The 274,469-nt window shown below is 47.7% G+C and overlaps 20 protein-coding genes, 1 long non-coding RNA gene and 1 other non-coding gene across 45 annotated transcripts in view; 12 read left to right on the forward strand and 10 right to left on the reverse strand.

Moving 5' to 3' along the window:
- The first annotated feature begins 13,395 nt into the window (after positions 1–13,395).
- Positions 13,396–13,639, forward strand: SMIM40 (small integral membrane protein 40). Its single transcript, XM_053221929.1, has one exon. It carries the CDS (start codon positions 13,396–13,398, stop codon positions 13,636–13,638), a length of 243 nt encoding a protein of 80 aa, XP_053077904.1. The 3' UTR covers position 13,639.
- Positions 13,640–19,983: 6,344 nt separating this feature from the next.
- On the forward strand, positions 19,984–24,515 carry DAXX (death domain associated protein). 3 transcript variants are annotated; one of them, XM_027058006.2, is made up of 8 exons: positions 19,984–20,142; positions 21,064–21,319; positions 21,473–22,304; positions 22,430–22,644; positions 22,801–23,035; positions 23,191–23,668; positions 23,827–24,049; positions 24,255–24,515. In XM_027058006.2, the coding sequence occupies exons 2-8, from the start codon at positions 21,113–21,115 to the stop codon at positions 24,312–24,314; spliced, it is 2,250 nt and encodes a 749-aa protein (XP_026913807.1). In that variant the 5' UTR covers positions 19,984–20,142; positions 21,064–21,112; the 3' UTR covers positions 24,315–24,515. The 3 variants fall into 3 exon arrangements, with proteins under 3 accessions (XP_026913807.1, XP_026913806.1, XP_053078927.1); XM_027058005.2 differs by having other exon boundaries at positions 19,991–20,142; positions 21,061–21,319; XM_053222952.1 differs by lacking the exon at positions 19,984–20,142 and adding an exon at positions 20,224–20,240 and having other exon boundaries at positions 21,061–21,319.
- A 353-nt stretch (positions 24,516–24,868) lies between these two features.
- ZBTB22 (zinc finger and BTB domain containing 22) lies at positions 24,869–28,552 on the forward strand. 2 transcript variants are annotated; one of them, XM_053222954.1, is made up of 2 exons: positions 24,869–25,063; positions 25,990–28,552. In XM_053222954.1, the coding sequence occupies exon 2, from the start codon at positions 26,059–26,061 to the stop codon at positions 27,967–27,969; it is 1,911 nt and encodes a 636-aa protein (XP_053078929.1). In that variant the 5' UTR covers positions 24,869–25,063; positions 25,990–26,058; the 3' UTR covers positions 27,970–28,552. The 2 variants fall into 2 exon arrangements, with proteins under 2 accessions (XP_053078929.1, XP_026913809.1); XM_027058008.2 differs by lacking the exon at positions 24,869–25,063 and adding an exon at positions 25,134–25,287.
- A 187-nt stretch (positions 28,553–28,739) lies between these two features.
- TAPBP (TAP binding protein) lies at positions 28,740–40,700 on the forward strand. 2 transcript variants are annotated; one of them, XM_027058010.2, is made up of 8 exons: positions 28,741–28,965; positions 29,105–29,275; positions 29,503–29,763; positions 37,055–37,453; positions 37,848–38,189; positions 38,317–38,406; positions 38,557–38,594; positions 39,591–40,700. In XM_027058010.2, the coding sequence occupies exons 1-8, from the start codon at positions 28,929–28,931 to the stop codon at positions 39,600–39,602; spliced, it is 1,350 nt and encodes a 449-aa protein (XP_026913811.2). In that variant the 5' UTR covers positions 28,741–28,928; the 3' UTR covers positions 39,603–40,700. The 2 variants fall into 2 exon arrangements, with proteins under 2 accessions (XP_026913810.2, XP_026913811.2); XM_027058009.2 differs by lacking the exon at positions 38,557–38,594 and having other exon boundaries at positions 28,740–28,965.
- Positions 40,701–40,840: 140 nt separating this feature from the next.
- Positions 40,841–48,947, forward strand: RGL2 (ral guanine nucleotide dissociation stimulator like 2). The gene is made up of 18 exons (XM_027058007.2): positions 40,841–41,552; positions 41,765–41,964; positions 43,255–43,338; positions 43,597–43,775; positions 43,894–43,944; positions 44,033–44,330; positions 44,603–44,854; positions 44,940–45,043; positions 45,141–45,225; positions 45,327–45,395; positions 45,591–45,665; positions 46,254–46,286; positions 46,409–46,530; positions 46,628–46,723; positions 46,822–46,933; positions 47,048–47,338; positions 48,018–48,132; positions 48,262–48,947. The coding sequence occupies exons 2-18, from the start codon at positions 41,806–41,808 to the stop codon at positions 48,471–48,473; spliced, it is 2,337 nt and encodes a 778-aa protein (XP_026913808.2). The 5' UTR covers positions 40,841–41,552; positions 41,765–41,805; the 3' UTR covers positions 48,474–48,947.
- Positions 48,948–49,602: 655 nt separating this feature from the next.
- PFDN6 (prefoldin subunit 6) lies at positions 49,603–51,415 on the reverse strand. Of its 2 annotated transcripts, none has more exons than XM_015073514.3 (5): positions 51,293–51,415; positions 50,773–50,921; positions 50,457–50,527; positions 50,236–50,360; positions 49,603–50,000 (listed from the first exon to the last, which is right to left on the reverse strand). In XM_015073514.3, exons 2-5 carry the CDS (start codon positions 50,834–50,836, stop codon positions 49,871–49,873), a joined length of 390 nt encoding a protein of 129 aa, XP_014929000.2. In that variant the 5' UTR covers positions 50,837–50,921; positions 51,293–51,415; the 3' UTR covers positions 49,603–49,870. The 2 variants fall into 2 exon arrangements, with proteins under 2 accessions (XP_014929000.2, XP_014928999.2); XM_015073513.3 differs by lacking the exon at positions 51,293–51,415 and adding an exon at positions 51,071–51,210.
- On the forward strand, positions 51,166–59,609 carry WDR46 (WD repeat domain 46). Of its 3 annotated transcripts, XM_015073511.3 has the most exons (16): positions 51,166–51,265; positions 51,448–51,628; positions 51,734–51,946; positions 52,056–52,136; positions 52,277–52,389; positions 52,509–52,596; positions 52,769–52,830; positions 53,087–53,191; positions 53,280–53,430; positions 53,553–53,688; positions 53,882–53,981; positions 57,922–58,235; positions 58,621–58,715; positions 58,890–58,985; positions 59,135–59,248; positions 59,343–59,609. In XM_015073511.3, the coding sequence occupies exons 2-16, from the start codon at positions 51,560–51,562 to the stop codon at positions 59,442–59,444; spliced, it is 1,839 nt and encodes a 612-aa protein (XP_014928997.2). In that variant the 5' UTR covers positions 51,166–51,265; positions 51,448–51,559; the 3' UTR covers positions 59,445–59,609. The 3 variants fall into 3 exon arrangements, 2 of the variants coding, with proteins under 2 accessions (XP_014928997.2, XP_053078930.1); XM_053222955.1 differs by lacking the exons at positions 51,166–51,265; positions 57,922–58,235 and having other exon boundaries at positions 51,421–51,628; positions 53,882–53,977; XR_001430428.3 differs by lacking the exons at positions 51,166–51,265; positions 58,890–58,985; positions 59,135–59,248; positions 59,343–59,609 and having other exon boundaries at positions 51,421–51,628; positions 57,922–58,365; positions 58,603–58,715.
- A 272-nt stretch (positions 59,610–59,881) lies between these two features.
- B3GALT4 (beta-1,3-galactosyltransferase 4) lies at positions 59,882–62,136 on the reverse strand. The gene is made up of 2 exons (XM_027058012.2): positions 61,698–62,136; positions 59,882–61,331 (listed from the first exon to the last, which is right to left on the reverse strand). The coding sequence occupies exon 2, from the start codon at positions 61,306–61,308 to the stop codon at positions 60,157–60,159; it is 1,152 nt and encodes a 383-aa protein (XP_026913813.1). The 5' UTR covers positions 61,309–61,331; positions 61,698–62,136; the 3' UTR covers positions 59,882–60,156.
- A 132-nt stretch (positions 62,137–62,268) lies between these two features.
- RPS18 (ribosomal protein S18) lies at positions 62,269–67,373 on the reverse strand. The gene is made up of 6 exons (XM_015073515.3): positions 67,315–67,373; positions 66,750–66,848; positions 62,885–62,971; positions 62,699–62,800; positions 62,509–62,600; positions 62,269–62,386 (listed from the first exon to the last, which is right to left on the reverse strand). Exons 1-6 carry the CDS (start codon positions 67,315–67,317, stop codon positions 62,311–62,313), a joined length of 459 nt encoding a protein of 152 aa, XP_014929001.1. The 5' UTR covers positions 67,318–67,373; the 3' UTR covers positions 62,269–62,310.
- Positions 67,374–67,458: 85 nt separating this feature from the next.
- Positions 67,459–83,103, forward strand: VPS52 (VPS52 subunit of GARP complex). 2 transcript variants are annotated; one of them, XM_015073516.3, is made up of 20 exons: positions 67,459–67,844; positions 68,713–68,797; positions 68,944–68,996; positions 69,182–69,257; positions 69,456–69,523; positions 69,824–69,999; positions 70,386–70,536; positions 70,825–70,925; positions 71,037–71,169; positions 71,308–71,365; positions 71,724–71,857; positions 72,333–72,488; positions 72,961–73,079; positions 73,480–73,603; positions 73,878–73,973; positions 74,090–74,197; positions 74,422–74,487; positions 81,589–81,700; positions 81,905–82,023; positions 82,226–83,103. In XM_015073516.3, exons 1-20 carry the CDS (start codon positions 67,755–67,757, stop codon positions 82,370–82,372), a joined length of 2,172 nt encoding a protein of 723 aa, XP_014929002.2. In that variant the 5' UTR covers positions 67,459–67,754; the 3' UTR covers positions 82,373–83,103. The 2 variants fall into 2 exon arrangements, with proteins under 2 accessions (XP_014929002.2, XP_053078928.1); XM_053222953.1 differs by lacking the exons at positions 67,459–67,844; positions 68,713–68,797; positions 68,944–68,996 and having other exon boundaries at positions 69,218–69,257; positions 69,451–69,523.
- Positions 83,104–108,866: 25,763 nt separating this feature from the next.
- Positions 108,867–112,842, reverse strand: RING1 (ring finger protein 1). The gene is made up of 7 exons (XM_027058021.2): positions 112,675–112,842; positions 112,427–112,562; positions 111,472–111,632; positions 111,149–111,364; positions 110,045–110,434; positions 109,586–109,859; positions 108,867–109,282 (listed from the first exon to the last, which is right to left on the reverse strand). Exons 2-7 carry the CDS (start codon positions 112,502–112,504, stop codon positions 109,181–109,183), a joined length of 1,221 nt encoding a protein of 406 aa, XP_026913822.1. The 5' UTR covers positions 112,505–112,562; positions 112,675–112,842; the 3' UTR covers positions 108,867–109,180.
- A 1,680-nt stretch (positions 112,843–114,522) lies between these two features.
- HSD17B8 (hydroxysteroid 17-beta dehydrogenase 8) lies at positions 114,523–116,842 on the reverse strand. The gene is made up of 9 exons (XM_015073520.3): positions 116,671–116,842; positions 116,261–116,478; positions 116,042–116,158; positions 115,839–115,931; positions 115,651–115,736; positions 115,448–115,532; positions 115,195–115,237; positions 114,909–114,983; positions 114,523–114,716 (listed from the first exon to the last, which is right to left on the reverse strand). The coding sequence occupies exons 1-9, from the start codon at positions 116,714–116,716 to the stop codon at positions 114,700–114,702; spliced, it is 780 nt and encodes a 259-aa protein (XP_014929006.2). The 5' UTR covers positions 116,717–116,842; the 3' UTR covers positions 114,523–114,699.
- Positions 116,843–116,937: 95 nt separating this feature from the next.
- On the reverse strand, positions 116,938–120,978 carry SLC39A7 (solute carrier family 39 member 7). 2 transcript variants are annotated; one of them, XM_015073517.3, is made up of 9 exons: positions 120,926–120,978; positions 120,473–120,573; positions 119,748–120,162; positions 119,489–119,657; positions 119,274–119,327; positions 118,977–119,141; positions 118,691–118,831; positions 118,289–118,485; positions 116,938–117,832 (listed from the first exon to the last, which is right to left on the reverse strand). In XM_015073517.3, the coding sequence occupies exons 3-9, from the start codon at positions 120,156–120,158 to the stop codon at positions 117,560–117,562; spliced, it is 1,410 nt and encodes a 469-aa protein (XP_014929003.1). In that variant the 5' UTR covers positions 120,159–120,162; positions 120,473–120,573; positions 120,926–120,978; the 3' UTR covers positions 116,938–117,559. The 2 variants fall into 2 exon arrangements, with proteins under 2 accessions (XP_014929003.1, XP_014929004.1); XM_015073518.3 differs by lacking the exons at positions 120,473–120,573; positions 120,926–120,978 and having other exon boundaries at positions 119,489–119,641; positions 120,016–120,067.
- On the forward strand, positions 120,935–127,419 carry RXRB (retinoid X receptor beta). Of its 4 annotated transcripts, none has more exons than XM_027058016.2 (10): positions 120,935–121,166; positions 121,838–122,244; positions 122,597–122,753; positions 123,109–123,288; positions 124,428–124,600; positions 125,000–125,129; positions 125,324–125,456; positions 125,560–125,663; positions 125,949–126,054; positions 126,152–127,419. In XM_027058016.2, exons 1-10 carry the CDS (start codon positions 120,935–120,937, stop codon positions 126,297–126,299), a joined length of 1,770 nt encoding a protein of 589 aa, XP_026913817.1. In that variant the 3' UTR covers positions 126,300–127,419. The 4 variants fall into 4 exon arrangements, with proteins under 4 accessions (XP_026913817.1, XP_026913819.1, XP_026913820.1 ...); XM_027058018.2 differs by having other exon boundaries at positions 121,838–122,085; XM_027058019.2 differs by having other exon boundaries at positions 121,838–122,085; positions 125,572–125,663.
- A 219-nt stretch (positions 127,420–127,638) lies between these two features.
- COL11A2 (collagen type XI alpha 2 chain) lies at positions 127,639–157,887 on the forward strand. 10 transcript variants are annotated; one of them, XM_053222957.1, is made up of 67 exons: positions 127,639–128,486; positions 128,751–128,899; positions 131,487–131,636; positions 131,773–131,983; positions 132,442–132,604; positions 134,042–134,233; positions 135,127–135,204; positions 135,862–135,924; positions 136,599–136,778; positions 138,908–138,967; positions 139,070–139,111; positions 139,338–139,400; positions 139,773–139,847; positions 140,321–140,407; positions 140,639–140,695; positions 140,859–140,912; positions 141,001–141,054; positions 141,152–141,205; positions 141,374–141,427; positions 141,633–141,686; positions 141,769–141,813; positions 141,936–141,989; positions 142,422–142,466; positions 142,642–142,695; positions 142,871–142,915; positions 143,052–143,105; positions 143,352–143,396; positions 143,633–143,686; positions 143,812–143,856; positions 144,086–144,139; positions 144,456–144,563; positions 145,642–145,695; positions 145,991–146,044; positions 146,142–146,186; positions 146,272–146,325; positions 146,452–146,496; positions 146,628–146,681; positions 146,777–146,830; positions 147,051–147,104; positions 147,520–147,627; positions 147,777–147,866; positions 148,070–148,123; positions 148,359–148,466; positions 148,605–148,712; positions 148,855–148,908; positions 149,014–149,067; positions 149,252–149,359; positions 149,550–149,603; positions 149,820–149,873; positions 150,098–150,151; positions 150,311–150,364; positions 150,709–150,816; positions 151,222–151,275; positions 151,463–151,516; positions 151,653–151,706; positions 152,277–152,330; positions 152,593–152,700; positions 152,811–152,864; positions 153,022–153,075; positions 153,342–153,449; positions 153,586–153,639; positions 153,950–153,985; positions 154,171–154,224; positions 154,340–154,607; positions 155,326–155,438; positions 155,809–156,015; positions 156,726–157,887. In XM_053222957.1, the coding sequence occupies exons 2-67, from the start codon at positions 128,818–128,820 to the stop codon at positions 156,864–156,866; spliced, it is 5,211 nt and encodes a 1,736-aa protein (XP_053078932.1). In that variant the 5' UTR covers positions 127,639–128,486; positions 128,751–128,817; the 3' UTR covers positions 156,867–157,887. The 10 variants fall into 10 exon arrangements, with proteins under 10 accessions (XP_053078932.1, XP_053078936.1, XP_026913834.1 ...); XM_027058028.2 differs by lacking the exon at positions 127,639–128,486 and having other exon boundaries at positions 128,562–128,899; XM_027058029.2 differs by lacking the exons at positions 127,639–128,486; positions 136,599–136,778 and having other exon boundaries at positions 128,562–128,899.
- A 10,065-nt stretch (positions 157,888–167,952) lies between these two features.
- Positions 167,953–194,315, forward strand: LOC106976069 (HLA class II histocompatibility antigen, DP alpha 1 chain). The gene is made up of 6 exons (XM_053222962.1): positions 167,953–168,425; positions 188,963–189,086; positions 192,135–192,380; positions 192,759–193,040; positions 193,262–193,408; positions 193,672–194,315. Coding segments are annotated over exons 2-6 (777 nt in total). The 5' UTR covers positions 167,953–168,425; positions 188,963–188,986; the 3' UTR covers positions 193,674–194,315.
- On the reverse strand, positions 174,355–186,856 carry LOC106976089 (HLA class II histocompatibility antigen, DP beta 1 chain). The gene is made up of 5 exons (XM_027058034.2): positions 186,681–186,856; positions 177,400–177,669; positions 176,445–176,726; positions 175,813–175,923; positions 174,355–174,814 (listed from the first exon to the last, which is right to left on the reverse strand). Exons 1-4 carry the CDS (start codon positions 186,778–186,780, stop codon positions 175,814–175,816), a joined length of 762 nt encoding a protein of 253 aa, XP_026913835.1. The 5' UTR covers positions 186,781–186,856; the 3' UTR covers positions 174,355–174,814; position 175,813.
- LOC128315660 (uncharacterized) lies at positions 191,002–203,143 on the reverse strand. Its single transcript, XR_008298658.1, has 2 exons — positions 199,195–203,143; positions 191,002–197,465 (listed from the first exon to the last, which is right to left on the reverse strand). It is a non-coding gene; the product is annotated as an uncharacterized LOC128315660 (long non-coding RNA).
- Positions 203,144–207,923: 4,780 nt separating this feature from the next.
- LOC113598999 (small Cajal body-specific RNA 20) lies at positions 207,924–208,054 on the reverse strand. Its single transcript, XR_003419753.1, has one exon. It is a non-coding gene; the product is annotated as a small Cajal body-specific RNA 20 (non-coding RNA).
- A 13,675-nt stretch (positions 208,055–221,729) lies between these two features.
- LOC106976119 (HLA class II histocompatibility antigen, DO alpha chain) lies at positions 221,730–226,622 on the forward strand. The gene is made up of 5 exons (XM_015073522.3): positions 221,730–221,882; positions 223,037–223,285; positions 223,698–223,979; positions 224,080–224,215; positions 224,454–226,622. Exons 1-5 carry the CDS (start codon positions 221,801–221,803, stop codon positions 224,455–224,457), a joined length of 753 nt encoding a protein of 250 aa, XP_014929008.1. The 5' UTR covers positions 221,730–221,800; the 3' UTR covers positions 224,458–226,622.
- A 19,615-nt stretch (positions 226,623–246,237) lies between these two features.
- BRD2 (bromodomain containing 2) lies at positions 246,238–254,135 on the reverse strand. Of its 3 annotated transcripts, none has more exons than XM_015073524.3 (12): positions 253,996–254,135; positions 252,034–252,337; positions 251,286–251,423; positions 250,630–250,768; positions 250,317–250,531; positions 249,839–250,213; positions 249,199–249,327; positions 248,645–248,896; positions 248,252–248,517; positions 247,434–247,738; positions 247,088–247,210; positions 246,238–246,983 (listed from the first exon to the last, which is right to left on the reverse strand). In XM_015073524.3, exons 1-12 carry the CDS (start codon positions 254,022–254,024, stop codon positions 246,844–246,846), a joined length of 2,415 nt encoding a protein of 804 aa, XP_014929010.1. In that variant the 5' UTR covers positions 254,025–254,135; the 3' UTR covers positions 246,238–246,843. The 3 variants fall into 3 exon arrangements, with proteins under 3 accessions (XP_014929010.1, XP_014929011.1, XP_014929012.1); XM_015073525.3 differs by lacking the exon at positions 253,996–254,135 and adding an exon at positions 253,716–253,859; XM_015073526.3 differs by lacking the exon at positions 253,996–254,135 and adding an exon at positions 251,681–251,772 and having other exon boundaries at positions 252,034–252,174.
- A 17,179-nt stretch (positions 254,136–271,314) lies between these two features.
- Positions 271,315–274,469, forward strand: part of LOC106976121 (HLA class II histocompatibility antigen, DM alpha chain) — a 3,828-nt gene continuing 673 nt past the window's right edge. Inside the window, exons 1-4 of the mRNA XM_015073527.3 lie at positions 271,315–271,483; positions 273,008–273,292; positions 273,899–274,177; positions 274,410–274,469. The exon at positions 274,410–274,469 is cut by the window's right edge and continues 69 nt beyond it. Coding sequence (XP_014929013.3) covers positions 271,396–271,483; positions 273,008–273,292; positions 273,899–274,177; positions 274,410–274,469 — 712 coding nt within the window. The 5' untranslated portion in view covers positions 271,315–271,395. The remainder of the gene's footprint in view (positions 271,484–273,007; positions 273,293–273,898; positions 274,178–274,409) is intronic.

A 274,469-nucleotide genomic window follows, 5' to 3' on the forward strand; every position in this document is an offset into this window, starting at 1 on the left:
ATTGCTATAATAAAAAGATTTCCATTCCCTTTTACTTATTTATGTAAATAAGAACTCTCAGCCCTTACTCTAATAACAAAAGAAAAAAATAGAAAAAGAATTGATAATTAGTGCTGCCTCATTCCAGCAATGTGATTCAGTGATACATGAACTCGTTGAAAACTCATTAATAGATGCATTTTGGATAACATTTTAGATTAATATTTAATAATTATCAAGTTTTATAATATACTTATGTGATTTTCATCAGTTTGTGCTACTGCTAATAGTTCAATCCAGAAGAAAAATTGAAACATTTACAGTATTATGGTTAAAAGAAATTAAAAGGAACTAATCTTAAAAAACAATTTTTTGTTGCAGAGAAATATAGAGGGACTCTCAGATATAAAATCCATTAAATTAAGATAAAATTCTGTGGTGAAAGTGAATGAAATATGAATTCAAGGAGAAAAAATTATGTAAAATATCCAACTGTGGAAAGAGAGTTTATTCCTTTCATTTTTAAAAACATTTTTTAAAAAGTAGGCTCTGGGGCTCTCGGGTGGCTCAGTCGGTTAAGTGTCTGACTCTTGATTTCGACTCAAGTCATGATCTCACGGTTCGTGAGTTCAAGCCCTGTGTTGGGCTCATCAATGGCAGTGTGGGACCTGCTTGGGATTCTCTCTCTATCCCTCTCTCTCTCTGCCCCTCCCCTGCTCATGCTCTCACGTGCTCTCTCTCAAAATAAATAAATAAACTTAAAAAAAATTTTTTAATAAAAAATAAAAATAGGTTCCATACCCAACATGGGGCTTGCACTCATGACCCCAAGATCAAGAGCCGCATCTCTACCTGCTAAGCCAGCCAGGTGTTCCATTCATATCTTTTTCAATTTAATTTAATTTTAATTTTTTTGAAATGGGGGGAGGGTTAAGGAGGGAGACAGAAAAAGAGAGAGAAAGAGAGAGAATCCCAAGTAGGCTCCACACCCAGCAGGGAGCCTGACATGGGGCTCCATCTCACATTAGTGAGATCATGACCTGAGCTGAGATCATGGCCCAAATCAAGAGTGGGATGCTTAATGGGGTACCTGGGTGGCTCAGTCAGTTAAGCATCCGACTTTGGCTCAGGTCATGACCTCACAGTCCCTGAGTTCAACTGCTGCGTTGGGCTCTGTGCTGACAGCTCAGAGCCTGGAATCTGCTTCAGGTTCTGTGTCTCCCTTTCTCTCTGCCCTTTCCCTGCTTGTGCTCTGTCTGTCTCTCCCTCTCAGGAATGAATAAACATCAAAAAAAAAAAAAAAAAAAGAGTGTGACCCTTAACCGCCTGAGCCAACCAGGTGCCCCCCTATTTGTACTTTTTCTAAAAGGCTGACGTTGAATATCAAATAATGATGGCATTTAAATTCTATTATACATTTAAAAGAGTAATATAAACAGCTTTGTTTTACAATGTCAACATTTATAAGACATCAGAATTTTTATACTTTTTGTAGTTATTTAAATTCACAGGGAAGGGCGCTTGGGTGGCTCATTCAATTAAGCATTCAACTTTGGCTCAGGTCATGATCTCACGGCTTGTGAGTTCAAGCCCTGCATCGGGCTCTGTGCTGACAGCTCAGAGCCTGGAGCCTGCTTCAGATTCTGTGTCTCCTTCTGTCTCTGCCCTTTCCTGCTCGTGCTCTGTCTTTCTCTCTCAAATATAAATAAACATTAAAAAAAATTTTAATAAATTCACAGGGAAAACAATTAGATATAAGGTAAAAATTATGGAAGAGGTTACATAGTTTTCCAAAATGTTTTTAGGAAACAGGCAAGCAAAAAAATTTGAAGACTGATAGACTAATCCTACTACTGTTTTTTACCCATGCAAGAAGGGACTCTGGCTTGAGATCCACATTCAAGAGGGCCCCACGGGTCATAACACAAAAGGAGTAAGTTTGGAAAAAATATATGGGTTTCTTTGTTATTAAGGATCTGACACTTAGTTCTGGCACAGCATATTAGTTATCTATTACTGTATGAGAAATTACCCCAGGACACCTGGGTGGCTCAGTCGGTTAAGCACAAGACTCTTGATATCGGCTCAAGTCATGATCTCACTGTTGCAGGATCGAGCCCTGCATCAGGCTCTACACCGACAGTGCCGAGCCTACTTGGGATTCTCTCTCTCTCTCTGTCTCTCTACCCCCTACCCTGCTCTTTCTCTCTCAAAATAAACTTAGAAAAGAAATTACCCCAAAACCTAGTGACCCAAAACAGCACACATATTTACTCATGGCTTCTGGGGGTCAGAAATCTGGGGGAAGCTTAGCTTCAGCTCTGTTTCAGGGTCTCTCACAAAGCTGCAATCAAGGTGTTGCCAATGATCTCGTCTAAAGGTTCATCTAGGGAAGGATCTCTTTCTAAGCTCACCCCGACAGTTGTTGGCAGGATTTAGTTCCTTAAAGGTTATTGGACTTGAGATATCAGTTTCTTGTTGGCTGTTGCCCAGGGGAGGGCAGTTTCTTGCCATGTGAGCCCCCCCAACATGGCAGCTTGCTTCATCAAAGCCAGCAACAGGGAGAGTGTCAGCAAGATGAAAGTCATGGTTTTTTTTAATAAATTAATCTTAGAAGTGACACCTCAGGCCCAGCCCCAGGCTGCTTCAGCCAGCCTCCTTTAAGGCCTGCGGCCTGGATGTCCTTCCCCACGTGTGCCCCTTATGGGATCTACTCCCAGCGAGGCTCCTGTCTGGCCACTGGGCAGCGGACTGCTCTGCCCTTCATGCCCGCATTGAACCCCTCCCTGGGGCTCTGGGGCACCTATCTGCTGTTGTCTGGGCCTCCTTCCCTGCCTCAGGAGGCTCCACGGCTCAGACCACATCCTTGTTGGTGGCAGTCAGTGTGAAACCTGAGGGTCCCAGCGCGCAGATGGCACTGATGGTGATGTCAGGCTGAGCTAAACCCCCCTTTGGACAAGAATGATATAAAGAAAGTCTTATACAAGTTTTACAAGAGGGAGGAAATTCAGAAACTGGGTGCTGATTATGGACTTGATGCTCATCTCTTCCACCAAGCTTTCCTAAGTTTTAGAAATTATAAACCATGGCAAACCATGAGACACTCTTAAGTACAGAGAGCAAACTGAAGGTTGCTGGAGGGGTGTTGGGTGGGAAGATGGGCTAAATGGGTGATGGGCATTAAGGAAGACACTTGTTGGGATGAGCACTGGGTGTTATATACAGGGGACAAATCACTGGGTTCTACTCCTGAAACCAATACTATACTGTGTGTTAACTAATTTGAATTAAAATAAATAAATAAATTTAAAATAAAAAAAAATAAATTTGATCATGCAGTCTCATTCCCTGGATGTGGCCATTCGGATTATGTTGAAAGATATTTGCTTCAGTGCAGCTCATGTGGATGATTTATTTCCATTTTTCTTGAGATGTGAGAAGCAGATATTTCCTGTGTTGGATCCTGGGGTGATCTAGGTAAGATCGGTGACTTCAGAATCCACATGATCCTAAGAAGCCAGAGCCATACGGTGGAAGATAATATTCCATTCAGGCCCCACAAATGGTGGAAAGGCTTATCATGCAATCCAGAATTACTTGTCAACAAAATCTGGAGTATATTGTGGCCCTTTGAAACTATTGGCACATGATCTCTTCGAAAAGAGAAATACTGCTGCTGTCGGTACACTACTGAATATTTGCTCTTTTTCTTGTTAATTTGGGAGGGTTGGGCAGGGTGAAGGTGGGAAGTGGGAAAGGGCATATGTAGTAATTTACCATTAATAAAAGTGGCCATAGTTAGTTCATTGTAAAAAGAAGAAGAAGAAGAAAAAGAAGAAGAAGAAGAAAAGGAAGTAACATCCCATCACTTTTGCCATATTCAATCCCTTACAAGCAAGTCATTAGATGTAGTCCACACTCAAGGGGAGGAGATTGCACAAAGGCATGAATATCAGGAGGTGGAGATCACCTGGAGCCATTGTAGAAGGCTGCCTACTATACACAGCGTGACCAGAAGTCTAAACATCTTCCTTTAAAATTTACACTATTCAGGTCCTGGCACTTCAGGTCAGAGCCACTTGGATGGCTCAGTCGGTTGAGCAGTCCTGGCTCTTGATTTCAGCTCACATCTTTAAGAAAATTTTTTCAATGTTTTTTTTTTTAATTTTTGAGAGAGTGAGAGAGAGACAGACAGCGAGCTGCGGAGGGGCAGAGAGGGAGACACAGAATCCAGAGCAGGCTCCAGGTTCCGAGCTGTCAGCACTGAGCCTGACGCGGGGCTCGAACTCACAAACCGTGAGATCATGACCTGAGCTGAAGTCTAATGCTTAACTGACTGAGTCACCCAGGTGCTCCTCAGCTCAGGTCTTGATTCCAGGGTCATGGGATTGAGCTGTATGTGGGGCTTTGTGCAGAGTGTGGAGCCTGGTTGAGATTCTCTCTCTCTCTCTGTCTCTCTCTCTCTCTCTCTCTCTCTCCCTCTGCCCCTCTACCCTGCTCGTGCTCTCTCTCTCTCCAAAAAAAACAAAACCAAAACCAAACACTAATCAGGTCCCAAGGAAATGTGTTTCCATACCTCTTATCTTCTATCATTGAAACAAAAGGTGATGGTAACCAAATGCTGTGAAGATTTATGGGCTGTGCCGTTGCCGATTCTAGAGATGGACCCTTGTTTAGAATGCAGGGACAATTTAGCAGTGATAGTGATTAGGTAATAGAAAAGACAAATTAATCAATTTGTCAAATATTCTCTCCCAGTCAGTTATGAAAGCAATGCTTTCTTACATAATGATGTCTCATTTCCCGGTAGGTAGGGCCACAGTTGTACCATGGTGGCTGAGGAACATTTTCCTGTCCTAAACAATTTATATTACTCTTAGATTTGTGAATATATTTATGTATAACAAGCATGACATATGAAGTTATACTGGCAACTAAATCAATAGCTAACACCTGAATTACATATAGCTTTATTTTTATAAAAATATTTAAGAAAGTTTAACTATAATCTCAAAAAGGTAAAATTTAAAATACCATCTTTCTGGGGTGCCTGGTTGGCTCAGTTGGCTGAGCATCCGACCCTTGATTTCAGCTCAGGCCATGATGCCAGGCTTGTGGGATCCAGCCCTGCATTGGGTTCTGTGCTGAGTGTGGAGCCTGCTTAACATTCTCTCTCTCTCTCTCTCTCTCTCTCTCTCTCTCTCTCTCTCTCCCTCTGCCCCTCTCCCCAGCTTGTGCACTCTCTCTCTCTCTCTCTCTCTCTCTCTCTCTCTCTCAAATAAATAAATAAATAAATAAAGCACCACCTTTTAATAATAATTTAAAATATTTATTTAGGGGGTGTCTGGGTGGCTCAGTTGGTTAAGCATCTGACTTTGGCTCAGGTCATGATCTCGAGGTTGGTGGGTTGGAGCACCACGTTGGGCTCTATGCTGACAGCTCAGAGCCTGGAGCCTGCTTTGGATTCTGTGTCTCCCTCTCTCTTTCTGCCCCTCCCCTGCTCATGCTCAGTCTCTCTCTCTCTCAAAAATAAACATTAAAAAAATAATAAAACAAAATATTTAGTATAACTTGCATTTTAAACTTTAGTTTTAATAGATGATTTAAACTTAGACAAATAATATTTGAAAGCATGAGTATAATTTTAATTTTAGGTTAACTTCATTTTACATCTGTATGCAAATACTGTATACAAATATATTCAAATTATGTGAAGTTTGAATACAGTTGCATTTGACTTTTTTTTTAAGTTTATTTGTGTATTTTTGAGGGGGAGAGAGAGAGAGAGAGAAAACAAGTTGGGTAGGGGAAATGAGAGAGAGAGAGAGAGAGAGAGAGAGAGAGAATCCCAAGCAGCTTCTGCACTGTCAGCGCAGAGCCTGATGCAGGGCTCAAACCCACGAACTGTGAGATCATGACCTAAGCCGAAGTTAGACGCTTAACCAACTGAGCCACCCAGGTGCCCTGAGTTGCATTGACTTTTAAATTCTTTAGCCCATTACCATCAATAGAACACAGATTATTTGAAAATCTTTATTATAACAACATAGCGACTTTGCTAAAATAAAGAAATAAAATTCATTTATAAAATTAATATTTTATTAATTTTTAAATAATGCATATCTTTATTACTCACCCAACCATATCTTATCCACCAATAGAATACTTAGATACATGTGATAATGATTAAATGATTAAATATAGTCATTTTGATGTTCTTCCAGTTGTGTTGCTTTGCACATATTTTTTTATTTTGTTATGAAGGTAGATTTCTCAAGGTATGAATAAAGAACATACTTAACAGTTCATTAGCTTGGTTAGTGACTTCAAAAAAATTAGACCTATGATATGTAAGCATCCATTTTTACTCTTGCACTGGGATCCTGCAAATGTCTACACCTTTCCTCAAATTAACCTCCTGGTGCCCTTCTGATTGTGTTACTTCCTAGTTCACTGAAAGGTGGAGAACTTTCTCCACCTCCCATTACACCTCCCCACCTATCTACACTTTTGCCCTTAGACTTTGTCTTCCCTCCAGACACCATAAATGTAATAGTCTATCTAAGGCCACTTTACTTGTGGCCATTGAATCCCAGACCCACTCACTCAAGGATACCATTCCTACAGTTGCCATTTTACTCCCTAGTCTCCTCTCTCCCTACTTAGTCATTCCTATAAGCATATCAAAATATCAGAATATACTATTAAAAATATTCTTCCTCTTAGGGTGCCAGGCTGGCTAAGTCAACTCTTGATCTTGGGGTCATGAGTTTGAGCTTGTTGGGTGTAGAGTTTACTTAAAAAATAAAATCTTTTAAAAAAATCCTTCCTTTTGATCCCATGTTTCCTTCTACATTATGCTGCATCTTTCTCTTTCCTCTCAGGGCAACGTTCTTGGAAAGGGCTGGCTGTGTTCTTGCTCTCCTCTTATTCACCTACCACACTCTCTTGAATTCTCTCCATTTCTTCCATCAAGAGGTGGATTTATGAGGTCCATATCTCTTCCTTATAAATCTGAACAGGCTTGTGACTCTCTTGCAGCCAATAAAAAGCAATGAAGTCGTGCTGCATGATTTCTGAGGTTAGATCTGAAAGGTGATGTACCTTCTGCCCTTTTCACTGCAACATTCGCCTTTGAGCCATGAACACCACGTAAGAATTTTAACTACCCAGAGGTTACCATGCTGTGAAGCAGTCCATGCTACATGGAGAGGACATGTGTAGGTGCTCTGGCCACCGGCTCCAGAGATCTAGCTGACAGCCAACATCAACTGCCAGAAGATGCCTCCAGATGATTCCACCTTAGCAGTTAAGTCATCTCCAGCCTTCAAATCTTCCCAACTGAGGATCCAGACATTGTTGAGCAAAGACAAGCTGTCTTTACTGTGTCCTTCCTGAATTATTGACATCATTCCATAAGCATAATAAAATGGTTGTTTTACACCACTAAGTTTTAGTTATGTTAGGCAGCAACAGTAACTGGAACAGTGTGTGTGTGTGTGTGTGTGTGTGTGTGTGTGTGTACATATATATATGTTCATATATTTCCTAGCTTGGTTTGCTGTCAGGGGCTAGAAACAATGGCATCCCTGTAGTAATGAGTATATCTAGTACCCAGATCTTGGTTTCCAAATACCATCCTGTTAGAAGAAGCCAGAAGAAACAGTTGATTCCTGGGTGGAGGCAGGAAAAGTACAAATTCAGCCTGGATCACCTCTTGTACCAGAAAGTAAGGAAGTGCTCAGGGTGCCTGGGTGTCTCAGTTGGTTAAGTGTCGGACTTGGGCTCAGGTCATGATCTCATGGTTTGTGGGTTTGAGCCCCACATTAGGATTTGTGCTGAGAGCTTGGAGCCTGGAACCTGCTTCAGATTCTCCCTCTCTCTCTCCCTCTCTCTCTGATCCTCCCCCACTCACGCTCTGTCTCTCTCTCTCTCAAAAATAAATAAACATTAAAAAATTGTTTAAAAAGCAAAAAAAGAAAGGAAGGAAGTGCTCAAATAATGTTGAGAACATCTCAAAAGGACACAGGATCCAGCTTGAAAGGATATTTCATTTACCAAATTTGGGATCCTTTGTGCATCAAAATAATAATTATAGTAACTGATTATAATTCATTAAGTAAAATAGAAACCCACAAGTCCAGACAATAAATATGATAGTAATGCGTTACAGTTCATTGAGTAAAAGAAATCCATGAGTCCATATGATATAAATAAATGAATAAATGAGGGAGAAGGTAATGCTCTCTCTTATAGTAGATTGTTGACTAAAAGCTGAAGAAGGAATGGTGGAATTAAAAATCAATATTTAATAAACATTATCATGGTGGTTATTCCAAGGGAGGTTATCAATCGATGCTAAGGCAAATGGAGATTTGATGACGTAGCAGAGACTTAAGAATTACAAAGGGACAAGTGCTGACTTTATGGAGGAGAAACCTGCCGAACTGTATATGGGTTCACCTCCTGCACTTCCTAATGTCATGCACTTGAAAGGACACAACATCATTTTCCTTTTGCCTTTACGTGCACTTAGGTTGAAGGACATCTTGCAGAAAGTAAAAAGCTTGTGCTCTTTAAAACTGATTCCTGAAAGCCAAGGCAAGACAAAGGAACTACCCAGATTAAAGGAGACTGTAGATATGTGACAACCAAATGCAATATGTAATCCTGGATCAAAAAGGGCAGATATATTATTGGTGAAATTGGAAAGGTATCTGTGATTTGAAAAGTGGTGTCGATTTGCTGTTTAGAATAGTGTATTAGTTTGCTAGGACTGTTGTAACAGACTGGGTGGCTTAAACAATAGAAATTTATTGTCTCACAGTTCTGAAGGCAGAAGTCCAAAGTCATAGTGTTGGCAGGCTTGGTTCTTTCTGAATGATGATATGAGAGAAAAGTCTATTCCATGCCTCTCCCCTAGATTCTGGTGGTTTGCTGGCAATCTTTGGCATTCCTTGGCTTCTAGACACATCAACCGTATCTCTGCCTCCATGTACACATGGTATTCTCATTGTACGCAGATCTGGGTCCAAATTTCCCCTTTTTGTAATGACATTAGTCATATTGGATTAGGAGTACACTTTACTGCAATATGACCTCATCTTAATTAATCCAATTACATCTGCAATGACCTCATTGCCAAATAAGGTCACATTCTTTTTTTTTTAATTAAAATTTTTAAATTTACATGCAAGCTAGTTAGCATCTAGTGCAACAATGATTTCAGGAGTAGATTCCTTAATGTCCCTTACCCATTTAGCCCCTCCCCCCTCCCACAACCCCTCCAGTAAACCTCTGTTTGTTCTCCATATTTAAGAGTCTCTTATGTTTTATCCCCCTCCCTGTTCTTATATTATTTTTGCTTCCCTTCCCTTGTGTTCATCTGTTCTGTGTCTTAAAGTCCTCATATGAGTGAAGTCATATGATTTTTGTATTTCTCTGACTGACTGATTTCACTTAGCATAATACCCTCCAGTTCCATCCACATAGTTGCAAATGGCAAGATTTCATTCTTTTTGATTGCCGAGTAATATTCCATTGTATATATACACCACATCTTCTTTATCCATTCATCCATGGATGGACATTTGGGCTCTTTCCATACTTTGGCTATTGTTGACAGTGCTGCTATAAACATTGGGGTGCATATGCCCCTTTGAAACAGCATATCTGTATCCCTTGGATAAATGCCTAGTAGTGCAATTGCTGGGTTGTAGGGTAGTTCTATTTTTAATTTTTTGAGGAACCTCTGTACTGTTTTCCAGAGTGGCTGCACCAGCTTGCATTCCCACCAACAATGCAAAAGAGATCCTCTCTTTCCACATCCTCGCCAACAGCTGTTGTTGCCCGAGTTGTTAATGTTTGCCATTCTGACAGGTGTGAGGTGGTATCTCATTGTGGTTTTGATTTGTATTTCCCTGACGATGAGTGTTGTTGAGCATTTTTTCATGTGTCAGCTGGCCATCTGGATGTCTTCTAGTCACGTCTTTTGCCCAATAAGGTCACATTCTTAAGACACTGAGGATTAGGACTTCAATATATGAATTTTATGTGTCAAAATGTAACCCCTAACAGATAGTTATATTGGGGTTGAGAGAAATGAGCACATATATCCACATGTAGAATGGGGGAATTAGGGTGAAAAAGATACCAGAGTTTTTGATACCATTCTTTTTTTTTTTAAGTAGGCTTCATGCCCAGCACAGAGCCCAAAGTGGGGCTAGAACTCATAATCTGAGATTAAGACCTGAGCTGAGATTAAGAGTCAGATGTTTAACCAACTGAGCCACCCAGGTGCCCCTTCTTGATACCATTCTTAAATGTTTTCTGTAAATTTGAAATTATTTCAAAATTAAAAAAAATCTATTGAGGTGCTGGGTTTATATATTACACAAGACCTTGGTGCTAAACCTATCATGTAGAAGGAAAGATAAAGGTGTTTGTATAGCCTCATCATCAGGGAAATACAAATCAAAACCATGGTGAGATACCACCTCACACCCATCACGATGGCTAAAATTAACAACACAGGAAACAACAGATGTTGGTGCAGATGTGGAGAAAGGGGAACCCTCTTACACTGTTGGTGGGAATGCAAACTGGTGCAACCACTCCAGAAAACAGTATGGAGGTTCTTTCCTCAAAATGTTAAAAATAGAACTACCCTATGATACAAAAATACAAATTTGAAGCAGTACATGTACCCTGATGTTTATAGCACCATTATCAACAATAGCAAAACTGTGTACAATGTTTTTTTTTTTAATGTTTCTTTCTTCTTTATTTTGAGAGAGTGAGAGAGAGAGAGCATGAGCATGAGGGGTAGGGACAGAGAGAGAGAGGGAGAAAGAGAATCCCAAGCAGGCTCTGAGCTGTTAACACAGAGCCCAACTCCAGGTCGATCTCATGAATGTGAGATCATGACCTGAGTTGAAATCAAGACGCTTAACTGACTGAATCACCCAGGCCCCCCAACAATAGACAAACTATGGAAACAGCCCAAATGTCCATCAACTGATGAATGGATAAAGAAGATGTGGTATATATATGATGGAATATTACTCAGTCATCAAAAAGAATGAACTCTTGCCATTTGCAATGACATGCATGGAGCTAGAGTGTGTTATGCTAAGCAAAATAAGTCAGAGAAGGACAAATACCATATGATTCCACTCATATGTGGAATTTAAGAAACAAAACAGATGAACATAGGGAACGGGGAAAAAGAGAGAGGAAGCAAACCATAAGAGATTGCTTTTTTTTGTTGTTGTTTTTTTTTTTTTTTTTTTTTTTTTTTAGTGTGAGACAGAGAGGCTGTGAGTGAGGGAGAGGGGCAGAGGGATAGAGAGAATATTTGTTTTAATTTTTTATTTTAGAGAGAGAGTGGGGGAGAGGGGCAGAGGGGAGAGAGAGAGAGAGAGAGAGAGAGAGGGAGAGAGAGAATTCCAAATAGGCTCCACAGGTGTGGAGCCTGATGTGGAGCTGGATCCCACGACTCTGGGATCATGACCTGAGCCAAAAGCAAGGGTTAGATGCTCAAACAATTGAGCCACCCATGTGCCCAAAGCGACTCTTAACAATAGAGAACAAACTGAGGGTTGATGGAGGGAGGTTGATGGGCTAAATGGGTGATGGGTATTAAGGAGGGCACTTGTTATGATGAGCACTGGGTGTTGCATGTAAGTGATGAATTACTGAATTCTACTTCTGAGTCCAATATTGTGCTATAATATTAACTAACTAGAATTTAAATTAAAATTTGAAAAAGAAAAGGTGTTTGTGTAGCCTTATTGTAAACTTGTCTGAGACATAAGTGAGGGTATCAGAAATTAATGTTATATTAATATAGCACTTCACAATTTACAAACAAAAACAAAACAAACCCCTTATTTTATTTGTCCCTTATAACAATTTTGTGAAGCAAGAGATTTCTCAGTTTTATAAAAAAAGTTCAGTGACTTCCTCAAGATGACACTCACAAACAGGTAATAGATAAACTGAGGCATATTAAAAATTCAAAGCGTTTGAGTAAAAATAGATTTGAGGGGAGCCTGGGTGGCTCAGTCAGTTGAGCCACCGACTTCAGTTCAGGTCATGATCTCATGGTTTGTGAGTTCAAGTCTCGAATCAGCTCTCTGCTGTTAGCACAGAGCCTGCTTCAGATCCTCTGTTTCCTTCTCTCTGCCCCTCCCCAACTTGTATGCACACTCTCTCTCTCTCTCCTTCTCTCTGAATGAATGAATGAATGAATGAATGAATGAATGGATTTGAATGGGGTAGCACCAAACCAAAAGCGCTTAGGCACATTCTGCAGACAGGAGCCAGGGGAAAGACTTATACAGATAAAGTCCAGAAGCAAAGAAAAGCAATTATTTGTCTGGCTATAGCTTAAAGCCTCGTTGACTGTGATTGTCTTCAGCATTTTGATTTCCAAACCTTGGGGAATTTACAGGCTTAGATTTGGGTTTGCTAATGCAGTCTAATGGCCGCCTTGTTTAATTAACACAAGTCCTAAGTGATTAGTTTGACTCCATCTAGGTTTTTTGACTCTTAGAGCAACCCTCTTGTGGCGACAGCAAACAATAACAGAAGTTGGCTCTAAACAAAATCGTGGCATCGTTTGTACCTTTTTGCGGGTGAGCAAGGTCTTCCCATTAGGTCAAAATGAAGTTTAGGTAAGAGATCCTAAAGGTTCCATGCATGAGGTCCACAACCATACATTGCTCCCTCCACTGGCTACCCTACCCCCGTACTGCCCCACTTATCCCAGGGGGTCCTCAGGTCTCCACATGGGCCTTGGGGCCAGTGCCTAGGGAACAGGGCCAAGAAGAGGCCTTCAACCCTTGCCCCAACGACAGCCTCCTGGAGGACACTCCCAACCAACAACTCTTTAATCACCACCCCTCTCCCATATTATCGCGCCAACACTTAAGTCCCAACTACACACTCTGGCTCCGCTGACCAATCACGATCTTTCTTTTTCTATAAACCCCGAGAGCCCTTCCCCCAGGCCTCCTCCCACCACCCAAGGTAAAGCTGGAATGGGCTGACAGCGGCTCACCGTGGCACATCAGCTACAATTGCTCAGCCTCTGTCTGTAGGGGCGAAAGACGTGGGGCCTTGAACCTGGAGACCCAGAATGACTCCAGCAGTAGTTCCAGCTCGCCTGGCTCCGTGTTGCGAAGACACAGTTGCAGTAAAGGCGGACAGACTTTAGGAATCACTTAGTCCAGACCATTCACATTGCACGGGATGATTATACGATTGCCTCCTTTCTGTCTTTGATGGGGGAATTAGGGTCAACCCAAGCAGGTTCAGGGCTTGCTGCTGCCATACCCCTTAATCCCGGCGTTGCTGAGCAAGGGCTCCCATCCCAGCCCCGCTGATCCAGTCAGCTGTCAGCTGTGAGTTAGTATGGCGGAGGAGGAAGGCGATGTGGCTGAGGAGGATGTGTTCCTGGCGTTTGCCAGGCGTCCTTGTCCTCCCAGAGGTCCCCTGCGTCGGGCCTTGGACAAGGCCTTCTTTATCTTCCTGGTCCTCTTCCTGATGCTACTGACACTGGAGGCTGTTTATAAGCTGCTGTGGCTGCTACCGTGGGCAAAGTTTGGGGACTGGCTCCTGAGAACACCTCAGAAGGAGGAGGAGCTGGAATTGTGACCACCTTTCCTATAAACATTGTCTTCCCCTGCGACAGAGGTGAGAGGTGGGGACAAGAGGGAAATAGAATGTAGGGGGCTGTGGAGGGGACACTTGCACAGCTGTCTTAAAATTTTTGCATCTATACTCTGGGAAAATTTTTTGAAAAGGTTTGTACTTCTCACATATGCTTAAGTAATCATCTACAGTTTTTCATCATAAATGAAAATTGTTTCAAGGATGGAATTTCTGGCCGATTGCAGATATTCACATCTTGGGGAACCTGGGTGACTCAGCCGGTGAAGCGCCCGACTTCAGCTCCGGTGGTGATCTCCGGTTCTTGGGTTTGAGCCCCAAGGCAGGCTCTGCTGTCAGCGTGGATCCTCTGTCCTCTTCTCTCTCTGCCCCTCTCCCATTCATGCATGTGCTCTCTTTCAAAATAAACATTTTTTTTTAAAAAAAAAAAGGAAAATAGGGGCGTCTGGGTGGCTCAGTTGTCACACTTTGGCTCAGGTCATGATCTCATGGTTGGTGCGTTTGAGGCCCATGTCGGTCTCTGTGCTGACAGAGATTCTGTGTCTCCCTCTTTCCCTGCCCCTTACGGGCTCATGCTCTGTGTCTCTCCCCTTCAAACATAAATACACATTTTTTAAAAACTTTAAAAAAAGAAAAAAGAAAAAAGGAAAACATTCACATTTTAAAATAAATAAACTCATAACTACAGGATTATTCTCTTCCTTCTTTCGCGACTCTTTTTTCCCCCTTGAACAGCTATTACCAGTCCACTTCTCCAGACAATTTTATACTTTTATACTTGAAAGTCTTTTACTGACCGATCAATCATATTTTCTTGCATATACATATTAATTGAGATGAAAAATGTTTTTCTTTGTTGTGACCATAGACAGCAAAGTTTTTAAAAATTTTTCTTCTCGGGGCGCCTGGGTGGCTCAGTCGGTTAAGCGGCCGACTTCGGCTCAGGTCATGATTTCACGGTCCGTGAGTTTGAGCCCCGCATCGTCGGGCTCTGTGCTAACCGCTCAGAGCCTGGAGCCTGTTTCAGATTCTGTGTCTCCCTCTCTCTCTGACCCTCCCCCGTTCATGCTCTGTCTCTCTCTGTCTCAAAAATAAATAAACGTTAAAAAAAATTAAAAAAAATTTTTTTCTTCTCTGTTATCATTACAATTATTATGAGAACAGAACTGATTTAAATAGCATCAAGATTGCACACAGTTTTTAAATGATTAAAAATTGAAAGTACATGTTTAATGAGACAGGAGAGGTGATGTTATGGTACCTTGTTGAAAGAAATAGGCTACATGTCCCTTTACTTAAGACAAGATTAGCCCCAGATTTCATGATTGACAACCACAGGCATATCTTGGAGATAATGCAGGTTCTGTTCCAGATGACCACAATAAAGCGAATATCGCAATAAAGAAAGTCAAAGGAGCTTTTTTGCTTTTCCAGTGCATATAAAGGTTATGTTTACGTGATACTGTAGTCCATTAAGTGCACGATAGCATTATGTCTTTAAAAAAAACCCAACGTACATACCTTAATTTAAAAATACTTTATTGCTGGGGTGCCTGGGTGGCTCAGTCAGTTGAGAACCTGACTTCAGCTCAGTGTGGTTTATGGGTTTGGAGCCCCCCTGGGGTTCTCTCTCTCCCTCTCTCTGCCCTTCTCCAACTTGCATGCACATGCTCGCTCTCTCAACATAACTAAATAAACTTAATACTGCTAAAAATGCTAAACATCATCTGAGCTTTCAGGGAGTTTTAATCTTTTCGCTGGGGAAGGGTCTGCCCTAGATGCTGGTGGCTGCTGACTGATCAGGGTGGTGGTTGCTGAAGTTGGGATGGCTGTGCCAATTTCTTAAAATAAGACAACAATGAGGTTTGCTGCATCAATCGACTCTTCTTTTCACAAACAATTTCTCTGTAGCATGCAATGCTGTTTGATAGCATTTTACCCACAGCAGAACTTTCAAAATTGAAGTCAGTCCTCTCAAACCCTGCTGCTGCCTTATCAACTAAGTTTTATGTAATACCCTAAATCCTTTGTTGTCATTTCAATGATCTTAATAGCATCTTCACCAGGAATAGATTTCATTTCAAGAAACCACTTTCTGTGCTCATCCATAAGAAGCAACTCCTCATCTTTTGAAGTTTTATCTTGAGATTGCAGCCAATTCAGTCACATCTCCAGGCTCTACTTCTAATTCTGGTTCTCTTGCCAATTCTGCCACATCTGAAGTCACTTCCTCCACTGAAGTCTTGAACCTCTCAAAGTCACCCATGAGAGTTAGAGTCAACTTCTTTCAAACTCTTATTAATATTAATATTTTGTCCTCTTCCCATGAACCACAAATGTTCCTAATACATCTACATTGGTGGATCCTTTCGAGAAAGTTTTCAATTTACTTCACCTAAATCCATTAGAGGAATCACTGTGTATACCAACGACAGCTTTATGAAATGTATTTCTTAAATAATAAGACCTGAAAGCCGAAATTACTCCTTGATCCATGGTCTTCAGAATGGATGCTGTGTTGGCAGGCATGAAAACAACATTCATCTCATTGTATATCTTTATCAGAGCTCTTGGATGACCAGGTGCATTGTCAATGAGCAGTAAAAGAAAGGAATTTTTTTTTAAGTTTATTTATTTGGGGGGAGGTGCAGAGAGTGAGAGGGAGAGAATCCCAAGCAGGCTCTGCACTGTCAGCACAGAACCCGACGTGGCGCTTGAGTTCGCAAACAGTGAGATCACAACCTGAGCCCAGATCAAGAGCCGGACACCCAACCGACTGAGCCACCCAGGTGCCCCCAGAAAGGAATCTTTCTTTCTGAGCAGTAGGTCTCAAAGTAGGGCTTAGCAGTAACTATGTTGTCAACAGATGTGTTGTCATCCAGGCTTTGTTGTTCCATTTATAGATCACGGGCAGAGTAAATTTAGCATAATTCTTAAGGGCCCTAGGATTTTTGGAATGGCAAATGAGCATTGGCTTCAACTTAATGTCACCAGTTGCTTTAGCCCTTAGCAAGAGAGTAAGCCTGTCATTTGAAGCTTTGAAGCCAGGCACTGACTTCTCCTCTCTAGTTATGAAAGCCCCAGATAGTATCTTCTTTCAGGAGAAGACTGTTTCATCTACACTGAATATCTGTTGTTTGGTGTAGACACTTTCATTAATTATCTTAGCTAGGTCTGCCAGATAACTTGCTGCAGCTTCTACGTCAGCACCTGCTGCTTCACCTTGCTTTTTTATGTTTGGAAGATGGCTTCTTTCTTTATACCTCATGAACCAACCACTGCAAGCTTCCAAGTTTTCTTCTGCAGCCTCTCAGCCTTCACGTAATTGAAGAGAGTTAAGGTCTTTGAGAGAATGTTGTGGCTGGTTTGATCTTCTATCTAGACCACCCAAGCATCGTCCATATCATCAGTAAGTCCGTGCTGCTTTCTTATCATTCATGTGTTCACTGGAGTAGCACTTTTTTTTTAATTTTTTTTTTTACATTTATTTTTGAGAAACAGAGTGAGACAAAGCGTGAACGGGGGAGGGGCAGAGAGAGTAGGAGACACAGAATCTGAAGCAGTCTCCAGGCTCTGAGCAAGCGGTCAGCACAGAGCCTGATGCGGGGCTCGAACCCACGAACTGTGAGATCATGACCTGAGCCGAAGTCGGACGCTCAACCGACTGAGCCACCCAGGCGCCCCTGGAGTAGCACTTTTAATTTCCTTCAAGACCATTTCCTTTGCAGTCACAGCCTGACTGTCTGGCACAAGAGGCCTAGCTTTTGGCTTGTCTCAGCTTTCAACATGCCTTCCTTCCTAAGCTTAATCATTTCTAGCTTTTGACGGATTGATCTTTTTTAATGTTTATTTCTGAGAGAGAGAGAGAGAGAGAGCAGGGGAGGGGCAGAGAGAGAGAGGGAGACACAGAATCAGAAGCAGGCTCCAGGCTCTAACCTGTCGGCATAGAGTCGGATGCAGGGCTCAAACCCACAAACCTCAAGATCATGACCTGAGCCGAAATTGTACACTTAACCCACTGAGCCACCCCGGCACCCCTAGCTTTTGATTTAAAGTGAGAGACATGTGACTCTTTCTTTCACTTAAACACTTAGAGGCCATTGCAGGGTTATTAATTTCAATATCCTGTGTCTCAGAGAATAAGGAAGGCTGAGGAGAGGGAGAGAGATGGGGAACAGCTGGTCAGTGGAACAGTCAGCACACACACATGGTATTTATTAAGTTCACCGTCTTTATATGGGTGTCATTTGTGTTACCCCCAAACAGTTATAATAGTAACTGATCACAGATTACCATGACAAAAGTAAAAATAACAAAAAAGTTTGAAATATTGCAGTACTTACCAAAATATGGTACTGAACCACAAAATGAACAAATGCTGTTAGAAAAAGGGTGTCAGCAGGAGCACCTGGCTGGCTCAGTCAGTACAGCATGTGACTCTTGATCCTGGGGTTTTGGGTTCAAGCCCCACGTTGGGTGTAGAGATTCCTTAAAAATAAAATCTTTAGGGGAGCCTGGGTGGCTAAGTTGGTTGAGCGTCCAACTTCAGCTCAGGTCATGATCTCGTGGTTCGTGAGTTCGAGCCCCGCGTCAGGCTCTGTGCTGACAGCTCAGAGCCTGGAGCCTGCCTTGGATTCTGTCTCCCTCTCTCTCTGCCCCTCCCCTGCTCATGCTCTGTCTCTCTCTGTCTCAAAAATAAATAAATATTAAAAATAAAATAAAATCTTTAAAAAAAGGAAAAAAAAACCGTGCTGATAGACTTGGTCAACCCAAGACTGCCACAAACCTTCAATTGGTAAAAAAAAACAAAAACAAAAAACAAAACTACAATATCTGTGAGGCACAATAAAATGAGGTATGCCCGCATACCTTTTTGGGTTTTGTTTGTTTGTTTGTTTGTTTGTTTGTTTAAGAGACGAGGAAGTCGATTATAAAAGGGACCGGGAAGAAGGAGAACCTCAACTGCAAGCATTTACTCAGTAAGAACAATCTTGCGAAAGTTGAGGATCTAGAAATTAAATCCTTATCGTCTCCTAAGGCTGAGTACCCTTTGAGGGAATTTTCATGTTCCCTAATTTGAAGACTATAGGCTTAGATGGTGTGGGATTCTTTAATGGAAGGGCAGGTTTGAGGCTCTGGTACAGTGAGGGCTTAAGGATCTAAGAACCTCCGCGTTCTAATAGTGGCAAGATAGTCACTTGTAGAAAGCCAAAGGATGCAGGGGATGGGAATCTCCGTGTTAACTGTTCTGGCTTCCCCATAAGTTCACATCTGGACCCACCCTGGCCTCCACGAGTCCTTCCAGCCTCCCTAAAGTTGAGTGAGGTAGGGGGTGCGGGCGAGGCGGGCGTCGAAGTCAGTTTCTTCTCTCTTCCTTCTTTCCTCAGTTTCCCCAGAGGAAGAGAAAGGGACGAGTCGAGACCCAAGGTATTTTACGAGTCTCACTTCGTCTGCCAGCCCTCACAGCGGCAATCTGCACAGATTCTTCTCACGGCCCCCCACCCCTACCCCCGTACCGCCGTCCTAAGGCCCTGGAGCTCCTGGACAAAGCTCGGCCTCCAGGTCATCACCGCCTGCACTTTGGGGGACCCTCTCCAGAAAAGAACGGAGAACCACCTAGCTCCCACCTACTTGGTTGGTCATTAGTTCCATGGAGGCGCTTAAAGAGGAATCAATAATAGCGATAATAGTAAGAACATATTTGTATAGCTCATTGTGCTCATCTGTATGCATTTGTTATGATTTCACGGTTGGGAGATATAGACACCTGGAAGTATTAGTAGCTGCTGGACAGCGGCAAGGGAGCGGGCCGCCAGCAAAAGGGAAGGGGCAGGCGCAGTCGATTAAACCGTGGAAAGGGTACCGGGCAGGTAGGAAAGCAGCGCCGGAAGGCTGGTCAACGGCCCAGCGGAAGGAAAAGGGCTTTTTTCTCTCTTAAGAGACGCTCGTTCTTTCCTGCACCCTTGCGTGGTCTTGGAGGGCCCAATCCCTTGGCTCTCCTGTTCCGTTCCCCCTTCCCCACTTGGAAAGGTGGCTCAGTCCTTCCCGCACGCGACCCGCCGGCGGTTGGGCCGGATGCAGGAAGTTTCTAATTGGCTGAGTCGCAGAAGCACCGGGTGAAAAGAGCTCTGCCGGCGGCGCGCCCTAGTCCGGGCGTAGCCAACACCGTACGGCAAAATGGCGGCCCCCAGGTAGTTTGGGACGCCCTGAGGAGGCAAAAGCGCCCCCTACTGGTCACAGGAAAGGGAGCCGCAGACTGTGTGGGCGTCACTGGAGATGGGGGCGGGTCTACCACCACTTCCTGCCGCAGGGTGAGGCGTGGTCCGGGCGCCGTACGACAATATGGCCGCGCCTATGTGGCTGTAGGCGGAAACTCGGCGGCTTCCGGTCCAGAGAAGGGCCTGCGGTGGGAGGGGGAAGGAAGGCGGAGGGAACCATGCGAGGTTCTGAGATCAGCAGCGAGGGTCGCCTCGAGAGACCGTTTCTGAGGTGGGGGCCGGACGGTGTGGGGAGCGAAGGCGGGGGCGGGAATGTCGAGGGAGAGGTATTGGGGAGTCCCGGGCGCTGAGTCTGAGGGACAAGCTATGGTACCTTCCTTCCTATCCCTGAAGGGGAGTGGGGTGGCCGGGGGCCGAACTGGGGGAGGGGGACTTGGCGGGAAGCTCATCTAGAGGAAGGGGTCAGACGCCAGGTTGGGATTTGAGAGGAATCGGGACAGCTCACTGCTGGGCTCACAATCGGTTACAGGTCACAGAGAGAGAATGGGGGAAATTCGGGTGGGGTAAGAGGGAGGGGATTGAGGTGAGATCTCTCCAACCTGACGCCCCGGTTTGAGGAGCCCCGTCGGAGGGCGGAGTATGAAGATAATTCACGGAGGAGAAAGGGGAATGGATTATTGGGAGGGAACCTCCTTCACCTCAGAGAGTCTAGGAGTTGGGGGTGATCCTTCAGGATGGGATGAGGTTGTGGATTTGACGTGTTTGAGAGCGAAACGGGGAAGGCTCAGGAGGTGGTGCTGCCGGGGGTGTGGTATCTGCGAGGGAACGTCGAGGGAATCTGGAGTGCAATGTGGGAGGCGGTCCAGGGGTTGGAAGAATCAACTTGGCAAGTATGAGAATTGGGGAAATGAATGTCTGAGAAGTGGGGCAATGAAACAGAAAGAAAGCTTGGATATCGACAAGAGGGGTGGAGCTGGGGGTGGGGACTTAGGGGTTTCAGGTGGTTTGGGGCTTCCTTATGTAAAGGGCCAGAAAAGCATATGGTACTAACAGTTGCTGGAAGACAGGCAGTTGAGGACACTGTTGGGCAGGGCTGGGTGTTACTGAAACCCAAGAAGATTGGAAAGTGTGTGAGATGAGGGATGGGCTGTGCTGGAGGGGCTCTTTCTGAGGCCCCATCCCCTTCCAGCAGGAGTTCCGAAATCCCCAACACCTCCTCCCTCCGGGGGATTTGATCCCCCATGGCCACCGCTAACAGCATCATCGTGCTGGATGATGATGACGAAGATGAAGCAGCTGCTCAGCCAGGTCCCTCCCACCCACCCCCCAATCCGGCCTCACCCCGGCCAGAAGCCCCTGGCTCCTCTCAGCCCCATGGGGCTGGAGGAAGCAGTAGTTCTGGCGGCAAGAAATGCTACAAGTTGGAGAATGAGAAGCTGTTTGAAGAGGTGAGCTTTAGGGGAGAAGATTCTTGTACCCCAGGGAGGGGGATGGCTGACTGGCTCTCCTGTACTTTCTTCCCCACTAACCCCACCTCGCCTTCTTTCTCTCAACCCCTCCCCTTGTCTCTTTCCCCCTACCTCTTCCCCTGAATCCTCTAGTTCCTTGAGCTGTGTAAGACGCAGACAGCAGACCACCCTGAGGTGGTCCCATTCCTCTATAACCGGCAGCAGCGTGCCCACTCTCTGTTTTTGGCCTCGGCGGAGTTCTGCAACATCCTCTCTCGGGTCCTATCTCGGGCCCAGAGCCGGCCAGCTAAGCTCTATGTCTACATTAATGAGCTCTGCACTGTTCTCAAGGCCCATTCAGCCAAGAAGAAGCTGAACCTGGCCCCTGCTGCCACCACCTCTAGTGAACCCTCTGGGAATAACCCTCCCACAGACCCCTCCTCGGACCCCACAAATGCTGAGACCACTGCCTCTGAGGCCCCAAGGACCCGTGGTTCCCGGCGGCAGATCCAGCGCTTGGAGCAGCTGCTAGCGCTCTATGTGGCTGAGATCCGGCGGCTGCAGGAAAAGGAGTTGGATCTCTCAGAGTTAGATGACCCAGACTCCACATACCTGCAGGAGGCAAGGTTGAAGCGTAAGCTGATCCGCCTCTTTGGGCGGCTGTGTGAACTCAAAGACTGCTCTTCACTGACGGGCCGTGTCATAGAACAGCGCATCCCCTACCGTGGCACCCGCTACCCAGAGGTTAACAGGCGCATTGAGCGGCTCATCAACAAACCAGGGCCTGATACCTTCCCTGACTATGGAGATGTACTGCGGGCTGTGGAGAAGGCAGCTGCTAGGCACAGCCTCGGCCTCCCACGACAGCAGCTCCAGCTCATGGCTCAGGATGCCTTCCGAGATGTGGGCATCAGGTTACAGGAACGACGCCACCTTGATCTCATCTACAACTTTGGCTGTCACCTCACAGATGACTATAGGCCAGGTAGGGATTAGTGAGATGCCTGTCAACAACCCTTATATGTCAGATGTTTGGTGGAGGGGGGATCTCTCTTGTCCCTTCTTCTAGGGTTTGGGCTGAGTACTCTGACTTTATATCTTCCCACGTAGGCATTGACCCTGCACTGTCAGATCCTGCCCTAGCCCGGCGCCTGCGAGAAAACCGGAGCTTGGCTATGAGCCGGCTGGATGAGGTCATCTCCAAATATGCAATGATGCAAGACAAGAGTGAGGAGGGCGAGAGACAGAAGAGAAGGGCTCGGCTTCCCCAAGCCACCTCTTCCCACTCTGCAGACTCCCCCAAAGCCTCCTTGGATTCTGGTGAGGTATGGAAGGGATAAATCCTTCAGACAGACCTTGTCCTTCCCCTGCACTAGCTAGCAGGGAGTTTAGAGTGACTGACTGGGAAAAGTGCAGAAGGAACCCGAGAACCAGACCCTCTGGGACAAGGGATTCCTTAGAGAAATTCCTTTGTCCCCCAGGGCCCTAGTGGAATGGTGTCCCAGGAATGCCCTACCACCTCCAAGGCAGAGACAGATGATGAAGAAGATGAGGAAAGTGATGAGGAAGAGGAAGAAGAGGAAGAGGAGGAAGAAGAGGAAGAGGAAGAAGAAGAGGAGGAGGCCACAGATTCTGAAGAAGAGGAGGATCTCGAACAGATGCAGGAAGGTCAGGGGGACGATGAAGAGGAGGAGGAGGAGGAGGAGGAGGAAGCAGGTATGTCAAGGAAACAGTCCCCTCATGTGTCGGTTCCCTCTACTCTTTTGGATGTGAACCACCTGTTTGAGACCCTTCCCTCCCTCCTCTTACTCTCAGCAGTATTCTTTCCCTTAGTTCTCATGCTGCCTCTCCCCTCTTTTCTTCTTTTCCAGGTCAGGATGGAGACAAGAGCCCTATGTCCCCACTGCAGCAGATCTCCGCTGAAAAAAACCTGGAATCTAGCAGAGGGATCAGCAAGTCTGTGGGGGAGCAGCAGAACAAAGGACTCATAATGTCACCATCTTCACTGTCAGAAGACGCCTTGGCCCCCTCCAGCATAGATGCTGAAAGCAACGGAGAACACCTTGAGGAGTTACCCCTGGAGGAAGAGAGCCCCATGTCTCAGCTCTTTGAGCTCGAGATCGAAGCCTTGCCCCTGGATACCACTCCTTCCCCTGAGGAGAGGGACGTTTCTTCTTCCAGGAAGCAATCAGAGGACCCCCTCACCACTGTCTTGGAGAATGGAGCAGCCATGGTCACCTCCACTTCCTTCAATGGAGGTGTGTCTCCTCACACCTGGGGAGATTCCTGTCCCCCGTGCAAGAAATCCCGGAAGGAGAAGCAAACTGGAGCAGGGTCATTAGGAAACAGGTAACAATGACAAGGAGGAGAAGAGGGAGGCCAAGGACAGATTGCAAGGGGCTTTCTGAGAGTATTGAGGAACTGGGTCTGCTGGGAAGAGACTGGATGATTCCCCTCCGGCCTCAGGCTCTTCATACCCCTCCCTATATTTGTGTTTCTGTCCCTAGCTATGTAGAAAGGCAAAGGGCAGTGCATGAGAAGAATGGGAAGAAGGTATCTACCCTGCCCAGCCCACCTTCTCCCTTGACTTCTATGGCCCCAGTTGCTGATTCCTCGACAAGAGTGGACTCTCCTAGCCATGGCCTGGTGACCAGCTCCCTCTGTAGCCCATCTCCAGCCCAGTTGTCCCAAGCCCCCCATTCACAACCCTCCCGGCCTGGTACTTACAAGGTAAGAGGGGGAGGCAGTTGTTTCCTGACTTGTCTTTCATTGTCTGTTCAGTTTCAGGCACTCCATCTGAATTTTGCACCCACCACATCCTCTCTCGACCTTTTTTCTAACCCCAGTTTTTAATCTCTGAGAAATCCTTCCCTTTGCTTCTTTTACCCCTATATTCCAGACGTCTCTTTCTGACTCTGTCTCTCACTCCCTGCAGATGAGTGTGGCCACACAGTGCGATCCAGAGGAGATCATCGTGCTCTCAGACTCTGATTAGCTGCCTCTACCCCCCACTCCCTGCCTCCAAAATGTTTTGGAATAGTATTTGGAGGATGGTGGGAAACAGATGACTGAGGAAGGGATTGACTGGGCTAATCCCCTTTTGGTGGTGTTTCTTTAAAAACAAAAAAACAAAAAAACAAAACCTTAAGTTTTACACAGAAACATTAATAAACAATAAAGTTCTTTTCTTATTGTATCCCTGTCTTTTCCTTTTCCTTGTTCTACTCTCACAGCCGATTGGCACCGGCTGTTCTCTGGTTCAAGGTTAGCCTGGGCCTGGACTACCCCTAGAGCTGTCCTTTGTAGCCTGTCCTTAGCCTGCCTCTCTTTGAGTTCCCTCGGCTTCAGGCCTTCCGCTTGCCCTCTGCCAGGCACTAAAAAGAAAGAAGAAAGAAAGGAAAAAAAAAGAAATGTGTTCCAGCCTCCCGAATGTGCTTTACTTTCTCACTTCGAGCGGTTGGAGTAAAAAGGCCAATCAGGGGCCGACTCAAGGTTATTTGGCCAATCCAGACCCGGAGGAAGGGGGCGGGGTTTCAGGGGGACTGTCTGAAGCTGGGAGAGCAGGGCGATTAGATCCAGCAAACCTGCTAATGGCCACAGCTCAGGGGCGGAGCCTAAGCAGCGACGACCAAAACCCTTCGCCAATGGGAAGGGCAGGCTTACGGAATTAAAGGGGAATGAGCGCTTCGGCCGAACCACCAAGTCCTGCGTTTTCAGCAGCGGAAGAGACCTGGTACCTTTAAGGTGGAATGAGACGGCTGTTCTTTAAAGGAGAAGTGGTCTAGTCGGCCGAGTAGTGCCCAGAGGCACGGGCGGGGTACCCGTCTGTGCCTTTAAAGCCGGAGGGGCAGGAGGCGGAGCGGAGGCGGAGGGCGGAGGGAGTCGGCGCAAGATGGCGGCGGGAGGGGCCCAGGCTGCGGCTCTGGCCGCCGAGTGAGGGGCGGGGGGGCCCGGGGGCGCGCGGCCCGGTAAGCGGGGACGCGCGGGGTTGGGGGGCGCCTTCCGGGTGGGAGAGGAGGTCGAAGTAGCGCTTGGGGCGGAGCAGAGGGGGGCGGGGTCCTGTGTGGGCGGGGGTAGGCAAGGGGCGGGGCCGAGAGGGCCACGGGGGTGGGCCTTGAAGAGGCGGGGCCGAAAGGGCCAAGGGGCGTGCCTTGAAGGGGCGGGGCTAGAGGTAAGCTGAGGGGCAAAGGGGCCCTTGCTCCCGACAGAGCTGGGGGGGGGGGGGAGGGCATAGCCTAAAAAGACATGGAGGGAGGGATGGTTTTCGGTACAGGAACAGACTTGCCCCCCTCCTAAGAAAAGGTTGCAAAACACCAGTAAGGTAAATTTTGGAAATTCAGGCTTTCAGGCAAATGGGAAATTCCGAGGGGAGGCACCCCATTCCCCAAGAACACCTTATTTCTCTAATCTACAAGGAAAGAGCACTGGATTAGGAGTCAGGACATCTGTGTTTCCTGGCACTGCCACTTACTGGCTCTGTGACCTTGGGTAATCTCGTAATCTTTCCGAGCCTCAGTTTCCTCATCTGTCAAATGGGGTTGAGAGGAATACCTGCCTTACAGTGTTGTGGGGAATTACTCGGATAAAGGGTATGAACATGTTTTTAAACTGTAGAGGGAAGGGCTGTGTTATTATGAGATGTTATCATTCTTCTCTCTTTTTCTTCCCAGAGACCCCCCCGGCCGCCCTCCTCCTTCCCTTGTTCCTGTGGCTGGGGGGGTACCCCCTCCCTCCACGCCATGGAGCCATCTCCTCTCTCTCCCAGTGGGGCAGCACTCCCCCTGCCTCTGTCACTGGCCCCACCCCCACTGCCCCTGCCTGCAGCTGCAGTGGTCCACGTGTCCTTCCCTGAGGTGACCAGTGCCCTTCTGGAGTCCCTCAATCAGCAGCGGCTACAGGGCCAGCTCTGCGATGTGTCCATCCGAGTGCAGGGCCGGGAGTTCAGGGCTCATCGTGCTGTCCTGGCTGCCTCCTCCCCTTACTTCCACGACCAGGTTTTACTCAAGGGCATGACCTCCATCTCTCTGCCCAGCGTCATGGACCCGGGCGCCTTCGAGACTGTCTTGGCTTCCGCTTACACTGGTCGCCTCAGCATGGCTGCTGCTGACATTGTCAACTTCCTCACAGTGGGGTCGGTGCTCCAAATGTGGCACATCGTGGATAAGTGCACTGAACTCCTCCGTGAAGGCCGGGCCTCAGCCACCACCACCACCATCACCACTGCTGCTGCCACTTCTGCCACTGTCCCTGGTGCTGGGGTCCCATCGGGGAGTGGGGCCACTGTGGCCCCTGCCACCATGGGCCCTGTGCGCTCCCATGCCTCCAGCCGAGCCAGTGAGAATCAGTCCCCCAGCAGCAGCAACTACTTCAGCCCCCGAGAGTCCACTGATTTCTCATCTTCTTCCCAAGAGGCATTTGCAGCTTCTGCAGTGGGCAGTGGGGAACGTCGAGGAGGTGGCCCTGTATTCCCAGCCCCTGTGGTTGGCAGTGGCGGGGCTACCTCTGGGAAGCTGCTGCTGGAGGCAGATGAGCTCTGCGATGATGGGGATGGGAGAGGTGCTGTGGTCCCTGGGGGTGGGCTCCGGCGGCCCACCTATGCACCCCCCAGCATCATGCCACAGAAACACTGGGTATATGTGAAGCGGGGTGGAAACAGCCCAGCACCGGCACCCCTCGTTCCCCAAGACCCAGATCTGGAAGAGGATGAGGAGGAGGAAGACCTGGTGTTGACCTGTGAGGATGATGAAGATGAAGAGCTCGGGGGTGGCTCCAGGGTTCCCGAGGCTGGAGGACCAGAGGCTACCCTTAGCATAAGTGATGTCCGGACCCTGACTGAGCCTCCGGACAAGGGAGAGGAGCAGGTCAATTTCTGTGAGTCCTCCAATGACTTTGGCTCCTATGAGGGTGGGGGTCCTGGGGCGGGGCTTGATGATTCTGGGGGGCCAACCCCTTCCTCCTATGCCCCCTCCCACCCTCCGAGGCCCCTGCTTCCCTTGGACATGCAGGGCAACCAGATCCTGGTCTTCCCATCGTCTTCATCCTCCTCCTCCTCTTCCTCCTCCTCACAGGCCCCAGGCCAGCCACCAGGGAACCAAGCTGAACACGGGGCGGTGACTCTGGGGGGCACCTCAGCAGGGAGCCTGGGCATGCCTGGTGGTGCTGGGGGGACCCCTGGAGGGGCAGGCAGTGGGGATGGGAATAAGATCTTTTTGTGCCACTGTGGGAAGGCCTTCTCCCACAAGAGCATGCGAGATCGGCATGTGAACATGCACCTCAACCTGCGGCCCTTTGACTGCCCCGTGTGCAACAAAAAGTTTAAGATGAAGCACCACCTGACCGAGCACATGAAGACACACACAGGTCTCAAACCCTACGAGTGTGGCGTCTGCGCCAAGAAGTTCATGTGGCGAGACAGCTTCATGCGCCACCGGGGACACTGTGAGCGCCGGCACCGCCTGGGCGGGGGCGGACCCGGACCCGGAGGGCCCGCTGGGCCAGCCCTGCCGCCCAAGAGAGAGTCTCCTGGAGTGGGTGGGGGCAGCGGCGACGAGGCGAGTGGGGCCACGCCCCAGTCTAGCCGAAGGGTCTGGTCCCCACCCAGTGTCCACAAGGTGGAGATGGGCTTTGGTGGAGGAGGAGGAACAAACTGAAGGGGGGGCTCCTGGAGGCAGCTTTCGGGGAAGAGGAAACTGGGAGCACCAGCCAGGGGCGCTGTGGCCCTCGGGTGATCTCCCACCACGCTTACTGTCTTCCTTATCTCTACCGGACTTGTATATATTTTGGAGGGGGAACAATGTTGCACCATCGGCCACCCCATTCCATCCCTCAGCCCCTCTCCCACAAAGTATCCCTGGAACTAAGTCCTTCCTTTCCCTCAGCTCCAGACTAGGGCGCATATGGTGGTGGGGGGAGGGAAAGGGGCTATGGAGCATCCTGGAGTCACAGGGTCAAGGGTCAGGTGGTTGTAGTCTGTACCTGAAGTCTGTGTTTGTGTTGTTGTGGGGACCAGGTTTTGAGCCCCACCCTTGTCCTAGAACCTACCCCACCCCGCTAAGGACGTGCCCTTTATTTCCACCCTAATCCCTCCTATTTCTCCTTGGGGGACCTCCAACTGGATTCTCATTGAGGAGGGAGTGAAGACAAGGAGGGAATATAAGTCGTAAGAATACAAGGTTTTTATTTTAAATCTTATTTTTTTTAAAATGGTGATTAAAATATTTATTGGTCATTTCACTTGGCTTGCCAGCAGCCCCTATGTGTTTGCTGGGGATCCGAAGCAGGTTGGGGAAAAGGGAATAACGGTTCTCTAGGAAGTAGTTTCTGGAAGGAGGGCACCGAGGGGGAGCCTAGGGTTGGGGAGGGTTTCTGGAAGTGGGTGGTGCTGTGTGGTCCAAGAGGGAGGGGCGGGGCGGGGCGGGGCTGAGGTCCCCAGATCTGAACTGGAGATAGTGTTCCGGGATCTGTGCCTGGCCTGTGCGGAAAGCACCTGCCTCCCACGTGGCCTCACCCAACCAGAGGGGATTTCCGGCGACTCTCCAGCCGGCCTTTCAAGGAAAATGAAAGTGAAAGGGAGAAGTGGAGGTTTCAGAGCTGAGCGGATCGCTGCGCCATGAAGCCCCTGTCTCTGCTCCTCTCCGTGGCTTTGGGTGAGCGAACCCCGAGACTCTGCTCAAGAACAGGGAAGAGGCGGAGGGAGGTGACCCACCACGCGCCAGACGCTGGGGGTGCGGGACGAGGGTCGCCTGACCTCTGGACCGCTCCCTCACTCGCGCCCCTCTCCTCCAGGCTTGGTGACCGCCGTCTCGGCGGGACCCGCGGTGATAGAGTGCTGGATGGTGGAGGACGCGGGCGGGGGCCGCCTGACCAAGAAACCCGCCGCACTGCTGCTGCGCCAGGGCCCAGGGAGACTACCTCCCCGGCCGGACCTCGAACCCGAGCTCTACCTCAAAGTGCGCGGTGAGTCATCCCGGACTCGCCCTCAACTCCCACTTCCACCGAAACCCCCTCCTCTTTAGGTCGCACTGTGACCTCAGGCCTCAGTTTCCCCTTGTAAAATGAGCCTGGATTACCTGTAAATCTCTCACTACTGGGTAGTTTGTGCATTTGGAATTCCCTGGACGCTGCCCTCCCCGTCGCGTTCCTGGTGGTGACTACAGCAGCAATTCCCTTGTCGGCGCTCACAGACCCCGCGGGAGCCCTGCAGGCTGCCTTCAGGCGGTACCCCTCGGACGCCCCTGCGCCACACTGCGAGATGAGCCGCTACCTCCCGCTCCCTGCCTCAGCGAATTGGGCCAGTGCCTTGACCCCGGAGCAGAGCTGCCCTCGGGCCCTGGATGGGACTTGGCTCATGGTCAGCGTGTCCAGCCCGATCTTAAGTCTCTCCAGCTTCCTGAGACCAGAGTCCGAGCCTCAGCCGGAACCTAATCTCATCACCATGGTAACAGGTAGCTGGGACGGGGAAGTAGAGGTGAACGGGTAGATTCTAAGGGTCTAGATCGGCCTGTGACTCGCTCTGTGGAACTTAATTGGAACTAATTGGGGCTTAGTTTCCTTACTTGTAAAGCAAGGCGGTTCGGCTAAGATTAAACAATCTACCGCTAACAGCTTATTCTAGCTCCTGCCCAGTTGAAAACAACCACCCACAACCTGCGGTTTGGGGGTGGGGCTTCGTGGAGTTCCCAGGGGCAGAGCTTTGGGAAGAGTGGCTGACTTTCCCTACACTGGACGTTGAGTAACTTGTAAGGGAATGGGGTTTGGGAGGGGCTCAGAAGCAGGAAAATTTTTTTCTCCTCTCCTCCTGGATCTTTATCTTGCGTTTCACTCTGTTTCAAAAACCAGGGTTCAAGCCCCATCCGTGCCCACATCCGGAACTTCTGCACTTAGCAAAACAAAGGCTCTTGCGCTCTAGAGCGTTGACATTTTCTGACTGCCCCTTTCCTATAGTTCGTGAGGATGCGCTGATTCTGTGGTCACCAAATGGTGGACTTGGAGGAAGAGACAGGGCAGGAGACCTGATGGTTTCCACTGCAAAGACCCATTTCTGTGCATGGTGCAACGCGGTTTTGATGCCCAGGGGTCTGGCACTTTGCCGAGAGGAGGCATGAGAAGGAAGTGGGCAGATAAAAACAATCAACTGGGTATTTAGGAGCTCACCTTTCTCGCAGCAGAAGGTGGGTAGGATATGAGTAGTCATTGGCTTCCCTCAATCTTGTGCGACTTTTTTTAAAAGTTTAAAGTTGATTTAAATTTTATGTATGTATGTTAAGTAATCTCTACGCTCAGCCTGGGGCTCGAACTCAAGACCCTGAGATCAAAAGCCATATGCTCTTTGGACTGAGCCAGCCAGGCTTCCCTTGTGCCATTGTTTGTAAATGACACAGCCCAACCAGCAGATAAACCCCAGCTGAGGGCTGTACCCTCCCTTCCCTTCCCCAGGACCGTTTTCCTGCTACCCTCCTCCCTGAGAGTGAATCACCTACAGGACCAGGGAAAGGGACTCAGCAACTGCCTAATCACCTCTGCCTACACTTCTGTTCTTAGCTCCCAGGACTCATCCTAGGCAGGGGCAGAGGCAAACTGCTCCTTGTGGGGATAGTAGCTCTCTCCAGTGGCAAGGAGTATTTCCCAGGGCTTCTGGCTTCACTGAGGTGGGGGTGACAACATACTTTTTCTCTGAGTCTATTTTTCCAACTGTAAAATGTGGATGCTGTTTCCTATCCGCCTTTCTGTTGTGACTATCATGTGACTATCATATCACTTTGTTAATGTATTCACTGGTTCAATATTTATTAGCACCAAGGATAAATTAGGGCCCAGTGGTTCTCAGTCCAGGCTGCAAGTAAGAGTCCTGTTGGAAGTTTCTAAAATGTACTGAATATAGGGACGCCTAGGTGGCTCAGTCAGTTGTGTTAGCCTCTTGCTTTAGGCTCAGGTCATGATCTCATGGTTGGTGAGTTCCGGCCCGAGGAGGGGATTTTCTCTCTCTCTCTCTCTCTCTGCCCCTCCCTCATTCATGTACCAGAGCTCACTCACTCTCTCAAAATAAATAAATAAACTTAAAAAAATAATAAAATACACTGAATCCTACCACTCCAGGAGAATTAAGTCAGAATCTTGGGGTAGCCCTGGACATTTTTAAGAGTCAAGAACACGATCAGGGGGCACCTGGGCGGCTCACTCAGTTAAGCTGCTGACTCTTGATTTCCACTCAGGTCATGATCTCAGGGTTCCTGAGTTTGAGCCCTGGGTCAGGCTCTGCAGGGCTGTCTGTCTGTCTGTCTGTCTCCCTCTGTCTGCCCCTTCCACTTGTGTGTGCTCTCTCTCTCTCTCTCTCTCCTCTCTCTCTCTGGAAAACAAAAAAAAAAAAAGGTGATCAGATGTAGATTCTGCTCTCTAGAAGGTTCTCAGCAGGTTTGTCATGGGTAATTGTAATGTAGAGTAGAAAGCAATTTGGGCCATTAGAGTAGTACAGATAGGGAGCCATGAGAGCGCCCAGGTGGGACAATTCTCTGCTTCTCACAGACCCCTGGGGGTAAAAACTAGTTGCTGTGCTCAGTCTTCCTTTTCAAGCATTTCTGCTTGATTAGGGATTTAAGAAAATGAAAGTTGTTGTTTTAACGTAAAATTTAAAATGAATCTTTCTAGTGTCACAGATCATTGGTAATTTTGCTAATACACATTTAGACAGTATTTCTTATCAAATACTTCAAAATGTTTGTTGACAAATACACTGTCCTAACGCAGTTTGTGTGTATGGTATTTAATTCTCATTTTTTAAAAAACAATTGTGGGGCGCCTTGGGTGGCTTGGTCGGTTAAGCGTCCGACTTCAGCTCAGGTCATGATCTCACGGTCTGTGAGTTCGAGCCCCGCATCAGGCTCTGGGCTGATGGCTCAGAGCCTGGAGCCTGTTTCCGATTCTGTGTCTCCCTCTCTCTCTGCCCCTCCCCTGTTCGTGCTCTGTCTCTCTCTGTCTCAATAAAACGTTAAAAAAAATTAAAAAAAAAAAAAAACAATTGTTATGGGAAATTTCAAAGACCTATAAAAGTAGAGAGAGTGGTATAATGAACCCCCATAGGCCCATCACCCGTCTGTGTAGATATCGTTGTTCCACCAATCCTCCCCCCATCTATTTTCTTTTTTTGGTGTTTTAAAGTATATATATACCAGGCATCATATGATTTTACTCCTAGTTACTTCCGTAAGCATCTTTATCAAATAAGGACTTAAAAAAAATTTACAAGGGCACCTGAGTGGCTCAGTCGGTTGAGCATCCGACTTCAGCTCGGGTCATGATCTCACAGTTTGTGAGTTCGAGCCCCGTGTCGGGCTCTGTGCTGACAGGTCAGAGCCCGGAGCCTGCTTCAGATTCTGTGTCTCCCTCTCTCTCTGACCCTCCCCCATTCATGCTCTGTCTCTCTCTGTCTCAAAAATAAATTAACGTTAAAAAAAAAAATTCAGAAAACCATTGGGGTACCTGGGTGGCTCAGTTGGTTAAGCTTCTGACTCTTGATCTAGGCTCAGGTCATGATCTCACTGTTCGTGAGACCGAGCCCCACATAGGTCTCTGCGCCGACAGCTCAGACCCTGCTTGGGATTCTGTCTCTCCATCTCCCTCTGTTCCTCTGCTGCTCGCACTCTGTCTCTCAAAATAAATAAATAAACTTAAAAAAAGAAACATTGTCATAAACAAACCACACAATAATTCCTTAATATCAGTTAATTCCTAGCCCATATTAAAATTTTCCCAGTTGTCTCAGTGATGTTATTTTACAGCTGGTTTGCTTGAATCAGGGTCAAAAACAGTTCTATATATCATATTTGGTTGTTGCATCTACTTGGGTTGCTTTAACAAAATATCACAGAATAGATGTCTTAATATTTATTTTCCCACAGTTCTGGAGGCTAGAAGTCTGAGATCAAGTCTAAGATTAAGGTGTTTGCAGGGTTGGTGTCTAATGAGAGCTCTCTCTTTGTGGTTGCAGATGGCCACTTCTGGTTGTGTCCTCATGGAGGAGAGAAAGTGAGCTCTGGTGTTGCTTCCTTTTCTTAAAAGGACACCAGCATATCAGGTTAGGGCCCTATGTTAATGATCCCATTTAACCATTATCACCTCTTCACAGCCCCTATCTCCAAATACAGCTTACTCTGAACAACTGTGTGTATTGGGGGTGGGGGGTGGCTATAGGCGCTGACCCCGCCCCCAGCAGTCGAAAATCTCTGTGTACTTGACTTTCCCAAAACTTAACCATTCATAGCTTACTGTTGACTGAAAATCTTACTGATAATGTAAACAATGATTAACACATGTTTTGTTATATGTATTACATACTGTATGTTTACAGTAAGCTAAAGAAAAAATATTATTAAGAAAATTAATCATAGGGGCGCCTGGGTGGCTCAGTCGGTTAAGCGTCCGACTTTGACTCAGGTCATGATCTCGCGGTTTGTGGGTTCCAGCCCCACGCTGGGCTCTGTGCTGATGACTTGGGAGCCTGGAGCCTGCTTCGGATTCTGTGTCTCCCACTCTCTCTGGCCCTCCCCTGCTTGTGCTCTGTCTCTCTCTTAAAAATGAATAAACATTAGAAAAAAAAAAAAGAAAATCATAAAGAAAATACATTTATAGTATTGTACTGTAAAAAAAAAAACCCAAAACCCTGCATATAAGTGGACCCTCACAGTTCAAACTTGTGTTGTTCAAGAGTCAACAGTTTAGTCACACTGGCCAGGAAGGCTTCAACAATGAACTTGGGGGGTGGGGTGGGGCGCGTATCACAGGCATTCAGTCCACAACAGTTTTGTCTCTTGTCTCTTTTATTCTATAAGTGCTCCCCCCAGCCCCCCAAATGGTACTGGTTTGTCACTTGTTCTGTAGAATTTCCTACATTCTGTATTTGGCCAAGTATTTCTTCATCGTGTCACTTGATTAGGTTTGGATTTAAATTTTTTTCTGTAATACTTTATAATAGTTGTTACCATTCACTTTATTAACAGCAAAGCAAAAACCTATGTAATACAAGCCATAAAAACAGGTACAAATTTCCATTTGTATTTTTCAGAGTCCAGTTTGTAGGATGCAGGTCTAAAATTGCTCCATCAACCCATTTTAAAGTTTATTTATTTAGTGAGAGAGAGCGGGGGAGGGGCAGAGAGGGAGAGAAGGAATCCTCCGCAGGCTCCGCACTGCCAGCACAGAGCCCGGTGTGGGGCTTGAACCCCCAAACCGTGAGATCATGACCTGAGCCCAAACCAAGAGTCGGACACTCAACCAACTGAGCCACCCAGGTGCCCCTCCATCAACCCATATTAAAGAGCACTGTTAGCTTCAGGGTTAACCTGTAAAACCTTCAGATTTTGTTTATTAAAATCGTATGGGTTTTTGACAATTCAAGAGTCTGTTTTTGGATTTTAATAAACTAAGTGAATTACCTACTTTATTTTTAATTTATTCAACAAAAACTCCCATAACATTGAGAGAAGTTTAACCTTGTAGTGCTCAGAAACTAGGATTAAAAATTGCATAATCACAAGAGAAGAAAGAGGACTTTTATGGGAAGGACCCAAACATCCTGGGAGGAGGTAGCAGTGGACCTGACCTTGTGGGACATGAAGTATTTAGATGTTTGGGAGAAAATGGGGAAGGACATTATAAACCGAAGGAACCTATGACCATAGCAAAGAATGGCCCAATGATTAGAGTTTCTTTCTTTTAAAAAAAATTTTTTTTTAAATGTTTATTTTTGAGAGGTGGGGGAGGGACAGAGAAAGAGGGAGACACAGAATCTGAAACGGGCTCAGGCTCTGAGCTATCAGCACAGAGCCCGATGCGGGGCTTGAACTCACGAGTTGTGAGATCACGACCTGAGCCGAAGTCAGACGCTTAATCAACTGAGCCACCCAGGCGGCCTGATTAGAATTTCTACTAGTCACAATAAAGGGATTCTCTAGAGCCGGTCCTTAGGGTGCAAGAGAAGTCTGGACAGATAGGTTGGCAGGTGGATTATCAAGTACCCTGAGATCTGGGCTTTGTAAGTGATAGTGAACCATCAGAAGTGTGTGTGCCATTGTCCCAAAAGCCAGGCTTTTTTAAACTTAATTCTTACAAAAGTAGGCAAGGATCAGATCACTGGACTAATGAGAAAAATATAGATTAAATGATTTCTTCGAGATACCCAGCAAGTCTGTGGTGATGATGACGACAACAGTAATGAAAATAGTAACACCTGACATTCACTGAGCATTTTCTATGGCCAGGTCTTATTCTAAGCATTTTATAGACATGATCCCATTTTTTCCTCTCAACAGCCATAGGAACTAGGTACTGATATCATCTCCATGTCACAGATGAAGAAATCTGAGACAGAGCACTTTGGTAACTTGTCCAAGAACAGCTTGTAAGAAGCTAGGCCAGGAATGGAGCCTGGGCCATTTAGCTTCAGCCTGTGCCTTTAGTTGCTGGCTTCCTAGGCAGCTGGGTTTTTTAAACAGGCAAGTGACTGGATCAGAATTGTAGCGACACTGTGTGGCTCCAGTGTGGATGATGAATCGAAGAAGAGAGAGACCAAGGATAGGAAGGCCCGAGAGGAGGCTGTAATTGTCCAAATGTATGTTGGTGAGAACTTGAGTTGGAAACAGGTGAGGTCTATTTGGAAGACAGAATTAGGGCCTGGTTGGGATAGTACACAGTATGTTATGTTTGGCAATTTACTCATCGTCTTCCTTACTAGACTGTAAGAAATCTGAAGGCAGGGACTGCCTGTCACTGCTCAGTCCTCTGCCTTGAACATCACAGGTACTCAATAAATATTAGTTGAGTGAAAGCATTAGAGAGGATGGAGTCTTAGTGACTCCAAGCCCTTTAGCATGGGGAGTGGGGGGGGCGGGTGTGGGGCTGGTGGTGATCATTCATCAAGGCAGAGAGAATGGGCATTGGAGCAGGGGGAGGGAATGTTGATGGGGAGAGATGCTGTCGAGTTGGGGCACGTTCGGTTGGTCTGGCTGATGGTCAAGTGTAACCACAGCAAACACTTTGGTAGACTTACTGTATTCTGGGTACCGTTCTAAGTGCCTTTCATACATAGGTGCCTTTGTTATCCAGAATCAGGAAATGAATAATTCCGGGTAGCAAGAGGCATTATATGATTTAAACTTCACTACAACCCCGTAAGATAGGCACTGTGATCATCATCATTATTTCCACTTAGGAGATTCAGCTGAGCCACGGAAAAGTGAAACAACTGGTCTACAGGACCATATAAATAGCAGTCAAAAAGTACTCTGTACGGCACCATAGGATTGACATCCCTGAGTCTTCACAGTCTTCACCAGTGACAAGAGTGAGCTTTAAGGCTTTAAGGCCTCAAAAGATCTTTAAAGCCTAAAGGCTCTTGAAGGGTGGTGCATGGGGACTGGGCTGGTTCAGGCTGTGTCAGAAGTGCTCTCAGAGCCCACTGAGTGGGCTGTGTGCTCAGCCCAGCCTTTAAGGACTGTCCCCACTCCCTGCCCCTATTCATCTCTAGCTGTATCTGCTCACTCTCAGCTACTTTGGGTCCCACCCAGTCCCAGAACAAAGGGGATTTGCAGGGAGGACTAGAAGATGGAATCAGAAAAGGAGGTGTTCTCTGAGGGCTGGGTGAATTCTAGTTGTATCTTCCCTATAACTCTATTTGTCTATTTTTCCCTTTCTTTTTCTCTCCCTCATGCCCTTTCCCCTCCCTCCTCTCCCCATCTTCCCCAGCTGTGCTGACTGTCCTCACCCACACCCCCACCCCTCGGATCCGACTGGGACAAGATGCTCTGCTGGACTTGAAGTTTGCCTACATGCCCCCCACCTCTGAGGCCGCTACATCTCTGGCCCCAGGTCCCCCTCCCTTTGGGCTGGAGTGGCGACGCCAGCACCTGGGCAAAGGGCACCTACTCCTGGCTGCAACGCCTGGGCTGAGTGAGCAAATGCCACCTGCCCAAGAGGGGGCAGTGGCATTTGCTGCTTGGGATGATGATGAGCCGTGGGGTCCGTGGACTGGAAATGGGACCCTCTGGCTGCCTGCAGTGCAGCCCTTCCAGGAGGGCACCTATCTGGCCACTGTACACCTGCCATACCTGCAAGGGCAGGTCGCTCTGGAGCTTGCTGTACAGAGTGAGTTGGGGTCCAGGGGTCCCCACGGGTAAAGGATGGGCACTGGCATTATGGGGACATCATGATGGAAGAGGGATAGGGGAGAAGAGGGTGCTGGGCGAGTGATGGGAGGTAGATTGGGGTCCCTGGGCTTCAGAGGGGCAATGGTGGAAGTCCCTGGGAATCTGAGTGACTGGGATAAAGGTTCCCAAATCTGAGGAAGAGGCGTCCCTGGGATTGAGGGTTTTAGCATGGGAATCCCTCTGAAGCACCAGTGGGGAGACAGCAGGTTCCCCATCCTAGGAGAGAAAAACTCAAACCCAGTTTGGGGGAAGCCATGGGGCAAACTGAGGGTCTCCATGGGAGGACAATGTGGATTGATTCCCCCCATGCTCCTTTCATGTTTTCTCCCCAGAGCCACCCAAAGTATCCCTGACACCGGCACCTCTTGTATGGGCTACCCGGGGGGAGGCACCCCCCCAGTTGCAATGCCTCGTGTCCCACTTCTATCCCTCTGAGGGTCTGGAAGTGGAGTGGGAGCTCCGAGGTGGCCCAGAGGGCAGCTTTCAGAAGGCTGAGGGGCAGAAGTGGCTCTCTGCCCTGCTCCACCACTCAGACGGCACCGTCAGCCTCTCCGCGCACCTGCAGCCGGTCCCCATAACTGCCGAGCATCATGGGGCACGCTATGCCTGTCGTGTCCACCACCCCACCCTGCCAGCCTTGGGGCGCAGCGCAGAGGTCACCCTGGAGGTGGCAGGTAAGAGCCAGGAGGAGGATGGAGTGACCGGAGCGGGGAGGGGGGGTCAGGGAAGGGGGGGCAGGGGAGGGGGCGGGCACCCCGGGAAGATACTAAGGGGTTCACTTTTCTCCCTTCCACCTGCCAGGTCTGTCTGGGCCCACCCTGGAGGATGGTGTGGGCCTCTTCCTGTCTGCCTTTCTCCTCCTCGGGCTCATCAAAGCACTGGGCTGGGCTGGTGAGTGTGAGTCCCACCTAGACCCCACTGTGACCATGACAGTCCCTGCCTACTCCCAGAAGCCTGACACCTATCCCTCTCAATCTCATCTCCCCCATCCATCCCATCCCTCACTCCCCCATCCCATCCCTTCTCAATCTCTCTCCACAGCTGCCTACATGTGTACTTCGAAGGATTCAAAGGAGAAGGTAATAGCTCTCCTCTTCTTTTCTTTCCCTTTTCATTTGAGACCCTCCCTGCAACTCCTCCCTGGTAGAGGAAGGCTCTGGCTTCCACTGGCATGGCGGGCAGAACCTGAACTTGGAATTCACACACACCTGGGTTGACTCCTGCCACTTTGAATATTCCACTTAACCAACACCTCAGTTTCCTTGGGTGTGAGGGTAAAAAAAAAAAAAAAAAATTACTTAGGCAGCACTGTCCAACAGAAATATGATACAAGCCACATATGTACATTTAAATAATCTAGCAGCCACATCAAAAAGGTAAGAAGAGGTGCACCTGGATGGTTCGGTCAGTTAAGCGGCTGACTCTTGATCTCAGCTCAGGTCTTGATCTCAAGGTTTTGAGTTCAAGTCCTGCATTGGGCTGCACACTGGGCATGTAGCCTACTTAAAGAAAAGCAAAAAAACCCAAAAAACAAAAAAACATAAAAAAAAAACCCAGTAAAATTAATTTTTTTAAGCGATTGAGAGAGAGAGAGAGAGAGAGAGCATGTGCACACGTACAAGTTGGGGGTTGGGTAGAGAGAAGGGAGACACAGAAGCCGAAGCAGGCTCCAGGCTCTGAGCTGCCAGCACAGAGCCCAACATGGGGCTCAAACTCCCAAACCACGAGATCATGACCTGAGCCGAAGTCAGATGCTTAACTGACTGAGCCACCCAGGCGCCCCTAAAATTAATTTTAATAATACTCTTTCAGACTAGGCACATTTCAAATGTTCAAGAGACACATGTGGATGGTGGCTACTGTATAGACAGCAGAGCCTCTGAAGGCTGTTGGGAGGATTAAGCAAAAGCCCTTGGCAGTATCTGCCAGGCAGAAAACCCCCTGAAACTGTGAGCCCCATTCTTCTGCCACCCTCTGTGCCCATGATGGTGCATTTATCTCTGGACTGATCATGAGCATTTCACGTCACTTCCTAAAATCCGGCATTCCTCACCTCCTTTTTATTTCTCTTCCAGAAAGCCCAGTGAGAACACTCACCACCATCCTGGGGAAGCCGCCGTCATCTCTGGTTTGAGCTACTGTACTAGCTCCACCAAATAGTACACCATCATCTGCTCATGCTCCCTCCAACCTCTCTCTCTCCAAGGAGCGGCTGGAATGCTTTTTTTAAAGGACACAAATCTATAGCATTTCCCTTCTTAGAGCTCTAAGGCAGTGGTTCTCGATTTTTGTTGTTGTTTTTCATCTCCGGACCACTTAAAAACGGTCAGGAACTCTAAAGAACCTTTGCTTATGTGGGTTATAAACTAGATATTAATGATACTAGAACTTAAAACTGAGAAAAATTTAACACAAGAACACATAAGCACGCATTCCATTAGCTGTGAGGACGATGAGGTCAATACTCAGCTGCTGGAAAACTCCACAGTACATTGTTTTTAGAGAATGAGAATGAAAAAGGCAAGTAACATCTTAGTATTGTTATGAATAGCCTTAATTTCATAAACCCACTGAAACAGTCTCCAGGACCACTGGGACAGGCGTCACATTTGGGGAACCAGTGCTCTAGAAGCTAAATCCGTTCTTGTCCTGGCCTGTGCATCTCCCACGTTGGAGCCACTGCTTGCCTCTTCAACCCCACCTCTGCCCTCCAGCCTTCCCCTCAGTGTTCACCACACCGATGGCTATTCCTTTTCTCCAACGGCTCCCACCTTCTCTGGTCTGTTCCCTTTGTCTGTTCTGCCCTCGCCCTCTCTGGGCTCCAGGACAGCCTCGTTATTCCCTCAGACCGCTGCGTGTTCCTCCTGTGCGGTTCATCAGTTGTATTTAAGTGATTGTACGAGTCGTTGTTAAATGCCTGTCTCCCTTTCCGGACCGTCGGCTCCTCAAAGGCAAGGACGTGCCTGTCTGTCCACTGCTGTGTCCCCGCTGCGGCACAGGGCCGGGCGCCCACTGGAGGGCGCTCATCAGAAGAAATTAGTCTTTTTTACATCCTAAGTATTGAACAGCAAGTGTTGGGTCAGGTAACTACTGGACGAAGGAAGCGGTGGCTTGGCCTAGGGACGTCCGAGGGGAAGGACAGTCGGCCAGGCCGCTGGAATAAAGTTATGCTCTGGTGCTCCCAACACCGTGTCTCCTTCCACCCCACGGGTCCCCTCTGCAAGCACAGACTCTTACAGTCACTTCTGGTTCCTGCCAATCTCCCCGACCTCTCAAACGTTTTGGCGACACCCGATCCTCCGGAACAGTTCGGGGTCGGGCGCCACCCAAGGCGGGGAGGACGCCCTCTAGCAAAGTGCACTGGGGGCGGGCAGAAGGGAGCGCAGATACCAGCGCCGAGCGCCGGAAACCCGGGAGTGTCGAATCTGGAACCGGATGTGTCGACTTCCTGCTCCGCCCCCTTGCGAGAGGGCCGGAACCCAGCGCTCTTCGGAAAACGCGGAGTGGATTCCGGTCCGCTACACGCGTGGGTGTGGGTGGGGAGTGTAACCCTGCGGGGTGGAGTAACCGATCCCTCTCCACCTAAAGCGCTTCCCACGGTTGTTTTAGCCTCGGCGTTGTGTAGTGGGGAGGGGAATGTCAAATTCGGCCCCTGTCCTCCCTCGGGAGCTGGAGACCGGCATCCATCCCAATTAAGTGTGGGGCGAAGAGGGCTCCAGGATCCCCGAGTAGGGGGTCCCGAGCACAGCGGAGCTGGGGACCCGGGCTCCTGGGTTCTGGCCGCTGGGCATCCAGGGCTCCCCTAGTCCGCAACCCTGGCTCCTGTCCTCACTTCCTTCCCTTTTTGGCTCCTGCTGTCGGAGCGGGCGGACGTGGGGGGGAGCGGAAAGGGCGGGAGGGCCCGGGAGCCTGGCGGGGGGGGTAACGGGGGTGCGGAAAAGCCGAGGAGGGGACTCGGTCCAGGGACTCGTTTGGGGACTGGAGACCGACGGAAACAGCGGCCCGGGACCCGCGCTGCTCCCACCATTCCCGAGCAGGTCAGAGCCAGAACACCCTGTGACCCTGCCCGTTCCCGTACTCGTGACCCCCTCATCCCCCAAATGCACCAGGGCCCCCCATATTCCACTCCTATGTTGCCCCCCCCCAGGACCTCCATACGGTTACCTAGGCACCCACCCGCATCCCTCTCCTCCCCGATCCCCCGCGCCAACCTGACTCTCCACCTGCCCCCCCCTCCGTTTCTCCCCAGGCGCCCCCATGGCCCGACCCCGCTGATTCCTTCACTCGGCCATGCTCCCGCGGCCCCTGCGGCTGCTTTGGGACACGAGCCCCCCCGGGGGAGTCGTGCTGAGCAGCTTCCGGAGCCGAGACCCCGAAGAGGGTGGGGGCCCAAGTGGCCAGGGCGTGGGCGGGGGGCAGGAGGAAGAGGAGGAGGAGGAAGAAGACGAGGTGAGACGCGGGTGGTGGGAAGTCGGGGAGGTATAAATTTCGGAGACTCTCCACCTTTCTCTGGTGTCTGTGTGTCCCTTCATCTCTTTCCCTCAGCCTCAGTAACTTCCGCGCCTCTTGCTGGGTGGCTGCCTGTCTCCCCGCTGCGGGGAGTCCCGGAATTTCTGTGGTTCACTGTGGCAGTGTGACTCAGGACCTGCCCGCAGGAACCTTCCCTGTTACTGCCAGAGCGTCTGGCTCTCTGTCCTGCGGGTCTCACGCTCTACCTGCTTATGCCAGAGTGTGCCTGCCTCTTTGGGCATTGTGTCTTGGTCCCTGTCTCCCTCCTTGTTTTTGTTTGGCGGGGAGGGGTTTGTTTCCACAGTAACCGACTCCTCTGACTCTGGGATTGGGAGGGAACCCTTCGATTTTGTGACCCCTCCCCCTCTCCTGCTGGGCAATGAGTGGAGGCGGGAAGCCCAGGTTCTCCGACTTTGGAGGAAAGATCCCAGATTGAGTGTGGGGGGGGGGGGTAACCAGCTTTCCTCCGGGACTAATGGTGGTGGCCAGAAGCAGGATTCGGGGCCTCAGGAGGGGCCAGAAATTGGATTCGGGGCCCCAAGGCCCTGGACTCCTGGGTCCAGAGACTGGGTGAGGGCAGGGTGACTGGCAGGGCTGGTTTTTCGGGATCGGTTGGGGGAGGGGCTGGGGCCACGTGACTCTGAGTCTGCGCCCCCCCTCCCCCCCAATCATCCCAACTTCCCCTTCTCCTTCCTGTACTGGGATTTGAGCCGCCACCTCGAAGGGGTCTCCAGCATTGAGGGACCAGGGGGAAGGGGGCTAAGGGGAAGGACTATCTCTTAGGGCTCGGTCAGTTCCTGCGGGGGAGGGGGGGAGGGCGGAGCTTGCGGCTGTGCCTGTGACTGAGGTTCCAGCTTCTCTAGGTCCCTGCCTCTGGCTTTCTGCCTCTCTCGCTTCCCCTTGCACCTTGCTTCTGTGCTGTGTTGGGGTTCAGCTCTGGGGGGAAAGGGCCACAGAGGTCTCCAGGCCCAGGGTTCGTGCATCCCACCCACCTCCCCACTGCCACCCCCTCGACTCCACCGGGCCCTGAGGCGGCTTGGGGGGGGCTGTCTGGGCCCCAGTGGGAGAGACCTGGGGTCACCAGCCCCCCCCACCCCTCGCACTCGCTGGTACTGTCCCCCGCCACCACAGGTGAGGGGTACAGAGGGAGGAGTAGGGCCTGGCGGTGAGGGCTGGGGCCTGTGGGGGGTGGTGTGGGATTGTCTGACTTCCCCTTCCTTGCTCCTCCAGGCCCCTGTGTCTGTCTGGGATGAGGAGGAGGATGGTGCCATCTTTACTGTCACAAGCCGCCAGTATCGGCCTCTTGATCCCCTGGTGAGATCCTGACTTTGGCTTCTCACCTCTGACCCATCATCACCACCCAGCCCCCTTTCCTCTGGCCAACTTTTTGGCCAGAGTGCTAAGTTGGAGGTCTAGAGACCTGGACTCTGCCATGTGACTTAGATCAAGTCTTTTGCCCTCTCTGAATCTCCTATGACGAGCCTGGACCATCTCCTAGGTCTGGGATTTTCCCCAGAGATCTAGGGGCAAAGGTGAAAAAAGGGTCAGTAATTGTCCTTCTGTCTCCAACAGGCCCCAACGCCTCCCCCGCGTTCCTCTCGAAGGCTCCGAGCTGGCACTCTGGAGGCCCTGGTCAGACACTTGCTGGATGCTCGGACGTCAGGGGCTGACGTGACCTTCACATCAGCTTTCCTGGCCACCCACCGGGCCTTCACCTCCACGCCTGCCCTGCTAGGGCTTGTGACTGACAGGTCAGGGTCATAAGGGACCAAGATGGTATCTGGCTTTCTAAAGCCAGAAAATCCCACCAAAGTAGTCAAAGCCACTGGGGGTTGGGAAAAAATGGGCAGATAGAATCTCTTCTTCCAGGCTGGAAGCTCTTGAATCTCATCCTACTGATGAACTAGAGAGGACAATAGGGTGAGTGACCCCAACTGTTAACCTCACAGTTCCCTCTGGCTGAGCTGCAGCTTGATACCTGACCCCTGGCTGCTTCCCCTTCTCCCAGGGTAGCCATCTCTGTACTGTCAACCTGGCTGGCCTCTCACCCTGAGGATTTTGGCTCTGAGGTCAAGGGTCAGCTTGACCGGCTTGAGAGCTTCTTGCTTCGGACAGGGTATGCAGCAGGGGAGGGTGTTGGGGGGGGCAGCGCTGACCTCATCCGCAACCTCCGGTCCCGGGTGGACCCCCAGGCCCCAGACCTTCCTAAGTCCCTGGCCCTCCCCGGCGACCCCCCTGCTGACCCCACGGATGTCCTGGTGTTCCTCGCTGACCACTTGGCCGAACAGCTGACCCTGCTAGATGCGGTGAGACCCTGACCTCTGACCCCATCCCCCCCCCACCCCCTTACTAACCTCTCCCTCACTCCAGATCCTTTCCTTGCTTCCAACCCTTCCTGATCCAGCTCCCAGCTTCCTCTGTCCACTCAGTTTTGACCTTTCTCCCTTTCCCCTTGATTGTTACCCTTCACACCCTGTGCCCCTTTGGTTCCTTGGCCACCTGAGATCCTCACACCTTTGATATTGGAAGGCTGACCTCACTTGACTATGAACCTTAACCTCTGACCTCTGCCCTGCAGGAGCTGTTTCTCAATCTGGTCCCCTCTCAGTGCCTGGGGAGCCTGTGGGGTCATAGAGACCGGCCAGGACATTCCCACCTCTGCCCATCCGTCAGAGCTACTATCACACAGTTCAACAAGGTGGCAGGGGCTGTGGTCAGCTCTGTCCTGGGGGCTACCTCAACTGGAGAGGGGCCTGGAGAGGTGACCATTCGGCCACTCCGTCCTCCCCAGAGGGCTCGGCTCCTGGAGAAGTGGATCCGTGTGGCAGAGGTAAGAGAGAGGCTTGGCCTCGTTGGGGACCCTGGTGTTGAGAGAGAGGTCCCAAAGCTCTGGCCTGCCTCTGTGACCCCCACAGGAGTGTCGTCTGCTCCGAAACTTCTCTTCGGTTTATGCTGTTGTGTCGGCCCTGCAGTCCAGCCCCATCCACAGGCTTCGAGCAGCCTGGGGGGAAGCAGCCAGGTGGGGAGGTTGGGGCACCGGCCTGGAGCTGAGGGCTGGGAAGAGGCGTGGGGGTGAGCCTGGCCCATCCTCAAGGTTGCTGCCTTCCACTCCTCAGGGACAGCCTCAGAGTCTTCTCCAGCCTCTGCCAGATTTTCTCCGAGGAGGATAATTATTCCCAGAGCCGGGAGCTCCTCCTGCAGGTGAGGCCCTATTCCCTGGTGTTCCCAGCCATCCCTGCTCCCCATGCCGCACGTGCCACACCTATATCTCCTCGTTCTGTCCCCTCCCTCCCCCCGCCCAGGAGGCGAAGCTGCAGCCCTCTCTGGAGCCAAATTCCAAGAAGGCCCCGAGGTCTGGCTCCCGGGGTGGGGTGAGTGACCAGTTGGGGTGTGGTTGTGAAGGAGTAAGGAGTGTGTGGGGGCAGCAGACTGAGGGATGTAGAGGGGAGGCATAGCGGGGTGGGGGAATTAAATTTGTCCTTCAAGACAATGGGATAGGAAAGTGCAGAGCAATGGAGAGCTCTCAGATCAGGGGCGGGGGGTCTAATCCTGACCTCTGACCTCAGGGTGTGGTCCCATATCTTGGCACCTTCTTGAAGGACCTGGTGATGCTGGATGCAGCCTCCAAGGATGAGCTGGAGGTCGGTGGTGTGTGTGTTAATGTGTGCATTGTGATGAGGGAACAAATGGGCCTCAGGGCCAGACAGACCTTCCAGAAAGGTGCCGTGGGGTGTTAGCGCTTGAACTCCAGGGCTCGAGCCAGATTGCCAGAATTCTGGTTCTGTTACTTGGGCAAGTTGCTTGACTTCTTTGTGCCTAGTGATCTGTAAACAGGAAACCAGTGACAGTGTCTATGTCAGTCTGTTATTATGAGGATTAAGTGAATTAATGTTTGGCAAGTGCTTAGAACATGCCCTAAATGTAAGCATATGTAGCATTTGTTAAATAAACAAACATTGAGATCTTGGGCAAGTTCCTCATTCTCTCTGAGCCCTGATTTTCTCATCTATGAAATGGACACCCTTTCTACCTGTGACCATTCAATTTCAAGGGTAAAGTAGGGGGCTTAGGGCATGACGGGAGTGAGGGGGAGCCAGGGAAAGGACGGAGGAGTCAGAGGCCTAGTGAATGAAGTGTGTGTGAGTTGAATGTGGATGTGTGTGTGCTTGGAAAGGGGTAGTCTCTCTGTGGCAGGGTTGGGCTTCACCCCATCCCCATTATTTTTGCAGAATGGATACATCAATTTTGACAAGCGGAGGAAGGTGAGGGGAGTGCATGGGCCAGATGCTAGACATCTCTAGTCATGTCCCAGGAAGGGGAGGGAGATGGGGAAAGTTGGGGGTCCCTGAGTTTTGGCTTCTGCAGACTGTCGGCTCCTTCCTAGGAGTTTGCTGTCCTTTCGGAACTGCGGCGGCTCCAGAACGAATGTCGTGGCTATGACCTCCGACCTGACCCTGATATTCAGTGGTGGCTACAGGGGCTCCGGCCACTGACAGAGGCCCAGAGGTGACTGGCTGGGCAAGGTTGGGACTCCAGGGCTGGGGTTGAGTGTGGGGATCGGTGTGTCACGTCCTGACTTCTGCCCATTTCTCCCCCTTCACAGCCATCGAGTGTCCTGTGAGGTGGAGCCACCTGGTACCAGTGACCCTCCTGCCCCACGGGTGCTTCGGCCAACGCTGGTCATCTCACAGTGGACAGAGTGAGGGAGTCCGCGGGTAGGGGGGGTAGCATCTTGGGGAAGCTACTTGGGAGAAGAGCCCTTCTTCTTCTGACCCTCTCCGTCTCTTGCCACTCCAGGGTTCTGGGCTCTGTTGGAGGTCCCACCCCTCTTGTCTCCTGGGACCGGCCCAGTGTCGGGGGAGGTGACGTACCTGGAGCCCCTGCCCCTCTGCTGACGCGGCTGGCCCAGGTGAGCCCTGTTCCTGATCTCTGACCTCTGACTCAACACTGAACCTGCCCTTGTGAATGTTTCTTGCTTGACTTCTCTGCCTTCATGCCAGTCCCCCATGTTGTTTGTCCCCAGCACATGAAGTGGCCATCTGTCTCATCTCTGGACTCTGCCCTGGAAAGCACTCCATCTTTGCACAGTCCGGCTGACCCCAGCCACCTCTCTCCCCCAGCGTCCTCTCCCAGGCCTTCTCGAGGTCACCGCCGCTCCGCCTCCTGTGGCTCCCCACTCAGTGGGGGTGCAGAGGGGGCCTCCAGGGGGACTGGATGTGGGGGAGGGGGGCCTGGGCCAGGGGCCTCTGATTGCCGAATCATCCGAGTCCAGATGGAGCTGGGGGAAGATGGTAGTGTCTACAAGAGCATCTTGGTGAGGAAGCTGTGGACTGGGGGTAGGGGTGAAGGATGATGCCTTGTGGGGCTACAGGTGTTGTCTTAGGTTTGAATAGCCAAGAAGAGGATGATTCTAGTTTTAATTCTGACCTTTGGTTATGGCAGCTGTTTTCTTATTTTTTTAAGTTTATTTATTTACCTTGAGAGGGACAGAGAGAGTGTGCGCACATAAGTGGGGAAGGGACAGAGGGAGGGAGGGAGAGAGAGGGAGAGAGAGAGGGCATCCCGAGCAGGCTCCATGCTGTCAGTGCGGAGCCCAGCTCGGGGCTTGATCTCAAGAGCCGTGAGATCATGACCTGAGCTGAAACCAGGAGTCGGATGCTTAACTGACTGAGTCACCCAGGCTCCCCAAGGTTATGGCAGCTGTTTTATTTTAAAGGCTACTTTGCATTAGCTGCTGCACCTTGAATTTTGGTGGCCATATTAGATTTTCAGAACCAACAGCAGTTTTGTCATAGGGAAGCAGCCCTATTTCACTGGACACCATGGAGTATAGGCTTGTGCGGTACAGGGAACCACCGTATAGGGTTTCCCTGTTCATTCTAAAGTGTTTGACACCAGTAACCATTTTTGGTTGGGATCAGTGGTTAGAACTGAAAGGCTAGAAAGCAGAGGTGATGGCCAATTTATTGTCCTTTTGGTCTCTGTCCTACCAGGTGACAAGCCAGGACAAGGCTCCGAGTGTCATTAGTCGTGTCCTTAAAAAAAACAATCGTGATTCTGCAGTGGCTTCGGAGTATGAGCTAGTGCAGCTGCTACCGGGGGAGCGAGGTGAGAGGCCATGAAGGAAGTCAGATTTGGGCGGAGAGGGATGCCCAGCAGTGGGAAGGCGTCCACAACCAGGTGGTTGTGGGGGGAATGACCATGTTTGTTCTCGACACTCCCTCTCTGAACACACAGAGCTGACCATCCCACCCTCGGCTAACGTCTTCTACGCTATGGATGGAGCTTCGCACGATTTCCTTCTACGGCAGCGGCGAAGGCCCTCTCTTGCTACACTGGGTCTCACCAGCAGCCCCTCTGCCTCAGGAACTCCCCCAAGTGAGGGAGGAGGGGGTTCCTTTCCCAGGATCAAGGCCACAGGGAGGAAGATTGCCCGGGCACTGTTCTGAGGAGGAAGCCCTGCCGGCACAACAGAACTCATGGTGGCCATAGCAGATGTGGGTAGCCATCCTGAATGGTGGCAGTCATGTTGCACTGGGAAGAAACCCAGAAAGGTGGCCAACCACCCTGGGGCAGTGAAGTGCCACTGGTTTACCAGACGGCTGAGGGATTCAGCTTTGGGGGAACTGGTAATCTTGGTAACCAAGTTGGATACCTGTGTGTAGCTCCCTACTTTCCATGAATGCGGCACACAGCTAGTGGTAGAAAATGGAATCGGTTTCTGATTCCTGGCCACATCCTAGCATACCAAGGGCCAAGGAAAGGCCTGCAAGGAGGGAGAGAAGAAAAGCCTAGAGGCTCTGAGCCCTGGGGAGAGGGGATGGCAAGAAGTAGGTTCTAGTAGGAGTTCTTTTTCCTACTGTGGGGTTTCCTGTCACTGTGACAACACTAAGATAATAAACCAAAACACTACGTAAATTCTACTCCCTTGTCGTTGCAGTGTGTATGGTCTAGCTGCTGGGAGTGGGGGTAGAGAGTTGGCTGAAGGTAGACGCCAAGTAACAAGAAGGAGGCCAGTGTTTTCTCCCCATTTCTATCCCATTGCTGAAAGTGAGGTGTTGGTGAAAACAGTTTCCTCACAAGTTTTTGTGAGGAAATTGCTCCCCAGCAACCCCTCCACCCCAGTCCTTTTATTTGCTCTTAAGTTTTTCTCCGCAGTTGTCACAGACCCATGTCAAGTACCACCCACCCAATTAAAGCGATCCATATGAAGGACAACCCCCGGTTGAAAATTTGTAAGAAACAATTTTAGGACAAAGAAAAGGAAGAACAACTCTGTGGATACTGTCTAAACTTGGAGCATCCCATGTTGGGATTTCAAATCCGTCTAAGCTACATTCAAACACATTCCAGAAAGAGATTGACGAGAGATGCCAGGGCTATTTGGAAGATGGCAAGAAATCATAGCAAGGAGGGTCACCACATTTCACCCTGCAGTCTGTTTAGATTACTGTGAGTCCGGCAATTGAACTGACATTCCCAACAACTGTTGTGATGCAAATGCCCTTCCCGTGTTTCTTAAAGGGGTTTGCCACCCAAGATAAGGGAGAATTCAGCGTTGCACATACAGGCAAGAAGTAGGTTTGAGACATTTCAGATTTTACTCTCAAGAAAGAAGAAAGGATTACTCTGCCACAGAGAGATTCCAGTTATAAGAATTTGGGACCTGAGGGAGTAATATAGGTGGTGTATATATAAAGTGAAAGGGGCTCCGGGGACAGATGGGAGACAATTATGACAGAAGTGGCTGGTCAGAAAACAGCCAGGTGTTTTCACATTTTATTAGCTACAGTATAGACCCTAGAGCTGCCTCATTCCCTCCCCTCCCCTTCCCCCCACCACGGGGTCAGGCCTTCCCAGAAGCCCCTGCCTTGGCTGCCTGGGCCCGCTGGAACTCCTGCTGCAGCTGAGCCAGGGTCTCCCTCTGTTGCTCTGACTGCCGTTCGAGGTCGCGGAGCTGCGATTCATATCGCTTACTGAAGAGAGGCAAGAGAGACAAGCAAATAAGGAGAAATTAATGGGACTTACTAACGAAGGTGATGAAAGCAAGGAAGAGATTGATGGGGAGGAACTTTGAGATCTGGGGGAGTGTTTGGAGGAACTGGACAACTGGGGGGAGGGGGGTACTCTGGAGCTACACTATAATGGTTTTGGAACACCTCTCCCCCAGCCCTGTCGGGTGCATTGCAGGCTGGTGGAAGAAAGACTCACATTTCAGCTGTGATATAGTCCAGCCTCTTCCCCACTGTGGCGCGAGCCTCTCCCAGCTCCTGTTTGACCAGTACAGGACCCAGAAGTTTAAAGACCACGTTGGACCCATCTAGCAGGGCCAGTTCCTGGTGGAGGGATGGGACATAAATGATCAATCACTGCCAGTATAGGTCCCTCCTCGCCCCCCCACCCCCACCCCGCCCCGCAAATCCCTCTCTCACCTCCTTCACAATATTATTTTCTGTTAGTTGCGCCTCAAGCTTCTGCCGCCCTGACATGGATTTACTCAAGTCTGGGGGTTGGGGGGGAAAGGTTTGATTAGCAACATCAAATGTGCCGCCTGACCCCAATGCTGGAGAGAACAAAATGGAGCTGAGGAAGTAGGCAAGGACGAGGCGGCTGGTCAGTGGGTGGGGAAGAGCATTGAGATGGGGGAAGGAGCTGCCCGCGGGGACTCGGGCAGAAACATTATCTTGGTTTGGCTCTGGACTGTGAGTGAAGGGATGTGGCGAGGCCACACCGACCCTGCTCCCTTACCCTTCTGTAGCTGCTGATATTTCTCCACTTCTCCCTGTAGCTTCTTCTGGATTAGCTCAGCCATGGCGGGGACGAAGGCCTGCGGGGAGCGGGAGAGGGGCGCAGGGTCTCACTCTGGGAGGTACTCAAGCTCCCCTTTCTGGCCTGGCCTGCGGAAATGACAGCACTGTTGAGAGACACCCTTCCGGGGCACCGCAGCCTCTCCCCGTCCCGCAGAGCCACTCTATCCCGGTCCCAGGGGGAGGCGGCTGAGGCTAAGACCCCCCAAACCCCTCAACCGTAACCCAGCCCTACTCACGTTCTCCCTTCACTATTACTAAACCTGGAAGTAAACAAAGGATGCTGGGAAAAGAGGGTGCCGGAAGTTGTCCTCCTACGCATGTCGGGAACTGTAGTTTGGGCAGGTTTAATGAATGGTGTTCCGCCAAAAAAGACTGGACTCGGGAAGGTTTAGGCAAGATGGGGAAACGAAGCCGGAAAGAGAAACTGTATTGTTTCTTGGGCCCCAGCCTCAGACTACCTTTCATTCATTACTCGGGCATAAGCTGCTGCTCCAGATGGCGGGGCCAACGCCAGCCCCGCCCCTCAAGAGAGAGACAGAGAGAGAGAGAGAGAGCGAGAGAGAGCGCGCGCGCGCAAGAGCCCTCATTTAAGATGGCGCTTAGAAGGCTTCAGATCTGGTACGGCGCTGATTGGATGAGGGCCGGCCGACTTCCGGGAGTTTCCAAGCCGACTGTGGGACAGCTGAGAGGAGTTTTGCACGTGGATCGTCGTTCGGGTGGGCTAGATGGAGACAGTCCCCAAACCGAGCAGAGATGTCCCGCCCAAGAAGAACAGACTTCAGGCCAAGAAGAAGGTAGAGACCTCCCTGGGGTGGAAGAGAAGTTTTTAGCTGTGGGGTCGCGGGGGGCGGGACGCGGCGCGGGCTGCTGAGTGTTAAGAGCTCCTGCTCTGCCCGTAGAAACCCCGGAGGTACTGGGAGGAAGAAACCAGTCTGACCGCTGCCGGAGCTTCTCCGGGGCCCCCTGGTAACAAGAAAAGGAATCGTGAGCTCCGCCACCAGAGGCCAAAGAACACTAACATCCCAAAAAAGTCTCGGTTCTCCAGAAAGCCTCAGCTTCCGAAGAAACCCCGAGAGCTGAGGAATCCAGAGCCTCAGCGGAGTTTGTCCGGGGTGAGCCTGGGACCTGATAAGGTGGTGGGGCAAGTCGCCTTGTACTTTACGCGTGCGAGGGTTGGGGGTCAGCCGTAGCCTGTCTTCTAATTATTACCTCCTTCCCCAGGCCCAGGATCCATTTCCAGGCCCTGCCCCCATCCCTGTGGAGGTGGCTCAGAAGTTCTGTCGCATTGACAAATCCAAAAAGGTGAGGACCAGCCAGAGAGTGGGGAAGGGTTGCAGCCCGAGAGTATATGAGTGGGGATGGAGGGGGGCTGTGTGGCTCTCGCGGAATCCTACATAATGTCTAGTTCTTCTCTCAACTCTCCACCACCAACGATATTATAGCTGCCGCATTCGAAATCCAAAACCCGAAGCCAACTTGAAGTGGCTGAAGCTGAGGAACAGGAAATAAGCATTAAAGCTGCTCGCTCTGAGCTGCTTCTGGCTGAGGAACCCGGGTAAGTGGACTCTCCTGTGGGCCTCCCCAGGCCCTGCTTTATGGGGCTGTCCCTTATCATTTTCACGCTGGTACACCCACTTCATATTAGGAAGTTTTACTGCTAATACTCACTCCTAGGTTTCTGGAAGGGGAGGATGGGGAGGACACGGCAAAGATACGCCAGGTGGACATTGTGGAGGCTGTGGATATTGCAAGTGCAGCCAAGGTGAGTCTGAGATTGGAAAAGGGGCTACTGGCTACATTGGTGGTGCAGAGCAAGACGTAAGTGGGGACTACAAGAGGGAATTATTGAAAGAAGCCAATTATTTCTTGACTTTCTCTCTCTCTCTCTCTGTCTCCCCCACCCCCCCTTTTTTTAATGATATTCCCTTTCCTAGCACTTTGATTTGAACTTGCGGCAGTTTGGACCCTACAGACTGAATTACTCCCGAACTGGAAGGTAAGGCTTGATGTCAGTGACTCTTGAACTAGGATATGGTTGCATCTCCTTAAACACTTCAGCCATGTTCACCTCAGCCAGGCCAGTGTATGTTTAGGCCGATGATGGGGGGGGGGTCCTGTGATTTGCTTGCATGTGAGGTTGAGCATGTAAAAATGTCTCATTAGAGAGGAGGGGCTGGTGTGGGGCAGACCTCAGATGGTCTGAGTCACGGTGCTTCCCTGCACTGACACTGCCTGTTCCCCACCTCTAACAGACACCTGGCTTTTGGAGGGCGCCGGGGTCATGTGGCCACCCTTGACTGGGTAACAAAGAAGCTCATGTGCGAGATCAACGTCATGGAGGCAGTGCGGGACATCCGGTCAGTGGGGGGGCGAGGCATCCCATTCTCGATTGAATGACGGTCCCTTGACCCCTGTGTCACTGAACCACTCTTGCCTTCCTCCCAGGTTTCTGCATTCAGAGGCACTGTTTGCCGTCGCTCAGAATCGTTGGCTTCACATCTATGACAACCAGGGCATCGAGCTCCACTGTATCCGCCGCTGTGACCGTGTCACGCGGCTTGAGTTCCTGCCTTTTCACTTCCTTCTGGCCACGGCCGTGAGTGGCAATGGAACACGGGGACTGGGCGGCAGCCCTTGAGAAGACTGCTTTTTCTCTGGGATCCCACTAGAAGGACAGAGGGCAATTAGGACTCATTCTGATCTCTCTCTTTCTCTCAGTCAGAGACAGGGTTTCTGACCTACCTGGATGTGTCAGTGGGAAAGATCGTGGCAGCTCTGAATGCTCGGGCTGGACGGCTGGATGTCATGACTAAGAACCCTTACAATGCCGTTATCCATCTCGGACACAGCAACGGTTGGTCTCTAGCTGAGCTTTGACTCTTTGATCATCCTGACCTGCTTTGCTTCTATATGTGCACTTTGCACATCCCTTTAGATAGCCCCTGTTCCTCTCTCTTGATACCTGTTGGCCTTGAGACCCCATCTTTCCTAGGTATAATCCCCTTAGCGCCTGTTGATAACTTCAGCTCCTCTTCTCTCACATCCAGGGACTGTGTCCTTATGGAGTCCAGCCATGAAGGAGCCACTGGCAAAGATTCTCTGTCATCGTGGAGGGGTCCGGGCTGTGGCAGTAGATTCTACAGGCACGTAAGTCACTTGTTTGGTCATGAGGTGCTGGGGAGGTCGCCGCTGGGTAGAAGAGTATAGAAAGCAGTATGCCTTTAGGAGCATAGACTTGCAGTCAAGCTGCCCAGATTTAAATCCTGGTGTTAGCCACTGATGGGCCACATAAGCATGGGCACACTCCATAACCTCTGTGTGCCACACACTCTTTCATCACCCCAAGAGTGGGGATGAGTATCTAGCTCAAGCGGCAGGAAGCTTTTTCTGTAAAGAGCCAAATAGAAAGACTTTAGGTTTTGGTAGCCGAGAGGGAAATTCGAGCATGTTATGTAGGTACTTAAGAGAAAACAAAGCGTCACAAATTTTTAGGCAATAAAACTTAGAATATAATAATTGAATATAGCATTTTTGTAATACAGGTCTGATGGGAAGAACTGGATTCCTCTTTTTGAGGATAACATTTTGCTCAGTTAAGGTTAAAAGTTACAGTATTCTAAATCATCAAACTCATTTGCAAATGCTTGTTAGCATTGATCTGAGAAGAGATTTTACCTATTTGTCTTTGAAAACCTCTTTCACACAGATCGTGAGATAGGTGGCGCTTGAAATGTTGTCCAGTTATAATGGTGTCCTTGTGAGTTGTGGTGTGCCCACAGTGGTGCAGAGATGAGATGCCATATGTGGTGTTGGTGTTGACCTCTCTCCTGTGCTCTTGTGGTGCAAAAGCAGCCCCAGAAGAAGCCAATGAAAGCATGTGGTTGTGCTCCAGTAAAACTTACTTTGCAGACACTGAAATTTGAATCTCCTGTACCTGTTTCAAAAGATTTTTTTTTCCTACTACTTAAAAATGTAAAAACCATTTGGAGCTCCAGGGCTGTACAGAAGCAGGTGGTGGGCTGGATTTGTTTGGTGCATGGGCTGTAGTTTGCCAAGCCCTGGGCTTAGTTCATAGGCTGTCACAGGCGGCCCGTGTCAACACGAGTTAAAGCCTGTAGGGTTTAGCGTGGTGCCCAGGGAGTACGGAGCACTGGCTTTCACCACTGGCATCCTTGAAGATGATCGTTCTCTTGAGTTCTGGCTGGTGATGTGAGGGGTAGGAGTAGGGGGCCTGCTTCAAATTGCTGCCTCTCCTGAGAGTTTGCAGCTGCCCAGCTGTGCTGTCTGATGCATACATATGTGCGGACCTGGTGTACTGTTTTCCGCATGAGTTCCCTCTAACGGGATCAGTGGATGTTCCTCTTAATTCCTTTCATTGTCAGGCACTCACTGGGCACCTGCTGCGGACTAGGCTCTGTGCTGAGGTTCTGGGGATACAAGGGTGAATGGGCTGTTGAGCCTGTCATGGGGCAGTATTCTACTTTATGTTCAGAAACGGGACTGTGGTTGACAGAAACGATTAGCCAGGAGACACGCTTAGTTCCTACTAAGTTGTCTTCCGTTGCCCCAGATTTAATGTGTCCATCGCGGGATAGGTCACCCCACTACCCAGAGTTCCTCCAGGCTTGCTCCTTTTCTGCCACACTTTCCAGTCACCCAGAATTTGACTGGACACCTCCAGCTAGCTCCATTGCCTTGTGATCTTCAGCCATCAGTAAGGGCAGGAACCAAATTGCTGTTGACTGGGTGCTTTCTGGGTGCCCAGGCTCTACTGCCTGTTTTGGTGGCATCCTTTCGTTACTGCCCATGCTCCCCTGTGAGGTCCTGGCTGCTTTCCCCTCAAGGGCCTCTCTGAGGTCCATTTCTGTCCATTCTTGCTGCCTCCTATTGAACACATGTGATATTCACAGACACTTTCCAGCCTCTGATTGTTCCTCCTGCTGGCAAGTCCTGGGTGCTGCTGGCAGACTAATCTGCTTTCCTTCTTTTACACTGCTGCTCAGGAATCTTGTACATGAAATGTGAACTCCATCACTTTATTTTCAAATGGTTTCAAAGAAAGCCTGTAAAAAAAAAGGGGGGGGGTTGCCGCCTAGGTGGTTCAGTCACTAAGCATCTGACCCTAGCTCAGGTCATGATCTCACAATTTGCAAGTTCGAGCCCCGCATCAGGGTCTGTGCTGACAGCTCAGATCCTGGAGCCTGCTTTGGATTCTGTGTCTCTCTCTTTCTCTCTCTGCCCCTCCAGTTGCATGCTTGCATGCTCTCTCAAAAATAAATGTTAAAAAAAAAATTTTTTTTTTTAAAAGTCTGGAAAAGGAATAGCCCAGTAGTCCCCAACTTATAAAAATTTTCCAGATGCTCAGACCCCCTTGCCCTCCCGTAGTTGTACCTTAGGGGCCGAGAGATATGCTTCAACCATTTTTACTCTGTATTTGTGCTAGTTTGGCTTTAGGAGAATGCTTTCTGTGGGCCATTGAACCTATGTTGTCGTTTGCCTTCCCTAGACTGCTTTGGTCAGCTGCTGCTGTGCCCGAGGCCTAATCACGTAGTTTCCTGAGATTTGGTCAATACCTGGAGTACAGCTCTGGTCCTTGATCTTGGCCCAACCCTGCTTATCTCTGGTTCTTCTCAAGAGCACCTCAGATAAGCCACAGGGGCTCAAGATGAGGCTTACTGGCTTCCTCGAGGCATTCTGGAAACTGGCATTAGGACTGGATGGGATTCTTAGAACTAGACTGTCTTCTGCAGGGTTAGTAGCATGGTAGTGTAGCCTGGATGCCCTCTGGTCAGTGGGCTGGTATTTGTGCAGGGGATCCCAAAGGCAGGTATGTGTGGGGAGAGAAACCAGTATGTTCCCTTGAATTGTGGGTTGACTGAAGGGTGTGACCTGTGTCCCAGGAGCCCTCCGTAATTCCTGGTTTGCATTGATGGTCTTTCCATCTGATGCAGCGGGGGCCCTGATTGTCTTGTGAGGAGAAGTGTCCACCTGGGCCTCTATTCAGCCCCATCACTAGGCTAGTCCCTTTCATAGGAGTCCTTTGGTACCCTCTTCTTTGGCTCACAGCCAAGGCTAAAAAGAGAGTCTGTGGCCCCTTAGCAAACTTACATACCCTGGCCTGGCTGGTCGCCCTTTAGCCTCCCTCTCTGAGGAACATCATGAACATAGAAACTCCAACCTTGGAAAACAAACTACAGTGCACGATTCCTTGAGAGGATTGCCCTCCCTTTTTCCAGGGAAAGGGGGGGTGGGGCAGGGCCTCCTAGCTTATTACTTCATTACTTCCTAAGGTTTTCTCAGGTCCTCACAATCTTCCAGTTGTGGTCTGTCATTGCTGGAGAGCAGTGCTGGGGACTCTGTGTCCTCAGTCTGAGTTTAAAGAGCCCCTGCTGTTTGTCCCCTTGTGATCCTCCTGACATTTCCCACTGATCCCAAAAACAGACCTCTGCTTCCATTTCATCATCTCCACACTCTGATATTAATTCATTTGTACTTGCTATGTTTCTTGAGAATGACCTAGAACAGTTCCTAGAGATCCTCCCTGATCACTGCTGTTGATCCTTCTCTTTGCTGAGCCACTGTACTCCCTGTGGGTACAGTGGAACATCTCATTTAGGTATAGATGGGTGTGCGCACTGTCCCTTTGATTAAGACAGCAGACACTAATGGGGCGCTTGGGTGGCTCAGTTAAGTGTCTGACTTTAGCTCAGGTCATGATGGTCTGTGAGGTTGAGCCCCGCATTGGGCTCTGTGCTGACAGCTCAGAACTTGGAGCCTGCTTAGGATTCTGTGTCTCCCTCTCTCTGCCCCTCCCCCCTCACATTCTCTCTCTCAAAAATGAATAAACGTTAAAATATTAAAAGAAAAAAAAATGAGGGAGAAGAGACACTAAAGAGACAGGCTGGACTTGAATTCTAGCTCTACCATTCACTCTTACTTGATTATCTTCCTCTGAGCTTCAGTTTCCTCATCTGTAAAAGGGAAATAAAAATTGTTTCTCCCCACCGAGACTTTATGCTTGCACTTGGCTATAGACCTGCACAGTAAGCCCACACTGCAGATTAATTGACCTCCCCATCTCTACCAGGTACATGGCCACCTCTGGCCTGGACCACCAGCTGAAGATCTTTGATTTACGAGGGACGTTCCAGCCTCTGAGTGCTCGGACCCTGCCCCAGGGAGCAGGGCACCTGGTCTTTTCCCAGCGGGGACTGCTGGCTGCAGGCATGGGTGATGTGGTCAACATATGGGCGGGGCAGGGCAAGGCCAGCCTGCCCTCCCTGGAGCAGCCTTACCTCACCCACCGGCTCTCAGGCCACGTGCATGGCCTTCACTTCTGCCCCTTTGAAGATGTGCTGGGGGTGGGGCACACTGGGGGCATCACCAGCATGCTGGTACCTGGTGAGTGGGCCAGAGGATGGGGTCCAGTGAATGAACTCTGGATGGAAGTGTGGGTTGGCTTGTGATAGCCAGGAGCAAAAGGGCTTGGTTGGGCTGGAGCAGCTGGACGTGGTTCTGTTTATAGCTCCATGCTTCTCCCTCTTTTTTTTTTTTTTAATTTTTTTTTAATGTTTATTTATTTTTGAGACAGAGAGAGACAGCATGAATGGGGGAGGGGCAGAGAGAGAGGGAGACACAGAATCGGAAGCAGGCTCCAGGCTCTGAGCCATCAGCCCAGAGCCTGACGCGGGGCTCGAACTCATGAACCGTGAGATTGCGACCTGAGCTGAAGTCGGACACTCAACCGACTGAGCCACCCAGGCGCCCCGCTTCTCCCTCTTTCTAGGGGCTGCTGAGCCCAACTTTGACGGCCTGGAGAGTAATCCTTACAGAAGCCAAAAGCAGCGCCAGGAGTGGGAGGTGAAGGCCCTGCTGGAGAAGGTGAGCATGTACCTGCATGTGGTTTGGGCTGGGGGTAGGAAAAGCTCCCCATGGCCCCGGGAGTCTTGGGAAGAGTGGGATTCAGCAGCCCCCTGGCTTCTGTCCCTCTTTGGATCATCCTCCTGTGGCTCCTATGGTTCCTTACCCATTCCTGTCCCTCCGTGACACCTCCAGGTACCTGCAGAGCTCATTTGTCTGGACCCACGAGCCCTGGCAGAGGTTGATGTCATCTCTTTGGAGCAAGAAAAGAAGGAGCGGATAGAGAGGCTGGTATGAACCAGGCCCAAGTGCCCAGGCCCTTCCCCCCCTTCACAGCCTCCCCCGTGCCATGTCCCCAGAAGTACGGCACAGCACATGGTACTGCCACGGTTCCTGGTCTCTGAGGCTCTTATGGATTTTACCCTTGTCTCCTCTCTTAGGGCTATGACCCCGAGGCCAAGGCTCCTTTCCAGCCAAAGCCAAAGCAGAAGGGCCGCAGTTCTACAGCAAGCCTGGTGAAGAGGAAGAGGAAGGTCATGGATGAGGAGCACCGGGTAAATGATCACTGGGGGGGTGGACCAGGTGTCCCGTGGGCCTCTGCCCTTGCCAGCCTGCCACTTCTCACCTTGCCGCCCTCTCACCACCCAGGATAAAGTCCGACAGAGCCTTGAGCAGCAGCCGCAGAAGCAAGAGAAGAAGGCCAAGCCCACGAGGGCCCGACCATCTGCCCTGGACAGATTTCTGCGCTGAGCCGTGCCCAAGGTTGGCCTGAGAGCAACACTTTCCCCCACGACTGCCCGTGGGGAAATGACCCTATTCCTTAGAATAAGGAGGGGGCAGTATGCCCCTTCCCCAGCTGGGTAGGGACAGCTGGCTCCTGGGCTGGGTTGGGATTAAAGAAGAAGGTGGGGTTTTTTTGGATAATGTGTCTAGATCATTCTCAGGACCTGTTCTCCTTCCTTTGCCCAGCATGGGACTACTCTAGGATCTGAGGGGTCACGGTGTCCTGCTTCTACCCCCACCTCATATCTCGTCACTACAGCCTTAGCCTTGTTCTTTAGGGCCCTTCCTCCTCTCTTTCCCATGTCCCTGGAGAGGTCCTTCCCATCCAGCATGGTCTGGCAGTCTCCAGGCTCCCCGGGTATGTGTTCTTGGACTCCTGGTGACGACCACGCTGTACTCGAAGAGGTAGAGAGACAAGTTTATTGAGGAGCTTGTGCCCCTCTCCTATGGCTGGAGAGAACAACCCCAGCATTGTTTTGCTCTTCCTGGTGACCATCTTTGGGGCTGGCAGGCCAGGCCCCTCGATTTCTCTATCTTCAGTGATAGACTGAGCATCTGATAGCGGAAAGTGGCCATCTGTAGCCAGCTAGGGCCCCTGCCGTGGGCCTGGGCGAGAGACGGCTGTGAGGGGTGCTGGCTAGACCCTGAGCTCCTCACTCTGCTGTGGCCCCAGACACTGTCAGCTGTGAAGCCAGGCTATTACCCGACACCGCAGGATGCCCAAGGCTCCCTGGAGCCAGGAGCAGAAGGGTGCAGTCTTTTCTCCCTCAGAGCCTCCCACTAGCTTCCAGGCCTCCTGCATCTTCCAGGGGTCCAACCTGTGGGATGTCAGCAGGAATTTCCCATAGCAGCACCGGTCCAGGGGGTAGTGGGTGGCCCCAGCCAGCTTGACACAATGGGTTGGGGTGAGGCCTCCTCGTCGGGCACTTACCCCCACAAAGACATCTTCCAGTGGTAGAGGGGGTGCCCGGCTGGCCACTTTCAGGATGAGCTGCACGGCAGAAGCTGACAGCACATACCCTGTGCCAGAGGCATAGGGTGGAAAGGGGCCCCAGGTGGGAGGCCACTGCTCCTCTGATACCTGGTGTTTGCTCCCTGGTGTCCGAGAGGGGTGCACCCGCCAGTGCACACGGCCCAGGTACAAAAGAGGCATTGGCTGGCCCCTGAAGATGGACCTTTCTTCCCACTCTTCATCTTCAAACGTATTCTCTTTTGGAGGCTCCATGCTTTTCTCCCATTGTTCCCAACGGCCCCCTCGCCGAACCAGCTCCGATACCAGTTCAGGGACGTTGACAAACACGTCATCATCCGTCTTGAGGATGTAGCGGGCCATGGAGCAATGTTTGTATGCCCAACTCAGCCCGATGAGAGTCTTGAGAGTAAGGTTCCGGTAAGAGTCCCGGAAAGCCGCCTGCAAGATGTCTCCCCGAGTCGCTGCCTCTCGTGCCAGGTCGATCTCGTGGGATTCCCTGGTGGGATGCCGCAAACTTGGCTCTCCCAGCATAAAGAGTGTCTGCACCCTGAGCCCTCGGGCTTCGCGCAGCCCGCCCCACGAAGCCCGAATGGCGTCTCTTTGGTTCAGGTTCTCTGGGGCCGTGCACACCAGTATGAGCAGGAAGGGTGGGGCGCCGGGACCCCCACATGCCTCCTCATTGGGGATCAGGAGGCGGGGCAGGGCCAGGGGCGGCCCTGGGGACGCCGGCGCCGGGAGCAGGGAGGCCAGTGAGAGGCTCAGCAGCTCCTCCCCGATGCCTGAGGGCCCGAAAAGGGTCCAAATAATCACCAGCATCAAGGCAGCAAGGAGAAGGCGCCGGAAGAGGCTGAGGGGCATGGTGTGGCGTAATCAGAAGGGACCTAGAGGGAAAGATGGGGGCGGTTAGAGTGCGGAAGCCCCAGATCTCCGTGATCTGGGTCCGTAACCGGCCACGCCTGGGATGGAGCGCGCGGCCAGTACCGGCGCCGGGAGCGGGGTGGGGGCGCCTAAGCCCAGGAGGCGGCGCGGCCGCGGGGGGTGTGGGGTAGCACAGCCGGAGCTGCGGGGAGGTTACCTTGTCGTCGGGGCCCCGCCGTCCCAAAGCTCGGCTCCATGGCGGGGTTTCGCCACAGCGCCAGTCGCCCCTCCTCCACCCGCGGTGGCGGCTGGGTCCCGCCCTCCTCCCTCGGAGAGTGTAGTGGCGCGTGCACACCGCCTTCCCGGAAGCGTAGAGGCAAGCGAAATACCGGTGGCGGGGCTTCTGTGCGACCGCGAATGGGATTCGGATCAGTGTGCCTCGTACGCAGAGGCGGGCGCGGGGCAGCCTACCAGCCGCGGCCTCCCTCCCCAAGTACGCAAGCGCCCCCTCGCTCTGCTGCGGAGCCCAGCTCTTCCGGGTCAGCGATTTATAGGGTTGCCTCGGTAGGGGAAGCTCACAACTCTCCGGGTCTCCGCGGGCCACTTCTTTTTTTCCTTAAGAAACCGAGGTTTGGTCAAGACCTGTGGTACTCTCACTTGCCACACCGCCCCACGCGCTAACCCGAGAGCCTTGGTTGTCTTGAAATTGGCTTAGGCTCCCCTCCTAGGCCGAGTGTTTTCTCTACCTCACACCTTAGAGGGTGGGAACCAAAGAGGGTGCGCCACTTCTGGTAGGACGGGGAGTAGCAACGCCATTGCTTTACCCTAGACCCAGGGCACCTGGTTTGGGTAGCTGAGTGAGGCCATCAACTGAGAGGAGAAACACCCAAAGGGCCCACTGTGGTAGCTTTCCGGATCAGTGTCCCCAGAATAAAGGAGAGAACTACATACAAAGAAGACTTAGGTGTATAAACTATTTATTAACAGACAAGGCCTACAGATTTATTTCTTCTTGGACACACCCACGGTGCGGCCCCTGCGGCCTGTGGTCTTGGTGTGCTGGCCTCGGACACGAAGTCTGCAGGTGAGAAGAGAGAAAGGTCACAGGTCATACACAACATAAAAGAAACACTTGGGGGGCATGAGAAACCTCTGGGAGTCTAAGGGCAGGCAGGGAGAGGAGACTCCCACCCCACTCACCCCCAGAAGTGGCGCAGCCCTCTGTGGGCCCGAATCTTCTTCAGTCGTTCCAGGTCTTCACGGAGTTTGTTATCCAGACCATTGGCCAGGACCTGGATTTGGAAGAGCAACGTTTTACCCACTGACCTCCTAGGACTAATTCTAATGGGACACCCTGCCTTTCTCTAATCTCTCCCATTTCAATACACACCTGGCTGTATTTTCCATCCTTCACATCCTTTTGTCTGTTCAAAAACCAGTCTGGGATCTTATACTGGCGTGGATTCTGCATAATGGTGATCACACGTTCTACCTGTCAAGCAGGACAAAGGTCAGATACAGATGGCCTCCCTTCCAAGGCAGGCCCAGCCCACAGCACCCCCTTCCTTGTCCTCACCTCATCCTCAGTGAGCTCTCCTGCCCTCTTGGTGAGATCGATGTCTGCTTTCCTCAACACCACATGAGCATATCTTCGCCCTACACCCTGAGGAGAGGTTTTGTAATTTGGGGTTGAGTCTGATTTTTTTTTTTTTATTGTTTGTAAGCCCCACTATTCAGCCTGCAACCACCCACCGCACTATACTTTTTTAGATACAAAGCCTAACCATTAAACAGAAAAGGTTTTATTCAGGAGCGGGTCCAAAAGAAAGCACATCTTTTCATACTGCTCAACACATACATTCATCAAGTGATGGCTCTTAAGACACTGCAGCAGCACCCAAGAATGGTACCTTCTAGTCTCTGCGTTGTGGAGGACCAATGGCTTGGCTCTCAACGTGGATGCAGCAGCAAGAGTAAGGACTTTTGGGGTAATAGGGTTGATCAAGGGGTGGGATTGTGGTGCTCTGGGTCTCTAAGGGCCATAGTCCTTTGGGCAGGTCACCTCATCGCAATGATTAGTTTTCTAAGATCACAAACTTGATGGTCTGTGCTCAGAGATGAGCAGGCCACAGGGAGCTAACCACCCAAACCAAACTCAAGAAAACTAACACACTGGTGGCATTGTGCCGGCATCAACACGGGTACTTTGCCACCCAAACTTGCACCTGAATGGTGAAGGATGGTGTGCCAGGTTGAATAGTGCCCCTCCCCTCACTCCACTGTATGTCCACCTAGAATGTGACCTTATCTGGAAAAACGGTCATTCCAAATATACCTAGTTAAAATGAGGTTAGACCAGATTAGTGCAGGCCCTGAATCCAATGACTAGTATCCTCACAAAAAGAGAAGACGCAGAGCAAAGGCCATGTAATAAGAAGAGCGACACAGCTACAAGACAAGAAATAGCAAGGACTGTTGGCAACCACCAGAAGATGGATTCCTAGAGCCTTCTGAGGGAGCTCACACCTTGATTTTGGATGTTTGGCCTCCAGAACTATAGGAATAAGTTTTCTGTTGGTTTAAGCCAAGAAGTAGCTTGTTTCAGTAGCCCCAGGAAACGAAGACTTATTTCCTCTCTGTAAGAAATGACCTGGAATATCAAATTATCAGAAGATATTAAAGTCTAAGCCTCTCATTTACAGATAGGGGTGCCTGGGTGACTCAGTTAAGCGTCCAACTTGACTTCCGGCTCAGGTCATGATCTTATAGTCTGTGGGTTCAAGCCCCGCATAGGGTTCTGCGCTGACAGTGCAGAGCCTGTTTGGCATTCTCTCTCCCTCGAAACAGATAAATGTGAAAAAAACAAAAGATTTACAGATAAAATAGTATGTCTGAGGTTTACTTTAAAATGATAGGGAAGAGTGTAGATAAAACAAGAGTTCATATTTTTAGACGATATTCATAGGGGCTAGTAATTTTCTGCCCTCTACTTTTCAATGTTAAAATTTTTCCATAATCAAGTTAAAAAGTTGCTGTTAAGCTAAAATTTTTGAAAGCCCTGTTTGCAGACTGATACAAACTCGCCAACTTCCTAAGTTAGGACCCTAGATCCCCCTTTCTCAGCCAAGGAGACCACCTCTGTTTTCTCCATCCAGAAGAGTATACTCAGGGGACCATCACTCATTATTTGTAGCCCAATGGCCTAGACCATATAATAGAAGAGTTGGCACCAAATTAATATTACTCTCAGAAAGTATTTAATGCGGTGTTACTCATGGGACAGGACCTGAATTCTTCAAACATGGCCAGTGGGTTACTTCCCAGGTTTCCAAGTAACCCACAGATGGCAGTATCACCCTGATTTAGAGGAAAGGCAGAAAACCAGCCAACCTTAAATAGACACAGCAAAAGTCTTCAAGTGGAAACAAAACAATTAGGAAAGGATCGTTGGTATACAATAATCTGATAAGATCTGTATTATTTCTCAATATCCTCTTCTGCTTGAGTCAGTTTCCATTCTTCATCCTTCCCCATCCAATTAATCTTAACATTTTTTTTTTTTTGAGGAATCCCTCCTCATACCCAGCCTCCACTTTCTTCCAGTTTCTAATTATTACCTCCCCCCCCCCCCCATTCTGGATCCTTAGAAAAGACCCTCTCCAAGCTTTAGTTCTCTCACCAAAGAGCTAGGTGCATTTGCTGGCTCTCCACACAATTAGCAAAAACCTCTGTATCATCTATCTCTAGGAATAACCTTTCCCAGTGATAAGCAAAGTGTAATAAGAGACTTATTGCAAAACTCACAAATTACCTTTGAGTCCTTTGGTTAAATTGTTAAGTGGACTACAAACACATATTTAATGAAAGTAAATACAAAACCAGTTAATTTCAAAGAGGCAGAGAGAAAGGGATTAACACAAGCATTCCATTAGTCATCACCATCTTTTATACAGGCACATCTCATTTCATTGCACTGTGCAGGTATTGTGGTTTTTGTTCTTTTACACAATGAAGGCTTATGGCAAATTCTGTGTCAAATGAATCTATCGGTGCCATTTTCCTAAAAGCATTGTGCTGGTGTCACATTTTGGTAATTCTCACAATATTTCACTTTTTAGTTAAACATTATAGTCATTATAGTGATCTGTGATTATGACTCCTTGAAAACTCATGATTAGCATTTCTTCCAGCAATAAAGTATTTTTAAATCAAGGTACACACATTTTTTTAGACATAATCCTACACACTTAATATTGACTACAGTGTAAATATAACTTGCATATGCAACAAGAAACCAAAAGATTCATTTGACTCACTTTATTGCCTGGAACTGAGCCTGCCATATACATCTCTATGCTGTGCCTGTCTGTATTCACTATCCCATTTTAGCCTCATACCAACGCTTGAAAAAGGTACTATATTTTACACCATCTTACTAGTTTCACATAATAACCAAAGAAAGCAATCTTTTTATACACCGTTTAAGAAAAAACGAAAGCTGTGCTTCCTGCAGTATAACATGAAAAAGCAAAGGAATTTGATCTGATGAATCAAAGCTAGGATATACAATTCTAAATTAACAAGTTATTTTATATTTGTCTCCTTTAAATTTTTTGAAACCAGGCTACAGTATCCTGGATCCATTCCCTAACACTGCATAAATACACCAATTATGCACCAGAAGCAGGGGATTGTGAGCAAGACAGGGACTATACCCACCCCCATGATGTCCACAGAAGGGGAGAAAACACACTCAGCCATTCCACAATTATACGTATGGGCCAAAAAATACAATAGAATAATGTCTCCATCTGGAAGGCCAGTTCATCAGGTTGGTGAAGGGAATCATCCAAGCCTGTGCTCCCTGACCTAATTCACAGAATGAACCAAACACTTGTTCCCATCAACAGAAACAGGAAATGCGTTTCATTCACCTCCGGCATCAGAGTTAAACAACCTGCTCATGATGTAGTGACACCCTCCTACTTCCCAACTATTGGTTTCTTCATGCTGGGAATCTGTTGGCATTTCTATGTACCCCCCCCCCATGTGCAATTATACAATTTCTAGGGTGTATGTATTCCCACAGTGATGGCTGCTGTTATGATGCACTCCTGTAGGAATCAGAAACCAAATTTAGAACAAACCTCACAAGAGGATCATGGCTGATGGTCCAGTAAAATTTTAGTGAATTCTGGTAGACAAGGGAACCTACTCCCTTTCCCCTAAAAGTATCTTGGCTTCTACTCAGACTGTTCTCTGGCTTTCTTTACTTACCTTTTGGGGTAAATGTGGCGAGGGATTAGGGGAATTAATCACTCTTTTAACCATTCTTTTGTTTTTACCCAGCTAGTTGGGACGGTGTTTCTTCAACCCTGCCTCACTTACAGCTGTCTTAACCTAAGTATCATTTTCAGTCTCCATTCCTTACCCTACTTTACCTTAATTGCAGTGATGGCAAAGGCTATCTTCCGCCGCCCATCGATATTGGTGTTGAGTACTCGCAAAATGTGCTGGAACTTCTCAGGGATTACTAGAGACTGACAGATTGGGGGAGAAACCAGACATCACGAATGAACTACCATCAAACAGTAACGTTAAGCTTGTCACACAGGGAGCAACGACCCCCCCCCCCTTCAGTTTTTTCACAACAAACTCTCCTCAGTGCTGCAGACAACAGGACATGAAGTGTTCAGGTCCAGGAAAACGCAACCTTTACGAGGGGGGAGGTCTTCTGCCCGTTCCCAAAAGTACACTCTGAGTGGCAGACACTGGAGGTCCCCATTCACGCCCAACCTTTTCGCCGCTTTCGAGCGCTCTGGGAGGGACTCTTCCTTTGGCCCACTCCCCAGATGTCTTTAGTTATTCTTCCCCGGGGGGCGCCATCCAAAGACTCACACAGAAAGTTACGAACCCGGAGAATAGGCCGTTTGCGGCCTCCTAATAGCAGACTTTCTGTGTCCCAGTTCCGATGTCGCCAGATCCCGCCACTAACCCCAAGCTTACCATGGCGGCGGCCCCAGCGGCGGCGTGTAGGCCTCCTGTGGAAGAGAGAACGGAAGTGACGTTGTACCCTTATATAGCTACCAGACGGAAGAGGCGGAGCTATCTTGCAGGAGCGCTTCAGGAAATTGTGCCAGAGCCTAGTCGACTTCTGGGAGTCGCTATTGTTGGCTACAACTTCCGGTGCTGCCTCCCTTTGCAATTCGTAAAGTTCTTTGGTGTGAGAGCGGCAAACGTTCCGGGATGGGATAGTGCTTAAGACTTCCAATTCCCGTTTTCAGTTGGGTGAAGTGGTTAGGGCTGAAGAGGGAAGGTTGGAGTCAAACAACTTAATTCAAATATCTGGGAACGATTTCGCGCTCCTCAAGGCCTTCTAGAATTTGTAGTTCCACTCCAGGGACGGACTCGGCGACTGACAGCTGCCGGAAGTGAGGCTGCGCGGAATGGCCGCCGCTGCGACCATGGCGGCAGCTGCCCGAGAGCTGATGTTGCGGGCTGGGGCCTCAGATCTGGAGGAGGAGGAGGGCCCGCTGGTGAGAACGCGGGGCTCTTTCTCTTACGGAGTCTTGTCCGGTCGTCCTCGAGTCAGAAAGGCCTGGGCTGGGTTTAGGCACAAGGGTGGGAGCCCGACTGCTACCGATGATGCTACCTGTTTGGCTTTCCATACCCCCTCCTTGGGACCCGACTTGAGTCTGAGCCGGAAACAGAGTGGCCAAGAGTCAATTTCCCAGAGGCACAATTTCAATTAATTTCCAGATTTGGGGGCAGGATGGAGAAGCAGTGTAGTGTAAAGGTTAAGAACATGGCTTCTATAGTCAGATTGGGTTCCAATTCCAGTTTTGCCACTTACACGCTGTGTGTCTTGGGGCAAGTTAACCAGTCTCTCGGTCGTGCTTTATACACATATAAGGTGAACGAAATAATAAGACGTACCATATAGATTGTTGATTATTATGGTGAGATGAATGAGTATATGAAGGGTGGCACCTGGCACGCAGGTAAAAGCTATGTGTTAGCTGACGTTTCTAGAAAGGCTGGTGCTCCCCAGAGGGATTGTTGATAGAACACTTGAGATAGCAGGAGTCTGGAAGAGCCTGCATTCAACTGTAAGTTTTGCTCTGTCCTCTGCAACTCCTGATTTTTCCCATTGGGACACCTCTACTCTCCGTGGGTTGCCTGTTTCTTTGTCGTATTCCCTACCTATAAGCCCCAAGTAGTAGATTGGGTACAATGTGAAACTCTTGGAATTTTTTGACTCAGTACCTATGGCTCCCTAGTAAACTCCGGCCCGTCCTCCTCTCCCCTCTCCCACCATGCCATGAAGGTTTGCAGATTATCCCATTATATTTGTTCTCCCTATGTTCTTCCTGTGTCCTTTCCCATTAACTTGTCCCTCTCCAGGGGGGTGGTCCTGGTCTTCAGGAGCCATTGCAACTTGGAGAGTTGGACATCTCCTCTGATGAATTCATCCTGGATGAAGTGGATGGTAAGTGATAGAGGTGGATGCAGACTGCTTATGAGGATCTGAGAGGCAAGGGGGCTGGAAATAATAAGGCTGGGATTGGTGGACAGATGTTCAGTTGGGGGAGGGAGCTGTGGAGCTGGACCCTTACGATAAACTTCTATTTCCAGTTCACATTCAGGCAAATCTGGAGGATGAATTAGTAAAGGAAGCTCTTAAAACGGTAAGGCTTTCGGCTATACTGATCTGCCCCTCCACTTACCCTCCCTTCAAATAATTAAAAAAGGAAACAGTCTCTTGGACTTATAATGTTACCCTGGTGTCTTATTCTTTAGTCCTGTGTTGATTCTGTCCCAGTGTCCCTTCACTGTGACTTTCTCCTAAGCTGCCATGTTTCTGTTCTCCCAGGGCGTGGATCTCCGACACTATTCAAAGCAGGTTGAGCTGGAGCTACAGCAGATTGAGCAGAAGTCCATTCGGGATTGTATCCTCCAGTAGAGAAAATGGGTGATGTTATTAAAATAGGGATTTTGTGGAGTATGGTGCAGGCAGCCTGGGGTGGGGATGGGGGCTGACATCTTCTCTCTGAAGTTTCTGTCATCTCAGGGAGAAACTGGAGAGGTCCTGCAGGTCTGAGAATCTCCAACTTTATGGTGAGGCCCCTTGACTTTTTGTGGGTCAGATATCCAAGAGAGTGAGAACATAGCATCTCTGCACAACCAGATTACAGCCTGCGATGCTGTTCTTGAGGTTAGTGACCATGACCTGTGATCCCTAATAACCCTGAACCAGATCATGGTGTCTGGTGCCATTCTTTAGGTCATCAGCCTCAGATGGGGATAGTTAGATTCATTTTCAGGGTGACCTCAGCAGCCTTTCTTGTTGTTACTGCCATAACTAATGTTGCTTGCCAGTGACCTTTGGGGTGCTTTTTACCTCATCACCTGCTACCCTCATGGACTGATACTGAAGACTTCAATAAACTTAGGTGGCCCATTTGTCCCCTACCTACCCTGTGGTGCTCCAGCAACATCTCTGTCCTCCCCCCAGCGCATGGAGCAGATGTTGGGAGCTTTTCAGAGTGACCTCAGCTCTATCAGCTCTGAGATCCGGACACTGCAGGAACAGTCAGGAGCCATGAACATTCGGCTTCGAAACCGCCAGGCAGTTCGGGGGAAACTTGGGGAACTTGTCGATGGTCTGATAGTGCCCTCTGCTCTGATCACGTGAGTTGCCAGTTTGAAGAGTCACAATGTCTATAGCAGGTAGATGGGCTGGGGTGACCTACCTTACTTATCACGTGGGTCTCCTGGCTTCATGTCATCAGGTGTCTTCCAGAAACTGTTGGGTGGGTTGACAGCCCTTTCAATCTTGATGCATGCGTTAGGCATCCAAGATTAGGAATCATCCAGGGTGAGGCATGTAGTGAGCAGTTTCAAGGCTTATGGGCATGGGAGCAGGGGGAGAGGTTCCAGGAACTTTGTGCATGTATCCTGACTACGTGATACAGTGTGAGAAGGGAGAGGAGACGGTGGATATAAGGGATACGGCTTGGGGTCTAGGGATGTCTGGGTCTCCCTCCTAACCCCTTCCACCCATCCCTGCTACCCAGGGCAATTCTGGAGGCCCCAGTGACAGAGCCCAGGTTCCTGGAACAGCTACAGGAACTGGATGCCAAGGCAGCTGCAGTCCGAGAGCAGGAGGCTAGAGGCACAGCAGCCTGTGCAGATGTCAGAGGCATACTCGACCGGCTCCGGGTCAAGGTGAGAGATGGGGATGATAGCCCAGAGATGATAATACTCTTCCTGACACCTTCAACTTAGATTTCCCTGGCAGCGCTCATTGTAGCTTTTCCCCAAAACTTCACCCTACCTTTACCTGGCAGACCTCATCCTCACGTCTCTGGATTCCCCTGAAAATTTAAAGAAATACTGAAGAGGTATTCTCTACCCTTCATCCTCCAATATTTAACATTTGGTACTTCCCCCACCACTTCCTGAACAGTAATAAGGTTGCAGCTTCATGCCCTGTGTTTGGTCCCCCGTGTCTAGGCAGTGACGAAGATCCGAGAATTCATCCTGCAGAAGATTTATTCCTTCAGAAAACCAATGACCAACTATCAGATCCCCCAGACGGCACTGCTGAAATACAGGTCACCACCTGAAGGAAGGGCTCAGGATGGCCTCTGAAGTATTGAGCAGCCCATTGTAGTGTCTGCTTTCTTGGGGAGGCAGGGATACTGACTCATCCCTGGCCCCTCCAGGTTCTTCTATCAGTTTCTACTGGGCAATGAACGAGCAACAGCAAAGGAGATCAGGGATGAATATGTGGAAACACTGAGCAAGATCTACCTGTCTTATTATCGCTCTTACCTGGGGCGGCTCATGAAGGTGCAGGTGAGGCCAGGGAGAGAGGCATTCCTAGGAACGTGGGCTGGGAAGAGGGACCACCTCTGGGCAAGGCTGGACAGTAGACAAAAATTTTTTATCGTATAGGAAGAGATGGTTACCAGTTCTCTTTTCTCTTTTTTCTAGTACGAGGAAGTGGCTGAGAAGGATGATCTAATGGGCGTGGAAGACACAGCAAAGAAAGATATCCTAGACCTGAGGAACCCACATACTAGCCCTTGACAGGGAGGGTACTTCCAGCTCAGCCTCAAAGGCATTGCTTCTTGCCTTTTTCTTTGTAACCAAAACCTTTGTGAATGTGATGAAGGCTGTGGCCTTCCTCCCCAGAAAAAGGCACACATCATTTTGACACATGGTTTTGCATATGGTATCAGGGAGGATAGAAGCTCTCTGAAGCCCATTCACAAGTATCAGGTAGAGTGAGGTCCTGGTACTGGGAAGGAAGGACATCTAGGCTGTGTCTAGCTGCCTCCAGTCCCTGAAGGCACTGGGTCTCTGAGTCTGTCACAGTTGTGATCTTATTATTTTCCCTGACCCTTCACGATTCTTCTCGAAGCCTTCCCTCCGCAGCAGGAACACCATCTTCACCCTGGGGACTCGGGGCTCTGTCATCTCCCCCACTGAACTGGAGGCCCCCATCCTGGTGCCCCACACTGCACAGCGGGGAGAACAGAGGGTAGGAGAAGGAACAAGAGTCTGTCACGAGGGGACGCTGAGCCTTGGGTGGGGGAGGCCAGACTGGGCAAAGCCACCCATGCTGTAGGTCCCCGTATCAATTTCCTTAGAACTGGGAGTGGCCTTCTCAGGTCACCCGAGCGTTCTGTGATATGAGGAGGGTTAAGACTGTTGACTTTGGGGCATATAGAGGGAGAGACTGGCTGAGGGGCGTGACATGTCATGAGGCAGGTTGTGGAGGTGAATGCACGCATAAAAACGGCAGGTGGGGGTAGGTTCTTCTCTTGTGCCCCTTGTCCCCCCTCCTCCTTTCAGTACACATTCAGGTTGCTCTTTCTCAGTCTGCACTTGGGTCAGATGGGAAGGGCCTCCTGAGCTCTCATTACCCAGGCTCAATGGTTTTCCAGCTCTGTCTCTGGGGAGTCAGTGTTGGGATCCATCCCTTCTGTTTCTCTTCTTTACCCCTCCCATCCTAGTATCCCTTCGAGGCCCTCTTCCGCAGCCAGCACTACGCCCTCCTGGACAATTCCTGCCGTGAATATCTTTTCATCTGTGAATTCTTTGTTGTGTCTGGCTCGGCTGCTCACGAGCTCTTCAATGCTGTCATGGGCCGTACACTCAGCATGACCCTGGTGAGATCTCCAGCTCCTGTGCCCTTAGACCTCTTTGTCCTCAGTCCTCTTTAACACCTTAGTGGAGTCCTAGCTGTGGTGGTACTGAAACCAGGATTTCCTTATTCTAAAATGTCTAAACCTCGTACTTGCAGAGTATATGAAACCCTCAAAGCTTGGGGTCCTGAGGTTACCCCTACTACTGACCCACACTCAGGCAGTAACATCTGAAAACAGAGGGGCCCCCGAAATAGTGCTCAGCCCTGAATTCTGCTGTGATGGGCTTGTGATCATAGATCCTGATGGGCAAGGCAGCAGGACCATGTGAGTGGCCAGTGGACAGGGAAGGAGGGAGCATTTCCTGAGAGATCACACCTCTCCCTCCCTTCCTTCCAGTGCCACCTCCCCATAGGAGCACATGCATTTGTCCATAGCCGCTGGGAATGACACAGTAACATTCTTTTCCAATCTTCTGTTTGTCCCTGAATCATAGAAACACCTGGAGTCCTATCTCACTGACTGCTACGATGCCATTGCTGTTTTTCTCTGTATCCACATTGTTCTCCGATTCCGCAACATTGCAGCGAAGAGGGATGTTCCTGCCCTGGACAGGTCACTGAGTTCTGGTCCTTGATGCCCACTGCCCTTGAACCCATAGTCTTACATGACCCTGCCCTGACCTTTGGACTGCTACTGACCTGATACCTGATTCTTACTCCCATTAATCTGCCTGGAGATAGTACTGCTTTCTGATTCACCTTTCATACCAGTCCTGCTTCCACCAGCCATCAGCTGTTAATTGGGTTCCCCCCCACAGAAACTCTTCCCCTGCCCCCCCCCATTTCTTACTGACTTCTTAAGTTTTTATTTTAATTCCATTTAGCTAACATATAGCATTCTATTAGTGTCAGGTGCACAATATGGTCATTCAACAATTCCATACATGACCCACTGCTCCTCACGACCCCCCTGTTTCTTGCCAGCTGATCTCTGATTCTGATTAAGCCTGCAGGTACTGGGAGCAGGTGCTTGCCTTGCTCTGGCCACGGTTTGAGCTGATCCTGGAGATGAACGTCCAGAGTGTCCGAAGCACTGACCCTCAGCGCCTTGGGGGGCTGGATACTCGGCCCCACTATGTAAGACAGGACAAGGGTAACAAAGGGGTTCTGAAAGGCAGGGCTCTTAGCTTCACTGTGGAGTTGGCCAGGTGTCCAGTTGTGTTGTGGGCCTGGCTGGATATTTGGGCACACTGTGTGAGGGGGCAGTGTAGGAGTGCGCGTGAACTCAGGGTGAGCTGGGCACTGTTGGTTAGAGGGATGGGAGGTAGGAGTCATAAAGGTTAATTGGCCAGCTCCCAGGGACTCGGGCAGGGGGTTGGTGTGAATTTTCTTCCTACTCTGTCTCCCCAAGATCACACGCCGATATGCAGAATTCTCCTCTGCTCTTGTCAGCATCAATCAGACAATTCCCAACGAGCGGACGATGCAGCTGCTGGGACAGCTACAGGTGAGGGCGGGCAGGACAGCCTTCCCAGCAGCCCAGCTGCCGCAGCCACCTGAGTGTGAGGAGGGCCGTGCGCCCTTGCCTCCACTTGTGTCACCTCCTTCTTCTGACTTTTCCAGGTGGAAGTGGAGAATTTTGTCCTCCGGGTGGCAGCTGAGTTCTCCTCAAGGAAGGAGCAGCTGGTGTTCCTGATCAACAACTACGACATGATGCTGGGTGTACTGATGGTACAGACACTGCTTCTCCCTTCCTCCCCACCCGGAGAGTTTGGCTTCCCCCACTGCTCTGTTAGCTCCCTGAGGACAGACATGATGTTGGTTTTGTTCCATGTTTTGTTCTTGGCGTCTGGCACAGTGCCTGGCCAAGTACAGTAAATGCGGAAGGAAGGGGATATCCTGAAGTGAAGGGCTGCTTCTCCCCACACTTGAGATTTCCCTTTGTCGTCCCTTAGGAGCGGGCTGCAGATGACAGCAAAGAGGTTGAGAGTTTCCAGCAGCTGCTCAATGCTCGGACGCAGGTAGGGGTGTGGGGAAGAAGAAAGGATGGTCTTGTGTGCTGTTTTCAGTTCTGTGTGTGTGTGTGTGTGTGTCTGTGTGTGTAGGATGTGGCAGTTAAAGTATTTTAGGTACACAGACTTGCAACTATTGGGCAGCTTTATTTTCTTTTGTATTTTTTTTATAATATACGTGCTCCTGAAGCCACTACATGCCTTGGCAATAACCAGCATCAAACACTGAATTCTTCCTCACTCCATTTCCTCACTTCTCACAGTCTCCCCTTGACCTATATGTTGTGTTTACCATGTTCTTGCTTTTAAAAATACGTAACGGGCGCCTGGGTGGTGCAGTTGGTTAAGCGTCAGACTTCAGCCAGGTCACAATCTCGCGGTCCGTGAGTTCGAGCCCCGCGTCAGGCTCTGGGCTGATGGCTCAGAGCCTGCAGCCTGTTTCCAACTCTGTGTCTCCCTCTCTCTCTGCCCCTCCCCCATTCATGCTCTGTCTCTCTCTGTCCCAAAAATAAATAAACGTTGGAAAAAAAAAATTAAAAATACGTAACAGAAAGAAAAAAAATATATATATATATATACATACACACACACACACACACACATATATGTATGTATGTATGGTAAGGCAAAAATTATTTTGTTTTTTTAAAGTGTTTTTTTTTTTTAATTTTTTTTAACGTTTATTTATTTTTTGAGACAGAGACAGAGCATGAATGGGGGAGGGTCAGAGAGAGAGAGGGAGACACAGAATCTGAAACAGGCTCCAGGCTCTGAGCTGTCAGCACAGAGCCCGACGCGGGGCTTGAACTCACGAACCGCGAGATCATGACCTGAGCCGAAGTCGGACGCTTAACCGACTGAGCCACCCAGGCACCCCTAAAGTTTTTGGTTTTTATTTATTTTCTTTTTTGAAGTTGGCTCTACACCCAGTGTGGGGCTCAAACTCACAACCTGACACTGAGCCACCCAGGAGCCCCTGTGTATTTCTTTTCGATTTATAAAAGTTTTTTTGTATTAATTTTATTTATGAAATCAATGTTTTGATCATATAGTTTGTAGATATTTTTCGGTGTTTTATCTTTTTATTTTTTTTTATGTTGTCTTAAGATGGACATCTTAATTGTCCATCTTAATTGTCTTAATTGTCTTAAAATTAATCTTAATTTTAATATGATTGACTTTACTGATCTTTATTTTTCTGTCTTGTTAGAAATGTTGGGGCGCCTGGGTGGCTCAGTCGTTTAAGCGTCCAACTCTTGATCTCAGCTCAGGTCTTGATCTTGGGGTCATGAGTCAAGCCCCACATTGGGCTTTGTGCTGGGTGTGAAGTCTACTTAAAAAAAAAAAAAAAAGAAATCTTACATTATCCCAGGGTCAGAAAAATATTATACTACATTTTCCTGTTAATGTAGAATTTTGGTTTTTACGTTTAAGCCCTAAATTTACCTGGAATTGATTTTGTGTATGATGTGAGGTAGGAATCTAATTTAATATTTTATGTATAGAAAATGATGGAACCAGAACTATAGAAAATCCCTTTCTTTCTCCATACACAGTGTGCTTCTGTCAGATAGCAAAATGTGTCTTTGTCTCTGTTCTTTTTTTTTTTCTATGTTTTTTTTTTTTTTTATTTTGAGAGAGAGAAAGCAGAGAAGGGGCAGAGAGAGAATCCCAAGCAGGCTCTGCACTGTCAGCACAGAACCCAGCACGGGGCTTGATCTCACAAATCACGAGATCATGACCTGAGCCCAAATCAAGAGTCTGCCGCTTAACTGACTTGTGCCATACCCCTTGCCTGTCTATTCTATTCCATTGATCAATTTGTCTAACCTGCAATGCAGTTTTAATTACTGTGCTTTATAACGATGCAAACATGCTCTATGATTATATTATGCTATATTATTACGCAAATTCTACCTTTTTTAGGAGTATGTTGAGTAGTGTTGACCTCTTGATTTTTCATATAAATTTTACAGTCAGCTTGTAAATTTTGACATTTAAAAAAGTCCGTTAAGGATTTTGATTGGAATTGCACTGATCAATTTGAATCAGTTTGGCAGAATTGATAGTTATGGTATTGAAACGTCTCATCCATGAACATGGGCTCCCCATTTTTAAGGATATTCTTTAATGTCTTTTTTTTTTTTAACTTTTTGTTTTTAGTGTTTATTTATTTTGAGAGACAGAGAGAGACAGAAAGCAAGGGAGGGGCAGAGAGAAAGGAGAGAGAGAATTCCAAGCTGGCTCCAAGCTGCTAGTGCAGAGCCCATTGCAGGGCTTGATCTCACAAACTGTGAGACCATGACCTGCACCGAAATCAAGAGTTGGACGCTCAACCAACTGAGCCACCCAGGCGCCCCGTCTTTAATGTCCTTTCATAACCTTTTATAATTTTTAACACAAAGACATTGCAGATCTTTTGTCAGTTATTCCTAGGTAGGTGTTATATATAGATTTCATCCTACTAGGAGTAAATAAATCCTCTCTAATTCTCTGTGTTTAATTTCTTACATCTTTGATCTTTTACTGTTCTGGCTAGGACCTCTCTGACAATGTTGAACAGTTGAATAGTGTGCAATAGTGAGAACCCCTGTCCTGTTCCTGATTTTAAAAGGAATGCTTTCATCACTTTCCCATTAGGAATAATGCTGCTGTGTTTTTGTAAATGCCCTTTATCAGGTTAAGAAAATTCCTTTCAATCCCTAGTGTACTGGGAGTTGTTACTGTAGTTATTCCTATTAGGAATAAACCCACATTCAGGAATAATTACTAGGAGTACTAGGAATAATTGCTAACTTTTTTCCTTTCAAATTGTTCAGACTTCCTGATCTATTCTTTTAGAATTTGCCTTTTAAATAAACTTGTTACTTAAATATTATCATTTTTAAAAGAAATTTTCTTGTTGTTTGAATTGCCGTGTAGAAATGCTCTTGAGGGTGCCTGGGGGGCTCAGTTGGGTAAGTGTCACACTCTTTTTTTTAATGTTTATTTATTTTTGAGAGAGAAACAGAGCACGAGCAGGGGAGGGGCAGAGAGAGAGGGAGACACAGAATCCAAAGCAGGCTCCAGGTTTTCAGCTGTCAGCACAGAGCCCGACGCAGGGCTGGATCTCACGAACCTCCAGATCATGACTTGAGCCGAAGTCAGACGCTTAATCGACTCAGCCACCCAGGTGCCCCAAGTGTCTGACTCTTGATTTCGGCTCACGTGATCTCCTGGTTTGTGGGCTGGAGCCTCACATGGAGCTCTGTGCTGACAGTGTGGAGCCTGTTTGGGATGCTCTCTCTCACTCTGTCCCTCCCCTGCTCATGTGCGCATGCTCTCTCTCTAAATAAATAGACAAATAAATAAATAAACTTAAAAATGTATTTAAACAAAAAAGAAATGCTATTGATTTTTGTGTATCAACCATATACAAAGCCACCTCCTTAACTTTTTATTTCTAAACATTTCTGGAGGTAGTGTGTGCGTGTTTCTATGTAGATATGACAGTTTTAGTTATTCCTTTCTAATCCTTAAGTCTTTAATTTCTTATGTCTTTATTCTTCTCCTGTACTGGCTAGTACCTCCACACAAAGCTGAATAGTTGAGTAGAAGTGATGACAGTGAGAACCCTTATCTTTTCTTAGTTTTAAAAGGAATGTTTTCATCATTTCCCCGTTAAGGGTAACATTGCTGTAGGCTTTTTACAGTTACCCTTTCTCAGGTTGAGAAAATTCCTTTCAATCCCTAGCATGCCAAGAGTTATTGTCATTACTAGTTTTTCATTACCTGTCAATAATTACTTCATTTTTAAAAATTCAAGCATAATTAACATACAGTGTTATATTAGTTTCAGGTGTACAATATAATGATTCAATACATGTCTCAGTGCTCATCAAAGTGTACTTTGAACTTCCTTAATCTATTTCACCCTTCCCCCTACTCTCCATCCCTCTGGCAACCACGTTTGTTCTCTGTGTCTAAGAGTCTACTTTTTGGTTTGTCTCTTTTTTTGACTTTGTTTTGTTTCTTAAGTTCCACATATGTGTGAAATCACATATGGTATTTGCCTTTTTCTGACTGACTGATTTCAGCTAGCATTATACATTCAGGGTCCTTCCATGTTATTGCAAATGGCAGGATTTCATTCGTTTTTATGGCTGATATTCCATTGTATATTCCTTGTCCTTTCATCTGTTGATGGACACTTTGGTTATTTCCATATCTTGGCTGTTGTAAATAAGGCTGCGATAAATATAGGGGTGCATATTATCTTTTCAAATTAGTGTTTTTGTTTTCTTTGGGTAAATACCCAGTAGTGGAATTACTGGATCATATGGTAATTCTATTTTTAATTTTTTGAGGACCCTCCATACTGTTTTCCACAGTGGCTGCACCAGTTTGCATTTCTACCAACAGTGCACGAGGGTTCATTTTTCTCTACATCCTCACCAACACTTTGGTGTTTAATTTACAGTAGGCCAGAAGTTACTGTTTATTAAAAGCATGAATGGGTGTTGAATTTTTAATCAAGAACGTATGCTTTTTCTGCAGTGGTTGAGGTAATTACATGGTTTTTCTTCTTTATCAGTTTTATGGTTTATGACATTTGTAGACTTTAGAATGTTAAACCTTGCCAGAGGCTTCTGGGTGGCTTGGTTGGTTAAGTGTCCAACTTCGGCTCAGGTCATAAATCTCACAGTTCGTGAGTTCAAACCCCATGTTGGACTCTGTGCTGACAGCTCAGAACCTGGAGCCTGCCTTGGATCTGTGTCTCCCTCTCTCTCTGCCCCTCCACCACTCATGCTCGTGCTCTCTCTCTCTCTCTCTCTCTCTCAAAAATAAATAAACATTTAAAAAAACTTAAGAAAAAAAAAGAAAAGAATGTTAAGGGCACCTGAGTGGCTCAGTTGGTTAAACGTCCAGCTTCAGCTCAGGTCATGATCTCACAGTTTGTGAGTTTGAGCCCCACATCAGGCTCTGTGCTGACAGCTTGGAGCCTGGAGCCTGCTTCGGATTCTGTGTCTCCCCCCTCTCTCGCCCCTCCCCTGTTTGTGTTCTGTCTCTCAAAAATAAATAAACGTTAAAAAATTAAAAAAAAAAACAAGAATGTTAAACCATTCTGGATTTGATCTAATTCATTTAGAATTTTTGTTTCTTTGTCCATAGGTGATACTGGCCATTGATTTTCTTTCCTTGTACTGTCTTTGTATATGGTTTTGGTACCAGAGTCATACTGGATTCAGAGGAGGAGGTAGAAAGGAAATATGCCTTCTTTCTTTCTATTCTGAAAGAGTTTAAGGTTGAAATGATCTCTTCCTTGAAAGTTTCATAGAACTTGCCAACAAAAGCATTTCTGAAGATTTAAAACAATGAAATTCCCTCAAAGTACCGCTTTTATTGAATTCTGTAGGTTTAAATATGTAGCATTTTTGAAATAAGTCAGTTCTAAGAATTTTAATATTTCAATTATTTCTTCTTTAGATCCATGAGATTTTTGGAGGAGTATTTTAAAATTTCCAAAACTGGTTTTCTTATTTATCAAAGGTGTTTTTTTTTTTTTTTAATTAATGTCTAACTTAATTACATTGTGGGTAGAGAATGTGGGGTTTTTTGGTACTGAGTTTTGGAAATTTGTTTAGATTCACTTGTGGACTAGTACATGATCAACTTTTATAAATGCTCCATGCATGGTTGAGAAGGATGTGTATTCTGTAATTGCTCAGTGTGGAGATCCAAGCTTTTTAATTGTATTGTTCAAATTATCTACATCTTTAATGATTTTTTTTTTTTTTTGCGTGTACTTATCAGTAGTTGAAAGAGATGCTTTGAACTTTGTAGACTTGTCACTTTTTTACTGTAGTTCTATCAAATTTTGCTTTACATAGTTTTAGCTTATTTTATCTAAATTCTGAAAAGTTTAGAATCGGGGGGCGCCTGGGTGGCTTGGTCGGTTAAGCGTCCGACTTCAGCTCAGGTCATGATCTCACGGTCCGTGAGTTCGAGCCCCGCGTCGGGCTCTGTGCTGACAGCTCAGAGCCTGGAGCCTGCTTCGGATTCTGTGTCTTCCTCTCTCTCTGCTCCTCCCCTGTTCATGCTCTGTCTCTCTCTGTCTCAAAAAAATAAATAAACGTTAAAAAAAAAAAAAAAGTTTAGAATCGGGGGGCACCTCACCAGCCCATTCCTAATCTTGTTGAGTGGTCATCTTTGTGTCTATATTTTTAGCTTCTTTGAATGTTTCATACAGAATGCACAACCACTGTGTATCTGATAGTTCTGATGTTGGCAATCTTTGCAGGTCTAAGTCCATTGCTTACTATCTATACTGATTCTTATGGTAGTTTTTCCTTTCTTATGTGTCTGATGATCTTTGAGTTGATTGCCTGATCTTATGATCAGGGGGAGTCATATGGGCCTAAAATGGGATTGAGGATATTTTTCTTTTTTCAGTAATTTTATTTTTTAATTAATTATTTTTTTGAGATTGAGAGAGAGAGGAGAGGGAACACATGAGCTGGGGAGAGGGGCAGAGGGAGAGAGAGAGAATCTTAAGCAGGCTCCACCCTCAGCATGGAGCCTGATGCAGGGCTTGATGCCCATGCCCCTGAGATCATGACCTGAGCCGAAATAAAGAGTCGGAAGCTCAACTGACTGAGCCACCCAGGCACCCTGAGGATATTTTCTTTCAAGAGGATTTGTCTCTGCCTTTGTAATAGCTGAAAGACGCAATCCACTTGGATCTACATCAGTACCTCTTTGAGGTTCTCATGAGAGAGCCAGGCTCTGCTTCTCCACCTGAGTGTGCCATCAGACTCCCTCCGTTTCCAGATAGCAGATTTGCTATGGCCATTTGCCTTCTGGTAGCCTTGCTCTCCCAGCCGCCCACCCCTCTGGTTCCGGCCCTGACCCCAATTTATTATTACTCTGCTTCCAGCTCCAGTTTAGTTTTTTGGTTTTTGTTTTTGAAGAAGGGGATCCTTGGAGATTTCCCCTACCCCTGAGACCAGTGGTGTCTTAAAGTATATAACTTGCTCTGGGAGTGTTCTGAGGACCCGGTCAGTCATGATCCGCAAGGAAAGGTGCTGACACCAGGGCCCCTTGACCCTGTGTATATGTGTATTTCTACAGGAATTCATTGAAGAGTTGCTGTCTCCCCCTTTTGGAGGTCTGGTGGCATTTGTGAAGGAAGCGGAGGCTTTGATTGAGCGTGGACAGGCTGAGCGGCTTCGAGGGGAAGAAGGTATGAGGATGATGTGGTAGTGGTGGGTTCAGTGGTAAGGTGAGTGGAAAAGAAAAATGAGAGGGTGCAGATCCCATGAGGAGGGTAGAGTAGGAAAATGGGGTTGGATGCCGAGGAAGGCTGTGCCTGGGGGAGGACTTTGGGCCAAAGATCACCCTAGCCAAGTCCTTCTCTGACACCCTCTCTCTTTCCTCCTGCCATCAGCCCGGGTTACTCAGCTGATCCGTGGCTTTGGTAGTTCCTGGAAATCATCAGTGGAGTCTCTGAGTCAGGATGTAATGCGGAGTTTCACCAACTTCAGAAATGGGACCAGTATCATCCAGGTGACTTACAACTCCCAGCCCTCACTTTGCCCCACCCTGTCACTGGTTGTTTTCCCTCTCTATTCCCTGGGCTCACATCATCCAAGTGACCCTTGATCGTCAACTACCAACATGCCCAGAATTCTGGATGAGCCCTAGCCTGATTCCTAACATCATCTTCAGCACCACCCCACATGATCCTTCCATGACTTTCTCTGAACAGGGAGCTTTGACCCAGCTGATCCAGCTCTATCATCGGTTCCACCGTGTGCTCTCTCAGCCCCAGCTCCGAGCTCTCCCTGCCAGGGCTGAGCTCATCAACATTCATCATCTAATGGTGGAGCTCAAGAAGCACAAGCCCAACTTCTGATGTCTCGGACCCTGGGATCCACCGGCCTTCTCCATGGACTTCTGTACCCTATCCCAGACTCTTCTTCACCTGGGGTTTCCTTTCCAATTCTCCTTCTGCCTCCCAGGTCCTTGACATGCCTCACCCTGCCTTCATTCCCCGGACCCTGCCTTATCAGGATAAGCTGAATTTCCTTGTTTTCAGGTTCCCAGGACCACTTCCCCCTGGCCTTCCAAAACACCTTTATCATTTTCCCTATTTCATTCACCATCCTTCCCCCACACACATACACCTAAGTTTTCTTTCCCCAGTAAAACCTTCACTGCCTTGGTCTCTGATTTACTCAACTCTTGTCACCATGTCCTGAGTCACAAAAGCCCCAGCTCTTGGAATTGGTGGCAAGGTGAAACTGCCTCCAAGTCATTGATTCCTCTCCCCTGGCCCCACCCCCAGTGTTTTGTTTTTTGTAGCTTTTTTTTTCTTTTAATATTTATTTTTGAGAGAGTGTAAGTGTGGGAGGGGCAGAGGTGGGGGGACAGAGGATGCAAGCGGGCTGTGCACTGACAGCAGCAACCCGATGCAGGGCTTGAACTCACGAACCAAGAGAACGTGACTGAGCCACCCAGGTGCCCCTTTTCTATGGCTTTTTGACCTAAGATCTCAGCAACTTGAACACTAACCAGTCCCCTCCTGGCTTGAGAGTTACTCCAAGGTCAGTTTGCAGAAAACAATAAATATTTAATATGACGTAACACACCTTTCCCATTTCCTTCCTCTTTCCTCCTTGGGCCTTCAAGTGGCCCCATCTCTATTCCAGGGTCACCTTTCCTCTCAGGCTACCTCCTGGGCTTACCTCCCTTCTGATGGGTGTCCATAAGGAAGGGGTACTGGTAGTAAACTTTTTTTTTTTTTTAATTTTTTAACGTTTATTTACTTTTGATATGGAGACAGAGTGCAGGCGGGGAAGGGCAGAGAGAGAGAGGGAGACACAGAATCTGAAGCAGGCTCCAGGCTCCCAGCTGTCAACAGAGCCCGACGGGACTTGAACTCACCAACTGTGAGATCATGACCTGAGCCAAAGTTGGATGCCTAACCAACTAAACCACCCAGGCACCCCCCCAGATAATAAACTCTTAACTGCTTCAGGCCAAAGAAGTGGTGGCATTGGTTTTAGGCAGAAACTATTTCGTGAGTAACCAGCCTGGTGGAGGAAGGTGGCCCCTGTTTAAGATGGCCAATGCATCAGGTGCTGGGAACATGGCTGTGCAGCCTCCGGCACTGTCCTACGGCTGCCTTGGTTCCCCACTATGGTCTCTCCTTGCATCCCTGCCCTCAAACTGACCCTGGGACTGTCTCCTTTCCTTGAACATCAGCTTTTGAGCTCCTCTGGTTCTGGCTGGCACAACCCTTGATGGAGGGCTGTAGCACCTACACCACTGAGGCAGGTGTAGGACAGGTCTGCAGTGTATCTGTCTCATCCATTTCTATGACTTGGAGCCTTCCTGCTGCTTCCCACCTATACACCTCGTTTGAACTCAGACTAGGTAGGAGAGACTCAGAGGCGCCTTCAAGTCCTAAGGGGTAAGGCACAGACAGACTAGGGGTGAGAGGGATGGTAATTGAGGATGTTTCCTCCTCCCCTATAGCCTGAGGATTCCTTCCCAGGTCCCAGCGAGTGATAGAAGGAAAATGATTTCTGCTTCCCGCTTAGGCCTTCTGGATGCGGGCCCGGCCTGCCAAGGTAGGGGCGGGGTGGGGGGGTTCCTGGAAGGCGCCGCCAGAGTCTGAAGGCTGGGTCCTTAACCGCCCAGGGCGCGGGAGGTGGAGAGAGAAGTAGGCGCGCGGGTTGGCCGAGTAGGAACTGTCCCGCCTGGCAGACTCTCCGGATTGGCTGCTGCGGGGTGGGGGCGTGGCGGATGGGGTGCTTTCTCTCGCTCCCGCCTTCTTTGGGTTCCGCCCCATCTCCGAGAGCCGCACTCTGATTGGAAGCCGGACATCAAAGCTGCCTCCTCACTGCTTTGTGAGCCTGGGCGCCGGAGGCTAAAGTGCGGCAGGGACGGGGTGATTTGGGGGGACTGTCGGCGTCTCCTGATTGGCCCAGATGCTTCAGAGGCGGAACCAGGGCAGTGTCCTTAACTGACCTCACCCGGCGCCTCCGCCCCTTGCTCCCTGCTCTCGGCGTGCTTCCAGGTTTATCCTGCCTGACTCTGCCCCACACATTCCCTGAGGCCTGCCGCGTGCTAGGCGGTGGTGTTGGTGTGCTGGGCTCAGAGGGGCCCGCAAGCTCTCCCCCGGAACTCTCTGTCCCTCCGCCTTCCTTTCCCACTTCTCATTCCTCGCCCACCTATACCCTCCCCACTTTTAGCTCTCAACCTTAGCGGATCCAGATGTTCATCACATTTGATCTGGCTGCAGCCTCAGCGTGAGGGGCACAGAAGGAGGTTCACTCAGGGTCTGGGACTTGGGACAGGGGAGGCACAGGCCGCTTTGACAAAACAGCGGGTTCCCAGAGAAAGGGTCGAGGGGGACTGCCTCCAAGACAGGAGACTTCATCGAAAGTCAACTAATGTTCGGATGGGACAAGGGCTGTGCAGGCAGGCACTTTGATTTCGCGCACTACAGACCACTTCTATCCATCTCCGAACCCAAATATTCAGACGAGCGGTAAGCGCGTTATTTTGCAGGGCTCACTGAGGGGCAGTGCTGTAGTATGAGGAGACCCTTGATGAGGGAACCCGGAGGTATGCACATAGTTTTCGGGGACATGGAACTCGCCGGGAGAATCCATAAGAACGCTCATCCAACAGTCTCTCGGGACCCGGATGAGGCATAACTGCGTGAAAGGGAGCCGCGACATCCACATCGACCTCCAGGGGGCAGCATCGACCAGGAAATGGGGTCGTTCCCAGTTCACAGGCTCTGATGCCTCGTCTTGCTGAAGAAGACTACGAAGCTTTTCTCATGCTCCCTTCACACTGAAGCAACTGAGAGTTTTCCTTCAGCCTACACCCCCCCCCCCGCCCTTTTTAAAGTTGGTTTTTTTTTTTTTTTTTTTTGGCAGGGCCGGGGGCGGCGCCTAGGTGTCTCAGTCGGTTAAGCGTCTGACTTCGATTCAAGTCATGATCTGGAGGTTCGTGAGATCCAGCCCCGCGTCCGGCTCTGTGCTGACAGCTGAGAGCCTGGAGCCTGCTTCCGATTCTGTGTCTCCCTCTCTTTCTGCCCCTCCCCCGCTCATGCTCTGTCTCTTTCTCTCTCTCTGTCAAAAATAAATAAACATTAAAGTGGGTTTTTTTTGTAAGATTTATTTATTTTGAGAGAGAGCATGACCTGGAGAGGAGCAGAAAGAGGGAGAGAGAATCCCAAGCAGACTCCATGCTGCAGAGCCGGATGAGGGACTCTAGCTTACTAAACCCTGAGATCATGACCTGAGTGAACTCAGGCATCCCAAAAGGTTTTTTTTTTTTTTTTTTAAGTAATCTGTACACGCATGGTGGGCTCGAACCTACAACCCAGAGATGAAGAGTCGCATGCTCGACTGAGCCAGCCAGGCACCCAAGCCTTTTGGCTTAGATAGAACCTTGTGACCCCCAGGCTGAAACTCAACTTCTGATGAACATCACTGCCCCTTGCGTTTCTCCAACACTGCTCAGGGATCTCTGTCCTTTAAAGAAATATCATTTCCCTCTATTTCTCTACCACTGTACCCTCGGTTTGCCCTGAGTTATTTCTTAATTGGGCTCTCGGGGAAACATTTACTTAGTGTTTCACAGCTCTGTTTCTGTGCACGATGGGCATGCTCATCTCGGCATCAATTTCCGGACCAATGAATGAGGAAGGACAAAAGAAATAAAGGACATCCTTCTTTCTCCCCATCCTATTATTTTTTTCAATATATTAAATTTATTGTCAAATTGGTTTCCATACAACACCCAGTGCTCATCCCAAAAGGTGCCCTCCTCAATACCCGTCACCCACCCTCCCCTCCCTCCCACCCCCCATCAACCCTCAGTTTGTTCTCAGTTTTTAAGAGTCTCTTATGCTTTGGCTCTCTCCCACTCTAACCTCTTTTTTTTTTTCCTTCCCCTCCCCCATGAGTTTCTGTTAAGTTTCTCAGGATCCACATAAGAGTGAAACCATATGGTATCTGTCTTTCTCTGTATGGCTTATTTCACTTAGCATCACACTCTCCAGTTCCATCCACGTTGCTACAAAGGGCCATATTTCGCTCTTTCTCATTGCCATGTAGTACTCCATTGTGTATATAAACCACAATTTCTTTATCCATTCATCAGTTGATGGACATTTAGGCTCTTTCCATAATTTGGCTATTGTTGAGAGTGCTGCTATAAACATTGGGGTACAAGTGCCCCTATGCATCAGCACTCTTGTATCCCTTGGGTAAATTCCTAGCAATGCTATTGCTGGGTCATAGGGTAGGTCTATTTTTAATTTTTTGAGGAACCTCCACACTGTTTTCCAGAGTGGCTGCACCAATTTGCATTCCCACCAACAGTGCAAGAGGGTTCCCGTTTCTCCACATCCTCGCCAGCATCTATAGTCTCCTGATTTGTTCATTTTGGCCACTCTGACTTCTCCCTATCCTATTATTGACCCATCCTCCCTCCACTTAAGAAGGTGGCTTTTTTTTTTTTTTTTAATTTCAGGAAATCAGTCAGAAGGCAAATTAGCTGGATTCCAACAGAGACTTAGGGCAAAGATTCAAGGAAAGAAGGAGAAAGCAAGACCAACACAAAACTTTGAGGGGAAGAATAGGAATCTGTTCTCTTCATCCTGGGAATAATGGATACAGCAATTCATGTTACATTTTGGAGTTTCTCAAGTGTTTTCAGATTCAGATACACCCGTTAAGCCAAGGTATATTTATTGACCCCCTTCTGTGTTCTGTGATAGGCACTGATAGGATTCAACAGAGAATAAATCAAAGTCCTTGATCTCATAGGAGCAGATATTTCGTCTCACTGAAATCCACACACCTGCCCTGTGAGAGGATGCTGTTCCTGTTTCTCATGCTTGAATAAGTTGAGTCCAGCACCACCCAGCCCCTCAGTGGTTTGAACCTTCTCTGCCCACATTCACTTCTTGTTCCATGACTCCAGGCTGGGAGTCATGGGGCTGAGGAAGTAGCTATCTGTGGAGAAGCAACAAATTAAGAAGTTAGAGTAAGTTATTGGAAGGATATTTACAGAAGTGAAGGAAAAAGTGAACAGGCAGGCTTTGGAAAAGACAGAAGCCAGGAGAGTTACAGGATCTAAGTAGCAGGGACTAAGGGTCACAAGGCTCACGGGCAGAGAGCAACATGTTCTCCTGGCCCGGCTCCCTTTCCGCTGAAACATCACTGGTTCAAATGAAGGGCTCTTAACCAAGATCCTAAAGGCTCTATGAATGGAAAAATTACATTTTATTTTCTCTAACCTCAAGCTACAGCTTAACATTTCCTCCAATGATAAGTGTAGGCAACCCACCACAGCAGGATTAGCAGTACCTGTGACTGTTATCAATAGACATCACAGTCATTTTTATGTCACCTTATCACCTTCTAGTTGCAGAAATTTCAAAATGTCATGTGTGCTCATTGTTACTTCATAGTTACGACAGTGATTAGACCTACACTAAATCTTAGTATCTATCATACCTTTGATTTTTTATTTTGATGCCTGTATTTCAGTACAATTGTTTTCTTTTGTAATCCTATGTATTTTATTTTATGCAGTTTACCCTCCATTGACTTCATCATACAGCCAAAGGGGTTCAAAACAAGAAGGTTAACAACTCCTTGAGCTCTCATGAGATGGTTATAGTTTCCTGGTTTTGCATTCTTTTACAACATCAGCTAATTGGGAAGGTTTTCTTCACGTTTAAACAAAACGCCCATATCTTCTTGTCTTCATTATTACACCGTTCAATCATTCATCAACTATACAGGAAACACCTCTCTTGTACAAAGCTATGCTGCTCAAAACTCTGCCGTCGTGTGCAAAATAACCCTCACTTGCCATGGCTTCCCATAGGGCTCCCATTCTGGTGGAGGAGTGGACCGTTTACTCACATGGGTCATCCAGGCTGCAGCTTACTGACGGCAGAGCAGAGGGAGGGTTGCCCCAGGGCAGGCAGCAAGAGGGTGTGTTGTCTGTAGAACATTTTAAGACGATACTGAAACCAACTTTTTATTGTTCCCATGCCACAGCAATTCTACAACATTGTTAGTGACAAAATACTCCTCCTTGTGGTGCTGTCTCCTTGCACTTCATCCTGCTTGGTATGCAGGAGTTTAACGGTGTCCTGTTTACACACACACACACACACACACGCACGCACGCACGCATGCGCGCGCTTTTGAAAAGACTGCATTTACTTCCTCAGTCTCCCCATCCCAAATCTCATCTCACTCCACTCAGGGTGGGGTCTGCAAGCTTTTGGACCAGTCTACTCCAGGGTGAGCGTCCAAGCCATCTGTCTGTGAGCCCAGTGTCCACCCTTCTTGAGTGACAGTAATGTGACTGCCACGTATCAAATGCTTGCTCTGTATAAGGCACTGCTTTTTCCTCCTCACTTTGTTGAATTTCTTCATTGAGCATTGCTATTTCTATTTTATTCATGCCATCACTTTATTATTTCTTCTATTTGCTGTGTTTGAGCTTGATACGCTAGCCTTTTTTTTTCGTTGTTAAGATGAATTCGAATCATTGGTTGCCAGCCTTGTCTCCTTTTCTAATATATGGTCGTAATTCTATAACTTTCCCTCTAAACACTGTTTACTTGTGGCTCACAAAATCTTTTGTCTCTTTCTATTGTTATTCAGCTCCAAAGATGTTCTAATTTCTATTGTGGTATCTTCCATAACCCAAGGATTATTTAGGAGTATATGGCTTGATATCTGAGCAGTTCAGTATTTTCTTTTTTTATTCTTGATTTCTACCTTCTGGAAAACATACACTGAATGGTTTTAATCCTTTGACATTTTTTTGAAGCTTGTTCTGTGACATAGCATGGGGTAATTTTTAGTAAACAAAATTTATTTTACAAAAGAATGTGGATTCTTTTGCTGCTGGGGGAAGTGTCTTGTATTTGTCAAATAGATCAAGTTGTTGATTGTGTCCTTCAAATGTTCTATATCCTTACTGATTTTACCTTGTGTTTTCTTTTCCCCCATCAGTCATTGAGGAAGGTATGCCAGAGCCCCTCACTATGAATGTGGATTTTTCTGGGGCTTTTTTTCCATTTCATTTTGTCAAATTCTGTTTTGTATATTTTAACATGTTTTGGCTATATATTGAATTGGTTTTGGGGAAGAGAAGGAGTCATGGCTTTGTGGAAATGCAGTATCCTATTGTCTTTAAAATGGAATTAGGATCCGGGTTCAACTTTCAGTTCAGGATCTTGATCAGAGTCAGACACTGCTGCTGAGAGGTGGGGTGCGGTGAGAGAAATCAGGACACAGCTACAGAGATGTTCATGGAGTGTTCAGATCCAGGGCTCTCATCGGGTTCCTGCAGATCCTCAATATAGACCACCTATAGGAGACGGGGAGCAGCAGCTCCTTGAAGGAAACACGGATAGGTCACCCCTGGAGCTATTAGTTCAGGAGGTAGGAGATCCCCATATCTGCACATGAAGACCTGAGAAGATGTTGTCCTCCCATGTATATCCCAGAACCCTGTGGAGGGCCTCCCTCAGGGGCAGGGACAGGATCAGGACAGGACAGGGATCAGTCGTTGGCCTCATTAATAGTCCAGTATAAGTTCTACAAACTTAGCATCTGTGGTCATTGTCACCAGCTCTTCCCTGCGCCCCTGTGCTTGAGCCCCTTGGCAATTGCTTTTGCCACTGCATGATTTCTGTTCCTCATCTCCAGATGTGTCCTGTCATTCAAGAAATCTCTGGACTTTTGAAATCCTCCCTGGTTCCAAGCTCCTTTTTCCTCCTTTGCTTTCAGAACACTTCTCATCATTTTACCTGGAAGTGTCACTGTCTCCATTTTTTGTTTCTGAGTTTTCTCTCATTCTTGGATCTGTAGCCACAGGGCCTCACCCAGGACCTGCAAAGAGCAGACACCTCGTCTGAGCTGCTCTAATCGTGGTGCGTAAGGATATCTTCTTGCAGCCTCTGCACTTTTTTGAGACATCATATTCTTCCTTCAGCTTGAAACTTTGCAACCCTGACATGAACTTTGTAGTCTCTAATCTCATCTTCATTTAATGCGAGGTTTGCAGATCCCTCTCCAAGTAAGGATCTTGAAGTAACAGCAAAGCCCATCTCCTGTAAGATTTTTTTGGTTATCTTTGTAAAGCTTGACCTTGAATCCTTCTGAGGATCTCTCATAATAATGCAGGATTTGGAAAAGCTGTATAAACCCATCCACTGTAAGATAAAATACATTTGTATTCCTATCTTCCTCAACCTGAAACTATCTTGATTTTTCCTTTCTCTTAGCTCCCCCCTTTGGGGATCTGTGGGTTTGGGGTTTTTCTTTGCAGGAGTTCCTCCGCATCCTTAGCATCGATACCTTGGACACTTGCAGGAGAGCTAGATGTGTCATCATTAGAGAAGCCATAAGTGGCCTGTTGTGTAGCAATCTAACCTCCCGTGACCTTAGGGAGTGAAGACTCCTTATCCAGATCCCAGTGATAGGCGGTGTCAACTGGCTTGCAACCTGAAAGCTTCCATTTTTCCACCGGGATCTTGGCGTCTCCGTATAATTCTTGCATTCACAACTGCTCGTGAAACTCCCCCTTCCCATCCACGTGGTTGCCACTCATGTTTTCCACCTGGTGCAGGGGCAGGGTCCAAGTGAGCGAAGAGGCTGTTCTGCCAGGTCTGGGAGCCACCGCCAAGTGTATGTGGGGCAGCTACCCAGATTCTGTCCCAAACGTTTAACACACGAAGTCATTTAACGATCACGGCAGGCACTGTGAGGCAGGTACTGTTGTCACCTCCATTTTATGGAAGAGGAAATGGAGGCCCAGAGAACTTGTCCAAGGCTAATAGACAGCTGGAGCATGACAAGGCTGGGATTTGAATGCGGGCGGCTCTGCTCTAGAGGCCACATCCTTATTATTTTTTTTTAAGTCTGTTTATTTAATTTTGAGTCCCCTCTACACCCAACGTGGGGCTCGAACTCACGACCCCGAGATCAAGAGTCGCACGCTCTTCACACTAAAGCAGCCAGGCGCCCCTAGAGGCCACATCCTTAATCACTTTTTTATAGCTTCCAAGAGACTAAATGAAATCCAGCCTGCCTCCCCTCCTATCCCTGTTTTGATCCTTTGCTAGTGGAAATGTAAATGCCCTAGCCCACCGACTCTACTGCATTGTCGTCCCCAGACCCTCTGTATTCTGGTCCTTAACCGGCCCTCCACTTGCCCCCTCCCTAAGCTACCCTCATGCCCTCGAATAAACTGCAGACCTCCTCACACCCTTAACTGCTCCTTCACTTCCCGGTTTTCACTGAAATGGAACTCTCCCCTGGGGGCGCTACCTCCTCTGCAGTCCTCTGAAATGAGAGCTGTTTGTTTTCTAACAGAGGAGGGTGCTTTCCTTGCTCCAGATTGCTGCCTCCAGACTACACCTCCTCCGGTCCCCAGTATTGAGTTGTTTGGCCATTAGGCTAAATTGCCTTCTTCCTTCCTCTTTGCCACCGTCTGCCACCTGCCAGAAGTCCTTGCCTCTCTCGGAGAGGCGGACTGTGTCTTCCCTCTCGTCCACACGGAGGGCCCAGTCCCCACCTGGCCTCTCAACAATTTGGTGACTTCATCCCAGGACCTTCTGCACTAAAAGCCAGCCAGCTTGGCCACCCCCTGGACTTTGTCCTCTGAAGCCCCCCCTCTTTGAGAATCCCTCATTCAAGCAGCCTGCCTGCCTCAGCACCATCTCTGAACCTTCCACCCATCACTCTGTCGACCCCCTCACCACCCTTTTTCAGTCTCCCGGTACCTCAAGGGTGGTAATATTTCCCTTCTTCCAACCCATCAGCCCCTCCTACCCAGTGTCAGCCGCGTGGCTTGTTCATTTCAACAACTGCCTTGACAGTGTCCCAGACTTCCTTGCCTCTCCATCCTTTCACCCCATCTGGCCGAGTGCTCCCCCTAGATGAGCTCAGTGATCTGTTTCCTTCAGGATTTTACTCTGAGGGCCAAAAAGCGTTGGAGGAAGTCTCCGCTCCAGGAAATAGTTACCGCTCCTTATTCATGGCCACCAACCCTAAAAGAGGCCCCAGAATTCCTTAGTGACCCAACCACATCATGCTGGTCAGTTGTTACTTTAAGCTCCCTCATCCTGGAACCTCTGAAGCTCTTCTCTCTGTCTCACCTCACTCTCAGTTGATGGTCTCACTTATGTCACAGAGGAAACTGAAGCCTTCAGAGGTGAACTCCCTTAACCCCTGGTGACCAAATTTACACCACCTCTGTGTTCCTCTCGTTAGAGCAACGGTTCTCCAATTTTGTGTGCGCCAGGAGTTCCTGGAGCATGTGTTAAACTATGTGTTTCCAATTCATTAGTTTGGGTGGGAGGGCTAGAATTTTCATCTGTAACTAGTTCCCAGATGATGATTGTTGCTTGCTGCTGGCCTAGGGCCCTCACTTTGAGAACCACTTGAGTAGAGGGGGCTTCCTTTCTCCCATCCGAGGCCAGTCTCTCTACAGTGTTCTGCAGCCCCTTTCCCCTCCTAAATCTTCAGCCTCTCACTTTGAAGAAACCAAACCACTCCTCCACCTTCCCTCTTCCCACTGTTCCCTGCAGCTCTTTTTTTTTTTTAATTTTTAATTTTCTTAACGTTTACTTGTTATTGAGAGACGGAGTGTGAGCATGAGAGGGACAGAGAGAGGAGACCCAGAATCTGAAGCAGGCTCCAGACTCTGAGCTGTCAGCACAGAGCCCAACGCCAGGCTCGAACTTGCAAACCGCGAGATCATGACCTGAGCCAAAGTAGGACTGAGCCACCCAGGAGCCCCCCACTTGGTTTTTTAATTTTTAAATGTTTATTTATTTTTGAGAGAGAGAGAGAATGTGTGTGTGTGTGTGTGTGTGTGTGTGCGTGCGTGAGCAGGGCAGAGAGAGAGGGGGACAGAAGATCCAAAGTGGGCTAGGCGCTGACAGCAACAAGCCTGATATGGAGCTCAAACTCACGAACCATGACATCATGACCTGAGCCAAAGTCGGATGTTCAACCGACTAAGCCGCCCAGACACCCCTGTTTCCTGCACCTCTCCTTCTCTTGCCTGACTCTCACACACAGCGTTGTGTGTGCCTTGATTGCATACTGGTTTGGAAAAATACATAAACCTGGGTGAGATTTGAGTATATTTTGCATTATCAGATGGTATTAGGGACCGATGGTTATTCTCTTACTGTAACGATGGCATTGTGGTTACGTCCCCGTATGCTGAAGTATTATAGTAAAGTGTGAAACATCGTGATTTCCTGGATTTTCACCTGGTTCAAGAATATATATAAATACGTAAATATCTGTATGTACGTATAAATGGTGATTGTTAAGTCTAAGTAAAGTGGCAGATGCACAAATGATAATTGTGCTATGGTTTCAACTTTTCTGTATGTTTGCAACTTGTCATGATAAAAAGTTGGGGGAAAATCCCTTATTCCTTCACTTCCACTCACTCTTCAGCCCTTTCAGGTGGGCATCCAGCTGTCCTGTGCCACTCAACTGCTTTTGCCATTGGCTTTCTGTCATTAAATCCATTTTTTTAAGTTTTTTCCCTGCTTGAACTCCCACCGGTAGTCAACTGTGTTGACCAAGTCTTTCTTGAAACGCTTTGGCTTCCAGGACTGAGCACTCCTCTGGCCTTCTTCCTCTCCCTCTGGCTACTCCTTGCTTCTTTGTGGGCTTATCCTGTGCTGTCTGGCCGTGCTGGGGTTCGTCAAGGGCAGTGAGTCCCAAACCCTTCTTCTTCTCATGCTACACTCTCCCTCCAGGGGACCCATCACACCTGACCCATGGCTTCAGTTGCTATCAGCTGATCACTCTTAAATCTGTCTTTCCTCCGATCCCCAGACTTCTGTATCTGGCTGCGTATATGGCATCCCTACGTGGATGTCTCAAAGGTACCCCAAACTTAGCATATTTGAAACTGAACCATGGTCTCCCCCCACCAACAGTATCATCATTAAATCTGGACCACGAGGTCCTTGCCCTGGCTCACGTACTTTAGGGGGACTCACTTACCACATACAACACTTATTAAATGACACCCAGGCACTTGGGATCTGGCCTTCAGTGCTGGCCCAGCACAACCTGCAACTCTGAACGTGCGCTCTCATAATTAACACTGTCTGGGCCCCAGGGAGAGGCTTCTGCAATCTCTTGCCCTGTATCCTGGAAACAAAAGGTGACTACAACGAATTCTGTGAAAGTTTAGGCTGTGCCTCTGCCAGATTCAGAGGTGTGTCGGGAGGATTTAAGTGTTGGAAGCACTTAGACAAGAGCAAATGCAACTTAATTCGTCAAATAGTACCTCTCGGGGCACCTGGTGGCTCAGTCGGTTAAGTATCCCAGTTCGGTTCAGGTCACGATCTCATGGTTCGTGGGTTCGAGTCCCACATGGGGCTCTGCGCTGACAGCTTGGAGCCTGCTTCAGATTTTCTGTCTCCCTCTCTCTCTCTCTCTGTCTCTCTCTCTCCCCCTCCCCTGCGCGCACTCTCTGTCTCAAAAATAAATAACATTAAAAAATATTACCTCTCACGTAGCATAATAAAGTATCATTTCCCAGTAGTGTTGAATGTCCATTTTTCCTGCTTCTCTTTGTGTTCTGGAGGTATCGATGTATGATCTACGTGGTGCTGCATTCCCAATAGTTGCAAATGACAATTGAGGAACATCTTGCAATTTTAAATGATTATTATTACTGTTAAATGTGTCTGCATGTAGGTCTGGACATAACTTTTGTGAAGTATGATATTGATTTTCTATTTGGTAAGTGGATGAACATTGAATACTGGATTATGAATAGTTTGATTTCTATAAAAATATGTAATAGTCAGCAAAAAAGCTTTATTTAAATTAGTTTGATTTAGCATATTAATACTTATGAATTATAATTTTAATGTTACCCTTTTCAATACATAATTTTGAATATTTTAGAAGAAAAGAACTTTTATGACATCTACTACAATGATTTTAGGGGCCACCTGGGTAGGTCAGTTGTTAAGCGTCTGACTCTTGATTTCAGCTCTCATGATCTCACAGTTCCTGGGATCGAATCCCACGTATGGCTTGCGCTAACAGTGTGGCGCTTGCTTGGGATTGTCTCTCTCCCCCCTCTCTCTCTACCCCTCCCCTGCTTGCATTCTCTCTCTCTCAAAATAAATAAATAAATAAATAATTTTAAGGGTTTTTTTACATTTACATTTACATATTTTGGTAAAAATACATTTAATTTTTTTAAACATTGGCTATACTATACTATATAATTTTTAGTTTTTCAAATGTTGATTTATCATTTATTTTGAGAGAGAGAGATAGAGAATAAGCAGGGGAGGGGCAGAGAGAGAGGGAGACAGAATCTCAAGCAGACTCTGCCCCATCAGCATGGAGCCCAGTGCGGGGCCTGAATTCACAGATCGTGAGATCATGACCTGACCCCAAATCAAGAGTCAGATGCTTAACCGACTGAGCCACCCAGATGCCGCTATTTTATCGTCTAATTATAAATCAGTGAGAATGAGCATGCACTCAAATCATGATAGAAGTAGAAACTATGAATGTGGAACTCAAAGAAAAATGGGGGATCTTCAAGGAAGCAATCTACTGATATTTTCAAAAACTGAGAAAAGCGTACAAATGGAGGCCACATGTATCTTCATTGTTTTGACCCATAACTAAACCGATAAAGAATATGAAGTTGTGTGAATTTTATCTGTTCAAGTTGTAGATTTCATGAAGTCATTTTCTCGCTCATTTTTTATCAAATCCACAAGCTGAATGGGGAGATTAAATCCCTGCAACTTCATATTCCTCATTTGTAGTCTGTACGCAGGCCCCTCAAATGTCTGGGGTTCTCTCTCTTTCCCTCAGAAGGCTTGCTCCCCAGGAACCCAGGCATCACTGGTTGCAGGCAACAGTTTCGTCTAAGGTTGCAATCAACCACCAGTACCAGCTCCCAGACATGGAGTCACTTCTAGCACAGTCCCCAGACATTGTAGGGCAGAGACAGGTGGCCCCACCTGTGCCCTGCCCACATTCCTAACCGCAGAATCCATGGGATAAAGTATGGTTATTGCTGTTGTAAGCCACTAAGATTTGAGTACTTTGTTAAACAACATGGATAAGTCATACGACCTCCTCAATTCACTGTAGTCCCTTTCCCTCCCTCCCTCCCTCCCTCCCATTGAACCTGCTCTCACTAGGGTAACACAGTTAGGTCTTCTTTTTGCCACATCCAATGGAAATTTTTCTTTTTAAAAATTTTTTAGTGTTTATTTATTTTTGAGAGAGAGAGAGAGAGAGAGAGCGCGCACCAGGGAGGGGCAGAGAGAGGGGAGACAGAATCCCAGCTGTCAGCACAGAGCCTGATGCGGGGCTCGAACTCACAAACCTCGAGATCATGACCTGAGCCAAAGTCAGGTGCTTAACTGACTGAGCCACCCAGGTGCCCCTAATGGACATTTTTCATCTTTGCTTTGCTTTTCTTCCCAGGAGCATTTGACCTTGCTGACTGCCCTTTGAAGTTCTTTTCTCTGCTGGCTTTTGTGAAACCACTCTCTTTCTCTCTCACCCTCTTCTGGCCTCCTACCTCTCTGCCTGGTCTTTCTCAGGCTACTTTCCATGACTTGGTCCAGGCTCCCTTCTCTCCTCATCTGTACATTTATCTTAGTCACTCTCGTACCCATCGCTATGCTGGTGACTCTGCAATGTGTATTTTTAGCCCAGATTGCTCCCTTGACCTTCACTCCCCGGTATCTGTCTCATGAATCTCTCCAACTGAATGTCCCCAGTTGCTTAAAATTAATGTTTCAATTTAAACTTATTGAGCAAGCACCAAATATTCGTTAATTTGAAACTTGTCTCTTCTCCCAAACCCACTCCTTCTTCATTATCCCTGGTTTCGTAGACAGAATCACCAACCACACAGTTGCCGAAGCCAGAAACCTTGAAGGATCCCCAGATCACACTCTTTCTTGCCTTCCTCGCCCCACCTCCCATTCTAATAAGCAAGTCCTAGCAATTTTACTGTCTAGCTCATCACCATATCGTTATTTTAGCAACCCTGCTGCCACTCCCTGCCTACCTACCTCTGGCCTTTCTCCAGCTCCGGGCACCATATGTCCACCGTCTTCATGGGTGAATCACAAACGCTCCCTGGGCTTTGCAGTCTCTGCTCAGGACCTCCCCTGGTCGTTCTTGACTTACTCCCCTAATCTTGCTTCTTTCTAGCTCCTAACTCTCGGGCCTAGGGCTCCAACCTAAATCTCATCTCTGGACTTTTGGATTCCAGGGTCTGACTCAGTTTCCCCTACTGGGTTGTGACTCTAGTGCTCTATGTGCTTCAAAGACAGTCTTCATCCTAGTTCTGCCCCTGAACCCGACTCCCAATCTTAGCCACTTGGCCAGCCGCAGGTGGCCTGTGCTAGTCCCCACGAGGAGGGAAGGCAGCACTGCTCAGGGGCCCCCCTGCCCAGGCCTTTGAAGATGTCTCCTTACTGGTCCTCTGACTTCTAGTTTGCCAGTCCCTCTTTGGCCCAAGCTCCTCCCAGCCTCTGACATGAAGACCAGAACCTCTCACTCTCCTACTCAGTTCCTTAGTGGCTGCCCCTCCCCTTCAGGTAAAATACTCGACTTGTTCACTTCCCACGCAAGGCCCTTCAGGATCTGACTTCCTCTGTGAAACCGTAATGTCCTCACAATGTGGTGGAAAGAGCACAGGTTTTACAGGGTGGCTTTAAACCTCGGCTCTGCCATTTCTTGGCTCTGTGATATTTGGCAAGTTACTCTGGATTGCAACCTTCTCCTGCACAAAATGAGACAGGGATATTGTAAAGGTTCATGATTTATAGGATTTTGTGAATCATCTGTCACTGTGCCTGGCACAATAGTAAGTGCTCAATAAATGTTAAAGATTGTTGTCTCCCTTCCCTCCCATCTTTGTACTTTGTGCTTCAATCACAACACTGACTTACTAGGGATTCTTAATTATGTCCTACTTTTCATTGTCCATGCTGTGTGCATGCTTCTTCCTCTATCTGGGAAGTTTACTACATACTGTCCACTCCCCCTCCACACACACACACAAAAGCCAACACATGCCTTTTTTCAAGAATGAGCTCAACGCTCAAATACTATGAAGCCATCTTTGATTCTTCTAGGTAGAATGAGACCTCTTTTTTTTTCCTTTCCTCTTATTTTATTTATTATTTTTAAAGTTTATTTATTTATTTTTTAGAGAGAGAGTGCGGGAGGGGTAAAGAGAAAGAGGGCGAGAGAGACTCCCAAGCAGGCTCTGCCCCATCAGCACAGAGCCCGATGCACGGCTCGAACCCACGAACTGTGAGATCATGACCTGAGTTGAAACCAAGAGTCAGATGCTCAACAGACTGAGCCACCCAGGTGCCCTGAGACCTCTGTTTTCTAATGCTGCCTGTTTGGGTTATCTACTGCTGCTCAACAAGCCACCCTAATATGTAGCGTGTTGGCAGAAATGCATTGCATCTCACAATTCTGCGGGTTGACTGGGCAGTTCTGCTTCAGTTAGTGTCGGCTGGGATGGTGGGGTGGTTGGATGTTTCAAAAGAGCCTCAATCATTTGGCAAGCAGTTGACACTGGCTGCCAGCTGGGGCTCAGCCACTGCCAGCATCTGTGGACCTTGGTTCTGCTTCCTGTGGGTCTCTCAGTGGGCTGCTTGGGCTTCCTCACAGCATGGTGACTGGGGTCCAAGGAGGCATGTTCCAAGTGGCAAAAGTGGAAGCTGCAGATCTCATAAGGCCCGACCTCAGAAGTTACACATTCACTTCCGCCACATTCTGTTGGCCAGAACAGGTCACAAGGCCAAGCCAGATTCAAGGGAAGGGGAGACAGACTATACATCTTAATGGGAGGAGTCACAAAGAATCTGCTGCCATCTTCAACCCCGCCCCCCCCACTCCCATGGCACCCTGTCACTCACCTTTATTGTAGCTCTAATTACACTGTAGTTTTAAGACCCGCTCATGCATCTGTCTCTGTGCCAGCCTCCGTCTCACAGCTCAGAAACTGACAGCCCACTCAAGTATTTCATTTGGTTCACAATGTGCTTTTATTATTCTTTTGAATAAATTATAACACTTAAAAATTGAGAAATTTTACAGAAAAATTGGGATTTATAGCTTTTCATAAAAAAAAAAAAGCTTTAAATGTGGTAATGCTGGCTCCGAATTCCTTCATGGCAGCACCTGACCAGGAGCTGCTGCCTCCCCAGATAACCTTACCCTGGCACTTGGCACATTACCTGCCTGGCCTTCACAGAAATGGGAGTTTGCAGTCCTTAATTTAGGTCCTTGAAGGCAGCGTTTGGGTCATCTCAGATACTGGGCACTTTCATTGCCAAATAAGGTTCTTATGAGATTTTAAAACTTGAGATTAAAAAAGAAATTATATGCAGCTGGAGGTGATACTTAAGAACACTAACATCATTGTCGTCAACAAGAACAAACTTCTAGAGTACTTAGTCTAAGTTAGGGAATGTTCCAAGCACTTGCCAGTAACTTACTTAACATTCTCTGCAATGTCAGGAGGCAGGCACTTTTAATATGTGCATCTTATAGATGAGGAAACTGAGGCATATAGCACTGAAGCAACTTGCCTAAGACAAGCAGGTATAAACAGGAGGAGTGAGACTTCACATGGAGGAGAGAGAGAACAGGTAGGGGCAATAAATCTCTCCGAATACACAGCCATCAGCATTGGAGTCTTGCAAGGAGATGAACAACTAACCTTCGGGACGCCCGGCTGGCTCAGTCCCTTGCCTCTCTTGATCTCAGGGGCATGAGTTCAAGCCCCATGTTGGGTGTATTGATTACTTAAATAAATAAATAAACAACTAACTTTCATTTAGCCCTTTTATTAGCTCGTTTAATCATTACAACAACCCAATTCAGCAAATCTTCCCTTTGGCATCACCGCTTTGCTTCACATCTTTTCCTTAATAATAATAATAAAGAGCATTACAGTTACGGCTAAAGCCCATCCCATTCCTTCCCTTTTCTTGGTGGTGATCACCATTTTATTGGAATTATTCCCATGCACATTTTGTACTTTTTACAGATACATTTGTTTTCCTAAAGGTGTATCATTGTTTTGTGTCTTTAAAAACCTACATAGATAACATACATCACCCATTTTTGCAACTTTCTTTTGCTCATTATATTGGTGAATATAGCTATAATTCATATTTTAAGTACTGTGTAGTAGTCCATTGTAAGAATAAACTATATTTATCTATTCCCTTGCTTTAAGGACAGTTAAGTTCTTACCACTTTTTCTTGACAATTAAATCATACTGCAATGCCCATACTTACTCTTGTCTCCTTGTGCACATGTAGAAATGTTTTTCTGAAGAAAACACATCTCAAAGCAAGCTTGCTGGGTATTAGGGTATGTGTGTCTTCAGCATTAAGTATGTTGACTCTTGAACAACATGGGTTTTAACTGCGTAGGTCCACTTATGTGCAGATTTTTTTATATTACGGTACTATAAATGTATTTTCTCTTCCTTGTGATTTTCTTAATAACATTTTCTTTTCTCTGGCTTACTTTATTGTAAGAATACATATAACATACAAAACATGCGTTAACTGACTGTGTTATCGGTAAGGCTTCCAGTCAACAGTAGGCTATTATCAGTAGTAGTTTAATTTGGGGGATTCAAAAGTTATATGCAGATTTTCCACTGCACAGTGGATCAGCAACCCTAACCCCGCATTGTTCAAAGGTCAACTGTAACCTTCAAATTTGTCATAGCTGTTTACACTTTCAAGCAGGATGTGGGAGTTCCTATGGTCCCACATTTTTGTCAGTCTTTGGTGTTATCAGTGTTATTTTAATTTTGCTGAGATAGTGTGTGTAAAATAGTATCTCATGGTTTTGATTTGCATTTGTTCATTACTAACGAAGTTGAGCGTCTTTTCATCTATTTATTGGATGACTTGCCTATTCATAGCTTTTGCTCATTTTCTCCTGCCTTGTCCTTTTCTTATTGATCTGCAAGAGTTCTTTATAAATCCTGGGTACCAAACCTTCATTGATTATATAGGTTGTAAATATTCTCCAAGTCTGCAGCTTATATTTTTTATTTTTTTGTGATGTCTCTAATCTTATAGAAGTTTAAAAATGTTTTAAAGATATAGTCGTACGTGTCCACATTTCCTTTTATTGTTTGTGCTCTTTGTATCTTGTTTAAGAAATCTTTGCCTACTCTGATACCATCAATATATTACCTTACAGGTTTTTTGAACAGTTTAAAATTTTGTTTTTCACATATTTAAGCCACCTGAAATTTATTTTGGGGTATGTTGTAATGTAGGGATCTATTTTTTTCTATGTGGGTAGCCAATTACCCCGAGACAATTTAACAGACAGTCCATCCTTTTCCACCGATCGTACATCACTTTTGTCATATGCCAAGTTCACATGTCTTTAAAGGTCTAATTCCAAGAAGTTCTAGTCTGTAACAGTGGTCTAGTTATTTGCCCATGTGCCAGGACTACACTGCTTTAATCACTCTGGTTTTATAGTAAAGTTGTGATATGTGCTAAGGCTAGCACCCTGGTATTCTTCCACTTCAAACTTGTATTGGCTTTTCTTGGCCATTTACTTCTTTATAAAAATGTTAAGAACAGTTTGTCAAGTTCCATAAAATATATTGGTGGGGTTTTGATTAGAATTATACTGAAATTTGTATATTTGAGAAAAGTTGCCAACTTTATATTGAATTTGCCTCTTCTTGAGCATGGAATATCTCTCTGTCATTTTTTGTCTTCTTTTCAAAATGTTCTCCAATCAGGTTTTATCATTTTCTCCATAAAAATCATGTTGTATTTATTTGTAAGTATTCTATAGTCTCCATTGTTATTACAAATGACATTTTCTCTCTTTTAAAAAAATTGATTTATTTTGAGAGAACTTGCGAGTGCTGAGTGGGGGAGGGGCAGAGAGAGAGGGAGAGAGAGAGAGCATTCCAGGCAGACTCCCACTGCCAGAGTGGAGCCCAACACATGGCTTGAACTCACGAAATCATAACCTGAGCTGAAACCAAGAGCCAGAGGTTTAACTGGCTGAGCCAAGCAGGTGTCCCCAAATGCCAATTTTTAAAAACAAAATCTTCTATTTGTTGTTGTAATATAGGCATATTGATATTTGCATATTAATCTTGTCCCCAGAAAGGGGTGTATTAGTTCTAATTATTTGTGGGTTTTCATAAATTTTCTTTGTCACTAATCAAGTATCTATGTGTAGTGAGGGCTTTATTTCTTTGTTTTCTTATTGTGCCAGGTCAGACTCCCTAGAACAAGTTGAATACAAACAGTAAAAAGCAGTATCCTTGTCTTGACTTTGGAAGTTGTTTTCTCATCTTAGTTAACTGGATTTTTTTAAAAAAATAATGAATTAGTGTTAAACTTCATCCAGTGTGTTCTCTGAAGCTACTGGGGCAATCATTTTTTCCTATTTATTTATTTATTTATTTATTACAAAGTTTATTTATTTATTTTGGGAGAGACAGAGAGAGTATGAGCTGGGGAGGAGCAGGGCAGAGAGAGAATTGCAGGCAGGTTTCTTACTCTCAGCTCAAAGCCCACACAGGGCTCAAACTCATGAAACTGTGAGATCATGCATGACCTGAGTCAAAATCAAGAGTTGGATGCTTAACTGGCTCTTGAGCTGATTCTTTTTTTTTTTTTTAAACATTTATTTATTTTTGAGAGAGAGAGAGAGACAGAACGTGAGCAGGGGAGGAGCAGAGAGAGAGAGAGGGACACAGATCTGAAGCAGGCTCCAGACTCTGAGCTGTCAGCGCAGAGCCTGATGCGGGGCTCGAACTCACGAACTGTGAGATCATGACCTGAGCCAAAGTCGGACGCTCAACAGACTGAATCACCCAAGTGCCCCGCTTGAGCTGATTCTTAACTGACTCTTGAACCACCCAGGTGCTCCCATTTTTTTCCTTTTACTACATCCAGTTGTAAATATCTTTCTTTCTTTCTTTGTTCTTTCTTTGTTCTTTCTCTTTCTTTCTTTCTTTCTTTCTTTCTTTCTTTCATTTTTCATTAATAGATTTTTAAAGTACACCATCCCTGTGTTCCTGCAATAAACCCTTCTTGGTCTCTCTCACACACACACACACACGCACACACACTTGCACGGATTCTGCCAGATTCAGTTTGCTAATATTTTATTTAGGATTTTAATTTTTATAAGTGTGACTGTCCCTCTTTCTCCATCGTCTGGGACAGACGTATTATAAATAAACAAATGGTTTGTAAGAGTTGGCAAAATAGGGATGTCTGGGTGGCTCAGTCTGTAGAGCTTGTGATTCTTGATTTCGAGATCGTGAGTTTCACATTAGGCGTAGAGTTTACTTTAAAAAAAAAGAGTTGGCAGAATAATACATCTGTAAAATGTGTGTGTGTGTTTTAACTTCTCAATTTATTAGAATTTACAGATCTGTTCAGGTTTTCTGTTTCTTCTGAGTCAGCTTTGGCCGCTGTTCATCTAATTTCCCTACCTCTTCAGGACCAAAACCAGCTCTCCCATCCTTGGGTGGCTGGTAAAACATTTCTAAGTTAATAGAACCAATTCTCTCCCAGTCCCCTTCTAGCAACCATGGTCAGCTTATCCTCTGGCTTTCAGTTTTCTCTTCGTTTCTAGAACTTGGGATTTTATTTTTCTTTTGAAAACTCAGTCATGTTTACTTTCCCCCCATATTTTATCCAGTATTTCTAGGTGATGGTACATTTAGATTTTTAATTCTTCCATCTTGTTTGATTCTGTTCTCACTTTATAGATAACAAAGCTTGGGTTCAGAGTGGTTCAAGAGCCTGAGAAAGGCCACAACCACTAATACTTTTGAACACAGTACGGTTCTGAATCCTGGGCTGTTGCCACATTATTCCGTGCTGCCTTCTGCAGTCAATGAGGCAAGACCAGAAAAGGGGATTACAAAGTTAAAAGGAAAGGATCTCATGGGCAAATGGAGGAGGCCTGGGAAGAAGCCGGGACTGTGGGGATGAATGATGCTAGGAAGTATGGAGGAAGTGATGGTGTTAAGAAAATGGCATATGGGACTCCCGGGCTGCATTGCTGGAGGGAGAATCGTGGCCTCAAACAATCCTCTCTGAGATTCTGAAATATGTAGCCCTCTTCTCCAGATCCTGGCACGCAGGCATCCATTAAACCAATATTTCAACTCAATATTTATGGAGTGTCCAGTTCGAGGTCCCCTGCATATGACAAGAGCGAGCATCTGCAGACATGATCCCTGCCCTCAGAGCACTTACATCTTCCAGGGAGACAGACATCCATCAAATAATGAACAAACACGGAACTGCAACTATGCCAAGTGCCTCAGAGGAAAGGTACACCTTGGTGTGGGGGCTCAGAAGAGGGGGATTTGACCCAGGAAGGAAGGTCAGGGTAGTTTTCCTGAGGATTGGCAGAGGAGCTGAGATCTGAGGAATGAAGAGGAGCTAGCTGAAAGAGAAATGGGAGGAAGAGCTTTTCAGGCCTGAGGGCCTAGCCTGCACAAAGGCTGTCTGTGGGAGGAAGTGCAAAGCGGACAGGAAGTGGAGGCTTCAGACTGAGTGGAAATGTGGTGGGAGAGGAGTCCGGAAAGGCCCGCAGGATCACAGTAGGCAGGGCCTTCGAGGCCAGGTTAAGGACTTGTGTCTTTAACCTAAAATCAATGGGAAAGCACTGAATGGGTTTAAGCAGGGTGCCCGAAACAATCGGATTTGCATTTCAAAAAGGCCTAACTCAGGTATGCGGGCTTGTATTCGCGAAGGCCATTCCCAGCCTCTCCAGCTATTGCCGTGATTCAGAGGAGAGCCAGATGGTCCAGATGGTGGCTGGAACAGGGAGATGGAAGGATGGACAAGAAGGGACAGACTTGAGACATATTTTAACGGATACAACTGATCAGACTAGAGGTGGATTCAGTATTGACATGCTCGCCATGAACACCTCTACGTCAAACTTTTCAAAGGCAGGGGCTACATCATAGGATGCCTGTTTGTAAGACCCAGGTCCCAGAACAGCCCCTGACAGGTGGTGTGGACTCAGTACACACTTCCTGAAAAGGTGAAACTGACCAGCAGTCCCCCAAGTGATCCTTTTGCCTCTAAAGGTTCTTTCCTTGCTTCTTTTATGTGTCAATAATCAGCCTCTCTGACACATCATGGGGAGAAATCTGCCAAATTCTAAAGGGTATACTTAGGGGGGAGTTAACCCAAGAACTAAGGTCTACCTTTTCTTTTAACGTGAATGGTAACAATAAACTTACTGCAAGTGTTGCCCAAGGCAGCAACTCCCCCAACAGAACCTTCTAAAAGGGTGAATGGTAGGGGTGCCTGGGTGGCTCAGTCAAGTGTCCGACTTCGGCTCAGGTCACGATCGTGAGTTTGAGCCTCGAATCAATAGCTCGTGCTGATAGCTCAGAGGCTGGAGCCTGCGTCAGTTTCTGTGTCTCTCCCTCTCTGCCCCTTCCCCGCTCACACTGTTTGGCACGCTCTCTCTCATGAATGAACATAAATAAATAAAAATAAATAAATAAATAGGTGAATGACAAATAAATAATAACAGCACCCTCCTCAGTGCCAGGCTGGGGCCAGAGGCACCATGGGGAGGGGACGCTTCCCAGCGTTTCCAGCACAAGAAGCAGCTTCCCAGCACAAGAAGAGGACATGAAGAAAACAATTTCATGAAATAAGTAGAGATAACAGGACAGAAAGTGCTTGTGTTGGGGCTTGACAACACTGGGGGGGAAGGCACACACTGAAGAAGACGTCCTTGGGACACTTGTACCTGAAGGAGTTCTAAGTTTTTCTGCACTCAGACACACGTCCTGCCACGGTTTGGGGACTGAGAAGCCTGGGCGAGGAAAAAGGGGGGAGGTGGATGTGTAACAGAGAGAAAGAGAGAAATTGAGAGAGAGAGAGAGAGAGAGAGAGAGAGAGGTTTCCCCCCTCACCCCCCACCCCTTCCCCCACCCAAGACTTTCTTCTTCCCTTCTCATTGATCCTGGCTGGCCTGGTCCCACCTCCCCTGTGAGGCCCTTCCTAACCACCCTACAGGCTCCCAGTGATCCCCCTGCTCCAGAGGTACGGAGCCCCTTCTAGGGACATTTGCCGTTCACTCTATAAGGACAAAGCTAACATCTCATGGAGCACCTACAGCAGTGGTTCTTTGCCTTGGTGCACATCAGAATCACATGGAAGGTTTGTTAGAACACAATGGCCCCACCTACAGAGTTTTATGTGTTAGGACCCTCAGTTTAAGTGGCGGGGTGAAGATTTCGTTCCAGGTCTCTCCGACTCTAGTAACCTTTCTTTCTCTATCTTGCTCCTTTGCATTGTTAGTTACCCTCCTGCAGGTATGTTGTTCCTCAACAAAATAGTCCATTGCTTTTTTGTATACTTTGTATCTCTTGCTTTGCCTAATCTATATAGGCAGGCTTAATTGAGAGAGGCTGAAAGATTTGGGGAACTAACCCAGGGAAGCTAGCGGTGCAACAGAATCTGAACTAACCCCCACCCCACAACACCTCCTTCTCCCAGCACTGGGGAGGGAGAACACCTGGTCAAGTAGGGTAGTTATTCTTTCCTTCCTGCGTGGGTGAAGGAGACTTACCTAGGGCAACGGTTTGTTAGGTCTCCCATATGATGTCACCCAAATAAACAGGCACATCTCCAAAGTTCAGTCATGGAGGCAGCAGAGAGGAGACAGGGGTCGAAATGTGAGAAGTGGACAGAAGGGGAGGGTGGGGTGGTGTTGACTGGGGAGCCGGGGAGGGACAGAGGAGCCATAGGAAGGGAGATACAGGGGCCAGGGGCCGCTGGCTGTTCCAGAGTTCAGCAAGAGGGCGGGGGAACAGAGACCGAAGAGGCTGCGAGGGAATGAGCAACGTGAGGCTGCGCTGACGCTCCTGGCAGCGCCTGGAACCAGAAGAGAAGCCGGGTTCATTACATACGCATCAACTTCCACCTCGGTATCCTTCCATCCTTCCCGACTCCTCCGCATCTGTTTCTCTCTCTCTCTTCGAAACTTCAGGAGCAACGCCCACCTCTCCTCCCGCCCCACCCACCGTCCCGGGAGCTCCCCAGCCGCTGGATACCTGCGGTTGGAGAGGAGGGGAGCCAAGATCAGGCGTTCCGGGGAGCGGGCACAGAAAGAGGCTCCTACAAGGGTGAAGTGGGTGTTGTCTATTTCTGCAGGGCGAGAGGGCTCTGGGGGTGAGCTCCAGGCCACCAGGTCTGCGAGACTTGCTGGGGCTCGAGGTGCCCCTCAGTCGGTATTGAAGGTGTTAGGGACCAGGGGAAAAGAGAAATCCCAAGCGTGGGCTGGCATGCCCTCAGGGTCTGTGGATCAGATCGAGAGGCTGACTTCTTTGCCAGCGGGGCGGAGAACTGAGCGAGCCGCAGGAATTTGGGGCGGGTCGGGTGGGGGCGCGAAGGGCAACGGAAACAGGAAGTGAGGGGCAGAGAGGCTGAAGGGGGTAGAAGGAGCATCAGTTACTCCTGGGGAGGCCGGTCCTCCTCCCCGAGCCCCGCAGTGCCCGAGACCCGGCGCGCAGCCGAGCACCCCGTCCCCCGCCCAGACTTGGGGCCCGGCTCGCTCGCGGAACTCGAGGCCCGGAGCCAGCGATGGCTTCACTTGACGCCCCCACCCCTCAGCTCTGGGCCGCTGCCTGGACAGGCACAGAACTACACCTCCCGCGCGGCCCTCCCTCCACTCAGCCCGCGGCTCGGCGGGCATCGGCTCGCTCACTCCTGGGAACTGTAGTCCCCGGCCGGGTCCGCCTTCTTTGGGAGGCGGCCGAGATGTCCAGCTCGGGGGGTTCTGGCAGCGCTCCCCACTTCCCTCCCTCTTGTCTTTCCGGCTATGGAAACTAGCTTCTTGCAGTGAGGAAACATTATCCTCCTTCCAAACATTACGGTGGGTCCCGTTGGAGTCTACCAACATACCTTCCTCTCCAGCCACTTTCCTGCTTTCCCTTTGGTATTTAAATCCTGGATCTCAAGCTGGGCGATTCAGCTTTTAGGGGGCAGGGTTGAGAAGACTTCAGACAACGCTTACCTCTTCACCCTGTCCCTTTCAACTTCATAGGTTGGTCCCCGCTAGTTTCGAACATATTTGCTGATTTGGGGACTCAGAAAAATGGGATTTACATACCGTGAATAACCTTTGACATTTCCTCCCCATTTCCAAGGTTGATTCCACATGATTTCCAGCTTGTCTCCCCAATCTCCCCCCACCCCTTCTAGTACACCCGTGATAAACACACACAGAACTGCAGGTTTCAAAGAGGAAAAGAAGCAAATTTGTTGTTGGTAGGGGAGCATGAAGGGGAGGGTTCTTCACCTTCCCCAACATCTTGTAGAGATGGGAGGTTGAGGGGCAATAGAAAAGGCAGTAGATGGGGGCGCATGCCCCACTCTGTACAATATAGAAGAATCTGATATAGACACTTTGTATAAAAGCCACTTGTCCTCATTTGTGTCCTCTTGCTGACTGGCTGGGCTGGGGGGCACTGGGGAACAAAGAAGCTGGGGTGGTGGGCCAGGACACAGGGACACCCCTGGCCCCCATCCTCTGGCGTCCCCTTGTGGGGTCACTTTGGATCCTTGGTGGGGGCATAGCAAAGCTCCAGTGGCCGGGACACCTTCCAGAACTTCTCATTCACCAGTTCCAGGGTCAGCGAGCCATTCAGTGTCTACAGAGGGGGTAGAAGAGAGAGGCAGGGTAAGAAAAAGTTGGAGAAGGTGATAAAGGATATGAATGAGAGGCAGAAAGTGACCAAGGGAGGAAGAAAAGAAAAAGGAATAATAAAAAAGGTGGGGTAAAGCAGGGGCATAGGGAGTGAGTAGGAAGAAGATAAGACACAGACGTGAGATGAGAGATGCAGAGGGAGAGTGGAGGGTGGGCTAGTTAGGAGGTCAGGATCCAGGGTCTGTGTGGTCCCAGGCCATCCTCCCAGCCTCTCCCCTCTTATAGCACTGCCCTCAGAGGCTCTCACCGTGAAAGCTCCACCCCCGGGGGCGATGTAGATGGTGTACTGCTTTTCACTGACACCTTCCAGACTGGGCAAGGCAGGCTCCTCAGGGCCGTCACCTCCTCCGGTACCCCCACCCTCTCCACCACCCCCATCAGGTCCCCCGGCATCAGAGGCGCCCCCTCCAGGCCCTCCTGGCTCCCCGGCTTCTTGCTGCTGCCTCCGCTCAAGGGCAATACGCAGGGCCAAGTACTTGGAAAGATGGTCCACTGTAGCATTCCCAGTTGTCTTCACATACCTGAAGTGGGAAAGAAGGCAGGTTTAGGGGACAGGAAGCCGCAAATGGAAAAGGGAAGTAGGGGATTTTCCAAAAGGGCTTCTGGGTTAGGGTTTCTTTCTGGGTTTGGGTGAAGCCCACTTCTGATGGACATCTATATGATCTTTTTGATTTCTCAGAGGTCAGGGGAAAGACAGGGCTCTCACCTAGTCTGGCAGTATTCTCCCTTCTCCACGAGCAGGGGGTGGGGCCGGAACACGAGCTCAATTTCTCCGCCTGGCTCCGGGGGACTGGGGGCCCCAGGAGGGCTTGGGGGGCCTAGGGTTCCCCCTCCCAAAGTCCCTCCCCGGTCACCAGAGTCTTCAGAACCGGCGCCCCCACCCACCCCGCCGGTGCCACCTCCCCCTGTCCCTACACTGCTCCCCCCTGCACCCCCGCCACGGGGTCGCTTGGGAGCAGGGCCTGGGGCAGAGTCAGGGGCAGAGTCTGAGCTCACATCCTCTCCATCCCCCTCTCCCTCCCCAGGCTCTCCTTCCCCCCCACTCATCGTGGTGGTCTGATCTGACCCGGGCATCGGCCGCCTCACACGCTGGGCCCTGTAGAAGCAAGTGGTTGAGGTTAGAAAGCACCACAGATAAGGGGTTTAAACTTTAAACTTAAGAGAACAAGAGATCAGGGAAATCTTAATGATGACACCTAATATTTATTAAACACTAACTACACGCCAAACACACTGCTAAGTATTTTGCACTGATCGCCTCACATAGTACAAATCTTAGAAGCAGGTGATTATATTCTATTTATGGTTGAGAAAACTGAGGCTTAGAAATGTTAGATAACTTGTGTGCAACCACAGCCTCTTGCCTTTCCACATGGACTCCAAGAACCAGTCGCATAGGTTTGTAGAAATGCAGAATTTCAGGCCCAACTCCAGACCGACTGAATTAGAATTTGCATTTTTCACAGACCCTCTGGTAATCTGGATGCTTATTAAAGACCGAGCAATGCTGGCCTAGAAGGTCATTTAATTCCCCGCAAGGTGAATCCAGAGTTTATGCTCAAAATCACTCCACTGTTCTAACTTCTAGAAAGTTAGAGGGTGAGCTAATTTTTTCTTAAGAATAGTAGTACCAGTTGCTAACTAGGAAGCTGCAATTTACACCCCTGGCTTCCAGACCTTGACAATCAGGCTGTGGTTAGCTATTAAGATGCTAAGGTTTAGAAGCTGGCAGGCAGCAAAGATGGCACCAGGAGTCTGACCCACGGATCTGTCCCACCAGCCCTGCTATCGCCTCTCTCCCGGCCCGAACCTGTGCATGGCCTGCATGCGCAGCCCCTCTTCAATGCTGGAGCTCAGTGCCTGTTGGTTGTGCAGGCGACTGAGGCGGATGAGCACCCGGTCTTGGTGGGCCTCATATTCCTCCCGGCTGGGATAGATCTTAGAGATCAGGGCATCAAAGTTGGGATCTGGCCGCAGAGACCGCTTGGATACCAGCTTCTTGCGGCAGGTAGGGCACTCCTTGTTCCTGGGGTGGGAGAGAGGAGGCCCTCAACGAGTCAGTCTCAGTTGCTAGGACACTGAGGCCCCAACTCTGTACCCTTCACCCCTTCTCAAACACATCCCTCCCATTACCCGCTCCGCAGGGCCGTGACAATACAGTCGGAGCAGAATCGGTGGAGGCACTCCTTGGTGGTCATTGTATTCTTCAGCATGTCCAGGCAGATGGGGCACATGAGTTCTGAATGCAGTGACCGAGGGGAAACCGCAATCTCTGTGCCATCCATGATGGCTTCCTGGAGACATCAGTGAGTGGAAAGGTGATGGTGGGTTGGGGGGAAAGGGGTTTTAGAAACAGGTGGTCAATGGAATGGGAGTTTTGAGAAATACAGTGAAGTAACAGAATCTGGGTACCCCGTGTTGACCACTTGAGGAAGACGGGAATTCTGAGAAAGAGGAGCTAGTGACTTGGAGAGAATGGAGAACAGAAAGGAGCAGTGTCCATTAACTGAAAGTAGGAGCTTTGCAACAGGAGGATCTGAGGTTTGGTCAGAGGTCTGGGGCAGAGGTGGCACAGATGTGGGGTTTGGGGAAGACTTTTTCAATCTAATTTCTTAAAGTGTGGTCTGGGTGCAACCTGTATCAGAATACCCTATGGTGCTTGTTTAAAACACAGATTCTGGGGCCCCATCTCATGGTATCAGAATATTGGCAAGGCGTGGTGAGGGGGTGGGTTGCGCAGGGGAGGGCTCCCTTTCTAGTAAACTTGGAAGGAAAGTCTTATATGCATTGACCTTTGACACTGAACTGAGGAACACTGAAGGTAATGTCTATGTGTTTACTATTTTTCAGATGAAGGCAGTCATAGTCGCCCTACATCTGTGGCAATAGCTGATGTGAGAATGAAACGAGATAAATGTGAAAGTGCTTGGAAAAGATTAAGGTGATTCAAAGGTGGGGTCAAGGGAGTCTGTGACATCCGGCAGGGTCGGCAGAATAGGGCGAAAAATGGAAAAGAGGCTGTGAGATAGGGGTCTGTTTGAAGGGTTTGGGGAAAGGGAGTAAGCTGTGAAAGGAAAGTCCCTATCACCTGCGGGGTCCGGTGGAGCTCGTATAGACTCAGTTCCCACGTTTTGCTGGCATTCTGGGCATTCGCCGGCGTCGTCATGGTGACAGGGCACAGACCCCCCACCCGGGCTCGGCAGCGGTGGAGGAGGAGAGGTAGGCTGGGGAAAGGGGGAAGGGGGGGAAGGGTGTTAGGGGGGCCGCCCTCGCGCAGACCCCGCCCCTCCTGTGGCTCCCCCCACAACCTCCGCCCCGCGCCGCGCTGCCCCTCACCGGGCTCCAGCCGTCCGCGCCCCGTTGCCGCAGCGCCTCTCACTGGGCCCGGGCTCTCAGCCCCAGTTCGCTCGGTCCGCAGCCGCTGCTCAGACAGCAGCTCCCGCCGCCGCCGCCGCCATGGCCCGGGCGCTGGGGCCCTACGTCACTTCCGTTTGTCCCTCCGCTACCCCCCCCCCCGCCCCCGCCAGCGGAGACGTCACCCGCCACTCCGGGCTCGGGTGGGACGCGACGTGGGCTCCCGGGTTCCCCCGCCTTCGGGCGCGTCCGCCTCGCGTGAGGAGCCGGAGTCCCCGGAGTCCCCCGCTACGTGGGGACCGCGGTCTCAGTCCCCGGGCCGGCACCGTCGCGCTGCCAACCTTAGCTACCGTTCCCTTCCCGAGGTCCCCACCCGGGGCCTCCGCTCCGGAGGGCGGGGCCTGGGATCTCTTGGACCCCGGGAGGGTAGAGAGGGGTTGGAAAAGGGGCCACCTCCCCCACTCCGCGTCCCCTAGCGGCTCTGGGGGACAACTGCCCCCCTCCCCACAATTCCGTAACCCCAGCCCGGCATTCCGGGGAGGGGAGGGGGAAGGCTGGAAAGGATCTTCGGCCTTTTCAGTCCTCCAGTCCTGTGAACGCAACTAAATCCGGATGAGCCCGGGATTCCCCTTACCACCCTGGGGACTTGCTGCACCCTTCGCTTTGGCTCTCCCTAGACCCTCCGACCCGCTCTCCCCTCGAGGTTTGGGGACAGCGGCTCGGGACGTCCAGACTCAACTCTCGGCCGGAGCCATAGACTCGAGAATTGCGTTTGGACAATCAAGAGCCGCGGCCCGGGGCGGGGGAGGGAGGCGCACGGGAGGAACAGGGGAATGGAGACACCACGCGGAAGCAGGGACACACACACACACACACACACACACACACACACACACACACACACACGATGGGGCCCCTATAGGGGAGGGGGTGTGCGCGTGTGGGTGGGTGGGGGCACAAGGGGCAGAATGTCTGGAGTGGGAAGCGGACAGAAGCCTCCTCCAGGACTTTTCTGTAAAGGAAGGGGACAGGGAGGAAAGAGAAGAGGAAGGGGCAGAGCGATCCCCATTGAGGGCAGGGGATGAGATGGGGGGGGGGGGGGAAGACCGTAGTGGGCGTCCTGTCTCCTCCAGCCTGAGCTGGGGCTCCCGGACTTGGGCTGCAGCTGCCAGGGGGTAGCCTGTTTCTGGGACAAGGCAGCAGTGGGTCCCCTCGCCCCCTCCCCCAGTTCCCCCCTACTTCCCTGTCCTCTCCTTCAGTCCGTGGCCAGTCCTTATGTGGGCTCCAGAGTCGATTAGCGCGGACCCCCTCCCCTTCCTCCTCCTCCTCCCAGCCCCCTCCCTTCTGCTCTCCTCCAGCCCCTTTCATCGGCTGGTCCATTCCCCTAATCCTGGCCCCCTCCCCTAATCCCCCCCACCCGACCCCAGGCCGGCTGCAGCTATTGTAAGGTGGAGAGAAAGGGGGGGGGGACTCAGAAAAGGGAGGGGGTAGGGGAGGGCCACCTGTTCCAAGACCCCCTCCCAAGGCCAGACTGGACACCAGGATGGGGCCATGAACAAACCACCCTTGGGGACCATAAGGACCCAGGGAATTGGGGAGAGGGTACTGGGGCTGTAGGACCAGTGGAAGGGGGTGGGAGCAGAGACCCCCTCCCTCTATAAAGACCCAGAATGTCACGCATACACAGTGACATACACTCTCTCCTCTCACACCCGGCGGCGGGGGTTGCCCTGGGAGACCAGGCAGTGAAAGGGAACAATCCTTCGGGAAAGGGAAAGGAGGGGGAGGTGGGGAAGGGTCTGAGGGCTTAGACACAAGAAGAACCGGAGGTGGCAGGGAAGAGGATTTGGAATTTATTAGGGTCACAAGCACCCCTGCCTCCCATATTCAGCATTCCAGAGCCATACACTGCCACCCCTTTTGTAGCCTGGGAACTCAGAGTCCTCATCAGCAGGAGGCCGGGTGGAGTGGTGGGGGAGTGAGCAGAATCCAGGGTCCGTGAAGCAGTTACATGAAAAGACCTCCTGGGAGGGGCAGAAACATTTGGACAGATGCATAGGTGGAGACAAATGGGCTGGGGGGGGGTGCCCAGTTCAGTCCCTCGCCTATGGGAACTTCTGCTCTTCCCTTAGTGGCTCCAGACTCCCTTCTCTTGCTTTCTCTTATCATCTGGGTTCCACTTCTCTGCCTTCTCCCTCCCCATGATGGCCTCATACCAGTGACTTCCACTGAGGCCCCTGTGATGTATCCACTGTCTTCAGATGCCAAGAATGCGACCACATCTGCCACATCTATGGGAATGGTGGGGAAAAGGCAGAATCCTATTCACTTTCATAGATCCAAAGTCATCACCTCCCACCAGAACCCCTCCCCACCAACACACACACACACACACACACACACCAACCACCAATCCTGGTGAGATCCTTTCAGATCCCACAAAGTTTGGGATTTCTTCATTCAGGCCCCCTCCCTAACTCCTTTTCCTTATTCAGTGCTCACCCTCAGGATCCCCCAAATGCCCCATCGGGATCATTCCAGTCACCTGTAAGAAAACACTCATACATGTGTAAATGTTTCTTTTACTTTTTTTTTTTTTTTTTTGGTAGGCTGTCTGTGGCACCTTTTTCTTTTTCCATTCCTTGTACACTTATTGAATATCTACTATTTGTCAGGCCCTGTGCTCAGCATTCTCTCTGAAGCCCAGAGAGATTGGGTGTCTGAATAACTCTGCCCTCTACCCACAGCCTCCTACCTTGTCCAGCACTTTCTGTGGCACTTTCTGTGTCATAGGTGTTGTAATGAACCCTGGGAGGACAGAGTTACAGCGGATCCCATGTCTGTGGAAGGGAGAGTGGCTGCTGACTCTGGAAAGGGCTCAACACTGACACACCCCCTCCCCAGACCTCCCACATGGCTCAGCAAATCCCTCTGTACCCCCAGCTGTGTCTGACTAACCGGCCAAGTTCTCGAGCTGCAGTCTGGGTCAGCCCAATCACTCCAGCCTTGGATGCTGCGTAGTTTGTCTGTCCCATGTTCCCCACCTATAGGTGAGTCAGAGATTTGGAATGAGTCAGGAGTCCCAAGGAGGGGCTCTCCTCTCTGTGCCCAATTGGCTGGCTGACCTTCTCCTAACTCAACCTGACCTTCCCTGTGATGCTACTGATGTTGATGATGGAAGCATGACACCCACTGGACACCAGGAGTTGGGCTGCAGCTTGAGTGACTAGAAAGATGCCCTGGTGGGGAAAGAGTAACAAGGCAGAAAGGAACAGTTGGGTGACAGTCCTCCTCCAGCTCCCTCCCCCAGGCTAGAGAAACCAGAAGTCACAGGTTCAGAAGTCGCCACCTTGAGGTTGACAGCTATGACTTTGTCCCAGTCATCCTCTGACATGTGGAGCAGAAACTCATCCCTGGTGATCCCAGCACAGGACACAACGACGGACGGTGGGCGAGAAAAGCAGGCCTATGGAAGGGGGCGGTTACACACCAAAACCCAAGTAGAGCCGGGTTAGTGAAGACAATCAATGTTGGCTCTTAAAAGGGGGCGAGGTCGTCTCGCGTTCACCTGTACTTGTTCCAGCAGGCGCCTGACCGCCCCGGCCTCAGACACGTCAGCCTGGAAGGCTGCGTGGCCCCCGCAGGGCGCCACCTCCTCGCTACCCCGCCCGCCCAGCAGCCGCACCGTCTCGCTTGCTGCTGCCTCGTCCAGGTCGCAAGCGGCCACGGCGGCCCCCTCTCTGGCCAGGCGCACACTGACAGCTCGGCCGATGCCGCTACCCGCGCCTGAGGTGGGAGAGAACACACGGAGTGGGGGTAAGGGGAGAAAGGGAGGAGTAGGCAGGGTCAGGGGTCAACAGGGCGCAAAGTAGTAAAATTCGGACCAGGGGCCAGAGGTCACAGCGGCTGCAGACCCCAAGGGCGTCCCCGGACAACACTCCGGCACCCCGACCCGCCCTGGAAGAACATTCCCTCAACCTGTGACCAGGGCCAGCGCCGAGCAGAGACGGAGCTGAGACGCCATGTCCGCCGGCGGGTGGGCGGGCACTGAACCAATCCTAGCGCAGAGGAGGCGTGGCAAGAGCAAAGCCGCGCCAACCTAAGCCCGGCCAGCGTTGAGCCTTCGGAGGCCACCAGCACAGGCTGACCCTCCACCGCGGGGGCGTGGTCACGCGCCACCGCTTGGGGGCCTGGGGAATGGGAAGATGAGGGGCCCTCATTCTCTCAAAAAAGACAAAGACCGCGTTTGGGGCGGAAGATCCGAGGACTTTATTTCCGGTTACCACCCCTACCCCTCAATTCAGTGATATCAAAAGAATAGGAAAAAAAAATCAGGCCCCGAGATTGGCAAGCCCACCTCCCCCCCCCCCCAATCACTCCCAAATCAGGACACACGATTGATGTTTAATTGATGTATATCCCCCACTCTTCCTGCTACCCACTCTGTCCAGGACTCTGGTCTTCCCTGAAGCTTCCACCAACAGGTGGGAAGGGAGGGTGGACCTTGGATAAACCTGCTCTTGGTAGCTTGGTTTTCTGCAAACAGGTTCGGTAGGGGACATGGGGTAGGCTGTCATCACCTCTCTTCTCCAGCCTTCTTCATGGCCCCATTTAACCCCCTAAACCCAACAACATGGTTAGCACATGACTAACACTATGGTCCCTCTGACTTCTCATTCTCACTTCTGCAGCTCTTATAAGACTGCAAAATCTTGATGGCCCTAATGCCAACGTTACCACTTCCCTAGCTTACAACTTCCTTCAGCAGACATCCCTGGCCAGGGTCCCCAACTTCCACAGACCCCGGACCTGGAAGGCTTACACACTAGAGATTTAGGGCTGGAGTGGGGACGGTTTACCCCACCTCTCACTCGAGGTGGGCAATCAGCACCATCATGACAACTCCCCCTAGCAGCCCCAGCACCTCCAGAAGTGACTGCAATGGTGATGCCTCCCTCAACAGCTCAGGCAACACGGACACCGTTGCTACATAGATGAAGCCACCTGCAGTGAATGGCAGAACCCAGCCAGGACCTGTACCACTTGCAACTTCACTGCCCACTGCCCCTCCTTCAGTTAGGAGGGCACAGGCTGTGCCTGCCAGTGCCCCTATTGCCGTCAGTAGTTGCAGACGCATCGCCTGGTGGGCAGAAAAGACAGAAAGGCATTCAACAACATCTAAAGATGATCAGTGGTTAGGCATGTTTGGTGGGGTACAGGTATATATGGGAAGGGTGCAAGTCTTTGGGACCTGAAGAATAAGGCAAAAAGAGGAGGATCTAGAATCGACACTTTCTGAAAAACCTAAAAATATCAAAGAGGTCCTTTCCACAGAACTTCTGATTCGGAAGGTCAGGGTGGGGGGCAGTGTAAAACACCCTCATAAACCATTCAGACGGTTTGTGGACTAGAATTCAAGAAATACTGAGCCACAGGACAAAGAAACAGAAGTTCTTCTCCCTCATTTCTAGAGGCTGTATTGTTTCTAACAGTACCAACTTGTCTGAAACTAATGCGAGGCGATCTTGGGTTTTAGGTGGGTGAACAGGAGAGGTAAAGACTGAGGCAATCGTGTCTCGCGCACATCATTACCAACCTGTTTTTTGCTGCACCCAGACTGGACCAGGATGGCAAAGTCCCCAACTTCATGGGGCACTTCATGTAGCAGAACAGTCATTGTGGTCAGGATCCCTAGCCCCCGACCTCCTCTAAATGAAGCACCAATAGCCAGACCATCTGTGAAGTTGTGTGCCAGGTCAGCAGCCAGATTCAGGTACCCTGATACACGCAGATCTTGTACAAGTAAAAAGGAAGACAATGGTTAGAGTCATCTACTACCCCTTGTCCCAGCCCTTCAGCCATTATCACATCTCCCCCCAGAGACCACTTCACATCCAGCCCCTTCATGTTTCTCAGACACCTGCCATTACCCACAGTGTATATTCCATGTGATTTGTGATATCCTTTGCCCAAGTTTATCGATAACCCTGGCCCTCACCTGAACCTTTTTTTTCCTCTTCAGAATTCTGAGGTCTCACTGGCCCATCTTTGAGCCCTGTGCTCCCTCCTCTCCTCTTCCGAGACCCACCTGCTTCCTTTTCTTCTTCCTCTGAGCTCTGTTTCTCCTTTGAAGAACGCTCTGAGGGAAGAAGTTAGTAGAGTGGAGAACAGAAATCTCCAGAAATGTCCTCAAAAGGGAAGTCCCCTCCTGCTGAAGAGCCGTAAGGTAAGGGGATTCTGCAGCAGGCAAGGTGGCTTTCAAGGAAAGCTGTTCCTGTACTCACCCTGTCTTCCATGCCCATGACCTCCCTGTGTGTGACCATGAGCGTGTCCATGTCCGTGACTGTGTCCATGTCCTCCTTTCACATGTCTCACAAATTTCTCCACCACAAGAAAGGCAACAATTCCACTGAGGACCCACAGTCCCACAGACAGAATGGGTCCCTGGCCTGGGAATAGAGACATTGAGACATTAAGGGAAATATGGATTCCAGACTCCTCCTCCCCAAGTGCAGGAAGAGAACAGGGAGGGAAAGACCTCTCTCAACATCCCAATACATCTCCATCCACCCCTTCCTCACCACTGTGGGAGTGTCCATGTCCAGGCTGCTCCAGAGGGTGGTGAGAATGAGGTTCTAGAGGAAGGGGGAGAAAAAGCCAGATGAGTGAATACCCTGCCCAAGGGGCATGCATTTGGGGGAATATTGGAAGGTCAAGGATCACAAAGGATGAAGAACCCTTCTGCCCAGAGAATAAAATATGTTAAGATTTGCAGTAGTGGCCAAAAATCACTTACCCAGGGCATGAGGAATGAGGTGCAGAAAGGCATCTCCCAGGAGCCCACCGGAAGCAAAACTGAGCAAGATCTGGAGCAGAGAGCGGTGCCGGGGGGAGTTTGATTCCACAGGGATAAGGAAGAGGACAAAAAATGGAGCTGCGGAGATCAGCACTGTGGCCCCCAGTGCCTGGTGAGGGGAGAGTCAGGGGTCAAGTGGTGTGGGGTTTCCCAACAATCCAGAACCGGCCCCTCTCTCTCCCATCCCCTGGGGACTCACATAGGCCCAGAGAGTGACAGTATCCAGGTCCTGCTTGATGCCTGGAGCCCCAGACTCCCCATAGCCTCCATGGCTGTGCTCATGGTCATGTCCATGTCCTCTGTGGTAGAGGGTCTCATGGGATTGGCCATGGCTATGGCCATGGTGCAAATCCTCATGTGAATGTCCATGTTCGTGACCGTGGGTATGCCCATGCCAGATGCTCTCGTGAGTGTGGCCATGGCCATGGGCATGGCTGTGTCCATGGTGAAAATCCTCTTGTGAGCGCCTGTGGCTGTGGCCATGGAAGTCTTCGTGCAGGTCCTGGTGCAGGTCGCCATGACCCCCGTGTCCGGCCACTAGCAGCCCCAAGGCCGCCCAGGTCAGCAGTCCCATGGCCACCCAGTGGGGAGCCCCCAGGCCCCTGGCCATCACGCTGACCAGAGGGACAGAGATAGTGACTCCACTTGACCCTCAACTCTACACCTATGCAGGGTCAGTTTTACTCCGTTCGTGCCCTCCGTCCACTTTTATGGGCTGCTCCCCCATTCCGTTCTGTCCCCACCCACATTGTTCCCAAGACTCGGTCTCTTTATCTCGAACCCCCTCCCGGATGTAGGGCCCTGGGACACCGCTCTAGGCTTTGATCCTCCACTTTACGGACTCTCTGGGCCCTAGTCTCTATGATCCACTAGAAGATAGAAAAGGTCTGGAAAGGACGGTAGGGTAAAGCAGGGAATTCTCACCGGCTTCAGGATCTTCTCCTTTCCCGGTTTGCTCGGACGTGGCAGTCCCGCCTCTGGCTCCCGCGAGAACAGGAAGTTCCGCTCCACCTCCGTCCCGATACCTTTACCAAGATGGCGACACACCGGTGGCGGCGAGGCCACGCTGCTCTGGCGCGCATGCGCAGGTGTGGAGGTTATTTGAGGGGAGGCTGGGCGAGGCCGGCTAACTGGGCTGAGGAGACCGCCTCCTCCGTTTCCAACTAGACGAGGGGGCGGGAACTAGCACGGAGACTTCCCGTCTATACCAAGATGGCTGCCATATCGGCGCTGTCATTTTGGTACAGAGCAGAGCGAAGCGCTTAATTTGACCCGGTTCAGGCCAGAGTCTTGTTCTCTGGGGCTTCCTCGTGCTCAGCTAGTCCCCCGGTCAATACGTGGGAATCCCTGGTACCTCTACGGTATCCTTGCACTCACCCAAGAGTCATGTCTTGGGCTGCTCGCCCGCCCTTCCTCCCCCAGCGGCATGCCGCAGGGCAGTGTGGGCCGGTGGGGGTGCGAAAAGAAATGCATTGTGGGGTCGCCTCCCGGTGGCGGCGGCGACGGCCCTGGCTGGATCCCGCGGCGGCGGCGGCGGCGGCAGCAGCCGGAGAACAACAAACCCCGGAGCCGGAGCCAGGGGAGGCTGGACGGGACGGGATGGGCGACAGCGGGCGGGGTGAGTGTCCTAGCGGACGGACCGGCGAACCAGTCACCGCGTTATCTGCGACCCCTCCCCCCCGTCCCCTGGAGCTCTTTCCCTGGCGCTCCCGCCCCCTTGTTTGTAAACATGCGTCCCCTCCCTCCCGAGGGCCTTAGCGCCCTCCCCCACCGGGGCGGGGCGGGGGAGCTTCCGCCCTCCTAGCTTTGGCTGTTTGAGGCCCTACAATCCAGAGGTCCCGGGCATGGGATTTGAGTCCTCGAGTTTGGGAACTCTGGTCGTTTGAAGGCAGATTCTGCGTCCTAAGAAGGGTCCCTTCCACCTGTTTTCCTTGCACGCTCTGGCTGCACGCTGGGAATGGAGGGGCTGTCAGTTCCACCCCACGTGCTGCCCCACCCACATAAGACATGTCTGGCTTGGGGTGACCAAACGGATTGCTTGGAATTGTCCCTCACTTGAACTATCCTGCCTTTTGTTAACCCCCTCCCCTCACCACAATTAGGAGTTAAACCGTTGTTTGACAACAGGGTGTTTCTGGACTTGAGGATGGGTGGGGTGGGGTGGGTTGGGGTGGGGCCCGGCGGGGGATTAGAGAGAATTAAAGTCTCCAGTTGGATGATCTAAGACTCATTTTCTCTTTTTGTCTTTCTGTCTGTGTGTCTCTGTGCCTGTACGTACCCCTCCCTCAGACTCCCGAAGCCCAGACAGTTCCTCCCCGAATCCCCTTCCCCAGGGGGCCCCTCCCTCTTCTCCTCCTGGCCTACCCCTACCCCCTTCAGCAGCCCCAACCCTTGGAGGTTCCGGGGCCCCACCCCCACCCCCGATGCCACCCCCTCCACTGGGCTCCCCTTTCCCAGTCATCAGCTCTTCCATGGGGTCCCCTGGTCTGCCCCCTCCAGCTCCCCCAGGATTCTCCGGGCCTGTCAGCAGCCCCCAGGTGAGAGGTCGTGGCTCACTGACTGCCTCTCCACTTTCATTTCCTTGTTTTCCTTGTGACCCCAGATCCTTGTGTGAACTTCCCCATGGCCCACTGACCTTCCAGTCCTCTAATCCTGGCAGGCCTGTGGTCCTTGTGAGACCCCTTGCCCTTCCTGAGGTGACTGATCTTTCAGTGCATGCTTCCTTCCCAGCCCTATAAAACAACCCGATATTCTGATGTCCCTTTCATCTATCAGTTATTTTTCTGCCCTTTTTATCCCATCTGCCGTCCTGAGATATATGCCCTTCAGGGCCCCTGTGTTGCACAATTTCAAGGAGAACTGTATGTCTAATTTTTGGGGGGTTGTGCTCCAAGGGTGGCCCTTCACATAGACTGCAATGTAAATAATGTCCTCTGTGATGTGCAATGCAGGGCCCTGCCTAGGTGGTAGGGGATGATTTCCATGACCTCTGAGAGATTCTCCTTCCCAGTGAGTCTCCCTGTGACTTCCCTATTTCCCCCATCCCAGATTAACTCAACAGTGTCGCTCCCTGGGGGTGGGTCTGGCCCCCCTGAAGATGTGAAGCCACCAGTCTTAGGGGTCCGGGGCCTGCACTGTCCACCCCCTCCAGGTGGCCCTGGGGCTGGTAAACGGCTATGTGCAATCTGCGGGGACCGAAGCTCAGGTATGGGGCTCAGAGATCATCGGAAAGGAAGAAAGAGAGTATCTGACATTTACCATCACCTGTGGGATCCCAGGGGCTCATGGGGTTGCATTGGAGCAAGTGGATGGGAGGAAGCCTGGTGATGACTAAGGGACCTGAAGCTCAGATGTGGGATGGGGGATGGTCAGGGGGAAGAGGGGGCTGGTATAGGGTTTTTGAACAGTAAGGAGAGTGGGACTGGGTCATCCCTCATGTCCTGGTTCCCCATCTGTGTGGATGGATTTAAACTAAGTTTGCTGGGAGGGAAGTTGGCAAGGGACTTGATTGTGAGGGGTCTACATGCGGCCTTGCTGTTGCTGTTCCCATCTCCTTCAAGGCAAACACTACGGGGTTTACAGCTGTGAGGGCTGCAAAGGCTTCTTCAAGCGTACCATCCGTAAGGACCTGACCTACTCGTGCCGGGACAACAAGGACTGCACAGTGGACAAGCGCCAGCGAAACCGCTGTCAGTACTGCCGTTATCAGAAGTGCCTGGCCACTGGCATGAAGAGGGAGGGTAAGGGCCTGCGTCAACCGGGCTTCCTTAGCTACCCTATGGGAGAGGAGGGAGGAGGTGGAGGGAAGACTGCAGGAAACTGCAGACTGTACCTCTCAGGACTGGACTGTTCTCCCTCCTCCTCCAGAGGGCGATATTTGATTTCTCTCTTCCCTCCTCATCAGCTCTTGTCTCTCGAATTCTGCTCTGTTCTCTTGAGTTTCCTTTTTTTAATGGGGCTGCTTCTCTGTGTCCGGCACCCATGACCCCTCCCATCTGGTGCTAGGGTAGGATAACTATTCCTTACCCATGATGAGTTTCTCTGTCTCCCCTTCACTAACCTGAATAGTTCCTCCTCTTTTGACCAGTGCTTGTGTGCCTGTGATTTACGTCTCCCTCTCTCTCTGTCTCCCTGTTATCTGTGATTCCTCCTCCAAAGTCTGGGACTCTACTCTTTGAAGCTGCAGACTTTACTGAAGACCTCAGGGCTGCCTCCCCTTCTCTTTCTCTTATCTTCTTAAGTCTAATTCTGGAATTTTCAGACATTTTAAGGTATCTTGGTCCAATGCCTCATTTTAGAGAAGATGAGCCTGAGGCCTGGTTTTTCGGGGGTCATGCAACGAAAGAGGGGGCAGGGCTGCAATCAGAACCCACAAGTTTGAAGACCCGGGCCAGTGATCCTTGCACTGTGACTTTGTTGAATCGGAAGAGCACCAGATTTGCAGCCAGGCACACTTGGATTTAGATGGACGACTTGCTCTATGTTATGAGAACTTGGACAAGCTGTCTAACTTCTCCAAGCCCTAAAATTTTCGTCTTTAATAACAAAGATAAGAGATCCTGGAATTTTCATAATAATTGAGTGAATGTTAAAATGTATTTGGCCCATTTCTTAGACCCTAGGTTTAAATGTTAGTTTTCTTCCTAATTCCTTTATCCTGCCTTCCTCTTCTCCTTCTTGGCTTATTTATATGCTCTTTTATAGCCCCTGCTTCCAGACTCCCTAGGCTACCATTTCTAGTGACTTCTCTAATTTCTATAAATATCTCCTAAGGGCCTTGAGAACCCTGATAAGGCCCTAAAGACATTTCAGAACCCTTCACGGCTGACTGTTGACTTTCCACTTTTTCTTCTCCTCCCCTCCCCTCCCCCCCCCCCAGCGGTACAGGAGGAACGTCAGCGGGGGAAGGACAAGGACGGGGATGGGGAGGGGGCTGGGGGAGCCCCCGAGGAGATGCCTGTGGACAGGATCCTGGAGGCAGAGCTTGCCGTGGAGCAGAAGAGTGACCAGGGCGTTGAGGGTCCTGGGGGAACCGGGGGTAGCGGCAGCAGCGTGAGTGATGGGGTCAATCCACTCTCTCTCCTGATGGGGGATGGGGGACGGGAGTCTAGGTTGGTTCTATTTCCCTCTCCCCTCCCTTTACCCTCCATCCCCCCTAACACTGCCTGGGACTGGAAGTGCTGCCAAACAAGGTCTCTGAAACATCTGAGGTGGGTGTGATAGCTTTCTCTGTCCCCATCCCAAAACAACCCAGTGGTAGAACCATGGGCTAGTCCTAAACAAATAATTGTTTTCGCGAATGCCAGAAGAGAAGCCTGACTAATGGGGATTGGTTCAGATGGGTTTGAAGGGAGACTCTAGATAAGGAGGTGGTGTCAGAAACCTCTTACAAGGGGGGGACTTCCAGTGTACCTCCAGACCTTCCGTAACTTACCTCCCCATCCCCTGCAGCCAAATGACCCCGTGACTAACATCTGTCAGGCAGCTGACAAACAGCTATTCACGCTTGTTGAGTGGGCGAAGAGGATCCCACATTTTTCTTCCTTGCCTCTGGATGACCAGGTCATATTGCTACGGGCAGGTCAGTGACCTTGGATCCCCTTTACCTCTTGATATTTGATCCCTGTTTGACCTCTGACCTTCAGTGACCCCAGTGCATACTTACATACCAAGGGAGCCAAGTTCATTGATTTCCTCACTTCTTCTCTTCCCCTGATATGCTTTGAATCCCATGGTCTGAGCTCTGGCTCCTGACCCTTGCCGCCCCCCACGCAGGCTGGAACGAGCTCCTCATTGCTTCCTTCTCCCACCGATCCATTGATGTCCGAGATGGCATCCTCCTCGCCACAGGTCTTCATGTGCACCGCAACTCAGCCCATTCTGCAGGCGTGGGAGCCATCTTTGATCGGTCAGTGGCCTTCGGCTAGGCTGGCCTGTAGGTAGAGGGGGTGGGGCTATAGGCTGGTCCGTGTCCAAGGCTGGCTGAGCTGTGACCTTTGAGTGACCTGCAGGTCCCTCTCCAGGGTGCTGACAGAGCTAGTGTCCAAAATGCGTGACATGAGGATGGACAAGACAGAGCTTGGCTGCCTGAGGGCAATCATTCTGTTCAATCCAGGTAAGAGGAGGATTACCCCTGTTTCTCAAGACCAAGGCAACCTTGGAGCCTCCTCTTCTCCAGAGACTCCTAAGTTACCCAGCTATCCCCCTCAATCTGGAACTCTCCCAGCTGACCAAGAAAAACCCACATGCACTGATACGTTCCCCTTTGGCCCCATTCCACAACTTAGCCAGGCACCTGTTAAAGGGCCAGTAGGTGGGGCCCAAAAGGGACATCGTATGGGCCACATCTCCACATTTGTCCTGATTTGTCTTCTTCCTTCTCTCTTCCCTGCCATCCCAGATGCCAAGGGTCTCTCCAACCCCAGTGAGGTGGAGGTTCTGAGGGAGAAAGTGTATGCATCACTGGAGACCTACTGCAAACAGAAGTACCCTGAGCAGCAGGGACGGTGAGAAGGAGCTGTGGGGGTGTGGGGTTGTGGGGTGCCATGAAGTTGTGTTCAGGGCCCGTGTGGTTCCAGCTGTCTTCTTCCACCTCTGCTTCAGGTTTGCCAAGCTGCTGCTACGTCTTCCTGCCCTCAGGTCCATTGGCCTTAAGTGTCTAGAACATCTGTTTTTCTTCAAGCTCATTGGAGACACCCCCATTGACACCTTCCTCATGGAGATGCTTGAGGCTCCCCACCAGCTGGCCTGAGCCCAGACCTACACGTGGTGCTCCTCACACTTGAGGAGTACACATCTGAGAGGGACTCCAGCCTTGGGGGCACGGTGGGGAGGGGCTGTGTCCTAGAATCTTGGTGGGGTGAGGAGTACGGGGCAGAGTTGAGACCTCCAAGGGGATCCATAAACCCTCCAAGAGGTTTGCTTGATATCCCAAGTCAGAGGGGACCCCAGATCCTTGTGCGGGCTGGACCTCATCTTTCAGTGACCTTGAGTCTCTGAATTTGTCTTGGGTCTGTCATGATTTGGGGTGATTTCTTACCCCCTGCCTGGAACGATCTCTCCTTCCCCCAGCACAAAGCACTGGCCTTGCTCACAGGACCTTGCTTCCTTCTTATCTTGCCTCACTTAGCTACCCATGTGAAGAGAGAAAATGGGAACTCTCCCGGAGATGGATACTGGGGGGCAGGCCCCCCAAACTGATGGACATGGGAGTAGCACTCTGACAGGCTTTCCTCCAGGCCTTGACAGCCTTGACAGTAGCCCAGCAGGTGGGGGCTACTCTGGAAGAGGGAGGAGCCCTGTCACTGTCTCCTGTTCAGAGCCCCCCTCACATTTCACCTCCTGCTGCAGTCAGACTGAATAAAAAGGTGGTGGTGGTTAAGGGGTGGGTGAAGATGTAGGAACCGATCTGCTATTTTTAATTTCCTCTGAGGATAGAGACTTGCAGTTAGACTCAAAGAAGTACTGTACTTTCCCAGGTTGACTAAGAAATGCCAGTGGTGGAGGTGGTGTTTGGGAAAGGCAGGGCCCTGAGATGGTCTGTCCCTGGGGCCCTTCAAGCACTGGCCTTCCCTAGCCCCTCCCCCATCTCTTGTCTAACTTGGGGAAAGGGCCTGGGATGTGATGGCAGGGTGGTTTGGTGAGTAGTCCTCAGGCCCTTCCTTTCACAGCCTTCCCCCAGACCTGGGCACAGTGTAGACTGGGGACACAGGACCCTGGCCTGAGAATTGAGGGGGGGATGGTCAGCCTGCAGAGATAGGGTGCTGGGGCTGCATGATTTTTGCCTCGCAGCCCTTCTCTCTGGGTTTCCTTTCCCTTCTCTTTCACTCACACATAAAATAGCTTTCAAATTAAAATCAATGTTTTCTGGACTGAGGTGACTGTGTTGGGGGGGGGGGAGCAGCACTGCGTTGGCCGCGTGTGTGTGTGTGTGGGGGGGGCATCCGGTCGGGAGCTCCGGACGAGCTCCCTTGACGCCGCCGCCGAGGTTCCCCGGGGCCTGAGAGGCGGGCACAGGGTGGGGGACACAAGGCGCGCTTTGTCGGGGAGGGGGGAGAGGGTGTGCCAGGCTGGGGGCGGGGCCGGCCGGAGGAGGAAGAGGGGGGCAGCTGATTCTCAAAGGCGCCTTGTTCGCTTGCGCCCTCCTAGCGCCAGCGGGCGGCGGCGCCTCGGCTCGCTCCTGTCTTCTCCGGCCGCGCCACGGGCTCCGGGCAGACCCGGCGCCGTGCCCGTCCGTGGGGGCGCACTGGGCGTTGAGCGCGGCGGCCTCCTCAGGCGTTGCCCGCCCGGAGGCGGCCTCTCGTCCCTGAGTGACCCTGTTTCCCCGGACTCTTCCAACTAGCGTCGACGGCCCCCTGAGTCCCTTGCCACCTGGGCTCCCGGACTTCCTGACCTCGTCCCCCCATTTTCATCTCCTTGGACCTGATTATCCTGTGTGTGTCGGGCTGTACAGCCTCTGGCTCTCTCCGCCCCCAAACTAAGTCCCTCTGCCTCCCCTCTAACCACCTGCCCCCCCCCCACCCCCCGCAGCCGTCGGGTTGCAGGTCTCCAGTCGCTATCTATAGCCTTGTCTATAAATACCCCCACCCCAGGCCGGCTCTGTAATTACACTGGGCGGGGCGAGGGGAAGTAATTATGGAGACCTGTTGGGGGGAGGTAGAGACCCCCAGGTCCGCCTCTCTCCTCCCACAGTGCCCTAAATCCCGCCCAGGACTGCTGAAAAGGGGCTCTGGGCCCTTAACGGGGAGGGAATGGAGGTGGGGGCTTTGACTGGACGTCTGAGTCCTAGAAAAGGAAGGGGCAGAGGAAGAGATATTGGGGTTCCCGAAAAAGGAATCCGGGGTATAGGCCATTCAGCCTCTGCAAGGAGCAAGGGTCATTGAACGAGGGCTGCTGTCTCCCACCGCCCCCCCCCCCCCCAACCAGGTGGAGATCGAGGGTGGGGTTTCCCCTCGGTGGCTGTGGGCGGGCGGTTGGAGGCGGGGGCTGGGCCGGGGGCGGGGGCGGGGTGGGGGCTGTGGGCCGCCGGGGTGGCCGGGGACACACAGGAGCGGCGGCCACTGAGGAAGGAGCAGCGCCAGAGCCCCGACGGCGCCTCGTTGCATGGAGCTGGGCCGCTGAGAGCTGTTGCTACCCGACAGCCTCTGACCTCCGCAGGACCCGGGCGTCCGAGGCTCAAAGCCTGCTCGCTCTCTCTTGTCAGCCTTGGGGGCGTTCAGCGTCTCCGGCCGCCCGTAGGTCCTTGGGACCGGGCGTTCGGGTCGCCAGCCATGGAGCGGTGCAGCCGCTGTCATCGCCTCTTCCTGCTGGTACCGCTGGTGCTGGGGCTGAGCGCCGTCCCTGCCTGGGCAGGTAAGAGGAGTCCGACGCCTGGGTTCTTGGAGTCAGGCTGCAGCTCTGAGTACCCGCCTGGGTAGGAGATAGCTGATGCCCAAGGCAGAGCTTCTAAGTTCAAAAAGGGGATTTAGGGGGCTAAGGGTCCAGACTCGAGGGCAGGTCACTCGGTTCCCTTGGAACAAAGATAGGGATCTCTTTGCCTCCTTGGAGTAACTGGGAGAGGGCAGGTAAAGCTGAAAGGTGGAGGCTCACCTAAAGAGGGGACTGGATGCTGAGGTACTCAGGGAGAGCCAAAGCTGGCCAAAGCTGGTGCAGTCCAGCCAATGCTGGGGTGGCCAGGTAGATGCCAGTGTTGATGGGTGAGGACGGTGTGTATATCTTCCGGGCTTTCTATCTATATGTCTGGGGTGAGGGGTGAGCATCTGTGGGTCAGAGCAGAGCCTAGTGAGTAGAGAAAGAAGGGATGCCTGGACTGTTTGTCCCACTGGCTTCCCCGACAGTATCCCCTTCCCCCTCCCTGTGCCCTCGATGCTGCCACGCGGCTGGCTCTGGGGAGCACTGGGGCTGGCTGCCAACAGGACGGCCGCTGGACAGGCTGGGATCAGGTGTCTGAGGCGAGAGCCAACTCTTTGCATTCCTGCCCCACCCCTCCCCCTCTGGCCAGCGGGGCTCCCCTGGGACCCTGGTGTCCACAACCCCAATCTTTTCCTTCTTTTTCCCAGGATCCAGAAGTCCTGGCACCTAGGAAAGGGATTTGATGTCAGACAGGAGGGGGCTGGGAGCACCTGGGTCCTAAGCAGGCAGGAGCCAGCCTCCCACTCATAGAAACACTAGAGGATAATTTGCATGTAACTCCACCATTCATTTCTTCTCCGATGTGGAGAGAAAATGGTCAGAATAGCAGCATAAAGGATTTAGATTAGATTACAGAAGGAAAAACTTTCAAGATGTGAGGAGGATGAGGCTGAGGGACTGGAAATTGAAGTGTGTGATGTTTCTGGACTCTTGGAATCTTTCTTAAGGAGGAAAGGAACCCTCTAGCATGGAGAAGGGGATGGCTGAGATGACTGTCTCTTGTTTTGGGGCTGAGGGGCTAGAGATGGGACTCTGTAGGTAGATAGGCTAGTGTGGACTTCATTAGAGTAAAAAATGGGGCACTTGGGGGCCAAAGGTAGAATGGTGGGGGTGATGGGGCTACTAGTGGGGAGCGTGTGGGGCAGACTGAGGCTGGAGTCAGTGGGGCACGTATGTGGCCTGAGGTGGGCAGATGGGTGGGCAGACCTGTGGGTAGACCGTCTATAGGATGGAACTGTACTCCTGTGGGGTTTGGTGAAAGGCGGGGGCCTCTGAGGTCTCCTTGGCCTGGGGTCTCTGTGAGTCTCTGTCTCTCTGTCTCACTCACCCTTCCTTTCTCAAAGCGGCCCTTGTGTGTTGGTGTTTGCGGAGCTGCCACACTCAGGGGCCAGGCTAGGGTGGGGGGGGGGGGATGTTGGTGAAGGGGAGGGCACGGCCGTGGTTTCCCCGCGCCTGGACTCAAAGGGCCTTTTCTCTGCCTGTCCGCCCCACCTCACCCACCCCACCCAGCTCTCCTCTCCTGATCACTCTGGCCCCTGCCCTGCCCCATGCTTCTGTGAAAATTTTGCTGGACTTTTTTTTGGAATTTTTCCAATCTGGAGCTGATGGTGTGAGGAGTGCGAGGGAGAGGTGACCTTTGTCTTCCCGGGAGTGTGAGCCTTGGGAAGCTGAATTCAAGGTGGATAGGGCTGATGGCCTGGGTCTTGAATCTTTGGATCCAAGAGGTGGGGGTGGTGGGGCAGGGTTGAAGTTCCAGGTGTGGGGAGCTTGCCCGGGTTTTGGGCAAGGACTCTGATGGGATCCACAGATGTGTGGCTCAGGGCCCTGGACCTGCTCCGGCTCCTCGTGGCAGCTTCAGCTCCCACCCCCGCCCCCCCCAGCCCATCTCCCAGCCAGGGGTATAGACTCCTGGGGTGGCTCTTTCTGCTCTCTCCTTCCTCAGCGTGGTCCTCCTCACCTCCCCAAGCACGGAACTGAAGCAGCCTGAAGCCCCGTTCCCTTAGATCTGCCTCTCTGCTCCCTGCCTGGTGGCCCCCCTGCACCTCCTGTGCCCAGGATGATCGATTGCCCAGATGTTGTTTGTGCTGGAGATATGGGAAAGAGGCCAGAGACCCAGGGACCAAGAGATACAGAAAGGGAGTGAGAGAGGGAGAAAGACAGGGAGACACAAAGATCAACAGATGTGGAGACAGGGAGAGTAAGACGGAGAGAGAGAAGGGGAGATGGTGGAGAGTAGAGAGAGATTCATAGGCTGAAAGACAAAGATTAGAGGAGACTGAGTGAGACACACTGAGAGGGAGAGGGGCAGGGGTCACATGGAGCTAAATACAGGGCCAGTGCTGCCCTTTCCCAGGTGACTCTGATTTCCCGTCCATTTAAGGGGCATTCAGAGACAAGTACGGAAGAGGTGACCTTTCTTTTCAGGGAGTTTGAGCCCCAGGAAGCTGAGTTCTAGATCCCAAATACCCCCATATCTTGGCCGTCCTGAGGGTGTGTCCCTTCTCCTGATCCTTATGGACTTTCCCAGGTGCACCCCCTGTGGATGTGCTCCGGGCCCTGAGGTTCCCCTCCCTTCCTGATGGTGTCCGGAGGGCGAGAGGCATCTGTCCAGCTGATGTGGCCTACCGAGTGTCCCGACCTGCCCAGCTCAGTGCACCCACCCGCCAGCTCTTCCCAGGTATGGGTGACATGGTGAACTAGTGAGAGCTGGGGTAGGTCATGGGGTGGGGTCTGGAATCAGACACCAGAAGGGAAGGGTTTTCTGGCTCTTTGTGCCTCTCATTCCACCTGGTTATGTCTCTCCCGGGTACCAGGAGGTTTTCCCAAAGATTTCTCATTGCTGACTGCTGTCCGGACCCGCCCTGGCCTCCAGGCTCCCCTCCTGACTCTCTATAGTGCCCAGGGTGTCCGACAGCTGGGCCTGGAGCTTGGCCGACCCTTCCGCTTCCTGTATGAGGACCAGACTGGAAGGCCTCGACCCCCCGCTCAGCCAGTCTTCCGAGGCCTCAGCCTAGCAGATGGCAAGTAAGTCAGTTTGCTCCTCTGGTCTGCCTGGACTACACCTTCAGGAGCTCCCCTCTGGCCACTACCCCAGAACCCCTACTCCCTAAACTAGGAAACCTGCCAACGTTTTTGGCCACATGTCACCAACCTAGTGACACTTCAAGCCCAGGTTTTGGGCTTCAGCTACTTCAAGCCCAGATTTTGGGCTTTAGAGTTTAAATCCTTGCCTGTGCCTTAGGCAAGTTACTTAACTGTTTTAAGTCTCAGTTTCTATGGGCTGTAAAATAGGGATGAGAATCATGAGAATCAAATGAGAAAAGTAGTGCCTGGTGCATTGTAAACACTCAACAAATGGTAGCTGTTATGATGCTACTACGATTACTGTCATTGGCTCCAACCTTTCCATCAATTGCTCCCCAGCCCTGTTGACTCCCCGCCCCCCGTCCGTCAGTCACTTGAACCGCTCCCTCCATGACCAGGTGGCACCGTGTGGCAGTGGCTGTGAAGGGCCAGTCTGTCACCCTCATAGTTGACTGCAAGAAGCGAGTCACCCGGCCTCTCCCCCGAAGTGCTCGTCCGCTGTTGGACACCCATGGAGTGATTATCTTTGGTGCCCGTATCCTGGATGAAGAAGTGTTTGAGGTAACAAACAGAGAACAGAGAACAGAGGTATTTCTGGTCTCATATCTTGTGTCTGTTCCCCTTCTGGGACCACTACTCCATCTTCTTATGCCCTGACCCTTCATTTGACCTCTTATGAGTTTGTATTTCCATATCCTATCCTCAGGGGTGATTTTCTATGTAGGAGAAATAGGTGCCCATGCGTATGGCAGGACAGATGTCTCCATCAGTCTTCGTCAGTCCGCCTATCCATTCATCTCTTTAACTAATATCTCTATCTGCACCCACCCGTTCATTTACTCATGTAATTCCCACTCATTCATTTATGTGCTCACACACTAATCAAACATTCAGGTTTGTATCCACACGCTTGCCCATCTTCCTCTGCCCTGCCACTTTCTTCTTCACTCATCCATCAATCTATCCATCTTGAACCCATCCATTAGTTCCCTCATTCATCCACCCACCCAGCCCATCTACCCATGCACATGAGGATGCATGTATTCATTCATCCACTCATTCACCCACCTATATCCTCACCCAACCACTCTCCATCCAACCATCATTCATTCACATGTTCCCTTCCATCCACCTACCTGCCTACCATTCTGTTTCCTCTATTTCTCACCTCCATTTATCTACCCACCAATTCTTTCATTCATTCATTCGCTCACTCACCATCCACCAACCCTCCAGCCAGTGGTGCATTTGAGCCCCCATTCATCCATCCATCCATCCATCCATCCATCCATCCATCCATCCTCTCACCTAGCCAGTCAATATTCTCTGAATACCTGCTGTCCCAGTTTCAGGGGGAACACAGAAGAGTAATATAAGGTCTCTATTATTCTTAGCAGCTCCTGGCTCCTCTTTGAAGATGAGACAATAACCCCAAACTACAATATAAGGCAGCCTTGTGCTAAGTACCGTGTGTGGGCACAAGTAAATGCCATTGGAATTCAAAAATGGCTTCCCTCTCCCCCATTTCTAGAGGTTCTGAGAATTATCATCATCACTGCCATTGGCAGGTCAAAGCAACTAAGGTTGGGCCATTGTTTCCAGGGCCTTTGTGAAAAAGTTGATGCATTACCATAGGGGCAGGAGGTAGGCAAACAGTGTTGGACTTAGAGTTGGAGTGTTTGAATTCTAGTCTTGAGTCTACCATTGAAAGTGACCTTGGGGGCAGTCATTGTCCCTTTGAGCTGTTCTGAATGGAATATATCAGACAATAGGCATAAATATCCTTATCTTACTGACTTTCCTAGTTGTTGTGAAGGTCCAATGGGATTATGGATGAGAAGGTCTTCTGAAAACTGAAAAGGCTGATAACGATCTTCTCCCATTATGTTGTTTTACATAGGATTGGCTCTTACCTTGTGTCCCAAACTCTACCTTCTGTTTCTCTCTGAGGCCCTCTCTGCCTCCCTCCATTGGTGTTTCTTCCTCGTGTCTTTGCAGGGTGACATCCAGGAGCTTGTCATTGTCCCAGGGGTGCAAGCTGCCTACGAATCCTGTGAACAGAAGGAGCTGGAGTGTGAGGGAGCTTGGAGGGAGAGACCTCAAAAACAACACTCTCACAGGGCCCAGAGATCTCCAAAGCAGCAGCCACCAAGACTTCATAGGCCACAAAACCAGGAACCCCAGCGACAGGTGAGAGAACTGGGTGAACCCCAAACCACAGCATACCCCAGGGAGGGAAGAAACCCATACACCTCCCCAGGGCAATTCCCCCAATGTTCCAGAGCTCCCCATACTATTTTGGGCTCCCATCCTCCCCTCCACTAGGGCTGCTCTCTAACCATACCTCCCTATTCTCATCACTCCCTCCTCCCAGTCCTCATTCATCAACCTTTTTATTTTCAATTAAAAATAAAAAGTGTCATTATGAAGAATTCATGGCTGGGAGCTGTGTCCCCTGCTCATGTCTCCTTTCCTCTGCCAGTCTTTCTGGGACTGTGTCCTTGGGTTTCCCATCCCTTCCTTGAATTAAGAGATTGGGGGACAGTGTGTATGTGTGTGTGGGGGGGAAGATTTGGGGACAGAGGATGGCAGATGGGAGAGCATGGAAGGGGAGAGACAGAACGAGCGAGAAGGAAGCTGTTATGGTAAGACCTAGGAAGAGAAATGGGAAGGAGCAGGAGATAGAGAAAATCCCAGAGGAGGGCTGGGTCTATGGAATTCTGTGTAGGAGCCCAGTCTCTGGCCCCCTGCACATGGACATGCAGAGTAAGGGGCTGTGGGGGAGGGGAGGGAAAGGAATTCTGGATTGGGTAGGGTCCAGATGGTTAGGGGTGAGATATGATCTGGGGTCAGTGGTCTGAAGTTTAGATGGTCAATCTCTTAATCATGTCTCTGCTTCTGTCCCACATGTGGGATCCACCCCCCCTTCCCACCTCTCCCCATCTTCTCCTGACCCTCTGACCTCTCCTTTCATCCTCAACTCCTACCCTTTTTCCAAACTCCCACACTATCTCATTTCCCTCTCCTCACTCTTGCACCTCTACCTCTTCCTACTATTTCCACTGCCCCTTCCCGAACCCCAGCCCACTGAGTCTTTCTTCTATGACTACGAGACCCCCTATTACGATGAGATGACTACAGGGACGACCCCTGATTATCAGGTAAACTTGAGGGACCCCATCAGTTCTCCCCTTCCTCCTGCCACCCCTTGCAAACATCTCCTATGACACCTTCCTCCCCTCTTAACATGTGGGAAGAGACATTATATATTTAGATTATAGGAGTTTCCTCACTGCCCCCTCCCATGTCTCTCTGCTGCAGAGGCCACCGAGCCCCAACCGCAGGGTGCTCCCTTCCCCCAGGGGGCGTCGGACCCCTCCCAGAAAGCCTACCCCACCTGCCAAGAGGTCGGCAGCCCGGCAGGCGCCCCCCTCACCAGGCCGGAGGCCCTCTCGAATTGGAGGTTCTGGCCAAGCACGGGGCCAGCCTCCCCCCTTCCGACGCCCAGCTCGGCGGGCAGCTCCCCCCACTGCCCGGGCCCCCCCCAGGACCAGAGGAAGCAGTTACCGGCAGGTAGAGCTGGGGCATCCAGATCTGTGCCCCCAAACCTCTATGACCTCGGAGATTCACTCTCCCCAAACTGTCCCCCCTCTGAAGGGGCTGCAAGATCTGAGATAACCCCCACCCCCCAGCACAGACAGACATTGCCCACGGGGTGAGGGGGTGGGGGGACAAGGTGCTGCTTTGCCTCCTTTCCCACTAACCTTTCTCTTTCCTTTCCCACCCCATGCTACTCTTCCCCTTCCCCTTGGGGTTAGGATCCCACCCCAGGTGGAGAGGAAGGAACCCTGGAACCAAGCCCTTTGCCACCCCATGAGGAGGTAACTTCATCCCCAACCCTAACCCCCGCTGGGGGCAGTGGGCATCTGTGACCCACCCCCCTTGCCCCATGTCATCTTGGTGAATCAGCCATTCCTCTGGCCGGAGGGTTCTTTGTCACATCCATTTGTGGCCTTCCAGTCACTCCAGACCTATTGGTCTGCTTGTCTTTCTAAGTATAGCCATTTTTCTTCAGTGTCCATGTCTCCTTCCATTCTTTGATTCTGGAGTAACCTCTCCATGTTGATGTCAAAAAGTTTTATTTTCTGTATTGTATTTCTCTTCCCAGGAGTCACTTTCTGTCCAGTGCTGTCACATTTTCTCTTCTCTCAGTTTTTCCATCCATTTCTTTGTTCTCTGGAATCCTTTGTCTACCATTGTCTCTATGGACTGTTTACTCTGTGTCCACCCCTCCGGCCATCCTTCTTTCTTCTTGTAATTTATCATTTCTTCCCACCAGGCCCATTTTTGGGGCATCCCTCCTCATTTTGGGTCTTTGATGGCCATCCCCTTTCTATGCAACCACTTCCCTTGCTCTTCTTGGGGGAAAAACTCCAGTCCCAGTTACCCTCAGAATCCTTTAAGGCTAGAAGTTGCCACACCCTCGGGTCCAGGGAAAACCTCCTCTCAGCCCTAATGCCCCCATCTACCCCTCTCCCTCCCCATCCCCGGGAAGGAGCAGACAGATCTCCAGGTCCCCTCCACAGCCGACAGGTTCCTGACAGAGGACTATGGGGAGGGTGGCACAGACCCCCCAGCAGGGCCCTACGATTACACATATGGCTATGGGGACGATTATCGTGAGGAGACGGAGCTTGGCCCTGCCCTGTCTGCGGAGACAGCCCACTCGGGAGCCGTAAGTGAAAGGAGCTCCTCTTCTATTCTTGACCTCCAGTGGTAGCTCTAAGAATCGCTTCCTGTTGTTTTTGATTCTTGTCTGTTGGCTGCAAGCTACTTCCCATTGATGATTTGCCATTTTCTGTTCATATAAGTTGTATATGTTGCTTGAAAGGATTACTTTCTGCTTTCTCTTGCCAAATACCTTGCCTTGTGACTCCTCATGGATTCCTCTTCCCAGGGAAATTGGTATTTTCTTTCTTTTTTAATCCTATGGCCACCTCCTGTCTTTCTTGGCCACTTTCTGTCTTAATAAAGCTGTATTTCAGAAAGCTTTTGGTCACTAAGCCCCTACTTTGTGTCCGTTTTCAGTCTGTCTCCATCATTTCTTCTTGGTAAAAACAATTTCTTATCCATGTTGCTGCCAAATGATCTAACTTCCTGTGTCATATTTTCTAACCTACAGCCACTTCCTGTCTGCCCTTTCCTGTCTTCTCTGGCCATGGCATCCATCTTGGTGACTGTGAAAATTTGTACTGAAAGGGACTTATTTATATTTTCCTTCTAGTTTTTCATGCTGTCTTCATTAGCTTTCCTTTGCTAATAAGCCACTTCCTGTGTGTCTCAGGTCATCCAAATCCAAAAAGTTTCCATTGTGGGCCTAGATATTTGTCATGGCTACCTCCTGTGTGTTCTAGCCTCAATGTTTGTATTTTCTGGAAGAATCACATTTCATTGTCATAATCCCCTTTCCAGGAGTCACTTTTTATCTGTTTTGTGAACTTCTTCTTTCTCTTGGTCATGGTAGCCGTGTTGTTGTTGAAGGTCCACTTCCTGGATCCTCTTTTCTTAGCTGTTTCCTGTCTGTCCAACCACTTCCTGTTTGTTGAGTTCATTTTCTAGCCATCTTGGCCATGTTTAATTTTTCTTGGCCCTGGCATCATTCTTGTTTCCAAGGGTTTGTCCCTTTGAAATGTCTCCCTTGATTGTTTCCCAGGTCTTCGACCACTCCTTCTCAGTTGGGATATTTCCTGTCTACTCCATTCATCTTTTGCTTGCCTTGCAATTAGAGCTGCCTCCTCTACACTGCTGCCTCATCCCACACTTCCCTTCTCTAATATTGACACTCTGAACCCTCTGCTGCCTTTCCCTTTTGCTGCTTTTTGGACATTTGGGGTTGATCTGGGATTTGAGAAAGTTCAGAAGTTGGTCATTGCTGTTTGGCAGGATGGAGGTGGAGGGGTACATTCTGAAGATCTTTGCTGGGAGAGTTGGGGGTGTTGGGGAATGATTTCCATTCTTCCCATCCTTATCTTGGTTTTGGCCTTAGTGTTGGGAGTGGACATCTGAGAAGTGTAGAAAAGCAAGAACTGGTGGGCTTGGAGTATATATGAGGGCCAGAGGAAGGGTGTAGTGTCCCTGCTGGGAGAAGAACGGGGCCGGGGGAGTCTGCTCTGGGGCTTGAGCAACAGTCCAAGAGCTGTATTTTTCCAAAAAAACCAGTTATGAGGTCTGAGTTTGGCATATCAGGGGGGGCTGATCTCCAAATCTATTTAGAGTATGGATGTTTAATCTCTGGAGAGTTTTGAACTTTGTGAACCCCTTGAAATTCTAAGAAAAATTCTGTGCACAAAGGCGTACACCTTTTCTTTTCTGGAAAAGACTTCATGGATTATATCTGATTCTCATATGGATCCATGCCCTCCCTCCAAACCCCGATAAAATCAATCCACAATCTTAGAGAGATTCTTATTTGGTGGATTGGGGTAAGGGTAAGGATGTTGATGTTTTCTTAAAGTTCTAAGTATTCCTGGGGTCAGAGAGAGTTTGGGGGAGGTTGGGGAGTTTGGAATCCCAGAAAGGGTTGGGGTGAAAACCTTCCTGAAAGAGGTCCTAAGGGAGATGAGGAAGTGTATTTGCTAAGGTGGGGCTGGGAATTGGGAGGTGGAGGGCCCTGAGGTCTCCTTGGAAGGCTTGGGAGGTCTGGGAAGAGGAGTCTTAGGAGAGGGCTGGGAGATTTTGAGGGTAGGGTTAGAGAGGTGTCCAGAGGATCTGGGAATGAAAGAAAGTAGGAGTTAGGATGGGGGTAGTATTGGTGTCCTGGCTGCTCACCGGTCCCACTGGGGGTTACATGTGTGTCTTCTTCAGGCTGCCCGTGGACCCCGGGGGCTGAAGGGAGAGAAGGGGGAACCTGCGGTGCTGGAACCTGTAAGTTGGTCTGTTGATCACTGAGCTGAAGGCAGGGGGAAGAAGAAAAAGAGGTGGGTTGCTAGCCCTGTAGACTCTGACTTTCAACCTTTGGCTCTACAGGGTATGCTGGTGGAGGGGCCTCCTGGCCCAGAAGGCCCTGCGGTGAGTCTAGCTGTGACCTTTAGCCTCCATTCTTTTCTTAGAGACCCTACTTACACAATCATCTTTGCCTTCCCCACATATGATCAGGCTTCCTTCTTGGAACTCTGGAGAATCCTTCCAAAGCTTCCCAGATCCTCAAATCTCTTTTATAGAGACCACTCTTCAGCCACATACCCCTCTTCTATGTGAATGCCCACACCTGACCCACTCCTCATTTGTTCCTCAGGGGTTGATTGGTCCCCCTGGCATCCAGGGCAACCCAGGCCCAGTTGGAGACCCTGGCGAGAGGGTAAGGGAGCAGTGTGTGTGTGCATGCACACGTGTGTGTGTGTGTGTGTGTGTGTGTGTGTGTGTGTGTTATGAGGGAAGGGCTGCAGAGGAGCCTCTAGAACCCAATGGGGGCACCATGCTCAATAACTCCTCATTAGTAGATTGATTAATGAACAAAGGGCTGGTGTGCTCTCCGACACCCAGAAAGGAGGACAGGCTCTGGATGGGGAGGGGAGTAATCTGGTGTCTCACTCTCATTTTTCTCTGTGGGAGTGGGAGGGTTCAGGAAAGATCTAGAAAAGTCTACATTTATCCCCATACGGATTCACAATGATGTCAGGACCCTAACATTCCCCAACTATCACCTATCCTCATTTTCTCCCCACTCCAGGGCCCCCCTGGCCGAGCAGGGCTCCCTGGATCAGATGGGGCCCCTGGACCTCCTGGCACATCGCTCATGCTCCCAGTGAGTTGTCTTCTGGGCTTTGGAATGGGGAAGGTAGGGGAATCATGTTCTGTCACCAAGAACCAGAAGACCAGGAGAGCAAAGGAGGATTCTCTAAAGACCATCAACTCAAAGAGATTGATCTTTGAGGTGGATGGACTAGATCTCATTAGATGACCTGGAACCAAACATGGATCATCTAGAACTGGGCAGAAAATCCTATATTTCAGGAAGTCTAGAACTTCTAAAAACTCTAGGAGAATTTTCCCAGAGGAAGAAGCCAGAGAGTAGGGGAGGAAGATGCGAGTAGTTTCTGAAAATCTCTATGTGATTATCCGGAAAACTTCTGTGGGAGACAGTGGAGGAAGGCATGGGATGGGGCTGTCCCCGAACCTAGGAGATGGGGCAGAAATTCTGGATGAAGCCTCTGGTTGGGAGAGTCACATGGGTTTCCTGGAAGAGAACCTACACCTTCCTTTCTCTCTGCCCCTCAGTTCCGGTTTGGCAGTGGTGGGGGTGACAAGGGCCCTGTGGTAGCAGCCCAGGAGGCTCAGGCCCAGGCGATTCTGCAGCAAGCACGGGTAAATAAGGCTGGAGGGGCATGGAGGGCAAATGAAGACTTTAGGAGGGATTGGAAGGGTAGGTTGGAGTAACTGTGGAGAAGGGTAAGGTCTGGGTTGGTTTGAGGCTGAGAGTAAGGTTTGGGGGAATACAAGGAGTGGAAGTGCAAATTTGGAAGGTGGAAGGTGTACTGGGGTTGGGAGTTTCCAGCTACCTCTTCCTCAGCTCTGCTGTGTCCCCTGCTTCCCTAGCTGGCGCTCCGAGGACCCCCTGGCCCCATGGGATACACAGGCCGCCCTGGACCCTTGGTGAGTGAGGTATTGGGGTACGGAGTTCTTTGTGTGTATGGGGGGAGTAGGGATAGTTCTAGAAAGGGACCGTGTTGAAAGTTATTTTGCTTATTTTGGGGAAGGCTTTGAAGTCACTGTTGGGTGTATCATTTAACATAGCCACCTCTCTTCTCTGTCACAGGGACAGCCTGGGAGCCCTGGCCTGAAAGGAGAATCTGGAGACCTAGGACCTCAGGTGACAAGCCCCACCCATTTGATCCCCCATCCAGGGCCTCCCTTTCTGTCTATGCCCTTTAACCCTGCCCCTGACTCTCCCTCACCAGGGCCCCAGAGGACCTCAAGGCCTCACAGGCCCTCCTGGCAAGGCTGGGCGAAGGGTGAGTGGGGTGTGGTGGGTGTGGGTGGGAGAGAGGGCACACACAAAGTGTGAAGGAATGTGCCTCTGTTTGCTCTGACACTTCCTTTGCACCCCAGGGCCGAGCAGGTGCTGATGGAGCTCGAGGGATGCCTGGAGAACCAGGAGTGAAGGTAACAAGTATGGGTCCCTCTCTGATGTCTGTGGCTTCTAGCACTATCTAAGCTCTGGGGATTACTGAATTCCCCAGGTTTCCCCATGAAGTGACACTCAGGACAAAGTAGGGATCGATAGGGTGGGTAAAGGGCTGGGACCTCACTTGGGCTGCCCTCTTCCCCTAGGGTGACCGAGGTTTTGATGGACTCCCAGGGCTACCTGGGGAGAAGGGACATAGGGTGAGTATGTTGGGGGTAGTGCATTGTGACGAGGGGTAGACCTTCCATGGTGGGGTGGGGAGGTAGGGATCTCAAGGCAAGAGGAGGAGGCTGAGGGTCCCAGGAGGAACTCAATGGGTGAAACTGATTGGTTAATTAAAGAGGGTCAGTATCTGCCTGAATTGGGGGTTCTGAGGCCCCTCTTATCTCTTCCCCCATTTTCCAGGGTGATACTGGTGCCCAGGGCCTTCCTGGCCCCCCTGGTGAGGATGGAGAGCGGGTAAGTATTGTGGCTAGGGCAGGGGCTCAGTATGGGAGAAGTGGGGAAGGTGAGGCTGCTTCATCATGTCTTCCTCCTCCAGGGAGACGATGGGGAGATTGGGCCTCGGGGACTGCCTGGAGAATCAGTGAGTGTCTAGAGGTTTGGGTGAGGGGGGTCTCTGGGGATGTCAGGGGAGCGGCATGGGCATGAAGGAGACACATTACCTCTCGTCCACACATGCCATATCTTCCCCTCACCTGATTGCAGGGACCTCGAGGTCTCCTTGGCCCCAAAGGCCCACCTGGTATTCCTGGACCCCCGGTATGTGACTATCCCTGACTTCTGACCCTGACCTCACCCCCTGACCTTTCCAACTCTCCAACCTTTCTAGCTGCCTCTTCCTCCCACACTTCTGGTTCCCTCTCCCTTCCCCCGCAGCCCCCAGCTCTGCTCCAGCCTTTACTCCCAGGTGCTCTTACAGGGCCGTATGGTGCACTGTACTAAAGGCTCTGAGGGTAGCTTAAAAAAAATTCTGAAGAAAAACAAAACCCCACAAACCCACAGATCCATAGACCTACGCCCTGTGGATCTGGGCTGGCTATGTTTGCTTAGGTTTGGGATGAATTGGAGGTCTGACCGATGTCAGGCTGCCCCGTCCCACCCTCTGGAATGACCGGGCCTCTCAGAAACCACAGGTCCTTCCAGGGCCCTGGCCCCATCTTCCAGCCTGCTCACGCCCCTCTCATGTTTCAGGGAGTCCGAGGCATGGATGGTCCCCATGGTCCCAAAGGGAGCTTGGTGAGTAATGGGCACAGAGACACCACCTGGCCCTGAGCCAAGGTCCTGTTTCCATTTTGACTCCCTGCTTGGTTCTGGTTCTTGCCCTCTTGCTGCCCCTGCTGCGACTCAGCTCTTGGCCCTAAGTTTGTTGTCACCATCTTCTTTTGACCCTTGCCTGGTTGCTTGTTTCTAGGGACCCCAGGGAGAGCCAGGACCTCCTGGACAACAGGGCACTCCTGGAACCCAGGTGAGTTGTCCTGTCCAACCCCTCCCCATCTTTAGCAACTTCCCCTGGGCTTCCACAGTGGTTCAGACCCTGGATGGAAATTTACCACTCATGCTCTGAATGGGGATGCTGGCTATAGGAGAGAGTAGTCCACCCCTGTGGGGCTCCTGTGACTCCTCTCTCTCTCTCTGTATAGGGTCTCCCTGGGCCCCAGGGTGCCATTGGCCCTCATGGAGAGAAGGTAAGTGACTAAGTGATTTGGTGGCAGGAGATACACCTGGGGAGGTGTAGGGAGAGCCTTAAATGTGTGGCTGGGGCTTCAGCCATGGTGTGACCTGATCCCACTGGTGACCCTGAGCCTCCTTGTCTTCCTGCAGGGTCCCCGAGGGAAACCAGGGCTCCCTGGCATGCCTGGCTCAGATGGACCTCCGGTGAGTGGGTCCCTACCTCTTAATCCAAATTCCACATGACCCTCCACCCCAGTGAATGACCTCCAAGTGCCTTTGGTGACTATCTACATAGTGTGTTCCTTACACCAGGAGGTCACTGGTGGTGCCTGCCCATGGTCACTAGGCTTCATTAGGGTCACAAGGGAAAGCTGGGCTAAAGAAGTGAAGGAAGGGGTGCAGGGAAGGTAACAGTGGCCAGATGTCACATTCTCCTTCCTTTACCTGCAGGGTCACCCGGGGAAGGAAGGTCCCCCTGGAACCAAAGGAAACCAGGTGAGATGGTCCATGCCTGCTTTCATCCCTGGAGGAGTTTCTACCCAGACTCTGGGGCCTCAAAATCCTTGGAATTTCCTTGGCTTATCATTCACGTGTGGCTGAAGTATTCTTGGTCCCATGGCTTGTATCCCTATCCAGATTCCAATGTTGTCTCTTCCACTTCTTCCACCCCCAAGGCCTCCATAAGTCACACCCTGAGACCCCTTTACAGGTATCTCTCTTTCTTCTTCCAGGGTCCATCTGGACCTCAGGGTCCTCTAGGATATCCGGGACCTCGAGGTGTCAAGGTAATGGACAACCAGGCTGGGAAATAAAGCACTATGGTTGGGGGAGGCAGCTGGGATCTCAGGAGCTCAATCCTTCCCAACCTCCATCCCCGATCTCCCTGTCTCTATCTCCCTTCTAATTCTAGGGTGTGGATGGAATTCGTGGTCTGAAGGGCCATAAGGGTGAAAAGGTGAGCAGCATGCCTCCAGCTTCCCAGCACCTCCCTCCATTCTGCCCAGCACCACCCCTTTGGTCCAGCTCTTCCCCTACTTCCTGTCCTCCAGCCTGCCCTGTGCTGCTTTCCAGCTCTGAAATCCACCCTTCCACCCATATTTTCTAAAATGCTCCATTTTACCTCCTGACCCCCCCCCCCACCTTCCACATCATCGCTGATGAGCTCTCACCCCCATTTTTCTCAGGGCGAGGATGGCTTTCCCGGGTTCAAAGGGGACATGGGTGTGAAAGGTGACAGGGTGAGTAGAAGCCCACACACTGGCCCCCCAGTCCTAAGTCCTGATCCTCCTCCATTTTGGAGCCCCCAATCACTAGCCTATTTTCTGAAACCACAGAGTCCCCATCCAGTGGTCTTTTCCCCTTAAAGCCTGCCCCCCCGCAGAATGACAACCCTACAGCTGAGTCCCACCAGCCCGAAGATCACAGCACTCTCTCTTTCCCTGTCCTGCAGTAGCTCTGGGACCCTACTCAGCCTCACCGAGGCCTACCTCTCCTCTTGGAGCCCAGCCCATACCCCCAGTCCCTGACACTTGCCTCTTCAACCCTCTTACCCAGGGAGAGGTTGGAGTTCCTGGTTCCAGGGGAGAAGATGGTCCTGAGGGACCAAAGGGACGTACTGGACCCACTGGAGACCCTGGCCCCCCTGGGCTCATGGGCGAGAAGGTGACCGGGGATGAGGGAGTCTGTGCCTACATGCTCTAGGGACATGGAGGGGATGAAGGCCTGGGCACTAGGATCAGGATCGACTTTAGGGTGCCAATAGTTGGAGTCAGTTAGTCATTTGAAGACCATAAATTATTCACCTCTCTGTAGAAGGCTCCTCCTGGCCACTGACAGTTAGGGGTGGGGGTGAGGATGTATAAGAAGTCAAGGAAAAGTTCCTGTCATGAGAATTTACATGACATAGAGGTGAGGACAAGGCATGAGGCTGGCATAAGGTATATGGGTGCAAGGCAGAGTGAAAATGTGTCTGGACTCAGAGCAGGAGAAATTCCAAGAAGGGAGAGTCAAAGAGGAGGTGAGCCAGACCTGCAGAGTTAACTCCAGCAAGCCCTCACTCACCGAGTGCCAACACCCCACCTGCTTGTCCTATCAGTCCTGCAAGGCAGGCTCCACTACAGCCCTGTGTTGTGGAGAGCTTTCAATGAGGCACCAAGAGGTTAAGATGCTTGTTAGTCACACAGCCAGTGAGGGGCATAGCCTGGGTTTGAACCCAGGCAGTCAGGCTGTAGAATCCCTGCTCCCAGCCTCCGCTTCACAGTTGTCCGGGCAAGGTGGGCCCTGAAGCATCAGGAGGAAGGGGTGCATGTCAGGGGGATTAGGGGTGATGCAGAGCATGGGTGGGGGCAGAGGCGTTCCTGAGTGTGGTGTGTGCGGGCCTGCAGGAGGACTGGTCTTGATGGAGTAGAAGTGTGCACTGGGCAAAGGGAGCTGAGGTTGAAGGGTAGGCAGGGGCTAGATCACAGTCCTGAGGAACTTGATGGAACTGCAGATTTAAAGACACAGAAGGGGTGAGATCCCACCACCAGAGTTGGGGAAAATCTATTCTCAGGAAGGAGAGATTACAAAAGCCAGGCAGCCTGTGGAACAGGAGATGAGGGGTCAGGGGCTGGAGGTTTGCTGGGGAGCCTTGCCGGGTAGGGGCTGGCTCCTGTCTCTGGGGCTTGGGGTCTCTTGGGGGCAGGGATGGAGTGGTATCTGTGGCTCCTCTTGCTCCTGACTGCTCCTTATCTCTCCACAGGGCAAGCTGGGTGTTCCTGGTCTGCCTGGCTACCCTGGACGCCAGGGTCCCAAGGTGATATGATGCCCCTTTTCTGACCTTCCTCTTCCCTTCTCTGACCCCTGATTCCAGGAAGCACAGACTGACAGAGCAGTGGGGGACCCTAGAGTGAATTTAGTCCACCCCCATTCCACAGATGGGGGAACAGAGGGCCAGAGAGCAGCAGGGGTTTGCCCAAGGACACCTAGTTATTGGCAGAGCATAGTCCTCCCTTCCTGCTGCCTCTGTCACCAGTTCTGACCCCCTATTGACTCTTCTAGGTCCTCCCTTTTTATGACTTTTCAATTTTCTCCTTCTCTACCCTCACCAGGGCTCCCTGGGATTTCCTGGTTTTCCTGGCGCCAGTGGAGAGAAGGGAGCCCGGGTAAGCTGGGGGAAGGGAGAGGGTGTAGAGGGCAGAGCTGCTCTGTTGGAGAAGTCATGCCCTGGGTGATGTGGTGTCTCTGCTTCCTTCCTACCAGGGCCTGTCAGGGAAATCAGGGCCTCGGGGAGAGCGGGGCCCCACGGTGAGTGCAGGGGGGCAGACATGTGGCTCAAGATCCAAAGAGGTGCTTTGGGATTCTTCTGACAACTCCCCTTCCCTCTCTCTAGGGTCCACGGGGTCAGCGGGGACCCCGAGGTGCCACGGGGAAGTCTGGAGCTAAGGTTAGTGGTCTTGGCAGGGCTCCATCCACCATCTGGCCCTTAGCCCAGCTCCCCGTTGACTCCTCTGACTTCTAGGATAGCTAGAAAGCAGCTCCTCTTGCTCTCTGACCCTCTTTCCCCCCACAGGGAACATCAGGTGGTGATGGCCCCCATGGGCCCCCTGGAGAAAGGGTGAGTGTGGTTTGAGTCTCCTGATCCCTAATGCTCCCCAGGGAGCTTGAGTGGAGCCCATGCCCTCTCACCCCAGGGGGGAAGCTGGATCCCCTGCCCATTCTCCTGATTCAACCCAGCTCTGTCTCTAGGGTCTCCCTGGACCTCAAGGCCCCAATGGATTTCCTGGCCCCAAAGGACCTCCGGTAAGCTGACCTCTGACCTGTCTTGGTTCTGTGAACCCTTCTTCTCCATCCTCCTTTCCAGCTCAGAGTTCACCTGACATCTGAACCCCTTCCAGGGTCCCCCTGGGAAGGACGGGCTGCCAGGACACCCAGGCCAGAGAGGAGAAGTGGTAAGTGATGCCCCTGGCCCCCTGAGACCTTCAACTTCCAGAGCTGTCTGGAAGGCCCACCAGGGAGGTTCTTCTGGCAGAGTGGAGATCAACCTGGTGCTGTTCAGATCCATGGCCAAGGACCTGGTGGTGACCCTGCCGTTCCTCTGGGAACCTGGGGTCCATCCCACAGTGTCCATGCCTGATATGCTTTGACTGTTCTCTCCTCTTCCTCTCTCAGGGTTTCCAAGGGAAGACTGGCCCTCCTGGCCCTCCAGGGGTGGTGGGACCTCAGGTATGTCTGCCCTCTGAGAGAATGGACCCCAGACCCTGGAGTTAGTCTTTCTGCCCCTTTTGTCCCTTTTTCCAATCACATGCCCCAGCCCCTGCTTTGCCTGACCTGCCTCCCACCCCACCGGGGCTGGAATTTGGAGCAGGGACCCCAACTTCAGTCTGGTTCCTGGGCCGCTTCTCATCTTCTTGAGCCTCAAAGGGGCAGTTCCCCAGTGGGGACACAAGTGGTGTGGTTACTCCAAACTGGGGAGTTAACACCAGCACAGTAGCCTAGCAGAGCCCTAGGAGTCTCTCAGTAGCTTTGGGGCACAGCTAAAAGGGTTCCAGAGGGGTTATTTCAGGGTGGCCAGAGTGGCCTGTTTGGGCAGGGAGACGGGCAGAGGATCTGAGATGGAGTCTTTCTGTCTCTTTCCCAGGGAGCAGCAGGAGAAACTGGGCCCATGGGGGAGAGAGGTCACCCAGGACCCCCAGGGCCCCCTGGGGAGCAGGGACTGACTGGAACATCTGGAAAAGAAGGAACAAAGGTCAGTAAAGGGCCAGGCAGAGGGGAACTTGGGGGGCCAGGTTTGGGGTGCTGAAGGGAACAGCTAATTGGGGATTTGAGAAAGGCCAGAAATCTCTCTGTCCAATCTGGGAGCATAGCTGTGGCTCATCACTTTTTGTTTCATTTTAGGGTGACCCTGGTCCCCCAGGGGCCCCAGGGAAGGATGGACCTGCTGGTCTGAGGGGGTTCCCAGGAGAGAGAGGCCTCCCGGGCATTGCTGTGAGTGTGAACCCAATCTCCCAGCCGCATTGCCTGAGAAAAGTTACTGCTGTCCTGGCATCCCTCAGTGTCACCCCACTCCCATTTCTCTGAGCCTGCCCCCCCTCGACTTTCATCCTTCCCTGCATGTCTCTTGGACGCTCATTCTTGTTGTGTCCCACCCTCCCGTCTCACATCTGTTGCTCCAAATCTCTGGTTCATAGGGTGGACCCGGTTTGAAGGGAAACGAAGGTCCGGCTGGTCCTCCTGGCCCTGCAGTGAGTCTGGGGACCCTGGGGGACAGGAGGGAGGACCCAGGAAAGAGTGGGTGTGGAAGGATGAAGAGTGGCATCTGGATCTAGGCAAGACTGTGGGACTGGGCAGAGGGAACCTAGGGTCAGCCATAGTGCATCCAATTTTGGGCTATTCTCCTGGGAACCATGGTCAGGGGTCCTCTGGTGTGGGCGGGCTGTGGTCTCCTCCTTGGGGGTCTGACTCCATTTCCTGTCTCAGGGCTCCCCTGGGGAGCGAGGTGCAGCAGGATCAGGCGGACCCATTGGCCCCCCAGGGCGCCCTGGCCCACAGGGTCCCCCTGGAGCTGCAGGAGAGAAAGGTGTCCCGGTGAGTGTGGGGTCCCTGGGGAGACACACACTGGGGAGGGGTCTGTGAGCTGTGAGCTGCTGGGCTCTGGAGGGTTTCCTGTGAGGGTGTTTGAAGGTGATGATTCTGGGTCATGACTCCTTTCTTCATTTCCTACAGGGTGAGAAAGGCCCCATTGGTCCAACTGGCCGAGATGGGGTGCAGGGCCCTGTGGGGCTTCCTGGTCCCGCTGGACCCCCAGGCGTGGCAGGAGAGGATGGAGACAAGGTGTGGGAACCCACAGACCCTGGACCCAATCTTTCCAGATGAGATCGATGATCTGGGCATACCTCCCATCCCCTTTCCTGTCTTAACCTCCCTGCCTCATCCAGGTCCTTTCTCTAATATCTCACCTGCCTTCTCCCTGCAGGGTGAGGTGGGAGACCCTGGACAGAAGGGCACTAAAGGGAATAAGGGTGAACATGTAAGTGGCCATGACTTTTGACTTCTGACCTCTGACCTTTAGCCTCATTTCCACCTGGTCTCTCTTCCTGTCTTTGGTGTCTTTGACTCTCCTTTTCCCCTGCAGGGCCCTCCTGGACCCCCTGGGCCCATTGGTCCCGTGGGGCAACCTGGAGCAGCGGTGAGTGACTGATGCCCTGTCTGCCCCCACCAGGGGCACTGGCAGCCTCTAGTCTGCCCTCAGTTCCGCTTTGCCCTGTGGGGGCTCTGGGGCTGGTGCCCAGCTCAGTATGGAGTTTGTGAATAGAGAACACCTGACCCATGACCGTCTCTGTGTCCTTGTCCCTGCCCTCTCTCCACCTCAGGGAGCAGATGGGGAGCCCGGAGCTCGGGGGCCCCAGGGACACTTTGGAGCCAAAGGTGATGAAGGAACAAGAGGATTCAATGGGCCCCCAGGACCCATTGGCCTACAGGTTAGTTGGAAGGTAGAGGCAGGGGTTGAGAGGTGGGGTCAGGATGGGTCTGATGTCTGCCCCAGACCCCCACCATCCCCTGCTGCTGAGGACTAGGGGGCATGTGGGATTGGAAGGAAGGGCACTGTCTACCTGGAGCTGTGCTCTAGGGGGTTGGTCATCTGGGCACGTGCTGTGTACCCCCACACAGGGTTTGCCAGGCCCCTCGGGGGAGAAAGGAGAAACAGGAGATGTGGGTCCTATGGTGAGTGTGACCCCCTAGCCCCAAGCCCACCTACTAGTCACCCCCCCATCCAGCAGCCCCAACACCCCACTGCCACCGATGCCCCTGCTCCCTGGTAGGGTTGTCCCTGTCCCCTGCCACCCCCAGGATGTCTGCCTCACCCAGCCCCCTGCCATTTCTGTGTGCCTAATGCTCTTTCTCTTCCCTCCCCATCTCTGCCCTATCTGCTTTCCCCAGGGACCTCCGGGCCCCCCAGGACCTCGAGGCCCAGCTGGACCCAATGGAGCTGATGTGAGTCCTCTTAGCTTCTGTCCCTTCAGATAAACGTGGCCAGTCCTGCCTCCCTTTCCTCAGACTATAAACTCTAGTCTCATCTCAGCTGCTGAGAGAAGCCTCTGGCCTGGAAGGCCTCCCACTGTCTCACTGCTGTGACCTTGGGGCGCTCATCCAGGCTCTGTCCCTGGAATGGCACCTCCTTCCTTAAGCAGTTACCCTAACTTCTGTTCCTCTTTCAGGGTCCGCAAGGTCCCCCGGGAGGTGTTGGGAACTTGGGTCCCCCTGGAGAGAAGGTAACTGGGAAGGGGGTGAATGAATGGACTCGCCTTGGTGGGGGTATGAGGGTTGGATCGTCTGTTAGTTTTGGTTGGGGGTGGCAAAAGAAAATGAGATGGGGGGGAATAGCAGGATTTTGTGGGAGAAGGAGGTGTTTGACCCCAGTCTTCTTTCAGGGGGAGCCAGGAGAATCAGGATCTCCAGGGGTCCAGGGCGAGCCAGGTGTCAAGGTGAATGAAAGCTCTGAGGCCTTGCTCCCTAATCCCCATCACCTTCCTCAACCTCAGCGCCCCACCCCCGATGTGTGATCTGCTAGAGCTGGAGCTCTTCTACAGCCCAGGAGCCTGTGTTCCCCATACTCAGGGAGATTGGACCCCTGGGTCTGAGTGAGCCCCACACTCTTTCTTTGAAGGGAAGAGGGACCAGATGATTCCCTGTGGGCTTGACTTTCTGTGTGCATCCTGCTGTCACTGAGGGGACAGAGGGGAGGCTGAAGGTGTTTTGGAAGCAGGGGCTGCATCCTTGATCTTCAAGACCCCTTTGGGACCATCTGTACCCTCCATTCATCTTCCAGGGCCCACGTGGGGAGCGTGGGGAGAAAGGAGAATCGGGGCAGCCAGGAGAGGCCGGACCACCAGGGCCTAAAGGCCCCACCGGTGATGATGGCCCCAAAGGGAACCCTGTGAGTTTGGCGGGGGGGGGGGGGGCAGGGCTGGGAGGAGGGTCTTGGGAATGAGAGACCTGGGAATATGGGTATGTATGAGTGGGAGGGTCTTGGAGTGGGGAGAGCCCAAGGATGGGGGGAGTACTTGGGCGGAAGTCTCTGGGAATGAGATCTGGGAGGGATGTATGGGGTCTGGAATCCAGAGACAGAAAGTGAGAGATGCCTTCTAATTAATTCCCTGAAAGCATTAGAAGGCATAAAGTGCATGAGGTGAGAAAAGTGGGTGCAGGAGACCATCTTCTCAAGGGGTGCAGGCGGGCCTTGCCTATAGAGAGGGAGGGTGTCACATGTGCCCATGGGGGTCTGTGTTGGCTCTGGGTAGGCTTAGGGGGTTGTGACCTTGCCTGTTCTTTTCCGGACTAGGGTCCTGTTGGTTTTCCTGGTGATCCTGGCCCTCCTGGAGAAGGTGGCCCTCGGGTGAGTCCTCCTCAGAGAAAGAGGGGAAAGAGGGTGGGCTTCTGTATGGAGCCTCCATGTGGCTGATGCGTTTTGAGTGTGAGAAGCTGGGGGCGGGGCAGGGCAGGTGGAGGGATGGGAGGATTAGCAGTTTTGGGCTGATGCCAGCTGGGTTGGGGCAACCCTTGACCTTGGTTCATCCCTGCAGGGCCAGGATGGTGCAAAGGGTGACCGAGGAGAGGATGGCGAGCCAGGACAGCCCGTGAGTGACCAGTGACCCCTCCCTCCACCATGGAGCCCAAGCCTTCAGGCCCATTGCCCCCTTTTTATGCCCTACTCCTGAGGGGTCCACTGGTTGGAGGCTAACCACTCATTTACCCCTACTCCCCCCTCCATAGGGATCCCCTGGTCCCACTGGGGAGAATGGACCCCCCGGACCACTTGGGAAGCGGGTAAGTGAGGTGGACACCTGGGAACTTGTGGGGCGGTCCTTAGAGTGGATAGAGGATGGGACAGTAACACACGGGATGGGCAGGGAGGTGCTTGGGATCTAGGCTGTCCTTGGGTGGGGTGCACGTGTGTGTGAACATTTGTATTTTTAAGTATCTGTGTATAACTGAGTGTGTCTGTTCTTGGGTTTTGCTATATATATTCTTGCCAGGGGCGGTGGTATATACCAACTGATCAGAACAGACACTGGAGGAAGGGGCTAGCTTTCCTGGAGGGCCCCTGCTAGGCCAAAGATTAACCCTCTAGTTGCTGGGGCAGGAGGTGGGGCACTAGATGGTGTGTGGGCAAGTGGCTTTTTGCGAGATGCACAGAACTACTCGGTATTTTAACAACGGGTGCAGCTGTACCAGCTTGTCTGTGGCTCAGCTTCTGTGACCGCGTCTGTGCATGCCCAAGTGTGTGTGTGAGTGCGCGTGCATGCTCGCTGGAGCCCAGTAGGACAGGGAGGAGAAAGCGGCTGAGCCTGGCTATTCACTACCTCACCGACTTTTCCTTCCTGTATCCATCTGCAGGGTCCCGCTGGCACACCTGGTCCTGAGGGGCGGCAAGGAGAGAAGGGGGCCAAGGTAAGGGAGAGGCTGGAATATTCCCTCCATCTCCTGGCACCTCTGGTTCCTCAGACTCCTCTCTCTAGATGTCTACCCTGTGTTGACCTCCTCTATGTTGAGCCTCTTGTTCGGATGGGGGTTCCGTTCCTTATACTTACTCCTGCTCAAGGGGCTCCTGGGGTTTGACCCCTCCTCTCTGCTTCATCCGCCTTGGACCCCCTACCACCACCCACACTCCCTTCCTCTACCCTTTAAGGCTCACTCCTTGTATGTGTTTCAGGGGGATCCTGGCGCTGTAGGTGCCCCGGGGAAGACAGGCCCCGTGGGCCCTGCAGGCCCAGCAGGGAAACCTGGTCCTGATGGGTTAAGAGGTCTCCCAGGCTCAGTGGTGAGTAATGGAATGGAAAGGTTTGGCTGGGGTAGGAGGGGTGAGGGGCCTTGAGGGGTACCTGTGTGGGGACACTTTTCCTCACCTCTGTGGCCTCCTTGAATCTGCAGGGTCAGCAAGGCCGTCCTGGGGCCCCAGGCCAGGCTGGGCCTCCAGGTCCTGTGGTGAGTGACTGTGGATTAGTGGGGTGGGTCGGGGTGAGGATGCTGGTTCCCTGGGGCAGGGGGAATCCAGCTGAAGCCCTGGAGGAAGTGGGAAGTGGTGGTGGGAGGGCCTGGTCCCACCCCTCCCTGGAGAGAGTGACTTCCTGTCTCCCCACAGGGACCTCCGGGGCTTCCTGGCCTCCGGGGTGATGTCGGAGCCAAGGGAGAGAAGGTGAGTGACACAGATATGCGGCCAAGTATCTCCCCTCACCCTCACCCTTGAAGCCTAGGGGGACCCTGAGTGCCCACCACTATGCTTCAGGGCTCCAGCACCATCTCTGGGGGTCCTTACCCAGTGACGACCGTTCACAGGCCCTGTTCTGTCAGACCCTGTGCCTAAGTCTCTCTTGCCTTCTGCGCTCTCACCCCCATGGGCTCCTTCTTCTGCATCCACGTGTCTCCTCTCTGCACCCCCCTGACCACTTGTCCCTTCTCCAGGGTCACCCAGGTCTCATCGGACTGATCGGGCCCCCTGGGGAGCAGGGAGAGAAGGGTGATCGGGGACTTCCTGGCCCCCAGGGCTCCACTGGACAGAAGGGAGAGACGGTGAGGACATGGTCCTGAAAGGTCTGGGAGGATGAGTGTGGGGATTCGTGTTGGGGGTGAGGGTGGAGGTGGAGAAAGGGGTGAGGGAGGGGGTGTGGAGGAGGACCCAGTTGAACCACACCCCTCTCCTTCCTAGGGTATTCCAGGAGCGTCTGGGTCTATTGGTCCTGGAGGGCCCCCTGGCCTCCCCGTGAGTACCCCATCTGTTCCTCACAAAATCCCCTAAACCCCACTGCTCCCCCCTCCATAATCCCCCAATGGCTTCCATGGCAACCACCAGCCTAACCAGCATAGGTCCCAGGGTCCTCCATATGTCCTTACATCTGCAGCATTTCCTTCCCCATCCTTTCGGGGCCTCCCAAATGTCCCCGTGTTCCCTCACGCCTGCCCCTCCTGCGGTAAAGCCAGGGTCTGTGGACTCATGACTTTGCATCTCCATTCCTCCATATCCCAACCGTCCCCTGTGCTGACCATCTCTGTCTTGTAACCTCATTTCACAGGGACCTGCTGGCCCCAAAGGAGCCAAAGGAGCCACAGTGAGTGACCCCCAGACACCTCTGAGCTCTGCCCCCTTCCCCCAGCTGGACTTGACACTTTCTCTCCCGGGCAAATGTGCTCCCTCCAGTGGAGTTCCTCCCTGGCCTGGAGACTGACCCTTCTGTGACCCTGATCACATGCTTGACCTCTTGACCCTTCCATGACCTATCTACTCCTTTGGCAGGGCCCAGCTGGACCCAAGGGAGAGAAGGGCGTCCAGGGTCCTCCGGGACACCCGGTAAGTTACAAGCCAGGGCTTGCTTCTCTGACTGTCCCTCTCTGTCCCAGTGTTTCTCCATTTCATCCTCATATCGACCTTGCCTGTCACCCTTTCCATCTGTCTCTCCACCCAGGGTCCCCCGGGTGAGGTGATCCAGCCCCTGCCCATCCAGATGCCCAAAAAGACTCGGCGCTCGGTGGACGGAAGCCGCCTGATGCAAGAGGATGAGGCCATACCGGCTGGGGGGGCTCCGGGCAGTGCTGGGGGGCTGGAGGAGATCTTTGGCTCACTGGACTCCCTGCGGGAGGAGATTGAGCAGATGAGGCGGCCGACAGGGACCCAGGACAGCCCCGCTCGCACCTGCCAGGACCTGAAGCTCTGCCACCCGGAGCTGCCTGATGGTCAGTGCCGGCCTCAGGAAACAAAAATAACAGTGTGGGCTTGAAAAGCAGAATGGATGGAGGGGGTTCTTGGGGAAGGTGTGGGGTGGGGGTGAGCGCTGAGGGGCTTGGAAGGGCAACTCTTTGCCAACTAGGTCAGAAGTATTTCCATATTTCCCAGTTGATCTGGTCCTCCCAGTGCACGGCAGCTCATCATCAGCCTGCTGCCTTATGGGAAGCGACAAACATACACACGTGTACACATGTGCTCACATTTACACGGATGGCCATGTGTGCGAATCTACAATCACGTGTTGTATCCCCGTGAGGATGTCAGCGCTGCTGCCTCCTCCGTTGGGAGCCTGGGGGTGCTGCTGGGGGGAGGGGTGCCACAGACGGGCAGGGGTGTAAGCGATGATGGAATGTGAAGAAGGGTGGGTGGTGGTGTGGGGCTCTGGGGGAGAATGGGACGAGGAGACTGAGGGCATGGTGGGGAGGGCATGGTGGGGAGGCATGGTGGGGAGGGTATGGGGGGAAGGTCATGGGAGGGAGGTCAAGGGGGGAGGGCATGGTGGTGAGGTCATGAGGGAAGCATGTGGGGAGGAGGTCAAGGGGGGAGGACGTGGGAGGGAGTGCTGGGGTTTGGAGCAGCATCAGGGGAGAAGTGGGAAGGGAGGCAAGGAGCACCTTGGGTCCCACCTGTTGGGGCGCTGACCTTTCCTTCTCCCTCACCCAACAGGAGAGTACTGGGTCGACCCCAACCAGGGCTGTGCTCGGGATGCCTTCCGGGTTTTCTGCAACTTTACAGCAGGAGGGGAAACATGTGTGACGCCCCGGGATGATGTCACACAAGTGAGAGCTGGCGCCTGACTGCTCATCCCTGCCCCATAGCATGGCCCAGTCAGGGCCTAGTGGTTTCTAGGTTTATGTGACAGGCACCCTCACCCCTGCGGAGCCTGCTGCCGCTTCTTTCCTTGACTCTTTCCTTCTCACCGGCCCTCTGCCGCTCACTGTGTCTCCTTCCCTTGATAACCCAAGACCAAGTTTGCCTCTTGTTTACCCTCAGTCAGTCCCTGGCTCCCACTCTGGCCCCTCATTTCTCCCCCAGCCCTTTCTGCCCACCCATTCCCTGCCCCTGACCGTGGCCCAGCTACCCTGCGTCTGTAGATGCCCCGCAAGCCCGTCTCTGTCTGCCCCTGACTGTGGCCCTCTCTCCTGCCAGTTCTCTTACGTGGACTCAGAAGGCTCCCCGGTAGGTGTGGTCCAGCTCACCTTCCTGCGGCTGCTCAGCGTCTCAGCCCACCAGGATGTCTCCTACCCGTGCTCTGGGATGGCCCGAGATGGTCCCCTGAAGCTCCGGGGGGCCAACGAGGATGAGCTGAGCCTGGAGACCAGCCCCTACGTCAAGGAATTCAGAGATGGCTGTCAGGTGGGAACCGGAAGAGCTGGGTCGGGGTGGATCCCAGAGTCAGGCTGGGGGAAGACCTTTTGGGCAGAGGCACCAGGAAGAGCAGGAGGAGTCCAGCTTCTCGGTGTCAGATATGCCTGAGGGAGCTCAGACGGGGGTGATGGGGGGCGGGGTGGAAAGGATGGAAGGTGAGGTTCACCTGCACGCACACACCAGCATCACCCAGAGTGAGTCGTGCAGGCTCGTGCACTCATTTACACAGGCTGCCCAACAGAGGCACACGGGGGTGCAAATCACCCATTCCAGGAAGGCACAGGAGGACCCAGACACCCATCGTCTGTACATACATCCCCAGAATTGTCTGGACAGGGTCACACGGGGACACACAACATGTGGAATCATGTCAGATATTATCACACGATTACACCACGGACACGTGTTTACACATCGCTATGGAGTCCCACAGACTCACACAACCACCACACGTAGACAATCTCAAGGACAAACCCAAGGCTGCACAGACTCGTTCAGGAGCACAGATACGCGCACACGTTCCCAATCCTGATGCTCTGGAAGAAATTTGAAGAAGAAAATCTAGCAAGTTGGATCATGTGACAGGGACTGGGGGAATAGCAGCTAGGGGCGCTCAGGCCTGAGGCTGGGGGACCCGTGGGGCGTGTGCACGCCTCCACCATGCTCACTGCTCCCTCTGTCCCGTCTCCCCCCTCAAGACACAGCAAGGCCGCACGGTGCTGGAGGTGCGAACACCTGTGCTGGAGCAGCTACCAGTGCTGGACGCCTCCTTCTCAGACCTGGGGGCCCCCCCGAAGCGGGGAGGGGTGCTGCTGGGGCCTGTCTGCTTCATGGGCTAGGTCCTCCTCTGTCTGACCCTGTCCGTCGAACCAGGCCCACCTGGAATCCCACAGCATCAGCTCTGTGCCACCTCCCGAGAGGGCTCCTCACCATCTAGGTGGCTTCAGGCCAGGGCTCCGGGAGCCCCCAGCCAGGGGCAGACCAGGGGAGGGGTGAAGCGGGTGCCGGGATGCCCCAGGGGAGGGGTGGCATCTGGGGCTCTTGGTCCTCCCACTTGGAGCCTGTGACCCGTTGGACAGCCGAGACCCTTATTTAAAACGCACCTCCCAATCACCCCAAACAAGCAGAAGAGAAGAGAAAGGACACTGTGTATTTTGTATTTAAAAGTAATTATATTAATTATTTAAAGAGTGGAAAACAAAAGAACAAACAAGATAAAGAGAGAAATGCCAACAAAAATCAGTGGACTTTGGAGACAGGGCTCTCTAGGGGTGAGCCCCGGCACCCTCCTCCTTGCCTCAGGGCTTTCCTCAGTGACTGTGGGGGGAGGTTTTCAGGCCAAACCCCACCTCCCTCACAGCCCGCCTGTAGCACCCACTGTGAATGTTGGAATATATGGTCTCCTTTGCCTCAGGGTCTGACTCTCTCTGTCCAGTGTGGGGCTTTCTCATCTCCCCCTACCGGGTGTTTGGCTCCCTGACCCCTACACCGGCTGTCTCTCACTTGGTCTGGGGCTTGCAGGAACCGCCTGCTACTTGGGGAGCAGGCCAAGCCCCCAGAGGCGAAACAGAAGAGTGAGGGGTGAGTGCAGGGCCTGTATTCAGCGCTGTTGAAATATCGAAATGCTTCTTCCTCATCAGCTGGTAAATGGCCACGACTCAGCCCGCTGAGTGTTCCACCGCCAGCCTGGCCACCCTGGTCCCACCCCTGAGCCTCCCCCACCTCGCCTTCCCTGATCCCGCAATGGAAGGGCTAATGTGTGGCATATGGATGGAAGGGACTCCCAGGACCTTGTCTAGCCCCATGCCCAGTGTCCTTTCTGACTGATGGTTAAATAATGTGATTGTCCCCTCCTGGGCGTATGAGTGTGGTACTTGTGTTGTTATTTCAATCCCCACCCGGGCCCCCATCCAAAACCCCTCTTTGCCTGCTGAGCTGTTACCAGAAATGGAAGGCTTAATCCCTATGCCCAGAGGGCCTGTCCTTTTGCGGTGTCAGGGCCCAGAAAAGAGTTCATAAAACCTGGCTGACAAGTGCGGACCGCCAAACTGATCTCCCGGTGACATCAGGTGGGAGCCCAGGGTTCTGTCCCACACAGGTGCTGGCATGTTTCTGGGTTCCTTGTTTCCAGGTCCAGCACAACCTCCCCCGCACCCCAATTCCCCATTTTTAGGACATCAGGGCTGGAAGGGGGTGCTTAGAAGGTCTGGTCTAAACTCTTTGCAAATAAGCACCTTGGGCTCCTTCCAAGACAGCGTTTCCTGCCCTGGACCTCTGGTCACCTCGTGTCCTGCCCATACCTGTGTGCATTTCCAGCTACGTAGTGCCGGGCTTTTCTCTGTGTCAAGGTGCACAGTCCTAGTCTCATCGCATGCTGTGCTGCCCCCGCTTCCTCCTTCCCCAGGGGCCCCTCTTAGGGCTTATTCAGCAGCTCTGTGCCCTCCGGGTCAGGTGTCTGGGTAGGTCCCTTCAGTTCAGGGCAGCCGCTCAGCCAGGCATCGCTAGCTGGCCTCCCCACCTCCCGTGGGGCTGCTCATCCTCACACAGGATTTCCCGGCTCCTGCCCGTCTTGGCAGTAGAATGAAACTTATTCCAGGGCCTCATCTCAACCAGGACACCCCTTCCTCGCTCGCCGTCCGGCTGCGGGTGTCCGAGCATGTGTACGGTGTCCCGGTGGCCGCAGACCCCCTGGGGCGGGCCTGGGAGGGACCCAGGGCCCCGGTAGGCAGCGCCCCGCCTCTCCTGGCAGATCCCGGACGGCACAGCCTTGATCGTCCCCGTCCCCTGAGGACAGAACCCCGATCTTTGAAACCCTGGAGTGGTGGAGCTAGCTCATTCTGGATCCAAAGAAGCTCTCTATGCGGCCTAGAGGCCCAGCCTGGCAGAGACGGTGGGCAGGGAAACCGTTTGCAGGTGAAAAGCCCCTCCGCGCATCTCTCCGCCTCTGCTGCCCCCTGGTGCCAGCGCCAAGCCCTCGGCCAACTAAAGGGCAAGCGGAGTAAGACCTTCCTAACACGTTGTCCCTTTCTTCGTCCCCAACTGAACCCTCCTCACTCCCTCAGCCCAAAAGGCCAGTGGAAGCCCCCTGATCTTATCTTTACGGGGTCAGGCGGTGGACGGGTTTTTGAGATCACTCGCCCTCGGTCTTAATCTCCAAGTCCTGAAGGCTTCCGACAACCCCCTTCCGGAAGCTTCCTTCTGGGCCTCAGCTAAAAGGAAGATCAGACGGAAATAGATCTTGCCCGCACTCACCCCCAGCTAAGCTGGGCCAGCGCTGAGGCTTCTCCGTGCTTTCTCTGCAATTGGAGCCAAACCCAGAGTTTGCCCCCAGAACCCAAAGGGGAATGTCCCCAAAGGTCACTTTTGGTCAGATGCTCTGAGCTTAGAGGGCTTTTCTCCATGAAAACAATGCCATACATTCACTCAAATAACACTTATACACAGCAGTTGGGTCCCAGGCCAATCCGCAAAAGCCTATTTAGCTAGAATGCTAACCAACCCCGGACAACCGTTTTACCAGCGATTCTGTGCCAAGTTGCAGCCGAGGATGCCAGAACCACACAGCCGGCTCCTTCTGCCTCCTGGCTCCCCAGGGCGGGGGGAGTCAAGCCCTGGCTCTAAGGAAAGATGGGAGGAGTTGCAGGGCAGGGCTCCAGAGGCGGGAGTTTTGGGGCGGGGCTGGGTGTGGGTAGTGCAGGTCCCCTGGTGTCTAAACATGCGGGTGCTGGTAGTGGCTCCAGTGGTTTGTGGGCAGAGGAGGCTTCCAGATGGGCTGGGGAGTAGATAAAGAAGAGAGAGGCAGAGACTTTGGGGAGTTCCTTTGGACTTGATTGGGTCAGAACACGAACTCTTGCAGGAAAGGCTGGGCTCTGAAACTCTTGACTGCCCCTCCAACAAGTTTAACTTGAACCCAATAAGGAGAAGGAAGTCACTGATGATGTTGGGAAAGATAAGGGATATGACAGATTTGTGCGTTAGCAAGGCCCCACCCAGGTTGGATGAGGCTGTGAAGGGCCTGGACACAGGCACACGGCCAGCCACGGGGGTTTAGTGAGATTTAGTGGGAAGGCTGTGGGGATGGATGCTGTAGCCTGTCACAGCCTTGGAGCTACTTCTTAGCCTTGCGCTGATATTTTTGGCGTCCTACCTCATGGTCAAAAAACAGCTTGTAAAATTTGGACCACTTAGATCACTGCACCTGAGAGCACTACATATCCCAGAAGACCTCCCCCTCCTTGGCTATGTTGCGTGCTGGGATTTGTAGTTTCTACATGGATCAGGGTAGGTGGGAGTAGAGACAGATAAGGAAGGGAGTGGGTCAAAACAAGGCTGCAGTTGCCTCAGAAAGGAGTTCCAGAGTAGTAGGGGGTGGTGACCCAGTTCTGTGATTATGTAGCCCCGATTCCTGCAAGTTCGGTGTGGTCGGCAGGGAGGGTTAGGACCACATCTTACTTTTTTCCTAACCAGCTATGCAGTTCAGAGGCCAGGATCACATTTCCCAGCCCACATCTGCTCAAGTGAGCTGACATCACCCCCTGGGTGCTTGCAGTTGGCTTTCTTTTCTTATTTTCCCCCCTCACATTCCCCCCTACTGCCATCTCAGTAGGGAAGAACTGTCCACTGGTCCTTGAATGAACACCAGGGACATCTGTAGGGACACCTCCTTTAGGGCTACCCTTAAGCAGCCAAGAGTGTAGAATAAGCCTGAGAGCCAACCCACCACACCGCCTTCCCTCCACCGCCTTCCCTCAGGCGATGGGCATTTGGTCTACAAATTGTTGTGACAATCCATTTGTTTACTTCGCTCTGGCTTCTCTTCCTCTCAATAACATCTTCTGCGCGGAAGGCCTTGTGAATCCCATGAATTAGGTGTGTGGTTTTCTAAAGAGTAACAGATAGAAGCCATGTTGGATACTATGGCAGCTGGCGTAAAGGTCATGTTCCAGGTCTTGCCATTTCAGCTCTAAAGGGCTGGGATTCCACAGGGTCTGGGGCCAGAGTATGTGGGTCGTGGTGATATATTCCTGTGTTATGTTCATGGCTCCCCATGGTCTGGGCTCTGTTGGTGGGTCACGTGGTGGGTAAGTGCTCACTAACTCGGGTACACCTGTACCACAAGGGCTGGTAGAGGTTTCTTATGGCTCTGCAACTTTCCCGTCTTTTTATTAATACCTCAGTATTTCCCCTACTTTTCAGAATTGAAAATCTATAGAAACACATAAGTAAAAATTACAAATTAAGAAACAGGTTTCAGACATATTAGGGTTGGGCAGAGGGTGGGAAGTAGCACCGTACTTTTAATTGGAGCCCTGGTGACAGACAGAGGGGGTCAGACAGAAGAGTCTGCAGCGGCAAATGGTCCAGGCTGGGTAGGGTTGAGCCGACTTAGGGCTGAGGGTGGTGCTGATGATAGCCGGCAGGAGATCTCTCGGCATTCCTTTTTTTTTTTCAATTTTTGAGTGAGAGAGCGTAGGCAGGGGAGGGGCAGAGAGAGGGGGGAACAGAGAATCCGAACCAGGCTCTGTGCTGATAGCAGCAACCCCGATGCAGGGCTCGAACTCAGGAACGGTGAGATCATGACCCAAGCTGAAGTCAGATGATTAACCCACTGAGCCACCCAGATGCCCCTCTCTGCATTCCTCACGAGGGCTTCTCCTGCATCTAGCTTGCCAGTGGTGTTTTGCTTCTAACTGGGGTGCTTATTTACTATGAGCATCAGTTTTCCCATCTGTGAAGTGGGATAGCACTTGTTTTACAGGGCAGTAATCCCCCTTGCAGTGACAAGGGAGGGGAACTGGCCACACCCCCCTGGTTCAAACGCCTTGCCTTGGTTACTGGCGACACACTGGTGATTGGGGCACACTGCTCTCCTTTCAACTTCTGATTCTAGTGCTGTCAAGACCTCGTGCTTCTGAAGTTTCTTTTTGTTCCAAACATAAAATCTGATTAAAACAGCTTAAGACCCAAAGGGAATTTCTTTTTTTTTTTAAATGATTTTTTAAAAAGTTTATTTATTTTGAGAGAGAGAGAACAAGCGGGACAGGGACAGAGAGAGAGGGAGAGAGAGAATCCCAAGCAGGCTGTCAGGGCAGAGCCCGATGTGGGGCTCGAGTCCACAAACCATGAGGTCATGACCTGGGCCGAAGTTGGATGCTTAACCGACTGAACCACCCAGGCTCCCTCGAAAGGAGATTTCTTATAAAAATACCAGGGTACTCAGTATTTGAAGGAAGGGTTGACTTAGTACAGAAGAAAAATGGCAGTTTTGAGACCTCAGAGTTTCATGGACTTTGTCCCGGAGTGTGGCCACAAACACCACTTGGTCAATCTGCTTTCAACCTCTGTGTCTCTGGGCTCCGTGGTTCAGGTTCCTGGAGTCCCGTCTGGTTGGTCTAGCTTGCAGACAGGTCAGCTGTCTCCCTGAGAACCAACTTTCTATGGCTGGCGGCCCAGTATAACAACAAACAGATAATTTATATGAAGCACTAGGGTGGGTGTACGAGAGGTATTGGGGACACTCTTCCCACATAAGGTAGGATTACTGAGAAGACACCCCAAGAGGTGTTTGCTGTCTTTCCCTCTATACAGACCACTTTATTTTTTTTTTAACGTTTATTCTTTTATTTTTGAGAGAGAGAGAGAGAGAGCAAGCAGGGGAGGGGCAGAGAGACAGGAGGACAGAGGATCCAAAGAGGGCTCTGTGCTGTCAGCAGAGAGCCCAATGTGAGACTCGAACTCATGAACCATGAGATCATGACCTGAGCCGAAGTTAGATGCTTAATCAACTGAGCCACCCAGGTGCCCCTATACAGACCACTTTCTATACCTTTGACCAGCATGATCTGGCCAGCCCGTTCATGACCACACTTGCACTCCTTGACTCATCCTTGCCCCAAAGGGCCAACCCAAAGTCACACTCCGCCATTGTGGCCACAACATCATGAGCTGTCTAATCTCAGAGTCCAGCATCTCTGTTGTTTGTAGTTTGCTGACTTGCTCTTTAGCACATGACCATGATCATGATATCGAGGGCTGCCTTATGACTTCTGTGGGCTCTATGCACATTTGCCTTTCTGGACCCTTGCTTCAAAAAAAAAAAAATCAAAACTCTATTTTATGACTGTGTTCATATACAGATAAATCTATCAATATTATATATTGATATATTAAGATATTTTCTTCAACCGAAAAGTTCATTTTCTATCTTTTTTAAGTTTATTTTTTTATTTTGAGAAAGCACAAGTGGGGGAGGGGCATAGAGAGAGGGAGAGAGAGAGAATCCCAAGCAGAGAGAATCTGCACTGTCAGCACAGAGCCCGACGTGGGGCTCAAACTCACAAAACATGAGATCATGACCTGAGGTGAAGTTGGATGCTTAACTGACTGAGCCACCCAGGTGCTCCTGGGTGGCTCAGTTGGTTGAGCGGCCGACTTCGGCTCAGGTCACGATCTCGCAGTCCGTGAGTTCGAGCCCCGCGTCGGGCTCTGTGCTGACAGCTCGGAGCCTGGAGCCTGTTTCGGATTCTGTGTCTCCCTCTCTCTGACCCTCCCCTGTTCATGCTCTGTCTCTGTCTCAAAAATAAATAAACGTTAAAAAAAATTAAAAAAAAGTTTTTTTTTAAAAATATTACTTTTTTCAGTTTCCATTTTGAATACTGTAAATATATATAACATAACATATACACAAGGAAAGCCTTTTCGGGTTCTCAATAATTTTTAAGAGTATAAGAGGATCCTCAGGGGGTAAAAATGGAAAATCACTAATCTAAAAGAACTCTTATAAAGATTACTCATGCCCTGTCCCCACCCTCAGAGATGTGGATTCAATTAATCTGGCATGGGGCCCGGGCAAAGGTACTTTTGTACAAGTTCCCCAGGGGGTTCCAAAATGCAGCCTCGGTTGCAAACCTCTGCTTAGAGACATGTATGTAAGAAATAAGCAAAGGGACAGAGGGAGAAAGGCCACCAAATGCCCTAGGTCTGAAAGGGCCTCTTGGGACCTGCTGCATCCAGCAGAAATGCCTGCAAAGGCAGGCACAGAAAACCCAAATAACAGTGGCCAAAAGCACATAGAAATTAATTTTTCTCATAACACAAGAAATCTGAAGAAGACATCTGCTAGTGTTGGTTTGACCACTTGTCGGTCGATGCTATCAGACCCCAGACTGTATCTTTGTACTTCACTATCTCACAATGTTACCCTTCCTTCCATATGCTTGTCACTTCATGTCTCCAAAGTGGTTGCTGCATCTCTAGCTATCACTTCCTCCATCACCCAAGATGGAAGAAGTAAGTTATAGGGATAGCCACATCTATCGCTTTAGCAAGTTTCTGCTTTTGGGTCACACAGCCATCCCTAGTTGCAAGGAAGTCTGGGAAAGCGAACAAGGGGTCAGGGCGAGTGTGGTGTGGGGTCAGCCAAACCACAGTGTCTGCCACACATTAGTTGAATCAGTATGTGGGAAGTCAATATCCAACTTCCTTCCCCGCGCAGGACTTGCAAAGCTGAACAATGGTGTTAATTTTAGACCAGGTTAGCCATTAAGTCAGCAAAGTATGGCACCACTGGGCAAATTCTTACATATTTTCTTTGGCTAAACTATAAGCACATTTTTTTTTTTTGGGGTTATAACTGTTGTTCTGTTTTATGTCACTGTCAAACATGACACTCGTCAACTAAGAGAAGGTGTGTTAGAACTATCTGACACCATGGGAATGCAAGCTGGTGCAACCACTCTGGAAAACAGTATGGAGGTTCCTCAAAAAACTGAAAATAGAACTACCCTACGACCCAGCAATTGCACTACTAGGTATTTATCCAAAGGATACAGGTGTGCTGTTTTGAAGGGGCACGTGCACCCCCATGTTTATAGCAGCACTATCAACAATAGCCAAAGTGTGGAAAGAGCCCACATGTCCATCGATGGATGAATGGATAAAGAAGATGTGGTATATATATATATATATATATATATATATATATATACACAATGGAGTATTACTCAGCAATCAAAAAGAATGAAATCTTGCCATTTGCAACTACATGGATGGAACTGGAGGGTATGATGCTAAGTGAAATTAGAGGAAGACAAAAATCATATGACTTCATCCATATGAGGACGTTAAGAGACAAAACAGATGAACATAAGGGAAGGGAAACAAAAATAATATAAACACAGGGAGGGGGACAAAACAGAAGAGACTCATAAATATGGAGAACAAACTGAGGGTTACGGGAGGGGTGGTGGGAGGGGGGATGGGCTAAATGGGTCAGGGGCACTAAGGAATCTACTCCTGAAATCATTGTTGCACTAGATGCCAATTTGGATGTAAATAAAATAAAATAAAATAAAGCTATAAACAAATTAGGAAAAAAAAAAAAGTATCTGACACCGTTTGGCCTTAGGGACGCCCAATACCGCGTTGTTGCGTCTTTAAAGAGCAACTTCAGGGTATTGCAGGTATTTTGAAGATACTAAGTCTCATATCCAGCGCGCTAAGATGCGGCCCCGGGAAAAGTATAACTGCCACTGAAGCGTGCTATTGATTTATGACCACAAATAAATCTCCAGCGGGTCCTGAGGACTGGCCCACACTCAGCACCCGCCCACCGGCACGCTCGGCAGTGCGTGATACCCTTCCCCATCCCGTTTCTGAGGCTCGCGGAGCCTCTTCGCTCCTTACTAACAAGCACCGTGGTGGCGTGCGGCGTGGGACAAGGCACCGCGTAAGGTGTGATTACCGAGAAGATGAAGAGCTTCTGAGCAAGCTGTCAGTGAGAGGCCTGTGCCAGGACTGGAGGAAGGCACTCCGTCGTCTTCCTGTATCTGATGCTGGAGGGTGATGCACACAGTGAGAGCGCCATTTTGTATGTCTGGGCGTCTACTCTTGTTACGTTTTGGCTGTGAGCCAGACGTGAGGTGCGTACCGCTTCGGCTTGGGTTGAGCTGGGAGAAACCGAAAACCCCAGGAGCAGTAATGGCTTAATGAAGACAGACGTTTATCTCGTTCTCACGCAGAACCCCAGGGCTGGCAGGGTCTTTAACACTGTCAGGGATTCAGATTCCGTCTGTCTTGTTCGGCCGGCCTCACCATTACTCTTCCTGCTCCGGTCCGATGTGACTGCTTGAGTTCCAGCTTTCGTTGTCTGTATTCCAATCAGCAGAAAGGGGGAATGGCAAAGAAGGACCCCTTTCTCCCTTTTTATAAGGCCACTTTCCAGAAGTTGCACACAGCAGTTCCGTTTACGGTTTGCTGGACAGAATTTGTACCTAACTGGAGAGGAGGGTGGAAAACTAGTGCTTACTCTGGAAGCCCATGTGCCCTCTTAAAATGGAAAGTTCTATCAAAGAATAAGGGATTATGGATATTGGGGAACAATTAGCATTCTCTGTCTTGCCATTGTCTCTAAACAATTTCTTTTTTTTTTTTTTGAAAAGTTTTTTTTAACGTTTTATTTATTTTTGAGACAGGAAGAGACAGAGCATGAACAGGGGAGGGTCAGAGAGAGAAGGAGGCACAGAATCTGAAGCAGGCTCCAGGCTCTGAGCTGTCAGCACAGAGCCCGACGTGGGGCTCGAACTCACGGACCGCGAGATCATGACCTGAGCCGAAGTCGGCCGCTTAACCAACTGAGCCACCCAGGCACCCCTGTCTCTGAACAATTTCTTGAGTAAGGTCCAGAAACGGGGGGATTGTGCGGTGGCTTTTACCAGTATAGCAGTGTCATAATTTCCATACAAATCAATAGTTTAAAAACGTCTTTTTTGCCTTTATGTGTGTGTGGGGTGGGGAGGACATTCCAATGAAATCTACCTACCGGTTCTAGGCAAAGCATTAAGCGGGAGTTTAAAAACAAACAGGCTGTTTTGTTTTGCTGGCAAACTTCCCACTAGGGATTCCTTGAAGTCTTTGGAAGCTGGTTTGGAGGCACCTGGAGCTTGTATCTAAGACACAGTAACACACTTTCCTCCATGTTTCCGCCATGAGTTGCCTCTATTAATACGCCTGTCTTTGAGGGTCTGAGGTCATTGGCCTTACTAGAACATCAGTAGAATAGCTCCAGTGTGTATCCTTTCAAGATGATTGTAGTTTGTTAGCAATGCCAGCCAGTTGAATTCTCAGAGATATATGCCATATAGTTATGTATTCCTTGCTCAAAACTCCAGTGATCTATACACCTGTTTGGCCTCTAAGTCAGTACTAGCCAATGGAACTTTCTGTGATGTCAGAGATATTCTACATCTGTGCCATTTAATACTGTGGCCACTAACGCCATGAGGTTATCGAGCACTTGGAATGTGGTTAGTGCCCCTAAGGAACTTTATTTTTAATTTCATTTAATTTTAATTAACCTAAATAGCCAACGTAGCTAGTGACTGCTGTATTAGCACAGCTTGAAGGTATCTTGCGGTTTAAGGACTCATCTAAGTTTGGAGCCATTTTTACGAATTTGGTGAAGAGACCCAAGGTTAATATGGATGTGGGATATGCAGTTTTCAGAATTCAAACATACCAATTAATTCGTGTTCTTCTTTTTTGGGGGTAGGGAGTTTCAAGGACAAAGGGTTTTGCCTGATCTTGGGAAGAATTTTTCTTCCCAAAAGTTTACTGAAAATTTAATCATAAAATCGATAGGGGAAGACAGAGTTTTGGGGTGCAGTGCTTTTTAAAAATCAGGATTACTGAGATATAATTTATGCACAGTAAAACTTATCCTTCTTAACTGGATTGTTCTGTGAGTTTTTAAAAAATGTTTATTTGTTTATTTATTTTTTGAGAGAGCACAAGTGGGGTAGGGGCAGAGAGAGAGAGGGGGACAGAGGGGCGAGCCCAATGTGGGGCTCGAACTCACGAACCACGGGCTCATGACCTGAGCCAAAGTCAGATGTTCAACCGACTGAGCCAGCCAGGCGCCCCTGTTCTATGAGTTTTGACAAACATTCATTGTGTAATTGCCACCATAATCAAGATGAAAGATAGCTCCTCTCCCCCTCAAAAAAAGTTCCTCATGGGCACAATTGTTTTCAAGTGAACCCTGGTTAACGTGTCACTAAGTATAATGAACAACTTTAATACTTGAGGTGGATTGAGGTCATCTGTTTAAATTCTGTTTTATGGGATTATGCCTCAGGGTAGAAGAATTTACTGTGGTAATATAGCCAGCGTGGCTTGTTGGGGCAGCCAAGTGAAAGCAAACGGCTGGTGGTGAACATAATTTATTGGCATTAAAAAGAATACATCAGCCAGATGGATGCATGCATGCTGATCAGGGACTGATTTGGCAAGATGTTTTACTGAAGAAATGATATCAGGTACAGGGCTAAACACATTTTATTTATTTATTTTTACAACTAGGTGAGTTAAATGTATGGACTCAGAACAGTTCCCGGTGCTTGGTAAGTACTGCTTAAGTAAGGATTAGCTAATCTTCCTAATATTGCTATAATTCACAGTTAACCCGAGATCCACCTACCTTTTGACTGGCTAGAATAAGCTGTCAACGAGTTCTGTTGGTAGGATTGGCATCTCCAGTTTCTCCAACTATTTTATCATGATTTATATTTTACATATTCTCCTAGAGACTTGACACTTTCAGATTTACATATATATGTATTTTTTTTTAGTAGAAAGTGGGATCCCAGAGGTTCAAAGCGGAAGCTTTTCCCATTTCTAGAATTGCATTAGTAAATTCAAATAAAACACCCAGGGAAGGGTGAAGTCACCACTGAAACTTTTTTGGTTTCCTGTAATCTCCTTTAATGTTACTTCAACCCATCATCTTAGATACTTTCTCCTCCACACGTGCCCCAATATTCAAAATAGCCCCCTTACTAGGTTAGGTTTTCCTAATTGAAAGTTGCTTTTGATAGATATCCCAAGATTCCTAGAATTCTAGGATATTTTCCTTAGTTCAAAAGTGTTTTAATAGAGTCTAGGGTGTCTCCAGACAGATTTAACATTGCAACAGGTCTGGAGGGACAGACCTTGGGGCCATTTGTGCTGTCCTACGGGAGGATCTGGCTTGATCTTTAAGGCAGAGCTCTTTAAACTCACAGGGCGAATCAGCGGAGGTGTGCTAAAGTGCCCCTTTTCATGTGTACCAGGAGAAATGTGTTGGGAACGTTTATGAGTTCTTTGTCTTCGTGATTCCCTTTGGCTTGGTTCCCAGCACTTTTAAACCACGTGAGTTGAAGGTTTGCCAAGATTATTTCTATGTCCGTGGCGTCTGTATGTGGTAGAATTGGATTGTTGATACTTCCTTAACCTCTTTTGTGATTTTTTTTTAACGTTTATTTATTTATTTTTGAGAGACAGAGAGAGACAGCGTGAGCAGGGGAGGGGTAAAGAGAGAGGGAGACACAGAATCCGAAGCAGGCTCCAGGCCCCAAGCTGTCAGCACAGAGCCCGACGCGGGGCTCGAAGTCACAAACCATGAAATCATGACGTGAGTCGAAGTCAGACGCTCAACCGACTGAGCCACCCAGGCGCCCCTCTTTTGTGAGTTTTTAAACTTGCTAGTGGGTCTGGTTTTGGAATTCTGATATCCCCAAATCTAATGAGCTGTGACCTGACCAGGCATTTTATTTGCATCTTCCCTTGCTTCTCAAATCCCTTTTCATTTTTCAATTTTCTAGCAGTTTCACCTGAAGGTGGTTCTGCCTCCACTGAAAGCTACTAAGAGAGAGTCTACATATTTTTAGAGAAAGATTGTAAACCATACTCGGCGAGTCCAGAATGGTAGCTACTAGTCACATATGGCTATGATAATTTAAATTTAAATAATTTAAAATTAAATGAAAAAATCCTACTCCTTAGTTGCACTAGCTATTAGCACTTTCAATGCTGAAGAGCACATGTGGCTAGTGGCTGCTTTATTGGACAGCTCAGACACAGGACATTTCCACCATAGCAGAAAGTTCTGTTGGACAGTACTGCTCTCTCTAGGTGTTTTCTGATGATCCCACTAACTTTACAGATACTAGCGCTCTCTAGTTATGTAGTCCTTCTCCTTTCCAAAGTTGATGTTGAAGGGTTTCCTTCTGTTGGTATGTTTTCCTTATATTCAGTTATGTAGAAATGTGATCAGGGTTTGTTTAGTGACAGAGCAATGATTAGCATATTTTCACAGCTGCTGTTAAAGGCATAGCCAAAGCACAGAAGCGCTGGCGCTGCCAAAGCATCTACATTTGGCCACATTTATTTTGGTTTCTGCACGCCTAACTTTTTCTCTAACTTTTTTGTTAAAAATGTTGGAGTATTCCCAAATTGACAAATTCCCTCACTTCTTATTCCAAGTGTAGGTTCCACTGTTGGCCACTAGGTGGCAATGGGCTCTTATTTAACATTCTTGAGCTTCAGAGACGATTTAAAAGTCATTCAGATCCTTGCAATGGGTAATCTGGCTTTTTCCTCAGAAAACTTAGAACATTACTCATGAGGATTAAAAATACCTTCCCAAGTCTCTGTTGTACGTTCTGGCATGGAAAAACAGTGGAAATTCACAGTGACTGAATATGTATGCCAAACCCTAGAAGCCTCTTGCTTCTACCTGGTACCAGTGGGTTCTTCATTTTTTTTCCCTCCTAATTTAATTGTAGAAAGATAAACTGTCTGTGATTTTATTTTCTTCTTCTTTTAAGAATATTTTTATGTTTGTTTTTGAGAGAGAGGAGAGAAAGCAGGGGAAGGGTGGAGAGAGGGGGACCAAAGCAGGTTCTGTGCTGACTACAAGAGCCTGATGTGGGGCTTGAACCCACGAACCACGAGATCATGACCTAAGTCAAAGTCAGATGCTTAACTGACTGAGCCACCCAGGCACTCCATCTGTGATTTTCAAACTAAAGAAGTACTTTTTTACCTTTTTTTCTCTCTCTCTGCTTTGAGTCCTCACTCATTTGATACAAGAAAGAATGCTTAAACTCAGAACTGTTTCAAATACAGCATCAGTGTAGATTGAAAAAGAAAAAAAAGGGGCGCCTGGGTGGCTTGGTCGGTTAAACATCCGACTTCGGCTCAGGTCATGATCTCACGGTCCGTGAGTTCGAGCCCCGCATCGGGCTCTGTGCTGACCGCTCAGAGCCTGCAGCCTGTTTCAGATTCTGTGTCTCCCTCTGTCTCTGCCCCTCCCCTGTTCATGCTCTGTCTCTCTCTGTCTCAAAAATAAATAAACGTTGAAAAAAAAATTAAAAAAAAAAGAAAAAAGGAAAAAAAAAGAGTAAAGGACAGAAGCACTAAATAATTTACCTGTTATAAAAAAAATTACCTATTATGTTTACATGTGACAATCCTCTACCTTCAAGAGGGCAAGCTTCAGAACCCTACTCAATGGTAAGAATTCAGAGTTAACTCACAGTGTTATGACTGTCCTCTGATGATACCATGTTAGGAGGAATTGTTGGCCAAACCAAAAATCAGGGAGGCCTCCTTCTCCTTGTCAAACCCTAAATTAATGTACTGGTGCTGCTTTATAAGCAGAGGGTAAACTAAGTCCCTTTTAATTATGACTCAAGATAACATACATATATATGTAAATATATATGTAAATATATATATTTGCGGCTGAAGTACTGATCATATTTATTAAAAAGGCAGAACATAATGCATCTGTAGGGATCCAGAAGATAATATTAAATTAACTATTAGGCATTATAAATGCTGGTTTATCAGTCTTCTGCTGACAAGGTTTGTTTGTTTCTTATCAAAATTCCAGGGGCTCCTGGGTGGCTCAGTAGGTTAAACCTCTGACTTCGGCTCAGGTCATGATCTTATGGTTCATAAGTACAATTTGTGGTTCATGAGTTCAAGCCGCGCATCAGGCTCTCTGCTGTGAGTGCAGAGCCTGCTTCAGATCCTTTGTCTCCCTCTCTCTCTGCTCCTCCTTGGCTTGCATGCATGCACTCTCTCAAAAATAAACGTTAAAAACATCCCAAATAGTGAAGTCTCTCCTTTTTAGGCAGGGGCAGGCAATGAGAGTCTCATTCAGAGTCAAACTTCTTGGATGTGGAATTCTTTGGATTGCCTCCCTCTGTTTTCCAAGATGATTGACAGTGGATATACTGAATTACAGCTTCACTTTCTCATTTGGGACACCGAGAGTTGGGAGACTATACTCTCTGCTAGAAACATCACAGACTAGAAGACACGTGTAATTTCTCATGGCATTGAACAAAATAAAAACCAAAACCAAACCAAAACCCCAAACAAACAAAAAAAAAAACCCCAAAACCTTCAGAGAATAGAATATTTTCATCTGCATCCTTTGTACTTCAGCTTTTCAAACACTGTTAAATCCAGGGGCCCTTGGCTAGCTCCACTAGTTAGTGGAGCATGTGACTCTTGATCTTGGTCATGAGTTCAGGCCGCATCTTGGGCACAGGGATTACTATTTAAAAACTGCTTAAGTGCTGGGGCACCTGGGTGGCTCAGTGGGTTACGCATCTGACTTTGGCTCAGGTCATGATCTCACAGTCTGTGAGTTCGAGCCCCGCGTTGGGCTCTGTGCTGACTGCTCAGAGCCTGGAGCCTTCTTTGGATTCTGTGTTTCCTTCTCTCTCTGTCCCTCCCCTGCTCATGCTCTGTCTCTCTCCATCTCAAAAATAAGTAAAAACATTAAAAAAGTGTTTTAAAAACTGCTTAAATGCTAATAGAAATTCATAAAACATTTGTAATAATAATTTCACATCATAACAAGAATGAAAAATAATTATATGAATTTAGCTCCATGTCTTCTGCAATAACCCGTGTTTCCAGGAAACTAGGATTTAAGGGTGTTTTCTGTATCAGTGTATGTCTTTCTTTGATGAAAATGGATACTCGTGTGATTTTGAAAATTGTCAGCAAAATGGATGGTTTGTTCCTGTGCAGAAAAGCAGTAACATTCTTTGAAAGGTCTGCTTACAAGGTTGGTCCCTGCCTGGCATCTGGGAACTTGGATTTTGAAAGGGTTCCCACCATTCCCAGACCCATTAAGAATATGCCTAAATTGTGTCTAAACTGTATAAAAATTGGTTTATACTGAACACCTGCTTTCCTTCTGCGAGTCTGGAATTTTGGAACGTGCTAGGCAGAGGGTGCCTCCACCACCAGGCCCCAGTAAAAATCCTGAGCGCCGAGCGCTGAGCTTTCCTGGCAGACAGTATTTCACACCTGTGGTCACACTCATGGCTTCAGGAATTAAGCGTGTCCTGCGGCTCCAACAGGAGAGGACTTTTGGAAGCTTGCACCTGGTTTTTCTGGGCTTTGTCCCATGTGCCTTTTCCCTTGAATGACTTTGCTTCATAAACTTTGACTGTAATAAGTCACAGCCATGAGTACAATTATATGAATCCTCCTAGTGATTCACCTAATCTGGGTGGTCTTGGAGACCCCTGAAATGGCCTCTTACTTGATCACAAGATGTCTATCTTGTGATATTTAAAATCACCAAAAACTGACGTACGGTCATAGTTTATAATGATATTTGCTCAAACCAGGGGCGCCTGGGTGACTCAGTAGGTTGAGCGTCCGACGTAGGCTCAGGTCACGATCTTGCAGTTTGTGAGTTCGAGCCCCGTGCTGGGCTCTGTGCTGACAGCTCGGAGCCTGGAGCCTGCTTCGGATTCTGTCTCTCCCTCTCTCTGCCCCTCCTCCACGCACACTCTGTCAATCTCTCTCTCAAAAATAAATAAACATTAAAAAAAAACCCTGGTTTTACATAGTCCCATGCAAGAAGGTCAGTTAAGAAAGGAAAATTCTTTAAGTTTGGTTAAGGCCTTGTTGGTTTTGAAAAATGACACTAATCTATGAATATTAGAGGAATTAGAGGTTTTCCTGGTTACTATTATATAAAATTTGGGCTTAGATGGCACATCATGCCATGAAATGACTGAAGCAAATATGATTTCTATCTTGGTCTCAAACATTAACTAAAAAGATTTACAAAAATCATAAGAAACTGTATTCTATAAAGCAGGCCTATGTCTGAAAAACCTGGTATCACCTTTCTTTGATGCTTTTGAAACTGGAGATGTACTTCCTACTGCATGGCTCAAAGGGAAGTTTAGGGTGATCTGATAAACATGGAGTCATGGGGTAAGTCTGTTTCTATACCCTGATGTGAATAATATAAAAAGAGAACTATAATGTTAACATACTACACCTGTGATCTACACCTGTGAGCAAATATCATTTGCTACCATTCTGATCTTATGTTGATTTTTGCACTTGGAAAGCATATTCTTCATGGTTGACATGCTTTATCAGTCCTATATGAATGTCAATGGCGAAATCCAGGCTCAGTGTCTGTTCCATCTGGGATTTCTAGGAGTGATGGTTCCACCCCTCAACTAGTAAAAATGCAGAATGAATTTGGTCATCCACAATGAAGTAAAGCGAATTTTAGGAGGTCCTCTATCAGTTGGCCTCTTATTCAACAAGGAGAATCGATCACCATCAAGAAGTGTATTATTTCTCCATGCCTGGGTAAAACAACAATGACCTGTCCAGTGATCACCAAATCCTTCAACCATAAACATGGCCACATGATCATCTCCTTCCTCTCAAAAAGAAAGAACAACAGTATTCGATTTAGATGGTTTATGTTCCTCAGGAAAGGTCCCTCAATAGACTGGAAGAACTTGAGAAAGAGTAAGCACATTGAATTAAAATGCAGACACTCAGAAACTGGTGTCAGGGGCACAATTTAGCCATAATATCCTTTCTGGAAGTGGGGGATTGCTGGACAACAGGAGTATCAGAATCACTTGTTCCAAGGCTACGTGTGATAGTTGAGATCAATTCCGGAGTCCTGTGAAGAATACCAAGAACATAAGGGGTGTCTGGGTGGCTAAGTTGGTTAAGCGTCCGACTCTTGATTTCTGCTCACAGCTTGTGAGTTCAAGCCCCGTGGCAGGCTCTGTGTTGATGGTGTGGAGCCTGCTTGGGATTCTCTCACTCCTTCTCTCTCTGCCCCACTCCCCACTTGTGTTCTCTTTCAAAATAAATAAACTTTAAAAAAAGAAGAAGAAGAATTTAAAACAATCTAAGCTCAAAGACTACATTCCCTTTCCCTCTGGAGTCCCAGGAGAGAAAAATATTATAGAGAGAGGCTGAATGCTGGCCTAAGAAAAATGGAAGAGTTTCTGGACTTTTCTTCAGCACTGGGGCAAAGTCATGCTCTGTGGCCACACCCACTTACAGATGAAAATGGGATCAAGAGTTGGGGGCAATTTGACTCAACTTGAAAAAAAAGGAGCAGCCTCTGAGAGTTTCTCCTCATTCTCAGGGCACTGCCTATGACATATCCTGAACACAGCATCCTTATTGAATGCTCCCAAACTTATGTTGCAATGAAATGAATTATATCCCAAGAAGGAAGAAGGAAACAGAAATACCACCTGTTGGCTGAGGTCCCTGTCATCCTGAAATGAAAGTAAGAGGGGAAGATGAATTTGGTCACTGAGAGAGTAAAGAGTGACAACACGTGAGAAAATTAACCAAATGTTTGCACTGTGGCCCCCGTGTCACCGGGAATGAAAGCAGGGCCCACTCTGTGGGTGTGAGTCTACCCCAGGCTTCAAAGAACACCCTGCAGAATAGGGTGACCAGCAGCCTCAGGTATCTTACTGGGTCAGATCTCGGTCTAGCTGTCTTCCTCCCTACAGGCTGTCTTTGCCTTAACAGAATCTGATTTCAGTGGCCTCTTTTGCTCTGTTGTTTTGTTTTTCTGTCACAACTTCATGACTGAAGAAGAGGGGAGTGAGACAGTGGAAAGACAGTAGCAACTACTTTCAAGAAGTTTCTTACCTCACCGGCTTCTAAAACGGAGAAGGAGGCTCACTCCGAGGGCCACGAGCCCTAGCACGAAGCCTCCGACTCCAGCCAGCATCTTGCTCCGGGCAGAATCAGACTGCGCCTCTGAGAAGAACGAACTCAGGGTCAGCCCCATCTTCACCTGCCACAACCCCAAGGCCTTGTCTGATGCCTGGACCCTGATCTAATGCACCGTGGAGAGAAAAGGAAGAGGATAAGGCCAAGCTTGGAGCCACTATGGAGTAGGAGCAGATGTGGACAGCACGCTAATGTTTTGGGCCTCAGAGTGATGACCTTCACAGGAGGCAAACGCTGGTTTTATTCAGCCCATTAAGTCCGAGCTTATGGGACTGAATGGAGACGGAAGAGAGAGGCAGTTCCCATGTGTGAGGGCCAGTCATGAATGCAATTGCCTTTCTGAGTTTTTGCTTTGACAAGGAGAGATCCTTTAGACCTGCCCAGGGCAGGATACATGTGTGCTCGAATCGCCAGATCTTTACTGCTCCAGCAAAGATGGCGGTTAGGTTGATGAGGAACAATACGGGGTGGTGTGACCCCAATGTATAGTGAGTGACACAAGACAGAATGAGAAGCCCTCAGAGCCTGGAGTTCAGGGAGCAACTCACTCCACTCCACGGTGACAGGACTGTCCAGGCTGGGGTGCTCCACCTGGCAGGTGTAGACATCTCCCTCCTGGGGGGTCATTTCCAGCATCACCAGCATCTGGAAGGTCCAGTCTCCATTATGGATCGGGTTAGTGGATAAAACCCCAGCTGTTTCCTCCTGTCCATTCAGAAACCAGCGGACTTGAATGTGGCCGGGATAGAAATCTGACACATGGCAAACAAGCAGGTTGTGGTGCTGCAGGTGCCCCTTCTTGGAGGGGGAGACGTTCACGTTAGGCTGGACTAGGAGGGGACAAGAATCTTGTTATGACAGCTGAGACCACCAAAAACAGTGCATTTAGCAATTTTTTTTTTTTTTGCCAAAATGACTTCTTAGATGTTAAACGTGAATCATATCTATTAAGGTATTTAGAGGCAGAAGATGGAGCACATAGTAGGAAAAACAGAATGAAACATTCAGTTGTTCTAAGAATGACCTTGTCATACCCAATAAAGAAAGAGCAAAGAAGAACAGGAGAGGGTCAAAGTTGGTGCTAACACTTTTGCTGGAAATGTAAGAGACAGTAACTAATATTTTTTTATCAGAAATGTTTGAACAGGCTATGCCTTGAATTTACATTTTCTCATCTTGTTCAAAAGGATGTATAATCCTGTCAAATATTATCTCGGAATCAGGATATAGTCAGTCAATAGATTTCCTTTGATCTTGCAGTTTGATATTTTCATTAAAAAAAAAAGTCTGTAGCCAGATCCACAAACCTAGTGTTCTTCGCTCTTTCGTGTTTGATTAGCAGGGAGTCTGGCCCTTTCCGCACTGATCTTGGCTCCTGTGCACCGTGACGGGCTCTAAGCCCGGGTGGGGTGGCCTCCCCAGGGCGGAGGGGGGGGTGTCCCCTCTCCTCTGCTGCCCAAGCCCACCCCTTCCAGAGTCGTCACCTTCCCACCCGCCCGTCACCTCTGCACTGCAGCGTGAAACCCTCGTCCAGCTTGAAGTTGTGCTTGCACACCGTGTCCACGGCGCTCCGTCTCAGCTCCGGGAACTCCTTCTGGATGTTCCAGTTCTTGGCAGTTTCGCGGCCCAGCTCAGACTCCGCCACAAACACCCCCTCGGCGCTGTCACTGTCAAACTGGACGAACAGCTCTCTGTTGTACACGTATTGTTCCAGGAAGCGGTGTGTCCCGTTCAACTCGTAGCAGACACTCCGCCTCTGGTAGAGGTAAAGCTCTATGAGGAGTAGACTATGAGGTTAATATCAGAATGGATAGCTGAGTGTGATAACGAATAGGGGGGTGAGGAAGCATTTCTTGAGCAAATTTGAATCACAAGGCAAAAATAGAATGAAAGGAATGACATTAAATTTCAATACTTCTGTTAAGCAAAGTGCACCACTAAGAAGTTACTAGGGAATAGGAATAGACTCGCCATGCCTACAATTGACATGGGACTCATATCGAAAATATATAAGCAACTCCTAAAACACAAGCAAAATAAAGGACTGTGATAGAGAAGTAGGTAAGGAGCGGGATGGGGATTTGTAGGAGAGGAAACTTGCAAGGCAGACTGCGGCTCATCAGTGGAAAGAAAATCGAAAATTCAGAAGGAAATGAGACTGAAATCTATCAGACTCAGAACAGTTAGAGAGTTGGATAGTTCCAAACTGGTGCCTGGGGGTATGGAGAAAACTCACATATTTCTTGATGGAGTGTAGCTGCCTCAGATGGTCAGAATAGCACTCAGGGGACACTCGGTCAAATTGAAGAGATGTATGTCATATGACGCAGCACTCCCACAACTTGTTAGACATCAAAAAAGTTCACACAGGCCCATAAAGGGACAGCTAGGGGCTGCTGCTGGCTGTGGCAGTATTTGTGAAACTGAGGAGTTGGCAGAAATCAGTCGGTGTGATCATCCCTGGGACAGCAAATACCTAAACTGTTGTTATGTGCACCATGGAATATTATGCAACCCTTAGAAGAAACCAAATGATTGTACTCTTCACTCCCTTGTCAGATCTTATGGTTATTATGCTGAGTGACAGAAAAAGAAAACAATATACTTTATAACATTGTGTAGGAATGTTAAAAATATAGACACATGGGGGGCGCCTGGGTGGCTCAGTCAGTTAAGCCTCCGACTTCGGCTCAGGTCATGATCTCACGATCCGTGAGTTCAAGCCCCACGTCGGGCTCTGTGCTGACAGCTCAGAGCCTGGAGCCCGTTTCAGATTCTGTGTCTCCCTCTCTCTCTGCCCCTCTCCTGTTCATGCTCTGTCTCTCTCTGTCTCAAAAATAAACATTAAAATATATATATATATAGACACATGAGAAATACATATTTTGAAAGAATGCATAGGAACAAAAACTATGTAGGAAACCCATTAGAATGGATGGGTGTGGGGTGCCTGAGTGGCTCAGTCGGTTAAGTATTTGACTCTGGATTTCAGCTCAGGTCATGATCTTGTGGTTCATGAGTTCGAGCCCCATGTGGGGATCTGTGCTGACAGCTCAGAGCCTGTTTGGGATTCTCTCTCTCCCTCGCTTTCTGCCCTTCTCCCACTCTTGCTTACTCTCTCTCTCAAAAGAAATAAATAAACTTAAAAAAAAAGAATGGGTGAGTGCATTCTCTGTGTGTTTTAGAATCTTATCACAATGATCACATTAGGGACACTCAGACAATGTGATTTTTTTTCCCATGTCTTATCCTGTTCTTTACACTTGAACATTTTAAAGCAAGTTACTCTTTTGTTTGTATCTGTATACAGCATCTAACCTTAGTCTTAGTAAATACTTATGAATCAGAGAATGGGCAGATAATTGATTTTGTTTTTTAAAATATGTTTCCAGCTTTATTGACATATATTTGATGATAAAAAACCACATAGGGGTGCCTGGGTGGCTCAATCGGTTGAACGTCCGACTCTTGATTTCGGCTCAGGTCATGATCCCAAGGTTGTGGGATCAAGCCCCACCGGCCTCCAGGCTGAACATGGAGCTTGCTTGGGATTCTCTCTCTCTCTCTCTCTCTCTCTCTCTTTCTCAATCCACCTCCTCTCCCCCTCTCCCCCACTTGTGCATGCTTTCTCTCTCTCTAAAATTTAAAAAATCATGATAAAGCCTGATGGCCTGATACACGTGTACATTTTGAAATAGTCACAAGCCAAATGGCATATTCACCATTTTATGCAGTTACCAGTTACCTTTTTTTCTTTTTTTTTTGTAGTGAAACACTCAAGATCTACCTCCTTAAATTTCCAGTACACAATATGATACTGTCAACTATAGACACATTGCTGTACATAGTTCTCTAGAACTTGCAAAATACCTCCCCATTTTCACCTCCCCTAACCCCTGGTAACCACTTCTATGGATTTGACTATTTTAGATTTCACATACAAGTAAGATCATGCAGTATTTGTCTTTCTACATCCGGCCCGTTTCACTGAGCGTAATGTCCTACAGATTCAGCCATGTTGTTGCAAATGTCAGGATTTCCTTCTTGTTAGAGGCTGAAGAGTATTTCGCTGTGTGTATATGCCACATTTTCTTTATTCATTCATCTGTCCATGGACATTTAAGTTGTGTCCGTATGTTGGCTATGTGAATAATGCTGAAGTGAACCTGGAAGTGCAGATATCTCTTCAAAATCCAGATTTCATTTCTTTTGGATATATACCCAGAAGTGGGATTGTTGGATCTTGGATCATATGGTAGTTCTAATTTTACTTATTTGCTTACTTAATTACTTAATTAATTTAGAGAGCAAGAGAGTGTGAGCAGGAGAGAGGGCAGAGGGGGAGAGAGAGAAAATCTTAAGCAGGCTCCATACTCACCGGACTCTGGGATCATGACCTGAGTTGAAATCAAGAGTCGGACACTCAACCAATGGAGCCACCCATGCACTCCTATTTTTAATTTTTTTGAGGAGCCTCCATACTGTTTTCCATAATGGCTGCACCAACTTATATCCCCACCAGCAGTGTGCAGGGTTCTCTTTTCTCCACATCCTAGAATCATTAATCTTCTTCCATCTTTTGATACTAGCCATTCTACCAGGTGTGAGATGGTATCTTATGGTGGTTTTGATTTGTGTTTCCCTGATAATTAGTAAAGTTGAGTACTTTACTCAACCGTATGTCTTCTTTGGAGAAATGTCTATTCAGGTCCTTTGCTGGTTTTTTAATCAGTTTTTTGTTTGTTTGTTTGTTTTCTATTGAGTTACATGAGTTCCTGTACTTTGAAAATAAATTTAGTAAATTTAGTAAGTTGCTTGTTAGTTTAATGCAATTTTGTTTGTCTGTTTTTGCTTGTTGCCGGTACTTTTGATGTCATGTCCAAAAAATCATTGCTCAAACCAATGTCAAGAAGGTTTTCCTGTATGTTTTCTTCCAGAAGTTTTATAATTTCAGATTTTACATTTAAGTCTTTAATCATTTTGAGTTGATTTTTATATATGGTGTGAGATAAGCATCCTATTTTATTATTATGCATGTGGATATCCAGTCCTCAGTATCATTTATTGAAGACTATCTTTTCCCCATTGTATGTTCTTGGCATTCTTGTTGAGTATAAGTTGACTGTAGATGTGTGGATTTATTTCTGGGCCATTATGGTCCACTGCTCTATACGTCTGTATTTATGTCAGTATCATACTGTTTTTTTTTTAAACTTTATTCATTTATTTTGAGAGAGAGAGAGAGAACAAGGGAGGGGCAGAGAGAGGGAGAGAGAGAATCCTAAGCGCTAACAGCACAAAGCGCGACATGGGGCTGACACCCACAAACCCTAAGATCATGACCTGAGCTGAAATTAAGAGTTGGATGCTTAACCGACTGAGCCACCCAGGCACCTTAGATTATACTGTTTTAAAAAAATTTTTTTTTAACGTTTATTTATTTTTGAGACAGAGAGAGACAGAGCATGAATGGGGGAGGGTCAGAGAGAGGGAGACACAGAATCTGAAACAGGCTCCAGGCTCTGAGCTGTCAGCACAGAGCCCGACGCGGGGCTCGAACTCACAGACCGCGAGATCATGACCTGAGCCGAAGTCGGACGCTTAACCGACTGAGCCACCCAGGCGCCCCATAGATTATACTGTTTTAATCACTGTAGCTTTGTAATATATTTTGAAATCAGGAAATGTGATGCTTTGTTCTTCTTGCTCAGGATTGCTTTGATCATTCAGGATCTTTTGTGATTCCATATGAATTTTAGAGTTATTTTGTTCTATTTCCATCAAGAATATTATTGGGGTTTTGAAAAGGATGGCATGGAATCTGTAGATCATTTCGGATACTATGAATATTCTTCCAGTCCAGTCTTTTTTGATTTCTTTTGCCAATGTTTTGTAATTTCCAATGTACATGTCTTTCACCTCTTTGGTAAAGTTTATTCCTAAGTATTTTACACTTTTGGTTGCTATTGTGAGTGTGATTGTTTTCTAAACTTCTATTCAGACAGTTCATTGTCTGTGTATAGAAAGGTGATTGATGTTTGTATGTTAACTTAACATCTTGCAACTTTACTGAATTTTTTGAAAAGTTCTAATTTTTTTTTTGTTTTTTGAGTCTTTGGGGTTTTCTGTCTATATGAGCTTGTCATCCACAAACAGAGATAATTCTACTTCTCTGTTTCTGGTTCGGATATCTTTTATGTCTTTTTCTTGTCTAATTGTTCTGGCCAGGACTTCCATAACTATGTTGCAAAGAAGCGGCAAGAGTGGATATCCTTGCCTTGAACCAGATCTTGGAAAACTCTCAGTTTTTCTCCATTGATAAGGTAGGCTGTGGGCTTTTCATATATGACCTTTACTGTGTTGAGTTTGAGTTCCCTCTATACTTATTTTGTTGAGAGTCTAATTGTGAATGGGTGCCAAACTTTCTCAAATGTTTTTTCTGTGGCTGTTGAGATGATCATGTATTGTTTTTCCTTTTTGTTTTATTAATGTGGTGTATTGCACTGATTGATTTGTTTATATTCAACTATCCTTGCATCCCAGGGATGTGTCCCACTTAGTCATGGTGTATAATTCCTTTAGTATGCTGTTGAATATGGTTTGCTTGTATTCTTTTGAAGATCTTTAAAACATGTTTACTTACTTATTTATTTATTTATTTATTTTAAGAAAGAGAGAGAGAGTATGAGCATGTAGGGAGAGGGGTAGAGAGAGAAGGAGAAAGAGAGAATCCCAATCAGGCTCTGTGCTGTCAGTGCAGAGCCAAACACGGAACTCAAGCCCACCAACCATGAGATCATGACCTGAGCCAAAACCAAGAGTTGGATGCTTAACCCATTGAGCCACCCAGGTGCCCCTCTTTTGAGGATCTTGAATATATATTCATTATGGATATTGGCCTGCAGTTTTCTTTTCTTGTGTTGTCTTTGTCTGGTTTTGTTATCAGCATAATGCTGGTCAGCAAAGAGTTGATTATACATTACTGGCTGCCTGGAATCTAACTGGGGGTCCACAATTGTCTATTGAAGGAGTCTTTAAATTGCAGCTTCTCTATGTGACTTAAAATGTATCATCAATGGAAACTCCAGAATGAATTTATGGCACAACTTCCCAGACCACAGAAATGAGGGCAATGCGGCACAGTGGCAGAAGTAAAGGATGTTTGAAGAGCATGTCAACACGAGGCTCACCATGTCAGTTCAGGGTTGAGCTCGGGGAGCCCAGCTCCAGATGAAGCTTCTCCTTCTGCTCAAGACCCTCTCCGAGTGGCTGTCAAGGGGCCTTAACAGGCCCTCCTAAGAGTCAGAGAAGGGTGTGTGTGTGGGGGGGAGGTCTGGCCATTGTCTCTGTCACTGCAGAGATGACTAGAGTTGATTTGGGTGGTCTTTTCAGAGTCCTTGTCCTTCCTCAGGGCTCCATGTGTCCCAGTTTGAAGTTGCTCAACTGGTTGCTCAGGCAGGGAGGAGGAAGAGTAGCCTCAGGAGCCACCACACAAGCCTCAGGGAGCCCCATTTGACTTTTAGTGGCTGTGCCACAGGAGCACTTCATTTCTGTCAGTCTCCTGAGCCTGTCTTCTTGCTCTATGCTCTGCCCTCTCAGCCTCTGAGCCCCTGGCCCCATCCAGTTTGGAGTCTGTGATATCTATCTTCTACCTGCCCTGCCTGCTCTCCTCCCCCACATCCAACTCCATTCCCTGTTCCACTAAGAGGTTTCCCCACCTGTTTTTCAATCAGAACACAGTTCTGCTAGTTCTCAGTAGTGGTTGCAATGCTTTCTTTTTTTAAAGCAATTGACTTAAAAAAAATTTTGATGTAGTCCCAATGGTTTGTTTTTGCTTTATTTTCCTTGCCTCAGAAGACTTCTCTAGAAAAATGCTGCTATGACTGTTGGTGGGAATGCAAACTGGTGCAGCCACTGTGGAAAACAGTATGGAGAGTGCTCAAAAAATTAAAAACAGAAATAGTAAAAAGTTAAAAATAGAAATAAGAATCTACTCATTGCATTGCTGGCTATGTACCCAAAGAATATGAAAACACTAATTCAAAAGGATATGTGCACCCCTGTGTTTAATGCAGCATTGTTTATAATAGCCAAATTATGGAAGCAGTCCAAGTGTCCATCGATAGATGAATGGATAGAGAAGATGTGGTGTATAGATACAATGGAATGTCATTCAGCCATAAAAAAGAATGAAATCTTGCCATTTGCAATGACATGGATGGAGCTACAGTATAATGCTAAGTGAAATAAGTCAGTCAGAGAAAGACAAATACCATGTGATTTCAGTCATATATGGAATTTAAGAAACAAAACAAATAAACAAAGGGAAAAAAGAGACAAACCAAGAAATGACTCTTAACTATAGAGAACAAACGATGGTTATCAAAGGGAAGGTGTATGGGGGAAACAGGTGAAGGGGATTAAAGAGTACACTTACCTTGATGAGCACTGAGTAATATATAGAATTGCTGAATCACTATATTGTACACCTGAAACTAATATAACACTGCATGTTAACTGTACTGGAGTTAAAAAAAATTTTTTTTAAAGTAAAGCAATTGACTTTCTTTTTCCCATAATGAGATCTTATTTTCAAAGCAGACAAATGTCATACAAAGGGTCTCTCAAAACTGTCTTGTATGTGTATTTGAAAAGTATCACAGAGTTTGTAAAACTCTTGAAAACATCTGAATTTTCTAGAGTAGAGCTAGAAGAGTTCTGGCATAAAAGAAATCATCTTTTCAGAATAGGACATATTAAGACTATGTAATTACTATAGGATATAAGGAAGGCAATGTGGACAGGGCAGTAAAGATGTCCACAGACCAGCTGTGTGGCCTTGGGCAAGTAATTAACTTCTCAGAGTCTCAACTTTTTTACCTATAAAAAAGCATGTTATTATTATTTTTTTATCTTGAAGGACTACTTTGATTTAATTTAAAACTCAATAAAATGATATAAATAAAACCTAGAGCATAGAGTCTGGCCCTGGTCACTGGAGGCTAGAGCTCTTCCCCTTGTCAAGCTGTGATGGGGTAGATTATGGGGAGACAGAGAGAAATGAGGGAGAGAGCCTGGTTTGTTCAGAATGGCTCAAAAGGAGCTGCCCTTTGAAGCACATTAATGCTTGAAAAGGAGCTTTTATTAACAATACTGATAGCTTTTCTTTGCACCTCTTCTTTCACTTGGGAAAGGGAGGCAGAAGAAGGGGAGTAAACAAAAGCTTAAATCCCCAGGTGTCTTCTGCTGCCCAGGTGTGTGGTAGGCCGGAGTCCCAGGGCCTAAATGCCAGGATGGAGAATGCCCTGAACAGAGGATGTTTCAAGCGGCTCTTAGAGCTGTTTCATCCATGAGTCGGATGCTTCCTTTCTCCACAATTTTCTTCATGATCCAATAGGCACTAGTATTTTCTCAACAATCTCAGTGTCACCCAGGTCCCGTTAAGCGAGGTTCTCCCCTTTTCTCTCTTTTTATTTCTGCTCTGTTGGAAGTTGAGGAAACCCCGAGGAATTGGAAGCATATGAAGGAAATGGAGGAACATGCCCAGGCCCATTGGGTCCAAGTTTCCCGGACTCCACATTTCACCCAGCAGTGAGTTCCTCAGCATCAAAACTGTGCCAAGAGCTCTGGGTCCACCTGCTCCCACCCCCAGTGGTCTCTCTTGCAGGGCAGGGAAATTCCATTTGTTCCTCTTATGTCTGAACCCACTGGCTTCTCCACTTCACCCCACCCCTCCCACCACCCACCACTCTCTGTTCACTCCAAAGCAGACCCCAGACCTGATTTCAAATGTACTCATATCAACGTCCACCGCTGTCACTACCCACCACACCAGAATGGTGATGCCTCTCCTCTCACGTCCTGTGGGACACTGTCCCATCTCACCAGCTACTTCCACAGCCCCTCCAGCAGTCTGGGATTCTCGCTTCTCCATTTCTTCTCTTATGTGCAAGCACACGTGCATGGCTGAGATGCCCTGTCCAACTCTCTGTCCATCTGAGCCATTAATGTCTGAAATTTTCTCTTCCCTCTATCTGAGAAATGGGTATATCGGGATGGAGTCTGAGCAGATGGATTTGGGAGTTTCAGATGCTACTACTTCTGGAAATTGAGGAAAGAGCCCCATAGTACCTGATCCTCAGGAGGAAGTGGGGCTGGCCTTATGGATGGGGATGAAGAGGCTGAGAAATTTTAACATAAACAGATTCACCTTTCTATCACACATGGTGGTGAATCAGAACTAGAAAAGGTCATTTCCTGTTTCTCACTTCTCTGGCTCTGTCCTGATGTGCCCTGACCTGACTCCTGATGTGAGGGACAGCTGCAAATGGTATCCTGCTGGCCTTAACCATAGCTTGTGCCTGTCACCCTCTTCTGCTGCCCTGGCCAACAATGGTCATGGAATGAGGGTTCTCCACAGGGTCTGCAGACCCTTCCACAGAACCCACCAGCGCCTAGGTTCTGGAGCGCCTACCTGGAACACTGGTTCGATAGAGAGATCTTCAGATTGTGGACAATGCAAACTAACCATAATTTCCCCTTTCTGATCTTTGATGTTGAAATGCCATTTTGATGATCCTTCTGTGAGAAACTTGTCCCTCCAAATCACTCCAGATCACCAGGTACCATTGTCCCTTGATTTCCTTTTCTCTCTGGTGAGGCTAGCAGCCCCTGCACTATGTCAGAGCCCCAAAGCCTTCCTCAGGGAGTGGGCCCATATGGAAGGCCCCCCTAAGATCATTTCCCTGAGGGAGGTTCTCCAAGAATAGCAGCTCTGCACTTACCTGGGGTGTCTCTGCTCTGAACCAAAGGGGAGCTCAGCGTCATCAAGGACATCATGAGAGCTGCCATCCCCGGGGCCCCAGGGACCCTCAGGACCACCATCCTGGAGCCTGGGAGAAAGGATGGGGGCTGAGATATTTGCAGTCAGAGCAGTTCTCACTCAATGGGATATCAGAGAGCTTGGACAGCCTTCTATAGCCTCTGGGAGTGGCCAGATTCTGAAAAAGGAACCAATAATCAGGAATTGTCACTCACCAGACAGAAGTTTGGGGCAAAGCACATGATTCTTTAAGGTGTAAGATTCACTGAATACAGTATAAGGGGAGAGATTCTCATTTTGAGCAACTGGCTGAGCCATAAAGCTTGATTATTTTATATATTTTCCTCCCTAGGAACATCGTTCCCCCTCCATGGTGAACACAATCCCCTATTTAAAATTAAAAAATCAAATCATCTTCCTCTTAATGATATTGTTTTGAAATATGTCATTGAAGTTATCTTGTATTTTTTATGGGTAGTGACTTTTGTGAATGGATAACTTTTCTTTAAAACTTCATGTTGATTCTTAGTATCATAGAAGAATTCATTTGTTATCAAATGATTTTATGTGTACCATTTTATGCCTTTGATAATTTTTATATATACCTTTGGTAATTTTAGAGGAATTGTTTGATGTTTCCAGGCAGATAAGCAGAAAGCAAAAAATACTTAATTGCTTCATTTCTAATTGTTACTCTTTTATTTCCTCTTCATATAGAATGTGGTGATATAAGGCACCTTTATTTAAATGCTAAACATTTAAATGTTACTGTTAAGGACAATTTCCCTAATCATTTCACATTAAGTCTAATGGTACATCTTTCTCTGATGTGTTGTTTTATTATAGAGGGGTTTGGAGCTACAATAAAGGAGGGTGGATCTACAGAAAGTTCCTCTGGTGTTTATTGTTAAAATTACAGAATTTATATTAGTGGAGCAAATAATACATTGCATTTGATAAAGAATTTCATGTGTTCCGAACTAGTCCTGCATTGTAATAATTAACATTTCTTGATCCCTTACTATGTGCAAGGCTTTGTTTTAAGAGATTCACAAATTCTGAGTATCATCCCAATTAGATTTCACAATAAACCAATGACATAATAATTTCCATTCTACATGAGAAGCAGTAAGTCACAGTGGGTTTTAGAAAAAAGGCAGGAAGTAGCAGAAAGGGCCTGATGCTTTGCTATAATGTATCAGGAACAATTTCCTAATAGAAACCTTAAATAATTTTATCTGCCTTTATTCAGTTCATCAGCACTTTATTTAAGGACTTAATACATTAGTTGGAAATTGTATTTGTTTTGTCATTGTCTTTTTAGGTTGTGTGTTCTGGGGGAGTATATTTCAGGAACTATCTGTATTGTTTGTTGGGATTATTTGGTGTTTAAAAGTTACCAAAAGTATATACATATGTTGAACTGAAAAAAAAAAGAATGGTCTTTGATAACTTCATTGATCTATTCAAAACTCTCAGATCTGTAACTTTCTGAAGCATTTTATATGGATGCTCCCATGTCACCCTCACAGAATTACTGATACATAAGTGCTACCATCTCCATTTCAAAAATGAAGAAACTGTGGCCCAGAAAGGCCAAGTAATTTGTATAAAGTGGTACAGTTACTTCCATGCCTTATCTGGTATAACCCAGAGACCCTTAGTCAATCCCCTTTTTACTTCTAAGATCTACAGAACTGCTGAGAGGATAAAATACACACCACACACCTTGAGTGACTGCCTGTACAGCTCCCAGGATTAATTCTGAGTTCTGGGATCGACAGTCTAACCTTCTAAATGGTTAACACACTGCTTAGGACTTGTGCTGTCCCAGATCACGTCCATGCAAGGGGGATGGTGTTCACTGTGGAGGGACCTTAAGTAGGATCCATGCCCAATGTGGGGCTTGAACTCACAACCCTGAGATTAAGAGTAGCATGCTGTTATTGACTGAGCCAGCCAGGCGAAGAGGAAGATGGTTATGATGTCTCTTTCATAGTTTTCTTTCTCTTATTCCCAAATCCCATATAGGTTGGGACTTTCCGGGCCACCTTCATCCTGACAGCTCTCCCACTTCCTCTCCCAGTGGTTCTATCATTTTCTTTCCTGGCCAGAGATGCCTCTTCTGACATTTTCTGGTTGAGCTGTTTCACCTCCACCCCTTCTCCCTCAATGGGATAGGGAAGTTAAGTCCTGGATTCAGAACTCCGCCCTGCCCTGCACTACCTCATTCTCTCTTCACAGGCTGGTTCACAGCGGTCACTGCAGATGCACCTTGAAGACATAAGGCGCCAGACCCAAGTCATGATCCTGCAAGTCATCTCCCTGGCTGCCCTTCTGAGCCCCCATGGAACTGGGGCCATCAGGGGTGAGTGCTCTGGTGGGCCAGAGAGGGTGTGGACTATAAGGAGATTTGTAGCCCACAGGTGCTGTTTTCTCTCCTGTTTCTCCCCTTCCTTCTTCTTCCTCTTGTATGAGGTGTTCTGCTTTTTTCTGACAGCAGCAAGAACCAGTGTTTATTGAACCTGACCAAGTGCCAACTCTCATTTCATTTTCACAACAGCTTTTGCAGGAGTGCATTTATTATTCTCAACCTAGAAATTAAAAGGCAGAGAACATGCCTCATGAGCTCCATGTCACAGTGTGGATGAGTGAAGAGCCATGGCTCTGTGTCTTCTGGACAATCTGTGTGTCTCTCTTAAATTTCAGAGGTAAACTTCTTGAAATTGGAGTCTGCAATGCCTGTTTTGGACTTTCCCCTGCTTCACTCAGTCCTCAGCCCACTGCATTCTCCCTTTTGTCTCCTCACATCTGATGCTGCTCTCAGTGGGACCACTAGTGGTCTCCCTACAATGAAAACCAGTGGTCACTTCTCTGTGTGTATCTTACCTGTGTCACTAGCAATATTTGCGACATGACCACTTCCTCTTTCCTGGAATTTTTCTCTTGTTCTTTGTCTTGAGGAGCACACTTCCTCCTTGTTTTCTTCCCACTCATTAGTCGTCTCCTTTACAGCCTCTTTTTAAAAACATTTATTCAAGTGATTTCTACACCCAATGTGGGGCTTGAACTCATGACCCCGAGATCAAGAGTCACATGCTCTTTCAACTGAGCCAGACAGGTGCTCCCAGCCTCTTTTTTGAATGTCCATATTTGTTGCCAGGACGCAGGACCACACACTCCGACCCTACTATGATGACTTTGTACACTTCTTGGGTGACTCAATCCAAGCTTTTAACTTCACCTACCATGAGGACTCCTAGTCTATGTCACCGGCCCAGTCTAGCCTGAGATCCATCCATTATTTCAACTGCTCTCAAATCAACTCCACTTGGTCACCCAGAAATTCAAACTCATTATGTCCCTCAAAGAACACTTTTTCTTCTCTCAACCACTTCCTTGTCCTTCATTACTTTTTCAGTCACTGATGCCACAATTCTCCATGTTGCTTGGATATTTTGGACTCTTTCATATCCCTGTTTCCACCACAGTACTTACTGAGTCCTGTGGCTTCTCATCTCTTCAGTGTCATTCAAATCCATCCTCTCTTCTTCTTACCCCATGTTACTGCCCTGTCTACACCCTCATCACTTGCCACCTGATTGCTGAAGAGTCCTACTGGTCTTGCTTACAAACGAGCCTCCTCTAATCTATCATCCTTATAGCTGCCACCTTCCTGTACAAATCTGATTGTGTTACTCTCTGAAGACCCTTCAATGATTTTCCAGGGGCTCTGGATCAAATTCAAACACCTGCAATTATCATACAAGGCAGGTCCTAAAGTAGGCTCTCCATATCCTCCGAGCTGCCGTAGCACCCTCTGACCCTCCAAGAAGTCCCATGCCTCTCTGCTCCTACGTCTCCTGCTAGAGACACCACTTCTCTCTGTCTCTGCTAACCTCACATAAAAACCATCTCTAGGAAGCCTTACTTCAATCTCATTTTAATGCTCTCCATTTGCTCCCAAGCAGCACCTGTATGTACCCTGTGATAATGCAGTAGTGATGACCACATATATATGAATCATCTTTGTCTCTCTCATTCTTTCGATCTCAAACAGCTTGAGGACAAGGACCATGTCTTTTGAGTTATAGCCTTAATGCCTAGAGAGTCAAGGTTCACATTAAAGGGTTTTTTTGACTGAATGAAAGTGAACATCTGTAAGAGTATAATTTGCTTCACAATGCACAGACCTTTAGTTTTAAGACTTTGCAAAAACAATAAAATGAGATATCTTAGGATGAACAAACTATGTCCGGGTAGCCATGTCTGTTCCCTGTATGTTTTCTTCTTTCTTTTTCTTTTATCTTCTTTTCTGTAGGTGAGGATTTTGTAGCCACTAAATTCAGTGGATGTCCCCAAGCATTTGCATGAGACAATGAATCCTGTCACTAGAAGCATCCAAGGAGAGGATTAGTTCTTGTGTTGGAGCTGCAGGGATAATCTTTGAATCTTTGATTCGGATGCTAGACCAGTGAGCCCTGGAGCGTCACTTCCTCCTAATTCCTTTTCTTAGTCCCAAACTGTCTCATTTTTATTGTTTTACTGTAATACCAATAGATTTTTTGTTATTGTATAACTTTTTGTTGTTTCTTACACATCAGGTAAAACTAAGATGCTATGCCATAGGTGTTTCAAACGCAACAACTATTATTTCCAGTGGAAACTACCCTTAAAAACATAAAGTCAACAAGAAAATTTGTGAATGCTGTGTGAATGATAATACTTGAAAATTTAAAATGCCTTAAATGAAGGTGTTGTGGACAAGGTTACATGATCTACCATCATGTAAAGCTAAAACAGTAACTAGAAGTCTGTAAGTAGCACCAAGACTCTGGACGTCTTTTCATTTCCTTCACAATTTAAAAAATTTTCCACTCCAGAAGATTTTTATTCCACTCTCCCCTTTCTCCCACCCCACTCTGTGACTTTATCATTAACTTTATATGTCTTTTCTGCAAGGCTTCTGAGATGTTGTGGGTGTGGATGGAGTGGATGATTCCATCTTCCATTCAGCATGAATTGTGCTAACTTGGGCTAGTTACTTAACCTCTGTGGGCAAGTCCCTAATATGCAAAAGAATGCTTTACCTGGGGGTATGAAGTTGCAAAGAATAAATTGAATGCATAGTAAGTTCTCCATAAATATTACCTTATTATTGTGTTCATTGTGATTATTCTTGTACTGGAGTGATGGATGCTTAAATTTTCTAGAATAAAGGGAAACAACCTGAATTTTCAGTAAGTCATATCTCTCATTGTTTCTTCCCATTTCTTTTCTTTCAGTTTGCATTTCTCATTTTCTGTGTTCTTCATTCATGTTATTACTATTTCCTTATTTCCTTGCTTCTTGTGTTCTGTTTACTTTCTTACAATAGTCACCTGTTCTTCAATCTCCCTTCTTCCTCTTCATGCAGTGGGCCACGTGTCAACGTATGTCCAGTTTGTCCAGACACACAGACCCTCTGGAGAGTACATGTTTGAGTTTGATGAGGATGAGCAGTTCTATGTGGATCTGGATAAGAAGGAGACCATCTGGCATCTGCCAGAGTTTATTCGTGCCTTCAACTTTGATGCTTGGAGGGGTATTGCTGACATTGTCACGGCAAAGAAGAACCTGAACACTCTGATCCAACGGTCCAACCACACCAGGGCCACAAATGGTACTGCTTGCTCTTGCTTATTTCTCTACTACCCAACTGCAGGGATGGGAGAGCCCATCTGCTGCATAGAGAATGGGAGACCTGGACGTCCACTCATGAATGAACCTCTCTCTCCCTGTGAGTGAACAGTATTCAGCTCACAAAGCTGGGTGGTTATGTCATCGAAGGAGACATTTTCTTCTTATTCAAGAAAAAGAAGGCTGAAGGAGGCCAGTCAGGAGTATGAGAAGCTATGACTTTGACCTGGAAGCCTGTGGGGGGCAAAGGGTCAGCCTGAGGGAGGTGGCCCCTAACCTGGAGAATATAGGTGGTGGGGTGGTGGGGTCCTTTGAGATACAGCCAAAGGCAGCAGATTCACCAGGTTCTGTCCTTTCTCAGAGCCACCTGAGGTGGCCATGTTTCCCAAGGAGCCTGTGGAGCTTGGACAGCCCAACACCCTCATCTGCCATGTGGACAAGTTCTTCCCACCTGTGCTCAATGTCACATGGCTGTGCAATGGGAAGACGGTCACCAAAGGTGTGGCTGAGAGCATCTTCCTGCCTAGCACAGAATTCAGGTTCCACAAGTTCCACTACCTGACCTTCATTCCCACGGCTGAAGTTGTCTATGACTGCAAGGTGGAGCACTGGGGCCTGGACCAGCCACTCCTTCAGCACTGGGGTATGGAGCCCCCTCCTTTTGTCAGCACTGTCCTGACACCCTCTCTATTTCCAGGATCCATCTTTCCACAGCACCTGCTTTTCTTAATCCCATGTGTTTTATTGCCACTTTATCCAAATTTCACTGGTGATCTCATTGTTTCTAACTCTTTATACCCCCAAACCTGAGGCCAGCTCCTGCTCTCTGCACTTTCTAACTCTTGTTTTTCCTTTGTGCCCCAGAGGCCCAGGAGCCTATGGAGGTGCCTGAGACAATGGAGACTGTGGTCTGTGCCCTGGGCCTGGTGGTGGGCGTGGCAGGCATCATCACTGGCACCATCATCCTGAAGACCAGGAGGCCCGACAACATCCCTGGGTGCAGGGGCCCCTGTGAGTTATCCCAGAGCTGGGGGTACTAGGGACACAGTGCAAAAGAGGAGGCAACATGGTATGGGTAGTGGGTGGGAAGGAGAAACACTTCAACAGGGGTTCTTTGAGAACTTCGCATTTCAGAATCACTGACCTAGATTAAAATAATACAGTTATAAAGAACATTAGTTGAGTTGCTTACTATTTACTAAGCTCTATTCTATAGGCTTCTTATGTATTCATTTATGTTTGGAGGTTGATACCATTATTTCCCCATCATACAGAGCGGGAAGCAGACACGAGGAGGGTGAAGGAATCTGTCCAAGGTCACACAGCTTGAAAGGTACAGAGTCTGGATTTGGATTTGGGCATTGGGGTTCCAGAGCTCCGTCTTATGCAATATGTAGATTACATCATCTATGGCCATTTTCTCTCTCCCTTACAATCTTCATAGCCTTGATTTTCTTTTGTTGTCGAAGTGATGTCTAGAACCTTCAATACTATGTTAAACATTTGTAATAATAAAGGATATCCTACCTTTTGCATAATCCTAAAATGAATGGATTTAATTTCTCCATAGATATATTTGCTATAGATTTTTGGTTTATAATCCTTGCCATGTGGTAAAATTGATCAAATTCTGTTTATGCAAGTATTGAGTTGAATTCATTTGAAGTTAATATGAATGTTATTCTTTGGTTTATTGACTTTTTGGGTCATATTATAGATTTTCTGACATTGAAACTTCACTGCATTCCTAGGTATTTTGTGTGATCGAAGCCTACTGATATAAAGTAATGATGGTGATCAGCTAGGAATGCCTAGGGGCACTCGCTTGGGTCCCTACTACTTGTAGTGACAGGAGCCAATGTTGTGGCCCGATTGGCCCTTGTGGTTCTTATGACTGCAAGACAATCCTCAGCCACAACCATTAGGGAACTTTGAAAAAAACAAGGTTTATTAATTTATTACTCACAAGTCCTGGAAGGCACTTGGCATGCCCAGAGCCACAAAGTGAGGTATGGGGGGGGAGGGAGACACCTGGGGATCTGTCATTTTTGGGGTTGAGGAAGGGGTGCCTCTGATTTCACAGGGTCACTCTTTGTTGGTGAATTTAAAACATAAGAGCTGGAATTAAAGTGCAGGAAGGCAGGGGTGCTTGGGTAGTTCAGTTGGTTAAGCCTCCAGCTTCAGCTCAGGTCATGATCTCGCAGTTTGTGGGTTTGAGGCCCACATGGGGCTCTGTGCTGACAGCTGGGAGCCTGGAGCCTGCTTCGGATTCTGTGTCTTCCTCTCTCTCTCTGCCCCTCCCCCACTCACACTCTGTCTCTCTGACTCTGACTCTCTCTCTCTCAAAAATAAACATTAAAAATTAAAAAAAAAAATAAAGTGCAGATAGAGAAAAGCAGGGTCACTCAAGTGGTTATCCAGGTCACCCTGGGCTTTCTAAAAGGGGAACTTCATCAGGCAGGGGCCACCTGGCTCTTTATCTAGTTGTGTATCAGGACACCCTTGTCTTTTCAATGGATGTGTTTGAGATGGATGCCTTGGCAATCAAAAGCTTAATGTCCGGCACTTACATTACAATAAAATAAGCTAATGGTCAGGGACTTAACACTATCCTAGGATAAACCTTATTTGATCGAAATGAATCATGCTTGTAATACATTGTTGAATTCAGTGACATGGCTGACATTAATCCATAATTTTCTTCTCATGTACTACGAGAAAATAGCTGGCTCTGAGAATAAAGATGCACCAGCCCCAGAAAATGATTTAGAAAGCTTTTGCTCCTTTTCTGTGTTCCAGAACAGCATGTATAAGAGAGGAACGATTTGTTTTTGAAATGCCCTAGCTGGCACATTAGGACAGGGCAAAGTAGTCTTTGCTTCCCAAGCCTGTCTTTGATGCTCATTACTCTATTTTTCAGGTTCCTATTCCTTCCTGTAGTTTTTACCTTTGTGTTGTTCTAGAAATGTATCCATCTAATCTAAATTTTCAGATTTATTGGAATAGAATTGCTCATAACAAGCCTTTTTCATTTAAAAATGTCTGTGTTTTTCCTTTTCATTGTGAATCACCTACATTTTCCTTAAGAGTGTTGCCAGATGGATCTATCAACCTCTTTAAACCTTCCATTGAATCAAATTTTGATTTTGTTTATCTTCCCTATTTTTGGTTTTCTAGCTCACTGAATTCTGCCCATGTCTCTATCATTTACATTTTTTTTTCTTTTGCTGTCTTTCTACTTTTCCATTCTTTTAATGGAAATGATTAGCACATTTGTTTTCAGGCTTCCTTTCCTGATAAGGTTTGTTTAAAACCTAGACATTTTCTCCTAGGCACTACTTTTTTTAAAAAATTGTTTTAAATGTTTATTCTTGAGACAGAGACAGACAGACAGACAGACAGAGCATGAGTGGGGAAGGGGCAGAGTGAGAGAGGGACACAGAATCTGAAGCAGGTTCCAGGCTCTGAACTGTCAGCACAGAGCCTGACACAGGGCTCAACCCAAAGACTGTAAGATCATGACCTGAGCCAAAGTCAGATGCTTAACTGACTGAGCCACCCAGGCACCGCTGCTCTTGTTCTTTTATAGGTGCAACTGCTCTCTCTGCAAATGTTGAGAATTTTCTTTTTGTCTTTGAAGTTCTTACAATTTTCTTATAATGTTATTAGATATGTTTTTAAAAGAGATGTTTTTAAAAAATCTATTTGTCATCAATGCACCATGTCAAAGCTATTTCATCTTTCTATAAAGCCTGGAAATCTTTTCATCTTTTTTTACTATTTTCTCCACTTTCTAGGTGTCTAATTATCCAAATGCCAGAATGTTAGTTTCTATCCTTCATGTCTCATAGCTTTTCTTTTATATTTCCTATTGTTTAATTTTTCATATTGCCCTCGAGAGCATTCCTCTGTTGGGCCTCTTCTTTATTAATTATTCTCCAGTTGTGGACATGACAATAGTTGTTTCATGCAAATATTCTTTATTCCAACCATTCTTAAAACTCAGTTTTTCTGCTTGATTTATTGATTTCTTGTTTTTGCCTCAAATTACGAATATTCTCCTTTGCCTCTCTTTTTAAAACCTTTTCTTGTGAACCGGCAGACATATGTAAGAAATACACAAAACAGTAAGGCACAGCCAATGATTATCAAGCAAACACCCATGTAGCTACTACTTTTGTCAAGAAATAGAACATTGCCAATACCCCAGAGGCCCTTAGGTCAGTAGGTAATTTGTAAACCTTTTAGGAGCTGGAAGCTCCTTTTACTCACAAAGCCTAGCATAGTTCCTTATACAAAGTAGGTCCTCAATACAGGTGTCTGGTATAAGTGAGTAATATATTATTTATTTAATGTGTACTTATTGAGTACTTTGTTACCGCCAAAGATTCCAACTCTTTTGAAATTAGATACAGCCATGTGATTTACTTTGGATAACAAAATGTGAGAAGTGACATGTTATTTCTGGGAGGGATCATTAAGAGCCAGTGTATGATTCATTAGGGCCCTTTACTCTGCTTGGGAACTTATGGGGGCAGGTGTCGAAGAAGGTCTCTCAACCCATCTCCCTGAGCAACTACAATTAGCAGAGCTACCCTCCTGGCACACTGGACATGTAGCACGAGTGAAAACTAGACACCCTGTGATTTGTACATCAGTACCGCCTCTCTTATTTTCATTATATAAAATGTAAGAAAGAGAAGTGTTCAGAGAGACTCCAAAGAAGCAGAGTGGCAGGAAAGTTAGAAGAATATTTCATCGCCTAAGGCAAGGGAGCAGAAGTTCCAGGAAGGAGGAAGTAGCTAATGATGCTACGTGTTTATCATCTGGCAGGTATGGTAAGTATCCACCGGGCCGGTATTGAAGGGTTATTGGTGACCCTTTAAAGAGCAGCCCACTCCTACCTCCTTCAACTTTCATCATCTCGTTGCTGGGCCTCACTGTCTCAGGAGTTTCAGAGCACGTGGGCTGACGAGAGCAGGAGAGTGAAATGCCATCTCCTCACGGTGCCCTTTGACTTCTCACTGGTCTGCAACATCTGCTGGGAAGACCGCCTTCTCCTGAAGTGCTGATGAAGAAAGAAAATGAAAGAGACAGGCATAAAGGGATGGAGAATTCGATGCCAAACTGGGAATCCTAACCCCACTATGTTTGCCCTACTACAGGGGACAATCTTTATGTGGCAGAAGACATAGGGGAGTCCCCAACATCAGATCTACTTTAAAGCTCCAGTGCCTCTGAATCTCTGTCCTCCTCAGCACCAATGACTGATGTCCCCAAACACCCCTCCAATTACTTCCTGTCTGTGATTCTACTCACACTTAGCACCTGAAAAGGGCCTGACATATAGGAAGTACTCAATAAATGTTGAAATTTGATGTAGGTGATAATTTGGTTCCCACACAGGATGGTCTATAGGCCCTGGTCTATAGACTCTTCCCTATAGAGCATCTTTTCAGAGTAATCCTAAGGACTAATAAATACCTGCATATGCTAGACATCTCTGGTGCCTTCTAAGACTCTAAGGCCTTTCCCCAGTCTCTATATCTTCAATTCCCTAGGAGCACATATCCTGGACCTGTAATGTGGATGTAGTTACTGCAGTTTCTGTGCCTGTCAGATCTAGAGAATGTACTTCCCTAGCCTATAGCATGGGGTAGAGGGCACAAGATTGTTGGTGTCACTGTGGGGCTGATTTGCCCTGAACTATTCCTCTCATTGTGTCCATCCTGATGCTAACCTCCTTTGATCACCTCCCTTTTATTTCACCCAGAATTCTGACCACTTCTGGACTCTGCCCTTCAGCACTCCTGTCTTCCTCTAGGCATCAGAAAAGACCCATCTTTCAGTAGACACACTGTTTTGCAGGAGTTTCCTATAATAAGGTTGTTAAGCTCTTTGTGACTCAATGTTCTTTTATACCAAATCATGCTGTACTCATTAGTCCTCTGATACACCTGCCCCATCCTGTCAGGCTTTACTTTAGATCCCAGTTTGTTAGCCAGTTTACTGATGTTCAAGTCCCAATTGTCAATTAAGGTCACATCGTCTACTGGGTCCGTGGGCCTGGAGCAAAATATGGGAATATGGATGAGTATGTGTTTCAGTTGGAGAATTTTAACATAAACTGTTTCACCATTCTATTCTTGGTGGTGAATTGGAACTAGAAATTCAGAGGTGCTATGAGGATTTGATACAGAAACCTAGAAGTTATAATATTAAATTATGCATAAGGGGCATCTTAAGAAGGATGCCACTTCCTGTTTCTCGCTTCCTCTCTGGCCCTGTCCTACTGTGCTGGATGTGGGAGTTCTGGACAAGGTGTAGGGGTGGAGGGGGGGAAAAAGCAGAGATGACAGTTGCAGCATGTATCCTATGGGCTTAACCAAAGCTTGTCCTCATCATCCTCCTCTGCTGCTCTGGCCATCACTGGTCATGGAATGAGGGTTCCTGCCTGGTTCTGTGGAAGGGGCCTCTACCTGGTGCACTGATTCTATCAAGTGATCTTCAGATCTTGAACAATTCAGACTAACCATAATTTCCCCTTTCTGATCTTTGATAGATTTTGAAATACCATTTTGATGACCCCTCTGTGAGACACTTGTCCCTTCAAAATCACTCCAGACCACCAGGTATCATACACTCATGCCCTGATTTCCTCCTCTCTCTGGTGAGACTAGCAGCCATTGCATGGTATCAGAGCCCCAAAGCCTTTCTCAGGGAGTGGGCCCACATTGAAGGCCCCCCAAGGCCATTTCCCTGAGGCAGGTTCTCCAAGAATGCAGCTCTGCACTTACCTGGGGTGTTTCTGCTCTGAACCAAAGGGGAGCTCAGCATCACCAAGGACATCAAGTTGCCATCCCTGGGGCCCCAGTGATCCTCAGGACCGCTATCCTGGAGCCTGGGAAAGGACAGGGGCTGAGAGGCTTGCAGTCAGAGCAGCTCTCACTCAATAAGCCTCACTCCTAAAATATATTAATATAGCATATGCTATATTAAAATATTAGAGATGATGAGCCTGGGCAGCCTTCTGTATTGCCTGGCTGTGGTCAGATTCTGAAAAAGGAACCAATAAGCAGGAATTGTCACTCACCAGACAGAAGTTTGTGGTAAAGCACATGATTCTTTACGGTGTAAGATTCACTGAAGACAACATAAGGAGAGAGATTCTCATTTTGAGCAACTGGCTGAGTCATAAGGCTTGATTGTTTTATATATTTTCTTCCTAGGAACAGATCCCAAGGAATGTCATTCCCCCTTCATGGTGAACACCATCCCCCTTGCCTGGATGTGTTTTGGGATGGAGCAAATCTTAAACAATGTGTTGAAGATCTAGAGGGATTGGACTCCCTACTGTTAAACCCCAGGGTTCATCTTTTCTTTGCATTTCAATATTTTTGGGGGGTGGTAGTGAAGTTTTAAACACCAAATGATCCCCTACAAACAAATTTATATGTGGTTCCTGATATGTGTTCCTCATTTTTTTTTTTAACCCATTGTGACTAGTTTCCTCTCATGTAGAATGGAGATTATTATGGAGCCTATGTCATTGGTTTATTGGGAAATCTAACTGGGATAATATTCAGTATTTGTGAATCTCTTGAAACAGAGCCTTGCACATAGTGAGGAATCAAAAAATGTTCATTATTATAGTGTAAGGCTAATTCAAAACAGAGAAATAGTTGAGTAAATACAAAACAATTTTAACAATATAAGTTCTATCATTTTGTTATTAAGTACCAGAGGCGTTTACTATAGTTCTACACAAATTTATAAAAATATGACAATTTCTTTAAGGTTTATTTATTTTTTGAGAGAAAGAAAGAGAGAGAGAGAGAGAGAGAGGGAGGGAGAGCACGAGTAGGGGAGGCTCAGAGAGAAGGAGACAGAGGATCTGAAGTGGGTTCTGTGCTGTTAGCCCAGAGCCTGATGGACTCAAACTCACGAACTGTGAGAGCATGACCTGAGCTGAAACCAAGACCAAGAGTCAGATGCTTAATGGACTGAGCCACCAGGCGCCCCAAGAAAATGACAAATTTATAAAAGAAAAAGACTTTACAAAGCAGAGAGTTAATTTTACAGAGTGGTAAAGTATCAGAGAAATCTCATATAAAGAAGATAAAAATTTCAAGAAGAAATAAAAATAGTAATAATTAGGAGTAGAATAATATTTTTGCATTCTGATTACATATCTGGAACCATCAAATTATTATCAGACTTCCAAAAATATCAAAGGAATGAAAGGGTAAAATATATCATTACTTAATAACAATCAGTGAATTCCTATATGATACAAAAAATCAACACGAAATAATGAAGAAAATTATCCATTCACAGAAGTCACTACAAATAAAAAATGCTCAAGGATCAATTTCAAAGATATTTCCATTGATCCCAGGAAAGTGATTATGATGTCTCCATTTTGGTTTTCTTCCTCTTATCCCTGAACCCCACACAGGTTGGGACTTTCTGGGGCATGTCAGTTCTAGCCTCTGTCCCAGACACCGGGATGTCCCTGCTGGTGTTTTCTGGTCGGCTGAGCCCCACTGAGCCATTTCACTTCTGCCTCCTCTCCCTCCACCAGATAGGGAAATAAGACCTGGATTCAGAGCTCCGCCCTGCCCTGCCCTGCGCTGCCTCATTTTCTCCTTGCTGTCTGGATCACAGTGGCCACTGCAGATACACCTGGAGTAGATAAGGAAAAGAAAAACCGTGTCCTTATCCCTGAGTTATGAGGATTAAACGAAGCAATGCACTCACATAACGGGTTATAGGAGTCGCGGTTGGTTCACCATGCCCGGGGCCGTCTTCCTGGGCTTCCTCACTGAATGATCCCATCCTTTCTACAGACCCCAGCAAGCACTCCGGGGTCAGTAACACGCAGGTCTGCACTTTCAGCCTCCACCTCTCTTAGAAATGGGAGAAGCTGGTCCCATGCAGGGCATGATGGGAAGGGAGCAGCGTGAGAGGAACAGGCAGTGGGAACTGAGAGGCGGCAGGGGCCCGGGGGCTAACAAGATGCCGGAGACCCTTGTAAGGAGCCAGGGAGAGAGGAGGTTCCACCTTGGTGGGTCCGAGATCTTCTGAGAGCTCAGTATGTGCCTCAGGAGCTAATACTCCATATTTGAGGCAAGAAGGAACACTTAGACCCTATCTTGACCTTCAGGATAATTTCATATGAAACAGAAAACCCATAATCATTTTGGATTGTAAAAGGAGGTCTATGTTTAAAAAAGAGAACTGCGTCTATTGGTTTGAGCATTTTAACACGCGTGAATTACTAGGACAGGAGGCCTAGGCGATCTGATGATTACAGACTTATTTAAAGGATAAATCTGTATCCTTGATAAGTTGTTGCATTAAAGAGGCTAAGCCTTGTTTGGTCAAGGACTATTTATCACGGTATGCAAAGAAAAGGGCTTAAGTTTATTACATTATATTTCTAATTTAAAATTCTGATTTTAATTTGATTTCTGAATGGTAATGGTAAAATATGCTTTTGGCAATCATGTTGAATCAGTGCTGCATGAGTATAGGTTGTGTAACACAAAATTCACTGTGGGCTCATCCTTGAATAACTAAGGATGGTCTCAGATCTACAGGGATGAAGGTAGAAAACATAAATATGGGACAGTGCAAAGATAGAGTGTGAATTCAGAGGTGGTCCATGTCCAATTTGTCGCCTTTCCCAATAGTTAGGATATCCCCTTTCCATGTTTCCCTTCTTGCCTTATGTATACACAATAATGAACTTCTTCATTAACTCCTACTGCTTACCAATATCCTCAAAAAAAGCAATGGCAGAGATGATTTGGTGCGCATATTCTTAAGAGAAAACAGACAATAACACTGGCTTTTTATTACCTATGGAACTATAAAAAGGGAACTTGGATAGGGCCCCCCTGAGAGAAAGTGTGCATGGAATTAAAGAGAACAACTGTAGAAACTAGTTTCATCCTCTTGGGAGGCTGAGGTCTGTCCAAGAACCAGCCTCTGGGACTGAGGAAACTTAGAAAAATACTTGTTCCAGGGCACATACAGGTCTTTGGGTCAGATCAGGAATCCTATGGAGGTAAGAAGAAAAGTTATCTCAGGTTGCTGATCTCTCTTCCTCTAAGTATCAGGAAAGAAAAATTTGGCGACAGATAGGGTCTTAGCCTGATGAAAAATAAGATTTTTCTGGGCTTCCTTCATCAATGGAACACAGTCACACTCATTTTCCACACTCACTGAAAGGATGAAATTGAAGACCCTTTTCCCAGTAGGTACCTCAGAGTCACAATGCAATGAAAGGACTTTCTGCAACCCACTTCCTACAAAGCAGGAGTATTACCTGGTTTTCAAGATCCTCATTACATTAAAATAAAAGGAGAAAATCAAATGACCTTCCTGGTCATTAAGATGCTCACTGAAGTTGAGAGCAATGCATGAACAAAGTGAGAATTTCAGCAAAGAAAAAATGGTAAGTACCAAATACAAATCATAGAGCTAAAGAATACAATAACTGAACTGAAAAATTCAATAGTGGTGTTCAATAGGAGACTAGATCAAGTAGAATAAAGGATCAATGAACTTGAAAATAGGTCAGTGGAAATCATCTAGTCAGAGGAGTCAAAAGAAAAAGTAATGAAAAGAGTGAAGATAGCTTAAGGGACTTTAGACGTCATCAAATGTACCAATACACACATTATGGAAATCCCAGAGGAATAAGATGGAGGAAGAGGAGGAGGGGAGGAGAGGAGGAGGAGAAGACAAAGATGAAGATAAAGAGAAGAAGAAGAAGAAGAAGAAGAAGAAGAAGAAGAAGAAGAGGAGGAGGAAAGGGAGAAAGGGAGAGAGAGAGAGGGAGAGAAAGAGAGAGGCAGAAAGTTTATTCAAAGAAATAATTGCTGAAAATTTCAATCTGGGGAAGGAAATAGGCATTCAGATCCAAGAAGCCTAAAGAATATTAAAGATGAACCCAAAGAAACCCACACTGAGGCCCATTATAATTAAATTATCCAAGTCAAATACAAAGAGAGAATTTGGAAAGCAGCAGGAAAAAAGTGACTTCAATGAAATTATCAGTAGGTTTTTCAGAAGAAACATTGCAGGCCAAAAAGAGTGGGATGAGATATTTAAAGTGCTGAAAGAAAACAAACCCTGCCAACCAAGAATGCCAAATCCAGAAAAACTGTCCTTCAAAAACTTAGGGAAGATAAAGACTTTCTCAGATAAACAAATGCTGAGGGAGTTCATCACTAGATCTGCCTTATAAAAAATGTTAGAAGGAGGTGAAATGAAAGGATGCTAACAGCAAAATGATAACTTAATAAAGTATGAAACACATTGGTAAAGGTGTAACATTGGTAAATATGTAACAGTGGTGAGCAAATCACTTTTAATTCTAGTATAAAAGTTAAGAGACAAAAGCATTGTACATAACTATAACTAAAATCATATTAATGGATATAAAACATAAATAGATGTAAATTGTGACATCAATAACATCTAATGTGGAGGTAAGGGGAGAGGTAAAAGTGTAGAGTACTTGTATGCAAGTGAAGATGAGTTATCACCTTAAAACAGCTTAAAACAGAGTGTTATAACTAGAAGATATTTTGTATAAGCCCATTGTAACTACAAAGAGAATACCTACAGAAGCCACACAAAAGAGAAAAGAATTAAAACCAATCAGTAGTATATTAAAAAAATGAACACAAAAGACAAAGAAAAAGAGGAACAAAGAACCATAAGATGAACAGAAAACAGTTAACAAAATGGCAATATTTAAATCCTTCCTGGGGTGCCTGGGTGGCTCAGTCAGTTAAGCATCAGACTCTTAGTTTTGGTTCACGTCATGATCTCACGGTTAGTGGGTTTGAGCCCTGCACTTGGTATTCTCTCTCTTACCCTCTCTCTCTGCTGCAGTTGGTATTCTCTCTCTTGCACTCCCCCACATGTGCTGTCTCTCTCTCAAAATAAATAAATAAATAAAAATTAAAAAAAATCCTTCCCAATCAAAAGTTACTGTAAATGCAAATCACTTAAGTCCCCAATGAAAAGACATACATAAAAAATCCAAGATCCAACTATATACTGTTTATAAAAAACTTACTCTAGATTTAAAGATACACATAAGCTGAAATGAAGGAATGAAAAGAAGATATTCTGTGCAAATAATAACCAAAAGAAAATAAGGATGGCCATAAATATATCAGACAAAATAGACTTTAAGTAAAAAACTGTCTTTAGAGACAAAGAAGGTCATTACATTAAGATAAAAGGGCCAGTTCAATAGGAAGATATGTGAATATAAATGCATCCAACATCAGAGCACCTAAGTATATATAACAAATACTGACAGATCTGAAAGGAGAAATTGATGGCAATACAATAATAGTAGGAGACTTCAATACATTTTCAATGGGTGGAACTTCCAGACAGAAAATCAATAAATAAACAGTGGAGTTAAACAACACTATAGAATAAATGGACTTAAAACATACACACAGTATTTTCCACCCAACAGCATAAGAATATATATTCTTCTCAAGCATACACAAAACATTCTCCAGGATAAACCACATATTAGGTCAAAAAATAAGTTTTAACAGATTTAAGAAGATCAAAATCATATCAAGTATCTTTTGCAATCATGATGGAATGAAATTAGAACTCAGTAACAGTGAGAAAATGGGAACATTCACAAATATGTGGAAATTAAAGACCATATTCTTCAACAGTTGGCCAAAGGGAATTTAAAAAAAATATCTTGAGAAAAGGAAAATAAAAACACAACATACTAAAACTTATGGGATGCAGCAAAAGTAGTACTAAGAAGGAAATTTTTAGTGAAAAAAAGAAAAAGAAAAAAGAAAAAAAGGAGAAGTAAGATCTCAAGTAAACAACCTAAGTTTACACCTCAAGGAACTAGAAAAAAACAAACTAAACTCCAAGTTAGCAGAAAGAAAGAAATAAAGATTAGAGCAGAAACAAACCAAATAGAGAATAGAAGAATAGATGGTATCAACAAAACTGAGAGTTGGTTTTTTGAAAAGATTAAAAAAACTGATAAGCTCTTAGTAGACTAAGAAAGAAGAGAAAAGACAAATAAATAAAATCAGAAGTGAAAGAGGAAACATTAAATGGATCCCATAGAAATAAACAAGATCATAGGGAACTTTATGAACAATTATATGCCCAAAAAATCGGGTAGGCTGGAAGAAATGGAAAAGCTCCTAGATAATAACAAGATAGAATCCAGAAGAAATAAAGCCTGAAAAGACCAATAACAAATTAGAAAACTGAAGGAATAATTAAAAACCTCCCAACAAAGAAAAGCCTGGGACCAGATGGCTTCACGGGTGAATTTTATCAAACACTCAAAGAAGAATTAGTACCAATCCTTCTAAAGCTCTTCCAAAAAATAGAGGAGGGAACATTTCCAAACCACTTATGAGCCCAGCATCACCCTGATACCAAATTCAGATGAAGACAATGCAAGAAAAGAAAACCACAGGCCAGTATCCCTAATGAACACAGATGTTAAAATTCTCAATAGAATATTAGTAAACCAATTCAACAGCACATTAAAAGGATTATGCACCATAAGCAAGTGGGATTTATCTGTGGGATGAAAAGATGGTTCAATATTGGCAAATCAATCAATGTGACACACCATATTAACAGAATGAAAGAGGGGTGCCTGGGTGGCTCAGTTGGTTAAGCGTCCGACTTTGGCTCAGGTCATGATCTCACAGTCCGTGTTGGGCTCTGTGCTGACAGCTCAGAGCCTGGAGCCTGCTTCAGATTCTGTGTCTTCCTCTCTCTCTGCCCCTCCCTCACGCACACTCTTTCTGTCTCTCTCTCTCAAAGATAAACATTAAAAAAAGAATGAAAGATAAACACAATTATCGCATGATAGATGAATAGACACAGAAAAAGCATTTGACAACATCCATTTGGGATAAACGCTATCAACAAAATAAAGGTAGAGGAACTTACCTCAACACAAAAAAGGCCATATATTAAAAGCCCACAACCTACCCCATAATCAATGAGGAACCCCTGAAATCTTTTAAGATCTGGTATAAGGAAACAATGCCCACTCTTGCCACTTCTCTTCAACATAGTACTGGAAATCCTAGCCAGAGCAATTAGACAAGAAAAAGAAATGAAAGGCATCCAAAACAGAAAGGAAGAACTGAATTTATCTTTGTTTGTAGATGACATGATTATATATGTAGAAAACTCCAAGGATTAAACAACAACAAAACTGTTAGAACTAATAAACAAATCTAGTAAAGTTCCAGGACACAAAATCAACATATGAAAATCAGTGGTGTTTGTATATACTAACAAGAACTATCTGAAAAGAAAATTAAGGAAACAATCACATGGCAACAAAAGAAAACTAAAATACCTAGGAATAAACTTAACCAAAAAGATGAAAAATTTGTACACCAAAAATTATAAAACATTGGTGAAGGAAATCCAAATAGACACAAATAAATGAAAAGACCTCAGTACTCATGGACTGGAAGGATATTGTTAAAATGTCCACACTGCTCAAGGTGATTTACAGATTCAATGCAATTCCTGTCAAAATCCCAATGGAATTCTTTATAGAAATTAAAAAAAAATAATCTTAATCACAGGAAACACAGAAGACCCGAAAGAGCCAAAACAAATCTGAGCAAGAACAAATCTGGAGGCATCATATTTCCTAATTTTTTTTCCACAGAAAGTGGCTTATTGCTTTTAGAACACAGTAAGATGTTTTCAGAACTTTCGTTAGTAAAGAAAAACTGTTAGAGCTTGAAAATTTTTCTAAAACATTATTTTGTCAGTTGATGAAGTAGGCACTTCAACACACAAAACTTCCCACTTGCAACTGTGTGGAGCCCGAGCTGTCCGATTAGATAGAGGTAACTGCTTACAAGTGGGGCTCGTGCTTATGGCCGGTGTACTGAGTGCCAGGTCTGACCTCCTTGCCCTGACGCTTGTGTTGCTCCTTATTCTCCAGCACTCACTCAGGGCTCTTCCTCACCACCCCGCTTCTCACAATCCTGTACAGGACCCTATGGCAGGAGACACAGCTCTGAGTGGGTGGATGGAGTGGCCTGGCTGGCACCCAAGCTAATCCACATAGGGAAAAATGGTGATCCTCTCTGAGTTAGGTGGCCTCAGATGCCCCTTCTACAACAGAAGTCCTCACTTGTGGGCACCCTCTCCTCTCCCAGAAATATCCCCTGGGGCCAAAGCAGTTGTTTAGTAGGAGAGCAGGAGGTGAGAGGCCCCACTCCCTCACAGGGATCTTTGTTGTAGATCACTACCTGTTTAGGTGTTTGTTAGGTGTTGCCTATGGGGCAGACAAGGGGCCAAGCTACTTTTGGGGCAACACAGGCCAGGTTCAGCCCATGAGAACCTAGCACTATCTGAGGAGAGCTGTAGGCCCCATGACCAGTGTTGCCACTTCAGACCCTAGTCTGGCTATGGGGTTGGCATGCCTGGTATAGACCAAGTGAGGGCTCCCAGCAACCACAGATGTCTGAGGCAGGAAAACAAGGCTGCCAGCTTGTGGCAGTCCTGACAATGATCTTCAAGGGCTGATCTTGCCCTCCAGACCTGGCCGAGGAGAAAAGGGGCCCCCCGCAGCCCCGTGGGAGAGAGGCCCTAATGTCAAAATATATTACAAAGTAATCAAAAACAGTATGGTACTGGTATAAAAACCGACATATAGGCAAATGGAACAGAATAGAGGGCCCAGAAATAAGTCAGTGCATCTATGGTCAATTGGTCTTCAAGAGGAGTTTCAAAAACATGCAATGGGGAAAGGAGAGTCTCTTCAATAAATATTGTAGGGAAAATTGGGTACGTATATGCAGAAAAATGAAACTGGGCCCTTGTCTCACACCATATATGCAAATCAGCTCAAAATGTATTAGAGACTTAAACATAGGCTTGAAACCATAAAATCCCAGAAGAAAACATCGGGGGAAAGCTCCTTCACAACGAGAAGAGATATCTCATACCTGTTAGAAGGGCTATTATCAAAAGACAAAAGATACGTGTTGCTGAGGATGTGGACAAAAGACAGTTCTTGTACACTGGTAGTGGAAGTGGAAATTGATACAGCCATTATGGAAAACAGTACGGAGTGTCCTGAAAAAATTAAAAATAGAAATACCATATGATCTAATAACCTCACTTCTGAGCATATATCTATTGTATGTATGTAGGAATACATATATTGTATATATATATTATTATGCATAATACACATACTAAATTAGCTATATGGCTAACACTATGCTAAGTGAAATAAGGCAGACACCGAAAGACAAATACTACATGTGGGATCTAAGTGAAATTCATGGAGGCAGAGAGAAGAATGGTGGTAATTAGGGGCTAAGGGGAGGTGGAAACGGGGAGATATTGGTCAAAGGGTATACATTTTCAGTTATCCAAGATGAATAGGTTCTGGAGATCTTATGTACAGCATGGTGACTGCAGTTAACAATACCGTATTGCATACTTGAAATTTGTTGAGGGTAGATCTCAAGTTCTCAACACACACACACACACACACACACACACACACACACATGTGCGTGCGCATACACAGAAAGACAATGGCCACCACCTGAGGTGATGAATATGTTAATTAGCTTGATTGTAGCGATCATTTCACAATGCATACATACATCAAAACATCAAGTTGAACACCTTAAATATATATAATTCCTATTTGTCAATTATACCTCAATAAAACTGAAAAAAAATCTTCAGGGTCTGCCATCACTTAATTGGCTACATGGGAGTCAGTAGAGAGCTAATTAAAAATACAGATTTCCAGACCTCACCACCCACTGAATCTGGGTCTCTGGGCAGAGAGTCTGGGGAATCTGTGCTTTAGGGAAGATTTCTAGGAGATTCTGGTGAGCAGGGCTCGGGGCCCTTTGAAGATAAACCCAAACTCCTTAGGCTGGCATCCAGCACTCTCTGCTATCTGGCAGCTGATCATTGCTAGAGAAAATGATGCCATTCAGCAGATCTGCAACCCTACAAAGTCCGTACGAGGCCCTCAATAATTTACCATTCCTATTTCTTGTCTTTGGGCATTTCTCCCACCTAATTAACTCGGCAACTTGCCTTTTTAAAAATTTATTTATTTCCTTTTTGGGAGCGTGCAAGCTGGGGAGGGGCAGGGAGAGGGGGACAGAGGATCTGAAGTGGGCTCTGCGCTGACAGGCTACAGGCTGACGGCAGTGAGCCTGATGTGGGGTTTGAACTCATGAACCGCAAGGTCATGACCCGAGCCGAAGTCGGAGGCTCAACCTACTGAGCCATCCAGGTGCTCCAGCAACTTGAGTTTTATTTATTTATTTATTTTATTATTATTATTATTTTTTAAACATTTATTCATTTCTGAAAGGCAGAGAGAGACAGAGCGCGGATGGGGGAGGGGCAGACACAGAGGGAGACACAGAAACAGAAGCAGGCTCCAGGCTCTGAGCTGTCAGCACAGAGCCTGACGCGGGGCTCGAAGTCATGAGCCGAGATCATGACCTGAGCTGAAGTCGGCCGCTTAACCAACTGAGCCACCCAGGCACCCCAACAACTTGAGTTTTAAAAGATGTCACTCTCTTGGGGCACCTGAGTGGCTCAGTTGGTTAAGTGTCCGACTTCAGCTCCGGTCATGATGTTACCGTCAATGAGTTCAAGCCCCGCGTTGGGCTCTGTGCTGACAGCACAGAGCCTGGGGCCTGCTTCAGATTCCGTGTTTCTCTCTCTCTCTCTGCCCCTCGCCCAGGGGGCTCTGTCTCTCAAAAGTTAAAAAAAAAAACTAACTAAAACTAAAAAAAAAGATGTCACTGTCTTAATTCCCACCCGATTTGTCCACTATCTCATTCTTAGCAGATGACCTTGTCTTCCACTTTCCTAAGAAGAAACAAAAGCTGGGGACACCCACAACCAGCCCCTTCTCTCACCCTTCACCCTTTCCTTTGTCTCTGTGACAAGAGTCCTTGTTTTTGTTCACAGCTCACTCCTCCACTCCTCAATGCTATTCTCGCTGGTCTCTTCCTCTGCACAAGTTGCCAGAAAGAAGCTCAGCTCTCTTCTCTGTATACTGATTCCTTAAAGAACAGCACCATTGAGCCCCAACGCTACTCTATGCCCAGCGATGGGAAATCAAAGACAACTAAAATGCCATCTCAGCCCCCATAGATCTTAGGCTCCACACTCACCCGCCTTACTTCTCAGCTCCTGCTCCCGGTGCTGCAGCCAGCCTCCTCTCCCCAAGTCTCCCTGATTTCCCAACCCACATTTCAACCTGTCTTCACTTCATCTTCCCAAGTCATTGTTCCCATTGGTTTAGTCACCCTCTCGACCTCAGCTTCTGGCACACTTCTCTGTCCGACTCTCCTAATACCTGCTCTTCATTTTCTGGTTTCCTTCCCAGGCTTTTGTCTGTTAGCCAACACCACAACTGTCTACGTTTCTGAGGGTCAGTCCTTTGCTCTCCTCTCCCAGGATCCGCTCTCCTCGATGATCTCACGAAAGCCAGAGCCTTCTTATCGGCTCCAGACCCTATTTTATAGTAACTGTTTACCTGTGTCTCTCAAGCGTCTCAGACCCAAAGGTCTTTCCCCACCCGCGTTTCTTCCTACTGCGCCTGGAGGCGGTGCTGCGCTTGGAGGCCGGATCAGCACCTGCCAGTCCCACAGGCCACGCCTGCACCCCCTGCCTCCTCTGTTCCTCTCGCCCCCACGGCCAGCCAGGTGCAGGTCTGCGAGGCCCGAGGACCTCGCTTTCTCTTGTCTCCTGCCCAGCCCCTCCTGGCCCTGCCCTCGCGTTCCAGACCTGGCTCCCTGTCCCTCAACCGCAGCCCCAAAGCCCCCTTCCCGCCACCGGCAACAGCCCGAGGGAGCCCGTACGCTCCTGCACACACGGTCTGCACGCCCCGCCCCTCGGCCCGCGTCCGCGCGGGGACCCGCTTCGCCCCGTTCCGGGCCTCTCAGCAGCACCAGCTCTGTCACCGGCGTGTCCTTCCCCGGTTCCCCGCGGAAGCGCGCCCTCTCCTCCCGGCTACGACCTGCCCGTCCAGACGCCGCGCCCCGGGAGACCGCCGGCGCCCTGGGCGTCCCCGCGACAGGAAGTGCGCTGCGAGCAGCAGAGGCGCAGAGCTGCGGGCGCCCGGCCCCCACTCCCCGAAAACCCGACGACCCCCCGGGGCGGACCGGGGCGGTCAGGACCGCCGTTCTCCGTCCTCCCGCCTCCCCCCACCCCTGACTCCCAGCTCCCGCCCGACCTCAAACCTGCGCCACCTCCCGCCGGCGGAGAGCGCTGACCCGGCGCCCCCGGGGTCCTAGTGCCGACCAGATTGCGCTGCTTTGTATTCCTTGAGCTTCCGCAGCGTCTGTCTTGCATTTATTGAGAGATGGCCTGTGGAAATCAAAGCCGAACGGAGGCCAGCCTTGAAAATTATAAACTGACAAACCAGTTTGATCATACAAAGCTTAATTTAGCTTATTTTGCAAGGCTAACTTGACCTGGATCATTTCTGGCTTGTGCTTTCGGAAATAATAAGCAAAACTTGAACTGTGTCCCAAGGTTGATATGAGGGAACCCCTGAAAATTCTCATATTGTAGTCAATTTGTGAAGAATAAACAGTCACTGCTTTCTCACGGCAGAAGCTGCTTTATAACAATATACCCCCGAGACTCTTTACATGCTCTGGTCTGAGAGCTCCTGGTCTGCAAACTGTATTTTTGGTGTGTGCACAATACATTTTTACTAATTACTTTAGTGGTTCCTTGGTTTTTATCTTGGCTATTTCGAACTTTTGACAGCATGTTATATTAATGTGCACGGTTCTAGCTATCCTTCTCAAAGTCTCACCTCAGGGCTGGATTTTTAAAAACTATCTTTTAAAATAATGAGTTAGGTGACCTTAGCCACAGAAGCTTTCTAGGCCTTGGTGTTCTCACTTATAAAAAGGACAGGACTTAACTCAATGATTTCTGAAGTTCTTTCTACCTTTAAACAATAGGGCCTTCACAGGGAACAGAAGAAAGTCAAGTAAATAAACACGCATACATATACATAAATATATAAAATGTGGCTCAATGCTGAAGGAGATTCAGTGATCTTTAGAGAGCAATGGTCATACTAAGGAGAAAGCAATCAATTCTGCTGGCAGCTGGAGGAGGAAGGGGGAGGTGATATTTCCTGTCGGGTCCAGGGAGAAGCAGAATCCCACTAGTGGGAAAAGGCCTCAGAAGGAGGCATAGCAGGACAGAAAGAGTGGGGGAAATGGAGAATGATGCTGTTCTGACTGCCTTCCTGCTGTGCTGGTGCACAGTCTTGGCTCACATGTCACCTCCTCCGGGAAGCCTTGCCTATTTCTTTCTCTTTTCCACAGTGAGCTTCTCTCTCTTCTGTGCCAGTATTATATCTTAAATATACCTCTGTTTTTTTGTGTGTGTTGCATGCTGGAAATGTAGAAGTAAATTTTGCAAAGCTTTCTTAAAGCCTGGTGTAAGAAAGGCCTCTTAGCTTGCAAGTTAACATATCTTTTCACTTTTCTTTAAAAAAAATTTTTTTAATGTTTATTTTTGAGGGGTGGGGGAGGAACAGAGAGAGGGAGACATAGAATCTGAAGCAGACTCCAGGGGCTGAGCTGTTAGCACAAAGCCTGATGCAGGGCTTGAACTCACAAACTGTGAGATCATGACCTGAGCTAAAGTCAGCTGCTTAACTGACTGAGCCACCCAGGCGCCCCGACATATCTTTTCACTTTTCAAGTGCTGCTGTAGAGAGACTTGACTTCAAAAGTGTGGAATGTACCTTGATCCATGAAAATAATCACAACCTCCGGGTAGCATTTAACCTAAATACTAGCAGAATATTTTTAAAAATGTAACGCATTGATTTAAAATATCATTTAGAGACAATAGAAGGCAAACTGGAAAAGTCACAAATTTGTGGAAGTTAACTAAAACACACAAACAATTAGTGGATCAAAGAAGAAATCACAAGGGAAATTAGGAGATACTTAGATGAACAAAAACTAATACACAACATACAGTGCAACATATGTAAGAACAGCAGTAAGGGGGAAATTTATATCTGTAAACACTTACATTAAAAAGGGAGACTTCAGGGGCCCCTGGGTGGCTCAGTCGGTTGAGCGTCCGACTTTGGCTCAGGTCATGATCTCGTGGTCTGTGAGTTCAAGCCCCGCGTCGGGCTCTGTGCTGACAGCTCAGAGCCTGGAGCCTGTTTCGGATTCTGTGTCTCCCTCTCTCTCTGCCCCTCCCCTGCTCATGCTCTGTCTCTGTCTCAAAAATAAATAAAACATTAAAAAAAATTTAAAAAAAAAGGGAGACTTCAAACCAATCACCTACTTCACAACCTTAGGAACTAGCAAGAGAAGAACAAACAACCCAAAGCTGGCAGATGGAAGGAAACAATAAAGATTAAATCAGAGATAAAGAAAATAGAGAATAGACAAATATACTGAAAATAAATAAAACCAAACATTGTGTCTTCAAAAAGATTAAGAAACCATTACTACTGATTCCACAGAAACAAAAAAGATTAAAAGAGAATGTCATGAGCAATTGGATGACTAAAAATTAGATAACCTGGATGGAATGGACAAACACCTAGGAACACAAAACCTAGCTAAAGTGAATCAACAAAAAATAGAAAATCTGAGTAGAACTATGGTAAGGTTAAGTCAGTAGAAAGAACCTTTGGACAAAGGAAAGCTACTCTTCACTGGTGAATTCCACTTAATTGTAAAGAACTAATATGAATCTTCCTCAAGGAATTGAAAAGGAGCAGGGTGCTTGGGTGGCTCAGTTGGCTGAGCGTCTGACTTCGGCTCAGGTCATGATCTTGCAGTTTGTGAGTTCCAGCCCAGCATCGGGCTCTGTGCTGACAGCTTGGAGCCTACTTCAGATTCTGTGTCTCCCTCTCTATCTGCCCTCCCCCACTCACACTCTGTCTCTGTCTCTCAAAAATAAATAAACATTAAAAAAAAAGAACTGAAAAAGAATTGAAAAGGAGGGAACACATCCTAACTTATTCAATGAAGCTATTATTGTCCTGATACCAAAGCCAGACAAAGGCACTACAAGAAAAGAAAACTAAAGACCAATATCCCTTATGAATATCGATGCAAAAATCCTCATCAAAATACTAGCAAACTGAACCAGCAGTATATGAAAAGAATTACACTCCAAATAGGAATTATTCTTGGTATGCAACCATGGTTCAACATATAAAAGTTAATCAATGTTATATACGACATTAACAGAATGGAGGAAAAAACCCAAATGATCATTTCAATTGATGTAAAAAAGCATTTGACAAAATTTTGACACTCTTTTATGGTGAAAACACTCAACAAACTCGAAGTAGAAGGAAATGACCCCAACATAATAAAAGCCATGAGTCCCACACCTAACAGCATAATCAATGGTGAAAGAAATCTATATCTATATCTATATTTAATTTTTTTTTCACATATGAGTTTTAATTTTATATTTTGAACTATCTACAGATACAAAAGAAGAGTGATTTGGGCTTAAAATTTTCACTTTCTTCCCAGGGGATAAGAGGTTGGGGTTCTGGGATTTAGAGAAGTCAGGGAATGGGAAGGATAAGTTCTTGGCGAAGCAAGCAGCTTCCAGCAACATGACAGAAGTTCACAGCCTGAAAACATGGCCAGCAAGAGACCAGCTCTGGTAGGGAGCAGCCTCAAAATGACTGGTACAGTGTGCCCGGAGCAGGAGGTTGGATCAAGAGGCACCGAGGACCTGGCATGTTGGAAGCACACACTTGTGTCACCTCTCTGTCCAGGAAACTCTGGGGAGAGAACTAGACTACTTGAAATCCTGAAATTGTCTGGGTCAGAACTACTTAATTAATTACTAAGAAAGGATCACCCCAGAAAGTTGAAGACCATATGAACATTCATGTTGCACATTAATATAATGGCTTTGATTTTTCTTGCTTTCCACATCATAATTAGTTGACTTCTTGATAAATTGAAATAGCTGGGATGACAGGAACCGTAATTGTGGTCCCAGAGCGTAGCATGGTGCCTGAAGCAAAACATACCAAAGGTGTTAAATACATATATACATACATAAAATAGATCTAAGGTCCAAAATTGAAACAGTGAAAAGTAAGATCGCCCTCTGGTGGAATCTCTGGGTGGTCACAGGAAAGGACCCCCAGCCCCTGGCAAGGAAGCTGCTGAAATGGAAGAATCTAAGAAAATAATTGAATGGCTAACTGGTAGCCAACCATGAGTAACCAGAGCAGGACTGTCCGGTAAAAATATAATGAGTTATGTATTCAATATCATATTTTCTAGGAGCCACTTTAAAAAGGTAATAAGAAAGAATGAAATTAATAATATATTGTAGGGGCACCGGGTGGCTCAGTCCGCTGACTGAGCGGCTCAGAGCGGCTGACTTCGGCTCAGGTCATGATCTCCCGGTTTGTGAGTTCAAGCCCCGCATTGGTCTCTCTGCTGTGAGCGCAGAGCCCTCTTCGGATCCTCTGTCCCCTTCTCTCTGCCCCTCCCCGACTTGCACTCTCTCAAAAATAAACATGAAATATACACACATATATAAAACATTTAAAATATTGCCAATTAAACATTAATATAAAAACTAATAATGAGATTATATTACTTATATATAATTAAATTGTCTTTAATGTTTATTTATGAGAGAGAGCGCGCGCGATTGGGGGAAGGGCAGAGAGAGAGAGACGGAGACACAGAGTCTGAAGCAGGCTCCAGGCTCTGAGCTGCCAGCACAGAGCCCAGTGCGGGGCTCTAACTCATGGGCTGTGAGACCATGACCTGAGCCAAAGTCGGATGCTTAACCTACTGTGTCACCCAGATTCTCCGTTATATATAATTTTAAATATATAATACATACATTTTTTACAAAGTCTTTGAAATTCAGTGGTTTTCTTTTTTTTTTAATTTTATTAATTTTTGACAGAGAGAGAGAGAGAGAGAGAGAGAGGGAGCATGAGTGGGGGAGGGGCAGAGAGAGGGAGACACAGAATCCGAAGCAGGCTCCAGGCTCTGAGCTGTCAGCACAGAGCCCGATGCAGGGCTCCAAACCACAGACCGCGAAATCATGACCTGAGCCGAAGTCGGACGCTCAATGGACTGAGCCACCCAGGCGCCCCTTGTGGTTTTCTATTTATAGTATATCTCAGGACTAGCCATATTGCAAGTGCTCAATGACCACACATGGTGGTGTTGACTATATAGGACAGCACTAATCCTAAGGGAAGCGGCCATGTCCTGCTTTCCTCTGTCCAGGACGCAGTAGGTGTTCCATAAATATGTGTTCAATGAATAATATCTCCTAACACCTACCTCAACCTACACTCCAGAGAACATGATGGACACAACTATGTTTACTTCAAAGTCAATGTGTTAGATGATTTAGAGTAACTGAATTTATGTCATATTCAAAGAGCAGACACTTTACTCAGATGTTAACCCTGTCTTTTATTTTCAGAATTTGTTTCCAATACTAGAATGTCTCTCTCTCTCTCTAGGACCACTGGTATTCACCTCATTGATTTTTATTTGTTGCCATCTATTTGTTCATTTGACAAGCATTTATTTAATACCGTGTTAGCATCTGCAGGAAGAGAGGGGGTTATATAACAAAGAGTCAATGAACCACGACCCTTTGACATTTCTGTATGAGGGGATGTAATTCATACATAAATATTATAGGAAAATAAAGGAGAGACCTGCTTCCTGCCAAGGTAAATTTGCATGTGTTCTTGGCTCCCAACTCTTAAAAACCAACCCTGGAGAAACTGTGGAGGGAAACCAGTGGGAATCCCTAATGACACTGTCAATTGTTTTAGGGTGGGTTGCTTGTTGTGACAAGATTCATTAGAAGCAACCTGTTTTTGCTCTTCCCCAGCACTGGGCTTGAATAATTATTGTTTGCCTCACAATGCAAAAAACAGTGGTGAGATCCTGATTGCTCATACTGCTGTAGAGGGTTGGGGAGAAAGTCTAGTTTGAAATCCCTGCTGGGGTGGGGAGGGGCCAGGACAATAGGTGCCCCTGATGCCATAGCCATTCACTCTTTAGCATTCTATCTACCAGCCACGGGGCTGGGTCCCTAAGAGAGAGGACTGGCCTCTTCCAGCACTTTTTATCCTGAAGCCCTGACCTGAACTGTCACCAGTAAGGTGACATTAAAAGGGTGGTAATTGGTTTTGTGCTGTCCTAGGACTCCAGCCCTTCCTTCCCTTTACATTCATGATACTGACACAGATGGGCACTCCCAGTCCAAAATAATAACTCCTCCCTTTGGGGACTTCCACACCCAAAAGAAAAACAACAAACAGGCCCATATGTGTCCTTAAAGAAGTATTAGAAAATATAGAACAGCCACATAAAATGAGCATGAAAAGTGCATTAAAAAATAAGAAATGCTATTATAATGTGAAAAAACATAGGGAATAAGGGAAAGCTATAAAAATTCTAGGCATGAAAACAAATGTAAAAGTCAAAATAAAAACCCCACCAACCAGGGGCGCCTGGGTGGCTCAGTCGGTTAAGCTGCTGACTTCTGCTCAGGTCATGATCTCGCGGTCAGTGAGTTCGAGCCCCGCGTCGGGCTCTGTGCTGACAGCTCAGAGCCTGGAGCCTGTTTCAGATTCTGTGTCTCCCTCTCTCTGACCCTCCCCGTTCATGCGCTGTCTCTGTCTCAAAAATAAATAAACGTTAAAAAGAAAATTAAAAAAAAAAAACACCCACCAATGGGAATAAATAGTGGAGACATACAATGGAAAAACAAATGAGTGAGTGGGAGGACTACACTGACAAACTCTCCTAGAATAAACAAAATTAAAAATAGAGATGTCAATGGGACGCCTGGGTGGCTCAGTTGGGTAAGCTTCCGACTTCAGCTCAGGTCATGATCTCACAGTTCATGAGTTTGAGCCCCACTTTGGGGTCCGTGCTGGCAGCTCAGAGCCTGGAGACTGCTTCTGTTTCCCTCTCTCTCTGCTCCTTCCCTGTTCATACCCTATCTCTCTCTCTCTCAAAAATAAGTAAACATTAAAAAATTTAAAAAGAAGAAAAAAAAATAGAGATGTCAAAAGAGATTGGGGAGAGAAGTGCCTAAATAGAGACAATAGGAATTTCATAAAGAGAAAAAAATTAGGGACACCTGGGTGGCTCGGTGGGTTGGGTGTCTGACTTTGCCTCAGGTTACAATCTCTGGTCTGTGAGTTCAAGCCCCGAGCCCCGCATCTTGCTCTGTGCTGACAGCTCGGAGCCTGGAGTCTGCTTCCGATTCTGTGTCTCCCTCTTTCTCCCTGCTGGCGCTCTGTCTGTCTCTCTCTCTCTCTCAAAAATCGATAGAGATAAAAAATTAAAAAAAAAAAAGAAAAAATTAAAACAGAGAGGAGGAAAGTATTATAGAAATAAAGAGATGAATCTCAGAATGAAAATCTACAGAGGATCCATAATATCCCATGGCAAGAGAAGGAAAAACCCTTTTTAGATACAATATAACAAAAATTTAAAAGACCAAAGGTAATGAGAAAATTCTAAAAGCTTCCAGACAGAAAGATTGACTGAATTCGTAACTGAAACACTGGATGCAAAAAGACGTTGGGATGGTATTAAAGAGGAAAACACCCGCTGGAGCCCAGGACTGACCTAAGCCCTGTGAGCCTGCCAAGGGCAAGGTTCTTTTTAATTTTATCCCAGCCCTTTAAACTCCTAGGTATTTTATTTTATTTTTTATATTATATTTGTTAAGTTATTTATGTTATTTATTTATTTTTTATTTTAGAGAGAATGTGCCAGTAGGGGAGAAGGGCAGAGGGAGAGAGATCCTACTACCCCTGGATCATGACCTGAGCCAAAATCAAGAGTTGAACGTTCAGTTGCCTGAGACACCCATGTGCCCCTAAGCTCCTAGGAATTTTAATGCTGAAAACATTCCCTATGCATGGGATTCACTACTGTATGGTTCATTAGGATCTGTTGTGGCTTGCCTTGGACATATTTTGTTAACAAGCAGAAGATCATGTTGGAGTAGGAGGATTTATCTTGGTGATGTGATGATGCTGGTTCCACTGTGGGTATAATTATGCAAAGCTAAGAATCTGTGAAAGAACTGCCAGAGGAGGAATTAAAACTAAGATTTTACATGAAAGCACCCACCTTGATCCTGAAAGAGAACCAACCAAGGGCAACAGTAGCAATTGAGCAAGGTCAAGCATAGGAAACCTGAATGCAACTCATTGGAGTCAGTGTGAACAAAACTGAGGTCAGCTCCATTAAACCTGTGTATCCCATAAGGCTTTCAATCAAAGGGGAAAAAAGTGTGTTTTAGTTGAAAAGAAAAGAAAGAAGGATAAAAGAAAAACATCTTCCAACTTATAATTTAATATATAGCTAAACATTATTCAAAAGCGATGATATAATAAAAATATTCTCAAGCATACAAAGTTTCAGGAGATTTGCCACGCAACTACTCATGCTTCAAGCATTTTTGGAAGAAGTGAAGTTTCTCTATTCCAATAAGAGAAAAAATGTCAGGAGGTACCACAAAAAGGACCAGAAGTAGTAACATTGATCAAACACCTTGGTGAGGAAGGGAGGAAGTCTATGAATAATTTGAAAGCATGCTAAAGTTCTTATCTGGTGAGAGGGAAGATAGGTAAGGTATAGATAACACTTTATTTATGTATGTATGTATGTATGTATGTATGTATGTATTTATTTATTTATCTTTTTTTTTAATGTTTATTTATTATTGAGAGACAGAGAGACAGAGCATGAGCATGGGAGGGGCAGAGAGAGGAGGAGACACAGAATCCGAAGCAGGCTCCAGGCTCTGAGCGGTCAGCACAGAGCCCGACGTGGGGCTCTAACTCACAGACCACGAGATCATGACCTGAGCCGAAGTTGGACACTTAACTGACTGAGACACCCAGGTGCCCCTAGATAACACTTTTTTAAAGATGATGAAGACTAAAAAAAGAAACTTAAAAAAAAGAAATATTGAAGTAAGTAAAATATTAGAAACAAGTTCGAATGTGTCAATAATCGTGGTTAATAGAGCTAGGATGGTCCAGAGTCCCACATGTTTGCCAAACCACTACTTTCCTGAACACACAGCTAAAATACCTTTTTCTAGCCCTGTTGTGCCCAGGCAGGGTCATTATTTAATTCTTGCCAATAGAATGTGAGTACAAATGGCATGTGGTTTCTGGTCCAAAGCCATCAGATCAGGTATGCCTTCCGCAGGCTCTGTCTTGGGTGCAAGGCTGGAAGCATAGTTCTTTTTTTCAGTAGTGATGTCCCTCACCCAGGGAGCATGCTGCAAACCCAGGTCTCCTGGTCCTACCCTTGGAAAGGCTGCTCTAACTCAGGTCAGGAATCGGTATTTTTAACAAGCTCCCCAGGTGATTCTCCTGTGTAGCCAGGTTTGGAGTCATAGACTCAGATGATTTCTTAGTTCCCTTCCAAACTGAAAATCATTATTTCATGATCTTTCAGAAACTGCCTTTAGATATTTGGTTAGACTTTTCCTTATCTGGAGAATATCTATCTTTATATATGTATTATTTTATGTTGGACTAAATTCTGCCAACTCCGAGCCCAAGCAGAAGCCAGAGGGAAGGGAGATGCTGTCCACATGGGTCAGCCCGCAGGCAGCATGGAGAAGGGTGCCCAAGGACAAATGGAGGTTATCCAGCACCCTCTGTCCTCCTCACAATAGTCCACTGAAGCTCCCTACTCTAGACGTCTCTGACAATTACACATCTTTTTCCTCACACAATGAAATAAAGTAACATTTTCCAAAGTGATTTAAAGGTTTAAAGGATTTTGATTCCACTGTGTATATGTCCCTTTTAAAGTTTCTTAGTATGGTGTATATTACTTTTTAACTCCAAAGTTGTCTGTAGAAACTTACAGAGAGACTGGGATTCTCTACGCCAGAGATCAGTCTAGAGCCTTTGAGCTCAGCTCTGTGGTTCTCTGATGGTCTGTTCTCTCCTTCCAGAGGTTCTTTTCTTGGAGTTTGTAGTAACGGTTCATCTAGGCCCCTGCCACCTCCCAAACAGAAACCTCCTTTTGACTCCCCTGTGGGCCAAGCCTCCTCGGTGCATGAGGGCCCAATGCATTCTTCCACCTTTCACCTAGGCTTCGTACTTCTTTACCCAGCAACAGCTGCATTAACTCAGAGAATGTCTCTGATTGGCTGAATACAGCAGGGAGTCTTCCCCCTCCTGGAATCTGTTTTCTTCCTCTTTACCTCTGCCTCCTTCCTTTAAGTCCTACTACAGCTCCACACCAAAACTTACTTGGTTAAAGCATCAGGGCAATGGTCCTCAGTGGGGGGCTAGTCCTAGGACTCCACACCTTGATGAGCCTCCTGAGCCCCCACGAAGCCGGGGCCATCAAAGGTGAGTGCTGAGGGGGATTGGGTGAGGAGAGAAGATCTAGGGTTACACGAGAGACAGTATAGAGCCTGCATTGTTCTCCTTCTCTGGTTTATGGGCAACTTCCTTTACCAAGAGATCTCCGGTCTCTTTCACCTCTGTCATGTCCACTGGGGATCTAAAATACAGGTGCAGCGCAGTCCAGCTATGCCAGCTGCATGTTCAGACTTTGTCAGGTTCAAGTGCATGCCCAATTCCTTCCTTCTTTCTGAGATCCAAACCTCCATCCTACTGTCACCTAGCACCGTGATTTCTGTGCCACTTCCTGGCTTGGAGTGTGCCCATTCGAGTCCAGTTTTACTGCAGTATTTATCACCATGTGGATAGTTAACTGTTTTTCTGTCTTAATCCTGTTCTAGACATGAGCTCCTTGTGTGTGTGTGTGAGGGATCCACAGCTGGTTTAGCTGTATTTCCTTGGGGCCTGGCATCGTGCTGGGTACATAGTAGTGCCTCAATGACTGTTGAACATATAATTTCATAGAATTCGAAAGGTCCCTTATCCATTAAAATCTAACCTGAATTTTCAGAAAACTGAGCTTCAGTTTTGGAAAGAGACGCGTTTGATCATAATCCATTGAGGTGGAAGAGTTAGGGCATGATCTTGACTTGAACTTTGGACTCCTTTTCCAGTGCTCTCTGCGATACCTCAGGCTGCCTTTTGCTATCTGTTTGGTCTCTGTCACAAATCTTAATTCTTACTTCTGCCAGCCATCACCTTCTGTCCTCACGCCCACCTATACTGCAGCTCTGTGCCCAAGGCTCCACTTAGACACATCCTAATCATTTTCCCTCACCCCGCCCTCCCCCACCACTCATGTCACACACAGGACCCGATAGCACAACTAAGGCAAATGATCACAGCTACCATTTAACTCTGGGAATCCCAAGCGTGATTTTAGGCGGCCTCTCTTCTTCCCAACCTGGTATGCCAGACGCACTTGTGTCTCTCTCATGTGCCTGTTTCCCTCTGTTAACCCCCAGCAACCCTCCCACGGTCCAAGGACAGTCTTAACAGCTCAACTCTGTCCCCACAGAGAACCCAGGATGGGGCACATGTTTTAGGTGAGACTGATAGATTTTCTTTTCTGTCTCTGACCCTGAACTTACCCAATACAGCTGATCACATGGGCTCCTATGGACCAGCCTTCTACCAATCCTATGGTGCCTCGGGTCAGTTTGCCTATGAATTTGATGGGGAACAGCTGTTCTCTGTGGAGCTGAAGAAGAGGGAGGCTGTGTGGCGTTTGCCTGAGTTTGGCAACTTCGCCTACTTTGACCCACAGAATGGGCTGGCCAGCATCGCGGTGATCAAAGCCCATCTGGATGTCTTGGTGGAACGCTCCAACCGCACCAGAGCCACCAACGGTACCGGCCTTTCCTCTCCTCACTCCCTCTGCCCCACCCCCTGGGCACAGGAGGCCCAGAGAAGCTTCTTCCCACCTCGTAGGCCTCCATCTACTTTGGCACACCTCTCTCTCAGCCCGTGTCTCTCCAGGAGGCTCGAGATCTAGATCCCTTCAGTGCCCTCTTCTTTCTTGAAGACTGACCCTCCCGCCTGGACTCCCCCTCAGGAGCCTGTCAGATACAGGAGCCCCTGGTGTCCCCACTGCCCTCCTCAGCCTCTTCTCCCTCTGCCTCCCTCCCACCCCTGCAGTTATGTCCCAGAGAATCCCCTGCCTGCAAATCCCAAATAGGAGGAAGTGTCCCTGAATCCCAGTCCTAGTCAGGCCCAGCTGCAGGGATGAGCCTTTGGGATTCAGGGCCTCATTCCTCCTAGTGCCTCCGAGGGTGACTGTATTCCCCAAGTTTCGAGTGGAGCTGGGCCAGCCCAACGTCCTCATCTGCATGGTGGACAACATCTTCCCCCCTGTGATCAATATCACCTGGCTGCGCAATGGTCAAATAATCACCGAGGGGGTGGCCCAGACCAGCTTCTATTCCCAGCCTGACCATCTGTTCCGCAAGTTCTACTACCTGACCTTCGTGCCTTCAGCAGATGACATGTATGACTGCAAGGTGGAGCACTGGGGCCTGGACGAGCCACTCTTCAGGCACTGGGGTATGGAACCCCCTCCCCAGCTCACTCTTCACAGACCCATGTTTCCTTTACTCTAGAATCCTTTCACTGCACCCCCTGACCCTTCCTCTCTCTCCCCCAGAGCCCCAGATGCCTATCCCGCTGCCAGACACCACTGAGACTCTGGTCTGTGCCCTTGGCCTAGCCCTCGGCCTGGTGGGCTTTCTTGTGGGCACCATTCTCATCATCAGAGGCACATGCTTGTCCAGTGCCCCCAGGTACAGAGGCCCCGGGAGTCTGGGGGCAGGGGAATGGGTGACTCTGAACAGGATGGGGTGGAGGATCATTCTCTGGGGAGCAAGAAGTTCAGAGAAGGGTGGCATAGATAAGTAGTGGGCAGGGAATAGAAGAGTACAGGTGAGTGAGGGGGTGAGGTCTGGGGGAGGTGGGCAATCAGACAGGACCCCAGCATTGTGAGCTCGAACAACCTTGGTCATATGGTTTTCACCACTTTAGGTAACGAACCTTCTGAGAAAAACAGATTGTAGGAGACAGACAACTGATGGATTCCTCGCAAGTTTCTGACAGCCTTTGTGTACTCAGTGCCTCCGTCTGCTAAGTATATCGCCACTGTGCTGACTTTGGATGGGATCAGCCTCTGTCCTATAGGTCTCCTCTCTTGGTCTGGTACTCACTGCAGGACTTGTGGGGCAGCAACTAGTGCCCCTTCTCACCCCAACACACACACACACACACACACACACACACACACACACACACACATTTTGCTCTACTCAAAGCTCTGGCTAGCAGCAGTAAATTTTTTAATTGTGTTTGGACTATATGCTTTCTACCAGGTCTTGGCCAATTCTCTCAGGGTGTGAAGGATACTAGGACCTAGAAGAGGGGATTCCAGGTGATGACCATTTAGCACGACCATTTCATACTTGGGATTGGCAGCCATCCTCAGGCCAGTCCAGCTATATCTTGTTCCATTTGACTCATCCATTTGGGGCCTGTCATGTGTTACTTGTGAATGGGCCATTTCACGAGGACTTCATGCAATTTACCTTCTGAATTCAGATTTGCCCTCAAAGGAGTTGCCAGGAAAGGAAAGGTTCATGAGAATTCTACTTTTGTCTGGATTTACTCCATAATGAAGAGGCCTTTGGTGTCCAGGCATAATCTACAGTGTCATCTCCTTTTTCCAAATCCCCTAGAATCCCAGGCGGCTTGGATAACATGGTTACTTCCTTAACCTGGGGTCAATCATATTAGTAGAAGACCTGGCCACATATTTAGAGAAAGTTCAAGTGGATCTCTCTCTTAGTGGTTTTCAAACTGGAATGTATGTAAGAATCAGTTGGGGGCCTTTTAATAAGCGCAGGCCTCACCCAGATCTACTGAATTAGCATCTTAGAGGTAGAGAGAGTGGTAACAGTCTGTAATTTTTAACAAGTTCCAGATGATGCTGATGCAGCCATCCTAGACTTAGACTGTGGTCTGGTACATGAGACCCACTGACATAGCCTGATGCTATTGGAAGAGGGGATCCTTGAGGTCTGAGGTTGTCCAGGAAGCCTTTCTGGAGAACCTAAGTCTTTTAGGGCATAAAAGTTGAGGCAGATACAAGTAAGTAGGGCAAGATGGGGATTGGCATTGTGAGCATTAGTCCTGGAGAAGAAAGAAACCAAGAGATCATGTAGACTTTCCAAGAGACAATAAATTGAAAGAAATCGATGGCCAGAAAAAGACCCTATTGAAAGTGGGGGAGGATTGTCCTAGTCAAGACTTTTGTTTTCCAGTAGTAGAATCCCTCTTTAAATGATCACAGACATAAGGAGAAGATGTTTACAATAAAGATACAGGAGTGGTGCCTGAACCAAGGGTGGGTTTTAGCCAAGCCTAAGGGAACAGAACTCAGACTGAAAAGCCAGTAGAATCTAGAACAATCTCTCTTGCTCTCTCTCTGGGCCATATGGTCTGTGTTATCCCTCTAATGTTAACCATATTAGCCATATTCTTCTCTCTCTGTGGACTACCCTTTTCAGCTAATATGTTCACCTGCAGTTTCTGAGTTTGTACATCACCTCAGCTCTACCCATTCACCACTATCTCCCAGTAACAATTTTAAATTATTAAAAAAACAAACGGATGTCCACATTTGAGGCAGTTGCCCATCCCAGTCCGAAGTATTGTAACCAGAGGCACAAGATCCACAGTACAAACGTGGCTGCCGAGCACCCACCTCTGAGGAGAGGGGTTGGATCATTCTCAGACAAAGAAGAATGGGTTGGTTCTCAGAAGACATCTCAACATAAGTTTGTCCCCAACATGCCCTGATCTCTGCTGATCTTTTGCTTTTCAAAAGTTAACTTGATCATCCTCAGAAAGATGCTTCTCTGATCTCTGCCCTAGTGTTTAATAAGGTCATTAAAAGTTTCATTTTGGGACACCTGTGTGGCTCAGTTGGTTAGGCATCCCACTCTGGATTTTGGCTCAGGTCATGATCTGACAGTTCATGGGATGGAGCCCCACATCAGGCTCTGTGCTAACAGCCCAGAGCCTGCTTGGGATTCTCTCTTTCCCTCTCTCTCTGCCTCTGCCCTGCGGATGCTCTCTGTCTCTCTAAATAAATAAATAAATAAATAAATAAATAAATAAAGTGTTTTCTTTTGACCAGAAGTGTGCTTTTTTCACTATGCATATATTACACAGAAGTCGTTGGAACTTTTAGGAACAATTCCAAATCGTTCAGATTTATGTATCTGCCTTCATAATCATATTTTTTCCTTCTAGTTTCAAAGTAAACAGTCTCTCACTAAAAACATTGTCCTCCTATATTCTTGAATGATCCCTTTCTGTGTCTTTTAGAATAGATATTAGGCATATCCTCTTCTGTATTTTCATACTCTCCTTCTTTTCAGGGTTGCCTCTACAGACGATGAACACATCATGTTTCTCATCTGTTGAGGGCATCAAATCGCCTCTTTGTCCTATATCCCAACCTCCCCACTCCTCCAAGTTACCCTCAGTCACTTTCTCTGGAAGAGTATTCTGTGTGGGCTGCCTCCAGATTCCCTCTACTCATTCTCCCTCTCTCTCTCTTTCTATCCTCCCCGCCCCCCCCCCCCCAGCTTGTATCATATAGTGCACATACATTGTATTTTCTAATCCCCGGTAATCTGATCTGGTAAACACTAGTATCATTCCATTTTTAAATAAAAGGAGACTGAGGCTTGAACAAATTCACTAACTTGTTCAAAGTAGCACAACTGTAAGTGTCACAGCAGGGAACAGAATTCAAGTCTGTTTGAGCCCAAAGCCCATGCCCTTCATGTTTTATCAGGTTCACTGCAGATAAATGATGCACTGCATGGACCAGGAGGTGGCAGGGCAGATATGGACATACTCAGAATTTTCACAAGACTAAGAGCTGAATGCAGTTATTCATTTTGACTTCCTAATGTTAGGAATGTCTGTATAGTGTTGCAAAGGGAGCTTGAGAAGATACTCATAGCTCTAATTTATGTTTAATGAAACAGACCCATTGTAGTCCAGAAAATCGCTTGACTATATTACATATCAATCCGTCCAATCAGATACTGAGTGAGCACCTCTTGTGTTGCTCTAGCTGTGGGATTGGGGGGCAGGAGTGAAAAAGCCAGACATAGTCTCTACTGCCAAAAGCTTATACTTAGTGAAGGAAACGTACAAACCACCAGCAAAAAAGGATATTTAATGAGAAATATGAGGCCTGAAAGTTGTGTTGAGTTCTATGAAGAAAATTAAGCAGAAGAAAGGATCTGATAAAGAGTGGCTGAAGAAGAGGGCTGGAATCCTACTTCAGGAGGTGACACCAGAACTGAGATGTTATTTACGAAGACCGACAGGCGGAGATCTGAGGAATGAGTGTTTCTGTAAGAAGGAAGCACTGTGGTCCTAAGGGCAGAACAAACTCTTGGGCTCACAAGATGAGAGTTAAGCAATGCTACTTTACCCAGAACTTTGCTTCTTCTCTTCCACATGACTGCAGTTTTGTTCCTTATAACTAAATGCATTATTCATTTGCTTACTATTCTATTCTTTTTTTTTTTTTTTTTTTTACCTTTTGACCCCCTTCACTCATTTCTCCCCCACTCACCCCTGCCTCTGGCAACCATTAATCTGTTCTCTGTATTTATGAATTTGTTGGTTTTTTTTTTCAGATTCCACACAGAAGTGAAATCATACAGCGTTTGTCTTTGTCTGACTTATTTCACTTCACATAATGCCCCAGAGATCCATCCATGTTGTCACAAATGGCAAGATTTCAACCTTTTTAATGGTGAAATAGTATTCCATTGCATATATCTATATCTATATCTATCTCACAATTTATTTTTCCATTCATATATCACTATATATATATCACTATATATATATATATATATATATATATATATATATATATCTCACAATTCATTTTTCCATTCATCCATCGGTGGACACTTAGGTCATTTCTATATCTTGGCTATTGTAAGCAATGCTGCAATGAACCTAGGGTGCACATATCTTTTTGAATTAATGTTTTCTTTTTCTTCAGATAATACTGAATAATTTTAATTTTTAACAAAGTTATGTCACATATAGTCTGAACTGTCAAATAGTTCTATGTAAGATTTCCCCCAAATGTCCTGTCTCCAGCCCCCTCTCCTACAATGTCCTCACCCCCAGCAGTGGTAACTTTCAACTGTTTTGAACTGTTTCTATTGGTATTAACTCTTGTCTCTAAATAACATGTTTGTGTTGCTCTGTCTTGATTTTTCAGCTTTAGGCTTCATCTCTTTTACTTCCCACTGTGGAAGATGAGGATTTTCGTCTTCATACCACACACATGCCCTTTTCCCGTGTTCTCATCTTTAATACAGTTATATTGTTACTTTGGCTATGTCAGTGTTCAGTCTTTATGTTATTGTGACCATGTAAAAGTTACTCACAGCCAAACCATAGAGTAAATCACGCTCTTCCTTTCCTAGACAATTTTTTGTTTTCCTGGGAGCGAATAATCGTCCTGTTTTCTCTTTGCTTGGCTTTATTTATACTTATTATTAGTGTGTCACAAATTTCCTGACAATACAACCAGTCTATTTTATTGTCAGATAAAACTTTCCCACGACCTTCTGTCTGCTCCATTGCTAACCAGCTGCCCTCAATGACACAGCTGTCATCCTGGGATCACCCTTCACCATCCTTGTCAGGATTTACCTGTCCTCTGTGTTGGGCCTTCTGTTTCTTAAATCCAGTAATTACCCTTTTGTGGTCTAATGCTTTATTTTAGAGAGGCACACCCTCTTTTAGCTTCCTGAGAAAGAGTACATACGAAGCAAATTTTTATGCTTTTCATGTCAGAAAATATATTTATTCCACTCAAACACTTGAATGATAGCAGTTGCGTGTAAAATTCAAGATTCAAAATCATTTCTTCAGAATTTTTAGGTCACTTCTCTGTAGTCTTTTAGCTTCTAACGTTATTGTTGAGAAGCCAAAAGATATTCATAATCCTGGAACTTGTATGTGATGATGTGTTGTTTTTTCTCTCTAGAAGCTTCTCAGATATTTTCTTTTCTCTTCCTTCAGCTTTAAATTCCATGGATGCTCTATTACCCACAGGGTGAAGAAGATCCTTCTTAAACTGTCCCTGATGTACATTTTTAACCTTATTCCTAATAGCTCCCCTGAAAACAGTCAGTGTGAAGTCACACAGAATTCTCAAGATATGTTTACACCTCCCTGCCTTTGCACATACTAATCTCTGTGCTAGACCTGTCTTCCTCTGCCAATCAATCAACATTTTACCTGTCCTTCCCGAGGTCCCAATTAAATGCAGTTTCTGTGAAGCCTTTCCAATCCCAGGCCACAGTATTTTGCCCATTCTCTCACTAGGACCTACGACATTCTCCCACGTGTCAGAGCTAGCTGTGTTGTGTGTCTTCCTTTGCTGCTTCACTACAACAAGGTAAGTCGGTATCTCATATTTCCAACACCTGTCCTATTATCTGGAACACACAAGGCATTAAAACATTTGTGGATGCCTACTAAATTCCATTTTATTTGCTGCAGATTGAGCCTTATCCCACTGTTCTGCAGCTGGTGTTAATAACAGTGGCTACCCATTAAAGAAAATAATGTGCCAGACCTTTATATAAATGCTTTTTCATACATAGTGAGTTTGAATTGTGGTCCACAAAATCTAGAAAATCATGCAGAAAATGCAAGTAGTAAATTAAAAAAATTTTTAATGTTTATTTATTTTTGTGAGAGAGAGAGGGAGAGCATGAGTGGGGGTGGGGCAGAGTGAGAGGCAGACACAGAATCTGAAGCAGGCTCCAGGCTCCGAGCTGTCAGCACAGAGCCCAAGGAGGGGCTGGAACTCACAAACTGTGAGATGATGACCTGAGCCAGAGTCAGACGCTTAACCTACTGAGCCACCCAGATGCTCTGCAAGTAGTAAATTTTTTTTTAAAAAGTCTTAAATTGTACTCAAAACCAAGCCTCTCCCTCATTAAATAGTTGGTAAATTCAGCCTCAGATATTATTGGGGCTTCCCTCTTTCATGGTTGTTCTAAGGCATTGACACCACACTGGAACATTAGATAAGCCCTTCTGTCTTCTTGCATATGTCCAGACTGGCTCTCTCTAGGATGCCTGGGTCTTAGCCTACATGGTCTTTCACAGTGGCAGCTTTGCTGTTTTGCATCAGGCGGGGGATAGAGAAATTTTTGGTGAGGAGTGAGCCCCAGTGCACTGGAGCAGGACTGTCCCACGTGGGACACCTTTCCTTTTCCCCAGAGGCCTCCCCACCTGCTTTGGGTGCTGCAAGGGAACGGGGCTCTCTTAGGATCCACAGATAATTGTGCTTTCCACAGTTTGGGAGAGTCTCCTCTCTCTGGCTTGCCTTACTGCCTCTCAAAGGCATTATTCTCTCCCTAGAATAATGTCTGGGATACCTGGGGTAATATCAAGCATGCTTCAGGCTTTAAGGATTCAAAGCTGGAAGTTAGGAAGAGTCTTGATGATGACACCTGCCATGGCTCTATGTCACAAAATTGAGTACAGAGAAAAGAAAAGAAAAGAAAAGAAAAGAAAAGAAAAGAAAAGAAAAGAAAAGAAAAACAATATTTTGCCACCATGCATTATTTCATTTCTCTCTTACAGTCAACTTGAAAGCTTAGAATAATTATACCCATTTTACTGAGGGGGAAACAGGGGTTGAAATTATACAACTTGGCCCAAGGTCAGACATTTAGAAGGTGGCTGGGGAGGTCTATATGATGCTGGAGCCCAAATTCTTTCTATCGCACCATCACTACTCAGGAGCTAATGGAAGCTAGCCTGTGATCAAACTTTTTCTGCTGTTAATAACATTATTAGTTTTATTATGATTATTGTCTTTCTTTTATTGGACACTGCCAATGTGCCATGCACTAGTCTGAACATCTTACATTTGTCAAATCCATTAGTCTGCACACTCATCATGAAGTACACCTAGCATTTCTTAAATTGTTCCATGAAACAAGTATTGCAAAGAATGCTAATAACTGAACCAAAAATGAATAAATACAAGTAATATTTTTTTCTAAGATATACTTAAAATTTTTTTTATTTTTTATTTTTAAATTTTATTATTTATTTATGTATTTATGTATTTATTTTTAAAATTTACATCCAAATTAGTTAGCATATAGTGAAACAATGATTTCAGAAGTAGATTCCTTAATGCCCCTTACCCATTTAGTCCATCCCTCCTCCCACAACCTCTCCAGCAATGCTCAGTGTGTCTCCATATTTACGAGTCTCTTCTGTTTTGTCCCCCTCCCTGTTTTTATATTATTTTTGTTTCCCTTCCCTTATGTTCATCTGTTTTGTCTCTTAAAGTCCTCATATGAGTGAAGTCATATGATTTTTGTCTTTCTCTGACTGACTAATTTCACTTAGCATAACCCCCTCCAGTTCCATCCACGTAGTTGCAAATGGCAAGATTTCATTCTTTTTGATTGTCAAGTAATACTCCACTGTATATATACACCACATCTTCTTTATCCATTCATCCATCGCTGGACATTTGGGCTCTTTCCATACTTTGGCTATTGTTGATAGTGCTGCCACCAAAATGGGGGTGTATGTGCCCCTTCGAAACAGCATACCTGTATCCCTTGGATAAATGCCTAGTAGTGCAATTGCTGGGTTGTAGGGTAATTCTATTTTTAGTTTTTTGAGGAACCTCCATACTGTTTTCCAGAGTGGCTGTACCAGCTTGCATTGCCACCAACAATGCAAAAGAGATCCTCTTTCTCCGCATCCTTGCCAACATCTGTTGTTGCCTGAGTTGCTAACGTTAGCCATTCTGACAGGTGTAAGGTGGTATCTCATTGTGGTTTTGATTTCTATTTCCCTGATGATGAGTGATGTTGAACATTTTTTCATGTCTCGGTTGGCCATCTGGATGTCTTCTTTGGAGAGTGTCTATTCATGTCTTTTGCCCATTTCTTCACTGCAATATTTGACTTTGGATGTTGAGTTTGATAAGTTCTTTATAGATTTTGGATACCAACCCTTTATCTGTTATGTCATTTGCAAATATCTTCTCCCATTCTGTCGGTTGCCTTTTAGTTTTATTGATTGTTTTCTTTGCTGTGCAGAAGATTTTTTTTTTCAGAAGCTTTTTATTTTGATGAGGTCTCAGTAGTTCATTTTTGCTTTTGTTTCCCTTGCCTCTGGAGACGTGCTGAGTAAGAAGTTGCTGCAGGCAAGATCAAAGAGGTTTTTGCCTGCTTTCTCCTCAAGGATTTTGATGGCTTCCTGTCTTACATTGAGGTCTTTCATCCATTTTGAGTTAATTTTTGTGTATGGTGTAAGAAAGTGGTCCAGATTCATTCTTTTGCATGTCGCTGTCCAGTTTTCCCAGCACCACTTGCTGAAGAGACTGTCTTTATTCCATTGGATATTCTTTCCTGCTTTGTCAAAGATTAGTTGCCATACGTTTGTGGGTCCATTTCTGGGTTCTCTATTCTGTTCCATTGATCTGAGTGTCTGTTCTCGTGCCAGTACCATACTGTCTTGATGATTACAGTTATGTAGCTTGAAGTCTGGGATTGTGATGCCTCCTGCTTTTTTTTTTTTTCAAGTTTGCTTTGGCTATTCAGGGTCTTTTCTGGTTCCATACAAATTTTAGGATGATTTATTTGTTCTAGCTCTGTGAAGAATGCTGGTGTTACTTTGATAGGGATTGCATTGAATATGTAGATTGCTTTGGGTAGTATCGACATTTTAACAATATTTGTTCTTCCTATCCAGGAGCATGGAATCTTTTTCCATTTTTTGTGTCTTCTTCAATTTCTTTCATAAGCTTTCTATAGTTTTCAGTGTATAGATTTTTCAACTCTTTGGTTAGATTTATTCCTAGGTATTTTATGGGGCTTTTTGTGCAACTGTAAATGGGATCGATTCCTTGATTTCTCTTTCTGTCGGTTCATTGTTGGTGTATAGGAATGCAACCTATTTTTGTGCATTGATTTTATAACCTGCAACTTTGCTGAGTTCATGAATCAATTCTAGCAGTTTTTTTGGTGGAATTTTTTGGGTTTTCCATATAGACTATCATGTCATCTGTGAAGAGTGAAAGTTTTACCTCCTCCTGGCCAATTTGGATGCCTTTTATTTCTTTGTGTTGTCTGATTGCAGAGGCTAAGACTTCCAATACTATGTTGAATAACAGTGGTGAGAGTGGACCTGACCTTAGGGGGAAAGCTGTCAGTTTTTCCCCATTGAGGATGATATTAGTGTTGGGTCGTCCATATATGGCTTTTATGATCTCGAGGTATGCTCCTTCTGTCTCCACTTTCTTGAGGGTTTTTATCAAGAAAGGATGTTGTATTTTGTCAAATGCTTTCTCTGAATCTATTGAGAGGATCATATGGTTCTTGTCCTTTCTTTTATTGATGTGATGAATCACGTTAATTGTTTTGCAGATATTGAACCAGCCCTGCATCCCAGGTATAAATCCCGCTTGGTCGTGGTGAATAATTTTTTAAATGTATTGTTGGATCCAGTTGGCTAATATCTTGTTGAGGATTTTTGCATCCATGTTCATCAGGGAAATTGGTCTATAGTTCTCCTTTTTTAGTGTGGTCTCTGTCTGGTTTTGGAATCAAGGTAATGCTGGCTTCATAGAAAGAGTTTGGATGTTTTCCTTCCATTTCTATTTTTTGGAACAGTTTCAAGAGAATAGGTGTTAACTCTTCCTTAAATGTTTGGTAGAATTCTCCTGGCAAGGCATCTGGCCCTGGACTCTTGTTTTTGGCAGATTTTTGATTACTAATTCGATTTCCTTACAGGTTATGGGGCTGTTCAAATTTTCTATTTCTTCCTGTTTCAGTTTTGGTAGTGTACATAAAATATACTTAAACATTTTTTTAATGTTTATTTATTTTTGAGAGAGAGAGACAGAATGTGAGTGGGGGAGGGGCAGAGAGAGAGGGAGACACAGAATCTGAAGCAGACTCCAGGCTCTGAGCTGTCAGCACAGAGCTGGATGTGGGGCTCGAACTCCTGAACTCTAAGATCGTGATGTGAGCCGAAGTCGGATGTTTAACCAATAAGCCACCAGGAGCCCTGAAAACATGCTTTAATATGTGTAAGGAAATGTCAAACATTCAGTCTTTATTATATAGTCATCTGCCTTTTAAGACTGTCATGTCATTTTTTGTAATAGCAAAAGATTGGCAACATGTCTAGTAAGGGTTGAAAAGCAATGGTACTTCCACACAATGGGGTAACATAAAGCTGTTAGAAGAATGAGGAAGATCTCTTTGAGCTGATATGGAGAGATCTCTAGGATTTTGTGGAGAATGCAAGATAGGAAGGCATTATATATAGTATGTGCTGCCTTTGGGGTAAGAAAGAAGAGAGGTATGTATTTGAAAAAAGCTATACTGGAAGGATAAGCTAAAAATTGATGAAAATGGGATTGGGAGAGGAGAATAGAATTGAGGGAATGAGTCTGAGAAAATAAGGATAAAAATGAATATTGACTTTTGAAATATATAAATACTTTACACTTTTTATAAAAATTGAACAAAAAACCCCCTAAAATTTAAAACAAACAGAAACATACTACACAAAGAAAAGAGTTTAATTAATATTAGAAGACAGTACTATATATTCTTAGTGGAATATATCCTAAGGACAAAAAGAATTACCAAAACCTTGAATGTCATTCAGTAGTTTTATTGTTAATAGTAAGATTATATTATTATTTTGAAACTATGTTATGTATATTATAGGATGAAACAAATCAGTAATTACTGTTGTCATGTAATTAGGAACCAAGATTTGTTTTTTTAGGAACCAAGACTTTTAATGTATCTGAATTAAATTTAATTAATTATGAATGAATTAACTTAATGTAAAAAAGCATCTGAATTAAATCACTAATGTTGCATTTTAGTTAGAAATGCCAATTTTAATTAATGATTTGTAAGTATATGTATCTCTTAGTTCCAGTGAATGAAAGAGACTGAATGCAACGATACCTCAGTAGTAATGAGCATCCCAAGTGCACAGATTGTGTTTTCTAAATACCCAACGAAAGGAAATGGAGCTTCTTAGAGAAGTGATTGATTTCAGGTCTGGGTTAGGGAAAATACAAAGCAAACTTGTTTCAGAAAACAAGTAAGTGTTCAAAGACTAATAGGGGCTTGTCAAAAGGAAAGAGCAGCCAGCTTGAAGGGGCTCCCATTGGCCAAATCTGGGACAATTTAAGTATCAAAAAATGATGATAATCAAACATGTCAAATATTTAAAAACCCACAAGGCCCTTATAATAATCAGATAAAGCTAAAATAAACAAACAACAAAACGTTTCTGTTATCACTGGATGTGATATTCTAATTCCTAACTTGGAAAATTGGTACTTGAAAACAAGAATATTCCCTGATTTTCAGAAGAAACTATGGTTCCCTTGATGAGAAAAGTTGTCCCTTTTGTGTGACTGCCAGACAATAAGTGTAGAAGAAATAGAATTCAAAAATTAATGTTTTACAACTCTAATATGATCATTGATTCAGGGAAGGCATCACTGATGTTAAAATCATTAGGGGGACAGATGATGGATAACTAATGAGTCACATCATGATGAATGAAGTATCATGCCCATAGGTTGTTTGCTATTGACAAAAGGGAGAAAATACCTTTACAGAGGAGAGAGATCTGGCTATCACCATTTCAACTCAGTGATCAAACTTGGCTCCGTCAACAATGGGATAACAAGACAGTAATCATATATACCTCCTGAGGAGGTATGTGACATCACCTATGAAGAAGTATTGCCAAAAATCTTTAATCTGAATATAACCAAGCCTTTAGTTCAAAGTTCTAGTTTATAGAAGATACATTGGATTAGAGGAATAAGTCAAATGAAACCATGAAGAAACAATCATACAAACTCAGGCTGTGGAATATTCTACAAGACAACTAGTCTGGTCTCTTTAAAAAGACAATGTGGAAAAAAGATGGGGGTTTGGGGAGTATCAGGAGAGAACCAAGAAACATTACAGTCAGATTTATGGGTGATTCTTGACAACATCTTTAGGGAAAAACAGATATAAAGACATTCTAGAGACAAATGGGGAAATTTGAATATAGACATGGTAATCAATGATATTAGAAAATTATTTTCAGTTTTGTTCACTATGATTGTAGTACTGTGGTTACATAGCAAAACCTCTTTATGCTAAAGCATTTAGAGACGATATGCCATGAGGTCTTTATATTGAAATGGATTCAGATCCCCACCCCACACCGCACACATAATTAAAACAGATATGGTAAAATCTTGATGGGTGTTGAATCTAAGTTCAAGTATTCTTTGTGTTTTTCCCAGCTTTTCTATATGTTTAGAATTTTCATAATAAGACGTGTATGTGTGTGTGCGTGTGCGTGTTTGTGATGCTATGCTGTATTTGAAAGCAGTGAAAAATTAAATGAGACGTACCGGATTCCTGAACTCATGAGTTAATGTATGTCACCTACTGAATAATTACTGCTCTGGAATAGATATTTTATAAATTTAAGTATGAACAATTTTAATATTTTGTTCTATGATTTTAACTAAAATGAAATAAACATAGTGTAATGCCTTTAATTTTCTGTTCATTACATGGTTATTTAAATACCTACATAAAAAAAAATACCTACATAAAATTTGATCATTTCTTCTAGCCACTTTTTCATTGGTGGGTTCAAAGCACAGTGTCATTTTATCTCTGGAGTCCTACAATGGCTTCATCAATGTCTTGTCCTTTAAAAAACATGTTCTGTAGTCAGAGGTTACTACAGTGGTGTCTATAGTCAAATCAGGAACACCAAGAATAAATTGAACTATAAAATATTAGAATGATTTGTAATTTTGTACTTTTATCCATGGTTGAGATATTACTGACAATTCCAATCAGGAAATAGACAAGATTAATAAAAAATAGTAAAAATGGAGACCATGCAAAGTTTCTAAAACCCCAAACAAGTTCTCATAATTCTTATTCCTGGTCTTTAATTTTTGTTATCCTTTTTCTGTCCTTCTTACCTGGTCAGTACAACCCCAGATATTCCCCACCCCACACTTTCCTTTTGTGGACCTGTCCATCTTGTCACAGCATCCATGTCCTCCATCATCTACCTTCTGGTTCCCAAAGACCTCGTCCTTCATCAAGGTTCCAGTACTTAAGCCAAGCCTGAGGGGGTGGCTTCAGGACACCAGATACTACTCAGCCCAGAGTGAATGATTTCTACTCAGCCTGGTTCCTCTTCACACAGAAAAAGCTAACACTGGGAATTCCCTCATCTGTACTTGTGGAACAAGGTGGTTTCATTTCGTCTGGGTGTCTTCACACTTCCTAGTAATTCTTGAGTTAAACTCAATTACTTGGGTTTGGTGAAAAAATTAATTTTCTACCTCATGGAGAAACACTGGGGAAAAGCTACATTGAAAAAGATACAGATATGATAGATGATAGCAGATATAGATATAGTTATAGATATATAGATGATAGATAGATAGATAGATAGATAGATAGATAGATAGAAATTTGTGTGGTGTGTGTGTGTGTGTGTGTGTGTGTGTGTGTGTGTGTATCTCTAGCCTTATTCTTCAGTTTAGATTAGTGGAGTTACTATCTGGATGTTTTTTCTGGATGTTTTCTAAATTTCACCTGTGAATTCCTTTCTTGCTTATATCCAGACTATAACCCCAATCCTTTGGTATAGAAGAAAGAACATAAACTTTGAAATTAGCCTTATCCTGTCTTACTAGCTAATGTGATCTTCTTCACATTAAGTCAGAGTTTCCTCATCTCTAAAATAAGAACAATAATGCATGTGTGATAGAGATGTTGTGGGGACTGACAAGGGAAGTACCTGTCAAAATACCTGGCAGTTAGCAAGAGCCAGCAAGTGTCAATTTCTCTTCCCTGGCTTTCTCGCAGACTCTGTAGAAGCAAGTTTTTTTCTGTTTTGTTTTTCTCCCATATTTGGAAGCAGACCCCCCCTACCCACAGAACTGCTCTTAGAACCAGCCTCTCCACCCCCAAGTTGTCCCCTTGCTGCTCAGTGTTCTCTCTGCACTCAACTTTTAATTCTGGCCAAACCTTTGGTGAAATCACTGTGGGGTTCTGCAGGGTCTATTTGCAAGACCAGACAACGATGGAAAAGCAGGAGGATACTGGGGAATCAGGCTGAGTGGGGGGAGATGCATTCAAGAGCAGCAGATCAGTGGCTTTGGTCGCTGTGGTTAGAATGAAGTCCAGAAAAGGATGCAGAATTTTAAGGGGAAGAAATCTAAGCAGAGGGTCATGGCCAGTCTCAGCACCAGGTCGCTGACTAGATCCCAGGGAACTGGGGGCCAAGTAAGGAGAACTCTTTATGGAAGGCAGTAGGTGAACCAGAAACCTGACACAGAAACCAAAGGGTGTAGGGGGATTGAGTAGTGTTTGTTCTTTCTCAAATCAAGAACATAGAACACAGTGTCATGGTAACCACGGATCTGGGAGAACACCCATCATTCTGTGTCCCATTAAAGGGCATGAAGGTCCCCTCTGACAGGGATGCAGGACTTGCTGGCCCTCTCCTAGTAACTTTTCAGCTCTCATTTCCCTGGAGTTGGAGTTAAAAGCATACATGCATCCGACTTCAGCTCAGGTCATGATCTCACGGCTCATGAGTTCGAGTCCCACGCCAGGCTCTGTGCCGACAGCTCAGAGCCTGGAGCCTGCTTCAGATTCTGTGTCTCCCTCTTTCTTAGCCCCTCCCCCACTCACACTCTGTCTCTCTCTCTCTCTCTCTCTCTCAAAAGTAAAGATTTAAAAAATTTTTTTTAAAAAAGCATACATGCAAACTTAGGAAACCTTAAAAACTGGGTTTGTCTTTGTTTTTGTCTTTTTGAGAGAGAAGAAAAGGGATGAGCAAAACTGTCTCCTTTTTGTAGCAACTCTGGGTGAGAAGCAAAGACTAGGCAGGAGGAGAGGTAATAATCATTTTTGGAGGAACTCTCTGTCTCTACAACCTGCCTGAATGGGGGAAGCCAGTTCCAACATACACACTGCCGGGGGCAGAAGAGGACAAAGTATTCATTGATTGAATCCTGTTACATTGTCATGGTCTCAGAAATCGTAACAGAAGCTGACTCTCTGAGGTCTGACAGTTGAACTGACAGAAGAGTACTTTAGCAACACTCCTTGTTCAAACCAACACCTGGCAAAAATTCTTATCCTTGGAGAATAAATTCCTTTTCTACTCCAACCTCAAATCCTACGTTAGCCTACCTGATGAGAGTAGCTATGTCCTCGTTTGGTAAACACAAGCGAGGAATATTATGTATGAATGTTTCCTAGCTCTTCTCACTTGCACAAGGAACTACTCTTATCTTGGCCACCTTAGGTTGACGTAAGGCCTCACTGCAAGTGACAGGCCTGGTACCTCAGGGAGAGGGGTCTGCTGGCACGGTGGGCAGAGGGCAGGGCATGAGGGGAGAGGGTGGTTGATGGAATCCCGAGACAACACGGTATAGCAGAGAAACGTGGACTTTGGAACCCATGATTCAGGCCAAGTTCAGGCTCTGTGAGCCTCTGCTTTCTCTTCTATTAGGTGGGCATAATAGAATCTAATGATAAAGCATTATATGTTGTAGGAATCATGAGACGATGTATGTAATGTAATAAGCACAGGGCTCGGAAAATAGAAAATGCCTAGAGTATGTTAGCTCTTACTATCTCCCTGTATGGCCAGAGTGATTTTGTCTCCCATTTATGAGGTGACCACTTGTCCCAATTTGCCTGAGATTTTCCCCTATTTATAGCTAAAACTTCTCAGTCCTGGATAAGCCAGGGGTGGCTGGTTACCCTACTTTTACCACACCTTGGTGATACGCCCGTCTCAACCTCAGCTCCCAGGCCTGCCAGCCCCACGGCAGAGACGATGATCCTCTTGTTGGGATCGGTGCTGAGGTACCTGGGATGGATGCAAATGCCAAGAGGTAGTTTAACCATCATTTATGCTTATATTCAAATTATTTCCCCAGGCACTGGGCAGGTTAAGGTTATAAAGAACAAGACACAGGGGCGCCTGGGTGACTCAGGTGGTTAAGTGTCTGATTCCTGATCTCAGCTCAGGTCTTGATCTCAGGGTCGTGAGTTCGAGCCTCCCATTGGGCTCTGCAGTAGGTGTGAAGCTTACTTAAAACAAACAAACAAACAACAAGACACAGTTCCCACCTCATAAAGGAGATGTAAGAGACATAGGGGGTAAAACTGAGGAGGAAGGAAGCGCTTAAGTGTGAACTGAAAAACTGAAGTTGTCTAATTGTTCATAGGGAGAGTCCTCCCTCCAAGGCTGATGAGCAGATCAGCTACAATAGAGAGGCCACTTTAACTCAACGCCAGACACTCCCACTGGAGTCTGGAGACAGGGCTGTGGTTGGATTGGAGGTGGATAGTGCACAGTTAGAAGCTCAATGAGGTCCTTTGGAAATTGTGTGTATGTATCATGGGAGGTGGAGGGACAGTCAGAAAGGTCTTTATAGCGGAGGGAACAAGTTGCTCTTCGAAATTATGTGTGATTTGCTGATGGGGGAAAGAGGATATTCCGGGCAGAGAAGACAGCATGTGCCAAGGCCTGATGGCGCTAAGCAGCATGGGAGAATCTGGGAAGGCCTATCTTTTTCTCTGAGTTGAGTACAGAGTTCAAGGAAGGGAAAATGAGAAATATAACCTTGTAGAGGTCACAAGGGCTAGATAGAGGCCTTGCAAAGGAGTTTAAACCTGAAGGGTAATAATAAGCAACATGATCAGATTTCTTTTCTGAAAGATCTCTCTGGCAGCTACAGTGTGAGGGATGGATACGGTGAAAATGAGACTGTGGACAGAAAACCAGTGAGCAGAGATTTGTGACAGATCAGCCTCACAGGGGCACTGATAGGAGAGAAGTGATGGAGGAAGGGTCAACAGGCCTTGACCGACGAACAGAGGAGGAGAGTGAGGGGGAGAAATCTAGATCTAGATCTAGATCACTGGGGCTCTGGCTCCATTGACTGGGAGAATGATGGTACATTAATAATCCTGGCTCTGTTACTTATTTACTGTGCAACTGTTCCTGAGTAGCTCTGAGCCTCAGTGTCCTCATCTACGAAAGGGTGATGGGTACCTAACTCATGGTGTTCTTGTGAGGACTTGACCGTAAAGGCACTCGTAAGTGCCTGGCACATTAGTGAGTTCTCTAGGAGTGCTTGATACATAAATAGATAACTCACAGAGGTGCGTGTGTGGGAAAAGATGGGATCTCTTTGGAACATGTACCAAGTGCCAGGAGCCCCCCAGGACATTGCCATTTGGCAGCTGAGAACAGACTTGGAACTTCGGAGCAAGGTCTGGACAGAAACAGATTTTATGGGTGGGAATTGCCTCCAGAAGAATGGGTAAAATTGCCTAGAAATGTTGTGCAAATAAAGCAGAAGAGGACCAAGCAAGGTAACGTGAGGGACAATAACTTCTCAGTTGTTGGCTGAGGTAGGCTTTTGAGAAGAAAAGAGGAGCTGTCTGAAAAGTAGGAGAGCCAGGGGAAGCCACATGGGATGCTTCAGAGGTCAAAGGAGACAAGGACCTCTGTGTCATAAGGTGTAGTTCATGTTTCAAGACCTGAAGTATAGGAAAGTAAGAAGGAAAGAACAGAAAGATGGGAGGGTGGCCACAAGAATACCTGAAATATCCAGGAGCAAGTCATGGGTATCATGCTCACCAGGGGGCGCCAAAGACCCTCCGTGACTGGCAACATGTGCCTCTGAACTCCAGCTGCTGGGGCAGCCTTGTTGGTTTCCTTCACTCCTGCCAGTCAGCCAGGTGGCATGCCTTTAGTCAACGAACTATCAAACTTCCATGACTCTGCTCTTCCTGTGGTGTGTGGAGAACGATCCCATCCATTTTTATCTCCTACATAGTTTTCACATTTTTCCAGTCTCTTCACCTACATTGCCATCTCTCCACTCCAAACCTCTATCTTCTTATAGGAACTGCTTTCTAAATAATCACTCTTCATTCCTTCTCGATGCCCCACCCACCCAACATGGTTCTTCCTGCTGCAATTTATTCAAAAGATGTGTCTCCTGGCACCTCACCAGCCCACAGTATTGGAATTCGAGGGTAGTAGTTCCTGGAGCCAGAGATTGCTGGGTTCGATTCCCACCTCAGCACTCACTAGCTCATGTTGCAACTTAGGGCAAGTTCCTTAAGCCGTCTGTGCCTCATTTCTTCATCTGTTAAATGGGGATTAGACTTACTTCATCGGACATAATGAAGACAAAATGAGTTGTTTTCAGTATACTGTTTGGCATAGTGAGTGTTCAATAAATGTGAGCTATAATTAAAGGCTTTAGGATAAAATTTCACATCTTTATTGTGGCCTAAATGCTCTGCCTGTTGGTCTAGCTCTGCCTTCTGGTCTTACCTGGAAGCACTCACCCTTTCATTCATGCTGCTTCAGCATTCTGCAGTTTATCTCCACTATTTTTTCTGCGGGCAATGTTCTTTCTGCCTGTTTCCCCTCCTCCTGGAAACAGCACAACACTTCTCATCCTTCTGAGATGTCAGAATGGATCTGAGCTTAGAGATCTCTCAGATAAACACCCTCTAGGCTTTTTACAAATCTTTGCATATTGTGGGGCTAGAAGTACTTACGGTTTTTCTTAAAAACTGTGATTGGGGGCACCTGGGTGGCTCAGTTTGTTGAGCATCCTTCAGCTCAGGTCACGATCTTGCGGTTTGAGTTCAAACCCCACATCAGACTCCCTGCTGTCAGCCTGTCATCGCAGAGCCTGCTTCAGATCCTCTGTCTCCCTCTCTCCACCCCTCCCCTGCTTGCACTCTCAAAAACAAACATTAAAAAAAACCCCAAAAAACCAACCTCATTTGTTGCCTAATGTTGTCCCCACCCCCATAAACTAGGGGGCCAGCAAGCTATCCCATTCAGTTCTGGAGATCAGCTAGCAGGATTTTGCAGAGCTTGAACTAAGCTTATGATCCAGGAAAGGGGAAAGAAGCAAAGATGTGAGATCATCGAAACATCAGATCAGTTCCCTACCAGTGGCATACAGTAAGGATTAAGTGTCTGGGACGACTGTCATGCCCTTATCTTGGAGCCCATCAGCACCATGTACCATGAGAGTTAGTAATTCAACTCTATTGACAGAGCAAGCTTCGTGAAGGCAGGCGGGGCTTGTTCTCTATTTTCACCCCACATCACCCAACTTTGGCAGTGTCTAGGTCTATTGACCTAATAGTTTATTGAAAAATAAGAGGCAAGCCGGGGAGTCCAGAAAATGTTGACTGAATAAAAGCTCCCACAGGAGCCATTAGAGGCAGTAGAACCCATGGCTTCAAGAACTGGGAAGAGCACGGGAGGAACACCCACAGGAAGGCTCCACGTTTGTGTCCCTCTAGTCAGGCTGGAGATTGGTTATGCTGGAAGACAGGAATTTCAACCAAGGTAGCACTCAATCTGACTCCTGAAATTTAATAACATGCTGAAAGGGTACTATGGGATAGAGTACACCTGGGGCTTGGATCAGTAAATTAATCTAAGGTTAAAAGTAAATCAAAGGACAGAATGGCCCAAACTGAAGCAAAGGTCAGGGACCACAGCAAGGATTATCAAAAACCTGAGTCTTGGGAAATCCATACACATTTGCAAATGGCCCAATGTGGCAGGGTGGGAGGTGTTAACGCAGGTCTATCTCTGGCTGTTCTGCAATCCAGGCAATGAGCTCCCTCACCTTTGCTTAACTGCCTTTAGTGGTGTTCTCAGTTTAGGTTGAGGTATACTAAGGTACCACCAAAGACACTACGTTGGAAACTCACCTTTTGATGGTTAAAATTCATTTTCCCAGACTATAATAAAAGTCTTAGGAGTACATGCACAGAAGGGGATGCAGCCATACTGCCTTAAGATTCTGCAACTAGCCTCCCCCAAACTAATCCAACTCAAACCTTGTACTTTTGAAACAAGATGTAATCTTGCACATATAGACATGCATCATCTCAATGTTTATTTATTCCTTCTTAGACTTAATTCCTATCCTACCTCCACAACAAACTTTATTAAGAACATTCAGAGCTTCCTGGGTGGCTCTATCAGTTGTGTCCTACTCTGGATTTTGGCTCAGGTGATTATCTCGTGGTTCAAGCACCATGTTGGGCTCTGCACTGACAGCACAGCATGGAACCTGCTTGGGATTCTGTCTCCCCCTCTGCCCCTCCCCCACTTCCTCTCAAAAATAAGCCAATAAAAAAGTATGTCCAGGGGCGCCTGGGTGGCTCAGTTGGTTAAGTTCCAACTCTTGATTTTGGCTCTCAGGTCATGATCTCAGCTCATGAGATCAAGCCCCATGTCAGGCTCCACACCAGGAGCACGAGAGCCTGCTGGGGATTCTGTCCTTCCCCTGCTCATGTTCTCACAATAAACATTAAAACACAAGTGTCCAAATTTCCCAAATCTTTTCTATCACTCTTCATGAGGACCAGAGCTCAAAGAAATCCAGTTACTGAGTTCCACAATTAAGTTGGCTAAAGGCCAAATCAGGGGTCTCCTCTCCTTTAAACTAAGGGCTTTCCAAAAATCTTAAAAAGTGGTTCTCAACCCTAACTTGTGCATCACTGTCTCCTGAACTTCCAAACATTGCCCAAACCCCAATTTAATGAGAACTCATAAAGACAGTATCCCGAAATTATTACAGTATTTTAAGAAAGCTTTACTGGAGACTTAGTAGGTGGTAAGGGTGGAAAACCCCTTGCTATAGTTCAATTTGCTTCCAAAATCTTCTCTACCTTCTCCAAACCAGATTATACCCTACACCTTGTTTCTGGCAACACTTACGGTAGAATAGACCATTTTCTCTACATTAACATCCAGACCTTACATCAAGTTTGCTATGATGGTCTGATATACTAAGCTATAAAGGTCTTTTACTTTTGTGGTTAGTCCCCAGTTCCAGAACCCATGTATCACAGTACCCTGAACTATATATACAGTCTCTCGTTAAGACAGGGCATTACATTTACGGAGGTTTAGTTTTTTTAATGTTTTTTTTTTTGGGGGGGGGGGGGGAGTAGTGCATGCCACGTGGGGAAGGGTCAGAAAGGGAGACAGAATCTGAAGTGGACTACATGGGGCTTGAACCCATGAACCAGGAGACCATGATGTGAGCTGAAGTTGGATGGTCAACTGACTGAACCACCCAGGTGCCCTGAAGATGAGTTTTTATCATCTGAATTTGGCAAAAATTGCTGGATTGCATTTTATTAATAAACTGCAGGGCTCTGTAAATCTGGAATTTGAGGGTAAGGAGAAAATTTCAAAAGCAAGCACAACTGCCTTCTCAAGTCAGATGCAGGATACAAAAAAATACCTGCCATTGGCTACCATCCATTCCGTTTACATTTGGTCTGTGTGTTCAGGAAATAATCCACACAGAGCACTAAAGAGGAACACCTCAGAACCTATCTTGAGTTCTAAACCTATGAAGATTATTTCCAAGCATTACTTTACAAAAAGCAGATGAATTTACCACAGGAACAGCCAACCTGGTTTAAAAACTAAGAGACAATACAACTACAGGAGGGCTCTTCTGTTTTGTCACCTCAGGAATATTTTCCTCAAATTTCTCAATTAGATCATGCTCCTTTTGTAACACTACAAAAGCAAACGCTATTAAGGTAACTCAAAATTTGAATAATATTTTCTTTATTTACAAGTTAGAATCAACAGACAAAGAAAGACAATCCAGGGGACCAAATGGGGAGATGACTGAAACCCCCAGGGGCCCCAAATGGAGAAGGAAAAGGGAAAACAGAGTAGAAAAAAAAAAAGTCAACGTAAAAAAAGAGCTCCCCCTTTTTCCCTCCCCATGGAGGCTGAGGGGACCATGGCCCCACACCCCTCAGCCTTACCTAGCTTAAAATAAATTAGAACAAACAACCTCAAAACAGGGCCTTTACAAGTGAACAGGGCAGCTATGGCCTCAGGTAACCCCGTATCAGGGCCTTTGCCCACTCCCACCCTGTACCCCTGCCCCACCCCAGTCATTTTAAATGGGGCTCTAAGCCCAAGAGGTCACTCTCAATGTGGCTGGGAACTCCATCTTATTTTGTCCATTTATGTCCCTCCTTCAGTAAATGTCCCTGCACCCCTCCCCCGTGCAGAGCCAGCTCTCCTACAGTGGGGGGGAGGGGGATGAGATGAGGAAGTGTCACAGCAAGGGGGGGAAAGGGTGGGGCAGGGTGGTCTAGGGGTCCGGTCCTGCGGAGCCTCCTGCCCCATCTGGCCTGGCCCCTTAGCCTGAGTCTGAATCACTGGTGTCTGAAGAAGAGGATGATGAAGAGGAGGAACTGGAATCTGAGCTGGAGCTGGAAGCGCTGAGGCGTGACACTGCTACTTGCTGTGCCGACGAGGAGGACTCCGTTTTCTCACTTGCTGCAGAATAAGGTTGAAGGTTAAAGAGTTGAAGTCTGATCTCCATTTATCAAGAAGACTAGAGGGAAATATAGCAAATTTGTGCTAGCTTTCAGGATACTCACCTTTCTTGGGGGGCTTTTTGGTGGAATTGAGCTGCCCACTAACATCCTGTAACCTCTTTTCTAGTTCCCGCTTCTTTTCCAAAGCCAGCTCCTCCTTTGTCTTTCCCACAGGTTTCTTAATGGCTAGAAAAAGAAAACATTTCAGGCCTAAGATTGCAAGTATCTAGTTGTAGTGCACCTAGTGTTGTTCTCAAGTTCCTTTCTTGAAGAGCAGGAAGTGACAAACATATCCCGCCTCCCTGGAAGTGGACAATCATGAGTGCATCAAGCATACCCGGCTCACTACCCCTTCTCCAACTACATGAGGATTACTAGATTAATGTGGTACAATTTATTTCATACTCACTATAGGGCTTCCGAGGTTTCTTTCTTAGGCAGGAAAGGACATAACGCTCAAGCTCTCGAAGCGTGGATGGCTTGAGGGTTTCAAAATCAATCTCAATCTCTTCTGGGTTTGAGTCACGTAAAGAAGGCTCCCTGGCCTGGATTATGTGCACGACTCGACCCAGTTTCTCCCCAGGTAATTTGTTGATGTCCAAACTCAACTGCCGTTTTTCATCGTAACTCATGGGTCTGCTTTCTTCTTCTTCCTCTGAATCATAGCCTGTAGGCAGGGCAGGTGGAGCGGTCTTTGTGGCCTTTTTGGGCAGTCTACAGGCAAAAAAAAAATTGTCAATTAGGGAAGCATCACTAACTCCCAACACATTCCCACTGTCCAATTCAGTCCAAACTCTCTTTCGGAATTATACAGGCCAAGCATTTTACGTTTAATCTGGGCTTTGAGAACTAGACATTGGTATACTGGCCCGAATCCATCTTTTTGCTCCCTAAAACGCTACTAATACACACCACTGCGGAAAACAAGAATTGTATAGACTGGTATGGAGAAGAGGAACAAGCTAGGGAACAAATCAGGCCTGCCAACTGTTTTGTGCAAGTAAACTTTTATTGGCGCAGTCATACCCATGCTTCCATGTGGTCTTTGGCTGCTTCTTCTGCAGGACACCAGACAAAAATCTGTTTGTTACACCTGACCACTTACAGAAAAGCTGTGCTGCCCTCTGGGTTAGATAAAACTCGGCAAGGAGTGGGAGAAAGCATCCTCCCCTGGAGATTACAGAAATAGCCAAGCCCATCTCTGCTTCTCACCCTCTCAGAACTTACTTGGTACCACTTCCTCCAGAAGGTCCAAAGCCAGGGGGACCTAGTGTAGCAGCACTGCCACCCCCACTGCCACTTGCTTTCTTGGACTTCTTGGGCTGAGATGGGCGAGGTGCCCGAGTTCCCTTGTCCTCTTCATCAACCCCAGCTCGGCCGCGATGCTTCTCTGCCTTCCGTTTCTTCTTTTTCTCTTTTTTTTCTCTCTTCCGCTTTGGCTTGGATATTGGGCCTTGGGACAGGGCAGCCAGTTGTTCATGTACTGCCCGGAGCTGGAGAAAAAAGAATCAGGTGCACCATGGGAAAAATAAAGTAGAATCAAAAGGAGTTAGAGGAAAAAAAGGGCAAAAACAGGGCACCAATGTCTTACAAAATAAACTGATTATAGTGACAAAATACCTGTTCCTGTAGTTCAGCCAATCTATGAGCCCTTTCTTCCTCAGAGTCTGAGCTTTCACTCTCTTCTTCTTCCTCTTCATCCTCCTCATCTTCTTCCTCTTCTTCCTCAGAAGAGCTCTCACTGCTACTTTCTTCGCTGGAGGACTCTGAAGAGGATTTGGCCAACCCAGGTGGCAAGGCAGTAGAGACTGGTAAAGGCCCTGGTTCCAGTGGTTCATCTGGCATCTTGGCGTAACGGAACTCAAATACATCCTAGGAGTAAAAAAAGCACATTCAAAACCATGCTAGTGAATTGTGCCCTGGTATTTTTTTGAGTATATTTGAGAGAGAAGGCACACGTGAGGGAGGGGCAGAGAGGAAAGAGAATTCCAAGCAGACTCCACTCAGTCAGCAAATTGTGCCCTGATTATACCCAGCCAATTAGTGATGTAGTTGGTATAGTTCCAGTTTGTTAACAATGCATACTGAAAGATCCTCATAATGAGGTTGTGTAGCAAATGACAAAACCTCTGCCCAGACCCATTTGTTCTTCAAATTTCAACTGTGCCACTCACCTGCAGCTTTCGTGCCATGGCCACAACATCGTGGTCTGGGGGATTGTACTTATAGCAGTTGGAGAACATAAGCCGCACATCAGCAGCGAACTCCTGTGCATCCCGGTAATCACGATTCTCCATCTTCCGCTGCAGAAGGAGGCAGCATCAGAAGCTGCACAGGCAGGGAGACTCACCTTTCCCTGCCAACCCCAGACACCACAAGAGTAGCCCTCTCTTGAGAGCACAAATAGGGATGACCTTAAAGATCTATGCCCTGGGGTTCAAGTTTGAAGTCAAAGAAATTTGGGTGGGTTGAAGAAATGTCTACATCTAGAAAAAAAACCATTTCTAAGTGATAGGGGTGAGTGGCCTCTGACTATCCTTCCAACCCCATACTCCCCTAACCCAATGCTCCGAAGTAGGACTTAAACGTACATGGATAGGATGGATCTAAAGACCGAACTCACCATACGGTTTGAAACTCCAAGAAATACAAACTCAATTATCAAGTACTTAGCCTTCTGCTCCATTACCATTTTGTAAAAAATAAAATACCAAGAATCAAGACTGCTGTATGCCCATAAATGACCGATTGTTTTATTGAGCCCAAAGTTCCAATCACTGCCTGAGCATCCCATCTGCCCCATGCAGTGGGTACCTTGACAGTGCTGAGGTCCATGGGGTGCTTAATGATGTCATGGTAGTCATGCAGGCCAAGAGCAGAAGCGTCCACTGGTTTATAGAAAGGCCAGGCATAGGCAGCATGCTTCTTAGAGAGCAACTCTTTCAAAATGCCATTGCAATGTTTTAACTGTTCTGACAGCTTTCCTTTTTTGGAACTCTGGTGTTGTTGCTGAGAGTCAGGTAAGTCTTTGCGTGGGGGCTTGATAGGGCGGCCACTCTCTCTACGCATAGGGGGAAGACGTGCTGCCTTAGGCTCCAGACTCCCAGGGGGGCTAGCTGGGGAACCAGGAGCCAGGATGGCTGTAGGAGTAGGTGTGGTAGTATCTGCTTTCCGCTTTACGCCTTTTTTCTGCAGGAAAAAAAACACAAGATGGGAGCCTTTTACCCCAGGGTCCACCTCATCCGAGTCCTTTCCCTTCCCAACACCCAAAAAAACTCCACAGATCTGTTACCTTGGCAAGGGGCTGGGCTGGGGGAGCTGCAGAGACTGCAAGGAGCGGGGGTCCAGCTGAGTGTAAAGACTTGAGAAGGGGAGAAGAGATGACCGACGGATGGGGAATGTTGAGAACAGTGGTAGGTATCTCAGGTGGTGGAGTATATAGGGCTGTGTGAGACACAGAAGAAACAGCAGGCACCTGATGGGCACTTGTAATACTGCCCTGGAGTGCTAAAAAAAAAAAAAAAAAGTAATGAAAAAAAGATTAGTTCTATTACCTTCTCTGTCTTTTGGTCTCCATTAGCAAAACTGCCTGCCACTCTTCCTACCTGCCAATTTGGCCCCCTTCTTGTGGCTGTTCTTAGGGATGGTCACCACAAGCTCTTGTTCCTCTTGTGGCATCGATGCTACTTTCTGTAGAAAGATCTTTTCTAATGTTTGTGCCATCAGGACAATATCATCAGTGGGCTACAGGGAACACAAACAGAAAGGTTCAAATGCCAGCTAAAGACAAACCATTTTCCTGAGAGGAATTCCTAGCCCCAAGTATCAAAACTACCCACCTGCTCAGACAGACATCTCTGTCATCAAGTACTGAAAATTACCTACACTGGGCCACTTATTTCCATGTTCTTCCCCAATTCTGTCCCTCAAAACACGGTAAAGAAAAAAATTCAAAAAATAAGGGAATGAGAACGTCAAGGAGAATAGATTCTGCTCTACTCAGCTCTCTGGAGGTTTCTCTTTGAGAAACAGGGCCACCATCCCCAAGTATGAAAATGTTCTACTTAAATAACCTTTACCACTAGATCTCTGAAGCCACGCCACTTGTGTTCAGTGGTATCCTTTAGAGTTCAGATTTTCTAGATCCTCCCTACTCTGAAAATACCTTCCACAGTAAAAAAACAAACATTATGCCAGCAAAATATCTAGCAATATCAGAATCATTCTCTCTCTCCACTAATAAACACACAGAAAAACTCACCTTGTTGTAGATGTAACAATTGGTGAACATGGTGTTAAAATCCTGCATACACTCTGAGGCAGCCCAGTAATAGTTGTTTTCAAGTCTCCTCTTAATAGTACCCATATCCATAGGTTGCTTTATTATTTTGTGATAATCCTAAAGAAAGAAATGCTAGGTCAGAACCACCAAAAAGTGCTGGTTTTCCTAGGCAAACCACTGACCCCAGCAAACACGCACATACACACCCCCTATGCATCAAAGTATGTAGTCCCCTAAACTGCGGCCCCAATTAAACTAAGGACAGGAAAATAATGGAATGGGATTCTTAGCACCCGTTGGGAGGCCCCTAGTGCCCTTCTCTAACCACCCACCTCCCTCCCAACTCTGGAAGGTTTCCCATCCTGTGACATTACCTCTGGGGCTGGCTATCCATGGGCTGCATGAGGGAGAGGAAGAAGCTAAGAATTTTGGCCACCGTGGTCCTCTCCCAACCTGGGGTGGGAATCTGTAAAATGGAGCCAGGGCACAAAAGTTAAGGAAGGACACATGGAGGGCACAATGAGAGATGCCAAGATAGCAAGCTGTTGGATCAATAATCACAAAGGACCAAGAATCCAGAAATTTGGTGGCTATCTGCCCTACAGGAGAGAGATGGGAACTCCCTAGGGGCCGCAGCACCTACACTAAGCAGCCCACCTCCATTCACACACACATTCTTTTTCATTCCCAATACCTCCCCCCACTCCAATATCCCATCCCTACTCACCGGCAGACCCAGTTTGACTGCATCCACAGGCTGCCTGAAAGGCCATGCAAACTGATGTTTCCACAGAGCCTTCATCACCACCTTGTGCAGGTACTGCAGCTGGTTGGTAACCCGTCCTGGCTTTTTGGGATTGGACACCTCCGGGGGTGGTGGGTTGGCAGGGGTCAGTTGTAAAGCCGGCACTGAAGCCATTGTGGGGCTCTCAAATCCCTCATACAACAGGGAGGGCTTTCGAATCCTTTTCCCTGGTGCTGCTGCCTCTGGGCCCAGCCCCAGTAACCCTGCATTCCCCTCCCCAGGGAGCCTGTGAAATGGAAACATAATTAGATGTGGTAATTTCATGGAAAAAAAAACAAACAAAACAAAACCCAGTACAGCCAGTTACACGATACACCCAATAAAATCAGGCCTGAAACTTAGTGAGAGGTAATCAAACTTATGGAAATTATTCTTAACCACAACCAATATCCAAACAGTCTGTGGAGCTTTTGTTCTTGCCCCACCTCCCCCCACTTCTAGTTCCTCCATTTTTAGTACACCTATTCCCAGCCCACCTTCTGGATTCTTGAAAAACTCTTATCATCTGCACTTCCACATAAACGAGAAAAAAAAAAAAAAAACAAAAACCTTCCGAATGGTTTCTGATAAAGCACAGCATAGCATTTGAACACCACAAGCTTTAGGGGATGGGACTTAAGCAAAATGGGTGGGGCTGAGAAGCTCAAAACCCAAGCTTCCTCCTCACTAGGGGCTAGGTGGTTGCCATGGTGGTAGGAGCCTGAGGGAAACGGGTGAAAAGAGAAAAGAGGAAGGGAACAAAACAGGGAGAAAATTTCATAAAATGCTGATGAAACACCTAAGAATCCATCTATCTGGGCACAAGAGATCACCATCCTCCCCACAAAAGCTCTGCTTAGTTTAAAGCAGAAAATGAACCAAAAATCTAACGGAAAACCTTACCAACTTAAAATTTCCGACAAGGAAGGGAGCATTTGTCAGACTTCATAGTCTGAAAAAACACAGCTACCAGACCCCAGAAATTATTCAAATTCATCTCCTTCCCCCAAAGAACTCAAATACAGAGCCGGCCCAATCCCCAGTCAAGGTCAGCAAGTTCCAGCCCAAGAGTGATAGAACACGCCTGACCCCGCCAAAAAAATAAAATTAACGGCTCCCACTCTAGCACCAGACTCTGGAAATCAGTGGCCAAGAGCGATTCAAATTTACACTCTTTGGTACTCCTCAGGACCCCGTGTTTCCCTAGAACCTAAGACTGGAGACATTACACCGAGATCTCATTGTTTACATCCGCAGAGCTGGACTAAAAAATCCTTAGCTCCACCCTCTTGCCCAAACGAAACTCTCAAAGCTATCAAAAACATCCCCTCCAAACAAAACGCACGCAAACCCCCGACCCAAAACTGACCCGGTCACTTAAAAGACAAATTCAATGACCTAGTCTGGACAGAACAACCCATAGCCAAAAGTAATCCCTCTACCCTACTGTGGGAATCTCCGTAGCCAGGCTGAGGCTCTATCACCATGGCAACCCTATAGATCAGATGTGGCCACGAAACACCCCAAAAGACCTATGACAAACCGCTGTTAAACGACAGACCCACCACCCGCAGGACCGGCAACCCACTCAACGTCGTCTTTTCCCATTACATTACGCTGCCAACCTAGCTCTGCCGGGCTACATCACGATTGGACCACGGCGGGAAAACTAACGTATAAATGGACAACCTATACTCCCGCCGTACGCAGTGTCTGGCCGTCTACCACCGTTCCCAAACCGCCACCCAACCCCCCCCCCCCCCCGCGAGCCCCCGAGAGCTAACAGTCGCGCCGCGAAACAGCATCGCGCCAGAGTCGGTTCCGTCCTCCCTCCGAACCCGACGTCCCACATTCCCGTGCCGCAACCTAACGTCCCCTTCCCACACGCGGATCGCGGGGACGTACTTGCTGTGGGGAGTCACGTTTTGCAGCATCTTGACGACGGGGAACCGGCACTGCCCTCAGCCGCGAAAAGTCCGGATGGCCTCGGTTCCCCTTACCGCCCGGTCCAGCATAACCCGGGAAGTGCGGGGGGGGGGTGGAGGGCCGCTGCCCTTGGCCCTCCAGGCGAAAACCCCCCCACCGGGCCGGCGCGAAAACAATCTTCTTCGCTGCTTCTCGGAGAGCTCCCAGCAGCTTGGCGCGCTCCGCGGGAGGCGGACGGTGAGAAAATGGCGGCGGCCTCAGCAGAGGCGGGCGAGCGAGGGGGGACAGACTCCTCAAACACTAGGACGCCCCCAATCCCGGACACCGTCGTCAATATTGCCCGTTGTTGATCTGCAAGGATCCCCTCTTCCTGCTGGGACTGCCCGCAGCGGACGAGGTCCCGTTTCGATCTCGGATGGAGGCGGATGAACACGAAAAGTGATTTAGGGAGCCGCCGCCTCCATCTTTGAAATCCTCTTGAGGGCGGAGTAGAGGGGGTGGACAGACTCCGAGGATTGGGCGGGGCCCGAAAAAGGGGAGCGTCGGGGGCTTCTATGGGGTCTGCACTGTCCGCCGGGGCCGGTCATAGGCCGAGACGAAGGCCATTTCCAAACGGATGGACGTGGATTGCAATGGCGGCCCCCGCCGACTCGAAGGCTCTCTATCAGTAGGCAGAATCCTCCAGCTCGTTCTAGAGGCTGCTCCACTCCAGCGCGAAATGGCGCCGCCGAGCCCCGCGCCAGCCCTTTATATATAGGCAGGGAGGAGGAGCTTCGTCGCTCATGCGCGCCACCGTGCTCGAGATTTCCCCCACCCCCTCCGCGCGCGCACGCTCGCTCACGCGCGTGAAGAAGCAGAGTCGAAAGGGGAGGAACACCTCTCCGCGGGAGCGCTTTCTATTGGTTGACTGGAGCGATGACGTCATAAGCTTCATTTCCAAGGTGTCAGTCACTAGGCAGAAGAGTGCCGCATAGACCCATAGGGAACAGGCAACCCGCCACATCTTTGAGCCAATTGGCTGCGCTGTGGTTCGGCGACTCCAGGGAAACAGAGAGGTTGGCATGGGTGCAGCACCCTCTCCCCGCCTCCCCTTCCAACAAAGTCTTCCCAGGCGTCCAAGCCCGGTACCACGGGCGACTGCCAAGCTCGGGCAGGTCGTGCCATTCGTAGCTCCTCCATTGGCCACACCGACCGGACCGGAGGGGGCCGCGTGGGCGTAACCAGCCTGGGCCCGCCAGGGTGTGGCCGCAGGACGCCCGGCGGGTTGTTGTTCTCGGCAGAGGGGACGCTGCAGTGAAGAATCTGAAACGAGGAAGAAGACGCCATCTTAGAACGCGCGGCCTGCTTCTCTGGCAAATAACTAAGGGTTCCCAGAAGTAGCAAAGAAGGGATCTACCGTTCCCATACTCCACAATCAAAAATACAGGCCTGCCGCATTATTAAAAGCCTCCCCGTCTTTCCCCAGTTCAAAAAACCGAAAAACAAAGGCAAAACACTAACAATCTGGGCTCCCAAAGGCTTATCAACACAACCAAATCTAGAACACGTTCCCAAAACTTGCACCCAAGCACCTCTCCAATCCCTCCCTGCTCATACCTTCAGTTAACTATTAAGTATCTGCCTGCTCGACAAAATCCCGGCAGCCCTTAGTGGGAGAAAGATCTCCAAACATACCGATATACTCTAGAAATCGAAACCCACCTCCTCCCTAAACTTCATTCCGGTGCCTGGCTCAAGCGGAAAAAGCAAGTCCTGTGAGGGGCGAATCAGGGTGAACACCCTCCCCCTCCTGGCGAGCTCAGACCTTTCCCCAAGCTCCCGGACCTCCCCAACCCCGAGGGCAGGCCCACACCCCCCTTTTAGGGTCCCACCGCCATGGGGGCGGCAGGGCTCCCCCATCCCCCCACCAGGGTCCGGAGTCCTCCCCACGGAGCGGCTGGTCCATCGGTCAGCGCCAGGGAGGAGGGCGAGCGGAGGAGGCGGCGGCAGCGGCTCAGACTAGCCCTCCCCCTCCTTCTCTCCCCTCCTCCCCTCCCCCCTGGGCCGTCCGCCTCCGAGGAGGGGCAGGAGCCATTTTGGGAGCTCAGTCTCGCCCCCTCCCCCAACCCACCCACCAAGTCTTCCCCACACTCTAGTTACCTGAATAAGGTTAGACTACTTAGGAATAAAGAGCCAGAATTACAATGAGGCCAAGATCTCTCAAGCCATCTCTGGGCCCACGCACCCTCGTCCCCTTATGGGAGTGAATTATCCCCAACCTGGGCTGGAGCGGGAGGTCTCCCTCTCCCTCCATCTCCCCTTCTCTGGATACCCAGATAGAAAACAGACTGCATATCTGAGAAAAGAAATTAATGTAAATCAACGAACATAAGAGGCCACCACCCCGGAAAAGCTCGTGAGGGCCTAGGTCCTTGCGCTCCAACCACATCACCCTCCCTCCTTTCGCAGTGGCTCTTGAGCCCTAACCTCGGTTACTGCGTCTAAAATGGCCGCCAATCTCACGTCTTCTCGACCACCCGAGTCGGGCAAACCCTGCGGGGGGAAGTGCACACCGGGAAGGAAGCCTCTTCCCCTATTACTACCGCCCTCCCCCACGCAGGGATCAGGCTTCGGCCCCACAAGTACATGCGGGCTGGCGCGGGTGGCTGCAGCAGGGAGGGCAATGACACAGCAACTTTGCAGAGGCCTTCTCCCCTCCCCCCCATTCCCCTCCCCCTAGTGGCCCAGCCTCCTAAATCTGCAGTTCTCCGGCCGAGGCCTCGCAAGTTTGCAGAGGCCCATTAGGGGGCCAGCCGAGAAGAAAAATTTAGGAGGTCGCGAAGATTCTGGGTCTTCGAAAGCGAAAGGGCAGCCAGACCTTACTCTGGCTTACTTTCCTGCATTCCGGAAAATCACTGCTCCCCATTCCCTCCCAATCCTCCCTTCCCCCACATGAGTCACAGGGGAGGCTAACAGCTAGTCAGGAATTTGGAAAAGTAACTCTTCCCTCCTTTCCGTTCCCTCCCCCGCAGTACACAAGGAGAGAACTGTTCAGGAATGGGGGAAGGGACGAAGGAGGCAAAAGACGCCACCCTGGAGAAACCCGAAACCTTGTGAGCTGTGAAATCATTCCAGGTCCTAAGCCTCACTCCCTCCGGTCTCAGACCACGCTTTCTACCGCCCTCCCAGCACCCACCTAGGGTTTGGGTTTCTGCTCTCAAGCGAACCCGAAGCTTTCAGCCTGTAAGCCCTCCCCAGCCTGGGGTAACATGCTGAGCTAAGACCCCACCGAGGCAACGAAGGTTTGTGCAGAAGGCTCCACAGGCCGTGTCCACGTGAATGCACACAAATTCGATAAGCGACTCGAAGCGTAACCTCCAGCATGCCATGTGATGACTGCGAGCTTCCTACCGCTGACACAAAAGCACAGATATGCTCCTTCCAGAGTCTCTGGAGAGAAAGGGAGTGGGCGCCCGGAAACAATCTCAGTTCACAACCCGGGTTGCCCACTCACATCCCAAGAGTAGGAAATACATTCACCACTCCCACACCTCAGCCCACTAGGTCACCCCTCCCTCCGGCCGTCAAAAGGAAGCCTCACCTGGCTCTGGACTCCTCTACCCCCAGGGGACGAATGGTTTGGGGGGGACACACCGCTCCCACGCCCCTTTGCCCTCCAATTGGTATGGAGGCATGAGGTTGGCCATTCCCCTCCCCCATATGAGGGGCCCTCTCCCGCTCTTGCCCCCCCCTCCAAGCTCCCATTGGCTGTAAACTGTTTGAAGGACAAACCCTCCCACCCTCAGGTTCTTCTCTGAACCCCAAGAATTATCCCCCCCCCCGACTCCCCACCATTGGTTGAACATTTAAATAACCAGCAACATCCCCGCCCCCCAAGGGCCCCTTCTCACCTGGAACCTGGAATCTTCCAGGGGGGAGCCCACGTTCCCCTCGGCTTGATGCGGGGGGAGGGGGAAGGAGGATGTAATCCGGGGTGTCACCCCCCCGGGAAACTGAAGCTGTGTTGGGGGAGGGGGCGTAACCCCCAGCCCCTCCCTTCCCGACGGAGCTGGGGGGTGGGGAGATGATCGGGACCGCGCCGCCACGTCAGCAACACCCAGATTGGCTGACCCAGGTCACGTGCCAGCCATCCCCCTTTGCCCCCCTCCACGAGGACCAGTTTTCCGAAGGTTTCTGGGGGTCGCGCCTGGGACCAAGGAGGCCCCACGGCCTTGGCCTAGCTCCAGAGACCCATGGTGTTCTAATGCCGCTGCTTCTCCATATCCCCGTCTTCCTATCCCGCTGTCGTCGACCTTGTCCCCCCCACTAGCCTCTCCGTACGGGTTCAGCATGGCTGCCGCAGCCGGGATCGTCCACTGCGCAGGCGCAAGGGTGCGATCGGATTGGGGGAGGGGAAAGGAGCGCGGGAGACCGCGGGAGGGAGCAGCAGAGCGCATGCGTCCGCAGGCACCGCTGCTCCCTCGCCTGTGCTGGGAGCGCGCGCTGTGGGTGGAGCGGAAACGGGTGCGGCGCGCAAATCCCTGGCCTCGGCGGCTCCTCCCTCGTTGCCGGCCGCCTCCCCGGGCGCCCCGGGCGGCCTGACTTGGTTCCTTTTAGGCAGGTGTAAAGTGCCGCTTAGTTCGTCCTGGACAGAGTCCAGCGGAAACGCGCGCCGCCAGGCTGTTGTCCGTGAAGGACGGTGGGAACTTGGACCTGGAGATGTGAGGGCTTGCAGGGTGGGGCCCTTCCCCGGGTGTAGAGTAGTTCGACCAGGGGAAAGGGAGTTTATCACCTTGGTGCCTCCGGTGGGAGATGAAGTGCGGACTGTGGATGTGGGCATTTTGTTCGGCAGCTTTGCAGCCTCTGATTTCCCCTGAACCTACCGAGACTTCATCGTTTCACTGAGACCTGCCAATCTCCACTCCTTGCCTCCTACAAAACTTACCAGCTCTCTGATCCCATTCACTTCTTTCTTGATTTACCATTCATGCACTTGCATGATCTACCACGCTCTACCATTTAAGTTAAAAACTCTTCTACTCTTTCCTAAGGCTTTGTCCTCTATTCTCTCAATGTTGAATCAAGGATGTTACGGTGATTCTGTTGCCATCTAAAGCAGCCCTTTTATTTGTTTATAGCCAGTAATTTCCCCCTTGACCCTCAATGTGTGGGTTCAAATCTTCGTAACCCCTATTCTCTACCGATAGAACAGAACAGAAGAGCCAACCTGCAGGAGAATTTTCTCCTGCAGGAGAATGCCTTTTCTTTAGACCTGGTCCACCTTATCTGTTATTCTAAAGGTATCTTTCATTCCCATTGGCATTTTTAACGTCTCCCTTCCACTGGTTTGTCAGCCTCAAAAAAAAAAAAAAAAAAAAAAAGGGAAAGAAAACCTTATCAATATCTGTCTTGTAGACTATTTGCGTCTGAGCTACTCTGCACAGTCAAGACCTGAAAATATCATCTAAATTTTCCCCTTTCAGCCCCATTCCCACTCTTCAGCCCATTTCTTCCATTATTAAAACTGTTCTGGCAGATGTCACCAAGAACGTCCTAATTGGCAAAGTCGGGATGCACTTTTCAGTTCTCACCTTACTTGGCCTATGAGACATTTGACATTTGATCATACTTCCTGAAATTCTCTACACCCTTGATTTCTGTTACCAGTCTCACCTGTTTCTTTTCCTACTTGCTTAACTGCTCCTCTCTGGTCTCCTTTGTGGACTCTTTTTTAGCCTCTTCCTATGGGTTGATGTTTGTGAGGATTTTGCCTCAGTTTGCTTCTAGTTCTGTTCACCTTCTCTGAGTAATCTCACTTAATGGCTCTAAGCCTCTCAAATGTGTATCTTTACAGAGTTCAGAAGACTCCTGAACTAAACTTGCTACTAAATATTACCACTTGGATAACCCTCAGAGATGTCAGCAAGTTCCAGATTGATGCAATCTGTGCATGCTAGATCTTCTGTATTATCCTGGCCAATTGGAGCTATTCAGTCACAAAGCCTGGAATCTGGGAGCCCATTCTTGATTTTTCCCCCCAACTTTATATCCACTAGACTTATCATTTTGCCTCTAAAGTATTTACTGAATCACATTCTGTCATAGACCCATCACCTGAGCTACATCAACAGGTTCCTAACTGATTTCTCTATCTCTAAAGCTGTACTGTCCAATACATGGCCACTAGGCACGTTACTATTTAAATTAATATTAAATTCCTCAGTTCCTTGGTTGCACTAGCTGCATTCCAAATTCTTGTTAACCACATGTGGCTAGTGGCTGTCATATTGGACAACAGAAATGATAGAACATTTCCATCATTGCAGAAAGTTCTGTGGAACAGTACTCTTTAGATGTTCTTCTCTGCCTCTGCCACAATACTGCCAGGAGTGAGCTTTCCAAAATACAGCTCTGGCCATATGCTACTGTTTAAACCCTATATTGATTCCTCATTGCCCATGTGATAAAGTCCAAATGCCTATGCTTACCAGAAAGTTCACCAGCTTTCTGTCTAGCTACTTCCCCTTGGGCCTTATACTCCAGCCATAAATGAACTGTTCCGCAGACAACCATTTTGTTTTATGTCTCTGTATTTGACACATACTGCTCTCGTACACGGAATAAGCTCTTCTCCAATCCATCTAAGCCCCAAATCCATCATCTGAAAAGCCACTCTTGCCTCCCAAATTGAGCTGACTGCTCATTCTTTGGGGTCCCTTGCTCTTATGATTGCACCTTTCATGTTGAATGGTATTTATGTGATTACATGATTCCCTTACTAGGCTTTGATCTTGAGAACGGGGACATCTTGTATTCTTTTTTTCAAAATACCCACAGCTCCTGGCACAGCAACTGGCCAATGTGAGGTCTCACAAAGTGAGCAAATGTTTCTTAAATGTGTAACTTAGATAAGATTGTAATGTGCGTGTTTACAGGGCATCATTCATAGTATTGGGGAAATAATTGTAGTAAGACATAATCATTGCTGTCAAGTTCATAATTTAGACATTGGAATGGTGTGAGGGAAGGACAGAAGCAGGACAGCCAGGTCATCTTCACAGAGAGAAGTGTGGTCCAATCTGGCCAGAGTAAAATATATGTGAATATATAAGAAGTAGAGTCAGAGGAGAGAAGACTGGAAGATAAATTTATTTGAGACAGTATTGTAAAGGATTTCCAGTGCCATTAAGTTTGGACCAGCTAGGGAGTCACTGAAAGTTTTGGAGCAATGACTTGATCAATGTTATGTCATGAGGTAAGAATTCTATCTTTACATTCCCAATGGCTAGCACTGCACCTTTTAATAAACACCAAATACAAGTGTCAGGGGTTGAAAGGAGATGAGACCAGTGATAGCTCACATTTATTGAGTACTTGAAATGTCATAAGTGTTATACATATGTTAACCCTTAATTCATATAACCTAATAAAGTAGATACTATTATTATCACCCCCATTTATCAAATGAAGCAACTGGAGCAACAGATGTTAGATAATTTACTTGTGGTCACACTTTTAGTAAGTGATCAGAGCTGGGATTTGAACCCCAGTCAGTCTGCCTGTGAATAGGAACAGGTCTGTTTTTCTGGTTGCTCGACACAGCAGGTAGTTTAAAATCTAGGATTGAAGCTGGAGGAAAAAAAATTAGGAAAGGTTGATTTGGGAGTCATCTTTGAATTGGTGTTTGAATCAGTCATGTAGGTAGGTGAGATTTATAAGGGAGGAAGTGTGAAACAGAATTTAGTTGTGAGCCAAAGATTGAGCTTTGGGTTAGATCCTCATGCAGGGAACAGAATGGGAAGTGGAACCAATGAAAGAGCATCAGACAAGAAGGAAAAACAGAACGACAGAATGTGAAGAGGGGCCAGAACAAGAGAGGGCTCCAGTAAGGACTTCATGTTTGTTAAATGAATGACTAATCAGGGGTTGTCATGCTTATTTGTGCTAGGAACATTTTTGGCAGTGTGGTGAAGCCTTTGGACCTTGTCTGACAATACTCTTTGTAAATAGATAAATGAAATATACAGTTATCAGAATGTTTAAAGAAATGTGTGATGATCCAGTAATATATGTTTCCATATTAATATAATACCTGTGGTTCTTAACACATAAAATGATTTATTGGCAGGTCTAACAGCTCATATTTTGAGATAGTTTGAGATGTCTGTATATGTGATATGAAAATATTAATTGATGATTTCTATTGATGACAACATTAAAGGTACTGCCAGTACTACAAAGATTTATTTTCTACATTCACAAAATTAAATTTCAATTAGATGTTATTGAAAAGAAAAAAAATTGCATCCAAGCTCATGGACCCTTGAATTTTGTGGCATGTGGACCTTAGGTTAAGAACATCGTTCTGATTGAATGAACAAGTGAGATTCTGCCAATAGGTGTAAGGGAACAAAGGGGAAAAACGCACTGGGAGTCATTACTGATAATGGAGAGCAGTTTCTGTAGTCTGGGGATAGAATGCAGAGTATGGGAGACCTGAAAACCCAGGCCAAGTAATGCAGACTAAAATATAGTAGAAAGAAAGGAGCTATTTACGTTTCTGAGAGGGGAAGTGAGAGCTACCTTTACTGGAAGATTTATTTGGCAACAGTGTGCACATGGATTGGCTTCTGAGATACTGGAGGTAGATCAGCTAGAAATCTTAGTATGCATTCACACGTGAGATAAGGAATAAAGCAGTCACAGTCTCAGGACTAACTGTGCTTAGAAGAGGGCCCAAGACTTCCCTGTGGTCCACAAGATCCCATGTGGTCTTGCTTTTCTGCCTGCCTCTGGCCTCAACTAGTGTCTCTTCTTACTCACTGATTATGCTCCAACCACACTGATCTTCCTTCATGTCCTTAAATGAGCCAGTCTCTTGCCTGTCTTAGGGCCTTACACACGCTGTTCCCTCCATGGGAGCATTCTTCCCACTCTGCCTGACTAACTCCTACTCAGTATCAGTGGTTCCCCACTCCAGTTAGTCTTACGGATCTCAGTTCTTTTCCTTCATAGTGCCTTTTAGAATTTGTTTTTATAAGTGTCTCTGCTTGATCAGTGTCTCTGTTTTTACTAGATTATAAGTTTGTTGACGGTAGATGTCTGGTGTCCAGCATACTGCCAGGCATATAGAGGGTGGTCAGTACATATTTGCTAAATAAATAAATAAATAAATAAATAAATAAATAAACAAACAAACCAACCTCTTTGAGCCCTGGTTTTCTTGTTTATATATGGAATAATAAATTCCAACCTTGTAGAGTAGTTGACAGAATTGCTACATCCTAATAAGGTGGCTAAAGCAAAGAATGAATATGGGTGTGAAGAGATACATTGAGCTGGGAATGAGGGTAAATGAGAGCTGGATGGCTAAGTTCAGGCTCTGAAATAGGAGGTAGAAGGGAGTAGGAAGAAAGTGACCGTTGGCAAGGAGCTTGGGAAGGACCTCGAATGAAATGGGAAAAGTGGGGAGAAAAGTGGGATGCACAGGGAAGGCAGTTGGGAGGAGGGAATATTTGCAGAGTAGCCCATAGGCATGCCTGGGAAGACCTACTGTGAAGTATCTGTACTGGAAGGGATTATCTATCATTCATCTAACACTTGAAGGCTCTTCAGGGTCAGCTTCAACATCCTTAGTGATAGCTCATTCGTCCAGTGAGTAGTTACTTGTTGGTAGACCTTCTTGGTGGATGCTAAGAATGTAAAAAGAAAGAATAGGACATGATTCCTTAAGGATCCTGCAGTGAGGGTGAGGTGACCATGAAGCAAATATACAAATAGAATAATACAATAAAAATGATGGTAATGGCAGGCACAGGGTGCTGTGGAAGCATGCTGAAGAGGCTACTAATCTCCACTCTATGTTCCAAAGCTTCCTGAAGGAGGTGAGATTTCATCTCAAAGGACATATAGAAGTAGGTTAAATAGGATCCAGGTCATTAAGCATCATACTAAGGCAAACAGATTACAGAGAATCATCAAAGGTTTTTTATATAAAAGTATGATGTGATCAAATATGTATAATAAAAAGATTCCTTTGGCAGCACTGGAAAATAAGACAAGAGACAGATCAAGAATAAGTAATCCAGGAAAAAGCAAGCAAATCAATGAAGGCCTGATCCACTGGGAATGGGAAGAAAAGGACAGATTCAAAATATATTGACAAGGTCAAATTGATAGGAGTTGGTAAACAATTAGATGAGAAGGTTTGAGGAAGATGAAGTTGTCAAGGTTGACTCACAAATTTGTAGCTCGGATGACTGATTGGATAGTCAAATTATTTATTGAGATCTTGAATATAAGAGTGGAAACTTGTTGGGAAGGGAAGGTGATGAGTTTAGTTTTGTAAATTTTGAGATGGAGGTGCATTCAAAATAGTAACTGCTAAACTTAATTCACCTGATAGAATTCATTATTGAATCATTAACGGGTTTATAAGACATAATGTAGAATAGAAAACTCACCAATACTTTTGAAATGAATGCAGTTTGGAAACCATAAAACACTGCTTTTCATTTAAAATTTCTCTTAGGGGTGCCTGGGTCACTCAGTCAGTTGAGCATCCAGCTCTTGATTTTGGCTCAGGTCATGATCTCATGGTATGTGAGATTGAGCCCTGCACTGGGCTCCACTCTGAGCATGGAGCCTGCTTGAGATTCTCTCTCTCTCCCTCTCTCTCTTTCTGCCCCTCCCCACCTCTCTCTCTCTCAAAATAAATAAATAAACTTAAAAAAAAAGAAAAGAAAATTTCTTGATCTTAGACATTTGTGAGATAATTGGGGAAAAATGAACACAGATGGGTTTAAATGAAGTTAAGCATTTGTTTTTAATTTTGTTGGTTGTGGTGATAGTAGTGTATTATATTAAAAGAAAAGTTATTTTCTTAGAAATATTTCTTAGAAATATTTCCTGGTGACATGTAATGACAGAATTTGTTTAAGATACCCCGGGAGGTGAAAACAAAAAAGGATGTGGGACAGGAGAATAGATGAAACAAGGATGGAAGAGTTTTAGAAGGTTGAAAAGTATTGAAACTCATGAGAGTACATAGGGATTTATTAGATTCTTCTCTTTCATGTATGTTTGATATTTTTCACAGTAAAATTTATTTATTTATTTAAAAAGATTTTATTTATTTATTTATTTTTATTTTTAAAGTTTATTTTTAAGTTTATTAACTTATATTCCAGGCCTGCTCCATGCTATCAGCACAGAGCCCGATGTGGGGCTCAGTCCCATGAACTATGAGATCACGACCTGAGCTGAGATCAAGAGTCAGTCGCTTAACGGACTGAACCACCCAGGAGCCCCTCACAGTAAACAAACAAACAAACAAACAAACAAACAAACAAATAAACACAAATTCCCTTTAGTCATAGATCCAAAGGAAATCAGTTAGTGCAATATAAATATTTTTATTATTAATAAATCAACATTGAATCATATTAGCATATTTTGAATTTGTGGCAAGACTTGTGACAGGCCAGAGATCATCAAGTAGATGACATATATATCCGGCAGTTAGGAAAAACTGTGCATTAATACACAGATTTACCCAGGCAGTTAGGAAATGGTATCTATGCATTAATACATAGATTTAACCTCATGTTTATGCCTCAGATGATCTCAGGCAAGTGTCAGGGATGCCGTATATGGAAGATAGCTGTATTGAGGTGGTTTTTGGTTCATGATGACTCTCCCTTCTCTGGAAATAACTCTGATACATAGAGGTGATAGTGTGCTTGGCCACAGCTAATTGGATCTAGAGGTACACACTTAATACGAGCTGAGCCAGTCAGATTGTCTCTCCCAGCAATGTGAAACTTGAGAGATGGAGGCTGGAGGTCTTTAAAAGTGAGGCATATTAATGGCAGCTCAACCCTTGCTGCTAAGGCCCATGAAGCTCCCCTTCGTGAGGCTCGATTATCCACTCTTCTTTCGATTTCATGAGCTAGTTCAGTATCCTTCCAATAAATTGCCATTCTAAAAGTTAAGTTAGGGAAAGAGTGCCTGGGTGGCTCAGTGGATTGAGCATCCTACCCTTGGTTTCGGCTCAGGTCACCATCTCACGGTTCATGAGTTCAAGCCCTGTGTCCGTCTCTGCACTGATGGTGCAGAGCCTGCTTGGGATCCTCTCTCTCCCTCTCTCTCTGCCCTTCCCCTGCTCATGCTCTCTCTCTCAAAACAAACAAACAAACAAACAAACAAACAAACAAACTTAAAAGTTAAGTTAGGGGTGCCTGGGTGGCTCAGTTGGTTGAATGTCCAGCTCTTGATTTCAGCTCAGGTCATGATCTCAGGGTTTGTGAGATGAAGTCCTGCATGGGACTTTTGTGGAGAATACAGTTTGAGAACTGCTGTGGAGTTCAAGTGGAAATGTCCAAAAAGCTAAAAGTTAACTATATGGGTAGTATGGAACTCAGGCCAAGATCTGAGTTCAAGGGGTAAATTTGGGAGATATCAGAAAATAGGTGGCTACTAAAGCATGCCATCCAGGACAAATGTAATGTAAGAAGAGAAAAGGTTGAGGATAAAACTCCAGGGAACAGCAGGTCTTAAGAAAGGAGTCTACAAAGAAGATGGAGAAGAGGACGCCAGAGAAGTGGGAGGAAAAATTAGGAGAGAGTGCCATTCAGGATGCCAAAAAATAGACCATTTGAGGAAGGAGGGCATGGCCAGCAGTGTCAAATGTTACCAAGAATCCATTTGATTTAGCTACACAAAAATACTGGTGAACAATCCTTTGTTGAGGGTTACGGATTAAATGGCAAGTGTGAAAGTGGAAAGATGGTAACCCACACCTTTTTCAGGAAATTCCGCCTTGCCAGGAAAAATAAGTGGAGCAGTACTAGAAAGGGATGGGAGAGCTGTTAGAAAGCCATGGCCTGCTGGATTTACAGGTGCCATTATTTTCAGGGACATTCCTATCTAATGACCAAAAGAGACAGTGAGTTACTAGAATACAGAATTGGCTACCTTGCTCCTCTTACCCTTAATTACCACTTCTCAGACTAATTACATTAAGACCTGGGATGAGATCAAGAGTCAGACGCTTAACGGACTGAGCCACACAGGCACCCCTTCCCAGACTAATTAGAGACTCTCTTTGAAATATCTGTTATGGAACTTGTTGGAGAGTCCTGACAGGAAGAAGGATTGCATAGAGGGAAGGGTAGTTATAACTATTTGAACTTGGTACTATTTATACTGGGAGAGAAAGGAGTTAACCGCATCTCGCCAGAGTCTTGATGATGGGTGGTTATATTTCTGCTCATCCTGATCTTGTCCACACTGTAGTCTGTGGAGAACTTGGACCCTGTTGCTTCTTTCCTCCCACCCAGAGTAGTTGCAATGTCTGCTGTACCTGTTCCTAGCCCTCCCACCCAGTCTTCTTCCTCCTGTTTCCCCTCAAATCTCCTCCCAAACAATCTGTTGTATCTGGGCCACAATGTATTCATTAACCAATTGCCATCCCCAAGGGGGAATGGAGCTCTTTTTTGGTTTATTTTGAGGCTCCCCATCACAATTCTGACCACACACATAGAGCAGTGCTCAGAATACTGTGGTATGGAAGCAGAAGCCAGCCTGCCATATTTTACATGGCCCAAGATCTAAGAACAATTATTACATTTTTAAATGGTTGGGGGAGAAAAAGCAAAAGAAGAATCATGTCATGAAAATTATATGAAATTAAAATTTCCGTGTCTGTAGGCAAAAAGAAAGTTAAGAACAAAACTCCAGGGAACACCAGTGTTCAAAAAATGACTGGAACAAAGTGGTCCACGAAGGAGACTGAGAAGTAGATGCCCAGGAAGTGAGAGGAAAAGCTGGGAGGAAACAGGGAGCATAGCCATGCTGTTTCATTTACATGTTGCCTGTGGCTGTTTTCGTGCTGCAGCTGAGCACACGAGATGGAGATGAGTTGCCCACAAAGCCTAAAATATTTACTTTCTGGTCCTTTTTGGAAAAAGTTTGCAGACCCCTGGCTTAGACTCTACGTGGCTGTGTGCTACATGTCTCCCCCTATAGTCCTGGTGATGTTACAAACTTCCTTTCTGCTTCCCCAAGGGCCCGACTCTCCCATCACAGGAACTGCTGATGTGTTAGCCCGTAAAGAGTGGGACACTGGGAAAATGCCCTGGTTTTTGGAGTGTAACACAATGATTTCCAAACCCTATCCCAAGTCTGGCACTCCACCCTCCCCCACCACACACATTCACAAGTGTGCTCACGTACAATATATGTATTAGTGTTTCAGGATATCCAGGAGGTCATAATAGGGTTGTTCTTGATTTTGGCTATTATTGCTGCTGTTATTTATTTTTCAAAAGGGAGTATGGATTTTGAAAGTCTGAAAAATACTGATAGACCATACCCGCATAGATTAATTTCTAAGATTACTTAATTGCCACATTAAATCTTTCTTGCTGCCTCTTCCCCCACCCCTTCTGTCTTTCTCTCCTTTTCTTCTCTATTAGACTTCCAGCATATACAGTGACAGTTTCTTCCTCACCTCCCACTTACTTCTTAGCCCACCACAATCTGGAGTCAACTCCCACTGCAACACTGAAACTGCTCTCAATACATTTGTCAACTGTTTCATAATTACCAAATCTAAGGACACTTCAGTCCTTCCTTGACTTCTGGGTAGCATTTTATCATGCTGACCTTGTCCTTCTTCATGGAACACCTCTGCTTTTCTGAATCTGTTTCTTCCTTGCTCTCCTTTTTGCTTTCGTAGCTATCTGGACGCTGCTGGTGTCACTAGATTCCTACAAAGGAATCCATTTCAGCGTACTGGTTATTTTCTGGTGTCAGTGCCATGCCCTCCTATACTGTGTTCTGGACTTTTCAGCCTAGGCATCTGTAAGGTACATAATTCCCAAGGCATGTCCTAGCCAGTTGGCTTCCTGTTAGAGTCTCTCAATAGGAGGTACTGGTGGGAGATAAGAAGGCAAGAGAAACCAAGAAGCTTCCTGCTTTAGTTACTAACAGAGTGGCAGGTGCTGGTAGATATGGCAGCAGCAAAAATGGGTGATTCTGGACTCCAGCCTTAGAGGTAGAGAAAGTACCTTTTCAATGATCTGGCCTTGACAAAAATGGAACCTTTTCAGTAGATCTAGAACCAACTGTAATGGTGTCTGTGCCGGGGCAACAGCAGATGTAGACATGGATTCCATGTGAGGGGCAATAGTATCTTCTGATTTCTAGGTATTCCTCTTTTCTATGTGGGCCTCCAGACACACGCTTTTTTCTTTTGCACTTCTTGCCCTTTTAACATCTTTGGGACCAATTCTCTGTATTAAACTCCATCAGTATGAAATACCTAGAGTGGTTCCATGTTCCTGACTAGATCCTGGATGATAACTTGTAAGAGGGTGGGGTTGGAACCTATGCAGACTTATGTCCTTGTGTCACTTCCCGCTCCGTCTGCACAGCCTACTTGCATGATCTTATCCACTGCTTCTGCTTCAACATTTGTGCTGATGGCTCCAAAATCGAGGTTTTTTAGCCCATACCTGAGATCCATACTGATATACCTCACACCTCCTGTGTGGCTCTACCACTGGCATCTCAGATTCAACATGTACAACACTGAACTCAATCTTTTCTTTTTTAAAAATATTTTTAAATGTTTATTTATTTTGAGAGAGAGAGAGAGTGTGTGTGTGTGTGTATGCCAGCCTGCAGGGGAGGGTCAGAGAGAGAGGGAGAGAGAGAATCCTAAGCAGGCTTCCATGCTGTCACTGTGGAGCTGTCACTCGATCCCACCAACCATGAGATAGTGACCTAAGCTGAAGTCAAGAGTCAGACACTTAACCAACTGAGCCATCCAGCATTTCTGAAGTCATTCTCTTCTTCATCACATCTGCTTCTAAGGCATTCTTTTCTGTTTCACTGTAGGGCATCACTACACCCACCCAGACACCCAATCTAGAAACTGTTAGTGTTATCCTTGATCCTTCCATTTGGCTAATCAGTAGCCAAGCCCTTTAGATTCTACCTCCTAATTGTCCAATATTCTATTCCCTCTGTCTCCTTTGTTCATGATTTAATTCAGGCTCTTATCATTTCTCACCTAAATTATTGTTATATTGCTAAAAAAAAAAAGGTGGTGTGTGGGTGTGCAACTTTTTATTTTGATTTACTATACTATATAGACTCTGACCAGCAGTTTTGCCTCAATTTTTTCCCAAGCTCCAGTCCATCTTTTGAAATGTCAGACCAATTTTTCTAAAAGTTAAAATAATTGTGTCACTTCTCAGTTTTAATATCTCTGAAAGCCAGACCCTCTTTGTGGTCTCACATGGCTTGTGTGATCTGACCCTTGCTTGAATTTCTAGCTCATCTTGACACTCCCCCACACCCCACTACCAAACAGGGACACAATGACTAGCCTCTACAGCACTCACATCCAACCAAAGGAAGGAGCTCTGAATGCCTTTGACCTCCACAGACTTGCCTACCCCTTGCCCTGGAATGCTTTTCTCTTCCCTCATGTTCTGCTGGTCAAATTGTCTTTCCTTTAAGATTCTTAGAAGGTCTTGATTATGTTCTATGTATTCCTCCATCCTCAAAAAGTTACTACTTTCAAAACACTTGGCCCATTCTTGATCCTACCACTAGACTTTAAGCTCTTTGAAGGCAGAAATACCCTTTATTTATCTTTGTATTTTTAGCACTGGGCCTAATACCAGCATTTATTAAATTTTTCATGTATTTCTCTTTTTAAAAAATGTTTATTTATTTGTGTGTGTGTGACGGGGGGGTGGAGAGACACTGGTGAGGGAGGGGCAGAGAGACAGGGAGAATGAGAATCCCAAGCAGGCTCCATGCTCAGTGCTGAGTGCTACAGGGGACTAGATCTCACCACCATGAGCTTGTGACCCGAGCTGAAATCAAGAGCCAAGTGCTCAACTGACAGAATGAATTAGAGCTAATGCCCGAAGAATACCTCTCTGAGAAAAAGGAGGGAAGGCTGGAGGGAGGAGGAGGTGGGGTCTGAAGAGCCCTGGGGGTTTGCTTGAGAGAAGAGGAGCTTCTCCACCACAGCATTCTGCCAGGAGGTGGTGCTTCTCTGAAGAGCCCATTGCTTAGGTTTCTTGGCTGATAGCTTGATGCTAAAGAGGGATCCCCAGCAGGAGGCAGACATTCCTCCATTGTCCTCAGTCCAGTTACACACCCCACTCTGCCCTGGTGAAAACACCAAGTCTTCAGGAGGTTGCTGGAACCACGTCTCTCTCCAGCAACTGATGATGTTAAACCCTACGCTTCTGTGATTGGTTTGGCCAAATGACAAGGGCAACTGTGGAAGTAGCTGGCGGAACATGATCTGGGGAAGGAGTCTGGGACCTGGGTCATCTGGTTGGTAGCTCGTAGCACACTGTGTGGTGTGAAGATATGGATCATGAGCAGAGGCAGGGAGCTGCACTGCTAAGGTTTTTACACCTCCTGTGGCTGCTGCCCCACTCCTGGACTGCCCCTGAAGGTATGACAGTACCTCTCATTTACTTCAGTCCTGACGGGTTAGAGCCTAGGGAGCCACCCAGAGCATTTGAAGTCTTCTTTGCAATTGAAGCCCTGTGCTTTGTAAGTGGTGGGAAGTATTATGGAGTAATGGAAATGATCACAGAGTTGGGAAAGAGATCAACTGTGGATGGATGGATGGCAAACAATGTCAGGTGCTTTATATATTTCCACTTAAGACAATGTCTTGAAGCAGAGATTACAATATCCATTTTACAGGTGAAAAAAAATGAGACTCAGAGAGTTTAAGTAACTTGTTCAAATTCACACACTTGGAAAGTGGCAGAGCTGGGATTTGATTACTCACTGTTCTATTTAGGCATCTACTCTGCATTCTGTCATCAACTCACACTGTGATTATTGAAATTTTCTTAACTTTATTCATCCTTAGTTTCCTTCTCTGTAAAGGATGGGGCAGAATGGAAGAATAATCTGGAAGTTCCCTCTTACTCTAAATGTCTTTTATTCTAGGTATTAGGTACTGGGTAGAAAGTTTCCTGCTAGTGTGTGTGTGTGTGTGTGTGTGTGTGTGTGTGTGTGTGTGTCTAGGAATTCTAGCCGGGGGCCTCCAAGAACAGGGATTATTTTTTGGAGCTCTCCAGTCCTCCAGTTCTGTCACACTGCAGGGGCTGGAGGGTTGAGGGAGGGGTGAGGACGTTTTCAGAGAGGTTTTGTGCTGATGAAGTGGCTGAAGAGAAGTCTGGAGATTGGTTTTTCGGTTTACCATGTTATCTGGGGGTAGGATGGGGCAGTGTCATCTGTGGCTTGGGGAGGCCATGACCATTCCTTTACCCTCCCCTCGAAGACTAGAGAACCCGTCCAGGCCCTTTACAAGTAAATATTGGTGGCTTTCTGTGAATTAGACGAAGGCATCTTTTTTGAGAGGATGCATGCCTGTGCCAGGATGCATGGCTTGGTGACCAGAGTGCAGGCTAGATTTCAGCTTCCAATTACTTCCTTGGCCAGATGCCTCTGTGCAGTACACAAACACACAACTAACACTGTGACTCTGAATCTGTCATTTAATTAAAAAATTTTTTAAAAATGCTTATTTATTTTTAATAGTGTGAGTGGGGGAGGGCAGAGAGAGAGGGAGACACAGCATTGGAAGCAGGCTCTGAGCGGTCAGCACAGAGCCCGACGTGGGGCTCAAACCCACAAACCATAAGATCATGACCTGAGCTGAAGTTGGAGGCTTAACCAACTGAGCCCCCAGGTGCTCCAAATGAATCTGTCACTTTAGAAAATACACCTATTTTATTTTTTACAACTTTAGACAGTTGTCGTTTTTATGGGCAAGGGAAGTTTTGGAGAGGTCCTGTAATTTCTTCTTTACCCCCATTGGGAGGGAGAGCCTTAATAAGAGACACAAGAAGGGGTTATACCCCAACCCTACCTCCTCCACCTAAGGCTTGCCTTGCTGTTTTCTAAGCTAAAGAGGAGGAGGAGACGCTCACCTCCCTGACTTTCTCTGTCTCCTTTGCAGCTCCTACCCCAGTGTGGCAGGATGAACTGCAAAACCACACGTTCCTGCATACGATGTACTGCCAGGACTGGAGTCCCAACATTGGACTCTCTGAAACCTATGATGGAGACCAGCTTTTCTCCTTCGACTTTTCCCAGAATACCCGAGTGCCTCGCCTGCCTGAATTTGCTGACTGGGCTCAGAAGCTTGGAGATACTTCTGCCATTTTCTTTGACAAAGCATTCTGCCAGGCTATGATCCAGGAAATAGGGCCAAAACTTGAAGGGACAATCCCTGTGTCTAGAGGTCAGGGGTGTCTCTGGGGGTGGGGGTAGGGGCTGCATTCTTAACCTCCTCAACATGTACAGTGAATTATTCCCTTTCACACCAGTTTGCCTATCCAATGCCTTCTGGATCTCCCCTTACCAACTATAGTCTGTACTCTGTTTTTGTTTTGGGGCAAAGGCATGTGCCTAGGACATAGTAGGGGGTCAAAACTATTGAACTTGATGAATGCAAGAGGGACCAATTGATGCTGAATATTAGAGCTTGTATTGCTATGCTCAGTAGGATGGAAGGGAAGAAAGAAAGTATCTGATGATGTGCCTGTGTTTCAACAAGAAGACAGCATGTGATTAGAAGCCTGTGTGAGGTCTAGACAGGAAGTGCCGCAGGAAATCAGGGTGGAGGGTCCCAGGTTGGCCTGGGTCTGGCTCTGCCTCTAAGTTCAGGTCTGGGTCTTACCTGGAAGAAGACCTCCTTCAGAGCCCCATCTCCTCCCTCACCTTTTCCCCCAAAGCCCGTCCCCTACTCTGTCTCTGCCCTCCCCTCTGTATGCCACTTCCCTTCCAAACTCAGGGGTACCATCTAAACTAGTTACTTCCTTCCCTCACACCTCAATCCTCCCACCAGGGTTACCTGTTGTTGAGGTGTTCACGCTGAAGCCCCTGGAGTTTGGAAAGCCCAACACGCTGGTCTGTTTTGTCAGTAATCTCTTCCCACCCACGTTGACGGTGAACTGGCAGCATCATTTGGACCCTGTGGAAGGAGTCAGGCCCACTTTTGTGTCAGCTGTGGATGGACTCAGCTTCCAGGCCTTTTCTTACTTAAACTTCACACCAGTACCCTCTGACCTTTACTCCTGCATGGTAACTCATGAGATTGACAGCTACAACGCAATTGCCTTTTGGGGTGAGAAACTTCTTCCTGGCAGCCTGGTTCCTTTTGGGGGCAAAAAATGATGGACCCGTGGGAGGGCCTTCTTTCTCCACTTGGATCTTGTTTAAATCCATTCTCACTCTGAGCAACCTCATCTTTTCATGCCTCGGTTCCTCCTTTTTCACCCCAGACGCCCAAGTAATTCCCCTGGGTGGGGGCCTCACCAATCAAGTCTCCAGGCTGACACACTCCCCTTTTCCCCTAGTGCCCCATAATGCGCTGCCCTCTGATCTTCTGGAGAATGTGCTGTGTGGTGTGGCCTTTG

The sequence above is a fragment of the Acinonyx jubatus genome, chromosome B2 (assembly GCF_027475565.1).
Source record: "Acinonyx jubatus isolate Ajub_Pintada_27869175 chromosome B2, VMU_Ajub_asm_v1.0, whole genome shotgun sequence".
In the NCBI taxonomy this organism is placed as follows: domain Eukaryota; kingdom Metazoa; phylum Chordata; class Mammalia; order Carnivora; family Felidae; genus Acinonyx; species Acinonyx jubatus.

Excerpts from the sequence above, each read along its gene's own strand:
- RXRB (XM_027058016.2), top strand. The coding sequence starts at position 120,935 with ATGTCTTGGGCTGCTCGCCCGCCCTTCCTCCCCCAGCGGCATGCCGCA. Across the intron at positions 121,167-121,837 it reads GATGGGCGACAGCGGGCGGG|ACTCCCGAAGCCCAGACAGT; the intron begins GTGAGTGTCCTA and ends CCCCTCCCTCAG. Across the intron at positions 126,055-126,151 it reads TACCCTGAGCAGCAGGGACG|GTTTGCCAAGCTGCTGCTAC; the intron begins GTGAGAAGGAGC and ends CCTCTGCTTCAG.
- RPS18 (XM_015073515.3), bottom strand. Across the intron at positions 62,801-62,884 it reads GAGAGCTCACTGAGGATGAG|GTAGAACGTGTGATCACCAT; the intron begins GTGAGGACAAGG and ends CCTGCTTGACAG. Across the intron at positions 62,601-62,698 it reads AGGATGGAAAATACAGCCAG|GTCCTGGCCAATGGTCTGGA; the intron begins GTGTGTATTGAA and ends TTCCAAATCCAG.
- SLC39A7 (XM_015073517.3), bottom strand. The coding sequence starts at position 120,158 with ATGGCCAGGGGCCTGGGGGCTCCCCACTGGGTGGCCATGGGACTGCTG. Across the intron at positions 119,328-119,488 it reads CCTCATTCCTCATGCCCTGG|AACCTCATTCTCACCACCCT; the intron begins GTAAGTGATTTT and ends CCCTTCCTCTAG. Across the intron at positions 117,833-118,288 it reads CTGGGTGCAGCAAAAAACAG|GCGATGCGTCTGCAACTACT; the intron begins GTTGGTAATGAT and ends TCTGCCCACCAG.
- DAXX (XM_027058006.2), top strand. The coding sequence starts at position 21,113 with ATGGCCACCGCTAACAGCATCATCGTGCTGGATGATGATGACGAAGAT. Across the intron at positions 23,669-23,826 it reads GCAGGGTCATTAGGAAACAG|CTATGTAGAAAGGCAAAGGG; the intron begins GTAACAATGACA and ends TTCTGTCCCTAG. Across the intron at positions 24,050-24,254 it reads CCCGGCCTGGTACTTACAAG|ATGAGTGTGGCCACACAGTG; the intron begins GTAAGAGGGGGA and ends CACTCCCTGCAG.
- LOC106976119 (XM_015073522.3), top strand. The coding sequence starts at position 221,801 with ATGGTCCTCAGTGGGGGGCTAGTCCTAGGACTCCACACCTTGATGAGC. Across the intron at positions 221,883-223,036 it reads CGAAGCCGGGGCCATCAAAG|CTGATCACATGGGCTCCTAT; the intron begins GTGAGTGCTGAG and ends TACCCAATACAG. Across the intron at positions 223,980-224,079 it reads GCCACTCTTCAGGCACTGGG|AGCCCCAGATGCCTATCCCG; the intron begins GTATGGAACCCC and ends TCTCTCCCCCAG.
- SMIM40 (XM_053221929.1), top strand. The coding sequence starts at position 13,396 with ATGGCGGAGGAGGAAGGCGATGTGGCTGAGGAGGATGTGTTCCTGGCG.
- COL11A2 (XM_053222957.1), top strand. The coding sequence starts at position 128,818 with ATGGAGCGGTGCAGCCGCTGTCATCGCCTCTTCCTGCTGGTACCGCTG. Across the intron at positions 146,831-147,050 it reads CAGGCCAGAGAGGAGAAGTG|GGTTTCCAAGGGAAGACTGG; the intron begins GTAAGTGATGCC and ends TTCCTCTCTCAG. Across the intron at positions 153,450-153,585 it reads CTGGACAGAAGGGAGAGACG|GGTATTCCAGGAGCGTCTGG; the intron begins GTGAGGACATGG and ends TCTCCTTCCTAG.
- RING1 (XM_027058021.2), bottom strand. The coding sequence starts at position 112,504 with ATGACGACGCCGGCGAATGCCCAGAATGCCAGCAAAACGTGGGAACTG. Across the intron at positions 110,435-111,148 it reads CGCATGCAGGCCATGCACAG|GGCCCAGCGTGTGAGGCGGC; the intron begins GTTCGGGCCGGG and ends TTGCTTCTACAG. Across the intron at positions 109,860-110,044 it reads GGAGAATACTGCCAGACTAG|GTATGTGAAGACAACTGGGA; the intron begins GTGAGAGCCCTG and ends TTCCCACTTCAG.
- LOC106976089 (XM_027058034.2), bottom strand. The coding sequence starts at position 186,780 with ATGGTGGTCCTGAGGGTCCCTGGGGCCCCGGGGATGGCAGCTCTCATG. Across the intron at positions 177,670-186,680 it reads TCAGAGCAGAGACACCCCAG|AGCTTTACCTCTACCAGAGG; the intron begins GTAAGTGCAGAG and ends TACTCCTCATAG. Across the intron at positions 176,727-177,399 it reads TTTCACGCTGCAGTGCAGAG|TCCAGCCTAACGTGAACGTC; the intron begins GTGACGGGCGGG and ends GTCCCCTCCTAG.
- RGL2 (XM_027058007.2), top strand. The coding sequence starts at position 41,806 with ATGCTCCCGCGGCCCCTGCGGCTGCTTTGGGACACGAGCCCCCCCGGG. Across the intron at positions 43,339-43,596 it reads ATCGGCCTCTTGATCCCCTG|GCCCCAACGCCTCCCCCGCG; the intron begins GTGAGATCCTGA and ends TGTCTCCAACAG. Across the intron at positions 46,724-46,821 it reads GTCATCTCACAGTGGACAGA|GGTTCTGGGCTCTGTTGGAG; the intron begins GTGAGGGAGTCC and ends TTGCCACTCCAG.
- LOC106976069 (XM_053222962.1), top strand. The coding sequence starts at position 188,987 with ATGCACCTTGAAGACATAAGGCGCCAGACCCAAGTCATGATCCTGCAA. Across the intron at positions 189,087-192,134 it reads TGGAACTGGGGCCATCAGGG|TGGGCCACGTGTCAACGTAT; the intron begins GTGAGTGCTCTG and ends CTCTTCATGCAG. Across the intron at positions 192,381-192,758 it reads CCACACCAGGGCCACAAATG|AGCCACCTGAGGTGGCCATG; the intron begins GTACTGCTTGCT and ends GTCCTTTCTCAG.
- PFDN6 (XM_015073514.3), bottom strand. The coding sequence starts at position 50,836 with ATGGCTGAGCTAATCCAGAAGAAGCTACAGGGAGAAGTGGAGAAATAT. Across the intron at positions 50,528-50,772 it reads ATATCAGCAGCTACAGAAGG|ACTTGAGTAAATCCATGTCA; the intron begins GTAAGGGAGCAG and ends CCCAACCCCCAG. Across the intron at positions 50,361-50,456 it reads AAAATAATATTGTGAAGGAG|GAACTGGCCCTGCTAGATGG; the intron begins GTGAGAGAGGGA and ends TCCCTCCACCAG.
- B3GALT4 (XM_027058012.2), bottom strand. The coding sequence starts at position 61,308 with ATGCCCCTCAGCCTCTTCCGGCGCCTTCTCCTTGCTGCCTTGATGCTG.
- WDR46 (XM_015073511.3), top strand. The coding sequence starts at position 51,560 with ATGGAGACAGTCCCCAAACCGAGCAGAGATGTCCCGCCCAAGAAGAAC. Across the intron at positions 58,236-58,620 it reads CACCAGCATGCTGGTACCTG|GGGCTGCTGAGCCCAACTTT; the intron begins GTGAGTGGGCCA and ends CCCTCTTTCTAG. Across the intron at positions 58,986-59,134 it reads AGGAGCGGATAGAGAGGCTG|GGCTATGACCCCGAGGCCAA; the intron begins GTATGAACCAGG and ends CTCCTCTCTTAG.
- VPS52 (XM_015073516.3), top strand. The coding sequence starts at position 67,755 with ATGGCCGCCGCTGCGACCATGGCGGCAGCTGCCCGAGAGCTGATGTTG. Across the intron at positions 70,926-71,036 it reads ACGGCACTGCTGAAATACAG|GTTCTTCTATCAGTTTCTAC; the intron begins GTCACCACCTGA and ends TGGCCCCTCCAG. Across the intron at positions 73,974-74,089 it reads AGCTGCTGGGACAGCTACAG|GTGGAAGTGGAGAATTTTGT; the intron begins GTGAGGGCGGGC and ends TGACTTTTCCAG.
- TAPBP (XM_027058009.2), top strand. The coding sequence starts at position 28,929 with ATGAAGCCCCTGTCTCTGCTCCTCTCCGTGGCTTTGG. Across the intron at positions 38,190-38,316 it reads GGTCACCCTGGAGGTGGCAG|GTCTGTCTGGGCCCACCCTG; the intron begins GTAAGAGCCAGG and ends TCCACCTGCCAG. Across the intron at positions 38,407-39,590 it reads CAAAGCACTGGGCTGGGCTG|AAAGCCCAGTGAGAACACTC; the intron begins GTGAGTGTGAGT and ends TTTCTCTTCCAG.
- BRD2 (XM_015073524.3), bottom strand. The coding sequence starts at position 254,024 with ATGCTGCAAAACGTGACTCCCCACAGCAA. Across the intron at positions 252,338-253,995 it reads AACGTGACTCCCCACAGCAA|GCTCCCTGGGGAGGGGAATG; the intron begins GTACGTCCCCGC and ends TCCATTTCACAG. Across the intron at positions 250,532-250,629 it reads GAAGGGGGCCAAATTGGCAG|CACTCCAGGGCAGTATTACA; the intron begins GTAGGAAGAGTG and ends TTTTTTTTTTAG.
- HSD17B8 (XM_015073520.3), bottom strand. The coding sequence starts at position 116,716 with ATGGCGTCTCAGCTCCGTCTCTGCTCGGCGCTGGCCCTGGTCACAG. Across the intron at positions 116,479-116,670 it reads GGCGCTGGCCCTGGTCACAG|GCGCGGGTAGCGGCATCGGC; the intron begins GTTGAGGGAATG and ends CTCCCACCTCAG. Across the intron at positions 115,737-115,838 it reads TCAGTAGCATCACAGGGAAG|GTGGGGAACATGGGACAGAC; the intron begins GTCAGGTTGAGT and ends ACTCACCTATAG.
- ZBTB22 (XM_053222954.1), top strand. The coding sequence starts at position 26,059 with ATGGAGCCATCTCCTCTCTCTCCCAGTGGGGCAGCACTCCCCCTGCCT.